Source organism: Mirounga angustirostris, unplaced genomic scaffold, assembly GCF_029215605.1.
Source record: "Mirounga angustirostris isolate CCGP_5_RB_7025 unplaced genomic scaffold, mMirAng1.0.hap1 SCAF_10, whole genome shotgun sequence".
NCBI lineage: Eukaryota > Metazoa > Chordata > Mammalia > Carnivora > Phocidae > Mirounga > Mirounga angustirostris.
The window spans coordinates 110,878,071-111,163,642 of NW_026991718.1; the positions used below are offsets into that span (position 1 = coordinate 110,878,071).

Sequence of the window (285,572 nt, forward strand, 5' to 3'; positions counted from 1 at the left end):
TGCCAGCAGGGAATGGGGACATTATCCTGAGGGCCGAGGGCAGCCGTTGGAGGCTCAGGTGGGTGGATGACGTGATTAGATCCAGGCTTCGGAAAGCCCTCTGGCCTCCTGCCGAGGAGAATGGAGGATCTGAGCGGGGCCGGGGACGGCTGGAGGCAGGGAGACGGTGGGGAGCACGGAAGGGGCCCTGGGGGAGCAGGAAGGCCTTCAGAGGGCCCAGCGCGGCTGGACGCCTGGGCCGCATTTATCCCCAGCAGATTCGGGCTCTCACACAGCCCTCCTCCCGCTCGCTCCTTCCACAGGCGTATCAGAGCCCGGGCCAGGCCCTGCTCGAGGCCCTGCTGGAGGCCCTGCTGGAGGCCCCGGGGTGGGGGGGGGGAGGCCCAGGGGAGGCCGCAGGAGCGCCTGAGCCCAGGACCAATCCCTGCCCTCCTGGGAGGGACCAGCTCTAAACACAATAAGTGAAACGCAGGGTGTGTGAGACTGTGGTAAGTGCTAAGGGGAAAGAGAGAAAATGGGGGGGAGACAGAGAGGGGCAGGTGGCAGGTCGAAATTGTGGATCAGGCCCCAGGGAAGGCCTCCCCAGGCGGACACTTATTCCTGCGTGAACGCTGCTGGGGCGAGAACGTTCCAGGAAGCCAACACAGTGCAGCAGGAGTGGGGCGGCCCTGGGCAGGAGGAGGGAGACAGCCCAAGGGCTGCAGAGCTTGCAGGGCCTGAAGGGTTTCACAAGGACTGGGGCTTCTCTGTGGGTGTACCACGGTGGCCGGGGAGCTCCCAGCTCCGGAGGCTCTGCGGGACTCTCCTTGGAGTAGGGTCCCTCTGGCTGCCACGTGGAGAATAGACTGCAGGCCGCAGGGCAGGAGGTGGCTGGCTGGGGCGGGGCGGGAGGGCGGGGAGCAAGGGGGAGATCCGGATGGAGGCTGGTCCAGGGGGAGGCGAGGGGCTGGCGAGGACTCCTGGAAACGGAGATGAAACGAGAAGTTGGAGCCAGCAGGACCTGCTGGTGCTGCCCATGTGGGATCTCACACACACACACACACACACACACACACACACACACACAGAGCCGGAGTCAGAGAGGAAGGAGTTCAGGATGTCAGCCAGGGTTTTGGCGTGGGCCGTGGGAAGACTGGAGTTGCCATTCACTAGGATGAAGAGGGTTGCGGGTGGAACAGGTCAGTGTGCAAATATCAGGAGATCAGATGGGAACAAAGTCAGCTAGAGAGGCGGGAGGAGCTGCGGGGCTCCAGGGAGGTGTCCAGGTTGGCAGTCTCAGCGTGGTGGTCGGGGTCGCCAGGGAGGAAGGTAGACGGAAGAAACAGGCCCGGGGCCCCCCATCCTGAGATGGCAGAAGCAGCAGAAAAGAGCTGAGGAGGGGCAGCCAAGGAAGTAGAGGCAAACAGAACATTCTGACAGCCAGCAAGGGAAGTGTTCAAGGAGGGTAGCTGCATCATAGGCCGCCAGGGTGGGGGTCCAGGGCAGTGGGGGCTGAGAGATGGCCCTGGTGTAGCCATGCCCAGGTCCTTGGTCTCCTGGGAGGGGAGGTGAAAGGCTGAGGGCAGCGGGCTCAAGGGAGGAGGGGGGCCACGAGGAAAGACACGCTTTCAAGGAGCTCCTGTGCAGGGTGGGAGAGAGTATGGGACAGCAGGGGAGGGGATGTGAGCTCCAAGAGAAAACCCAGCAGTCTGTGTGTTGCTCGGGTTGAGTGGGTAGAGGGGGAAACGCTGATGAGCTCTAAGAGGGGAGAGTTGCTGGAGCCATGTCTCAGGGAATACAGAGGGACCACGTCCCTGAATCATCCCGCCGACGCTGGGAGGCAAGCGATGCTACCGTTTCCATTTCACAGACGTGGAAACTGCAACCCAGAGAGGTTTGTTCTCCAGGCCCAGGTCACACAGCCAGGAGTGATGGCGAATCTCCACAACTCTGCCATACGCTTCATAGGTGGGGCTGTTATCCTGGTTGACAGATAAGGCCCAGAGAGGTTCAGTCATTAGTCACAGCTCACAGAGCAGGTTAGGGGCCAGGTTAGGAGGTGGATTTGACCAGATGTTGAGGGAGGGGCAGCTGGAGCTGTCAGGAGTGACTCTGGTACCCAGCGCAGTTGCCTGGGGGCTTCTCCCTGGGCTGGGAACTGGGAGAGGAGCAGGTTTTCAGAAGATGTTGAGCTCAGCCTGGGATGTGCATGAGTTTTCCCATATAGAAAATGGGGCATGGTACTGAGCTCACTGAGTCACTGAGACTCAAATGAGTAGATGTAGGTAAAGCCCTTAGAATAGGGCGCAGCGCCCAATAAATGCCATGTAGTGTGTCTGTTCTCGTTATTCTGAGCTGTCTGGCTGGAGGCACAGTGAGACTTCCATCCAGAACCGTGCACCAGCAGCTGGCTCAGGGGGGAGCCCAGCAGCATGAGAGGGCTGATGGGAAACTCAGGGCCACACAGACTCTTTGGGATCCTTCCTGGAGAAGCCTCAGTTCTGAGGTAGTCCCTGGGTTTGAAGGCCCAGCCTCTAAGGGATCCAGGGAGCCCTTAAGAAGCTCCAAGAGTGGAGGCTCTGGGGGAAAGACCTTTCGCTTCTGGAAGCCTGAGGTCTTCGTCTATGGGATGAGTGGCCTGACTCTCACTTTGTGGAGATGCGGTGACTGTAAGATGTGCTGACTGAGCCCTGGGACTGAAAATCAGGAGGGCTGGGCACCTACCTGCTCTGCCCTAATTTGCTGTGTGATCTTGGACAAGTAGCCTAACCTCTCTGGGCTTTATCTGTAAAACCTGGATGATGTATGTGTTCTTGCAGACTGATGACTCCATCATGCTTTTTTAAAATTAATTTATTTTTATTAACATATAATAAAGGGGGTACAGGTCTGTGATTCATCAGTCTTACACAATTCACAGCACTCACCATAGCACATACCCTCCCCAATGTCCATCACCCAGCTCCCTCATCCCTCCCATCCTCTTCCACTCCAGCAACCCTCAGTCTGTTTCCTGAGATTAGGAGTCTCTTATGGTTTGTCTCCCTCTCTGGTTTCATCTTGTTTCATTTTTCCCTCCCTTCCCCTATGATCCTGTCTTGTTTCTCAAATTCCTCATATCAGTGAGATCATATGGTAATTGTCTTTCTCTGATTGACTTATTTCGCTTAGCATAATACCCTCTAGTTCCATCCACGTCGTCCCAAAAGGCAAGATTTCATTTTTTTGATGGCTGCGTAATATTCCATTGTATATATACACCACATCTTCTTTATCCATTCATCTGTTGATGGACATCTGGGCTCTTTGACTCCATCATTCTTTAGAGCTTCCTGATTTCATTAGGTGGCAAGCCCCCAGCTACCCCTGGGGAGTTTTTCAGCTTTGAAGGCCTGCTTCTCATCAGAGCAGGACAGGGGCTGGAACGAGCAGAACGCAAGCCCACCTGGGTCTGAAGGATCCCACTTTGGGGCAGCCCTGCCCCAGGCACACTCTGAGGTGTCTGGGGTGTAGCATGTCGGTCAGCCTGTGTTTCGTTGATCCAGGACAGAGAAGCTGTGGGGCCTATTTTCCAAGTGTCCGCATTTTATGGATGAGTAAACTGAGCCTCAGAGGAAACATGACTCGCCTACCCTCCGAGCCCTCCTCTTGCCACAGCTCCAGGCCACCCGAGGCGCTGGCTCTCAGGGTGCAGACATCAGACCCTCAAGGGCGTACACAAGCCTCCGCCCTCGTCCCCCCATCCAGTCCCAGGCTGCAGCATCTCCCACATGTCAGGCCTTGTACTGGGCACTGGGGACACTAAGAGGACTCATATGGGGTCCTTGCCTCCTCTGGTGGAAAAGACACATTTAAACAGAAACACAGACGTTAAAGAGAAGGAGAGAGTCATTCTGATCTAAGGGTCTGGGGAGGCTTCCTGGAGGAGGAGGCACTGAGATGGATCTGGAATACCAACAGTAACTATTACCATCTTTGGAACAACAGCCTCGGGCTTCAGGACACGGTCTTACTGTACCTTTCCGGTCCCCAATACCTTAGTCCCATTTTAGAGATGAGAAGAGTGAGTGTCAGAGAGCTGACATAACAGGTCCAGGGGCACATGCTTGTGAGAGGGGCCTGAGCCCATCCACGAGACCCCCCTTTCCTGGGCTGAGGAGGCAGGAGAAGACTCCCTACCCCAACAGCCTCAACCCAGGAGCCCCAGGTCTTCCCCTGGCCGTGTCCCCAGCACCCAGTTTCACTTCCCAAAACACAGACCTATTTTGGATCCTGCTGACTTCCTTTCTCACTCATGGCCGTTCAGGCTCTGAGGACTGGGCAACCGTAGAATGGACCTGGTGCCTCTGGGCCTTTCCCAATTGCCCCTCTTACACCACCGCCCTGGAGCCCTCTCACTGCCGGGCGCCGTGGCTCCTTGGGGAGGGCTGGCCACAGGGGCTGGCAGGAGCCGCTCACCCCTGCCACAGCCTCTGCTTCTAGCCTGCTCCCAGCCCAAGCCACCACCGGGGTCCAGGTCCCAGCCCCACAGTGTCCTGGCCCCGTGACCTCAGGCAGATCCTCGTCCTCCCTGAGCCTCTGTCCCCTCCTCCCGTGAGAGGAGATTAAGGCGGCCTCCCACCTTGTTAGAACCACACAAATTTAACCACTGTGGCCCGGACACCGCTCTTGGCCCCGGTGATTCCAAGACTCTTGCCCTGGGGAAGCTGAAGCCCTGATGGGGTGAGGTGGTCGAGGGGGCGGAGAACGAGCCATAGGATGGGCCAAGTAAATAGTGTCTTAGAAAGTGAGGTGAATTACGGAGAAAACGAAGCTGAGAAAGGGATGTGTGAGTTGGGGGAGAAGGGATTGTCATTTTTAACTAGGGTGGTGGTCACGGGAGCCTGAGAAGGTGACACTGGATGACCTGGAGGGGGTGATGGAGCCGGCCCTGCAGAGCCCTGGGAAAGGGGCAGCACGGGCAAATGCCATGGGGCACGAACACCAACTCGGCCAGGAGGAGAGAGGGGAACGCACTGGGGACCACAAGGCGGGACAGGCACAGGGAAGCCGGGGCATGAAGGCCTCAAGGGCCAAGGTCAGGACTTCACTCGGAGGGAGGCGGGGAGCCACAAGAGGCCTCGGAGCTGGGGAGGGACGGTTTCCCTCCAGGTGTCTTTCAGAGGGTACACTGTGGGCCAGGGTGGGGACAGGGAGAGATGGGTGCTGCCATCACCCATGCCCCGGGGCGGGGGCTGCGGCACCTGGGCAGGGAGAAGTGGTCAGATTCTGGTTATATTTCGAAGGTGAGCCGAAGACGTTTGCTGACGCGTCGGGTGGCAGGGCGAGAGACAGGAGGGTGGAGGGTAAGGGTGACTCCAGGCTTTCTGGCTGAGCAACGGGAAGAATGGAGTTGGTGTTTCCTGAGAAGGGGAGGCAGTGGGAAGGACCGATTTGGGAGTGGAAATCGGGGGCTCAGGCTTGGAGTGGTGATGTGGAGTCGGCAGGTGGGCAAGCAGGTCCAGAGGTCGGGGGACAGCAGCGGTGTCCGGGTCGTCTCCCAGGCCTCCCTATGCCCCTCCTGCCCTCCTGCAGGCCCAGTGCTAGATAGACCTTTCCAGTCCAATCACTTCCCATTGCTGTGGCCTAGAGCCCAAACTCCTTGCCTGGTCTGGCCTGAGCCCCCCTCTCCAGCTTCATTTCCCTTCAGCCCATTGGCCTTAGTTCATATTTTGTGCCAGCCTCAGGGCCTTTGTACTTGCCCTGCTGGGTTCTGGTCTGTGCCTCACCCGCCTGGTGGCAGTGGCTCATCCTTTTTCTGGGCCTCAGTTTCTCCATCTGTAAAAGGGGTAGCTTGGAGTCCGTGAGCCCTAATGAGGGTCCTTAAGTTGCCACACTTTGGAGCTTTGGGAGCCACAGAGAAGCTACCCTTCTTTGCTTTGTTTCTGCCTGGTGAGATCCTGGGCAAGATGCTTCATGTTCTCCATTCCCCTCGGTCTCACCTGCCTTCCAGGGTCTGCCACAGGTGCTGGCTGCTGGAGGAGGGACACACGGTCCCTGGGATCCCGTCCCTGGAGGAGAGGAACGTTTCAGACAGACCTGTGCGGCCTGGGGCAAGACCTTCCGCACTCAGAGCCTCACCTGCAAAGTGGTGCTCCTGACTGCCGAGAGGTCCGGCGACAGCAGAGTGCCTGGCACACTCCCCATTCGACAGAGCTTACCCAGGAGGCACTAGGCAAATGGTGTGATTACCAAGTCGGGTACCCCCAGGATCCCGCCCCAGGGGAGATGGGGGCTCTAGTTGTGCATTCCCCTGGCACCCAATGCCCAAGTTCTCCTTGGCTTGCGAAGCCCACCCATCCCAGGGCCTCCCTCTAGGACTCCACCCAGGCTGGCCGCTCTAAGGATGAGTTGGAATCAATCAGGTGAACTCATGGCAAGAGGGGAAGGGTTTGGGCAAATGCCCTGGGGTGGGAGGGAGTAACACGTCCAGGGTCATACGGCTTGTGAGAGGGGCCTGAGCCCATTCCCAAGGCCCTGGCAAATTCAAGGAAGCAAAGGAAGATCTGTGTATCTGGAACTTCCAGTGATGGCTGGTGGGGAAGGTGGGAGAGCAGGGGTCAGACCTCCCTGGGTCAGTCACGGGTTTCCCAGTTTCAAGAGAGAAGTGATCTTGGAAACCATCCAAACTCCTCATGATACAGATGGGAAAACTGAGATTCAGTTGGGTAAGGGACATGGCCAAGGTCAAAGCAAGCTGGGGGAAGACCAGGGTTGGAATCCGGGCTTTCTAACATCTGCCTATGGCTCTTTCTGCATCTGATGAGTGGCCCAAGAAAGGGGGAAAAAATAGTTAACGTAGCACCTACTGTGTAACACACACACACCCCCATTCACACTCCACTGTGGGTCCCTGGGCCTTAAGCCAGGGCCATAGCCCTGGGAATCCCTTCCAAACAAGAAAGGAGAAGGAACCTAGGAGGTCATTTGATCCAGCCTCCTGCCACTGGCCTCAAGGCTTCATCTCACTGTCTTCATTTGAAATCCTCTGTAGTGAATAAAAATTATAATCCCCATCCTGTAGATGAGCAAACCAAGAGGAGAAAATGAGGCACTGACCTAAAGTCCCACAGTAATCATCAGCCAAAGCTGTCTTGACTCCTAGTTGAATATTCTTTCCAAGGTCATACACAGCCCAGGTTTGAGCTATCTGGCAGGAGGAAGTCCTTCCTGTTGTCTAACTGAAATCTCTCCTGCTTTACTACATCAGCCTCCCTTTGTCTGGATGCCTGAAGATGTGGAGAAGCACTGTGATCCACCTCATGGTCCTTGACTATTATTGTGGAGGGGACGGAGCTGGGGGCAGGAGACTCAGAGGCAGACTCCCCACCCCCCCACCCCCCGCCCCCATGAATCTGAACCCATGAAGCTCCTTTGCTTGGTAGGGTGGGGGAAGTAGCCAGGCCACTTGCCATTAGGGCCTTCCCTCTAAGGGAAGGTTCTGGGAAACCTCTGGAAAGAATCCCCTGGGGAAGAAGTCCTTCTGGATCACCCCAAGGACACACGCTCTCCCCAGGATGCAGCTGTCGGGGAACTGAGCTCGCGGCCAGCAACCGGCAGAACCCAAGGCCTCGGATCCACCCGCCGTGGCCAGAGGTGGCCTTACGTTTCCTCCACACTCATGCCTGTTCGACTTGCTTGTCAGAAACCACTCAACAAAATCCAATTTGTGGAGCCAATATGAAGTGGGGGGAAATGCCTCTAAACAAAAATGTCTTTTTCAAATCCAGGAGGACGAAGAGTTGGACATCTGGACGAGCAGGCCCAGTGCTAAGACCTGGATTCAAACCCTGCGGAGGTCAGCTCGGGCTGGACCTAGCATCTAGTTGGCCTCTTTCTCCAGAGAGACCCGCAGCTCCCCCAAGATGTCAGTGCTCAGCGTGCCCAGTACTTCCTGAGAAAGCTGAGGTCATAGAGACGCTGGTGGCAATGTATTGAGGGCCTAGTGTGTGCCGTCCACTGCACTAAGTGCTTCTAGGCAGACCACTTCCCTGGAACCCTCACAGCTACCCCATGAGGCAGGTGTTGCTATGGTCAACACCATACCAATGAGGAAATGGAAACTCAGAGAGGCTAAGTCACTTGGCCAAGGTCATACAGGTAGTGAGAGGGGGTAGAACACTCAAAGGCAGGCAGTCTGGCTCCAGAGACCCTCACTCTTGACATTTTGCTATAGAGGTGACTGGTCCTGAGCGGGGGCCTGAGGTGTTCGGGAGCAAATGTGCAGAGGGGAGAGCTGGACCCCAGGCCCTGTTCTGCTGTCAACTGCCTGGATGAGTCCTTGTCCCTCTCTTGTCCCTCATCATTCCTGAAATGGGACAATTGGGTAAGATGATTCGAAGCTGGGACAGAGGTTCACAGTGCCCACAAGCATATTAAAGGTTCTGAGAAGTCCTGAAGTAAAGAAAACCCAGCCAGTGGCTTAACTGGAAGAGCTGACCAGCGGAAAGTGTTACCTAATGATTCACAACCTCGAGCTGAACTCCTATCAGTAAGTCAGTAAGTTGACAACTGTTAACGGGCCCTTTGGGAGATAAATGGACAAGACACGATCCTGTCTTTGAGGAGCTCCTTCTCTGGAGAGAAGGTAGTCAAGTCAAAGATAATGACCACACCATATGGTCATTGCTCTGAAGGAGCCCAGCCAGGGAGCTTGAGGTGCCGGGGGAAGAGACCTCTCACCCTGCCTGAGGGGCAAGGGAAGTATGGCAGAGAAGTGAACAGTCAAATAGGGTTTTAAAGGATGAGTAGGAGTTCTCCAGAAGAGAATTAGAGAGGAAGGGCAGCCCCAGGGGTGGGAACAGAATATACGAGTCAGTCGTGTTAAGAGTTTGTTATTGCAGGGGATGGAAACTTCAGTGTGTCTGGCAGAGCTGGGGGGTGGGGGTGGCGGGGGGTGCTGGAACAAGACAGTGAAAGGCCTTGAATGCTAAGCCAAGGAGTTCATTCTGGGGCATAAGAGAGGTCATAATTGAGAGAAGAGACCCTTTGGGTTGGGGTGGAGGGGAAAATCTATAGGCCAGGAGTCCAGTGAGGAGGCTGCTACTGCTGTCTGGGCCAGACCAGAGGAGACCCAAACTGCATTGAACAGATGGTCCATCTGACAAGGATCTTTGGTTTGCAAGAAATCCAGCACAAAGAGACCAAGATGAAAATGAAAAGGGCCTTCAAGCATGACTGAATCCAGGGGCTCAAGTAGTGCTGTTGGAAATCTGGCCACAGTCACTTTGGTCTAGGGGATGGGATGTCTTCGATGGCCAGTGTTCAGGTCAGTCATGCTCCAGCTACATGCTCCGAATATGGGGAAGGGGCAGTTTCTCAAAGGAACTTCAGATGCCCGGGGAGAAGGATGTTGCTCGGCAGGTGAAGGTGACAGCTGACCACGGTGGATGGTGAGCACTGCAGCTTTGACTGGAGGACGGGTCCTGGCCTCGCCCTGGCCTCTGAGGCCGAGGCATGCACCTGAGGGCCGGGGAGGGGGTGGGTGTCAGGGTGGGCTTCACAAAGGAAGGAGCCTGGAAAGAGGGCTGGCACAGTGAGTAGGACTGCCGGGGACCGAGTGGGCACACCAGGCGGAAGGATCTGTGAGAACGAAGACAAGGAGGTGAGAGTGAGCAGGATGTGTTCTGGAGCCGGTGAGCACGCCGAGCCCCAAGGGCTGATGAAAGGGGGGTGGAGGGAGGTGAAGCTGGACCTGACGTCAGACGTGCTTGTATGCCAGGCCCCCTCTGACCTAACCGGCCAGCCTCTTCGAATACCCAGGTCAGGGGGAAACAGTGCCTTCATTGCTCAATAACCTCGCATGGCTCCGCATGGTCCTTCCATGAGGTCAAAAGCCTGGCCAGGCATTCAAGGCCCCAGCATGCCTGTTGCCCCCTTACAGGGCACCTATGCTCACCCAGGTGGCCATGCCCACCACACTCCAAACACACCATTCTCTTTCTACCTTCAAGCCTTTGCTCAGTATGTCTCCGTGCTCTGACTCACACTTCCTGTTTGCTATTCCCACCCATCCTCTGAAAGCCAGCTAGAGGCCTCAGCCTCTAGGAGGCCTTCAGTGGAATGAGCCTCTACTCACTTCTTACTTTTGAACTCCCAGAGCCCTTTAGTTAGTTAGTTAGTTATTAGTTAGTTGTTTGGTTTTTACACACACCTTAACCCAGCCTGCCTGGTGGGGGCAGAGTAGCAGTCTCATGTACCTGGGCCTGGGAGCTGGTCAGATCTGGGTTCAAATTCTCCCTGTGGCACTCACTATCTGTGTGACCTTGAGCACATCATTTGACCTCTCCTTGATGACAAATATAAAATATGAACAAGGCCTCATATGAGGCTTCGATGTGGTTATAGGTAAGAAGCTCCTGGCATATAGGCTCTCATGCAGTTCCCACCACTGTTTTTGTTGTTATTCAAATTAGAAATTATGTCCGTCTCACCCTCTATGAGCTCAGGCCAGGTAGGGACCACACCTGGATTTTTTCCCAGTCCCTCCGTGCCTGGCACATAGTAGAGGATTTGTAAGTGCTGACCTATCAGTTTTCCTGGGCCACGCGGATCCGTTCTCCCCACCCCGCCCCGCCGGCGTGAGGCTGGGTTAGGTCCCGCGGGCCCCACACCTGCTCCCCGAGGCTGACCTGGCGAGCTGCTAGGTGCCAGCATCCAGCATCAATAAATTACTGGCAAGTTCAAGTGACGGGACAGATCCAGTGTCAGCTTCCTCTGTGTATGCAGGAAGGCTCAGGCCCAGGGGGTCCCCTCCATGAGCCTCTCCCACCAAGGGCACCATCAGAATAATAAAATTGCACCTACTGTGTGCCAGGCCCCATCTGGGCACTTCGCACTACATTTGATTGACGCCTCACGGTGATTCTGCAAAGTAGGTACCGCCTCCATTTACACGTGGGGAAGCTGAGGCTTGATGAAGGGAAGTGACTAGCAATAGACAAAGTTAATAACAGAAAGACAAGCCTCCTTCCTTTCTAATTCGACAAATCTTCTTGGATCTCATTGCAATTTTAGTTATAATACACACACACACACTTGGGGTTTCCTCAGTAATTTATTCAACAGTGACATATGGAACACCTACTATGTGCCTGGCCATTCTGAGGACTTGGAGATACTGCCGTCGAGAGACAATCCCTGCCCTTTGAGAACATGCATCCCTGTGCATGAGATGAACAGAAACAAGGAAACAAATAAATCCCTAGACTGCAAGGTGGTGCTGGGTCTTTGGAGATGAACAGAGCAGGGCAAGAGGATAGAATCACTGAGGACGGGGTGGGGGGTGGTATTTTGAAAAGGGCAGTCAAGGAGGGCTCCTCTGGGGAAGTGACATTTGAATGAAATTCCTTGTCTCTTAATGCTTTCGTTTCTGGAGAAGGGAAATGCTGGACTCAAAAGCTTTTCAAGCTCTGTGAGGCAGGCAGAACCCTTTCCCAGTGGACTGAGGTTCCACGGGCACCATGGCATGGGCCGTTGTGGGCCTAGAGACATTATTCTGCTCCCTCTGCTCTTTGCCCTGAGCGCCTCTGTCCTAGGAGCCCTTGGGTAGGGCTTCTCAGCGATGCTCATCCGAGTCTCCCTGCCCCGTGTTCCCGTGGTACCTTTTTGTTTTCTAATTCTCAACCCATCTGTCATTGTCTTTGAAACGTCAGCTATTCCCTGAGCTTCATGAGGGCTGGGTCCAGGTCAGTCTCATTCATTGCTGTGTTCCCCGCACCAGGCATGGCGACCGACGCACACAGGGGACACTCACAACGGAACGTCCCAACACGTGGTCGACAGACACGGTCATCATAAGAACTACCGTTTATTGAGTGCTTAGTCTCACGGTAGCCCTGTGAGTTAGGGATACTTACTGTCCCCACTTCACCAGCGTTGCAAACCGAGGCTTGGAGCAAGGAACCCGCGTCAGGCACCCATCGGCAGAGCCTGCCCTGAGCACCACACGGAAGGCTGAGACTGGTCGGTAAGGGTGTGGCGAGGAGGGTGGTGGAAAATGCCGTCGACCTCCATCTGAGCTGTGCATTTTTAGAACCAGCCCATTTATTCTTTCATTCATTCCCTCACTTTTCAAAAAATTTATTCATTTATTCAATAATTGCTAAACCTCAGCTCCTGTGCTGGGCCCTGGTAGGTACAGGTAACCAGGCAAACGTGAGACTGCAGTGGGGAGAGTGAGGATGGGGAGAGCCCAGGAGTCTGTGAGCAACCATGGGAGCCCCTGAGCCAAACCAACGGATCAGGAAGCCGTTCTGGGACAGGTGGACCTGGGGCGGGGTGGGGGTGGGGAGTGCGCGCAGGCCAACTGCAGGGGGATGGGGAGGTGCTTTGGAGTGGGAGGGGACAATGACTGCCCAAGCTCTTGGCAGAAGGGGCACCAGCTCCCGGCAGTGGCAGCCACCTCTTCCCAAGGCTCCGGGGCCTTCCTGTTCCCCCCAGTCTTTGGTGGACAGGCCTCAGTGGGGCCTGGGTCACCACGGCCCACCCCAGGCTGGGGTAGGGCCACCTCACCTCTGAGGTGTAGGCATTCCCACTCCCCTGGGCCCAGCATCAGAGCTCAGTGAAAAACGGGTGATGTGGGCCAAATCAGGTAAAGGCTCTGCCTGTGGCCCTGAGCCTCTTCCCCTCTGCGGGACTCAGTTTACCCATCTGTAAAAGGCAGAGTTTGTATTGGATACTCTCAGCAGACCCTGCATTGGTAACCTCTTGTGACCCAGGACATTCCTGTCAGCATCCCAAGTGGACGCGAGCCCTGGGGGCCTGAGTTCCCTATGCTTCAATTCCAGCCTCCCTTGGACATCTGGACTGAGGGTAGAGAAAAAAATCCGAGGGCTCTACTGACCTTAATTAATGGGACAGTCTACTTTGTCCTTTCAGCAGGTGGCTGGGATGGGAAGAAAAGAGGAGCAGTTGCCCCCTAGGACAATGACTGCCCCCCTCCCCAAGCTGGACGTTAGAAACTCACCTCCCACCCAGCATGCTCTGGGGCAGGACCCCCTGCTAAAGGACGTCGCTGATACGAATAGACTAGAGGTCCAGGGATCTGTTTTGGCAGAAGTGGGTTTGGGCTGCAGTAGGCCTCTCTCATTCTGCTCAGCCACCTCCACTTTTTGCCCGGTACTTTTTGGGGCACAAGACTGAGATGTGCCTAGTATAGAGTAAGCTGACATACGGGAGGAGAAAGCAAGGCCTCTGACCTCCACGGCCCTTGACCCCAGACCCCAGGGCCTCCACCCCTCACTTCCTCTCTACTCCTCAGTCTCTCCCCTCTTTACTACTCACCAGTGGCTTTGCATCACACTTAGAATGCGATTCGAAGTTTTTCCTACAGTCTCCTGCCTTCTAACCCCTCCTCACTCACTTCACTCTGGCCACACTGGCCTTCTTTCAGCTTCTGGAAAATGCCAATCTCTTTCCCACCTCAGGGCCTTTGCACATGTTGTTCCCTCTGCCTGGCATGCTCTTCCCTCAGAACGTAGCATAGATGGCTCCTTGTCATTTAACTCACTGTTCAAATATGCCACCTCAGAGGGGTTTTCCCTGATCCCGCCAGGCTCGGTCATGCTCCCGGCGCCCAGAGAAGAGCAGTCCCTCATGTCCATTTGCTCTCACAGCTCTCTTTTTCCATCAAGGCCCTTTCCCCAAGGTGTAATTATTATTCTTTTTTAAGATTTTATTTTTCAATTTTTTAAAAGTAATCTCTACCCCAGTGTGGGGCTTGAACTCACAACCCCAAGTGGCATGATCTACAGACTGAGCCAGCCAGGTGCCCCTCCTCCCACAAGCTGTAATTATTGATGGCTGATATATTCCACGGCCATCTTCCCCACCCATTAGTGAGCTCCACAAAGGCAAGGACCTTCGGGATCCCAGAGCTATATCCCCAGCACCTGGTGCATAATGGCTGCTCAAGAAATGTTTGTTGAATGAATGAAACACAATAAGTATCAACAATGCCCATTTTCCTCCTTGAACACTTTGCAGCCTCTGTGGAGGAGAAAATGGCATTTATTGGGCACCGATTATATGCCAGGCACTTTCATGTATATTATTCCGTTGAACTTTACGTCCACGACACCCTCTCCACTAAATAGAAGATGAAGTTGGGGTTCAGTGAAGTGCGGATTGATGGGTTTACTCCGTTGGGGAGCAGCCAACTGGGCCCAGTGGGCGTGAAGAATGCCCATGGCAAATAGTGGTCAGGATTCCAGCCCAAATCTGTTTGACTCTACAGGAAGCCTATGTTCTTTTCACTGTGCTAATACCTTCTGCCACACTAGAACTCAGCCCAAGACTGGTAACCAGGTTTCTAGATTCTGAAAGGCAGGCAAAGACCCAGATTGCATGGATGGGTGGTCTGGCTTAGTGGTTACTGAAGTGGGTCTTGGAACTGAAGAGAGAGACCCAGGCTCAAATGGGGGCCCCACCACCTAGGCACCACGGCACCTTTGCTGAGAGTGGTCAGCAAAGCGATTCTGGGCGAGGGCGCTCTTCCTCTCGGGAAGGAAGTCAGCTGTGGGGTAAGTGTCAAGGGATATATTGGAAAAGTCAAGGCATAGGCTTCCAAATCATGCAGAAGCCCCGCACCTCTGGGGCTGGGTGGCCTTTAGGCAGTGCCTTTCCCCCCTCTAAGCCCCAGTGGTCATCTCTGAAAAATGGGCATGCCAGCCTGGAACCAAAAAGAGCTTTTGGGAAGATGAAGAGGAAAAATGACTATGGAGTTGTTGGTGTATATAAAGTAACATGGAAATGTAAATTATCTAAAAATAAATCTTCTATGTGAAATGCAGAGCGAGGTTGGGACTTGGAAGACCTCTTTGGTTCTTTCAGCATTTATTGGCACCTACTGTGTGCCTGGTACTGTGCTAGGGCCTGGGCTTGTAGGGATGAGTCAGGCCTGGGCCCTGAGCATCTGGAACTGCCTGTCTACTGGGATAAGTGAGGCAGGCACATACAGTGTGGGGATTCCTCCCAGTGGGATGGCAAGGAGAGACTTCCTGTGTGATGTGGTAGCAGGAGACAGACAGCCCTGGGCTCGTCTCCCTGCATGACCTTGAGCAGGTCAGGCGACCTCTTCAGGCCCCAGGGCTTCATCTGCAAAATGGGCCAATCCCCTCTGCCTCTGAGATGCCAGGACATGGCATACTGTAGGTTCCAGGGTGGGGGAGCTTGGGACCGGGTAACCACTGGTTCCTAGACAGAAAATGGCCCTGCACTGGTCAAAATCTGGGCCTCCGGTTTGAGTGGGAACTTGCCGGCAGGAGTGGCCTGGGAACACGGGAGTGGGCCTCAGGGAACACTAAGGAGAGAGGCCAAGTAATTCCTCACGACCGGTTAGGAAAGGAGGGCAGAAAGTCCCGGGAATTGGCCTGTGCCTTTATTTATGTTCCTGATTGCATTAAAGGGGAGGGGGCCAGCTCTACCCAAGGTCAGTCCTGCCCAGAGAGGAAGGGGATAGGGGGCCACCTCAGTTTACTCAGCAAGAGATTCCAGGTCTCGGTGCACCCCTGAAAGCAGGGTGTCTTGGGATGAATTTGTGGGTGTGTTGCGTGTGGCCTGAAGCCTTGGTGGGGTTGGCCTGAGTGAGGCCACGGGCCAATGTTGACAACTTCCCTGGGGCTTGGGGCTGTCCCAGAGCAGTGGGGCTGGCAGAAGCAAGGCCGGCCAAACTTCGGGGAATTCGGGGTGAGGGGAGAGGGAAGGAAGTTTGGGCCCCCGAAAGGCGGAGGTTTGGGGTTCCCCGGGGGAACACTGCTCTTCTGGCGCTGGGCTCGCACCGGAGAAATCAGGCCAGTCGCGGGAGGGAGGGAAGGGCGCCTGCCCTGTGCCGCCCGCGCCGGGCAAAATTCGGGCGGGGCCGCCCGGGGAGGCCGGAACGCGTGTGGCCGGGCGGGGTCTGCGCCCTACTCCCTGCGAGACCGCCGGGTCCGGGCGGAGCGCGGCCTGCGAGGCTCGGGGCCAGGCCCCGGCCGGAGGGAACTGGGTCCCTGGGCTGGGCACTGCGCGCCTGCGGCTCCTGCCCTCTCGGCGGCTGCGGGCGCGGCGGCCCCCGCGCCCCCAGGGGCCGGGCCGGGGCGGGGTCTGGGCCCCGCGGGCGGGCACGGGAGGGAGGGGGGGGACGGCGGCGAAGGCTGCGACGCTCTAACAGGTGGGATCCCGCGGCGTGGTGGAGGCGGGCGCGGGAGGAGGAGGAGGAGGAAGAGCAGCGGCAGCGGGAGCCAGAGCAGGAGCAGGATGAGCCGCGCGAGCTGACAGCCGCCGCCGCCGCCGCCGCCGCCGCCGCCGCCCGCGCCCAGGCTCGGTCTCGCTCCCCGCGCCCGGAGCCGCTCCCCGCCTCCCGCCTCCCCCGGCCGCCCGTGGGGCGGCCCGCCCCCTCTGCACCTCCGGGCCCGGAGCTGCCTCCATCGCTCCCGCATCCCGGCCGGGGGGAGGAGGAGGCGGAGCAGGAGGCGAGCCGGAGCCGCCGCCGCCAACGCCGCCGCTGCCGCCGCCCGAGCAGGACAGAGCGCGCCGCAGCCCCGCGCGTCCGGCCGCCGCCCGTGCCCATCAAGCAGCCGCGCCGGAGCCACACCGCGGGACAGCCCGGGCCGCGGCGCGCCCCGGCCCGGCCCAGCCCAGCCCAGTCCCGGCACCGGGCGGCCCGGCGGCCGGCCCGCCCCCGAGGGCGCCGGGCGCGGCGGGAGGATGCCGAAGCCGACGCTGCTGCTGCGCGGGGGCTGGGAGCGCGAGCGCAGCCCCGGGGACTCGGAGCTGGGCCGCCAGTTCCGGGACTGGTGCCTGCGCACCTACGGCGACTCGGCCAAAACCAAGACGGTGACACGCAGCAAATACCAGCGGATCGCCGAGGTCCTGCAGGGCGGCGGCGGGACCGGCGCAGGCAGCGGCCCGGCGGCCGGCGAGAAAGGCAAGTTCCAGTTCTGGGTGCGCTCCAAGGGCTTCCGCCTGGGCAGCGGCCGGGAACCCAAGATGGGCCAAGTGGTGTATGTGCCGGTCAAGACGGGCTCGGTGAGTGCGCGCGCGGCGGCCGCGGGCCGGTCCCGCCGCGGGGCTCGGGGCGGGCGGGGGCGGGGTGTGGGGGTGTGGATGTGTGTCCGAACGTGTGTCCCTGAGGTTGTCCATGGGTCTGGCCCGCCCGAGGCGCACGCGTCCCTGCTCACCCGCCCGCCCCGGCCCGCCCAGGCAGCGCTCCGGGTTCGGGGCGTCCCTGCCCCCCTCTGCGCCGCTGCCCGGGCCGTGGCCGTGCCGGGCGGGCTGTCCCGGGCAGCTCACCCCAGCATGTTCCGTCCTCCCGTCCCCTCCCCCAGCCAGCAGGCGGCTGCTCCGAAGCCCGAGCCTCCCCCCCCCCCCCCGCCCGCCCCGGGGCTGCCTGTCCCGGGCGCCTCGCGCTCCCGCCCCCGTGCCGGCTGGGCGGTGTGTGTGTGTGTGTGTATGTGTGTGTGTGGAGGGTGGTGCCGCGGGAGGGGGGGCAGGGGTAGCCACGGGACGGGGAGTCCACTCGGCTCCCCAGCGCCAGGGGAGGGGGCCCGCCCGGGCACTGTCTCCCCGACCCCACCCGGGGCTGGCCCGGGGAGGGGCGGCCCGAGCCGCAGCCTGGCGCAGGAGCAGCCTCGCGCGGGTGGGTGGGGCGCCCCCTCCGCCCCCCCGGGCCCCTAGCTCCCCCCTCCCCGGGACGGGGGCGGCCTGACCTATCCATCCCCTCCCCTCCCCCGTCCCCGGGGCCGGCCCGGTCCGGGCGGGGTGGCGTGGGGGAGGGGGCGGGGAACCGCAGCCGCCGGGAGGGAGGAGGCGGGCGGCCGGGCGGGGGCGTCCCCTCCGGCCCGGGGCGCCCTGGAGAGGGCGTGCGGCGCGGGCCCCGCGGCTCCCCCGCCGGGACCTCATTGTTCTGCAGCGGGTGGGGGCTGGGGGGGGCGGCTGCTCCCGGGGCGCTGCTGAGCTTTGAACTTTCCGTCGCGGAGACCCTCCATTAGTGCGTTCAGCCCCCGGCCGGGCCCGGCCCGGCCGGCCTCCCTCCCTGCCCCCCCTCGCTCCCTCCCCGGCCTCGCCCGGCCCGAGCGAGCGAGCGGGGCCGCCCCGCGCCGGCCTCCCTCCCTCCCTCGCTCCCCCGCTCCCCCCTCCGTGCTCCTCCCCCGTCCGGCCCGCCCGCCCCGCGCTCAGCCCCGTCCCCGGCCGGAGCGGGCTCTTCACACACAATTGATTCGGTCGTTACGAAAAGTGCACTTGTCCCCTCCCCCTCCCCCTCCGGCGGCCGCCCGGGCCGGGGCCCGCGGGGTGAGGGGGCCGCGAGGGAGGGAGGCGGGAGCCAGGGAGCGGATCCGGAGGCGCCTCCCCCCCGCGCCCAGGGGACGGGGCTGCAGGCCGCGGGGAGTGGGGAGCCGTGAGCGCGGAGGGCGGGCGGCCCATCTGCGAGGAGCGCTGATAACCGCGCCGCTGCCGCTGCGGCCGCCAGCAGCCCATCTGCGCCGCTGCCGCCTCCGGCCGGACCCGGAGCATGGGGCCGGGCCGAGGGGTGCGCCGGGACCGGATTCCCGGAGGGCGAGGCTGGAGCAGTGGCCCACCCCGCGCGAGTCAGGGACCCCCCCACCCCAGCCCCAATCAGTGCTCTCCCCCAAACCCGGGGAGTCTGGGTCATTGTCCCCTCCCCTGATCGAATCAGGGACCCCTCCCCCAGCCCAAATCAGTGCCCACTTTCCCTTATGGGGAGTAAGGGCCATTGCCTCTCCCCAGCTTAGGTCAGTCTTCCCCACCCTGACAGTTCCATACCCCCTTGGGTTCTCCCCCATCTTGGGCTAGTGTCCCCAGTCTAAGTGTAGTTTTTTTTTTTTTTTGAGGTCAGTGACCCACCAGGTGGTTGACTGGGTCTTGTGCCCCTTCCCCTGGGTCAGTGCCCTCAGCCACCCAGGCCAGTTAGCACCTCCTACCCCAGCTTGGTTATCGCTCCCCAGGGAGCTGAGAGTCTTGGTTCAACCTTCCACATAGCCGGAGGCAGGATCCCGCACTCCACCCACTACTGAAGTTGGGAGGCAGGTGACCCTCAGACTTGGCAGCTGGCTCACTGGTTCTCTGTGTGGGTCCATCTCTCCCTTAGGGAGTGGGCATCATGGGTCAGTCCCTCTACCCTCTTAGCAACACTGCTGTCAGGCAGAGCAAGCATGAGCATACACATGGTACACACACACACACACACATACATCCAGGCCACATGCAGAAACTGGGTGCTGGGCCTGGGCTCCAGGTCCTCCCAGCCCAGCCAGTCTCTTCAGAGCCTTCGTGAGGCCCATGCTGGCCTGCCTCACCTATCCCTGGCATCAGGGGCCTCACAAGCCTCCACCCTGGCTCCCAGACCAATAATAAGCCTTCCCCAAGGGACCACCTGCCTGGGAGGCAGAGAAAGGGGACCCAGGTCTCCCTGCCCAGGCTGCCAGGAGGACGACAAACACAACAGAGCAGACGTGCCCTCCTTGGACAGCCTGCCCCTCCAGCTCCCCGTGCCTTCCTGCCTGGCCTGCTGGTCCCCGGAGAGCCCGTTACTTACCTGCCACTCGCCCAGCCAACTGGAGCCGGCCGCAGGAGCTGCCCCGAGTCCTGCCACCCCCATCTCCAAGCACCTTCCTGGGGCTCAGTAATTATTTTTATATTTCCATTTTTCTTTCCACTGATCTAAGAGGAACAAATCCTGCTGGGAATTCTGGGCCAGCCATGGCCTCTTCTTGGGAGGGGCTGAATGGGACCGGCTTTGAAAGGTGCAAAGGACATCCCCTGCCTTCACTGGCCTACACACACACACACACACACACACACACACACACACACACAGAGTTGCCATGGCCTCTGGTGGCAGTTGGGAGACATCCTGTAGTTTTGTCCTGGGTGGGTTTTCGTGAAGGTCATCGGGCTGTAAACCTTTGTCCGAGGCACTTGGTTAGCACCCACAGGCCTGGTGTTGGGTACGGGGTGTTGGGGCCGGTGGGACTCTGCCTGCCCCTGGGCACCCAGCTGGTGGGGGAGGTGGGCCTAGCTAAGGATGTGATAAAGAAGCCCTCCTGAGCCACCAAGGGAGGGCGGGCAGGCAGCAAAACCGATTGCAGGGAAGAGGGGGTGTGGGCGTTGGGTCATCCAGCCGCTGAACCAGGGTCCCTGGCGCGGTGTGCGGTCCCAAGGGTGGCCATGGTGTGTCATCTCTCTTCCATGTTGTTCTCTGGCTGCCCCCTCCCCGGGCCCCTTGCCTCCTCCCACAGCCATATGCGGTGCTGTGGTCGGGCCCTTCCCTAGTCCCGGCCGGCCGCGGGTCGATGATCTGACACCACTTGTCCCGTCCCATCTGGCCCTGAGCTTTTCTGGGTGTGTGTGACAAAGGCTTAATCTGTCCGGACGGGCCCAGGGCAGAGAGGAGGGCGCGGGGAATTACACTCTGCTGGGGCCTCCTGCAGCTGGGGCCCGGGCGGGGGCGGGGCGGGGCGGGGGTCGAGCCAGAGCCTGGGCGTGGGGGAGAGGCAAGTTGGTCTTCAGTTTGCAGGTTGTCACAGGAAATAGAAGTGGAGGCGGAGGGCTGAGGGCTGAGGGGAGGAGGGCGGAGTCCTCCACCCGCGGCACGGGGTGCTCATGGGGATAAGATCTTTTTATGACAAGAGCCAGCCGGGGCCTCCTGACTGGGCAAAGCCTGGTTAGGATTTATTATTTCTTTCTTTTTTTTTTTTTTTTTTTAAGATTTTATTTATTTGACAGAGAGAGACAGCGAGAGAGGGAACACAAGCAGGGGGAGTGGGAGAGGGAGAAGCAGGCTTCCCGCTGAGCAGGGAGCCCGATATGGGGCTCGATCCCAGGACCCTGGGATCATGACCTGAGCTGAAGGCAGACGCCCAACGACTGAGCCACCCAGGTGCCCCGGATTTATCATTTCTTGTGTTTGGCCTGCTCCGGCCTCTGTGTGCTGCCAGGCAGGGGAAGCAAACCCCTTGGAGGCAAGACCCTCTGATTCCGCTCCAGCATTGGCCACAAAGTGAACCAACCTCTTTCCTTTTCCTCTGGTCCCTTCTAGTGGGGCTGTCCCCCTCCCCCAGGGCTTGCAAGGGCCACAGGTTATGGCTGGGGCGGGGCCCCGGGCTATCTGTCAACTCCCAGGACCTCCTCGGAGATAGAGGTTCTCAGCTCAACTCTACCATCTTCCGGATGGGAAGACCAAAGCCTCGAGAGAGGTGCTTCCCATTGGTAGGGAGCCAGGACTGGAATGCAGATTTCTGTGCTCCACTGTGGGTGTCGTGGGCCCATCACAGGCTGTGAATCCCCCCATTAGAGCCCCATTGCCCAAGGGGAAACGCCAGCTTGCCAAACCCCACTGTCAACATTAGGCTTTTGCGAGCCGGACCCCAGGTGTTCCGCTGGCCAAATTGACTAATGGTGGTCTTTTCCCAGTTTGCAGACAACGTTCATTTAGTGGAGAGCATTTTCTCAGCCTTCGGTCTTTCTCCCCAGAGCTTTTGTGTAAAACCTTTGGCACCTGCGGCCACTGGTCTGGGCGGGAAAGGGCCTCTGACTTAGCCCGGTGTAATGTATGCTGTGATCTTCGCTTGAATTCCTCAATGTTTCCTGCCTTTCTCCAAGTTATCACTACAGTGACCGCTTCTGAGTCACCTACTATGTGCCTGTCATTGTGCCGAGGGGCCGACACACATCGACTTGTCAGATTCTCGCCATCCCCCAGAGGTCAATGCTGCTATTTGTGCTGCCCTCCAGATGAGTAAACTGAGCCTTAGCAAGGTGCAGGACTAGGCCTCGCTGCTGACAGGGGCAGGCCCTGAGCTTGGCTGATGCTTGTACACGTCCCCATTCTGACCCCGTCTGAGGGGTCTTGCGGCCCGATCCCTTGGAAAGCATAGGTCCTTCGTGACAAGCTTTCAGTCCGTTACACCTTAATCTGAATTCGTTTACAAGAATCCCTCTGCTCAAGATGTCTGTAATCACAGGCTGGTGCTGGAGGCAGGATTGGCTCCGCGTGAGGTGTCTGGGGACTTACCTGGGGCTCACGAGGACGGGCACAGGGTGAGAAGAAGGGCAGAGGGCCCCGTTGTCCTGGGTCCTGGGTGAGAAGAAGGGAGGAGACCTCCATTGTCCTGGGTCCCGGGGGACTTTTGAGGAGAAGGTTGACAGTGACATCTGGCATGGGCCCCATTTGGGTTTCTCATGAGTGGCAGAAGTGGGCTATTTTGTCAATTAAGCCTCGGTGATTTGGGCGAATGTGGTCTCGGGCACTCCAGGGGCTGTGTTTCGGAGCCTGAGTGATGCTGGAGGATCAGACTCTGCCTTCCCGGGGCCTCCCCTCCAGGTCCTAGGTCACTTTCTATGGGGCATGGGGACAGCGCACCTCCTTCTTCCTTGGATAAAACCTGGCATGGCCCCAAAGACTGCCTTCTTGTCCTGGGTGTCTGAAAGTCAGGAGGCCCATCTGGGACCCTAAAAATGCTGCTGGAGGGGCACCTGGATGGCTCAGTCGTTAAGCGTCTGCCTTCGGCTCAGGTCATGATCCCAGGGTCCTGGGATCGAGCCCCGCATCGGGCTCCCTGCTCTGCGGGGGGCCGGTTTCTCCCTCTCCCGCTCCCCCTGCTTGTGTTCCCTCTCTCGCTGTGTCACTCTCTGTCAAATAAATAAATAAAATCTTTAAAAAAAAATGCTGCTGGGAAGACTGGGGGGTGGGCAGCTTGTGGCTAGGGCTGCCCGGGGACAAAGGTCCAGAGCCTGACCCAGCCTCAGGCAAGCTTGGGCTTCTTGAAGCCAGATCTTAGAGATTGTGGGATGGATTGAATACTGTGCACAGGCACGTGTGCTCATGGGCTAGATGGAGCATGTGTGTGCACGAGGACGCTCTGTGTGTGTCTGTGTGTGCGCAGCAGTGTGACTGTGGGTGTGAGTGTGCATGTGCTTGTCCCTGTGCAGGCTGGGGATGCTCGTGTGCCCGGGGCAGTGCACGCACACGCGTGTGTACAGGTAGAGGGGAGACTACATGCCTGGGAATGTGTGTGGCTGCAGGCGTCTGTGTTGGCCGATGTGCAAGCACCTGGGGCGTGAGCATTGGCAGACCACGAATGTGAGCGTGGGCAGGCACACATGGTCCAGATCCTCCTGAAGAAACCCCAGTAGTTTGGCAGGGCAGGGCTGACAGGGTGTCCTTCATCATCGCAGAGACAGCCCGAGCTGCCGCCCCGGCCCCTGCTGCCCCCGGAGCCTCAGCAGCTGCCGAAGCGAAGTGTCAGGAAGGCAGTGGACATGAGAAGTGGTGCCGTGTCCCTGTCCCAGTCCCCGTCCCCGTCCCCATAACAAGGGCCAAGGCACCTCCTTGTTTCCAGCCTTCCTCCCTCTCCTCCGCCACTCCCTGCCCTACACGGGCCCTTACTGAGCCCAAAGCCAAGCACCATGGAGCGGGGTGGTGTGCCCTTCTGGGAGAGAGGGCTCTGAACTTGAAGTGAGGGGGTCAAGGCTGATGGATCCCAACTCAACCACTTCCTTGCCATGTGACCTCGGGCAAGTATCCTGCCTGACCTCTCTGGGTCTTGATTTCCTCATCTGGAAAATGGGCTTGAAAGCCCCACCACCAGGAGGCTTGGCAAACTGGAAAAGCTCCGCTTCATATGCGGGGTTCTGCCTGCTAACTTGTATCTGTCTGCTCACTGGGCCCCTAAACAGGAGGGGGAGTAGAAGAGAGCTGAGTGAGGGCCCACCACGGTGGGCAGATTATTAGGACGAGGACTTCTGAGGCCACTTCCTGCCCCTGGCCCACCCTGACATACAGGGGAGGGGAGGGGTGTGGGGTTTCAAGCCACAGCGTCCTGGGTTCAAATACCAGCTCTGCCCTTTCACCAATTTGACCTTAGTTGACTCATCTGTAAAATGGAGCTGATCATTCTGTCTCCTCCATAGCACTGGTATGAAGATTAATGCATTTAGCAATGTAGAGTCTGAAGAACGTGCAAGTCCTAGGAAATGTTAGCTGCTGTGTGGTCTCACTGAACCTCAGTTTCCTGATCTGGAGAATGGGGATGGCGATGAAAGTCATGGTGGATATTAAATGGGCCCGTGGAGAGAAAGCACGCAGCCAAGTCCCCGTCACATCGTTGGTGGGCAGTAACTATTAGTTCCCTAAAGATTGTGTCGGAGTCATTTCTGTGTCTCCAGTGGCATTAGGGCCTGGTTAGTGTTGTACTGAATTGCACAGAACACCAGAAGGGTCTTGATGAGGGGCGTAGGTATGGCATGAGCCTCCAGAGCTGGGGACTTGAAAGCTCAGAGTCTCTCTGCCCTGCTTGGCTCCTGCCCTGCTCCGAGCCTCAGTTTCCCTGGTTATTACACGGGAATGCCATTTTGGTCCCTCCTGCTTCTGAATCCCTTCCTGGTGCTGGGTGCCAGGTCCTGGGTGTCAGGGAGGGGTGCTGGAGGGGTGAGGCTGGGAACTCTGCCAAGGCCTGTAGGCATCCAGCAGTTAGAAAGGTAGTAGGATGAGCATCCTGGAGGCCTTCTCCCTTCTACCCCCCGTCCCCACCCCACTCCAGTCCCTGGCCAGGAACTCAAGTTCTGGGCTCCGGGATCTTAGAACACAGTGAGGCCGCTGTAATGAGTGCCTTCCCTGGTCAGGGGCCTGAGCCCATCTTCTGTGTTTCCTAGCCCTTGCCATGTGCCAGACACTTTATTGCACTTAACTGCCCCTAGATTCTGTGAGGCAGATGAGAACTTGGCATCAGGGAGGCCAGGGAACCGGCCCGAGTCCCACAGTGAGGACGTGGTCGGGCTTGGGTTCTGTGGCTGTCTGACCCTCTAAGCCGCAGGACTTGGAGGCGGGGGTCCACAGGCGCCTTAGCTCTCTGCACCTCCCCACCCCCGGTGCATGGGGCCCCCTCATCTGAGGGCACTCCACAGAAGCTTCTCAGAGCTCAAGGCAGCCCTTTACCTGCCCAAGACCCAGCCTGGTGGGAGACAGATACCCCCCCATCCTTCCCTCTCACCTCAACTGCAGCCCCAGACCCCGACCCAGCCTGGGCGGGCTGCAGGGGTGGGGAGACAGAGCAGCTGGGAGGCTGGGCCTGTCCTCTCCCCACAAAGTCATCCACTCCCTCCGGCCTGCCTGGGAAGGGGGAAAACTAAGGCTGAGAATGGAGGGAACTTGCTCAGAGTCCCAGAGAGCACCAGAGCTGGGTGTGAACAGGCAGGTCACTCGCCCCTCATTTGCTCTCCCACTGTCCCCATCCCAGCAGCCCCATCCTGCCCCTGGGAGTCATGTTGACTCTTTTCTCTTACGGCTCCTCGGGCCCATCCAAATGTGTGCAAATACTGCTCGTTTGACCTTGAAAATACATCTCAAATTTCACCTTCTCACCACCTCCACCCCTCCAGCCACCCCACTGTGCTCACTCTGGCCCCCCTGTAATCCCTTCCAACTTACACACCAGAGAAAACTTTGCAGAAAACCAAACAGATTCGCACCTACCTCTGCTTAGAACCCTCCAAGACTCCGTCTCACTCAAAGCAAGAGCCAATCTTTCTTAAGGCTCCGCAGCCTGGCATGATCTGCCCCAGCTGCCTGATGCCTTCACCTCACTCCACTCTCCCCTTGCCCACTTGGTCTCAGCCACACTGATCTCTTTGCTATTCTAAAAACTACCAAACACAATTCTGCCCCAGGGCCCTTGCACGGGCTATTCCCCCAGGCTGGAATACTCTTCCTCCAGATCTCTACATGGCTGGTTCCTCTCCTCTTTTGGGTCTTTGCTCAAATGTCACCTTCTCAGAGAGGCCCTCCCGGATACTCAGTGAGGACCATTTTAAGTCCCTTGGACCCTTCTCACCGCCCCCCTTTCTATTTGATTTTTTTCTCTAGCTCTTATTAGCCCCTGACATTATGTACGGTTTTTAGTTTATAAGTTTGGTATCTGTCTCCCCATAAGATGGTGAGCCTTGCCACGGCAGACCAGTCTCTTTTGTTTCCTGCTGTGTCCCCAGGACATAGACTAGCTGCTGCCCCGAAGGGACTCCCCACTGTGGGGGGCAGCAGATGCCTCAGAGCTGGAGTCTGAGAACTGCCCATCCACTTCTGTACTCGGAGGGCCTCGGGAGCCCCAAAGTCCAGACCATTCCTCCTGCCCAGCAGTGTCCAAGGAGTCCTCAGAAAGACGACATTTGAGCTGGAGCTTGAGGGCCCAACCAAATTTTCAAACGAGAACAAAACATGGGGAAGCTCATTCCAGGGGGTGGGGATGTGAGCGAGAGCTTGGCGGCGGGGCAGGTTCTCACAGGCTAGCACAGGCTGCGTATGATGGTGACTGGGGCCACTTTCCCGAGGAAGCATGTCCTACAGAGCATTTCACATGGGGTGGGGATGGGTAAATCAGCTCGAGAACTGCTGTGGGGTCCTGAGAGGATGAGCTGGTGAAATCATTTGAGGCCAGATGGAAGAGAAGGATCTGGAAAGCCACTCAGAGGAACTAGTGTGCCCTTATCTCCTTGTGTCATCATGAGAGAAAGCAAGGAGTCAGATTTGGGTTCTAGAAGGAACCCTAGAACACTGGGCAAGAGGAAGGCGTATTCCATGAAGGCGAAACAGGAGGTAAAGGAATTGCAAGGTGCAGAGAAAGAAGGCCAGCCTGGGAGGAAGAAGAGGGGCTGCTTTCCTCATAGGACAACGGACTGGGACTGGGTGACAGGGGAGGTGGGGGGGAGAATGCTGTTCAAAGGTCAGGGGTGACTCAGTTTTCTTGGGTGAGAGAAGGGGAGGTTAAGGCACCAGGAACGTGGACAGATGTACAGACCTGGGGGGCAGGGCGGGGGCCTGTGGGCGGAGTCTAAGAGTTGTCCTTAAGGCCCGTAGCTTGTAGCAGTGGGGGGCTGTGGAGAGCTGGTGACTCCGGGCTCAGTGGGGCCAGCTTGGGAGTCACCGTATCCACGGGGCCCCCTTACCAGCCTGGAACCTTCTGCACCGCGGCTGGGACCCAACTGCAGGCTTCTGGGAGGCCTATGCTTGGGTGGATGACTCATCGTTTTCTCGGCATCCCAGCATCCCCGGGCTGAGGAAATGTTCAAGGAGACATGGGGCCCTTCCTTTGGCAGGCCAGGCCCTGACTGGATGCTGGCGGGTGGAGAAAAGCGCACTCGGGCCTCATCTCTGAGCCTCCTGAGGGCGTGTCTCCAAGAGCCCCTGGCTTCCACAATCCTGCGCGGCCCTCAGCCACCCTGTGAGGAGGCTGTTATGACCCCATTTGACAGGTTAGCAAACCAAGGCACAGCCTATGTGGGCACCTAGCTAAGTCAGCACTTCGTGCTGCAGTTTCTTCATCTGAAAAATGGGTCTGATGATTGTCCCTCCCCAACTGGTTTGTTGGGAAAACCAAGGGAGAGAATCCTGTGAAACGCTTAATAGTGGGATTGTCATTTTTGTAGGGATATGGAGAGGGGTCTGCCCAGGCAGTAGGGGCTCTCTACTGGGTAGAGCAAAATTAGGGAAGACGGGAGAGTAACATGGCCAACAATAGACCTGCGTTTGGACCCCAGTTCTGCCACCAGCTTCTGGTTCTGGGCAAATGGCTTGCCTACTGTCATCCCTCGACCCCTTGTGTATGAGTGGTGATACCCCACACCCTATGGGGTAGCTGGGACGATGCCCTAAAACCAAGCCTGCCAGGCAGGCCACAGAGTAGGGGCTGGGAGGACCCCTCTCCTCCGTGCAAAGATCCCCAAACCAGAGAGCCATCAACCTCTCAAGGGTGGCTAAGAAGCACTTTGTGGGGCAACAGGAAAGCCTGGGCCAAGGGAGAGAGTGGGGGGGGGGTTCAGCTCAGAGAGTTCCTGCTGGGAAGCCCCATGGGGGATGGGGCCTCTCTGGGAGATCCTGAGCTGGGGCAGGAGCGGGCTGGGGACAAAGGGTTTTATGTTGAATGTGAGGCCCCTGCAAGTCAGAGGATGAGTGCGGAATGTAGAGGCAGAGGCTGAATCCAGGCTCTGCCATTTACTGCTGTGCAGTCTTGGGCAAATCACTTCCCCTCTGGGAGCCTCAGTTTCCTCCTCTGTAAAATGGGCCCCGTGGTATTACCCATCTCACAGGGCTGCTGGCGGGAAGGTGAAGAGAGGTTCCACGGCAGTTGCTCAGCACAGGAAACAGGAGGTTTTGTCTCTTGCGCCCACAGCGTGGCGAGTAGCAGTTAGACCTGGGATCTGGGGTCTGGGACGGGGCAGGGGATGCCAGAGCGGAGAGGGACAGGAGGGGCAGTGGCCAGAGCTAGAAGGGAGTGAGTGCAGCAAGGGTGTGTGCAGGGAAACTGGAAGGGAAGACTTCCGGCAGGAGGGGTGGTCAGCTGGCTTGCCCCCAAGGATCGGCAGACCCCCAGCCCCAGATCTGGATGAGAGAAGGCCCTGACAGAAGCCAGGGGCAGAGGCAAGGCCCCGCGAACCGAAGCGGGTGGGAAGTAGAGGCCGGAAGTCCCACTGATCCACTCAGAAGTTGGCTTTCAGGGAAGGAGGTGGGCAGTGGGCTTCCCAGGGTCCAGGCTGCCCATTTTGGGGCTAAGAGTGGGCGTGCTCCCTGGGCCAGAGAGCCCTGCGTTTAAATCCTGCCTTATCATCCAGCTGTGCGACCTCAGACACATCGCCACCTCCTCTCTGGGCCTCGGCTTCCACATCTGTAAAATGGGGATAGTCATATCAACACCCTTTTAGGGTTGTGGGGGATAATTTGAAATACATAAAGTATGCAGCGAATGCCTGCTACTGAGCAAAAACAATGGCAATCATGACACGGCTAGTATTCATGGAGTGCTCACGAGGAGCCAGGCGCTGTTAAGCACTTCATGCACGTGACTCCATGTGACGGTCCAAACATGCTACCTTTGCACTCATCTGGCTGATGAGGATGTCGAGGCTCAGAGAGTTGGGTAACATGCCCGAGGCCACACAGCTGATAAGAGGCAGAGCCGGGACTTGAGCCTGTACAGTGAAGAAGTGTCGTGTCCTCAGCTCTCTCTATCCCCCATCCTCCTGACAGCAAGTGTCAGATCCCAGGGTCCCCTGTGGTATTACACATGCTTGGACCGTGCCTTTTCCCAGACCAGAGAGGCAGGCGTGAGTCTCTCTGGCAGAGTGTGAGGACCCTGGGATGCACTACTAAGGTGCAAACAGGATCTACTGCTAGGGTTGACCGTCGGGGTTCCCGAGGGATTCTTTGGTTCAGGGAGGGCCAGGCGGTGGCACGGGGCCTCACAGCCAGGTGGGCAGCCGGCGTGCTGCACTTGGCTGAGGCACGGGGAGCCTTGTGCCCACCAGCATGAGGCAGGGCACAACTCACCACCAAGGTCACAGCCAGCCTCCAGCAGCCCCGAGAGGAGGCGGGTGGCCAGTGCCTAATCCGGGAGGCACCGAGGGGTGTCAAGGCAAGAAGAGAGTACCCTGGGGACTGGGGAGGAACTAGGGAGGGCTCTTATGAGGAAATGAGCCAAGAAATGGGAGATGAGGGGCTGGGAGCTCCCCACCCCCCCAGAAGGGGGAAAGGGTGACGTGGACAAAGGAGCACAGAAGTGTTTTTCAAGGTAATGCACACACATGACTGAAAGCAGCAACAACAAAACAGCAACCGGCAAGGGGGTGAAAAGTGCCCAGCGCACCCCCTCCCCGTCCACCGAGGGGAGGTCCAGTCCCTTATGTGTCCGGCCTGGTCCACTTGGCTCTGAGCTGGGCTGCCTGGCTTTGAATCCCGAATCCCCTATGTGCTCACTGACTTGGGCAAGTTAACATCTCCCTGTCTGTTCCTACATCTAAGCCGGGGGTGATATCAGGGCCTGCTTCTCTGGACTGTCGCCTCACGCCCCGCAGAGGCGAGCCCGCGGCCGAGGGCTCCATGAGCAGTGACGGTCGCTGCAACGGCCGCCACTTTGCTGGGCTCACTGCTGCGTGCGCCTCCATGCACACCACGCGTGTGGTTTAAACGCCCAGCTTCCCTTGCGGGGCCTGAGGCTCAGTTTCCATGGCTTCTGCCACTTGAGGCAGGAGGCAGAGGTGAGAGGTCCGCCCAATGGCCCCGGATCCTCAGACAGGCCTCCGGTGTGGACGGGTTTCTGACATCAGCTGACCCTCAGGAGCTAGCCACTGCCTCGTCCAGTCTGGGGGCGTGGGGACTCGATCCCCCCGCTCCTGTGCTGGGGACATGAAGTGGCAGTGGGGACAGGCGGGATGCGGTGAGCTGTGGAGAGAGCCCTTGTCCCGGCTCCGAAGGTGGGGATTCGGAGCCCTCCTCTGCCACTTCTCAGCCCTACCATTACTGAAAAAGTTCCCAGCTCCTAGCCTTGGTTTCCTTATCAGGATGGTGGCCGAGGCTGTGGTGAGGAGCCAAGCCAACGCTTTAGATGTGACAGAGCGCTGGGGTTGTTCACGGGGGACCCCACGTGCAGGTCCCTGCCCTCACGGGATCTACAACTGAGGGGATGGTGCCATTCGTAAGATCCCAGTTTAGGAGGTATTACAGTAGAGCTGAGAATAACCCAGCCCTGGGTTCAAATCCTAGCTTTGCTGCTTAGCAGCTGAGTGACCTTGGGGGAATTAATTAATGTCCCTGGGCCTGAGTTTCCTCCTCTGCAAAATGGACATAGCAGTAGAAGCTGCTGTGTGGGGTTGTAGGATGCAGCTTCAGAGGCTGAGCCTGGGGCCTGGCTCACGGTAAAGCTCTGTGGTCAGCAGCAGCTGCAATTATTTTAAGGCACTCAGACTAACCTGAGAACCCCTGGCAAACAGTACAGGGCTGCAGGCAATCCTTTCATTCACGGACTCATTCAGCAAATGGATTGGCACCTGCTTTGCACCAGGCCCTGTTCATTCATTCCACCAAGATTTACTAAGCACCTACTACGTGCTGGGAGTGGCAAACAGGACAGACTTGATCTTCGCCCTCCCAGAGCTGGGAGCCTCAGGTAGCCACACTGGCCAGTGGCTGTGGGCAGCCTAGGGCCTGACGTGCCATCCAGCTGGTCGGCTCAGGCACCCAGGCCCCTGTCCCCATTGTGCCAGGCTTGCTGAGCTTAAGGGGGCTGCTTCTGCCCGGCATCCCCAAGCTAGCCCTGCTGCCCCCCGTGTCTGGCTCTTCTGGGTCCCTTTCCCGGGGAAGTAAACTCTGAGGGGTGTGGGGAGTGAAGGGCTTTTTCTACCCCCGACCCCCGTTCTCGTCACCTCCTCCCCAGCAAAAGCTCATTGTCCTTCCTCCTACCTCCTGCCTCTTCACACAGTAGCCAAACTACTGTATTAAAAAGGCAAACCTGACCATGTTCCCTCTGCTCAAAACCTTCTTGTGGGTCCCCATCAGCCTCTGTGCAAAAGGCACCAAGGCCCACAAGGCCCAGCTCTGGCCCCTTTCTCCACCTTCCAGACTCCTGCTCACTACCTTCAGCCACACTGTCCTCCAGGCTGTTCCCCCAGCCCTCACTGGGCCCTGCTATAATGTCACCTCCTCAGTGAGGCCCTCCCTGACTGTCTTTTCTTTCTTTCTTTCCTTCTTTTTTAAGATTTTATTTGTTTATTTGAGAGAGAGAGAAAACAGAGGGAGAGTGAGAGGGAGAAGCAGAATTCTCGCTGAGCAGGGAGCCCGATGTGGGGCTCAATCCCAGTACCCTGGGATTATGACCTGAGCTGAAGGCCGATACTTAACAGACTGAGTCACCCAGGTGCCCCTTTCTTCCTTCCTTCCTTCCTTTCTTTCTTTTTTTTAAAAATATTTATTTATTTATTTGAGAGAGAGAGAGAAGCAGACTCCCTGCTGAGCAGAGAGCCCGATGTGGGGCTCCATCCCAGGACCCTGAGATCATGACCTGAGCCGAAGGCAGACGCTTAACTGACTGAGCCACCCAGGTACCCCCTGACTCCCTTTTCAAAATGCTTTTTGTCCCCATGTTCTCGGCCCCTTCCCCTAACTTTGGAGCCTTTTTTGTTTATTTATTCATTTATTTGTTTATTTTTATTTTTTTAAGATTTTATTTATTTATTTGACAGAGAGAGAGAGCACAAGCAGGGGGAGCGGCAGAGGCAGAGGGAGAGGGAGACTCCCCACTGAGCAAGGAGCCCAATGTGGGACTTGATCCCAGGACGCTGGGATCTTGACCTGAGCCGAAGGCAGACGCTTAACCGACTGAGCCACCCAGGTGCCCCTGGAGGCTTTTTTTTTTTTTTAAGATTTTATTTATTAGAGAGCACGAGCCCCGGGGGCGGGTGGGGGCAGCGGGAGAGAGAGTCAAGCAGACTCCCTGCTCAGCATGGAGCCCAGTGCAGCTGGATCTCACGACCTGAGCTGAAACCAAAAGTCAGCTGCTCAACCAACTGAGCCCCCCAGGCGCCCCCGGAGCCTTTATGAACATCTGACCAATGCTGTATTTGTGTGTGGTCCTCTTGGGCTTCACAAGGACGGGGATATTGGCTATCTTGCTCACCGCTGTGTTTTTAGCACCTAGTGCCTAGTCAGCACTCAGTAAATATTTGTTAAACAAATGTCTCAAACCATTTAATTCTCCTTCTTGCGCCTCAGTTTCCTCCTCTGCAGAATGAAAGGACCAAAGCTGTTGTGGGGCTGACGTGAGAGCCGACTCAATGGTCGGGGTCCCATCCAGGACTGTCTGAGCCGCCGCCCAGTCCTAGGGCTGAGTGAGCCAGAGGAGGTTGGCAGGGTCAGCAGGTGGTCACAGAGACATTTGGGCTCACTCCTGGCCATGCTGAGAAGCCCAAGTAAGGCAGAGACACAGCTGTGGGAAGAGGGGAAGAGACGCTGGTTTGAAGGGAGGTCTGGGGCTGGGAGATGTAGCTTGGTGGTTGGTCCCTTAATGGGGCCCCAGAAAGCCAGATCTCAGGCAGCGGGAGCTATTGAGTATCTCAGAGCAGGGGACCATGGGGAGGGAAGCATCTAGGGAGCCGAATCTAGTCTGGTGTGTGCAGAGCAGAGACTGGAGGCTGAGGCCCCGGGGGTGGGGCGGGGGAGGGGAACAATAGCCCAAATGGGAGCAGAAGCTACAGAAATAAGGGGAAAGTCTGGAGAGGGGCTGAAGGAATGGATCTGTATCCTCCTCCTTGTATCAGCTGCTTTGTTCTCAGTACAAGCCAATTCATTATTCATTCACTCATTCACTCACGTATTCATTCAACAACTTGGAGAGAGCCTCCTGGGGTACAGCGGTGAGCCCCACAGATGTGGCTCCTGCCCTGCTAGAGCTCTGGATGCCTCGTGGGGGCCGGAGGCTACAGGACCCAGGGATGGTGGCGGCGCTGGTCATGCTGGGGGCGGTGGCAGTTATGGTGACGGTGGGGGAGCGGTAATGAGGATAAGAAGGGGACGGTGTGCTTGGAGGTGGTTGGTGCACATGTATTGAGTGCCCCCTAGGTGCTGGCCTACTCTAAGTGCTTCCTGTGCGTCTGCACACTGGGCTCCCAAAACAGCCCTGTGAGGCACAGATCTTACGCAACTCGCCTGAGGCCCACTGTGAGCAAAGGGCAGCACCCGGATGTAAGGCCAGGCAGGCTGGCTGACCAGCAGCTGCTCCCAGCTGTGGCTACCTGCCACTTCCAGCAGGCAGTTCCCTTCCTTAGCCGCAGGCGGCTCCCTGGACCCAGACCCAGCACCCAGCACGGGGCCCCGTCCAGGGGCAGGTGCCCGAGCCTGACTTGCCTGAGCAGGGCTTAAGGTCTGGCTTTGCTCCAGCAAGCTTGAGCAAACGGTGCCCTCGCCCCTCTGCCCAGCACCTCGTATGTGAAAGGGGAGAACTGTCCCCCAGAGAGGCCACCGGAAAGCCAAGGAACCAGCACCTTCACTGTAGAAGTTGATGTTTCCAGGGGGAGACCCCATTCCATAAATCAGGAGTCAAGAAGGAAACGAAGGTTCTATTCTGAGTTCTGCCCCTGGACAGACTGTACATACCCCCCTTGCTGCTTCCCCTACATAAACCCCAAGGGAGGGGCTTTTCTTCTCCCACCCACAGCTGACTCCCATGCCCCTGCATCCCCAGTCTGTGCAAATCTGAGCCAATCCCATGCCAAAAGAGAGGGGACAGAAGGTGAGGACTGGAAGCAGGAGGCCTGGGCACATACTATCTCTATGCTCCCTGTGTGGCCTGGGCCCAGTGCTGCCCCTCTCTGAGCCTCAGTGTTACTCAGTTGTCCAAATATCTATGGGGTGGCTGTTCTGCCAGGCGCTGTGCCATGGTCTGGAGACACAAATGGAAATCTCTGCTCTCAGAGAGCCTACATTCAAGTGGGGGCTGACACTACGTAATAAACGAGGAAAGCGCCCCAGCTTGTCAGATGCTGCCAAGTGCGGTAGAAAAAAATCAAGCAGAGCTAGGGGAATCAGAGGTGCTGGGGAGGGAGGTATTGGAATTTTAATCAGGGTGTCAGAGAGGGCCTCACTGAGTAGGGGCCATTTTGAGCAAAGCCCTGAAGGAGGTATGGGAACAAGTTATGCAGGTATCTGGGGGAAAAGCATTCCAGGTGGAAGGAACAGTAAGTGCAAAGGCCCTGAGGCAGGAGTATGTCAGGTGGGTTTGAGAAACAGCAAGGAGGCCAGTGTCACTGGCTTCCCCCACACCTTGTATTTGGGAATCAAAAGACTACAGTTTATTCCTCAGGACCTTAGGACCCAGAACAAAATTACTTCTGAGCTCTCCCAATCCCAGTGAGAGTTAGTGATGCCCGCAGGGGCCCTGATACCTATTTGTTCAACCTGGAGGGTGGATTTTAAGGCCCATGGGGGCTTGGAAAAGAGAACACCATTGTCTCGACTCCTCACTCCATGTGGCTGACTCTCAGATGGCCCTGGATTCGAATCCTGGGCCCACCACTTTCTGGCTACGGGACCTTAGGCAAACCTTCTGAACTTCGGTGTCCTCATCTACAGAATGGGGATATGAGGCTTGTGTGACAGGGTTGATGGGATGCGATTCAGGAAACATGCCAGAGAGCATGTATATAAGTGCCCAGCTCTGTGCCTGCCTGTAGGAGGAGCTCAGTAAATGTTTAAAACCAGCCCTTAACATCTGTATGACTTTGAACTATTTTCACCGTTGTTGGAATCTGTCACATCACTTGAGTCTTCTAAGAAGTGCATGAAGAAGAGGGGGCAGAAATAATAGCCTCAACTTACAAAGGGGTAAACTGAGGCCAGAGGGGTGAGTGACTTGCCCAGGGTCACCGTGAGGCGGGGCCACTAGAAGGCTAAGATGTGGGTCTCCTGGCTCAGGGAACCCTGGGGATCCAGGGGAGTGGAGATTGTCCAGAGCCTGCCGCCCACCCTCCCACCACCATGAGCGTGCTTGGACACATATGTACATATCACTGGCACCTCGAAACAATAGCAACTTTCAGATTTGTGGTCCTGAACAGGTTTTGTAAGGCCTGGCTTGGGTCAGGAGGTCTGTTGTAAGGATGTTGAAAGGCCCAGAGCGTGGAGAAGCTCAGGCCACAGGCAGGCGGAGTCTGGGGTCCTCAAGAAGAGGAAGAGGTCTGAGCTCATGTGACTGTCCACTCGGCCTGTTTGTCTATCCGGTGTCTGGCCTTGCCAGGCAGGGAGGGCTGGATCCCCAGACTCGTCTCCCAACAGGCCGGCCCAGGTGCCTTACCCGTCCTGATCAGCCTCTGAGCTTCAGGACAGCTCTGTGGGGGGGAGGGGGGGGATAGGGAGCATCACGAATGAGGAAGCTGAGCCGTGCAGAGTGCATGCCCTGCTGGCATGGAAGGGCCAGGATTTGGACTGGGTCTGCCTGACCTAGCTCCAGCCCAGGCCGGTCCTCCCGGGGAGCGGATCGCGGCTCAGCCAGGTACCGGCAGGCAGGCTCTGTGCAGGGGGCCCTTTCTCCCCTCAGCCCACCTTCCTGGCCACAAGCTGGCCGCCTGGTCCTTGACAGAAGACCCTGCCCACCAGGCTCTGCTCCTTAGGTGCTGCAGCCTCCCCCCTGTTCTGGCCCCACCCTGCCCCAGCCCCCTGTGCACCGCGTGACCCCGGGAAGGCGAGCTCTGGGAGCCCTTCAGTAGTCAGCACCTTTAAGGTCCCCGTGCCTTTCCTCAGTGCCCACGCAAGTCGGGTTTCTAGGCGCATTTTCTAGACAAAGAAACAGGCATGTCCCGAGCTTATGTCCTGAAGCACACAGGCCATGAGAGCAGAGCTGGGACTCCAAAGCCCGGACTTCTTCTGTAACGTAGCCTCCAGCCCTCCTGCAAAATGGGAGGTGGGGACTGAACAGTCTCAGCCGAGCGCACCGCAGAGCGCATCCTGGCTGCCCGGCCTCCTAGCACGGTCACCTTGGGCAGGCACTTCCCCTCCCGGGGCATCAGTCTTCTCACCTGGAAATGGGGCTGAGCGCAGTATCACCCTCAGGCTGTTGTGAGGTTCAGTGGGCAGCAGTACCAAGTGCCCAGAAAGTGACAGAGCCCTTACAGGGGGGGTCACCCGTTTTGAAATCGCTGAGCTCCCTGCAGGACTCAAAAGGAGGCCAGGGGCCATGGACATACTCTCTTTCGCTCTTCCCGGGGCGTGGCCCAGTGACCCAGACCTGCCGGGGACTGTGTGGATGTGTTCTGCGGACAGACACGTCCAGGGAGCCTGTCATGGTGGGTGGTGAGTGGTGGTCGGTGGGCAGCCCCGGGTCGTGAATGTGAGACCAGCTCAGGCTGTGCGGGGCAGCCACGGGCGCCTTTGTTCCCTTTGTCTCCTCTCGTGCAAATTAGCAATTACCTTTCCCACTCCTGCAAGCTCGGCCTTTCCTGGGAGAATTAGGCCCAGCAGCCACTGAGCAAGCAGAAGCCGCCTGGCTAATTAGCGGGTAGCCTCTGGGGACAGCCTCGGGACCTGGTGGCCAGAATTGGGGCTACAGCTGCCTGCAGCTGGTGCTGGCTCAGCTGGGAGACCCAGCAACATCCTGGGCTCTGGGACATCATGGGCCTCTCAGTCACGAGGTTCAGATCCTTCTTAGCTGTGTGACCTAGGGTAAGTTGCTCTGCCTCTCTGTGTGACGGTCTCATGTAGTTAACTGTAGGATTGTGGGGGTTTGGAGCCCGGCACCTAAATGGTGTCCATTATCAGCGGGTAGTGTTACTACTGCTCTTCTTGTCCCCGCTGCCACTGCCTGGGGTCTGTGCTGGTTTCGGTGGGAGAACGCACGGAATGTGGGCCCTGTGGCGACCCTTGGGGACCCTGTAGTGCCGCCTTAGTGTCATGGGCAGCAGGAGAAGCCCAGCAAGGCCTCAGGCCCTTAAGCCATTGAGAGGCTTAATCTCCCTGAGCCCGAGCTTCCTCTTGCTGGCCTCTGAGTGAAGGAATGAAATAACTGAGATACGGCGTGGTCGTGTGCCCAGTCTCGGGCCTGTAGGCACTAATAAAGGTGGGGCTCCTTCCCCTTGCTCTGCTTCCCCCTTCTCTTCCTTCCTCCCCTGCCTCCTTTCCCTCTCTTCTTCCCTCCCTCCCTTCTTCCCTCAGGAGCACACAGGAGGAAAGCAGGAAAAGCAGATCGAAGGGCTGCCTGCGGTGGTCTGGGGTAGTCAGGAAAAGGCTCCTGAGGAGGGAGAGTCTGAACTGGACTCAGCAGGACAGGCGGCTGCTGAGCAGCGCGGGGAAGGCAGCGTGGTGGGGTGGGGATGCGTGCGGGAGCAGAGCACAAACGAGTAGTCTGCTCAGGGGCCAGGACTATGAGGCGTGTGGCCCAGGACAAAGGCAGTAACCGGGGAGCTGTGGCAGGTTGAGGTGGGGCAGGAATTCGGGAGATGGCATCTGCCTGCAGAGACTCGGATGCCAGGCCAGGTACATCCCCCCCTCCCTGCCCCCCAGGCCTGGGACTCCAGAGAGGAGATCTCCCGGGACTATGGGGTGGCGGGGCGGGGGGTTGGTGAACAGAGTGTCTCAGAGCACAGGAGACCGTGCCCCTGGCTTGGTCTAGGGAATGCTGGGCTGAGGCTTTCTGGAAGAGTCAGTCCTGGAGCTAAGACTCAGCTCATCTCGGAGCTAAGCAGAGGGTGGGCATCCCGGGCAGAGGAGACAGCTTGCAGAGGCACAAAGCCCGGCTCAGTGCTGGGGCAAGCAGGGCCGCACCGCCGAGGCTTCTAAAGCTAGCAAATAAGCCTGGATTTTATCTGGGCACTGGAGAGCCAAGGAGGGTTTGGGGTCAGGCAGCTTGAGATCTGATTTTCAAAGTCTAGCTGCAGCCCCATTAGCTGGGGCAGTTCTGCCATCGGGAAACCTGACAGGGTCAGCCTGGCGTCTGACCCTCCTGGGTGTCCCACCTGGGCAAACCCCGTCCCCTCCTGGAGCCTCAGCACCTGCGTGTGTCCAGTGAGTAGGCTGTAGAGCTCCTGCCTCCCGGAGCGCTTGGGGGCAGGGGGACACTGAGATCGTCCTTGTGACACACCTGGGGCTGGGCACCCCAAGGCGACTCAGCAGAAGGCACGTGGGATCTTTCTTTGGGCACTCACTAGATGCTGGGTGTTTTGTACACATGTTTTATACATCTTACTCTCCTGGCTGCCCTTTTAGGCAGGTCCCCCCCATTCAGTGAGGAGGAAACCGAGGCACAGAGAAATGACCCGCCTAAGGGACAGGGCTGGGCCCAGACTGGTCTGGCCCCACAGTGCTTACTTTTAGCCCCTCCACACCCCATCCCCAAGCGGGGCCCTGGCTGGGTGTGGCTCGGTCCCCAGCCAGCCCCCTAGGGCCCCGTTAATCCCCTCTCAGGGCCCCCCAGCACAAGGGCCAATTAGCACCTGCTCTTTGGGGGTCACTCCACCTGTCCCCCTGCCCTGGGCCCCTCAGAGGCCTGGCTCTGCCCAGGTCTCCAGAAGCTGAGGTTTCCAGTACTGCGCCATAAGAAAAAAGGACTAAGGCTCATTTTTTTGTCAGAGAAGCTGGGAGAAATAAAGCCGGTGAGAGAAACCTCCCGGCGTCAGGATTTTTCCAAGCCGCGGCTGGGCCGCCCGCGGAGCGCCGTCTCCCCCGCCACGGGCTCCCCAGTCTCTCCCGCACCTGCCTCCCTCTCCCCTGCCTGGGGCCGCGGACCCCCACCCGCACCCCCCGTGGGTCCCCTGTGCCTGGGGCTGCGGGTGGTGTTGGCTGCAGCTTCTCACCTGTGTGCCGGGTCTGGCTCCAGCGAGAAAGGAGGAGGAATAAAAGGTCCTTGAGATGGTGACAAAGGTCTGAGTGTGGGCCGCCAGAGCAGCCTGTTTCCAGGCAACTGCTCTACCCCGGGCTCCCCGCGGCGGCGGGCACATCCGTCATGCTGCAGCTCAGCTCGGCGAGGGAGCTCGGGCCGCCCCAGCAGCCCGGGCACAGGGCCCATGGCCCCCGAGCTCCAGCCCCGCTGGGGACACGAGGCCCCTTCCGCAGGGGCTGCAGGAAAAAGCCCGGCATTGTCATGGCTACTGCTGGCCAAACACCTACTGGGTGCCTGTTGCGGGGCTGAACCACACAGAGCAGAGCTCGCACACGTTAGCCGCTCTGTCCCTCCGTCCATCTGCCCATCCCTCCATCCATCCGTCCGTCCGTCTATCCATCCATTCGGGATGGAACAGTGGGTTAGTGTGCGGGCTCTGGGTGGCTGGATTGAAACCCCACTCCACCACACACTCGCTGTTTGATCTTGGTCGCGTTCCTTTACCTCCCCAGGCCTCATTTTCTTCATCTGTAAAATGGGCATAATAATAGCTCTTACCTCATCGAGTTGTAATGAGGATTAAATGACTTAATAGAGGTAATACCCTCGCCACGGTGCCTGGCACCTATTCAATACTCAATAAATGTTCATTGTTGTTTCTATTTTTATTATTAATTATTTGTCAAGAGACCATAGGGGCAATGGGAAGCATGTGGTCTGTTGCAATCACATAGACCTGGGTGGGGTTCATGTTTGAACAACTCAATGACAACTCAATGACCTTAGGCAAGTGGCTTTGCCTCTCTGAACCTGTTTCCTCTTAGCTAAATCGGGGAGAGAATTCATAGCTTGATACCTGCTCTCTTGGGCGGAAGTCTGAAGCCCCATCTCTGGCTGGAAGGATCAGTGAGGCCCCAACGTGACAGTCCCCAGTACCCAGAGTGGTCATTATTCAGCAAGCCGCGGTTGGCACCAGCCCCCCAGCCACCTGATCTCTGGGCCACTCAGCTCCGCGGGACTGCCCTGTCCCTCGCCCGTTGCTCTGATTGTTCCAGCCTCTGCCCTTAGCGCTGCCCAGTACTGTCCCTCATCCTTCCTTCCACCTCCTATTTGAAAACAACCTCTGCCAGTGCCCCCAGCCCGGGGCCCTGGAGGGAGGAGGGGGAAGGGGCGGCGGCGGCAGACCGAGTGCCAGGGGATCGGGCACGCTGCCGGCCTTTGTCTGGGCTGCCCGGCGGCCGAGGCTCAGTCCCCCGGGGCAGGCCACGGTGCCGGCCTGCTGGCGGCTCGGGGAGGGCCGCGTGGGCGGCGGGGCCTGGACAGGCCTGGGCAGGCGGCAGTCCCCAGGGACAGCCTGGCCCACTTGGGCGGGAGGGAGACCCAAGCCTGGGCGGAGAGTGGGGTCGGGCCGCGGCTGTCTGTGGCAGCGGGTTTGGGGGTGACTGTGTCCTTCTGAGGCCCACTACAGACATGTGCCTGCACCCGCAGTGTGCCAGGGACTGCGGAGTACTCGGCCTTCTGAACGAGGCCGCGCAGTTCAGTCCTGGAGCCTGACAGCCTGGGTTCAAATCCCTGCTCTGCTGTTTGACAGCTTGTGCGGCCCTGGCAAGCCCCGCACCCTTCTAGGCCTCCATTAGCTGGTCTGCAAAATAAACATACTAGTCCTACCCTGAGCGCGCAGGGCAGACCTGAACAAAGGAAGCCCTCAGTCAGTGTTACCACTGCTGCTGTTGACCCTGCCCTTGGGGGGGAGGGGCCGGGCCTTTGCTGAACGCCTACTGTGGACTACATCTGCTGGTCAGACGCTCCCTTTCGGGAATCGTTTCCTGGGCTGGCTCAGTTGGTGGAGCGGGCGACTCTTGATCTCGGGGTTGTAGGTTCAAGCCCCGCATTGGGTGTGAGATTACCTAAAATCTTAAAAATTTTTTTTCAAAAGAAAAGAAATGTTTACCGAGCACCCACGGTAGGCCAGCGTCTGGGCTGGGCATTGGGGACACCCAGATGAAAGACCTGGGAGAAGGGGTGTTGGGGAGAGAAGGGAAAGAAAGGGAGGGGAAGTGACATATGAGGTCTTACTGTGTGCCAGGCTCTTTGCTGAGGACTGGGAATCCGGAGAGGAGCAAAGTAGTCCCTGCTCCCTTGGTGGAGAAGGACATAGAAATCTGGAAACCAGTGATTATAACCCAGGATAATTAGTGCTGTGACATGGGATGCTCTGGGGCTGCTGACCGAGGCTTGGAAGTCAGGGAAGGCTTCCTGGAGGAGGTGACCAGGAATCTTGGCATTGTTGTCCAACTTATCAAGTTCCTGCTATAATAGCTCTGTCATGGTGTGGCCTGGGCTCAGTATAAACAAGTCCAGGGATAGGGGACTTACTACCCAAGGAGGAATATACTTTTGCCATTTACAATCAGCTCACCTTCCTTGGACCCATTCACAGCTCTCCCACTGCTCCTCATCTGGTCCAGGCTGCATCGGCTTCTGCATCAGTCTTCTGCTCCTTTTCTTGCCCCTCCAGTCCATTCTCCACTCAGCAGCCAGAGCAATCTTCTGAAACATAAATCAGACAACATTGGTTCCTAGACTAAAACCCTTCAGTGGCTCCCCAGGGGCTCTTAGGACAAAGACCAGACTCTACCGCAGCCTGCAAGGCCCAGCCGGGCCTGGTGCAGCTGACCCTCCAGCTTCCCTGGGCTGCGGAAAGGGCCGCGTGCAGACCAGATCCTCCACCTGCCCATGTGGCCTCTTGAGGGTGCAGGGGCGAATTTAGTACAGACGAAGCCCCCCAAATGCCTCTGTCAGAAGACAAGTGGTGCTGGGCTATGGGCAGGTGACATGCCCAGTTTGGTGGTGTCATCTAGCACCGTGCCATGCCAGCTCTGTGCCTCAGTTTCCCCATCAGTAAACTTAGGGTGTTGCCTGGGTGATGTTCTTGAGAGTCCCATTCACAGTGCTGGACCATTGGGCTTTTAGGAGCTCACCCCCTCAGCCCGTGGCTCCCATGATAGACTGTTTTCATGTCCTCCCCGCACCCCGAGCTGATCCCAAGGGACTAGCAAATGGGGGTTAGATGATGATGTGGGTTTCAACAGCTGTCTTGATCCCGAGGAGACACTGAGGCCCATAAGGTGAAATGACCCCCTCTCAACTCACTCTGTATCAGTCAAGCCCCTCTGGCCCAGTTGTCAGTTATATCCACAGGAATGGCAGAAGGGGCATTCAAACTTGGAATGCTGGGGGTTTTAATCCTTCCACCCAGAACCCTAGGTTCTGTTATATTTGTAATTTTGTCTAAATACACAGTGCATTCACATGATGGGAAATTTGACAGTTTGAAAAGATACGTTGACAATTCCCTGCCTGCCCCTTTTCTTTCCCCTCTCCAAAGGCACTGCTGCGACCAGCTTGTCTGTGTTTCCAGAGATATCTGATGCATACAGAGGCATCAGATGTACAGAACCTGTTTCTAGAACTAGAGAGAACTGCTCCATGTCAAGAATGCCCCCTGTCCATCATTCAGGGCTTGCCAGAGATCACAGTGCTTCATGGTCGGGGGAGGGGGGCGGAGGGAGGGTAGAGCTTCCCACCATCCCTCGCACTAGCCCGAGCACTGGACCTGCCCAAATGGGAAGATTTGGGAAGCCGGCTGGGTTGCTCTTGAAGTCCCTGCAGAGGAGGCCAAGGACCCTGCTTTCGGAGTCTGTCTCTATAGAAGTAATAAGTAAACACCAAGGAGGTGTTGAGAATGTTCTAACTGGCTATGTTGACTACCTTCAGCACTGTCCACAAACCGAGTGACGAAGGGCATTGGTGCCATGACTCAGCAGATGGGACCACAGGGCCGCTCAGCAGCAAGGGGATCCATCAGCAGGGGCGGGATGTGGGGGGTGAGGGTGGACTCCGCTTTACGGAATGGGCTGAGTGGGTGGACCCCACCTTAAGTAGTAGATAGGCTCTGTGTTAATGGCTTCACCGTAACGTTGGCATGCATGCATGAATGTTAACCTTAACATGGTTTCACTTTCCCTTCATCATATCCCCGCCAGGTAGATGCCATTAACCCCATGTTACCGTTGAGGAAAAACTCCCAGAGCCATGGAGTCCCTTGCCCAAGATCACATGGCTAGATTTGAACTCAGGTCTGCCCGAGTCCTAAGATCCCCTGCTCCAGCCTGCAGCACAAGCTGGATCAATATCCCATGACCCAGCTCGTGCAGAGTCGTGCAGCCGCCCTGGCCGTGTGGTCCGCAGCCCGGGCTCTGGGTCTTCCAGCTCTCTGGCCCCACTCTTTCCAGCCTGTGTGGGCTTGAGCAGGCCACGTTCTCTCCGTGCCCCAGGAGATCTGCTGTGCCTGAGGTTGACTCTGGCCAGTCCCTTCTCCGTCTAGAGCAGACTTGCTGGGTTGGGCGAATGGAGGGGATAGGGTAATTTCCCCGGGGCAGAGGACACTTTTGTGGGCAGCTACCATGGCTGATGCCCCATGAGATGGAACTGGGCCCTGAACAGAGGTTCACAGAGGTACCAGTCCCTGCCTGGCTGTGTGACTTTGGGCCACTGTCTTTCCCTTTCTGAGCCTCCAGTTCATGTCTCCAGGTTCTCTGAGGGTGAGCTTTTTGGGGAGGGAAGTTTTTGGATGTACCCCAGGGAACTGGAAGGAGCAGGAAGCTGAACCAGACCTGGGGAGCAGGAAGAACAGGATTCAAGGAGACACAGGGACAGGAAGCTGAGGGTGAGGCACCTTTTGCTGACTCTGGAAATTAATTTTACATTTTTTTAGCAAGGATTTGATTTAAAGTCGCTGGGCTGGGGCGCCTGGGTGGCTCAGTTGTTAAGGGTCTGCCTTCGGCTCAGGTCGTGGTCCCAGGGTCCTGGGATCGAGCCCCGCATCGGGCTCCCTGCTCAGTGGGAAGCCTGCTTCTCCCTCTCCCACCGCCCCACTTGTGTTCCTTCCCTCTCTGGCTGTGTCTCTCTGTCAAATAAATAAATAAATCTTTAAAAAAATTTTTTTAATTAAAAAAAAAGTCGCTGGGCAAAACCAAGCCTGGCAGAGCAGAGGAGCCCCAGGGAAGGCCCCCACTCCATAAATTAATATTGCTTCAGAAGAGGAACGAAGTTTAAAAGTTCCAGAAGCCTTGGACTTGCTGTTTCATGATCAGGGAAACAGGCACAAAGAAAGGCAAGAAAACTCCCCAGGGCCGGGGAGCTTCGCTCGTCCTTTACTCCTTTAGCACCTGCTTATGGAGCTCCTACTGTGTTCAGGCACCGTGCTAGGCCCTGGCCGAGACCACGGCTGGCCCCGTCTGTGCCCTCGCAATGGTCACCATCTACCAGGACAGATACACACACATAAACAGTGTTGCCCTTGGGAGAGGCACCATGAAGGAAACGGTGCTCGCAAGGGCCGGACCTGGCCGTGGTGAGGGGGTGGGCGCGCAGGGAGGGCTTCTCTGAGGCAATCGATTCATTTGCTAGGGCTGCCATCTAAAGTCCCACAGCCTGGGGGCTCGAACATCAGAGATTTATTTCCTCACAGTTCTGGAGGCTGTAAATCCAAGATCAAGTTGTTGGAGGTTGGTTTCTCGTGAGGCTTGCCTCCTTGGCTTGCAGGTGGCTGTCTTCCTGTGTCTTCACCTGGGCCTCCCTCCTTGTGTCTCTGTGTCCTCATCTCCTCCTCTTAAAAGGATACCAGTCACACTGGGTTAGGGCCCACCCTAATAACCTCATTTAACTTAATTCCTTCTCTAAAAACCCTGTCTCCCTACAGTCACACTCTGAGGTTCAGGGTAGGATTCAACATAGGAATTTGCAATGGGGAGGAGTGGGGGGTGGCGGACACTGCTCAGCCCATAACAGGCAGTAATACTTGAGCCGAAGCCTCAAAGTCAAGGAGAAGTTAGCTTAGTAATAGGGGAAAAAAGAGTGTTTCAGGCAGAGGGTACAGCATGGGCCAAGGCCAGGTGGCAGGAGGGAGCATTTGGCGGGCATGGCTGGAGTTCGGGAAGGGCGTGGAGAGAGGTTCAGGATGAGGCCCAGGAGTTGGAGTCCCCGTGCAGCCGCTCCATCGCGCCCTGACTGCATCCTTTTCCAATCATTGGTTTCCTCACTGCTGAAATGGGAGTAACCAAATCAGCCTTGCGAGGCTGGGAGCCTGAAGTGAGGTCACATAGGCCTAAAATGTCTTGTCGCATGGCAGCTCCTAGTAGGTGCTCAATATGAGTCGTCCCTTTTCTCTTCCCTGCCTAGACCACTCTTGTTCTTTCCTTAGTCCCCTCCTTGTCCCCTACCCTGATTTATATGACCCAGCTTGAGATCCTGAGCTACAGACCCAAGAAAGGCCTTAGCGAACATTATCATGATTCGGAGAAGCTGTTTGGGCCTCCTGGGGACCCAGGAGAAAAGGACAATTTTCTGGGGAGGTGGCTGTTTGAGTGTGCCTGGCTTCTGAGCTCTGTAGGGCCAGGCATGGATTCTCAGTGAAATGTCTGAGCCTCCTGTGAGATTTGGAAAGAAAAACACCCTCCCTCAACATAACGTTGACCCCTTTGTTGCAAAACAAATGGATCTCCAGTGATAGTAGCCTCCTTCTCTTGGGGCCTGTTTGCTGGATCTCTCTGCCCACAGGTCACTGGTTTTCATTGGCTGCGTGGCTATGGCAAGTGCCTGCACATTTGAGCCTCAGTTTGTACATTTGTGCTTTCATACGACACATTTAAAAATTTTATATAAACCATCTATTTTAGAACAACTTTAGGTTTATGGAAAAGATGCAAAGATAGTCCAGAGAGGTCCTGTGTAGCCCTCACCCAGTTTCCCATCTTGTTCATGTTTGACATTATGATGGTACGTTTGTCACAGCTGAGAAACCAACATAGGTCCATCACTAGGAACCAGACTCATCCTTTTTTCAGATTTCACTAGTTTTTCCTTAACGTCTGTTTTCTGTTCCAGGATTCCAATCAAGATACCACATTACATTTAGTCAGCATGTGTCCTTAACCGCTGATCTATGACAGTTTCTTAGGACCCAGTTTTATTTCGACAAATATTTTTGAGCACCTACAATGTGCATTGTTCTTGGTGCTGGGGAAAGAAAGGATTCTTCCTTCCATGGAGCCTACATTTGGGGGTTGGGAGACAGGTCACAAACAAGCAAATGTAAATATTAAATATGTCGGGTAATATATAGAAAAATAAAGTAGGGAAAGGAGATCGGCTAGGAGCTGCTATTTGAGATAGCGAGGTCTGGGTAGGGCTCCTTTTGAGGGGACATTAGAGCAGAGACATGTTGGAGGTGAGGGAGCCTCCATGTGGGTATCGGATGGCAGAGTATCTAGGCAGAGAGCAGAGCAAGTGCAAAGGCCCTGAGGCAGGTGTGGTACCTACGGAGTGTGAGGAACAGTGAGGAGGTCAGTGGCTGGTGCCCAGGGTGTGGGGATGAGTGGCAAGGACAGATCTGTGTGGAGATGGAAGGGTGGAAGCTGGGAGTAGGCTGGTGCCATGATCCAAGTGCGCCAGGCAAGAGGGGGTGGCAGCCTGGGCCTGAATGGTGCCCATGGAGGGTGATAAGTGGGCAGATTCTAGGCTTGGTTGAAGGAGGAGCCACAGGATTTGCTGGTGGAAACAGGGCTGGTGATGAAACCTTCTGGCAGGGCTTGTGTGAGGAATAAGAGGGTGACGTTAGCGAGGCTTGGAAAACTGTCAATTTGGGTTTCCCTCTCCATGTCCTGTGTTCAGAGCTGCCTGGCCCAACCCATCCTCTGGCTGAGGGCCAGTAATAAACCACTGGGTGTTTGTTTGGTTGTTGTTTTAAAGTATAACATTTTGTAAAAGTAATAGAATCTCATTCCTTAAAAAAAAAAATTCATCAGGTACAAATGTATAGTGAAAAACAGTCTCCTTCCTAGCCCTGTTTGCCAGCCACCAAGCTCCCCTCCCCAGGGGCAACCATTATCATTTCTTGAGTATCCTTCCAGGGATATTTTGTACATAAATATAAACACATATGCACATATATTTGTGGGGTTTCTTTCTATTTTTACACAAAATATGTTGTGCAAATATGTAGGTTGCTTTTTTTCTTATAATGGCTTTATTGAGATATGATTCACATACCACACAACTCACCCATTTAAAATACAATTCAGGGTGCCTGGGTGGCCCAGTCGATTAACCATCTGCCCTGGGCTCAGGTCATGATCTCGGGGTCCTGGGATCGAGTCCCGCATCGGGCTCCCTGCTCAGCGGGGAGCCTGCTTCTCCCTCTCCCTCTGCCTGCCGCTCCCCCTGCTTGTGCTCTCCCTCTCTCTCAAATAAATAAATAAAATCTTTAAAAAATAAAATAAAATACAATTCAATGGATTTTGGTATATTCAGAGTTGTGCACCCATCACCACAATAAATTTTAGAATATTTTCATCACCCCAAAAGAAACTCCATACTCATTAGCAGTCGCTCTTCACTTCTCCCAGATTCCCCGCCCCCCGGTCCTGGGCAACCACTAATCTGCTTCTTTCTCTGTAGATTTGCCTGCTCTGGACATTTCCTGTACATGGAATCATACAATATGTGGTCTTTTGTGGCTGACTGCTTTCACTTAGTATAGTTTTTTCAAGATTTGTCCATGTTATAGCATGTATCTCCTTCCTTTTATTACCAAATAATATTCCATGTTATGGACATACCACATTTTATTTATCTATTCAACAGTTGATTTACTTTTGGGTTGTTTCCACATGTGGGCTGTTATGAATAATGCCACTCCAAATAGTCACGTACAAGTTTTTGGGTATATGCTTTCAATTCTCTACCACCTAGGAGTGGAACAGCTGGCTCATATGGTAATTCTATGTTTAACCTTTTGAGGAGCTGCCAGACTGTTCCCCAAAGTGATCACACCATTTTACAATCCTACCAGTAGGTTATGAGGCTTCCGATTTTCCCCACATCCTCACCAACACTGACTATCTTTTTGATGAGGGCCATCCTAAGCGTGTGTGAGGTGGTATCTCACTGTGGTTTGGATTTGCATGTCCCTGATGATTAATGATGTTGAGCATCTTTTCATGTGTTCATTATCCATTTGCATATCTTTGCAGGAATGTCTATTTAAATCTTTTGACCATTTTTAATTGTATTACTTGTTGTTTTGTTATTGAGTTATAAGGCTTTTTTATATATTGTAGATAAAAGTCCCGTATCAGGGGCGCCTGAGTGGCTCAGTTGGTTGAGCGACTGCCTTCGGCTCAGGTCATGATCCTGGAGTCCCGGGATCAAGTCCTGCATGGGCTTCCTGCTCGGCAGGGAGTCTGCTTCTCCCTCTGACCCTGCCCCCTCTCATGTGCTCTCTCTCTCTCTCTGTCTCAAATAAATAAATAAAATCTTAAAAAAAAAAGTGCCTTATCAGATGTATGATTTGCAAGTATTTTCTTCCAGTCTGTGATTCTCTTTTCATTTTTTTTTTTTTTTAAGTAAGCCCTATGCACAACGTGGGGCTCGAGCTCACAACCCCCAGATCAAGAGTCATGTGCTGCACTGACTGAGCCAGCCAGGCGTCCCTCTTTTCATTTTCTTCATGGTGTCCTTGGGAGTGCCAGAGTTTTTATTTTTATGAAATCCAACTTGCCTACTTTTTCTTGCACTTTTGGTGTCATACCTAAGAAACAATTGCTTAATCCAACGACACGAAGATTTATCCCTATGTTTTCTTCTCGGAGTTTTATAGTTTTAGCCCTTACATTCTTCAGGTTGTTTTTCCATTAAACAGTAAATCTATGTACTGTCAGTGCATAAGTAGGTCAGAACATAAAGAACTTTCTTATTCTTTTTTACAGCTGCATAGTATTTGCTTTTGTGCATATACCATAATTTATTTACCTGGTCCTCTGCTAATGGCCATTTAGGTTGTTTCCAGTATTTTCCTCTCACAAAAATACTTCAGTGAACATCCTTGACTATTGATGGCCATTCCATACACATGTGAGTTTATATCAAGGAGTAGAATTGCTGGGTCTGAAGGCGATATGTTTTTTGGTCTTTAATAGTCCCTCCACTCCTGGCAGCAAAGTCTAGAATATGAACCACTTATTTTTTTATTTTTAAAGATTTTATTTATTTATTTGAAAGAGAGAGAATGAGAGACAGAAAGCACGAGAAGGAAGAGGGTCAGAGGGAGAAGCAGACCCCCCGCAGGGAGCAGGGAGCCCGATGCGGGACTCGATCCCGGGACTCCAGGATCATGACCTGAGCCGAAGGCAGTCGCTTAACCAACTGAGCCGCCCAGGCGCCCTGGAGTATGAACCATTTAGTGAATAACCATGGCTACCATATACTGAGTGCTCACTATATGCTGGTACTGGCATCCCCTCACAGTGATTCTCATGGTCAGATTTAAATCCTCACTTTACAATGATCTGACGTCATATGGTCTGTCCACCTCCTGAGCCTGCTGACTTCCCACCATCCGATCCTCCCTGTGCCTTCAGAGCACCTCGAACCCCTTCCAAAGGGACTCCTGGAGGAACGCAGACTCTGCATGTGGTGCCTGGCGCATCTCTTTCTAAGACCACACTTACTCAAGCAGAAGTCTGAGGCTGGCCGGTCACTAGGGAGTCTGGAAGGAGCAATGATGGTATGCTTGGCACTGTCCCCAGAAGTGCGAAGTGGCCTTTGCTCTCAGGCTGCGTCCCTCCTCGTAAGCAAGGCAGCAAAGTCTCAGAGACAGACTTCAGGAGCTGTGGTCTGACTCAGGGGCTCAGGGGTCTAGCTTTGGGTCAGGCAAATGTGGGTTCAGTCCTGATTCTGCCCCATGTCACTTTTGGGCAACTCACGTCCCTTCTCAGTGCCTCCGTTTCCTCATTTGTAAAATGACATTGTGGATAGTACCTCCTGGCATGTCAAAATACACTAACTCTATTATCCTGGTTGGCAAAGTGCTAGAGGACATCAAAGGCAAGAAATATGGTGAGGGATCAGGGAAGTCTTCACAGGGGAGTGGGTAGAAGGGCACTGGAATGAAACTCGGAGGAGGGATGGCTCAGGAGCCAGGTGATGGCATTTCAGGCAGAGGAAACCGTGGATGTCCAGGCACAGAGGCAGGACTGCCCCTGGTCTAATGGGGAAGAGAAGCAGCTAGGACGGCTGGTGTGTCAGGTTTGTACTGGAGCCTGAGTGAGGAGGAGATGCAGCTGGAGATACTTCCAGGGGCCTTGTGTCCAGATGTGGGTGTTGGGTATTATTTGACCAGCAGTAGGGAGCCATGGAATTATGCCCTGCCCAGCATAGTCCCCCATCTGCAATTTGGGCTACCTCCTTGGAGCAGGATTTCCCAAACCTCCTTTCTTCTGGAAAGCAGTCTGGAACAGTGTTTAAGAATGAGAGTTCTGAGGTCAGGCTGCCTGGGTTGGTCTCTTGCCCAACCACTGATGATCTGCGTGACCTTGGTCATGTCGCTTAGCCTCTCTGGGCTTTAGTTTCTGCAACCATAAAAAGGAGTTGTTCGTATTTCCTAGGGTTACAGTGAAGAGTAAATGAGTGGGAGCCTGGCTGGCTCTGTCGGTAGAGCATGCAACTCCTGATCTTGGGGTTGTAAGCTCAAGCCCCACACTGGGTGTAGAGGTTACTTTAAAAAAATTTTAGGGGCGCCTGGGTGGCTCAGTTGGTTAAGCAGCTGCCTTTGGCTCAGGTCATGATCCTGGAGTCCCAGGATCGAGTCCCGCATCGGGCTCCCTGTTCGGCAGGGAGTCTGCTTCTCCCTCTGACCGTAACCCCTCTCGTGTGCTCTCTCTCATTCCCTCTCTCAAATAAATAAAATCTTAAAAAAAAAAAAAAAAATTTTAAAACCTTTAAAAAAAAAAAAGTAAACGAGTTATTATATGTAAAGCGCTTACCCAGTGACAGTACACAATAAGTGCTCAATAAATGTTAATTTTTACAAGAGGGAAGTCCAGGCATTAGATTACTCTGTTTCTCAGATGGGAAAATTAAGGCCCTCTGCAAGTGAGTCAGGGGTTCATTCATTCCTTTATTCATTCAGTAAATGTTTCCTGAGCACCTACTCTGTGCCAGGCTCTAGTAGATACTGGGGATCCAGTCAGTGGTAAACAAGACAGCCTCCACCCCAGAGAACGTCTGACCTGCCCCCAGGGTGCCCTTCCAAGGCCAGAAAGGAATCAGGATTTTATTTATTTATTTATTTATTTATTTATTTATTTATTTATTTATTTATTTGACAGAGAGAGAGACAGCGAGAGAGGGAACACAAGCAGGGGGAGTGGGAGAGGGAGAAGCTGGCTTCCCACCGAGCACGGAGCCTGATGCAGGGCTCGATCCCAGGACCCTGGGATCATGACCTGAGTTGAAGGCAGACGCTTAACGACTGAGCCACCCAGGCACCCCCACGAATCAGGATTTTAACATGAAGTGTCCAGCTCCAGAATCTGGACAAAAGGATAACAGGAGTCAAAATGACCCGCTTTATCTCACTTTTCCTACAGAGGAAGCAACAGAGACCCAGAGTAGGGAGGCAGAAGCTAGGCTGCAAGGCCCCTGGCGTGCCAGTGTATGTCCCTCCCTGGTGCCCCACAGGCCCTGGGACAGGAGGTCAGGAGCAGGGGTACTGGTAGAAAGCAGTTGGATTCTTGCTATAGCTTAAAGGTAGAATGAACAGTATTTGCTGGGGGATGGGAGAGGCATGGGGGCACGTGAGAGAAAGCAGGAATCCAGGCGGACTCCAGGGTTTGGCCTGAGTGAGTGGGGATGGAGGGGGTTTCTGATACAGGAGAGCTGGTGGCTGGCTGGGCAGTGGAGTGGGTGGTGGTGGTCCAAACACTTGTTGGATGGATGCATGGATGCATGGATGCTTTTCCCTGGCCCTCCAGAGGGGCCCTACTCACTTGCTCTCAGATTTGTCCAGCTAGCCATATGGAGGCAGAGGAGAGCCCCAGGCTGGAGGTGTGACCTCCCCTGGAGGCTACAAGATGGACGAGCTTCAAGGATTGGGTCCTGAGGCTGCCAACATCAGGAGGTTCCATCCAAAGTTCAGGGTTTCTCCTTCTGTGAAATTTCCTAATTTTTAAGTATAGCAATAAATTTGAAATTGTGATAAATCTCTGCTTGCCCCCCAAAATATGTCCATAGGCCTCATTTGGCCAGTGGCCTGGTTAGGACATCTGGTCTGTGGGTCTGGAGTCAGAGTGCCAGGGTCTGAGTCTGGCTCTCCATTCCCAGCTTGGGTGCCCTTGGGCAAGTGACTTAGCCTCTCAGAGCCTTGGCTTTCTCATCTGTAAAATGGGAACAATAATAGTACTCACCTCCTGGGCTCATAGTAAGGGCTCTATACCTGACAGTGAGAATGAAGCACTATTTGTGATGGATTTTATTGGCAACCAAGGCAGATGATGCCAAAAGGAAAAAGAGCACTGGGCTCTGGGGTGGTATCCCATCTCTCTCAACAAGCTCTGTGACCTAGGATTAGGTTTTAGACCTCTCTGAGGAAGAAGTGTGTTGTTTCTGGAGTTGGACAATGGCCAGCATGCCTGTTGAGGCCTCTGAGTCCTCACCCACCACTCTCCCTCCCTGCCTTCTTCCCTCCAGCCTCACCCACCCACCACCTCCCACCCTTCCACCCTGCAGCCAGAATGATCTTTCAAAAGCACAAATCTCAGCATGGTCTTTCCCTGCCTGGAGAAAAACCATGTTGGCTCCCTGCTGCCTTTAGGAAAAAGCCCAAGAACCTTAGCCTGGCGTGAGGAGGTGGGAGACGGCCCTCACCTCTCTTCTCCCATCTCCTTCCACCAGCCCTGCTTCTGTACCAGCGGCACATAGCCCGCACCCAGCTCTGCCCGCCCATGATCCATCCACCAGTCCCTGAGCGCTGCCCCTTGCTGGATCCAGCCACTTCCCTCCCGCAGTGACCAATGGCTTCTCCATGGTCTCCCCGCCTTCTCTCTTACCCTTTCCTCTCTGCAGCCCATTTTCCACAAGCAGCCAGAGGGATCCTGAGAAAAATGCAGTTTGGATGGTGCCACCTGCCTGCTTAAGATCCCTCTGTGGCTGCCTGTTTCACTGTGAGGGAAGCCGCAAACCCTGTCCCATCTCTCCAGCCACGTTATACGGTTTCCCCGCTCTCAGCTCCCCACTGTCTCAGACGCCCGGCGCCCTCTCCCGGGCCTTTGCACATGCTGTTTCCCCTCCCTAGAGGCTTTCCATGTGGCTCCTTCAGGAGGGCCTCCCTGACCCCCTGCCCACATCTCGCCCACCTCAGCTTTCCCCTCGGGTATGAATCACCTGTTCGGGAGGCAGGGCCGCAGGGTCCACCTGGGACTCTGTAGCCACAGGGCCCTGCACTAGTATCCACCCTTTCTGTTGGCAAAAATGCCACTCATCTTTCAAGGCCCAGGCCGAGGTCATCCTTCGGTGAAGCCTTCCTTCTTTAACACAGCCCCACGCCCCAGCCTGTTCCTGAGGCCCCTCGGGATCATTCCCTCCGGTCCGTCCCCTGCTGGCGGTGGAGACTGCTCCATCCCAGCTTCCTGTGAGCTTTCTTTTCTCTCTCTCCCACACTCAACATTATAATTATCACTGGATGGCGAGCTCCTCAAGGCCAAGGAGCCTCACGGTGAAGAGAACTAATGTTTATGGAGCAAGCGCGGGCCCTGGGCTAAGCGCTCTCCTGCATTCTCTCCTTAAATCCTCGTGACCCTGTGGGGTCGGCTCCCCTAAAAGCCCCACCTTAAAGAGAAGCCAGTGGAGTTTGAAAGGGGTTAAGTCACGTGCCCACCGTCACCCAGCAAGTCTGACCCCAGAGCTGGAGGTTTTAGTGAACAAGGGCAATAACGTACAGAGGGTCTCCCACAGGCCAGGCACGCAGCTGAAGCCTACCCAGGTGTTTCCACCTCACAGTAACTTCCATCACAACTCCATTTTATGGCTAGGGAAACAGAGGCACAGAGGGGTTAAGTAACCCAGTGAAGCTCGGGAGGAGGATTTGAACCTGTGCTGTCTGGCTCTAGGTAGTGCTCACAAACCTCATGCTGCGCTAGCCATTGGACCCCCTCCCTCTGATCCGCCTGGAGGCTTCTCTGTATCTTGGCACCCCCAGCACCTGGAAGAACAGACAGCCCCCAGGCGCCACTAGTTACTGCGTGTGTAATAGAGGAGGGAGTAGGTAAGTGGTGGACCTGGGACCCTGCCCCAGCCATCCCAGAGCTGTGTCTGGAAGTTCAAAGATGCGGCAGCCCCTCTCCCAGGCTCGGGGCTCCCCCCACCCAGTTGTCCAGACAGTCCCGGGGGAAGGACCAGATCCATAAACATGAGGCTCCACTTGGGCCCAGGAGGGGCTCTGGGCACTGTACAAGTCCTCAATATTATTGCTTTATTGTCATTTAAATGGAGCCTGCCTTAAACAGGCCACCCAGTTCTAGCCACCAGCGCTGGACAAAACCCCCATTGAAAAGCCAATTACAATCACTCCATCTAAATTGTCATGGATTTGTATAGAAAATTACATCTCCATTTAGTCCTGAAGCGACGTCCTGGGCATGGACAGAGGGGAGGCTGGCCCATTTACCCCGCCGGCTCAGCGCGGGTGCCGCGGGCAGAGAGAAAGCCCAAGCTGCTGGGTCTCGGCCGGCCTGGGGAACAAAGGCCAGTTTGTGGGGGCCTGGAGAGAAGCTGGGCCTCTCAGGGCGTCTCAGATTCCAGGCCTGGGCCGATGGACTCTGCCCCGCCAGCTGGTCTTCCCTGCTGGCGGCTGTGGCCAGACGAGCTCCTGACAGCCGGCTTCGGGTGGCCCGTCAGCCCTGCAACCATCCAAGGCGGCTGGAGCTTGGCTCCTGTCCCCACTGCCATGAAATGAAGAAGGCTTAGCCCGGGGAGCACTGGACTGGGATCCCAAGATCTTGGTTTCACTCATGCATGCATGCATTCATTCATTCATAAGTTATTAAGCGCCTGCTGGTGGTGTAGCATAGAAATGAGCTCCAGCTTCGGAGTATTCTGGGTTTGATTCCAGGCTCTGTCCTCAGTAGCTGTGAAGAGAAGGCTACTTCGATGACTCATTGAGTTCTGAAGTTGTGGGGCACCTACTATGTGCCAGAGGAGGGGACAAAATGGTCCTTGGTCATGGCCCTTAATGTCCGGTGGGGTTTACGGTTTCCCAAATGGTAAGTGTTCTGAGGGAAGCGAACAGGGGCTGACACGGGCTCTGGGGACTTGCTGTGTAAGTAGGCAGTTCAGAAGGAGCTGGTCATGCCAAGACAGATGGCAAGGACATTCCAGTCAGAGGCAACAGTGTGTGTGGGGCAGGGGCATGGGCTGGTCGTGGGGCAGGCTGGAGCAGGAAAGTGAGCGTATGGCAGGGGACAAGGTCAATGGGGGCACCCTAAGGAACTCTGGGGCTCTCCCCTGAGCCTCAGTTTCCTCATCTGCAAAAACAGGAACAATGACCTTAGCCGCCAGGGCTCGGGCCAGGATGCAGGAGATAATGTACATGGGATCTCAGCATGGTGCTGGGCACAGGATGCTCCTGGCTAACTAAGATAGCCTGACTTAGTTGGTGCTCTCTGAGTCTGAGGACATAGCCCACTCCTCCTGGTCACTTGGGGTGACGGCTCAGGGGCTTTGCATGCTTTAGCTCCCAAAAGCCCTGTGGGGTAGGGCTCTTCTCCCCCTTCCACAGATAAGGAAACTGAGGCAGAGCCACTGGTCAGCTAATTATTTGTTACTATTCCAATTATTCTTACTATGGGTTACCCAAGGCCTGGCACAGAGCAGATCCTCAAAGATTGTTTGTTGAATCAGTGAACACATCTGGAAGGGGGGTGCGGGGCAAGCGTGGGGAGCTCCGTGGGAGCTTCCTATCTGTGTGCATGTGTATGAGTGGCTCTGAGACTGGGTATAACCGTGGGATTCTGAATGTGGCTCTATCCGATGACTGAGCTCAAGTGACTGTGTCTCACAGTGTCGCGCACTTGTCTCCTGGAGTCCTTGCCCAAATGCCCCGTGGCTGTGTGACTCTGTCGGACTGTATATCACTGCCTACACATGTCTGTCGGGGCCCACGGGGACACTTGGCACCCTGTCAGGGATGGCTGGACTGGCAGGACTGGAGGCTACTGTGGCGGGGCAGGTCGGGCAGGTTCAGAGGTGAAGAGGGCAGAGTCCCCATCCTCCCCCACCCAGCCCCACCAGGCAGACAGGCAAATGGAAAAAATGTTCACACCCGGGGCAGGCAGGCGGGTGGCTGCCCCACCAAGGACTGCTCTGTGCACAGAAAACAAGTTCTTCTGGTATCAGCTCGAGTTTGGCAGGAAGTGGCTTTTGGGTGGCAGGAAGTTGGATTCAGCTCATATCAGCCCCGGCCGAGGGGCAGGAGAGCAGTTATCTGGGGTTAAACAGAGTTACCAAGAAGCAGGGCCCCAACGCCCTGTACCCGATAGAGCTGGGGGCACAGCCCACCCCTCCTGGTCATTTGGGATGATGGGTGGGGAGGCGGAGGCCTTGCAAAGAAGAGCTGCCACCTATCAGGTGCTACTGAGCCCCAGATCCCAGACGGAGCTCCTCATCCACCTCCCATGACCCCCATTTAGCAGATGTGCAGACTGAGATTCTGAGAGGCAATGACTTGCCTGAGGTCACGAAGACAAGTGGGGAGAAAGGGAGGAGAGAGACTGCAAGAAATGTATAACTACCTAGAGACAAGAGAAAGACCAGGACAGAGAGCAAAGAGGAGAGGGGAGATGAGAATAGGACAGGGCAAGTAGTTGAATGAATGCAGAGAACAATGAGACTAGGCCAGTGGGAAGATTTCTGGGGTGCCCACTGTGTGCCAGGCCCTCCCAGGAACATCACAACTGATCTTGGGATCCTGACCCTGAACCCATTTCCCAGATAAGGGCAATGAGACCCACAGAGCCTTGCTAGCTGAGCCACACCTGGAATCTAGGCCTGGTTCCAAAGCCCATGTTCCTTCAGGCTATGCCCCCTGCCTGACTTCCAGGGAAGGGAAGCAACTGTACTAAAAGGGATGCCCAATCTCACTACCTGTTTGCCTCTACCTTACCACTACCTGTTGAGGAATTCACCCAGTTGGCTCATGGAGAGTCAGGGTTCAAACCTGCGCAAAGTGGCTGTAGAATTCACTTACTTAACCATGTGACAGGGTGTGCCAAGCACTATGCCAGAGCAGGAAGAGAAAGCCAGGGCTCTGGCCTTAGGCTGGGACCCAGAAGGTCCAGCCGCTGATCTAAAGCCCCAAAGCTATACCTGGAGAAAAACCGAATCTCCCAACTCCCAGCCCTGGACACTCTCGTACCCCTCCACTCAGCCCCCACTGGAGCCCCTAGGGAATGGGCCACTGGTTCTTCTGTTCTCATCCCAAAAGCAGCACCCAAGCTGTTCCCTGGCTAGGATGCTGATCTGAAGCTCAGTCTGCATGTCGTTTGCACATTACTCAGTGCGTGTCAGAAGGTACGAACATCTCCCTTTCCCAGAGAGAGCTGCTGGGCCCCCCTGCCCTCCTCCAGACAGCAAAAATGCCAGCCGGCTAGACAGGGAGCTGCGCCCTGGCCTCTGACAGCACCCGCCTGCTGCCGCCTCCCCCATTCCCTCCTGGAGCCAAATTTAGGCAGCTCTGCTACTGAGAGATGGGGAGAGCGGAGGCAGGAAACGGTGAGGTTGGAGGCAGCCCTGCCTTGGCCTGCACAGGGTGGGGTGGACCCAGGGGTACCCCTGTCCCTAAAGCCCTTGGCCCAGCCTCTCCCTGCCCCTCCTCCCACAGGAATGCGGGCCAGGTTGGGGAACGCAGGGTTCTCAGCTGCAGCCCAGGGTGCTGGCTACTCTGGCCAGGAGGGAGGAGGGAGAGATGGAGGGAGGGAGGAGGTCATGGCCGGGGCAGTGGGGAAGGGATCAGATAGCCTCCTCCTGCCCCAGACACCGGCTGCCACTGCGGACAGGAGCCTGCTCTGCTTCTCAGCACCTCAGAATCAGATCTGGGGTGGGCACATCAGTGAGGTACAGATGGGCCTTTGGGGACTGAAGTCTCCCCAAAGGCTTGACCAGCCTATCTCCTCCTTGGGCTAGACTTTGGCTTTGGTGGTCTTGGTTTTCCTACCTGGGAAATGGAGAGGCTGGTCTAGAATGATTTCCAAGTGGCTACCCATGCCGAGAGCGAGTGTTTCTGGGAGACCGGACAGAAATTAGGGATGTGGCAGTGGCTTTAGGCCTAGGAACTTCTTAGATTTTTCAGGTATGGCTCCTCCCTGATGTGGGATGTGGGTGGGCTGAACAGTGAGAGACCTGGGCTGGATGCCAGCCACCAGGAACCTGGGGATGGAGTTAATAGTGCCCGGTAGCTGGGGGCATGGATCCTGGGGTCTGACTGCCTGGGTTTGAATCCCAGCTCTGCCACTTGTGACTGTGGGCAAGTCGCCTCAGCTTTCTGTGCCTCAGTTTCCTCACCTCTGAGATGGGGGTAATTAAACCTCCCAGAGCTGCTGGGAAAGTGAAATGAGGCAGTGAATGTTTGGCACACAGTAAGTGCACCATGATGCCAGCTACCAGTGTGACTGTTTTGTCTCCCTGAGCGGTTGGGAGTCCCCCCTCCCCCCCAGCTATAACGGATGTGGATGCAATGGGGAGGCGCTGTCGCTTGATGGTGAAATGGGCATCGGGATGGGGTTCAGTTCTGCGTGACCCTGGGCAAACGGCCACACCCCACTGCGCCTTGGGCGGGGAACAGCAGAGGCTCCTACCACACAGGGTCTGTGAGGATTACACAGGTCAGGCTTGGCACAGCGCCTGGCACATAGCGGGCGCTCCCTGAAGGGGAGCTGGCCAGATCGAATGGTACCGGCCCGCACAAAGGACAGGTGGGCAGCGTCCCTGGGCGGGGGGGGGGGGGGGGGGGGGGGGCGGAAAGGCGGAGGGAGGCGGGCGCAGGGCAGGTGCGCGGGGAATGGGGAGGCGGGGCTGGGAGAGGGGGAACGCGAGGGCGGGCAGGCGGGCGCGCGGGTGCGCAGCAGGTGCGTGTGGAGTGGGCGGGGCCCCGCGCGGGCGGGGTCTCCAGGTGAGCGGACGCGCGCCTGGAGGCTGCCAACTGGGGGAGGCGCGCCGCCCTCGCCCACGGCCGGAAAGCGTCCCTGTGTCTTTAACGCCCTCCTCCCTGCGTCCCCCCCGCCCCCTTTGTGCGCCCCCCCCCCAACAAGCAGGGCTGCAGCCGCGGAGCCGTCCCCCCTGCACTGACAGCTGGTATCTAATTACTGTGTGAGAATGGAAAGTCAGGCTGTCCCAGCTCCGGGGAGAGGGGATTAACGTCTCCTGCAGAATACACTTCCTCTGGTGGGTTGCCATGGTTACTCTCATTACCTGCCTGCCCGCGAGGAGCCCGCGCGAGCCGCTCCAGCAGGCCCTCCGAACTCGGGCCCGGCGCGCGCGCTCCTCCCCGCCCCTCCCCGCTCCTCCCCGCCCCTCCCCGCCGAGGCGCACGCGCATGCGCCGTCGGGGGGGGAGCGAGAGCGGCCTCACCCCCGCCCCGCGCCCCGCGCCCCGCCCCCCGCCCGAGCAGCTGTCAGCGGCGCGCGCGGCCCGGCCAGCCCCTGCGCGCGCTGTCAACAGTCATTAGCGCGCGGGCCCTCCCCTCCCCCTCCAGCTCCCCCTTACCCCCACCCTAGCGCAGGGTGGGGCCCGCACCTGGGGCCTCCGCTCGTTAGCGCGCCCGGCCGCCCGCCGCGGCCCCGGAGGGACCCGCCCGCAGGGCCTGCGTGGCTCAGCCGTCCCCTTCCGCCTAGAAGCCCCCCCCCCCCCAGCGACCCCATTCCCTGTCCTTGGCCACGGCTCCCGAGGGAGACGGATCCCCAGAGTTCTGGAGCGCGCCCCTTCAGAGTAGTAGCGACAGAGGTCATTTATGGGTGTCTCGCCCAGGGTGGGCCCTATTTGTGCACCACTGGGGTTCCCACAGCCGTCCTGTCACATTGTGTCACCTCAACACAGGAGAAGACTGAGGCTCAGGCAGGCCAGCCCTTTGGCCAGGGTCAGGCCTGGATTGTCTTCAGGCCTGTGACTTCACCCCTAGGGCACTTGCGCCTCATGGACACCCCCAGGCCACGACCCCCAGCCAGGCCCCCTGACGCTGTCCTGCCTGACAGTGCCCTTCGCTGCTCCCCCCTCCCTTCATCCCTTAAACTGGGGTCATTGCCCCCTCTTGCCAAAAGGGGGACACTTGGGCCCGCTGCACCCCTTTCTCTTCCCACCCTTCCCCCTATCCTTTCCAGATATTCCAGAGCTAACAAAAAAAAAAAAAGGAAAAAGAAAAAGAAATATTCAGAGCTGCTTGAAGGATATGGCATCCCTCAAAGGTAGCGCTGTCGTTCGGGGGCTGATCCCAGGCACCTTTCTGTGGCCCGGGGTGTGCCTTTCGGTCCCCAGCGTGATTTGAAAGAAGATGGAGGTTCAGCGAAGCAGAAAGGAGGTCTTGGAATATGTGAGGCCTGTTCCAGATGGCAGGTGCGCCGCGGTGGCGGCTCCGCGCTAACAGTTGGAGATTGTGCACAGGGGTGGAGAAGAGGCAGGTGCTGCACTGAGTCCTCAGCGCCTTGTTTATGTATTTATTTATTTATCGGGGGTGTGGTCTCCTTCCTCGCCCATCCCAGCCTCCAGAGCTCATGGCTACTATGGGTCCTAAAATTCTGGTGCAGATCTCTGTTTTGGAAGGTTGTTTTTTTGTTTGGTTGGTTTTGGTTTTGGTTTCCAGTGCACAGTAGGTAGTATTTATAACTGAGAGATATTCAAACACCGCCCATCCTTGTTCTATTTAGGCAATGCCCTCCCCTCAATACCTGATTGCCTGGCTTTACAAATGATGACCAGCTTTTCTTGGGGATTCTGAGGAGGAAATTTCTTGATATTTGGGTGCGGGTCTTCATTCTGGTTTCCTTCTTAGGAGGCTGACTCCTCTCCTCGGGTCTTCTTCCAGCCCTGCCAGGAGCTGGAAGGAGACTTTGTAAGAACCACCTCCCAAAACTGGTATGCCCCACTTGCAAAACCTCAGTCCTGCCTGAATTTATTAAAGTGTGGTTTGGGGGACAGGAGGAACAGCCATAGTTCCAGAAGCTGGAAGTAGCATGCAGCTGATATTTGCAGTAACTTTTGCCTGTAATGGCAGCCATTTAGCCGGCTGGCCCAGATAGGATGGAGGGGCATCCTCCCATGTGCCTGTGCAATCAGCCCCCTGAAGGCCCAGGCTCCCACATAAATGGTTAGCCGAAGGTATGTCTCCCCGGGGGTGGGTTCTGCTGCCTGACTTTCTCCTCTGATGGCAGTCTTGTTGATTTTTACCCCTTATCAAGAGCGGGATCTGAAATGCACCAAAAGGGCACATCCTAAGGACTTTCTGTGTGGTTTCTTCCTCTACCGTAGGAACCCAGTTGAGAAATATCCCTGCTATTTAGTCACATCCTCTCAATCAAGGCCTCATCGTTGCTGGAAGGCATATGCTGCTAATATTGTGGTGGGGGGGCACTAACTGGCACCCTGGTGGCCTGAAACGGTGAGCCCACCTTGCTAAGTGCATAACTTATTACCAGCAAGTGACTTCTAAGTTCCAATGGAAATGACAGAACTGAAATCCATTAGCAGTTGGACGGGGGTCTATTTAATTGGCTTAGGGGGAAGACAGGCAAGGTTCAGTCAGATTCAGTAGCTCACCTGAGGGAGCCCACCCGGGCAGGAGCCTGTCTAATGGCCTGGCCAGATCTGCTCATCTCCCTCGTCTAGGTCTGCAGCCCTGGGTGTCACAACCCTCCTTGGCTGAGCACTCAGTTTGAGGAAACTGAGGAAGCCAGAAGAGACCTGTCAAGGGATGACCTGCTTAAGTATTAATTAACTTTGCCAGGGAGGACTTAAAAAATCTGATGTCAGGTTGCTGAGCACTCCTGCCCTTTCTGTCCATAATCTGCATTAAGTCATTGGGCAGGTGTTTTGAATTTATACTAATGTTGCCCAGTAAGGTTCTTTTGTTCCCACCATTAGGAAAATTGGCCTTCAGTGAAGGAGAAGAAAATATTAATATATTAGGCCTAGAAGCACAGAGCAAGCATATATTTAATGAGCCAATGCCAGTTTCCTTTACTAGTTACCTCCCTATCTGAATCATGGAGACATTCTAATCAGCAGTTCTCAAAATCTGTGGTGCGTCCGAATCATCTGAGGGGGCCCTAGTAAAACCCCCAGAGAGTGAGATTTGGTGGGTCTGAGGTGGGGCCTGAGAATTCGCATTTCTATCCAGTTCCCAGGTGATGCCGACTCTAATGGTCTAAGGACCACGCTTTGGGACCACCGTTCTAAATATTGTGAAACATGAGCAGGATATAAATAGACATTTGGTGATTTCCTCAATAACTTGCAACCTGGCCTTTAGTTTAGAATCCAGATGCGCTGGTTTAAAGGAAGATGGTGATGTCCAAGAAAGGTAGTATGAAAATTTTAAAACTCCATGAAATTTTTAAAACTCTTGCCATGTCTGGTTTTGTTGGTGTGCGTCTGGCTGGCTGTTTTGGAGTTGGCTGGTTCGAAAGGATGTAGTGTGTTGCCATGGCAATATTCTTCCCCAAGCAGGAAGGCCCCAGAGGTTGGTCCTGCGCAACTGACCGTGTATTTCTCATGGCTTTTCCCTTGGGGTGCTTCAGGGTTCCGTTCCATCACTCCTGGTTGGCGTTCCCAGGAAGCTGGGGATAGTCAGGAGGCTCTAGGCCCCCTCTTCACTCAGCCTATAAATGGAGTGAGCTTTCTTTGTCAAACCAAGGCCCAGCTTGCTTAGGGCCATGGATCAGATTAAGCTAATTTGGGTACAAAGCAGAAGTGGTTGGCAGGGGCATCCCAAGGCTATGGGGAAGGTGCTTTCTGCTCCTTTATTTAGCAGCTCTTGCCTTGTAGCACTGTGTCTGGATTCTCAGCTAAGGAAGGCATGCCCCTCCTGCAGCACTTAGCATGAAGGTTGTTACCTCTGTGGATGCAGGGCATGGCAAGATGTCTGTCACACGTGACTGCCATGGGATCCCTTTGTTCTCTTCCCAGGGTTCTCCTTGAAGGACAGACAGATATCCTGGTGTTCTTCCCTAAGGGTGTAGCACACATGGTGTCCAGGTGGCCACAGCTCACCAGAGGACAGTTGAAGGTGTGGCTCTGCAGACCTTGTGTGGTTTGAATTGGGGTTGCTACAAGCCCGCTCCTTTCCTGTGTACATCTCTGCAGCTGAGATAGACCAATTATAGGATCCAGGTTTGAACATCAGGGGAGATCACAATAGATTTTTAAAGAGGGAGCAACTAAAAATGACCCCCGAAGAGTTTCTCTGGGATAATTTTATAGTCACACTGGACCGGGTGCAAAGCTTGTGGGTACTGGTGTCTGCCTTAGAATGGATATGGGAGGCTGGGACAGACGCCTGGCACTGGGCAGTATATTTTGTTGTTTAATCTGGGTTGGTTAGTTACACCTTGACTTTAGGAAAATTTTTGTCAGGCTTGTGTGACAGCCTTAGTGTGTTACTTAGGAATTAAACATCTCCTCTGATGGTGGGTATTAGCTTGGGGGACCTGTGCTGTAACCTGAATGGATCAGAAGGACAGGAGCTAAGAGCAGATTCCTAAACACAAAATGTCCAAATTCAGGGCCCAAAGGGAAGAGATGAACATTTATAAGCCAGATGCCTGACATACACTCTTAACCTAATCCTTGGAAGAGCCAACTAGGACTTTTTAAGCCCATTTTACAGGTGAGGGAGCTGAGTTTCAAGAGGTCAAGAAGTGGGACACCTGGCTAGCTCATTTGGTGGAGCGTGTGACTCTTGATCTCAGGGTTGTGAGTTCAAGCCCCAAGTTGGGTGTAGAGATTACTTAAAAAAAAAAAGTTCAAGAAGTGACCTGCCCAAGGTTACCAAGCTGGCTAGGGGACACTTCCCATTTCGCCTACCTAAAATATTGTCTTTCATCAAATTGTTTGCTTTCTCTATTCCCTCCCACCAATTTTATCTCCCTTTTCCAGAAGTGTCTGTGTTCTGGCTTGAAACAGTTTTATGAACAGAGAGATCTATTCACTTTTAAGCAGTTAGACCCATTATTAAGCCTCCAGATTCAGAGTATCAAAATGTTGTGGAACTACCCACCCCATTATACTTTTAAAATATATATATATTTTTAAAGATTTTATTTTATTTATTTATTTGAGAGAGAGAATGAGAGAGAGAGCATGAGAGGGGGGAGGGTCAGAGGGAGAAGCAGACTCCCCGCCGAGCAGGGAGCCAGCCCGATGTGGGACTCGATCCCAGGACTCCAGGATCATGACCTGAGCCGAAGGCAGTCGCTTAACCAACTGAGCCACCCAGCCGCCCTTAAAAATATATTTTTTAAAAAGCTTATTTATTTATTTATTTATTTATTTATTTATTTATTTATTTATTTGAGAGAGAGCAAGAGCGTGCATGCAAGCGGGGGGGGGGGGGCGAGGGAGAGGGACAAGCAGACTCTGCACCAAGCACGGAGTCCGATGCAGTGCTCAACCCCACGACTCAGAGACCATGACCTGAGCCGAAATCAAGAGTTGGATGCTCAACTGGCTGAGCCACCCAGGCGCCCCTAAGATACTTTTTAAATTAAAGCTTAACAGACATACAGAAAAGTACACAGATTGTAAAGTGTTCAGATTAATGGCTTTTTATAAACGGAACACACCTGTAAAACCACCACCCAGATCAAGAAATAGAAACCCAGTTACATTTTTATTCTTCCGATCCTTTTGTTAGTTTTTGCCAATGTGAAACTCTGGTTAGAAGTACATTCTAACTGGGCTGTCATAATATTTGTCCCATCCAACTCTGTCACAGCAGTATTTGAAGATCCCCTAAAATGGTGGGTAGTTACAAGTCAGCTAATGCACCAGTTTGTCAGTAATGAGCCCTGTTTATAGATGGCCCAGGACTTCAGAGGGGACTTCAGATACCCCCAGGAAAGAGGTAACGGTTAACTCCTGAGAGAGTTCAAGAACAGAAGAGTCATGGAATTTTACAGCTCATCTTGTAAGTGAAGCTCAGGGAGGCTAAAGAGTTTGCCCACAGTCTCACAGCAAGGAAGCAGGACCAGCAGGCAGCAACTCCTACACAGTGTGCACGCACACTCACGCACGTGCTCACAGCGCCCCCCCCCCCCATGCGTGCTGAGAAGTCCCCATTGAAATGGATCCTGACTAGGAAGGAAGCCATTGGCAAGAGGGTCTGTACAGGGCCCGTGAGGTCACCCCTGACGGATGCTGCCTACTAACTCTAGGATTTGGCACCCTCCACTCCAGATGCCCATCCACTCTCAGGGGGGCCACTGGCAAAAAGACAGCCCTGTTCACCCATCATGGCATGTTGGGAGAGTTGCTGGATGAAACCAAACCCTGTCTATGGCCAGAATGTTCTGTGAGCAGGTGTCCCGTTTAGCACTACCTCTCTTTTCCTTGGACTACAAAGACTGAGGTCCTAAACAGCTCTGCCACTTACTAGCCCCTATACCACAGGCAGGTCCTGACCCTAACAACCCCCCAGGCTTGTTGCGATGTTCAGAGCTGGGGGAAACTTTGCAAATGACAAAGCACTTGGTAATTATAATACTTATCCAGCAGTTCCTATGGGCCGGGCTTGCTACTAAGTGCTGCATGGGTATCTCCTTTATTCCTCTTCGTAGCTATAGGAAAGCTGCTTCTGTTAGCCCCATTTTCCAGGTAGAGGACCTGAGGATCAGAGAAGCAAAATAACTGCTCAGGGCCACACAGCCACTTCAACGATGGGCCCCATGCAGACCGAGGAAGAGTATGTCTGAACTACCCCGCCTGCCTGCCGCTTATAAGCAGTCAGTCGTTTGGTAGTTATTTTTTGAGCCTGTTGAGTATCAGGCATTGTTCTAGGTGCTAGGGAGGCAGACTTGAGCCAACACATGAAGCCCACGCCCTCCTAGAGCTGATGTTCTTGAGCCATGAGCAAGATCCTTTAGGAAAGATTTCTCTGGGAGATTTGTGTTTTGGACACTTTTAGAGAAAAGCCCGCCTCCTTTCCCCCCAGCCCTCCCCCAACACATTCACACACACACACAGACACACACACACCTGCTTGCTCTTCATCGATGAAGCCCCCCAGACTTCTCCAAGTCTCCCCTTAGGGAGATGATGGCTGAGAGCCGGGTGTCCCTGAGTCTGTGTGTCTCCTGTGCCCTATGAATAAAGACCTGCCCGAGCAGCCCGCTGCCTGAGGGGCGCTGGCTACATCTCCCAGCCTCATGCCCCGCAGTTTCCCTGCTCCCTCCCAGTCCCGCTAGTGGGAGTCGGGCAGGTGTCTGCCCAGCAGCAGGACCCCATCTCAATCCCGGCGCGCCTTTTCAGGACCAGCAGACAGCACTCATGCCAGCCTGATGAGAGGCTCGGGGGTCCATGGCCACCTTGCTCACGAGGCCCTGCCATCTCCACGTGGCCTTGTGTCTGTTCTTCTCTGTGTCTCCAGACACAAAGGGCCCGGGTGTGTTGCTGGCGCTCAGCTGCTGGAGTGGGGAGGGCAGGCAGTGGTGACAAGCTTTTCAGAAAGGCCAGGGTGGAGGCAGGAGTCACCCAGGTGATCCGAGCCACTCCCCTGGGACCCCAGCCCAGGACCACAGTGAAAGGTTACTGCTAATTGGTGAGCTCCTGATGGGGCTGCATCTATTTAGCACCGCCCCCCCTCCCCAGAGACTTCCAGGATGGTCTTGGCACAGCATGTGATTCGAGAGCTCCCCGCCTGAGTCTGGCACAATCTGTCTGAAATTGTGAACATGGAGCCTCTTGGTTTTTTAATTTGTATTTTCGTTGTTGTCGCTCCCTGCCCATTGTTTCGGGGGGATTTAGTAGCAGCAGCCCCCCTGACTCTGGGGCCCCCATCCCTGGGGCCCTCTCAGCAAGCTCCTCCCACCCCCGGCCCCCCAGACCTACCACTGGAGGTCAGGGAGCAGCGTCGTCCCTGCCCCTGCCCGCCCCCCTCCCTCCGACCCTTTGCCAGGCCTCGGGGCCTAGCTCTCGGCCGGCCGCCGTCATCCCCACCACTGACACAGCTTGTCCCCCCTGTCGCAGGGGGCAGATGGCCTGTCGGAGCCGGAGGGCATCTCTCTGAAGCGGGTCGCTGTGGTGGAAGATTTCTTTGACATCATCTACTCGATGCACGTGGAGAGCTCGGCGGAGCCAGGCAAAGCCCCCAAGCACGCTGGGCAGAAGAAAACCTACCGAGCGGTGAGATGTCTGTCTCTGGGCCTCTGCGGGCAGCCCCAGGCCTTGGCAGGAGGCCACGGGCTCCGCACATGTTGGGCGGGGGCAGGGCAGGGAGCTGAGGCGTGATGAAACGGCCTTTGGGGACCCAGGGGGGCACAGGGCAAGGGCACGGCAGCCAGAGATGGCTCAAGGGGGGAACAAGGGGGCGGGTTCTGGGGTCTGGGCACAAAGGAGAAGCAGGTTGAAGGGAGTGAGGGAGGGAAGGAGAGGGATGAGGGCAGGAGCAAAGCCCTTCTCTTCCCAGTTTCTGCTTCACTTGTCCCCTCCCCTCCAGCCCCTTGCAGCCTGCTCTGGGACTGTGGGGGTGGGGGTGGCCAGATAATAAGGATCGAAAGAGCGAATGCTTCCATGGCATTTACTGTGTGCCAGGCCTGCCCTAAATGCTTCCTGTATCTGAGTTCATTCGATCCTCTACCCGCCCCTGTGAAGTCAGGACTGGAAGTTCCCCGGGGGAAGTCTGAGGACATGGGCCCTACCTTCAGGGAGATCAAAATTCGACTTGGGGTGGGGAGGCTGAGAGCAAAACCAAGACATGAGAACCAGAAATGTCTCCAAGACTAGCTTTGAGGGAACAAGAACCCCCAGGGCATTCCGCAAAGGCACCTCTGGACGCTGGCGTTCAGTGCTAAGCCGGGGGTGGGGGGGCAGCTTCGTGGGGAAGATGGCATATAAGGTGGTATCCCAAGCTTGGGTGGGCAGAAGGGAGCAGAGACAACAATCTAGGGGTGGGAAGCATCACACATGGGGAGGTAGAGGAGACGGTGGCCAGAGCAGGAGGGGCCTACTTGTGTTCTGGTCCCATCCCCCTGTTGACTGCCATTGCCATGGCTCAGGCACAGCTCTGAACCCGGACCCACCACTAAACCAGTAAAGCCAAGCATGCTACATTCATTCGAGCCTCCGAGCAGTCTTGTGATGGAGGCACCATGGTCCCATTTTGCAGTTAAGGAAACCGAGACCCAAAGAGTTGATCTACCTGTCTAAGGTCACATAACACTTAAATGGCAGTCAGCTGGTGTCCTCATGCCCCCTCTGTGTTGACCCTCTCTCTGGCTTCTTAGAGAGCTGCCCCTCTGACCGGGCTTCCCCACCCAAGGCAGCTGTGAACTCCAACCCCACCCCCACCTCTACCCCCAACTTCTTCCTATAAATAGCCTTGGACTGCTGTGGAGGTGGCCTGTATAAGTCTATGATTTTCCCATGTGGCCTGATTTTTAAAAATTCCAACCATCTGGTTTGTCCTTGTCCCCAGAAGATGGCCTTTGCCCTAAATGAGTCTTACGGATGGACCCATGTGCCCAAGGACCTCCGAAGATGAGGGTTTGGGCTGAGGGAGGCAGGAGATGATTATACCACCTGTCCCACCCCTCCTGCTTCTCAGTACATGTGTGTTGGGAAAGGGAGTTCTGAGGGTATTCCCACCAGAGGGTCATAGATGAAGGGAGAGACACCCAAGCCAGAGCCTCTGTGGCCTGTTGGTAGTCATGAGACCCAGCACATCTTTTCAGCGTTCAGTCTGCCAGTGCTGGGCAGCTCAGCACCTCCTGGACACCAGCTCTCCAAGCCTTCACGTGGACGAAGGGTGTATATATGAAGCAGGGGCTCCTGTGTTCTCCATTTTACAGATGAGGAAACTGAGGTTCAGAGGGACACATAACCTGCCTTGAGGTCACCCCACTGGTTTTCAGAGCCAGGCTGCGGGCCCCAGAGCCCGTGCCCTGACCACCACCCATCCTCCCTCTCTACAAACCCCGCTGTGGTCAGCTAGTAAGCCCAATGACTTGCTGTGGTCAAGGTAAATGGGCTTGGGCCAGCCAGACCACATGACTTCCCCGGTCCCCTTGATGTCCAGCACTGAGGCTCACACCACAGGCACTCCCAGGGTATGTATGTATTTATTTATTTTAAGATTTATTTATTTGAGAGAGAAAACAAGTGGGGGGTGGGGGGGGCAGAGGGAGAGGATCTCAAACGACTCCCTGCTGAGCGAGGAGCCCTGAGCCTGAGCCCTGAGGCAGGGCTCAATCTCACAACCCCCAGATCATGACCCAAGCCAAGAGTCAGAGGCTTAACCGACTGAACCACCCCGGCGCCCCTCCCTGGGTATTTAGGAAGGCCGGGTCTGCAGCCTCCATGCTGTAGAGAAGGCAGGGCTGGGCTGTCCCGCCAGCCTCTGTGTCCCTGGGCCAAGCGGACGTCCAGCCCTTTGCTCCGCGCTTCCTGGCTTCTCGTCCATATGCCCGCCGCGTGCCCCACTTCCCGCTGCCCAGCCTGGAGCTGGCACATGACTGGCAGTGGGCCAGCTGGGCTGCGCACAGAGCTGGAATTTCAGCCGCAGGGCCAAGGCTGAGTGGAGTAGGCCAGGGCCCTCCTGCAGTGGCTGTGAAGGCCAAGGGGGCTGCTGCACCTCCCTCCTCCCCGGTGTGCCTCCTCTCCCTTCCCCCTCCTCTTCCCCATCTGTCACCCTTCTCTTGCCACCCTTTTCCTTTTTTGGGGGTGGGGGTGGTGCCTGGATGCTTTTGTCCCCCTTCTTTTCATCTGCTCCCATTTTCCTCAACCCAAGCCTCTCTCTTCAGTCCCTTCCGTGTCTGGGAAAGAGCCCCCAAGGAAACTCTGTGCTGATGGCTGCAGAGGGGCACAGCCTGGCACCGTGGGGTTTGCATCGGCCCCTGGCTGGGGGTTTTTGGACCTGTCTCTATGTGTTTTGCCAGACCTGAATCCTGGGACTGCCTTGCCATCTCTAGAGCACCTGGGACCTTCCAGATTCTTACAGGCCTGGGGTGCCTGTAGGAAGCAGAGGGCTGGAAGGGAGATGGGCAGACTTGTTCAAGGGCATTAAAGGAGGCACATTCTTCTGTGGGAAAAAGAAGCTTCTAGCACCCACCACTATCCAGCAATAGATCAGAGAGAGCAGGTAATGAGCTTTCTGAAACTGAAGGCATATGAGCCAGGGATAGATGGCCATTTACAATGGACAATGCAGGGGATTCCCATTTGGGGCAGTAAGTCCCTGCCTTACTTTGCCTCTGATGCAGTGTGACCAGAGGATCCACAGGGGGACTTGCCCATGTCCCGGGGTCTGGGGAGGGTTCCAAATGGTTGTACAAAGTTCCCTGATCCCACACAGAGGATGGTCCTTTTTCAAGGGGATTTTCTGGCGTCTGTACCCATCTGGGTTGGAGCAAGCTCTTTGCTTTCTTCCTCTCTCCCAGGGTGCCAGTAGGCTAGACCGAGCTACAGAGTTTGGATCCGGCTGCCCAGACCACTTTGGAGTTGGGGCCAGATGTGGTCAGCAGCTTCTCCAGGCCCACCATGTGCTAATCCACCTCAGGGCAGCAGGAGGGTCTTGTAAAGTGGTGCAAATCCCCCCAACTGGCCTCATCTGTCCTTGTCGGCCCCTGAGCTGGGGAGTGAAAATGGGGCCTTACAAGTCAACGACTCTGCACGTAGCTTCTGCTCTCCCTGCCCGTGAATTCTCCCTTCATTTTACCACTGGGAAAAACATGAAAGATCTCAGTATCCAGGCAGGAGGCCCCAAGTGCAAGGCAGCAGGCTCCTGAGGGAAGCTGGGTGGGGGCAGGGGTCCTGGGGCTTCCCTTCCTTAAACACAGCCGCTCTATCTTTATCTGTTTCACATTTGGGGCTTCAGCATAAGAGACTGTTTCCAGAACTGTGTCTGGAGCTCCAACACTATCTGAGAACCACCATCCTGTTGACTAGAGCATAAGTGAGGATTGTCCTCCTTCCTTCAGCTCATCCTGGGGTCCTGTGGCCTTGGGCATCTGTGTAGTGGAACAGAAATGGAGGTCCCATCTCTCCTGTGGACAAGCCAGGAGAGTGAAGGCTGAAGGCCGCGCGGTGCCCCTCCTCCGTGCGGGCCTCTACAGCAGCCTGGAGCTGGGCTGGACTCGGCACTTCACCGACTCCCCGTGGAGCTCCTTGTGAGGCTGCAGACATGCCAGCCACCCAGGGCAGGGCTTGCAAGGACTTCTCACCTAGCCTTCTTCCGTCCGCCCCACCTCCCCCTGTGTGGGACCCAGGGCCAGAAGGAGTGCTCCCAGTGCTCCCTGCCCCATGGCCCGCTAGCCAGCTTTGCGTACTGCTGGGATCCCTGCCAAGGCCAGGAGAGCCAGGGCCGCCTGGGCTGGGCCCTCTCTGGGAATTGTACCTCTACCCTCGGTGGGTCAGGTGGGGAGTAGGGCCTCTGCCCCTGCTGCAGGCCACCCTCACCAGAGCACCCAGGCCAGGAAGGCTCTCCTTGAGTGCTGGAGAAATGAGTTCTCTGCCCAACTGCAGGTGAGCTCCATAGAGTGAAATAGGGCTGTTCCTATGGTATCAACTTTCCTCCTTTCCCAGCAGACTGTGACACTCCTCCCCCAGGTCCTCAGCTCATCTCTTCAAGGTCTGACCTGGGATGCCACACCTTGCGGCGCCTCGGCCGACCTCAGCTGTTTGCCCAGCTCAGCCACAGCCCCACTCTTTGCCCAGCGGGCACCCTGCCCTCTTGGCCCTTTACTCCTGCCTCCATCAGCCCTTCAGTAGGGCCCAACGCTTCCAACCCTGAAGGCCTGAGAGGGACATGCCACCCCTAAGACTTCCGGGCAGGTTGGGCTGGGAATGAAGATGTCTCTGTGTGTGGCAGGAAAGCCCCCATCCCGGAGCCCTGAGACCCGAGGAGGACGGGCTGCATGCCCTCCCATCCACCAGCTCCAATCAGAGAGCAGGGCTTTGCCCTTGTCCCTGACCTCCAGAGGAAGGCAATCAGACAGGGAATTTGGAAGGGAGATAACTCATCAAGGAGCCTGCCTGCTCCGCAGAGCATCAAATCAGCTGAGAAATAACAATTGTGTCACCAAAATTAACTCTGTCTTTGCAGCCGGCCACCAAGCAGGGGTGGCCCCCAAGCTCCACACACCAGCTGAGCTGAGGGCACAGCCTGAGCTGGTCCTCTGAGGGCCTGGCCACAGCCCTGGGACCCTGCCCCGCCCCCCTCCCCCCCACCTATTCCGCCCTACCCTACTCCACCTCCTGACCACCACGGAGATGGCACAGGGCACTCGTGCATCCCAAAGGAGCAGACCTGGTGCTGTCCTGGAGAGCAGTCCCCTGCCTCTGTGGGCTGACCAGAGCCCTCAGCCAACTTTCCCCGGCTGGGCTGCCGCGAGGATGGTGGAATGCTGGGGTGATGCTGCCCCTTAGTGGAGAGGAGCGGGAGGGCCCCGGCTCTGGGAAATGTGTGGAAACCAGCAACAACTGGGCAGCTCCCAGCCTCAGCCAGGGAACCCGGGCCTAAGAGGCCGCCAAACCGGGGCCAGTGCGTTTCCCGAAACCCAGAGCAAGAGGAGACGGCTGGGCTTCTGGGCCCACACCCTCTCCTTCTCCACTCCCCTGCCCAGCCTGTTTCTTGTATTCCCTCCCACCTACTTCATCTCCCTTCCCACCTCCTGGGCTGGAGAGGCCCCCTGGAGGCAGTTACGGTGTGGTGTGACCTGGAGCATGGGCTTTAGTCGCCACTGCCTCTAACAAGCTGTGTGGCCTTAGGCAAGTAGGTCTGCCTCTCTGGGTCTAGTGACCTCACCTGGAACACGGGGGTCCTTAACGGTGTGTCCAGTTTGAAAAATCTGATCCTTTGTCATCAGACTTTCACAGCTCTCCCTAAAATGTTCTTGATCTGTGAGTTATTGCAGGAAGAGCTTGTAGAACCTTGGGTTCTGTTCATAGGCCCAGAGCTGGTAGATTCATAAGTGGATCTCAGTTTATCCATCTCTAAGAATGGAAATTATTTCACCCTCCCCTAGAGCAATGTTTATAAACTCATTTTTCAGGAGCAACAATAAAATGCTCTGAGAGTATTCCTTATTAAAACGTAGGTTAGGGCCCCTGGGTGGCTCAGTCATTAAGCGTCTGCCTTCGGCTCAGGTCATGATCCCAGGGTCCTGGGATCGAGCCCCACATCGGGCTCCCTGCTCCGCGGGAAGCCTGCTTCTCCCTCTCCCACTCCCCCTGCTTGTGTTCCCTCTCTCGCTGTGTCTCCCTCTGTCAAATAAATAAAATCTTTTAAAAATAAATAAATAAAACATAGGTTAGATAATGTTTAAATGTTTTTGCTTTCTCAATTTCTAACTCTTTTGTTCAAAATTTTTTAAAAAATGGTTTTCCATTAGAGTACTAACTCATTTCCATGGCTAAGAATTGAGGACACCCGCTCCTTGCTCCTCGAATCCCTTCCCTTTCTGCAAGGGCCAAGCACCTGCCACCAAAGCATAGACCTTGGTGACCTGGTGACCAGGCGGCCTCCCCCTCGGCCCATATAATGAGCAAACGTCCTCTGTCCCCAGATTGCGGAGACCTATGCCTTCCTTCCGCGAGAGGCCGTGACCCGGTTCCTGATGAGCTGCACAGAGTGTCAGAAGAGGATGCACTTTAACTCCAATGGCCTGGAGCCCAAAGGTAGGGGAGGAGGCGGGTGTGCTGGTGGCTTGGGGGAGGCTGTGCAGGGAAAGGCCCTCCCACCAGCAAGGCCTGCCCTTTGCTGGCACAGACAGAAAAGTGCATGGCCAGCGGTTGTCACAATTCCCAGAGGCCAGTGTGGGTCCATGCCCGGAGAGCCTCATTTTTGTTGTTTTTTTAACTGTAAAAAACAATGTCAGGTTTCCTTGAAAAACCAATGGTACATTCCTACCGCCCTTCAAGATCCTCTTCTCCCACTGACGTGCCTGATGGAAACGATCACCTCGCCCTCTTCCCTAAGCTCCTTGATTCTTGCCGCCCAGGCCTCGCCCTGAGCAGTGCCCTCGTGGGTCTGGTCGCGCGGCCCTGTCTGTGAGCTCTCTGGAGACAGGAGCACATCTCTTGCCACCTGCGCCCTTTTACCCTAGAGCCCCCCACCTACCAGTAGTAGGTCCTCCCTAAGTGTCCGTCCCCTCCCTGCAAACATGCAGGAAATCCGTGGGGATTTCTTAGAATTTAAATGCCCGGGGCACTTGTGACCAGCTGAAGTGGGTCTCTGGGACTGATGTCCATGCTCTCCAGCTCTGCCCTGCCCACTGAGATGCAGCAGGGACCCCCACTTCAGTCCCCTCACTACCTCCACCTGAACATCCCCAGAGGCCTCCAGTAAGTCTGGCGCCCACCTCTTCGAAGGCGGCTTTGGCACAGCGAGGTGGGCCGTGGGCCAGTGCATGTGGCCGGTATGATTATAGCTCTGCCCCGAGAGACGGTGCCCAGGTGGGCAGTTTGTCAGGGCTTCTAGGCTGCTGCTGGACATCAGGCCTGTAAAGGTTGCTGAAGTCAGTGGGTGTTTTGCCTGAGGATGGGAACAGACTCAGAATGAAGGGCAAGCCATGTGCTCGGGTTGTACTCCAGGGGCATCCGCCATTTCTGGGGAAGGAAAAATCAACAACGAAGCTCAAGTAGATGACAACAAAGAAATTAGAGCATAGGTGTCAAGTGGGTTTTTTTTTTCCCCTCATTTTGGTGGTCTCTGATGCCTGTGAGTGACTGACACCAGCTGACTTGCCAAATCCAGAAGCCTTCCTGTCCATGGGGTCACGAGGCCACGGCTGCTGCTTCGTGGGGTACATGGGGTGGCTTCTAAAGCCTGTGGGACAGGAACAAGTGTGGCTCATACCTCATAAATGCCAGGTTCCTGGTTTAAGAGCAGAGCCCCCAAGGCCACGCAGGGTGGGTTCAAATGCCAGCTCTGCCACTTAGCAGCCGTGTGTCCTGAACATGTGATTTCATCTCTCGGAGCCTCAGTTCCCTCATCTGTGGGTGGAGTTAATCATGGTACCCACCTCGGGGGCCTAGGAGAGGTTTGAGAGCTCATCCCCATGCCAGCACGGGGCTAGCACCCAGGAGGAGGGAGCTGGGGCTGATGCAGTGATGCCTCGGAGGAGGCCCCTGCCCCGCCTGGCCTGGCCCTGGCTGAGTGGCTGCAGCCCTGGGCCAAGACAGTATTTGGTACCTGCAAACAGGCCAGGAGGGCTTTCCCGGCTGCACCCCCGCCCTGTCAGAGTCGGGGTCCCAGGGGCACGTGCCCTGCTGGTGGCTGCCTGTCCCTTCCTGTTCGGGCCTAACCGTTTCCATAGCAACTGGCGGAGCCAGACACTGAAGCGCTGTCCTTAGAGGAATAGAGGCTAGGCCAAGAGCCGCCGGGTTCGTGGGCTGCTCTGGGGTGTCTGCAGGCTCCCTCTGTTCTGCTCCCGTGCTCTCTGCTGGTGTGGAGGACGGTTCTCACCTCCCCCGCTCCTCAGTGAAGGCGGCAAGGTCCCAAGGGCTGCAGCCCCACTCCTCCTCATCTGTGGGCTTTGGCACGGCCGGAAGGGCAATGCTGAGCTCAGCAGCAGCCTGTGCCTTCTCTGGGCTGCCACCACCATGCCCGCAAGCCCGGGGCGGGGGGGGGGGGGCGGGGGGGGCGCGGCGGGGAGGGAGGAGGAGGAGGCGAGGGAGGTGGAGAAGGAGAAGTGGGGGGAGAGAGAGAGAGTGAGAGAGAATGTGAGCACTCACGCCAGGAGGGAGCCGCCTAGAATATCAACCAGCTCTGTGGGCTCTGTGCTGGAGCCTGTCTTTCCAGGGGTTTGCTCCTGGCAGGACAGAGCGCAGACAGCGTAAGCCTGCATGGGACAGTCCTTGCAGATGGTAGGCGGAATGCTGCTCTCCTGCGGACAGTCCCACGCAAGGGGAGGAAGAGACACGGAGGGAGTGGGAGACAGTGTGGCCCATAGCAAAGTATCAGGGGGCTGTCCAGCCCGCCTGGGTGTCGTGCCTGGTCGCTGCTGAGTACCCCGTGGCAGGCTGGGAAACTCTCTACTCACAATAGCTTCCAAGATCCTATAAGGGATCTGTCCTAGCTTGCCACTGAGGAAATGAGGCACAGACAAGTGTCATGGTGAAATCAGTTGTCCAAGCTCCACCAGAAGGCAGGAGAACTTATTTTACCATCAGCAAAATGGGAGGAATGCCTGCCTCTTGCAGATGAATTAAGGGAGCCCACTCTGGAGGGCGCCCGATGCAGCAGGCAAGTGGGAAACATCAGCCTGTTTCCCCTACCCTCTGTCCACGGTGTCCAGACACAAGAATGCCAATGTTCAGGGGGCTCACGCAGGGAGACACCTGATCAGTCACCCCACCTAGGTGAGCACCCTGGGTATACAACCTGGATGCTGGGCAAAAGGGAAGGGCTTGGTTTCTGAAAGCTGCTAGTGGAGAGCCTCCGAGTCTAAAAGGCTCCCCTGTCTGCTTAATGGCCAGAGGCATTAGCTGACTGGACCACCCTGGCCAGCTGGCAGGGTGTCTCTTCTCCTGCCCCAGCTAAGAGTCTGCAGATCTGATCTCCTCCCGCCATGCTGGCCTCTCGGGATGTGGCCATACTGCTTGCTCTTTCCTAGGCACCCCTGCCATGCCAGCCCCCACCCCTTCCCTCTCCTGCACCAGGCCCCAGACTTGGCCCTGTGTTCCTGTCCCAGGAAGGTGGGGCAGGAGGGGGACAAGGAACAGGATGGAGACTTCTCGAGGGGCTGTTGGGAAAATGCCTGGCTTCCTGGCCTCGTGTTAAAAAGAAAGAAAGGAAGCAAAGCAGCCTCCCCTGCTCAGCAGTTTGTCCCTGGCGGAGCGTGGAGGCCTGGACAGTCCCGTGCCCTCCCCCAACGCCAGGAGCACAAACAAAGGAGGCTGCCGAGGATCAGGAAGTCCAAGGATGGGAAATTCCAGGGCCTCCCAGCTCCACGCTCCTTTTCCACCACCCCTGAGTGAGTCCAGGCGCAGAGGGGACAGAGAGTGAGAATCGGGTGTGCCCTCAGACCAGCCCCAGCTCCTGCGGAAAGGGGCCTCTGCAGGCACGCTCCGGTTTCCTTTGAGGCGACAAAATATTATTTGCATGGCCGCAAACTAGGAGTTAGCAGTAGGCAACCCAGTTATCTCCTGCAGGGGCCCTTCCTCGGAGACAGAATTGTCCACTCAGGTGGTGGTTCCCTTGCACCAGCCCCAGACTCCTCTGTCTGGTTCCAACCCCCTCTGTGCCTGGCCCCTCCAGATCCTGCCTTCCTGTCCCCCGCCCAGGTGACCCCATTCCAGCTGCTTCCTTTGCCCCTGCAGTCTTTCCTGTGCTGGCCTGGTTGCTGGCCTGGCCTGGCCCAGTTTTCGTACTCACTTGCTGTACTTACAGATGAGGGAGGGTGCCTCATCTGTAAAATGGGGGTACAAATACTAGTACCCACCTCCTGGAGCAGGAGGGTCTGCGTCGAACTCCTAAGGAGTGCTGAGTAGCTGTCAGCTAAGTGATTGAACACTGTTCAGATTCTCTCTCCACAAAGCCATCTTGAGCTACTCCAGAGCCCTCCAAGCTCTTCCTCCCCTGGGCTCTAATGGACTGGTCATCAGTCCCACCCTGCTGAGTGCAGGGCTTGTGCCTACAGGGTTCCCCCACCTTCCCCACCCCGAATGCACACACAGCAGTGCTCCTTAAATACTTGCTGGTCTGCTGATTCACATCCTTGGGAAAGAGGCTTTCCATCACCCTCTGAGCCAGCCCCAGGCCTCGGGTCTCTGTTTCCAAATCTGAACACCACTACAGGCTGGCTGGTCTCGTGACTCCTCTGGGCCCTCCTGATGCACACATCCTTCAACATCCAGCCCCGCCTGGGTGACTGGCCATTGGCACCGGAAGCCCCGGGTGTCCCTGGACTGAGTTCTTCCATTCTGTAGGTGAAAGCTCGGGAGAACTGACCCCATGTGCTCCACCTGGAGGAGCAAGACCCACTACCTCCTCCGAAAATTGCCTTGATTGATGCATGCCATTGGAGCTTGCTGTGGAGGTCAGCCCTTGGCTTGGGTAGGGTCGGGACTCTACAACCCTGATTATTTCCAAGGCCCCTAAAACCAAGGCTAGCTCTTGGGCAGGTTTCCGTTTTCTTTGTCAAAGAGTGTTGAGGCATTTCTTTGAGAGGTTCCTCTGCCTCTCTCACCAGCAGCCTGCTGGATCATGGTGGCCCTGTGACCCTTGCGAACACCTACCTCACCAGTGGTATCAGGTTATTTTTAGCGGCTCAGGCGTGGCTGCTCTGTGTGTTGACCACGGCGGGGGCTGGCCTGTCTCAGCAGAGCCCAGGGAAGCCACTGCTAACCCCTTCATGCGTCCACCTGAGCTTATGCCCAGCCTGGCATGCGTCTCACCTGTGAGCGCATGACTCCACAGAGCTCCCGCTGGCCCCTGCTCCTCACCTCTTTCCTACCAAGCCGATCCTCTTGATGTGAGCCACTTTTCACCTCCAGAACCGTGGGGCTCCTGACTGCCCCAAACCCTGCCTGCCTTTCTCCTCACTGCAGTCCCACCGCCAGCTCCCTGGCACCTTCCCTCACCTGAAATGCCCCCCGCCCGCCATGGTCCTGCCTCCCCGCCAGAACGCTCACTTCTGGAGGCACAGGCTCGAGCGTTTCACTGCCCTTGGATCTCTGATGAGATCGCTGGTCGCTGCTGAGTGCCCCGTGGCAGGCTGGGAACCTCTGGATGGATTTGTGTGTGTGTGCCCAGGGTGGCTGGGCTCCTCTTCTTGAGCCCTCCCAGCTCGCCTCTGGGCGCTGGAGGTGGTTTCTGAGCTGTGGCCATGCTGGGGAGGGAACAGGCCAAGGAAGACCCCTCCTCCCTCCTCCTGAGAGTGCCATCCTAGCCATTGCTTTTTTTTTTTTCCCCCTAAACCAGGCTGTACCTGGTTTTATTAAAGATACCTTCTCATAAGCAGTCGTGGCAGGCCAGGGGTGTCCATCAGTAAAAAGAGCGCAGTGGCCGACCTCCATGGATGGCCAAACACGGAGCGTCACCATGACACTCGATGAGGTCTTCCTTTGCAGCTCTGACCAGCCATCCTTAAGGCGAGGGCGGCCTTGCTCACAGCTTTTCACCAGACAGCCATGTCTCTGAGAAAATGAAATGGAAATGGCAGTATTCTCTGTCTGAAGACCCAGGATCTTAAAACAGGAACCATGGCTCTTTTGAGTGACACCATCTCAATGTGGTTGCTCAAATGTCTTCAATGTGGTTGCTCAAATATCTGCCTCACATAGTGCTTCCAACCCTGTCGATCTGCGGGGAGGCAGGTCCCAACATGCCCCTGGGTTTCAGGAGGTCACGTCTGGGCTGAGGGTGGGGATCCAAGGACACTGAAACCGATTTTAGTTCCCTCACAGCGCCAGGCGTCTGTTCGAAGGCGCCAATGTGCAGCCAGACCAGAACCCTCTGCCACAGAACCAAGAGGAAATCTCTATTTAAAAAAAAAAGTTCAGCCCATTTTTAAGCCAGTTTCTGAGATATTAGTGACATTTAGTTCTTCCTCAAAGAACAAAAATCTTCCTTAAAGAACACAAAAACTCTGAGTGTGACAACACAGCTTCAAAAAGCAAAACATAGTTCTGCATTTTCATAAAACCTGATAAAAAATGTTATTCAACCTGTACGGTCCCAGAAGTAAAGCACCTCAAAAGGACACCCCTAGTCCCCCAGACCCAGTCTACATGGACTCCATTTTCTGTAGGGCTGTTTTATCCATATCAACCGGGGGACTCCCTAGTCCCCTTTGGGTAGCTTCACCCCCTTGTTTGCAGGGGCTTTTTTCCTTTATTGTAAGGTATAACATAAAACTTGTCATTTTAATAATTTTTAAGTGTACATTCGGTGACATTATTTATATTCACACCGTTGGGCAACCATCACCGCTGTGTGTTTCCCAAAACGTTTTCACCACCCCAAACAGAAACCATGTGCCCATGAGGCAATAACTTCCCATTCCCAAAACCCAGTCCCTCATAACCTCTATTCGACTTTCTGGCTCAGCGAGTCTCCCTATGCTAGATATTCCATCCAAGCGCAAGCATACAGTATTTGCCTTTTTGCATCTGGCTTCTTTTACTCAGCATAGTGTTTTCAAGGTTGCAGGGACCTTCCTGGCCTGGCCTCTGGCTCCCCCACCGTGGCCCCGGCACCCACTTGCTCTTCAGCCCATCTCTCCAGCACGGCGGTGAAGGTGGAGGGCAGGCTTCAGCCAGCCCAGAAGTCGCTCCTGCTTCTCCTTCTCGCACTTCTCAAATCCCAGCCCTTGAAGAGAACTAGGCACTGGCGGGAGCTTTGGGCCAAAAGCCTGGAGTCTTGGAGGCAGGAAAAGGAGACCAGAGAACAGGGTAACCAAGACTCTTCCCCAGGCAGAGGGTGAAGCAGGGTCAAGTGACTAGCGGACCAAATGAGACCCTGCTTAGGGTGACAGGCCCCAGCAGGTGACTCCAGGGTTTTGGGATTGGTCATCTGAGGCGTCTGAAGACATCTGAAGAGGAAGCTGGAATGGGGAGAAGGGTAACAGGCTTCCTTTTAATCATGCTCCCCTCTTCCTTGATTTATTCCTGTGCCATTTAAGCCTGTCCCTTGGGGCACCCCCAGTGGCAGCTAAGATGCAGAACACAATGGGTGGGTAGCATCCACTGCAGCATCCCCTGCAGGAGGCAGCTTAGCCAGAGGTTTTCACTGCCCCGGAACAGTCCTACCCTTTGACCCATGAATTCCACTTTTTGGACTCATCCAAAAAGGACACAGTCAGGGGCGCCTGGGTGGGCTCAGTCAGTTAAACGTCCAACTCTTGGTTTTGGCTCAGGTCATAATCTTGGGGTCATGAGATGGAGTCCCGTATCAGGCTCTGCATTTAGTGCAGAATCTGTGTGAGATTCCGTCTCCCTCTCCCTCTGCCCCTCCCGCCGCTTGCACGCATGCCCGTGCTATAAATAACAAACAAACAAACAAACAAATAAATAAATAAAAGCTTTACAAAGGACACAATCAGAAATACATACCAATATTCATGCACAAAGATGTTCCCTCTAGTACTGTTTTTAATAACCCCCGATTGGAAACAACCTAAGTAGCCAATCGTAAGTGAATGACTTAAATAAATTATTGTAAAATAGTACACAGCTATAGAAATGCTATCTGCAAAGAAAAACAAGATTTTTGATGGTGGGGGAAATGACTATGATGATGTTAAGCAAAAAAAAAAATTTTAAGCGGACTACATAATTTTCTGTATGCATTTTAAACTGATAAGAACAGATACTACACTTGATCTTAGCCAAAAGGCCGAGAAGCGATCTGTATGCATTTTAATATCAAGTACATAAGGAAGAGAAATCACAGGAAAGAAAAAAAACAGAAGCATATGCCAAGCTGCTTAGTGCTGTTATTGTTTTTGTTTTTTTTTTTCTTTACATCTTTCCACACATTGCAAATGCTCTACAAAAAGAACATGTGTTACTTTGATCTTCAGGACAAGAAAGCAATAAATGGGAGGACCAGGTCTCCTCTCCATGTGATTAAGGAGGGACCAGAATTTGGGAGGCGGGTATTGGAGGCCTGGGCCAGACCTGTGAGCCATATGGTACCTGCCCATGCTTTTGGGGGGACGCCGTGGGGGTGGGACATGGGGTCAGGTGGTGGCGACATGTGTGCACCAGGAATCTGGCTCAGACCGGGGCTGGAAGCATAAATGTCTTCGAGGGCCTGGCAAGTATCATACTCACGTGAAAATGTGCATAGGAAATGGCGGGGACTATGACAAAACGGCGAGCTCCCATCCCATCTGCAAGAAGGGGCTGGGGCAAAGCTGCAGTTGTTGTTGGCCACATGGCAACGTGGGCCCTGGATGACCAGAACTTCTGTTTCTGAAAGCCACCAAATATTCCTGATTTTTTCACCTGCGAACTCTTCCTAAACACTGGCCCCCAACTGCAACCTCTTCTCAGCACCTTTGGTCCACATCCACAGGCCGGCTGTGGCAGCCGAGCCGCCGGCTCGCAGCTCCGGCCTGTGCCTTCCTCCTCCTCAGGCTCTGTGTTCTCTGTGTGGGTGACAGGGTGTGGTGCTTGCCAGGGGAACCTGGGCACAGACTCAGAGTGGCTTCCTTTTGTTCTTTCTGCCAGAAAACGAACCTCCCTCTCCCCTGGTCTCCGGGATTATCGATTACAACATGCCCCTTACCTCCACGTACCTGAAGCAGATGAAGTTGCGAGTGATGAACTCCCAGGAACAGGTAAGGCGTCCGTCTCCCCTCGCCCTGCCTGGAAGCGTCCTAACCGGCCTGGATATGGTTGGTTCTTTCCAAGAAGTGGGGCCACAGCATGTGTAAACACACTGGAAATCATCTGGTGATCTGGGCCTTGCCATCCAGGCCGAGGGGAAGGAAAGAATGTGTTCCTAGTTAGGGGGTCTGCTGGGCAGACCGCCCTGCCTGGTCTTCAGTGAAACCCAGGAAGCTCATGCTTCGTAGAACTTTCCACAAGGGCATGAGCAAGGGAGGGGTTGTGCATGAGCTGTAGACCTTGGCTCTTCGGTTGTTCTCTCTCTGCTTTGCCCTTTGTCTGCAATGTCGCTCACCTCCTTTCCCCAGGGAGGTGAGAGAGGGGCCCTGGCTGCTCGCCTGTGGCCTCTGTCACTCTGGGAGCCCAGGGGGGCCGGAAGGATGGGCCTCGGAGGGTGGCCCGTGTGAGATAAGGCCCTGGGGCCCCCTGGCTGTCCAAGACTCCCCAGCTGTAGATTGCCAAGTGCTTTCAGGCACCATGGAAACAGGCTATGAAAAGAAAACCACTCTCGCCTGCCTCCCCACACAGTCTACCTTCTAGCCCTTTGCAAAGCAAGTGGCATGACTGGCCTTCAGGGAAGGACTAGGTGAATGCCACCCCCTCCCTCCACCACTGCCTAAAACCAGGGTCATAATTTCTCATCTCCGGCTTCAAATTTTCTCATCTGTTGTGACATACGAACCTACTATACCTTTGAGGCCGACCTGGGGGAATGGGTCTCCCCCCTCCCCAACTAAAAGTCTGGCTTCCAGCGCTGGGGGGCATGCTGTCCCACATACTGCTGGTCTCCTTGACAACCCGAGCATGCATACACAGATTGGGTTCTGGTACCACAGCCAGCTCCAAGGTGATGTAACAGGACGTGTTCAGGTAGCATCTGGGGCTGTGGCACCCGGTTCGAGGATTTGAGCTGGCTGGCTCGAACGTGCCACGTTCTGCCCTCCCCTAAGGGAGGAGGGATGGTGTGTCCCCCCATCCCCATGCCCCAGCCCCTAAAGGTTGGAGGAAGTAAGCTTTGTTCTGGGTGATAGAGTTGCTGGTGTCTCTGTATCTCCTACATCTCTTCACCTGAGGTGGTCTATTCTGTGATGGTGACACCCCTAAGAAATGTCATATGATCAAAAATAATGTCAGTGGGGAAAATGGTGTGGGGGTTTCTAACTCACAACAGTAAAATTGTTTCTGTGCAGGAATGTCAGTAATAAAGGTGGGGTTTTGTTACTAGTTATACACTCTAAACACCACCGTGCAGGTTCAGCAGGAGATCTCTGACTCTCATTCAAGAGTAATTTCTTTTCCTGTAACCATCCACACTGTCATGAGCACCTGGCTTCTCACACATTCTTATCACCGTTCTCATCTGTCACCGTGAAGTGCAGAGCCACCTGAACAGCTGGTAGGACAGCCTCACGGCTCTTTCTTTCTTTTTATTTATTTATTTATTTATTTATTTATTTATTTATTTATTTATTTATTTGAGAGACAGAGAGCACGAGAGGGAAGAGGGCAGAGGGGGAAGCAGACTCCCCGCTGAGCAGGGAGCCCGACGTGGGACTCGATCCCGGGACTCCAGGATCATGACCTGAGCCGAAGGCAGTCGCTCAACCAACTGAGCCACCCAGGCGCCCACGGCTCTTTCTTTCCTACGAAGTGGTGCTAGATCCAGATCACCACCGGAACCAGTAATGGTCAGTGTAGCCCGTATTGTGATCCCTCATTACTGGATCCTGTTGTAGTTTGTCCTGTTATACAAATTCTTACTGTCTGTGGGGAATTAAATCTATTGGTTAGGTACATTGGCAAGGACTCAATCATTCAACCAGTATTTATGGAGCCTTACTCCATGAGCCAGGCTCTAGGGAGGAGCAAGTCTTAGGAACTACTGTTACTAGTTCTTATGATTTGGGGGAAACAGACACTAATGAAAAAAAATCACACACCAGTCCCCAGCTCAGAGCAGGTAGCAATAAACAGTGGGGGGAAAGATGAGTCAGTCATCACAGTGCACCTGTGATGAGGGCTGTGCGTGAGGACACATGGTGCTGTGAGTACGCTTAGATGGCCATGACGGGTGAATCAAAGCAGGGCTTTGCCTCAGAAAGGGATGCATGAGCTGAGAAGGAGGTCTGAAGGGAAGAGCTCCAGGCCAAGGAAACAGCTTGTGCAAAGGCCCTGTGGCTCAAGGGAGGACAGCACCCATGAGAATCTGAGAGGCTGATATGGCTGGTGCAGAGAGTGTGAGGTATTCTGTCGCTGAAAAAAAAAGGGAGAAGACACACGTGCTGGGCAAAGAAGCACTCGATGGGTATCTGTGAATGAACCGAAGTTCATGAAACAAGATGGTTGAATTACCCTGCTGAGGTTTGGGCTACTCACAAAGGAAAGGCAGATTGTGGGAAGGTGTTTTTCCCCAGGGTGCTCTGAGAGTCCAGCTGGGGCTGATGCTGAGAGCAGGTGTGTCTCAGAGTTAACTGTGTCTTCCTCGCCTTCATTCGTAGTTTCCCAGGTGGGGGTCTTCGGACAGTATCCAATGTTCTCCCTTGTGCTGCTGGAGATCAAAGGTGTAGACTTTCCTTGCACACACCGGGCAGGAGAAACATCACACCTAGCAAGTGTGGTCTTTCATCTGCCAGGCTCCAGCACTTGCCACATAGCCCTGAGCTGTCTAGGCCTCAGTCTCTCAGACAGTCCCTGTTCTTCATAGCTGGGCACATGGCGAAACAAGCAATCCCAGTGCTCACCAGATTATTTCTCTGCAGGGGCAAGGAAGGGCCAAGGACCCAGAGGTCTCTGATTCTTCAGCTTTGAGTTGGAACGAAAAATACATGTATTTGAATTGGTAGCTTCTCTCCTGCAGGGAGGTCAGAGTTGGGCTCCCCTTGGGATCAGTCAGTGGGCTGCTATACAAACGCAGCTGGGGGCCCAGCTCTGCCACTGTCAAGTCCCATGTGCTGACAAGGCTCTGAAAGTGGCTTCGTTCCCTGAAGCATCCCTCTGTCCCTGCAATGCTGACAGAGGACACCTATCGTGTTTGCAAATCACTCGTGCAGGCCGTATGGAAAATCAACCCAATTCTAAAGGAACAGGAGCTGGGATACATGATATTTTATTAATGCCAAACAAAGCTCTATATCTAAAAACTCTGGGTGAGAAAAATCCCGATAATTCGCTTTTTCCAGGCTGAGATATCCAGGAAACAAGTAGTAAGGCAAATAGAACATTTTCCCCTCACTTTGCTTGGAGCAGGCAATGAACAGGAGGTGGGGTTTATGTGTGAACTGGACAGAACCACGTTACTTGTTGTCCAGTTGCATCAGATTAATATGTGGGGAAATGGGCCCTTCTCCACAGAGGATATTAGGTAATATGAAAATCTAATAATATTCACACAAAGAAAAAGGATTCTTCTTGAGGGCTGATTCAATGCAGCAAATATTTATGGTGACCTCCATATGCAAGACATTGGGGGGGGTCAGACTCCAGCCTCCCAGGATCTCCTCCCTAAGACACAGAGCCCAGGAGCTAACATCTCAGTGGCCACACTGAGCTGAAAATAGGGGAGTGTAGTCCTATAAACTCTTTTTTTCCCCCCCTTACTTGGGAAAATTCTTATAAGGACATAAAACGGAAATCACATTTAGTTCTACCAAGGAACATACGAGGAATACATTTTCTTGGGGGCAGGGTAGGAAGACTTCATGAGACGTGGACTGCCTTGGAAAATGCTCTGTAGCGTTCTCGGATAAAATGAGGTCCCAGGGAGGGGGGGCCGCACTCACAGGGTAAGAGGCAGGCCTCTGTCCTCTACAGTAGCCCAGCTGGCAAATCCCCTTTTAGGGCTGTGGGCCCTAAAGATACACCAAAGAGGAGCACTGGGGGTCTCTTCTCCACGCAGCCACTGGATTTCTTTTCTGCGTAATTTGGTTTTCTTTTCTTTTAATTGCACAAGCAACACCTGGCCACAGTAGCCAAAAGCAAAAGCATGGTGATAAAAGTCGTCACCATCCCACCACTCAGGTCACTGTGAATATTTTGGGGTCCAGCCTTCCAGACTATTGAATAGAAAGAGGATTAGCCTCTACAAACAACCTGCTTTGCTTTTCCAGTGCTGATTTTCCATTTTATCAGGGCCTCTTTATCCTCTGGGCCTAGACGTTTCTACCTACCAAATAAGCTGGTTTTATAATTTTCCTGTCATTCACTCTCTCCTTCACCCCCGTATCTACCCATCCATCCACCCACCCATCCACATACCCACCCATCCATCCATCCATCCATCCATCCATCCATCCATCCATCCATTGCTCACCGTAGCCAGGCATGGCTGCAGGTGCTAAGGAGATAGTGGTGAACAGAAGAGAGTCTACGCCCTGCTAGCTCTCACAGTTCAGTGAGAGAGACAAGGAAAACCAAAATCAACACTCTGGGGTTTTAGAGGAGGAGCAGAGGAAGGACAAGGGAGTGAGCTGGGTAGGTGCTTCTTCTAAGGCACTGGATTATTATTAATTAGGTGCCTGTTCTGGGGCACCTGGGTGACTCAGTTGGTTAAGCGTCCAACTCTTGGTTTTGGCTCAGGTCATGATCTCAGAGTTGTGGGATTGAGCCCCTGCACTGGGTGTAGAGCCTGCTTAAGATTCTCTCTCTCCCTCTCCCTCTGACCTCCCCCTCCTTATCTCTCTAAAATAAATAAATAAAATTAGGCACCTGTTCTGGGTGGAGCACTTCACACCCTTTACCCCTTGCCTTCACAGTTCTGCAAGGTCCCATTATTATCCTCATTTGGCAGATCCCGTAGCTGTGGCTCAGAAAGGTTCAGCACTTGCTCAAGGTCACACAACCACTGACATGAATGAAGCTCAGATCTCTCCCATCCCTGAACCTGTGCACCTGCCAGGGCCCCAAACCCAGCTTCTCTCCACACTTACTGAAACAGATGTGCCGCCCGTGGGGTTGGTGGAGGGAAAATGTCCTTGGCAGAGTTGCTGACAGAACACGTCAGGGTTTTGTTTGGCCTGGGAACTGGGATCTGCCTTAAATGCATGATTACATGATGCTTAAGGAAATACCGCAAGAAGAATTTGGCCTGGGCGGGGTGGGGGGGGCGGGAGCGGGGGCTGGGGTTGGGAGGGAGGTCACCTCTACCTTGCAAATGCTCAGTGATCTGCAGGGGTACACATACAATTTGATATGCATATTATGGGTGATGGTATCCTGATCTTCCCTGAGATCCCCATGTTTGAACCGAGACCCTAATGTAGAAATCATATCCAGATCTGGAAGGAGAGAGACAAATTGTCTGTACTCCTTCCCCGGACACATACTTCCATTTTATAGATATGGAGGCTGAGACCCCTGGATCAGCTCTTTTTTGGTTCCCACACCCCCTCGATTCCTTTGCTCTGCCCAGAGTGGGAAGGCTGTCAGCACCTCCTTCAGCCTCCCCTTTCTCCAGTTCCTGAAGCCGCGCTAATGTCCTGCTAATGGATTTAATGGTTCTCCCAGCAGCATGTGAAGCGGAGCTGCTCCATTGTTTAAGCCCCAGTGACGGGGGCTTTTACTTGTCTCCATTAACCTCTGCCTCTCTCTCCCTTGCCTCTCTCCTGGCCGAGTTTTGCGTGGGTCCTAGAGGGTCGGAGAGGAGGGGGAGGATTCCCCTTCTTCTCTCCCCAGCACACATGTGGGCCTGCAAGGTCCACAGCCCCGGCCCCCCGGGCCCCTGGCGTCTCCAGAGCTCGGGCCCTCACGCTCCTTGCAGCCAGCCAGCATGGAGCAGCACTATCTTAGCCGGGATGCCAGCCCACGCCCCTAAGCAAAGACCCTCGAGGCAGGCTGAGGGTACCAATTCCACTGCCTACCAGCTGTATGACTTGGGGCAAATTGCTTCACTCTCGGTGCTTTATTACTTGGGAGTAATAGTAATACACCTAACTCACAGCGTTATTCCAAGAGTTAAATGATGCAAAGCAAGCTCAGGACTTAGCACGGCGCCTGGCACATGAGAAGCACAGGGGAAATCTCGGTGACCTCTACTGCCATTATGCACCTGGTGTCTAAACAGACACAGTGAATGACCTTGTCCAAGAGACCAGGGCCATAAAGATGAATAAGAGTATAATTGTTCTTAAGGAGCTTTTCTTAGTAGATGGGACAGCAGTCATGGAGCTGCGACCCAGACAGAAAACAGAGGCAAGAAGGGGCCAGGAACCCGCCAGGCGGTTCAGGGGACGTTTGCTTATTTTAAAACTCCCCTGGGCAAAGAGGGCCCAGGTGAGGGGAGTTGAGAGGTGACAGCTCTAGGAGGCGAAGCCAGTTTGGAGAAAGGAGGAGGAAGAAGAAAGACGGACGAGGAAGAGGCGCAGAGCATGGGCCTTCCTTGCAGTGAGGCTACATGAGAGCCCTTTCCTCAGCCAGCACTGAGGAGCTAGGCAAGGATTTAGGCAGGAGATGAACATAATCCAAGTGTGGAATTTTCTCAGGTTCCAATCTCCTTAAGTGTAGGAGGTAATAAGCCCACTCCAAAAAGCGCTCCACATTCACTTTTTTTTTTAATTGTGATAAAATATTTGTAACATAAAAGTTGCCACTTTAACCATTTTTTAAAGTTTATTTATATTGTTTAGTAATCTCTACACCCAACATGGGGCTCAAACTCATAAACCTGAGATCAAGAGTCGTGGGCTCTTCAGACTGAGCCAGTCGGGCACGCTGCCATTTTAAACTTTTTTTTTTTTAAAGATTTTATTTATTTATTTGAGAGAGAGAGAGAAAGGGAGAGCACAAGCAGGGGGAGGGGCAGAGGGAGAGGGAGAAGCAGCCTCCCCGTTGAGCAGGGTGCCCCACGTGGGACTCAATCCCAGGACCCCAGGGTCGTGACCTGAGCTGAAGGCAGATGCTTAACCAACTGAGTCACCCAGGTGCCCCCGTTCTAACCATTTTAAAGTAGACCATTCAGTGGCATTAAGTACATTCACAATGTTGAGCAACCATCACCACTATCTCCAAAATTTTTCCATCACCCCAAACAGAAGCTCTGCAACCATTAAGCAGTTACTCCCATTCTCTCTTCCTCCAGCCCCTGGTAGCCACTGTTTTACTTTCTGTCTCTATAAATGTGACTATCTACGTACCTATATAAGTGGAATCACATATTGTCCCTCTGTATCTGGCTCATTCACTTAGCGTAATGTGTCCAAAGTCCACTCATGTTGTAGCAGGTGTCAGAACTTCAGTCCTTTTTATGGCTCAGTAATATTCCATCACTCGCTAGACTACATTTTATTTATCCCTTCACCCACTGATGGACATTTGGGTTGTTTCCACTTTTTGACTAACTGCATTCACTTTTTAATCTTTTGGACCAGGTTGCAGAACAGGGAAGAATTAAAGCAGGGCTCTGTTCCTTCTCTCTCTAAGTCCTTGCCCCGATTTGTGGCTTTCTTTTCTCATGAACATTCTCAGCCTCCGAAGGATCCCAAGAAATGGGTAGACCCAAAGAAGAAGTGAGAGCCTGTCACTTAACCTAAACAGTGCCTGATTCACAGGGCTCTTACCTGTGGAGAACCCATGAGCACTGACTCTGATACACAGATTGAAGAGCTTGATAACAATAATGATCCCCAAGGCACCTGGCTGGCTCAGTCCAAATAGCGTGTGACTCTTTATTTTGGGGTTGTGAGTTTGAGCCCCCCGTTGGATGTAGAGATTACTTTTAAAAAATAAAATCTTTTTTTTTTAAAGATTTTATTTATTTATTTGACAGAGAGATAGAGAGAGAGAGCACAAGTAGGCAGAGTGGCAGGCAGAGGGAGAGGGAGAAGCAGGCTCTCCACCGAGCAGGGAGCCAGATGTGGGGCTCGATCCCAGGACCCCAGGATCATGACCTGAGCCAAAGGGAGCCGCTTAACTGACTGATCCACCCAGGCGGCCCTAAAATCTTTAAAACAAAACAAAACAAAAAAATAATGATCTCCTCCTTCCCCTTCCTCAGGCTGCACTGCAGCCCAGGCAAGATGTGAGCTCAGAGGAGAAATAGCAGAAAGGAAATGTTTCCATGTCCCCTGTTGTGGCTCAGTGTATGTAACCTTTGATGGGCTATTAAGGAAGCAGAGGTTCTGATGTATTTTTTAAAAATTAAACAGTAATCTCCATGGAATAGAAATAGAATTCAGAACTTTTTTTTTTTTTAAAGATTTTATTTATTCATTTGAGACACAGAGATACACAGAGAGAGAGAGCATGAGCAGAGGGAGAGGGAGAAGCAGGCTCCCCGCCAAGCCAGGAGCCTGATGTGGGGCTGGATCCCAGGACCCTGGGATCATGACCTGAGCCGAAGGCAGATGCTTAACCATCTGAGCCACCTAGGCGCCCCTAGAATTCAGAACTTTTAAACCCCTAGAAAAAAAATAAAAGAAACAAAGAAAACCTGATCAATGCAGCAAGAGTAATTAAATGAGGGAATAAAAGAAGAAACAACCAAAAAGAGAGATGATAAATAAGCTAACAGGAACAAGACCAAATACCAGTAAATCACAGTAAATGTAAATGGGTTAGATTCCACTGCAAAGAGTAAAAAAACCTCCAGTGAGGGTTTTTAATGGCAAAATCCATTTGGTATTTACAAAAGACATTTTTTTTTTTTTAATGACACAAAAACAAAGACAAAAAGAAGAGAAAGAGAAGGCAGTGCGGCTGCTATCAAACAAGTAAATGGGGCGCCTGGGTGGCTCAGTTGGTTAAGCGACTGCCTTCGGCTCAGGTCATGATCCTGGAGTCCCTGGATCGAGTCCCGCATCGGGCTCCCTGCTCGGCAGGGAGTCTGCTTCTCCCTCTGACCCTCCCCCCTCTCATGTGCTCTCTCTCATTCTCTCTCTCTCAAATAAATGAATAAATAAAATCTTTAAAAAAAAAAAAAACAAGTAAATGTTCAAGGCAAAAAAGCACTAAATAGGGCAAAGTGAGATATTTTATGTTGATCAAAGGCCGTTTCCCAGTAGGATTTCAGAGCCTCTTGACCTTGGAGGTCTGCGCTTGGGGGAGGTTGAGGAGGTGGCTGGTGCTGTGGAACATAAGTGGCACCTTTAGGCTTCACCATGAGAGGCAGCATCCTTCTTCCATGGCCCCTTCATCAGTCTCTTCACCTTTGTAATTTGTACTACTGTGTTGTTATAGCCACTTCTGTAGACCAGTATCTTCAAACTTTGAGCATCTCTGTTTTTTGCTCTTGGAAATGTGCATGGAGTAGTATATGGAGTGGAACTTGTGAGAATGTGGGTCTTCCGCCTTGGCTACCTGGAATTTAGTCCTCCTCCTCTCCCCACTGGGTTCATCCACCAAGGCACGCTGGGTTCCCAGTTCTCAGTTCCCAGCTTCCTTCTTTTCTCCCAACTCCTGGCCTTCCTGGTTTCCTTCTCTTGTTCCATCTCTTGCCTCCTGCCTCTCAGATACCCTCAACAGGCCTCTAGGATCAGCCCACCGTTACTTGTTATGTTGTTGAACTGAGGGGGGCACAGCTTGCCTCCATGAGAGCCCAAAAAGGACCTGAAATGGCCCTGGCTCCATTTTCAAGATCTGAGAGGCTATAGCCCAAACCTCTTTCTGTCTCAGTAAATCTCTGGCACCGTGGAAGGTTTGTGCTGCAGTGAGAAAAACAAAAAGCAACTAAAATACTGACCTTGACCAAGGCTGCTGTTTGGATTTTTCCAGGCAAAGAGTGATCATTGGAGGATTTCTGCTGTGAGATGATGTGCGGTGGGGCAGTTGCTCTCAGATTCTGCCCTGTGCCCCTCAGCCCCTCCCCCATAACTCCAAGGTGATTCGTGCTCAGAGACAGCATCTCAAGTGGCCCTTTATCTTTTTGTTGCTGTTGTTGTTGATTTGTATTCATTTTTATTTTTATCAATAGAATACATATTTTAAAAATCATATAGAAAAACAGCAGACACTGCCCTAGCCTCCCCACTTTAATTTTTTTTTTCAGAGACAGCCTCTTTTCTTTCTTTCTTTCTTTTTTTTTTTAAGATTTTATTTATTTATTTGACAGAGAGACACAGCGAGAGAGGGAATACAAGCAGGGGGAGTGGGAGAGGGAGAAGCAGGCTTCCCGCTGAGCAGGGAACCTGATGCTGGGCTCGATCCCAGGACCCTGGGATCATGACCTGAGCCGAAGGTAGACTCTTAACGACTGAGCCACCCAGGAGCCCCGACAGCCTCTTTTCTTATCTTTTAGCTCTCTCTTCTGGTTTTAACTTTTGTTTCTAAATAACATATGCTTATGCTGCTAGTTCTTGATTTTTAAATTTGGGCTATTTTGGTTGATGTTTAATTTCTTGCTGTAGGAGATAAGTATTTATACTATCACACCCTTAAATAAATACATCTATTATTTCCCCTTCCTCCATCCCTCAATATTATCCATACCTCTCTATTTGGATAAATCATTTCATTATCTATATTATTATGACTGTGCATATATTATTCATAGCTGAGACAATTAGCATACTGTGATTACATTTCCTTTCTTTTGATTCTCCAGAGTTAGCCATTGCCTCTTTTTCCCCCAAACTTAGCCCTTTATCTTTTGATCTTGCTTATGATGTGTGTTTTGTCATTTTTATTTTTATGTCTTCAATTTCTTTTTTTTTCTTTGATGGCTTCTGCATTTGAGTCTTTATAAAGCTAAATGATTCCACTCTACCTCTATGTTCTCTTTTAGTACTTTCATTTATTAAAAAAGATGTATTTATTTATTTGAGAGAGAGAGAGTGTGAGAGCCAGTGGGGGTGGGGGGCAGAAGGAGAGGGAGAAAGAGAATCTTAAGCAGGCTCCCCACTGAGCATGGAGCCTGATACAGGGCTCTATCTCATGACCCTGAGATCATGACCTGACCAAAATCAAGGGTCGTATGCTTAACCGACTGAGCCACCCAGGTACCCCCAATGTTTTCACTTTTTTAAATAGGCTACTTTTTAGAAAAGTTTTAGATTTACAGAAAAATTGAGAAGATAGTACAGAATTCCCACATGATCCACTCTCCCCACCCCACACACACAGTTTCCCATATTTTTTTTTTAAAGATTTTTATTTATTTATTTAACAGAGATAGAGAGCACAAGTAGGCAGAGCGGCAGACAGAGGGAGAGGGAGAAGCAGGCTCTCTGCCGAGCAGGGAGCCTAATGCGGGGCTCGATCCCAGGACACTGGGATCATGACCTGAGCCGAAGGCAGCCGCTTAACCAACTGAGCCACTCAGGCGCCCCCACAGTTTCCCATATTAACATCTTATGTGGTTGGGATACATTTGTTATAATTAATGAAACAATATCGACACATTACTGTTAACTAAAGTCCATAGTTTATTTCGATTTCCTTAGTTTTTACCTAATTTCCTTTTTTCTGTTCCACAATCTGATTGGGGATACCACATTACATTTAGTTGTCATGTCTCCTCAACTCCTCTCATCTGTGACAGTTGTTCTGCTTTCACTTGTTTTTGATGACCTTGACAGTTTTGAAACATACTGGTCAGGTATTTTGTAGAATTCTGGAATTTGTCTGATGTTTTTTTTTCTTATTTATTTATTTATTTATTTTGAGAGAGAGAGAGCATGAGCGAGGGGGAGGGGCAGAGAGAGAGGGAGAAGCAGACTCTTTTTAATGATTGATTTGAATTTCACTCATTTTTCTTTTTATTTTTAAGATTTATTTATTTTGGGGGCACCTGGGTGGCTCGGTCGGTTGAGCATCTGCCTTCAGCTCAGGTCATGATCTCGGGGCCCTGGGATCCAGCCCCTGCATCTCTCTCTCCCTCTACCTGTCCCCTGGCTTGTGCTCTCTTGTTCACTCTCTCTCAAATAAATAAATAAAATCTTAAAAAAAATTTTACTTATTTTTATTTGAGAAAGAGAGTGAGCGAGCAGGGTGGGGAGGAACAGGGAGAGAGAATCCTAAGCAGACTCTGCACTGAGAGCAGAGCCTGATGGCGAGGCTCGATCTCACAACCTGAGCCCAAACCAAGAATAGGCACTTAACCCACTGTACCACCCAGGTGCCCCTTGTCTGATATTTTTCTCAATATAAAACTGGAGTTATGGGTTATTCAGGGGAAGACCCCAGACATAGAGTTCCATCCTTGCCACATCGTATCAAAGGTACATACTGTCAATATGATTCATGACTGTTGGCGTTGGCCTTGGTCACACCTGGCTGAGATAATGTTTGTCAGGTTTCAAAACTGTAAAGCTACTCTTCCCCCCTGCCCCATACCGTACACTTTGGCAGGACGTTGTTCTGTGCAGCCCACACCTAAGGAGTGGGGGTTATAATTTCCCTACTTGAAGACAAGGTTTCTGCATATATTATTTGGAATTCTTTTGCATGGGAGATTTGCCTCTCCTTCCTCATTTATATATTTATTTAATCTTTCAATAATTTATTTATATGGCTATTTATTTTACATTTTGGGTTATAACCCGATACTACTTTATTTCTTTTGATGCTGAAACTGGTTCCAGCTTTGGCCACTGGGAGCTCTTATAGTTGGTTCCTGTGGTCTTTGGACATACCCCGATTGAGGGGCTTGGGGGGTTGTTTTTTGTAGGATTTCATTTTGTATTGTGTTGTTTTAGTGTTTCTTTACTTTCTGGCACTATAAGATGCTCCAGGCTCACCTTGTATATTTCCTGCCCTAATGCTAGAATCAGCCATATCTCAAAGGAGCTCTGATTCCTTTTATTGAAGAATCATATTAAAAACCACGATCTGGGTGGTAAGTGTGCTTATTGCGACTGGGGTGTCTTTCCTTTTAGACCCTTTAAGCTGAAAAAGCAAAAACTAAGCACGTTTTTATTTTTCAATTAATCTCTGATCCATTTGGAGCTTCTCCTGGTGTATTCTGAGATGTGGATCCTGCTTTACCCTCTGTGTCAGCATCATTTATTAAAGAATCTATTTTCTCCCCCATTGATTTGAGATGCCACCTTTATAATTTACTAAATTTCCATCTGAAACAGAATCTACTTCTCTTCAGTCCATTGGCCTCTTTGTCTATTCCTGTACCAGCCCCAAACTGTTTTAAGTGTTAAGACTAATATGTCTTAATATCTAGTAGGAATGGTTTTCCTCCTTGATGTCCTTTTCAAAGTTATCTTGGCTTAAAAAGAAAATTATTTGAAAAAAATTGTTTAATGCCTAAAAATTTTTACATCTCCTTCTTGGTGGGGTAAAGATAACATAGAGGCACTATTGATCTGACCACGCAAATATGAAGTCAAGACGCTTTTACTGCAGGCCTTTCTGTTCACCAAAAAACAAGGGTGGATTGTGAGCCAGGAGCATCACGATCCCAGGGTTAGAATCTGGGGGCTATAAACAACAACAGCCCAGCATTCCCAGCCTCCTAAAGATGGTGTTAAGCAAAAGAAGACATTTCTACATTTTAGAGGGACAGTTTTCTTGGAAACCTCTCTTTGAGAGGACAAAGTAGGGAATAAAAAACCCATTGTCAAACATCTTTTTAATTTAGCTTAGCTTAGCTTTATTTTATTTTATTTTATTTTAAGTAAGCTCTACACCCAATGTGGGGCTTGAACTCACAGCCCCAAGATTAAGAGTTCCGTGCTGTACTGACTGAGCCAGCCAGGCACCCCTAAACATCTTTGTTATAGGGCATTATTTTAGGGACCAATACACATTATTGAGAATGCTCAGGTACTTTCTGGAAACTTGCTGCAGTTTCCGGATACTCAAATAAAATTAGCATAATGACTGTTTTGCTAGGACAGCCTGGGTTCAGAGAGATCTGCGTCTCTTCTTTCTTCCTGCTTCCCTGAAGCTGTGTGGGGAAAAAAGCAGAAAACAACCAGCATCCTGTCTCAAAAGCCAGTTGCCTGATGGAGCCAGTAGATACCCCAAACCTAAAGAGCTCATTGTCCCCATCGGTTCTGAAAGGTTCAGTCCCCTTCCAGGCTGCTGACCTCTCCCCCCATACATGGGAGGATGCCGACCTGGCCTTTCAACCTCATTATCCAGGGGAAAAAATGCACACAGTGCCCATAATTTACTGGTGCAGGCAGAAGAGCTGCCTGGTACCACAAGCAGCCTCCTGTGCACAGGGCTAGACGCGGGGATGCTTTATCTGTGTCAAGGGAAAAGCCGGGGGCAAGGTCAGGAGCCGCTTACCTGGGCTTCCATAAACAGGAGGCGGCAGCTCTGTCTTCTCAGAGCTCGGGCTGTAAACCTCCCCTGGGAGGTACCCCGGGTAGCTGACTCCTGATCCGTCTTTAAGGACAAGAGAGACCCAGCAGGAGAGGAGGTGTCTCTCCTGGGCCGGGCCAGGAAGGAGCAACTCAAAGCATCCAGATGGTCACTGAACCAACAGCTGACCTTGTGACCCTCCCTACTCTGGACCCAGCCTGACTGAGACCCAGAAGGGCCCTGTCTTGTGACTAAGTCCTGTTGGGTTGTTGTTGTTGCCGTTTTGAACAACTAAACTCCTAACTCCAGTTTTCAGAGTATCTCTTTCATCTAGAGCAAGAGAGGGTATATGGGGCAGGTATTTTCTCCAGCCCTCCCTGTTTTTTGCCACATTTTTTTTAGGGCAAGACCCTTGGTGGCTTTGTCTAGCCTTCCACTGAAGGCCCTGAAATACAGGTCTCTGGGCCCCTCAAGGCTGAGCATTTGTGGGCCGTGGCTTTTCCATAGATTCTTGACCCACCCCGACTCTTGTCACCATTATGGCTCCTTCTCACATGGGGCGCAGCGGGGTCCCGGCACCCCAGCAAAGAGCTGCTGGAGGAGATCTGACCCAGTTGGGGGGTGCGGGGGGGCGGGTGAGCTGGCCTCTGTCACCAGACCTGGGGGACGCGGGAGGGCTTCAGACGCTTTAAATCTCCAGCTGATGTCTGGAGATCAATTAGAGATAATGGCTTTGGGTGGACGCAAGGAAGCATGGCCAAGATTTTCCTGGTTATGATCGTGTTTACCTCATTAGCAGCCTTAGCAGCCTTTTTTTTTTTTTGAGGGTGGGATGGCACCGTGTTGCACTCTGAATTTGTGCTGGCTGCTTTGTTCCACTCAGGGTGACCAGGCGTGGACGCCAGGCAGCCGGCAGCTCCCCCCAGCTCCACTCAGATGGAGGAGACAGAGGCCCACGGCTTCTGCTCACAGCCCACCAGACCCTTGTCCTCCCTGTGACCCTGTGTTTGTATAGTTGTAAAATTTTTTCTTCCTTCCTTCATTAAAAAATCATTGAAGTTCCTACTATGTTCTGGACACTGTTCTGAGCGTGGAAGATACAGCAGTGAAAGAGACAGATAAGGAGCCTACTCTCAGGGAACTCCCAGGCTGTAGCAATGATAAACAAGTCAGTAAGAAAAAATATGCAAAAGTGAGAAGTTTGGGGCAGAGAATTCAAATAGGGACAGTTGATAGACTGCACCTCTGGGTGAAAAGGCCTCACTGAAGAGGTGGCAGTCCAAGCCCAGAATGATAAGAGGGAGCCAGACCTGTGGCAATGAAGGAGAAAAGGCCTTGCAGGTGGAGGAGTCAGCAGGTGCAAAGGCCCTGGGGAGGCACAGCAAGGGGGCCAGGACAGAGGGAGTAAGGCAGAGACAGGCTTGTGATAAGCTTGAGCAGTCTGTAGAAGAACTCTCTCGGGGCCTGCCAGCTGGATTCAAAGTTTGTTGTGTGCAGTGTGAAACCTCATGCTGCATTTTCCTCCAGCAGAGGAGAGCAGGGGCTTAACTGGGATGACAGTGAGCAAAGACAAGCACCCAGGGGAGAGTACAGGGACTCTGGTTCTAGGTGTGGCCCTGCTCCTGAACAGCTATCTAGCTTTCACTTCTCTATGCTGCAGCTTCCCTGTTACTGAAACAGCAGGTTTTGGCCAGACTTCAGTGGTTTCCAAAGTTTGCTTTTTGACAGAGGAACCCCTTTCTTCAAGGAAATCCTTCTGGGGAGGAAGCCCAGCATCTCAAGGGTCAGCAGTAGGCAGGCATGTCGCTGGCAAAGCCGGCAAAGGGCCCCAGAGCTCTGCCCGCCTTCCCCTCCTGTGCCCAGACAGCAGCCCCTCCACCCTTCCTAGGACCCCAGTAACAGGGCCTGGATAGCCCTGAGCTTTGGGCTGGGGTGCTAAAGACAGGCAGAAGGGCTCAGCCCAGCAGGATCACAAGCAGCCTGGCCTCAGGCCAGCACTCCTTTCTTTCCTGTAGTTTCCTCCCCGGTAGAAATGAGTAACAGAGCCCATGCCTTGCTATCCCCATGGTTGTTTTAAGGCGTGGATCTTTGAAATGGCTCTAAGTGCCTCAAGAGAAAAATAGCACAGAAACAGAAGATACTTTTTAACTGGTGCACTGCTGTGGCTCAGGAAGCGTCCGGGCACGACTGTGCAGTAGCCTGGGCAGCTTTCCCCCCTGCGGAGTTCATGAGGAAGGGGAATAAGTGCTCTGCCTTCTCCCAGGCACCACGCACGGACATAGCCCCCTTCCTTCGTCTTTTTAAGGAGTTGACATTCCAGAGAAAAGGCCATGTAGGAGTGGGGTCCTTGCTGTCCAGTCCATCCACATCCTCATGCAGGAATCCCGTGAGTCAGTCAGGGATGCTTCTGACTGCAAGAACAAAAACTCGGCTGACTGTATAGCCAAACATGAAGTTTTTTCACTCCTGAAACAAGAGGGGTGGAGGAGCCATTGTTGGTGTTAATGTCTACAGTGTTGTTGATGCCTCTGTGATGTTGCTGACCTTTTCCTCATGTTTGCAAGTTGGCTGCAACCATCTTGTCCACATTCAAGGTGAGAGGAAGATGGGAAGGGGTGGTGTATGCTCAGTCCAGCAAAGCAAAAGCTTTCCCAGAAAATTGCCAATAGACTTTTGTTGACATTGCATTGGCCAGTGTCACATGGCTACTCCCCAGCTGCAAGGGAGGCTGAGAAAGAAAGAATTTTGTTTTCCCACCCTCTCTAGTTGAGGAAGGGAAGGGAGAAATGTTGAGTTTGGGTAGCAGGTAAATTAGTCCAAAGTATCCCCCATGGCCTGGGTGCCATCAACTGAGCTTGACAGTGCCTTTGGGTATTAAGATGCCAAAGGACTGGGCAGGAGAAAAGAGTAATAGGGAAGGAAACAGAGGAGAAGCAGGGAGGAAGGAGGAGAGAAGGAACGGTTGTTGAAGGCCTTCTGTGTGCCAGGTGCCCCACATGTCTGGGGAAACTGAGGCTCAGCCTCAGAGAGCTTAGGTGACTTGTCCAAAGTCATAGAGCTAGTGTGAGAGAGAGCCCTGTTCCTTCTGACATTAATCTGTTATTTCCCAAGGGAAGGGGAAGGAGGAGAGAAAGGAAAAAGAAGGTGATAGTGAGCTAGGGGCAGGCCAAGGCCCCCAGCGGCACCAGCACCCTCGGCTTCATGGGGGCAGGCCCACATCTCCTTAGCTCAGCACCACAGTCCTGGCACCTGGGCGGGACCCAGCACACAGTAGGCACTCAGTGTTCCGAACTACTTTATCTTTCATGCTGTCATCGACATGATGGTAACTAAGGTTCATGCAGGTGTTCCGCGCTGGGCGCCAGCCACGCCCCCTGCAGGCGGCTCTGCATTGAAGCCTCACAGCAGCCTTCAGAGAGAGTCCCTGTCGTCCCCCAGCTTGGAGATGAGAAAACCAAGACTCAGAGAGGTTAGGTTGCCTGCCTGAGGTCACATCGAGGAAGGGCCTGAATGCAAACAGAACACAGCCCAGTCACCTGCTCCCCTGCTCTACCCCACCCTGGTGCTGCCCCCCAGGCACATGGCTCTAGCCATCAGAAAGGCCTCCTTGCCTTGTCTGCCCCCCACACATCCCCAGCTGTGGACTCCATCACGGAGGGGTTTAGGGTGAAAACGGGAAGTGCTACCCACCCCTTTCTCTACCTCCCAGCATGTCTTCCCTGGAGCAGCACCAGGTGGCTGCCGTGTCTTACAGATTGCAGGGGGGCCCTCGCCCCTCCTCTAGTCGCCTGTTGAAGAGCCAGCAAGACTTTCATCCCTGAGGACTCCCCTGGCCCAGCTTCCCACAGCCCGGGTGTGCCACCACTACCCATTCTCTGCTGGTGGACGCTGGGCTAGTTTCCAGGCAGGGGCTACTGTGAATAGTGTTCCGTGACCATGCTAGTACGTGTGCTTTAGGGCCCATCCATACTCGTTTGGTCATGTGCATACCTGGGAGTGCAGGTGCTAGGTTGCGCGCTGGTCTTGGCTTTTTGGCTGAGCCTCTCCAAAGGCACTAGGAAAGAAGGAAGAGAGAAGAGGTGAGGTGCATGCTCTGTGGGAGTGGCAAAGTGTGGCCTATGTCACCCATGGTGTGCTTAATCCAGAGCTCCGTTGCAGAACTCAGCACTGTACTGGGCAAAGGGCAGGACGGAGTCCCGAGCGATGCAGTGATGAGTTCTTATGATGTGCACAATGCTGCCAGGGACTCTGCCGCCTAAGAGCCTGTCTCAGCCCTGAGAGTCCCTGCTCGAGTTGGGGAAATGAGGTAGAAAGCAGGAGACGGGAAGTACCACAAGCACAGGAGGTGACAGAGGAATAGCAGCGACCTGCCACAGGAGCCAGCCAGGTGGCCGCGAGATTGGCGCTCTGGCTTCGGAGGGGTCCAGATTTGGCAGAGGTGGAGGGTGTCTTTGTTAATGGCCTAAAACATCTTCCTACCGAGCGAACACCCATGCATTCTGCACTGCCCACCTTAAATGTCACCTCTTCAGTGCAGCACTCCAGGATCCACTCTGTCCCTCTCACATGCTAGGCACTTGTTTCCCAGCAGGTCCCACAACTGTCAAGTACAAACTGAATGTACATCCTGTGACCAGAAACCTTGTGGTCATTTATTTAGTCTCTCTCTCTCTCTCTCTCTCCTGCTGGCCTGCAGGCTCCGAGTAGGCAGACCTGTATCCTATTGTTCGTTGCTGGGTCACCCATATTTACCGTGGCATCTGGCATGAGATAGGGGGTCCATACATATTTGTGGAAAGACATGTGCCTGAGAGCATGCATGATCAAAGGAATGGAGGGGGTAACACATGGGTGATTGGGGCACAGAAGATAGTCTGTGTGACGAAGAGGTTGCAGTTGGGAACAGAAGGATATAAGGCCAGCAGGGCTGTGAAAGGCCTCGAACACCAGGCCAGAGAGCTGCAACTTGATTCTGCCAGCAGCTGGGAGCCATTGAAGGTTTTGGAGTAGGAGAGTGAAATGAACAGAGATTAACTGATGACACTTTGAAGCTGAAAAGGAGATTGTTGAAATTGTACTTTTTACCTACTGTGGTTGTTAGGAAAGTGTATTTCAACAAGTCAGGCTCTTTATATCTGTAGTTATATCTGTAATGGGAAATTTATCTAAATAGAGAAGGAATGAGGAAGCAGTATTGGACAGTTTCTCCTAGATTTCAGCAAAGGTGTCAAACTGACTATGAGGTTGCAGCCAGCTGTGTAAAAATCAGCAAACGCAAAGAATAAATAGTTAAGCCAAGGTACTACCCAACCCACAGATCAAGTATTTTGAATTCAGGCATGTGTGAAGCCCTTGGTGCTTCCATCCATGTTCCTCTTTCCTGCTGAAATGCCCTCCCTACTTGCCACCTGTCACACTCCTCCTGCTTTCTTTGGTTCAGAGTAGATGTCACCTCTTCCAGGGACGCCCTACCCCAAGCCTCTCCTTTCTCCATGATTGTCTGCACCTAGAGCACCTCTCTGCTATGGCCTGGGTTTAATTGGACAGTTCATGGAGGGTAGAGGTGAGTGTTAGCCCTACCAGGTATTAAAATATATTCTAGAGTTATAATATTGGGACAGGAATACATCAATAAAATAGAATAGACAATTCCAAAAATAATGGGAAATCAGCATGATATAATGTTGGTATTTTCTAATCTGTGGATAAAGATGAATTATTTAAAAGATGGCATGGAGGGGGGCACCTGGGGGGTTCAGTCAGGTGAGCGTTGGACTCTTGGTTTCCCCTTGGGTTGTGATCTCAGGGTTGTGATCTTGGGGTTGTGGGATTGAGGCCCTCTGGGGCTCCACGCTCAGTGGGGAGTCTGCTTGAGTCTCTCCCTCTGCCGCTGCCCCCACTCACTTGTGCTGTCTCTCTAAAATAAATAGATAAGGGGCGCATGGGTGGCTCAGTTGGTTAAGCGTCCGCCTTTGGCTCAGGTCATGATCTCAGGGTCCTGGGATGGAGCCCCGTATCGGTCTCCCTGCTCAGCGGGAGGCCTGCTTCTCCCTCTCCCACTCGCCTTGCTTGTGTTCCCTCTCTCGCTGTGTCTCTCTCTGTCAAATAAATAAAATTTTCACACACACACACAAAAAAGCAAACCTTTGTTTTGACCTGAAATGCTTCAGCCCTAACAGAAAAAAACTGAGGGTCTAAAAATGTAAAATTTCCATATGGCAAAAAAAAAAAAAAAAAATCCCATTATAAATAAAATAAAAAGACAGCAAAAGGACAACATACTTACAAATTATATGACAAAAGATTAAATTTCCTTCATGAAAAAAAAGTCTACCAACTCAAATAGAGAAATGGGCCAAGAATATGAACAAGTTGTTCTAACAAATGCAAGTGACCAATAGACACACGATACACATAAATATAATGCTCACACTCCCATATGAAGAGAAGCAAAGGAAAATAAGATATACCATTTTTCACCTCTTTGATTGACAAAGACAAAAGAGCTTGCTAATACTAAGCATTGACAAACATGTCCTAAGATGGGAACTGCCACATATTGCTGTGGCTGAGTAAACTGGTGCAGGATTTGTGGAGGGGGATGGCCATCATTGTGAAAACCCAGAATCCTGATAATGATGATAAAAGCTGCCATTTACCAAGTACTCCGTCTGGAGAGGAGATCAAGCTGCATTTTATGGCCTGACCTCAGAAGTCATACACTCTCATTTCTGCAATGTCTCATTGCTTCCACAGCCCTATTCATTGTGACAGGGGACTGGGGTGTGATACCAGGAGGTGAGGATCACAGGGAGCCATCTTAGAGGCTGACCACCACAGTGTCTAGTTTCAAAGGGGAACTTTTTAATGTTTTTTGAGAGAGAGAGAGAGGTCTTGCGCATGTAAGCAAAGGGGTGGGGTGGAGGGGCAGAGGGAGAGAGAGAGAATTTCAAGCAACTCCATGCTCAGCACAGAGCCTGACGTGGGGCTTGATCTCACCACCCTGAGATCATGACCTGAACTGAAATCAAGGGTTGGATGCTCAACCCGCTGAGCCACCCAGGTGCCCCTCACAGGGGAACTTTCAGTGTCAAATACTACATTAAGCACACTATCTTATTATCTACTTTGCCGATCAGGAAACTGAGGCTTCGAGAGATTTAAGTGTGGTGCCTAAGGTCACTTGTCTAGTCTCAGAGTCAGAATTTGAACTGGTCCCATTTGGCTGGACGCTATTCAACCTCCTCACTGGTGTCCCTGCTGCCACTCTCCCTTCCTTATAATCTCATCTCCTCTGGTCTAAAGGCATAATTCAGATTGCATCATTTCCTCACTCTTAGAATAAAATCCACATACCTTACAGTCGCGTACATGGCCATGCATGCTTGGTCCTGAATACCCTCTCACCCTCCCCCCCACCCCGGCCAATCTCGCCCTGGCCACACTAGTCACCTTTACGTTCCTCAAACATGCCAGTCCCTTCCCAGCTCAGGACCCTGGCACCAGCTCTTGCCTCTGCCTGGAAGACTGCACCCCCAGGTCTTCACCCAGTTGTCAACTTCAGCCACGCATTCAGGCTTACTCCTGAGAGGGCCCTTCCCTGACCACTCAGCCCAGAGCCCATCCCTGTCTCCACCCTCAACCCCTGTCTCCACTCCACCCCCCCCCCCCTTCCTGGGCCTCTCCACCCCATCTCCACCTTACTCCTTGTTTCTAGGATCCAACCAAGATTCGAACTTTGCATCTAGTTGTTATTTCTCTTTAGTCTCATGATTTAGAACAGCCGAATAAGTAACAATGAATCTTTTGAAGAGTCAGGATAGTTGTGTTGTGGAGAGTCTCTCTTTCTGGATTTCTTGTCTGGATGTCTCTTCATGATCAGATTCAGGTTAAGCATTTTGAGGGGGGAACACAACATGGGTAATTGCATCTCATCCGGAGGTGAGCACATTATGTCAGGTGGCCCCACTTTGGGGGCAACTGAATTTGATCACATGGTTGGAGGGTGTCTGCCAGTCTCTCCAATGTGCAGGTACCTGTTCCCTTCTGTCATTAAGTAATTTATAGGGATAAATGGGTTTTTTAATGCTTTGAGATGCTTGAACAGTATCCTCTCTGCTCAGGCTAAGATCCTGCTATTCCTAATAATAACAAACCCCTGGTTCCCTTGGCCAGATCCCCACTTGTGGAGTATGCTCATTTCATATAGAAATCTGCTTGGAGGGATTTGCTGCTTAAGAAGCTCTCTAGAGCAAATGCCCTGCCAATTGTCCATTTACAAAAAGCACCCACAGTTTGCAGGGCCTGACACAAAGGGGACACAAGGGCAGTACCGCCCTCTTGAGCAGATGGGAGCAGCTTTCTCTGCCCTAGTCTCCCACCAGACTGGGGCCGAAAGAAGGGACACATCATTGGGAGAATTAGTGGTCAAGAAACTGGGTCATGCCATTCCTTGTTGGGACCTGTGCTGTGGCCACTTTAAGGATAGAGGGAGTTGTCCAAAGGCACAAGGACACTGAAAGCAACCGGCACAAGGTTACTCAAGGAGTGGCAGCTCCTGCAAGACTAAGGATCTGGGAGATTTCTGCAGGCTTCAGCACACAGGAAAACTCACCTAATTTTCAGTGCTGCTAAACAGCCAGGTTTCTCTAGGATTCCCAACTGCTTTCTGTGGGCTGAGTGGGGCTGAGGCTGTTTTATCTCAGTGATGGTAAATGAGTTCACATTTCATGCCTAGAGAAAATCACTGCTCTGCTCTCCCGGGCGGTACTGGCTCTCTTTTATTAGTCAGAGAAGAGGTGGGTTATCTGGGTTCAATTCCACCTTTGAACTTCAGTTGGATTTGGCTTTATATTTCAAGCCCAAATGTCCACCACTGCTGTGAGATAGTGACTCAGGCCAGGAGAAGTCAAAGGTCTCTAGAAATGTGGTGGGAAGAGATGGGAAATCCGGGGCCTGAATTATTTCAGAGTGAGGAAGGGCATTTCCCATGCTGGAAACTCCCACATCTCCCTGGATGAACTGAAGAGTCACAGCCACTAATTAAAATTCTAAAAATCGTAACTGGGCACCAACATGTGTGGATGTGGACATGTGTGATGCAGCCCCCGAAACGTCCCCCACCACAGAGGATGAGAAGTAAAGATCTATTAGAGAAAACTGGGAAGGGTGCGTTGATTTGAAAACACATTCGATTTCATGGATAAAAGGTGCTAATGAATAACGTGCTTAGACCCTCTTTTAAAAAGAGAGTTAAGTTCTATATTGACAGAAAAACCTTTAGCGTGTGTGGAAGGACTGCTCTGCATGCCTTTAATTTGATGTGTTGCCATTTTTCATTTTTCTAATGGGTGAATACTGAGCTCTGAACCTGTAGTGTTGTACTTCCAACTCACACCTGTAGAGGGAGCCTTGTTTACCTCGGATTGTTCACAATGCACAGCTTTCAGTGAAAGAAAGAAAAAGGCTTTTGGAGAAAAAAAGTTGGAGGGTTAAAGGCAGTCTGTTTCAAAATTGCAAACAATCGAGATGGCTCTCTTGTTTTTTCTTCTTTGCTGGTTCCACTGTGAATGAGTTGTAGCGTAAAGTCAGGAGAAATTGCCCTTCTTTTTCGGGTGCGACTAGAGGGACCAGGAGGTGCGATCGTTGTTGGTATTTTTGTTTTGTTTTGTTTTGTTTTTTACCATTTCCTCACAGAATTCCACGAGGGCAGCTCCTCATCCTTGTTAAAGCATAGGCTTTTTCTGAAGGCAGATCCGTTGTAACAGAGGTTGTGAATCTGAGGAGGGGGACATCTGCCCTTGACCCATCTTCTCTGCTGGGGTCTAATTGTGCTGTTTGGGGACGAGCGAGTTATGTTTTAGCCTGAGTCTGAGGTTGCTTGCAGGTTCAGTGTCCCCCACCCCCCACCCCGCGGCGCCCCACGCGGTCTTCTCCCGCACCCCAGGCGGACGAGGTCTGTCTGTGTGCGGGAGGACGGCGTCTCCGATCCGCACGGGTCTTCCCTCTCCTGCGGTGCTGTGTCTTCGCGGACAGTACGCGCCCAGGTCTGGGATGGAACAGCATTCTTGATGTTATCCTATTACTTTACAACTGGAGCTAGCGCGCCGTAAGGAGCCGGTTCCCCGTGGTCTAGAGCAGCACAATGACCTGCGGGAGGAGTGGGGTGGAGGGGGGTGGGGAGGGAGCAGAGAGAGAGAGAGAGAGTCCGCGGCGAGCGCTCGGGATCGCTGAAATGTTTGGGTCGGACAGGTGAACGCATCCTCAAGTCACAGGCGCCCGCCGGGGAGGGAGAAGGGGAGCTTGGGAGGGTGTAAACTAAGTGGTGAGAAAGAGACAAAGGAAGAGTGAAAAGGCGAGATGGTACGGAATATCGGGAGGGGGAGGGGAGAGGAGGGGGCAGAGGGTGGGCAGCGCACCGAGGGGACCGAGCTTGAACTTGATCAAGAAAAGGGGGGCCCTGAGATGGGGGGGCGGCAGAGAGCCAGCCACGTGCCTGGCTTTCCCAGACCAGGGTCTCGCGGAGACCGCCCGGGGACCCAGCCGCCCCGCCCAGCGAGGACCCGCGTCCCCGGGGAACCAGGAGACGCGAGGAGGTCCAGGGCTGCCCGAAGGCCCCAGGGCGCCGAGAGTTCCTAATGGTGCCTGAGTCACTTTCTTTGGGCCAAGTCTCTCCTCTCCTGGCCTGAACGCGGAGAGCCGGCGGGCCGGGTGCCCCCCAACCCCCACCCTCAGACCCGAAGATTGCGGCCTCCAGGAGCGAGGGGCGGGCACAGACCCCACCGCCTTCTTTCCTGGGCTCAGCCCCGGGCAAGAATCTTCTTCGAAGCGCTTCCCCCTTAAGAGCGCTCTCCCCCACCCCTCAGAGCGCACGGCAGCGCGTCCAGTGCGCCCTCATCCCTCCCCCACTACCTGGCCCAGCACCCCCTCCTTCCACCTCCTCTCCCCCCTCCCCGCCCCCCGGCCTCTCCCTCCTTTCTCCTCTCTGGGTGCCTCCTTTTCCTCTCTCTCCCCCTCCCCCCCGTGCCCACTCCTCCCTCTCGTCAGCCCCTCCACCTCCTCCTCCTGCTGCTCCTCCTACTCCCCCGGCGTGCGCCCTCCCTGCGCTCCCCTCCCCCCGGCCCCCGCCCCGTGCCCGGTCCCGCCCCCCCTCCCCCGCCTCCCCGTGCCCGGTGCCCCCCCTCCCCCTCCCTCCCTCCCGGCCGCGGCGCCGCCGCCGCTGCCGCCGCCGCTCGCCTGAGCCCTCCCCCTGGCCACCCCCGCCCCCGGGCCGGGCAGTGACGCGCCGCGGCGGTGCCAGCCCCTCTCCCCGGGCGGCCGCGGCAGCAGCAGCAGCGGCAGCAGCTGGAGCCGTGGGGCTGTCACTGCCGCCCGCCCCGCTCACTCGCCGAGCCCGACCGCCCGTCTCCGCCTCGCCTCCCGCCCAGGTACGGAGTCCGGCCCGGATCCCCGCGATCGGGCCGTTTCCGGGCCCCCGGCCGCCGCCCCCCTCCTGCCGCCGGCCGTTGAGCTGCGGTTGGGGGGCGGGGGGGCTGGGGGGTTCTGGGGAGGGGGACGGGGGGAGCTTCCTGCGCTGGGGCTGAGGAGGGGGGCGCAGGGAAGCGGCTGCGCCCTGGGCGGAGTGGGCTGGGGCGGGGGGCGGGTGAGTGTGACCGAGTGTGGGGGGGGCGGGCAGAGGAGATGCACTCTGGGGGCTGTGGAGTGCCCGAGAGGTGTGCCTGGCCGCGAGTGCCGGGGGGCCGCTGGGAGCACCCCACTCCCGGGCCGTGCGCGCCGCCGGTCCTGGGGGGCGGTGATTGTGTGCGCCGCGCCGCGGTATTGTGCGGCGGCCACACCGTTTGCAGCGGGCTCGGCACCGCGTCCCGGGGAGGAAGGCGTTCGCAGGCGGCGGGGTGGGGGCCGGGCTCGGGTTGCCGCCACCGCGGCCGCGGCGAGAGGGGAAGTAGACTGTGTTTGGGGATCTGAGGACGGGAAGCGTTGAGTGGCTGGGAGGGGCTCCCAGCCTCGGCGCGGGGAGTTGAGACGAGGTTTGCAGAGTTGAGCCCACTTTGGCAGGCCCCTGTCCCTCCCCGGAGGGGACCGGTGGCCCTTCTCAGGTGTACGAACGGAGCGGAAGCCGGGGGCGTCGGCAGCCCCAGGCGAAGGGGCATTCCTTAATGAAGGGGACGCGTGGGGCGGGGGCAGCTGGCCGGGGTGAGGGCGCGCGTCCGGGTTAAGTTGGATTTACACCTCCGCCGGCCGCTATCCGCTCTCCACCTAGCCCTCCTGGGCCGGACACTTTCTCGTGGGGCCCGGGGGGAGGAGGGTGCAATCCACATTTTTTTATTCCAGCTGCTAGAATTCAGAAGTGACCGCCCACCTCCTCCCCCCACCCCCCCAACCTGGAGCAGCGTTTGCCAGAGTCCGGTCGCCCCTACTGGGCCGCGCTTCCTGGGGGAAGTTCTCATTAAGCCTGACTAATTAGCATTATTCCTGGAGAAAGGTTAAGGTTAGACCGTCCTTTTCCTTACCAGGAGGCCCACCCCCCTCCTCCCCATTCCCTTCTCCCTTCCCCCTCCCCAAGAGCACAAAAGCACAAAAAGAAAGTGTGAAGAGGCGCAGATCAATGGAGAAGCCACAAACCCATTAATTCAAATGGAACCTTTTTTCCCCCCTCTAAAACATTGATTTTTCTTTCTGTCTGCTCTGAGGGGAGATTAATAACCTCTTGATTTCACCTGAAATGGTGTTTGGACTCTGTGATTTCCTCCTCTTTCTGAGAAGGATTGTGGCTTGAAATAGATTCTCCCTTGAGATAAAGCCCTACTTATCCCAGAATCAGCTGGAAACCCCAGCCTGGGGCCCCCAGCCTACCAGGTGGGGGTTGTGGGGAGAGGTGTGTGGGGCTCTCACAGCTCCTCTGGGGAGAACCATCTGTGTGACAGGACTAGGGGTGCTGTCTTGCCCCCTGCTTCTGGGCTGTAGGTTGGTCTGGGGGAAAGACCCATGGGTGGCCCCAGCCCCAGTGGCAGTTTAGTCCTTACATAGTAAATTACCCCTTCATTGGAAAACCATTAGGACCTAAATGTGTCTTTAAATAATATCAAGCTCCTGTCTAATCCCAGTTCAAGCTGGGCTTGTTTTATAGAGTAGGTTTTAAGATAGCCCCTCCTCCCACACCCACGGTACCATGGCTGGGTGATGGGACCCCATTCAGCACCCGCCTGCAGAATAGCAGGAGCGGAGTACCCCCAGAGTTTTCCTTCCAGCTAGGGAGGTGGGTTTGGGGGAACTTCCCTGGGCCCCTGTGGAGCCTGGCCACCCCAAGTTGCTCAAGAACTTTTTTGTCTTGTCTGGGTCCTTTTCTTGGAAGGAAACTCCTGCAGGGGATTAGCTCAGAGTGGTTCCTCTCCAGCCCTCCTTTTGGCTGGAAGAACCCCGTCTGCTGCAGCTCATCTCTCCACCCACCCTCTTAAAGAGACCCCTGTTAATGCCAGGGCCTGGGGTGTCAGTGAGGCCCTCGTGGTGAGGAGTGCTGGGAAAACAGCCAGTTGCCTTTGCCTAGGAAACAAAAGCCCGTTTTACACTCGATACACTCGTAGGAAGGTGTTGAAAATGCTCACTCCCAGCATTCAGGCGTTCATGACAGCAAGGACAACAGAGCATCCCCATATATATGTGTGTTTCTGACAGACCCTATGTGTGTGAGAGAGCGCACCTAAAAGGTGGTGGGTGATTGGCTGTCTCAGCCCTCCCCACTTCACATTTCCCAGAAGGGCCTGTATGACTTACGACTAGTGAGCAGAGGAAGTATGTTAGCAGGAAGGAGTGGAATTGTGCAGGGAGTGTCCCTGGGAGGCTGGCCTCCTCCCCTGGTGGCCAGGTGGGCTTGGAGTGTAGCAAGAAGCGGCTGTCTTGGGACTCCACAGCTCCCAGGAGCTATGGCTCAGACCACCCTAAGATTTCATTTGTGCAATCCCTTCACTACAGGGATTTGAACCTTTGTTGCTTTAAATCCTGGGGGTTTTTCGTCTTCCATTAATAAGCCATCTGATGAACTGAAGTGGTTAAGTTGGGGTCAAATGTGGTTCAGTACCTTCTTGGCATGCTCAGAAGGCTGTGTGTGTAATGCTCGCTGACATGGAGACAAGGGGAAGAATTGCCTCCTACTGAAGAATTTCCAGGGCCTGGAAGGAGCCTGCAGGTGTTCCAGAAGGAGGTGCTCACTTTCTGCATCTTGGTGCCTGCCTACTTGGGGTAGAACTAGTGCCGGGGCAACTGTTCTAGCCTGGTCTTTCTAGCAAGAGCTTTGGCCTCTCATCCAACAGACTGCAGGGGTGAGACAGAGGGGTCTGTCTCCTGCCTGGCCCCAAAACACCTCCAGCACATCCCTGTCCTCCCCCCACCCCCTTCCCTGAAACACACACCCAGGGCTTCTGGTCAGGGCTTATGGCTTACAATTGCACTAAATTCTCAGCAATCCTCCTCCTTTATTTATTTATTTTTTTTCCCCCTCAAAGCAAGTGGTAGAGATAGAGTTACAGCTCAGAGGAAAGGCCTGGAAAATGTTGTGTGAGGCACGCCCCAGGATCCCTGTCCTGGAGGATGCAAATGGCTCAACTTCAGAGGCACCAGGAACCTAGTTCCCAAGAAATTGACCCCAGTTGTAAAATAATCAGGTTACTGATAGCACCTGTTCCTAGTTACCCGCCATGGATACAGGCTCGTTTCCACCATTTCCCCTCTGCTCTCCCACTTTCTCCTCCTCCTAGGCTGGGCAGCGGTTGGTGCTAGTTTGCCTGCGGAGGAGGAAGGGCCACAGAACCTGGGTGGAGAGAAACTGAACCTGCCCGTGAATTTTGGACTGCAGATAAGAGCAGGGAGGGTTTGGTCCGTCCCTCTCCTTCTACCCAGAGTCAGGACTCCCAGACTGGGGTGTGTCCCAGCAGCTGGCTGGGTGCTGCCCGCCTGCTCCCCACACGTTCTTGAGTTCCCTCTTCAGGAAGGCCCTTGTCGCTGTCACCTTGAGGCCCATAATGGCTCAGGCCCTTTGGTGCCGAATGATGGACTTTTACCAACAGGTGCAAGGCCGTAGGCTTCAAGGTGTCTGAGAGCAGAGGTAAGAGGAGCGACTGTCTGGTCACTCACGGGGAGCCTGGGGAGAGGGGGCCCAGAAGTACTGGATTGGATCTACTCTTGTATTTTCTAATGAAAATGTCACTGAAGTTTGTTTACAGAAAGAGAGAAATTAGTAGACCAAATTCCCTTGAGCGTCCAGGAGAGAAAAGCAAGAGGTGCCTGACTTGCGACCTCTGGCTGAGCAGGGAGAGCTCCCTAGGTCAGTGCAGGGGCCTGAGACCCTGCCACCGCTCCCAGACCCGCGCCCAGCTGCCTCCCTCACCCCCGCCCCGGACTCGAGCGCACCGCCCGCTCGAGCTGCTGATGGGCTCGGGACCGTGTGTGCTGGTAATTGCCTGTGTAATTAGCCGGCTCCCCGGGCCTTGGCCCCGTGTGAGTGGGTGAAGTTTCAGTCTGCCCTCTGCAGCTGGGGGCTGTGCTGTCGCAGGCAGGTCGCAGAGGGGGTCTGGGCACGCCTCGCTCCCAAGATAGCCCCGAAAGTAAGAGTTGTGGCAGCTGTGTAAGTCCAACCGGGACTTACTCGTTTTCTGCTTTTAAGTCAGGTTGACCACACTTGATTTCTCATAAAAAATGGCAGTAGCAGGAGTGTCCAAATGTGAAATAGAACCTCTGCCTTCCGAGCCGGGATTCATGGAGCAGGACCCCGGGGTCCGGGAGAAGACGCTCTGGGGCAAGCTCGAGAGTCCGCAGGTACCGTGGGCGGGGGTTCACAGCCCCTGTCTCTCGGCACTTACGGGCGGGTCCGAATTTCTCACTGGTGTCTCTTCCTAGATAACAAGGTCCTAGAGGAAAGGAGGCTTAGTCATCTATGTCCCCAGCACAACACGAGCCCACAGTAGATGCTCAGTAAATGTGTGTCGCCTCGTTGAAGAGAGCTCGTGTGGGAGTGTGTGTAAATACAGCTTCGTCTCCCGTGCGTTTCCTTTGGGTCTCATCCTGAGACACTTCGTCGTTAAGAAGTCTGGTTCTCTCGATGGAAGGGAGGAGGTGTGGTGGCATTGCCAAGGGGGCTCTGGGCGCAGGCTGCCTGCAGCTCCCTGGACTAGCTGTGGTGCCCTTGGGCGGCGGGGGCAGGTCTCCGAGGGGCAGGTACCAGGTCCCGGGATAGGCCTGACGTGGGTGCCTGCCTGTTTGGGGTTTTTGCTGTTGTTTTTTTATGGAGTGGTTGTGAGGAAGTCTCCTAAAACCCTTGCCCCAGAGGCCCTTGTGGGTGGGCACTGGGTGTTCTTCATTATCGGGTGACTGGGGAGTCAGTGTGAAATGTAGCTCACCTCTTCCTAACTGGACTTGTCCGGGTGGGGGACGGTTAAGCGATCGGAGTCGGAGAAACCCTAGGCTCTGCGGGGGGTGGCTGGCGGGGCAGCAGGGAGACCCTGCAGGGCTGCTCGCTGCCGCCCGCCCGCCACAGGATCCAGGGCTCATCTGGTCTCCGTCCAGGAGCTGTGTGCAGTGGGACCGAGTCCTTACTTGTCAAACTCCGGCCACATCCGCATTCAACACCAGCATCATGCCAGGCACGTCAGCCAGTTCTCCGCGTCTCGCAGGCCTCGTGGGGGTCCAGGGAACCGCCAGCCTCGTCCCCACCCTCGGAAGGCCTTGCGATTCTCCGGGGAAGGACGGGGCAAAGCCCCTCCGCGTGCTGACGCGCCGCAGCTGAGGGGGGCGTGCCTAAGTGCAGGGGCCGCCGGTGCCGGCGGACAGGCGGTGTAAGAACGACTGATGGACCCCGAGCCGGAGCCGGTGGGTGAGACGGGTGTGTGCTCCGAACTTGGGTTGTGGAGTGCCACAGTAGGGTGGGTACTCCAGGTGAGGGGGACAGCGGGAACGGAGACTAGCCGGCAGGGAGGAGGGTGTGTCTGGGCCTTCAGGATCCAACACCTCTGGCTCCGCCACTTGTAAGCTCATGACCTTGGGCAAGCGCCTTAACCCCTCGGAGCCTCAGTTTCTCATCCGTACAATGGGGCTGATAACTACATCTACCTGGTGGGCCTATGGGGAGGATGAAACGAGAGGGCCAAGGGGAGCACTTGGCACCTGGTGCACTTTGGCGGCTGTGAATGTTTTCAACTTGGCGGAGGGCAGAGTGCGGGCGCCCTGCGCGCGGCACCCAGCAGTTCTGCCTTTTTCCTGCTCCGCCGTGAGGACGCTGTGTGTTCAGTGGAACAGTCCGCAAGCCTTTCTCTGGGCTGCAGACAGCCCCGCCCGGGGTGACGGGCCGGGGACACCCCTGTATGGCTCCGCTGCCCCCAGACTAGCCCCCTGGCCACAGTGGCCTCCTGGCTGCTCCTCAGACAGCCCCGCCCCCCACCCCCACCCCCACATGTGCTGGTGCCCGGAAGGCTCCCTGCGTAGACCCCCACATGGCAACCTTCCTCACTTCCCATGGGCTTCCGCTCAGGTGTTTCCTCACCAGCGAGGCCCTCCCCGGCCACCTGACAGCTCAGCCCTGCAGGCCCCTCTCCCACCTCCTCTGGAGCTCTCCTCACCACGGTGGTGATGTGTTTATCTGCTCACTGTCTCCCTCCCCTGCTGGACGGTGAGTGCCAGGAGGACCAGGACTCTGTCTTACCCACCACACAATTTCCCAGCGCCTAGAAAGGTGCTTGGCTCATAGTAGGTGTTCAGTAAATACTTTTGCTGACTGAATGCGTGAAGCGCTTTGAGTAGGTGCTGCTTCCGGATGCTAATAGATTCAGTCTTTTAAATCCTGAGTGTTTCAACAACACCCCAGAGCCAGGAGAGGGCCTTCCTACCTCAGGTCAGGTCCTGAGCACAGTGTGCCCTGGGCAGCCAGGAAGGAGCAAGGCGCCCAGGCAAGGATGCCCCGGTTCCCGGCTCCCGGAGCCTGGATGGGCTCTATGCCTCCAGGGGTCCTCTCTCCTGCCAGTCTCCTCTCTCCCTCTTAGGTTCCATCCTGGGGGTACAGGGGAGGGTTTTGTCGTCCCTTTGTGCCCTTTGTGCAGAGAGAGCCTCTTGAACACGCGTGTCCCCCCGGGGGTGAGAACATAGTCTGGGTGAATGTTGAGTGAGCGTGTTTTCGCCCGAGGAAGACTGGGCGGATGTGCTTGTGCATACGGAGCAGGGCAGCCTGTGGGAGGGAGGCAGAGTGTGGGGGTGGGAGAGGGCACAGGAGGACACATGGTCTCTGTCCCCTGAGGCTCCGGGTATGCCTCGTGGGGACCCCTGAGCTGGGCAGAGCTGGCACGGCGGCCCAGCTCGCGAGCTCCAGATCCAGCCGCAGAGGGTGCACACTCGCTGCACAGAAGCTGTAAATTCCAGGAAACTCCCTGCCAGCCCAGCGGGGTGGGGGAGGGGTGGAGGATAATCCACACTGGTTCCCTAGCACTTGGAGAACAGATGTGTCTGCCTCAGGGACAGCCTCGGAAGAAAAGTTCCAACCAAAGTGTGTTTGCTCATTATAAAAGAGTTGTCTGTGAGGGGGCCCTGGAGGGGAGTCTTTTTTGGGGGGGGATGTGGGGGGGCTCTGCCAGAGGTCCTTACTGGGGGCCCCACAGATGCCATTGTATCTTGCTAGAGGGGAGAGGGGAGGGGGCGAAGCCAGCCCGGGGTGTGGGAGCTGCTGGGTCATCTTTCTTGCATTTTGCAGCCAGCTCCCAAACACAGTTGCTTGCAGCTCCTGAAAGAGGCCGGGCCAAGTAGGAGGTGGGGTCCCTTCCCACTGGAGGGCTGGATTGAAGGGGCCCCGCCCTGGGGGTTCCCAGATGACTGGCCAGGGGCTCACTGAAGCCAGCCAGGGGAGAGGAGGCAGGCGTGGTCCTCTCCAGCAGGCCCTCCGGCTGTTTGGAAGGCCCTGGCGGCCCCCTAGGTCCTTGAGCCAAACCCCCTTTTGCGGTCTGATTCGAACCCTCCTCGCCTGCCCCACCCCCTTCCTTCTCTGCACTTCTGGGGCTGGCCTTTTCAGCCCTGGAAGCTGCCCAAGAGCATATCTTTGAAGCCCAGCAAAGGTTAGGAAGGAGGAAGACAGAAATGTCCTCTGGATTGGGGGAGTGGGAGAAAGGAATTCCATGCATGCTCCACGGGAGCCGGAGTTGGGGCTGCAGGCCTAGTGGGGGCGACGGCTTGGCCTCGCAGCGGGCGGGCAGGTCCTGCTACCCCCTTCTGGCCGCCAGGCCCTGTGCACAGTGAGCCGTCTTCTCTGGGCTGTGGGCAGGGAGAGGGGAGCTGTGGCCCTTGTTTATGGCGCTTGTCTCAACCTTGGCTCACAAGGGTACGAGCCAGGCCCTGCTATCCGCCCTTACAGGATGCAAGACCTCATAATTGTCTTCAATTACAGACCTCGCCGGCCCTCAGCCCTGGCTTCCGACAGGAACCAGAGCCCGAACCACTTCCATGGGGGGCAAGGGGAGCAACCCAGCCCCTACTGCAAGGTTTGGGGGCTCCCGGTGGCCTATGGGCACTTCCAAATGCCCACAGGACCCGGGGTTCACCGAAACTGCTACCTTGGGGCTCTGGAGAGCCTGTCCCTGTTCAACATCCACCTTCTTTGTCCCCGATCAGGATGAAACTTCTGTGAGCAGTGAAGATTTTGATATGAACGACTCCACATGGATGTCAGCTGACCCACACCTGGCCTCCAGCCTGAGTCCCAGCCAGGACGAGAGGATGCGGAGCCCTCAGAACCTCCACAGCCAAGAGGACGGTGAGTGTCCCTTGATGGCCAGCGGGGGAGGGGCTGTGCCCGCTGCCAGGGGGCCGTGGAATCTGGGCGGGGGCCTCTGGGGGTGGCCCAGGTCCAGGCTTCCAGCTGCCCCTGGTCTCCTGGGTGTCTCCGCCAGTGCCGCAGGCCCTGGTGCCAGGGGGAGCAAGTCCTCCGGGAGGGAAATGGATAGAGCCCTCGGGGGCCGGCAGCCGACGGGGTGTTGTGTCTGTTTGCGCTGATGCTCGCGGGCTGATGGGATACAGACGTCGAAGTCACCGCAGTTCAGGTCTGGGAAGGTCATTAGCCGGTGTGCCTGACCTAGAACGGTCCAGCTGCCCGGCCACGAAAGCAAGAGTTGGGCTTCTGTAGCTCGACATGCAGCTCAACATGAGGCTGTAGGACAGGGTCCCTGCCCGTCACCTGTGAGCCAGCAGGCAGTGCGCTCGTCCACTGTGTGTCCCCAGCCTCTTAGGATGAGAAGCGGCCTGGCTGAGGAGCTGCCCGAGCACTGGCTCCCCGCTGCCCTCCAGGACCAGCCAGGCGGCCTCCTCCGGCCTCAGAACAGATGCTTTCTTCTCGGGATGGGAGAGTTGGGAGTCTGAAGTCAGATCCCAGGGGTCCACTCTGGAGCGCCTCTTTGGAGCTCCGGGCGGCTGTGTCAGCTACACGCAGTTGTGGGCATGGGGTGGCACCTGTGGTCACGGTCTCTGGTGGGGCTCTGTCTGTTTTCTGCGGAGGTGATTGGGGGTGAGGGACGAGCCCAGGGCTGAGCCTCAGCGATGTGGGGTGTAGAGCCGGCAATTAGGAGGGGTCAAAGTTCGGGGCCGGGAATGCGGGAGGGAAGTGCAGGGTTAAAAAGGGGTGTAATGTTAACTCTGCGAAACGGGTTAGCCTTAAAGAGTAAATAAGGGGTAGGAGCCTTGCAGTTTGGGTCAAAGTTCGTCTCCATGGCAGAACCTGCGCCTGCTTCCCGACTGCCCTCACGGGGCCTGAATCCGGCTTTGTCTGGGAGGAGACCCAGCCTGGAGGCAGCTGGGGAAGCTGGGCCAGGGGCTGGGGAGCCCAGAGGGTGGTTTTGCCAGGAGTGGGGTACAAGGCTGCTAGGAAAGAAAAGACTTTTGTGCCCTGACACCTCGTGAGGTCAGCACGATCCCCTCGTGCTGTGAGCCTCCCCACCAGAGCCTCCCAGACCAATACCACCTCCCAGTATTCCCACGGGGTGGGGGCAGCCACATGCTGCCGGGGGCTCCAGGGCTGGGAAGTGCCCAGCAGCTGACCTCCCTCCTCATCTGAGCTGATCAAAGGGCACACCCAAAGGCCACACCAAGGACCAAGCCAGCAGAGCTCAGCCAAGGGCATAGGGCTATACCTTCCCAAGAAGGATCCAGAACATTTTTTTAAAAAACCTGAGTAGTAGGACTGAATGGGGGCCATATTCCTTCAACTCATTCTTGAAAAATTCTTCTGTTATTGTTGCTCAAAACCACCCTTTGGGAGTCTGATCTCTGTTGGAGACACTTCCCAGGGAGATTTGGCGCTTTGGGTGGTGGTGGGCGGGGGTCTCCAGGATCAGGTAACAGAAAGGAGTGTTTCTGTTGGGGTCACGGCTTCCTCAGCATCAGTTGCCCAGCTGCCTGGGGCTTGGTTGATCATTGAAGATGAAGTGGAGAGAAGCAGAGAGACTGGTGGGGTCAGCGCATCCTGTGGCCGGTCCTAGGGGAGCCTACCTGGGTGTAATCATGCACAGCCCCCTGCCCCTCCTGTCACCCCAGGCCCTCCTGGTACCGGGGCCGAGGCAGACTGGCCTGCTGACAGTACGAGGGTGTTTATCAGGGCGGGCAGCCAGAGCTGGAGACAGGGAGGATGGTGTTGACTGTGATACCATCAATTTAATTATTTAATCAGAGGCTGCGTCTGGAGGCTATGGGCTGATGTGCTGGCCAGAGGCGGACCTAGACCCAGTACAGGGGGTCACAGGCCTTGAGAAGGCCCAGCTGTCTGCCCGGTCTGTGCTGCCCCTTCTGATTCTAAATCTGTTGGTGACCGCTGTGGGTTCCCGTAGGGTTTTGGCTGGGTCCAGACCTGGCCTCAAGTCCTCGTCCTGCCCTCCAGCCCCCACAGTGGCATGCAGCCAGCTCCCCTGTCTGAAGCTGCTCACAGTGTGGACACAGGCCGAGATCCTGCTCCCATCAGCGAGTCAATGGGAGACAGTCGGACTACAGGGTGTTCTCATGTTCCCCATTGTTAATGACGGGCTGGGGTGGGGACAGGCCGGGCAGGGGCTCGGGTTGACCCTGTACTCCGAACCCAACCAGCAGCCCTCCATGGTGGCTTGCTGTGTGGTCTCTGGCCATTAGTCCTCCATGGAACTGGCAAATTGGAAAGATGAGGTCTGAAGCCCCCATTGTGAGTTCTACAAGGCACAGACCATGTCAGTCTTGCTCTCTGCTCTGTCCCCAGTGACCCCAGCTGCATGCTTGGCATGTTATAGGGGCCTGTTGAATATTTGTTGCCTGAATGAATAAAGAAACAAACATTTATCAAGACCTACCCCTAGCGCACCATCCAGAGGGGATATAGGTGCACCCTTTGTTGGGGACAAGTTGGGCTCCTTGTTCCTGAGGACATCCCCAATCTGAGCACCTGGGTCTTTTCCCTTAGCCAGAAAGTGTGGGGACCCCCAAGGCTGTGCCAGGGAGTGTCTCCCGTGCTGGCCAGTCTTGCCGCCCAGAAGCATCTCAGGAAGCCAGGTAGTTTGCACATGATTCACACCTGTTGGTGGATGTGTTGGAACCCTCCTCTTTCTCCATCCTTCTTCTCCCCCTCCTCTTCTTCCTCCTCTCCCCCCCCCCAAACGTTTCACACTGTAACAAATGCAGATGAAGACTGGCAGGCAGGGGAGGTCCCAAGGCTGAGACCAGAAATGAATGCGCACACCCGCTGTCCTCCCCCCCCCCCCCCGCCCCCCGCCCCAGCCTGTCTTTGTGGTTCATGGAGCTGGAGCGGGTCTGCCCTGAGACGGGCACAGTGTGCTTCCTCCCCCAAGTCCACCACGGCCTGCAAGCATTCACGGCACAGACCTCTTGTCTGGGTGCTGTTTGGGGCTCCCTGAAATCACAGCAGACACTAGGTTGGGGGGCATCACGCGCACAGTGCTTCCTCCCTTGGGGCTGTAGCCACCACGGGTGAGCACGTCACTCTTGTCCTTGCCTCACAAGACGTGGGAGATGAAGAGAATTTGGGTGATCGGACCAAACTTGAGAGGTGGTGCCGAGCCTACCTTCCTCTTTCTGCCTTGGCCAGTGTCGGCCATGTGTGAAGTTCCCCAGAGCCGGGCAGGGGAGCCTGGGAGCCTGGGAGCCAGAGGAGTCCCCCCTCACACACTCGGAGCATTGGTTTCTTGGGGCCAGAGTGATCCAGGCTGTTCCTGCTGCTGTCTCTTGCCCATGTGTGGCCAAGTCTTTTCCAGACCCGCTGCTCAGCCCTATCTGAGGCTTTGGGCTTTGAGTCCAAACGGAGTTCTGTGCACTTCGTAGGTGCCTAGAAAAACACATGGCCCAGGGGCTGCCTTCTGGGGGTAGAGAGAAGATACCTGGGAGAAGCCAACTGTTGGGACTTCGTCCAGAGACACAGCCCCCTGCCCCTCCTGTCACCCTAGGCCCTCCTGGTACCGGGGCTGAGGCAGATAGTCTAGCGTTGATTTGGGACCAAATAGTATGTCCATCTGTCATTATGCCCAGTCATTGGGATGATCTGTGTGATGTCCACTTCTCCCCCAGATAGCACAGCACCCTGGAAGCTAGGACCCCAGCACCCGGCACAGAGCCTGGCACAGAGCAGGTGGGGGTGGGGGGTGTCTGTTAAATGAATGAGTGAATAGAAACACGCCCAAGAGCGCACACGCACAGGCCAGGTGAGCCGGCAGGCGTCCTGAACTTCACCTAGGGGGCTAGGCCAGGGTCTGGGGCTGCAGCTGGCGGAGCCAGGCGAGGGCCCACTCCTTGATTTCCCCTTGATGTGCTCCACTGGCCTCTTGTTCTGCCCCTTCCTGAACGGAAAATGTGAGGCCTGGCCTCCAGAAGGGATGCGAGGGGGTGGGGAGCGGACATTACTCACCTCCCTGGCAGACAGGAAGCCAGCACCAGTGGAGAGCGGAGGGTCCCGCTTCCCTCTTCCTGCACTGTCGTCTTCCTGCAGGGCAGTGGGGGTGGGGATGGCTGGGCCAGGGCCCTGTGGTGTCCTGGGGCCTTTCAGGGCCTCTGGTTTGTGCCTCTCAGATGAGACCGCGCCTCCAGGCCTCTGGGGCCCCCCTCCCACCTCCCCCCTTCCCTCCCTCCAGTGCGGGTGCTAGGGTTTGGAGGAGCCTCCCCTCTGGTGCCCATTACCAGGCGTTGAGGGGCCTTTGGTTCTTTCAGGGCTCTGAATCGGTTTTGTCATGCCAAGGCTGATAAGCCCTGTTCCTGCCTTTGGGGAGTCTGGTGGGAGAGGGAGAGGCGCAAGAACAGGGGATCCCTGTGGGCTCTAAGCTGCCTGAGGGCAGGCGTGCCTCTGGAGAAACATATCTTCTGTTTCCCCTGTTTCACAAGTATTATATTTATTGTAGAAAATTTAGGGGAAAAAATGGAGCAAAAAAAAAAAAATCAAAAGGACTAGTATTTGGGGCATATTTTTCTCAGTCTTTTCTGTGCACATAATAAAAGTCTTGTTTTCTTAAAAAACAAAAAAAGACGGGGATTGTGTCGTGTTGCAGCCCCTTTTTTCCCTCCTAATGTCATTTGCCTCTCCTGTGAGTGATGTGGCATTTTGTAAAGATTGTCCAGTCATCCCAGTGACTGGAATCCCCATTCCCGAGCCTGCCGAGTGCTTGGAGCTATGACCGAGCCTTTCCTACAAGGAAGGACATGTCCTCTCCTGAGAGGGACCACAAGCGACCATAAGGGTCTCTGACTCTGGAGCCACCGTTTGGGCCATTCGTGAGGACATTCAAGTCCCTCTTTTGAGCATCTCTGGGGCCAAGGCCCCGCACAGGGCCGAGTGTCCTCTTCTGGGCTTTATCCCTGGCCCCGAGCACGGAGTAGGTGGCATCTGGTGGCAGGGCTGGGGGACCAGCGCAGTGCCGTGAGGCAGGCTGTGTTGGTGCGATGCCGAGGGCAGGCAGAGTGGGCCTGAGGCGTGCCTGGGAAGCCCAGGTAGCCGGTTAGGCAGAGGCTGGGTGGCAAGAAGACGCTGAATGCCAGGGTTGGGGGTTTCCTGGGTCGTGTCTCCAGAAGCTCCCTTTGACTCCAGGCTCCAAACAGGAGAGCCGGGGCAGAGAGGGCCACAGCCAGGAGGATGGAGAGAGGTGGGGTCACCTCTGTGGGCCGGGTCTTGGCTGGACGTGGCTCCCTGCAGGCAGGCCCCGGGCACTCCGCTGTGGGTCTCCCGAGCTGGTTCTAGCCTGCCCTGTCCTGTCCCTGCGAGGTGGTCTTCAGCAAGTTGTTCGCTCCGATTCCTCGCTTCTGCTTAACGTAGCCTGGGTGATTGTGACCATTGACCCTGGGGTCCTTGGGAGTTCTCTGTGAGAAGCCCAAGGCTTCCTGCCTGCTGGCTCTTGTGTCCTTGGGTAGGGCCCGCCTCTGCCCAGAAATGCAGCCTGGGCAGCAGGGGCCGTCCCTGCTTTCCTCACCGGCCTGGACCTCTCCCTGGGTGCCTCCCCCGTGCCTGCAGGGCCGCGTGCTGGGGAAGTGGGCCGGCCATAGCCACGCTGCCCTGCCCCGGGCTCCGTCCTGCCTCGGCTCACTGTGGGGCCTAGGGCGGATCGCCCCCCGCACCGGACGGCCGGATGAGGCAGTGACAGAGCTCAGCACACGCCTGGGATGGGGAGGCTCGACAAATGGTCGTGGGGCCATTTCCTCGTCCGTGGCTGGCCTGGTGCCGGGGGTGGTGCTGGGGGACCGGGTGCCCGGGCCTTTCCTCACTGCTCCCAGTTCTCCAGACCCTTCATTAGCCCCACTTGGTCTGGTCCTGTCTCTTTCTTTGTTCAGGTCCCTCTGGGTCCCCTCTGTCTCATGACCCCTGGATGGTTCTGACCACAGCTTCCTTACATCACACCAGTGTCCCTTGCTCCTGTTCTTCCCCCACCCCCACCCCCCCGCCTGGCCCAAGTCTTGCTTCTTTGGAAAGAGAGCTGGAGGGGCGCCTGGGTGGCTCGGTCGTTAAAGCATCTGCCTTCGGCTCACGTCATGGTCCCAGGGTCCCGGGATGGAGCCCCACATCGGGCTCCCTGCTTAGCGGGAAGCCTGCTTCTCCCTCTCCCACTCCCCCTGCTTGTGTTCCCTCTTTCGCTATCTCTCTCTGTCAAATAAATAAATAAAATCTTAAAAAAAAAAAAAGAGCTGGAACAGGAGGGCAGGCTCTCGTGACACGTCCTGGCATCTTGTGAATTCCTGTCCCACACCCCACCCACATGCGCCAGGACCCCCGAGTCCTCCAGGACCCTGCTTCTGGATCCGGCAAACTCCGACTGAAGCTCCCACGCTGGCGGGCAGCTAAGCAGGCCGCCGTGAGTTCGTTCTGGCGTCCGAGGAGAAGGCTTCTGGGCAGCAGTTGCCTCCTGTGTCCCAGCCACTGTGCTGAGCGTGTTCTTGGCAGGGGGCGGGCTGCTGCTCGTGAGGAGGGGCGAGTAGTTGGGACCAGGCCATTCGGGCTCGGTCACTGGCATTACCCCTGAGCCCCGGATACTTCGTGTTCTCCGTGGACGGCGCCCACCCTCCCACGGGCCCTCGGCTGGGGATGGAGCTCCAGGGCCTGCCCCAGCTGCCTCCCTGTGGGCCCCACGCTCAAGGTTGGGGGTGTCCACCCTGCTCCCTGGTCACTTAACCGTGGCCTCCCGCGGATGGCTTCTAAGGGCCTTCTGCAGGAAGCTTTTAGACCTCGCGTTCGTTCTTCCACACCTGTTACCGTGGCCCTGCCCACCCCCTGACCCTAACTGTCTGCAGTGAGGTTGGAAACTGGGTCTGGGCCTAATTCTCTGGCTGCAGGTCATACTCCCTCCTTCCAGAGCAAGAGCTGTTGTTCCTATTCAAGGCTCCAAACATCTTCACAGAATGACCCTCCTGCCCTCCCCTCCCCCAAGGAACAGAGAACTGGGGCCCAAGTCCTTCCGGTTATTGGCTGTGGGCCACCCTGGCAGTCCCGGGTCACAGGAAAGTGTCCATCATCAGCTGGGCTGCAGGCCGCACAGACAATGCTAGGCTGTCTTGGCCTCTGGCCACTGAGGGGTAAGAGAGGCTGGGAGACAGCACCGAGAGATCCCTTTATCCCAGGAGCAGGCTGGGCCTGCACAGCCTGGGCCTTGTGCAGGCTGCCAGGGTCTGAGGCCCCCAGATGCCTGGGAAGGACATTAGAGTAGGACAGGCTCCAGAGCCTGAGGTGAGGTTCACCTGCTAAGAAAGGGAGAGCGAGACCCCACACACACATCCACCTGGAAGATTTACCTGGGTCTGCTGGGCGGTCGGGGAAGTCAGAGCCCTCCCGCTGCTCCCGCCCCTCAGTCTCAGACACGTTAGACCCCAACTTCCCATTGACCCTCTGCGGACGCAGCCCCTGGAGAGAAAGCTCAGGGTGGGTGGTGGGGGGCATGCAGGAGAGACATTGCCACCCTAGCCTGTCCAAGGACTACCTTCCTGGGAACCAGGAAGTGACCGGAGCCACGTTGGCGTCATGGCTCTGACCTAAGGACTGGGATGCACTGAAGCCAGGCCGGCTTCCAGGAGGGCTGGTGGAGGACCTGCTGGGGCCCTCAGACACGACTCGCACACACACGGGCTCTGGGGCCCGGGCCCTGCCCCGTGAATCATTCACACATGGTCGCCTGAAGTGTCTCTGTTTGCTCTCGGAACACATGATCTGTTTTGGGGCAGGGAGAGGGTGCAGTAGGCATCTTGGCTAGTACTTTGTACATTGAATTAGCATTGATTTCTAGCTGCCTGTGCTTGACTTAGAGGGTGGGGCCAGGGAGATGTCGGGCCTGGGAAGACACAGACCCAGCCTGTCCGTAGTGGGAGCGTTTCCCCCTGAGGCGTGTGGACCAGTGCGTGCTGGGGGAGAAGCAGTGGGAAGCGGGGCAGTGGCAGAGGTGGGGGCCGGCCCATAGCACAGATGGGCAAATGGAGGCCAAGAGGAGAAAGAGGGTAGGTGTTTTGGGGAATCAGTGGCCCATCTAGGCTTCGCCACTCACTCTCTGTGACACCAGTGACTTCCCTCAGGGAACCTTTGGTCGTCCCCCCCCCCCCCCCCCCCAAGCCAGCTGCAGGGCTGGTTGTACAAGTCAGGGACAGTGGGTGTGCCCGGAACCTGACACTTAGGATCCACCCCACGGTGGGTGGCACCAGCCACCGGCTCCCGAGACCTGAACTCATCTTTGGGTTGGACCCCTCACTAGGGGCAGAAGCCCCAGGGTTCCTGCTCTGAGAGAAATGATTTCAGTTTGAGGGGAAATCCGGAAACCCTGGGTCTGCGCTGATACTGCGGCCGGAGACGGCTCCCGACAAGGCTCCGCAGATGGAGGTGCGCCGTGTGCAGGATACACGCTGAGTTTCAGAGGCTTCGTAGGAAAGAGAATGTAAAACAGCTCCATTTTAGCACAGTATTGGTTGTCGAAATAAGGTTTTGGATCTATTGGGCTAAATAAAATAGATCGTTAAAACTCGTTCTCTCTGGTTCTCTTGACCTGTTAACTGTGGCCGCTAGGAAGCGGGAAGTTCGGCGCGTGGCTCGCGGTCCGTTGCCACCAGACAGCTCGCTGCTCTAGGCCCTGAGCGCCCAGGTGGCCGTGCTGCTTACGGGGCCACCGGGCAGGAAGGCGGGGCCGTGGAATGGAGGTGCCGGCGTCCCTGGCCTGGTGGCACCAGGAGCCCGGTGGGGAGCAGGGGAAGTGCAAGGGTGCAGTGGGATGCTTAGGAGGGACGGCTAGGTGGGCAGGGGGGCCTGACCGCCAGACTGTGGGGCGGGCACCCAGTGTGGCCCCATCGTGCGGGGATGGTGGGATCCCAGGGGTACTGCCCCCTCCCAACTCCTCTGCGTCCCTGGCCTGGTGGCACCAGGAGCCCGGTGGGGAGCAGGGGAAGTGCAAGGGTGCAGTGGGATGCTTAGGAGGGACGGCTAGGTGGGCAGGGGGGCCTGACCGCCAGACTGTGGGGCGGGCACCCAGTGTGGCCCCATCGTGCGGGGATGGTGGGATCCCAGGGGTACTGCCCCCTCCCAACTCCTCTGCGTCCCTGGCCTGGTGGCACCAGGAGCCCGGTGGGGAGCAGGGGAAGTGCAAGGGTGCAGTGGGATGCTTAGGAGGGACGGCTAGGTGGGCAGGGGGGTCTGACCGCCAGACTGTGGGGCGGGCACCCAGTGTGGCCCCATCGTGCGGGGATGGTGGGATCCCAGGGGTACTGCCCCCTCCCAACTCCTCTGTGTCCCCCGTTTGACCCCGTGGCCCTCCCCCTTTCTTCCGGGAGGAAGAGCAGGGTAGCCTGCCAGGAGCCTGGTGCTCCTGGGAACTATGTATCATGTAAACACGGCCCAAGCCACTGGCCTTTGTCAGAGCAGGCGGGGACCGGCCCTGGTGAGGTGCACACCCAAATTCAGAGTGGAGCCGGCGCCCCCAGGCTGCAGCCTAGAGCCCCGGGCGGCCGGGCGCTGGTGTCTCCGCTGCCCTGGCCCATGGTGGGGCTGCCGGCGGGGCTGCGGGCTCCAGCGCCCTCCCCTCTCCCCCACCCCCACCCCCGCCGCTCTTTTGTGTGTGAATTATTGATGCCCCCTCCCCTCCCCTTCCCTGCATGGCCGCTGCAGCAGCCCACGGAGGAGGGAGGAGGGAGGAGGGAGGAGGGGGTGCGGGTGCGGCCTCAGCTGCTGCACCTCTGGCCACAGAAGGCAGCCTGCCCCCGCGGATGCCCAGGCTGAGGTCCCAGGGACGGAGCAGCTTCCCACCGTGGCCCAGCCCACCGCGGGAGCTGGTGTGGGTCTGCCACTGGGAGGGGGTGCCCCTGGCCGGGGCGGGGGGGGCGCCAGAGCCCGGTGTGGCGATTGGCGGCTCGCACAGAGCCAGGCTTGTGCGGGCTGCGGGGCGCTGGCGCCCACATAAGGGCATTGTTTGCCGAGGTAAAAGGGGTTTTTGTCTCCTTCTGGAGACGGGACAGAGGGAGGAACAATTTCCCCCATTCATCGCTAATTCCCCCATTTGAATAGCAGCACTCTGCCCCACGGTAAATAGATGGGCACCCAGTCCTTCCCTGCCCTAGGCATTCCGGGCCCAGGTGGTGGGCTCTGCGTCCTGCCCAGAGCTGGGGAGGCCTGAGTGGGGGGACATGCTCAGAAGGGGTGCATTCCCCAGCCGCTTCCCCGCGGCCGCTCAGCGGACCCTTTTCTCTGCCGCTCACACAGTCACAGGTCGGGGGCAGTCTTGGCCTGCGGGCATGGTTCTAGGCCCCAGCAGCCTGGCCTCGGGTGGGGTGCCCGTCCCGGAGGGGCCTCCTAGCACGGTGGCAGTGATGAGGCCGGCGTGGGGACAGAGGGTCACTTCCAGCCGGGGGTGTGGGGCGGGTTCAGCCGGCACACGTGCCTGCCCAGAGAGTCCCGTGGCTGGAGGCCTGCGCCCCTCGGGTCGGGCCCCGCTGCCCATGGGGCCAGCTGGGTTCTTCCGCAGGGTCATAAAGTATCAGAGCCCAAGAGGGCGTCCGTGGCAACTCCCTGGACTGCAGATAAGAGGAGCCAAGGAGACGGGCTGTGCCCAAGGTCGGGAGACAGCGAGGCCCTGCACCTGCTTCCCCCCACCCCCTCGCCCGTCTCATTCGGGAATGGGGCGTGGGTTTGAGTATGCGTCTATAGCTCCTTTAAATCACACTTTTTTCGAGGGAGTGGGGAGGAGGGAAGAATTCAGAGTGGCCCGGAACCTCAGCCTGGGCTGCTGACCCTGCTCTCTGTTCCTTCTTTCCCTGAATGGGGCCAGGCACTGCAGGGGCCAGGGCTGCCACCAGCCCATCCTGGGGGTATTGGCCACCTCAGGACGGAGCCAGGGGACAGACCTGGGGCTTGTGGTGGGCCTGGCACCAGCTCCAGGCCCTCTCCTCCCAGAGGGAAGGTTGTGGATCACCCAGAGACCAAACCGGACACACGTGATGCAAACCTGCCTCCAACTAAGGAAATCATTGGCTCCCATAACCAAAAAGTCTAGGTTCTTCTTTGGTTTTAGGCACAGATGGACCCCGGGGGATTTGTCTGAGCCAGCTATTCAGCCCTGCCGGATGGGCTCAGCAGCCCTGGGGCGTGGGGAGGAGCACTTCTTTCCAAACAGTTCAGCCAGAGCCCCGGGACTGACTTTCGTGGGTCCAGCTTGGTCAGATGCCCACTGATCACTGGGAAAGGCTGGGCTGACCGGCCAGGCGTGGGCACGTGCTCACCCTGGAAGACGTGGGTGCCCTCACCAGAGGGAGGAGTATGGTTTTTGGAGAGGCAGGAATGATCTGCCCCCCCGCCCCCCATACAGCCCTGCTAACTATGGGTCTGCAGGGCGGGGGCAGCTTACAGCGGGGGGTGGGGTGGGGGCACAGGCCATAGACATAGTACGTGAGAAGGTGATTAAAACGCTCTGGAAAAAGTAGGTAAAGGGGTCAGCATGGCAGAGTGGGGGCAGGGAGGTCTTACCAAGGTGACCTTGAAGCAAGTCCCTGGAGGGGAGGGAATGCCCCAGAGAGGGAGAGAGCTGGGTGGGGTGACAGGAAGGCGGGCCGCCCCTGGAGGGAGTCTGGTGCCCCTTTAGGGGTTTGAACTCAGTCCCTGCAGCTGCCATTTTCCTGGGAGGCTGACAGATCCACTCCCCCCCCCGCCCCCCCCATCCCCCAGCAGCACCTTTGCCCCCACGGCGGGGGGTGGTTAGCCCCAGGGCCTTGTCAGCTTCCTCCTGTGAGGCTTCCTCCGTGGGCTACTTCCAAAAAGACTTCCCTCCTTTCCTCCCATCTTCTCTCCGTCCCTTCTATCCTCATAGTGTCTCACCCTCCTCAGGATGAGTTCTGGAGATGGGGCCCTGCAGTCAGGGCTGGGGGGTTGAGGAGCAGGGATCAAGAGCCAGAAAGCTCACAACTGTGTTTTTGGAGGCCAGTCTCTTCTAGAACCCTTCTGTTTGGTTTTTTACTTGCTAGAGTATGAGCCCCCAGGACAGTGACTACCCCTGTCTTTTCACTGTTGCGTCCCCGGTGTCTTGCATGGGTCGGACACCCAGTAAGTGCTCAAGCAAGGAAGGGACACGGGTGGGCAGGGCACCACGTCACATACGTGCCCACCTCAGAGCTCATGCCTTCCCGCGGTGCTGGGCACTGAGGGGCCCTCGGAGGCGCGCGCGCGAAGTAGATGCATGATGAAGTGAGAGTGTGGGGTGTAGAGAACTAGCTTTTTTTTTCCTAGCACCCACTCTGTATACCAGGTATTGTCTATACCTTACAAATCCTGTATTACTGACATCACCCCTTTGGAAAGGAAACTGAGGCTCAGGGAGGTAAAGTGGCATCTGATGGACAGCCCACGTCCGTCCCACTCCACAGGCCCTCTGCATTCTGCCTAAAACCCGCGGCCTCTCCGGTTGGCAAAAAGTGGACCCGAGTTGTTGGCGGCGCCGGGGCAGGTGGGGCAGGCCTGCGGTTGGCACGCCGGGCTGAGGTGGCCCGGGCAGAGTGACGGGGGGCGCACGCGCTGTGACTCTTCTGTCCCTCTGGTGAGGGCTGTGGTGTGGAGGCGGAGAACCTTGGCCTGTGGGGGACACACGGAGCTCGTGAACTGGGGCCGCTGGTCTGCTCCAGGTCTTAGATGGTTGGTTGGTTGGTTGGTTTGGGGGGATTTTCGTGGTAAATAGGTGCCATTTCCACCGTTTTTCAGTATACAGTTCGGCAGCATTAAGTACATTGACGGCATTGGGCGAGCAGCACCATGATTTCCAAAATACGGTTTTCATCAGCCCAAACAGAAACTCTACGTCCACTAAGCGGTAGCTCCCCGTGCCCACTGCTCCCCGCCCTGGGGAGCCCCCAGATGTTTCTCTCTCTGGGAAGGTGCCTCGTCTGGACACTGCGTGGAAGCAGACTGTCAGCGCCCGTCCCGTTGTGACTGGGCCTCTTTCACTCAGCGTGATGTTTCCTAGGTTCTTCCACGGTGTAGCACGTGTCAGGATTTCATTCCTTTTTATGGCTGCATAACATTCCATTGCATGGATAGACCCCATTTTGTTTTATCCATTTATTTGGCAAGGTTTTTCGAAATGTAAACAATGCAAGTCAGTCCTTAATAGTTTAAAATCTGGATAGTTACCGAATGGTGCAGATCCCCATTTCTTCTAAACATTTGGAATGCATGATCTGGACTCCTGGTAGCTCGCGGTCCCACCTGCCCAGCCACTTGCCTTACTAGCCCAGGGCAGCATCTGAGCAGTGGGAAGCGGGGGCTCGGACTGGAGCCAGGGCTCGTGGCTGTCCAGCTGACCAGCACAGGTGCACAGCCCCGGGGCAGGGGAGTCGGCCTGCCTCCCCGCTCCCCCTTCCCCTGCCCCCCACCAGAGTTTTAGGGCAAGGGGGGTCCATCCTCCCAGGGGTAAGCTGGTCGGGGAGGCAGGCGGTCGGGGGCCACGTCTGAGCCTGTACAGGGGTTGGGCACTGCGGGAGGCTGTGGGCCCAATGCCCATGCTGAGCGCCGGGACGTTGGCTCACTGTGTGCCAGGCCTGGTGCCCTCCTAGTAACCCCTCCTCTTGGAGGAGGACAGAGCCCTCCAAGGTCAAGCAGCTGGCCTGTTGGAGATGGTTCCAGGGTGCGAGGTGTCACCTGCAAGGCGGGCTAAGAATGGGCACCTGCCAGAGGAAATAGGAGCTCATGTGATCACCCAGTATGCGTGTCCATCCTTGCCTTCTAGCACCTCAGCTCCAGAAGAGGCTCCTGAATGTGCGGAGGCTTCTTCAGCAACAGGTCCTGCCCTGGTGGGAGGTGGGCGGCTGTCAGGACTCAGCCGGGGCCAGGCTAAGGAGGCATGAAGTTTCCCAGGAGGGATGGGCCCCGGCTTCGTCAGGGCTGTGAGTACCTCCTTCCTAGGGACAGTAGAGGAGGCCTGCCCTGAGGAGGCAGCAGTGAACCAGGCCTTGAAAGTGGACTGAAATGTTCTGAGCTGGAAGCAACATGGCAGGGAGACAGCAGAGCCCAAGCGAAGGCCTGAAGGCATGAGGCCCCACGGTGGCCAGCAGAGTGGGACCTGGGCTACAGAAGTCACGGGACTAAGAACACAGCCCACGGGAGTCTGGACTGTATTTTTCTATATTATTCAGCAGGCTGTGGAGAACAGGAAGGTTATGGAGTGATGAAAAATGTAGGGTGGAGACCGGGGTGGGACTGAGGGGAGGGAGGGCAGCCACTCTCCTATGGTTCAGTAATGTGCGTCTGTCCCTCCAGGAGGGCTGGCACCCGGGTTGTCATCGTGACTCCGTTTCCCAGCCTGGGACTGGGCCAGCCTGCAGTAGGTGCTCAGTAAATACTGCTGGGTAATTTGTTCATTCCACAAACGTCTAGATCGGTTGCCGGAGATACTGCGTTAGGAGAACCTGGCCCATCTGCGATGGGGTGGGGGGGCGGCAGATGGGTGGTGAGGGCCCAGAGGTTGCAGGGCCCCAGGCCCGGGGACAGGGGGGGACACGGACTCTTGAGGTGCCGCGGAGCAAGCAGGGAAGCTGTGGGGCGGCTCGAGCCTGGAGCTGACCTGCGGGAGGATGCAGGGAGCGGTGGCTGCCCAGAGGAAGAGGAGGAGGAGGAGGGGAGGGGCAGCCTGGCCCGGGGGACCTGCGGCAGTTGAGGGGGAGGGGTGGCACTTCGCCGCGGCCTTTCCCATCCCCCTCTGCCCAGGGCTCGGCGGCTTGATGGGCAGCCCGGCCCCGCCCCCGGGCAGCCGGGAGGCCAGCGATTGGTTGGGGCGCTAGAGCCGCTCGGTCGCCATGGGGACGCTCTGGCGGTGCGCGTGCCCAATGCCCAGCCCCGGGGACTAAATCTTCATAATCTGCTGGCTGGGAGAGTGGGGGTGGGGTCTTGCGCGACCCTGGCCTGGGGGAAGGGGCGGCCTGGGAGGCGATCGGGGCTCACTGTGGCTGCCCCTCCCCCAGCGGCTCTGGGTGCTGGGGCCGGGCCCCCCGGGCACCTGGGCGCCACCGGGAAGTACGCGGTACTCACCTGACAGTGACCCTGGGAGCTCGGAGTAGCTTTGGCCTCTGCCGTCTCAGCTGATCAAGCAGGAGGCTGGGCCTGGATTGAGGAGAGGGGCCTGGAATTTTATCTGAAAATGTCTAGCGCCTTCGTTCAAGTTTGTCTCCCCGGATTCCCCAGGCAGTGTTGTGCTTTCCGCAGCAGGGGGCGCCCTCAGCAGAGCTTTGTCGGGCTGTCACCTCTGGAAAGCGGCGAGGGCCCATGGAGGTGCAGGGAATGCAGAGCCCAGACCCTGGAGCCCTGGCTCCGGATGTCCAAGGCCACGTGGCCTGACCCCAAGGGCGGCTGTGGGGGGCACACTGTGGGTAGGCGGGGCCTGCTTGCAGGAAGGAGTGGGTAACTGAGGGGGTGGGGGGCACAGTGGGGCATCAGCCCTTTCTCCTTGGGCAGATGAAGGAAGCTGAGAGCCTGCTGTGGGGAGAGGGTGTGAAGGGGCAGGGCAGCGGTGAGTTAGAAGAAGGCGGGGTGCCGGTCAGGCCCCAAGCGACCTCTGGGGTATCCGAGGACCTCTGGCATGCAGCCCCGCACTCCCAGGCCCTTGAAGCCGGGCCTCCCTTGAGCCTGGACGTGGTGCCTCGGTGTGGAGTGCCGGAGACCACCGTGCCCTGCACGCCCCAGGGCCGCTCCACCCCGGTGGCCTGGTTCCGGCAGAGGGAGCATGCCCCTACATCGGCTAGGGGCAGAGCTGGCCTCTCGGAGCCCCTCAGGGGACAGCCGTGCTCACCTCCTGCCCAGAGATGCTGGTGAGGACAGGATGGGGCCAGTATTCCCTGGGGCTGCCGTGGCCACGATCCCCCAGGGGGCCTTAGGGGACCGTAGGTGCTGCGGGGAGCCTCACACGCAGGCCTCTTGTTGCAGATGACTCCTCCTCTGAGAGTGGCAGTGGCAATGGCTCCTCCACCCTGAACCCATCCACGTCGAGCAGCACTCAGGGCGACCCCGCCTTCCCCGAGATGAATGGCAACGGCGCCGTGGCCCCCATGGACTTCACCGCCACCTCCGAAGATCAGCCCATCAACCTGTGCGACAAGCTCCCGCCGGGCACGGCGCTCGGCACGCCCTCCTACCCCTCCGACGGCTGTGGCACCGATGGACTGCGGAGCCGTGTCAAGTACGGGGTGAAGACCACCCCTGAGGTGTGTGGGGCTGTGGGCCCCCCGGAGCCGTGAGCCCCCTTCCTCCTGTGCATGTCAGGGCGGTGCGAGGCTGACGTGAAATGGTTATGTGCCCGGAGCCGTGACGCCAAGTCAGCGTGGAGGCCGAGGCCGCCGTGCCGGGCGTTCTGCGGAGGCTCTGGAATGAGATCCCACGGCGTGTGACCTCAGGCTAGGCCTTCCCTTCTCTGAGCAGGTGTCACCAGCCGTGAAGAGGCCTTGGCCCCGGCCTCAGTGGAGGTGGGGGTGATGTGTGGCCCGTTCCGCTCCCCCCCAGAACAGTCTGCTGCCGGTTAGAGCAGCAAGGCCCTGCCTCTCGGGGCTCCTCTGCATGCCTGTCCCCGTTTCGCAAACGGTGCAGGGGAAGAACGAGGCCTCTGAAGCCCCAGGGATGTGGATGTTTGCAACTCGGTAGATCAGGCTGACGTGGGCTGCTCGTGGGGGAAGGGTGGCCGTCGCTGGTGCCCTCGCCACCGAGCACTGCCCCCTGCCTCCCGGGGCCCCCCCACACTTCCGCAAGCTGCCTCTGGGTCACTAAGTCTCCTGCCGCGGTGCGGTGAGCACTGGGCACGGGAACTCTCTCGGGAGAGTTTTCTCCTGCCAGGGCGGCAGCGCCGGAGGTGACTTCTCGGAGCCCTGTGCCCCTGGGCGCCAGCCATGTCCCCCTACACAGGTTCCTCCTCCTCCCTGGGCCGCCTTCTGCTGCAGAGGGCGTGGGGTGGGTGCCAGGGCTTGCCTCTGATGGCCCGTCTCACGGGAAAGTTCTTTCCAGACGAGTGGGTGTTCAGTTGTCACCGTGTGTCTGAGCTCGGGCCACGGAGCGGGTACCGGCCAGAGCACGGCCTTCGCCTCCGAAGTGCGAGGGGCAGGCCTAGCCGCTGCCTGCACTGAGCGGAGAGCCGCGGAGGGGGCGTTCGCCACTGTGACCTCAGGCCACGGAAGTGAGACGGGGCATCGGTGCCACCTGCAGCTTGTGTCCTGCGGTCTCCGTCTCCGTCTCCTCCGGCCCTGGCCGAGGACTTGGCTAAGGAGCGGCTTGGGCACGTGACTTGCCCAGGGCCCGGGAGGTCTTCTGCCTCTCCACGGCAAGTCCGGCATGACCCAGCAGGAAGCCGGGCGACCTCCGTGTCTCTGCCCCTTGTCAAGTCTGTGTGTGGATCAAGAGTGGGGCACCAGGCCAGGGGCCCTGGGAGGGCCAATCCCTGTGGGACGGTCACAGGAAGCCCGGCGGTGGCAGCTGCTGCAGGACTGGGCGCCGGTCCGTGTCCATCTTCATGCGTTTGTTCTTCAGCAGGGGCTGTGCTCCCCAGAAGGGGCTGATTCTGGGAGCAGCTCCTGCGGTGGGAACAGGCAGCGGAGGTCCCTTCTTTGCTGGTGGGCCGGGCCTGCTTCCCACTCCCCCTTTCTACACACACACTCTGCGTGGGGGCTCACAGGGTCTCCCCGGGGGTGGCAGCAGACAGGAGAACCCCAGCCCGGGAGCTTCGGGGATGCACTCTGCCTACGGGACCTGTCGCCTCAGCTGGTTCCCTCTCCCAGCCCATCTGTCCCCTCCTCCCTGACAGACCGCACGCTCGCCGCCTGCGTGACAGCTCGGCTGCTGCTCAGGGCTGCCGCCCCTTGGGGATCAGGGAGGAAAACCCCAAAGCCAGAACCAGTCTCGGCAGAACCAGAAGAGGCTGGCTGGTGGTGGGAACCCTTCCTGCGTCTGCCTGTCCCTCGCACGATGTGGCAGGTCCCGGTGTGGGCTCAGCGGCCGAGCACAGCGCCTCCGCCTCTGCTCAGCACCCGTGGGGCCCCGGGCCTCTGCTGGCGCCGCTGCGGCCGGGCAGCCCTGCCTCTGGCCGCCCAGGGCGGGGTGGCGACACTGGCGCCTCCAATTCCTAGATGAAGGGAACAGGGAGGGGAGGCGACGCGGGACCTCGACACTGTGGCTCATGCGGCAGCCGGGCGTGCTCACCGTCCCGGTCCCCAAGCTCACCGTGGCTGTCCGGCCGAAAGCGGGCCCGGTCTGACCCTCCGGCCCTTGCCCTCTCTCAGTCGCCCCCTTACAGCTCCGGGAGCTATGATTCCATCAAGACTGAGGTCAGTGGCTGCCCTGAGGACCTGACGGTGGGCCGGGCCCCCACAGCAGATGACGACGACGACGACCACGATGACCATGAGGACAACGACAAGATGAACGACTCCGAGGGCATGGACCCCGAGCGCCTCAAGGCCTTCAATGTGAGGCGAGGGACGGGCGGGGCAGGGGCGGGGGCCACAGCCACGGCCAGCCCTTCCCACAGCCTGTGTCTCCCGCAGATGTTCGTGCGGCTCTTTGTGGACGAGAACTTGGACCGCATGGTGCCCATCTCCAAGCAGCCCAAGGAGAAGATCCAGGCCATCATCGAGTCCTGCAGCCGGCAGTTTCCCGAGTTCCAGGAGCGGGCCCGCAAGCGCATCCGCACGTACCTCAAGTCCTGCCGGCGCATGAAGAAGAACGGCATGGAGATGGTGAGCCCCTCCTCCCCGTCCGCCCCGCTCCCTCTGCACTGCCACGGGCCTGCAGCCACACCCGCCGGGGCCCCTGGGCGGCCCCCTGGCCAGACACTTGCCCTCCACCCAGCGATCCCGGACTCACAGAGGGAGCTGAGGCCCAGAGAGGTTACAGAGCTCCGGAGAGCATGGGCCCGGAGCCCACACCCCAGCCCTGTGCCAGCCCCCTCCAGGGCAGGGGTCTGTCTGGGTCAGCCCCAACACGGGCTCCGTCCCCGTTGTGCCTGCAGACCAGACCCACGCCTCCCCACCTGACCTCGGCCATGGCCGAAAACATCCTGGCAGCTGCCTGCGAGAGCGAGACGAGAAAAGCAGCCAAAAGGATGCGCCTGGAGATCTACCAGTCCTCCCAGGTACCTGCTCCCCAGCAGCCCTGGGCAGCAGGGGTGAGAGGGCGGCCGGCGGTCATGCCGCAGACCCCCAGGCTGGGCAGAACCCCCGCCAGGCCAGCCGCTGTGCAGTGGGTGGTGAAGGCGGGGGGCGGGCAATCCTCGGAGCCAGACGGAACCTCGGTGGGGCACACAGGCCCGGCGCCCTCCGGGGTGTGGCCTCCGACAGTGTTTTTAGCTAGGCCGGGACAGATCAACTCTGGCCCACGGAGACATGAGCAGAGTCCCGCAGGTCACAGCACTGGGTCCCAGGGACAAGGGTCTGGATGGCCGCCCCTCTGGTTCCCTAGCGCTTTCCTCCCCCTCTGTAGGACGAGCCCATCGCCCTGGACAAACAGCACTCCCGGGACTCCGCAGCCATCACCCACTCCACCTACTCACTGCCAGCCTCCTCCTACTCCCAGGACCCCGTGTACGTCAACGGCGGCCTCAACTACAGTTACCGTGGTTACGGGGCCTTGGGCAGCAACCTGCAGCCCCCTGCCTCCCTCCAAACAGGAAATCACAGTAATGGTGAGTGCGGGGGACCCAGGCTCTCTGGCTCCCTGACCGGAACCCAGGTCCGTGCGCAGCGCAGCCTCAGGGAAGGGGGCAGGGCAGGCGGGGAAGGTGCGTCCCTCGTGGCTCAGGGACCTTCCCCACTTCACAGCCTCGGCCAGTCCTTTGATGGGGAGGTGAGGAAAACTTCAGGCAGTTAAAACAAAAAGCCTACTGGTCGTTTCTCGCCCCCGAGGCGGCTTGCTCCAGAGCTCGAGTGGATGCTCTGCCGGGCCTCTCCCTGCATCGGTTCCCTGAGGGCCACCGGGAGCCCAGAGTTGCAGCCAAGGCCCTGCTCTACCTGAGTCAAATCCTCTCCACACCCCTGCTTTGCCCCCGACCGACCAAGGCTCAGTGAGGTGGTCACTGGGAGTTGGTGGCAGAGCTAGCATCTAGCCCAGGTGCGGCCCAGTTCTGCTGTGGCCTGGGGGGCCCGCCGAGTGGCTCTGGGCAGGTCACCGCCTTCTCCAGGCCTCAGCCCTTGCTCTCACTATGGAGCCCATCCAGGTCACCTGGGGCCACAGTGAACCATCTGTCCCCCCCCTACTCCACCCCCTGAAGCTGGTGATTCCCTAGATGGGACACAGCCCCGGATTGGGGAAACGGTCCCTGAAAAGACGCAGACCTCCCTGTGGCATTGGGCGCTGCCCCGAGTGGGAACTGGAGTGGACGCCCCCCTTGAGTCCAGGGGCCTCCGCTGGTGGAGAGCAGCCTGGCGGCCTCGGGGCATGGGCAGGGGGTGGGTGGGGGTGACCTCGGGGCCTCTTGGGCCGGGCACTTGGATTCTGTTCTGTGTGCAGTGGGAGCCACTGATAGGTTTTAAGAAAGGAGGGCTGTGAACTGCGCTCTGCCTGCCCCCGTGGTGAGATCAGAATTAGAAGGACAGGAGGTAGAAGTTATGTGCGCGGAGGGTCATTCAAAAGCAAAGGGGTGAGGAGGAGAGCTGAGGGCGACCCCAAATTGCTTGAGTAGGTTGGAAGAAGGTGTCGCCCACAGGCCAGGAAACTCTGGTTCGAGGTCCTGGCTGAACGTGCCTGAACAGTTCCTCTCAAGCCCTTGTCCTTGGCTGCAGGAGACCCCTCACGGTTCCTGGGCAGCAAGGGAGGCGCGGGCCCCTGCCCACGGGCAGGAAGCCCAAAGCCCCCTCCGCTCACCTCGCTCCTACCACCAGCAAGTGTGTGCAGGTCCCTGGAAGACTGCTGCTTGGGCTTAACTTCTCATCCCTTCCTAATGCCTCTTAACCTAAAATAAGAGGCTGCCTGGCCTTAATCGCCGAGGCAGACGCCTGAGCGGCCATTCGCGGCGAGAGGAGGAACGGCTTTCCCCGAAGGGCTGCTTTTCTTCCAGGAAGGAGAGCCACCTGACAGCCCTGCTGAGTGGGGACCCTGTTAGCGTAGCCGAAGACAGGTCCCAGGGCAGGGAGGATAGGACCTCTGCACAGACATGGCAAGCCTGAGGCTCTGTCCTTCCCAGGCCGCAGGGCGATGGCCACCCCCCCCCCCCACGCGACCTGGTGCCGCGCAGCACGGCCCGTGTCACGGCTGCAGCCGCCGGGGAGGGCGCCGGGCCTGCTGCCCCCTGGGCCCTGCTCACGCCTGCCAGAGGGGCTCCGGCAGCGGCCCGCCCTCCCTCTGAGGGGGGCAGCTGGCTCTGCCCCTGTGCTTCCCGGGGCCTCTGTCCCCTTCTGTAAGCACCCTGCTTCCGTAGAGGTGGGCGGGGAGGTCACGGAGGCAGAGATCTGCTCCTTCGCCTCCTGGCCCTGGGCAGCCCATGTCCCGGGAGCACTGGCTTGGAGCCCAGCGGCTGGAGGAAGACCACGGGCGGCAGTCCCAGTCCCGCTGCCTGCCCCAGCAGCCGGCGGCCCCGTCAGCCGTCCTTCAGTCACCCCGGCGCCTCTGCAGGGCCGCTCCGCTGGTGGCTCAGAGCTCCTCCCTGTGCTCATCAGGTGGTCAGCGGGAGCTGCAGCTGAGCTTCCATAGAATCCACTTGGCCCCCCTTTCCTGGGGGTGCTGGGCCACTTGCGCCCACTCCTGCCCCCATTCCTGAACGTCAGCCCCAGAGCAGATGGGCTGCGGGAGGTAGGGACGCTCTCCCGTCCGAGAGAGACAGAAGGACAGCTCTGAGCATAGGGCTGAGGGATGGAGAGAGGGGAGCCCGCCACATGTTGTCTGGAGGCGATGGGGAGACACCCCCCCCCCCCCGTCCCCGTAGCCCTTTGGCCATCACGAGGGGAGCCCACCGCCTGCTTGGCTGTTGTTTCTAGCCAAGTCATAGCCCAGCTCCTTCCCCCTGCATTTCGTTTTTACAGACTGAGCTGCTCCCTGGACTCTCAATTCCAAGGATGTCCCTTAGCATAAGCCGTTTCCAAGTCTGCCTCCTTGACGCCATGTGCTTTGGTTAGAGAGGAAACTGCCTCGGTGATGGTGACGGATGGGCGCATCTCAGCCTCCTTCCCCCTTAGGGGCCGCACCAGCTCCCCTCAGCGGCAGTCATTTCCAGTTTCTCCCAGCGTGTTGTTTCCAGTCTCGAGGCCTCCAGTGACTCGAGCTTGTCCCTCTCTCTCTGTAGCGGCAGAGAGTGCCCCTGTAGGGCCCCTGTAGATGCAGTAATGAGTGGCGCTGGCTGCCAGAGCCCACGGGGTCGTGGGGAGACGGCTGACGAGCACGGACAGCCTCCCGCGCCTGCCCGCCCGGGTAAGCCAGCCCAGGGCGAGGAGGGACTGGGCGGCGGGCAGGCGCGGGGAGACGGCCGCCCCCAGGACACTCCAGCTCCCACCCCCCAGACGTGCGCTTCTTTGGCTGTGTTCTGGCTCAACACTTCAAAAGAATGTGTTTCAAATTCCAGGAGCCTCCGTGTCTCCTGGGAGCCCATTCAGAAAGCCCCAAAACCTGTCTGGAAGCCCCGCCCCCCCGCCCCCCCCCCCCCCCGTGGGCCTGGCAGCTCCCGGCCGTGCTGAGAGTTTCACAGGCCTGGCTCAGCCCCCAGCAGCCTCCTCAGGTTCTGAGGCTCAGGGATGTGGAACAGTGGCCTGCAGCGTGGCAGAGCAGGCCTTGAATTCAGGCGAGCCTGATGCCAAAGCCCGCGATGCCCCCGTGGAGCAGCTGGGGAAGGGCGAAGAGGAGACAGGGCCTGGTGGTTCCCCGCCACACACGCCCCTAGGATGTTTCAGAAGACTTCAGGCTCTTTTGCTGCCACCGTTCTGAGGGCAGAGGGGACTTCTCCCGATAGCACCGCTGGGTCCTGTCCTTCCCAGCCCCTCCCCTGCAGGGCACCGTCACCCTCCGGCTGGCCTGGCCCCGACCTCTCCCACAGCCAAGCAGGGCACCTGGCCTTTCTCCTCCACCTGGCAGAAGCCCCTGCCTGGTCTGAGCACTCACATGGGGTTTCTTTTCCTGGTCTCCTGTGGCTCCACTCTGGACTCCAGGGCTTTCCACACACTCCTTTCTGTCCGGGTGTAAGGTGCCTGCTTACCTGCAGCGTCCCGAGCAGCCGCCGCACCGGGACAAACGGCACGTGGCCACATGGACGGCACAGGCCGCCGCCGCCGGCCTTTCTCACAGGGTCAGGCCCACGCCGCCCGGAGGCCGCCTCCTTTCCCAGGGGAGCGCGGTCTACGCACCGGTCCTCAGCAAGCCGCTGAGGTGCGAGCAGGGCCAGGGAGCTAGAGGCCGAGCCCCTTGCCGCGGGCCCCCTGCCCGGAAGGCAGCCGCGCGCACACGTTCACCGCGTGACCAGGGGCAAACCTCCGACCTGCGGGCCTCCCCAGCTGCCACCTGTCAACGATAAGGCCCCCGTCCTTGCAGGACCGCCCTGAGGGTTAGCAGAGAACCCCACGTCTCATCCGGTCCCGGGTCCCGTTCTAGGCGCTAGGGTACAGCTGTCGCGAGGCCCGAGCCACAGCAGGCCCCCAAGACGACGCACAGGGTGACGGCACCTCCCAGATAGCCTGCGAGCTGTCGGCCGCCCTCCTCACCGCGCTGTCCCCTCCACAGGGCCCACCGACCTCAGCATGAAAGGCGGGGCCGCCACGGCCTCCAGCACGCCCACGCCCACGCCCACGCCCTCCAGCAACAGCACCAGCAGGACCATGCCCGCCGCCCAGCTCAGCCCCACGGAGATCAGTGCGGTGCGGCAGCTCATCGCCGGCTACCGAGAGTCCGCCGCCTTCCTGCTGCGCTCCGCGGACGAACTGGAAAACCTCATTTTACAGCAGAACTGACCCCGCAGCACCTGGAGTGCACTACCCTAGGGAAGGAGGCTGTCCCGGCCCGGCTTCCTGCCTCACCACCTGGTACATTTTGTTTTCTGAAAGAGGTGGGATCCAGAAGAGCTGTTTCTAGCCACACGCCAAGCACCTGCGACTTTGGGCACAAGGACACTTTTTTTTTTTTTTGGAATCTCACCACACGGGTGCTTTGACCTGCTTGGAAGAGGCCAACGGGGCAGCTTTGGAAGGGCTGGGGCTCCCCTGACAAGGCGCTGGGGACGCAGCTCCATTTAGAATCATCTTCGTGGACCCTGATGTTAGAATCCCACCCCCAGATAATTACCTTTCAAGTCTTAGGTGAGCAGAATTGCATATTTATTGAGAAAAACAAAGTGGACCCTTTCTTCCTCTCCCCTTAGTAATTTATTTTTCTGAAAATGGATTCTTTTGTGTTTGTACAGATTGCCAGTCTGTGTCTGTCTGATCAGAAGGATGTATCCCTGTGACCTAACATTCCATATCACTACACTGGCGCGGGCTGGGGGCCGGCAGGGCGGGGTGCGGTGGGGCGGGCGCCGGGCTGGCTGTCCTTCCCAGCGCCCAGCCCCGCCAAGCCGGAGGACCTCACCCACACCCAGTGCAAAGCAAAGACAAACAAAAACGGCTCCCCCACCCCCATTCCACAGAAGCCCCAGTCACACGGCCACCTGTATTCTACCTCACACTCCAGCGTGGGCTTTTTCCAGGATGCGCCCTGAGCCCCTCCTGAACGGCTATCTATCTCCCGACTCCCCCCCCCACACGGTGTCTGCCTGGGAGGCAAGTCCAGAGGGGTGGCCAGGGGCTGGAGTCCAGACAGGGCTGTGACCCTCTGGAGCAGCTTGCAGCCCCCTGGCCCCAGCCCTCCTGGCTGCTTACCAGGACAGACAGCTGGGGGACAGCCGCCGGCCAGGAGGGCCCCTGCCCTCACCTGCCCCCAGGGGGCCGGGTCTGAACACTTCTCCACACAGGCCCAGGGCCCTCGGACACGTGCCGGGAAGGGCCTGTTTCCTCAGGGTGGGCCCCCAGCTGTCAGGCAGCCACCAAACAGGAAAAGCAGCTGCGAGCCCCTGGTCGGACTGCAGCTCCTGTCCTCTGCCCCCGTGGCTGGAGTAAAGGGACCATCAACAGAAGTAGAACCCACTTGGGTTCTCCGAGGACCTCGTCCCTTCTGGAGGGGCCAGTCCTGGAAGAAACCTATAACCCTGGAGTGTGAAAAAGGGCAAAAGCAAAGTCCGGCCTGGTCCTTCCTCCCCAGTAGGCACTTCCTCTTGCTCAGTGCAATACCTCCCAGTGCTGCTAAAACCAGGGATTCTCCCCCACCTCCGAGGGCCCCCGGGGCCTCTCCGTGCGACACTCCGTAGCTATGACAGCAGCTCTCCGCTGCCCGCCCCCCACCCAGAGCCGGCAGAAGCCCTCTGTAGCCTTTCCTCCCTCAGAGCAGAGCGGCCCCAGGGGAGCCAGGGCCACGTGGACCCTTGGACGGCCACAGCCACTCGACCCCAGAGCAGGTACCCCTTCCCAAACCAGCTTTCTGCAGCTACCTGCCTCCCAGCACTATGGCAGACCACCGGGGGGAGGGCTGGGGGGGGCTCCAGAGCTCTGAGAGGTAGGGTGCCCCACCCCGTGCTTACTTCCAGCCCCCAGCAGTCGGGGGTAGTCCTTCCTCTCTCAAGTAGCCTCCAGCACCCCCGCACCTCCCCAGCCACACCACCTCTGCCTTCCATCTGGCCAGTCTCCAGGCCTGTGGTCCGGGCCAGGACCCCCGAGACGCCCCCTTCACACAGCACAAGCTCCCGCGCCCAAGGCCCGTCCCCCGCCCCAGCCATCCACGCGTCCAGCCCCCACCTGCTCAGTGCTACTCCCGGCCGTTTCAATTTGTGTAAATATTTATTTTTGTGTGTGAACAATGCTACAAAGTAATCAGTAGGTCTTTTGCAAAATGTTACCCCAGGCAATTTGTGAGAATCTTAATGTTAAAAACTGGCAGAGACAATCGCCGCCTTCGAATTCTTGATACCAACTGCTTAACTTGTCATCCCCCCTCCCGGGGGCAGGCCCCAGGCCAGGCGCGACCGCAGCGCTTTGCTCGCAGCAGAGAGGAGGGCTGGGAGCTGCCCGCACCCCCCCACTAGGGATCGGATGTGAAGAGCAGCCTCAGTGTCGGCGTGCGGCCCGCTTTTCTGAGCTGACCACCTCAGCCTGCCTGAGCGCGGGCGCACGGGTGTGCGAGCAAGGCCACGCGGCCCCTCCGGGACAGTGGATTCTGCCACCGTCACCCCGCCGCCCGGGGGACTCCTTCTCTGTGAAGCTACGCCTGACGCCCGGCTGAGGGCAGAATCAGGAGCAAGTCGCTGTGTGGAAACAGGACTCCATTAGCTAGTTCAGTCAGGGAACTTGTTCTGTTTTGCTTTTGTTTTCCGAGATGCAGCTTCAACCCCTCCCCACTCCTTCTGACTTGGATGGAGAGCACCAAAGAGCTGGTTCTGCTGGACCGAGCTCACTGCTGTCCCACCCTCACCCTCACCCTCACCCCAGGGACTGCCTTCTCCCAAAGGGAGCTTCCAACGCCCTGCCCCGCAGCCATTTAAAGTTCTCACGGAGGGCCTCAGGGCACCAATTCATCACTGGGGATCCTAAGCTAAAAGGTAACTCGAGTAGAATATACCGATTCCAGAGTCTTTGCAGGGGGCTAATTCCAGCAGAAGGGTAGAATCAGGAGAAAGGGGAATTTGGTCTTCGGGGATAGACATCTAGTAGACCAGAAATGGTGTGACCCATCTGAAATTCATTTTACTGTCACCTCCAGTACAGTTTATACCCCAGGACAGTGTTGAGGGGGAGGGGGACAGGAGGGGGCTAGCAGGGTTTTCAAGGATTTCAAACAGGTGGAACCCGGCCATCCCTATTCCTAAGGGCCACTTACGACTCCAGGGGTGGTTACAGGATTAACTACCAGTTCATTTTCAAAATGCTGCTTTGAACTCAGAGGGTTGATACTTTTAATTTGTAATTTTTTGTAAAACTTTTTACAAGATAGTAAAGTATTTCACCAGAATACCAGTTTCAATCTGTCCATGGTCTGATTTTTATATAATTTAGTGGTGCTTTAGAAACTTTGTTTTTGTTGTTTCTGAGCTAAACAGCTCAATCCTTTTTCGCCTGTATCTACCTAAGACCAATGTGAACCTTTGTATTTTTGCTCCTAATTTGGACTCAGTGAAAGTGTACTGTTTACATGTACAGATACCCCAGTCCCTGTGTGTTCTGCAAGACTCGCTCTTGAGGAGGAAGGTGCACCTCACTAAGCTCATCTGCTTAGCAAAGCCACAAAACAAAAACCTCTCTTTTTACCTATGTTTCCACCTAAAAACAAAAACAAAAATCCTACCCAACACAGAACTCAAGATTTGCTGAAAAATAACTTTTTCTAAGCTCAGAAAACTCCCCGTGCAGCAGATGGCCCGTATGCCTCTGTGGCATGGTCCATTAGGAGCAGGGGGCGACGCGGGGACGTCCCAGCAGCTGCTGGTGGGCACCTGCGTGGACTCCCGGAGCATGCGAGTGGGACTTCGCGGCAGAGCTGTGGGCGGTTGGAGGTCTCCCAGCAGCCTGGCAGTGGGGAGGTCAAGGTGACTCGTGGGACCGTCAGGGTCAAGCCACCCAGGATTTAGGGGCGACCCAAGAGGCTGTCAGTCCTTGCGCAAATTCCCTGAGATGAGCTTTTAGGACTTGCAGTGCGGATGGTACAGCATTCCTTCAGGGTTCCCCTGGAGGCAGCTCGCTCCGGAGGCATCACTTCTGAGGAGGGGCAGGGGACTCCAGACGGTAAGCATGTGGCACTTAAGACAAACCGTGGATGGCACCAACTTTTAAAGGTGACTCTTGATTAATCAATGGCTACATCTCTAAATTATATTTTTACAGATATGCACCTATGCAACTTAACGTGGCTCTTCTAAGCAGGTGAGCACTTCCTCCTCGATGCTCTATAAAAAGGATTTGTGTTCTATAGGAGTGAGTTTTTTCCAGTAAATGTGGCTTAATATTTTAATTCTTAGAATGTGTCTTCTCTATGTGATGCAACTAAATTCTGTTCTGTTTGTGGAATGACTAGCACAGGCCAAGTCCCTCTCCCTCACTTAACAAAAGACCAATGAGCTGTTAATCGAGCTGTTATCTCCATGGTATTACTTGCTAAATGCACTGATTTCTTAAGTATGTGGAATCCTTTTTCTTTTGAATCTGTATATCATATATAAGACTGAATCTACTTAATAAACACTGAATAACAAACCGGATGCTTCGTTCCCACCGTGTCCTCTCAACAGCCCCGCCAGCTAGCTCTCTTCCCTGCACGTCTGTGCAGGGCAGCACCACCCCGCCGCTCTGCTGGTAAGTACCCCGCCTCTCCCGGCCGCCGCGCCAGCCCACCGCGAAGGCCTCGGGACACCGTCCTCAAACGAATAAGCCTGTCATTTATTTCGACACCAGCCCGTTAGAGAAGAAAATGAACCTTCACTGGCACTCGTCGGGCGGCAGGTGTACTCCCGGGGGCGCACAGCGGTCCCCACCCCGCAGACGCACGTCCTCCCTGCCCGCCCCCGGCCCCACTGAAACCAGGCTCGCACACGCCGGCCCTCGGTGCTGGCTTGGGAGACTGAGGGCCTGAACCTTCAGCACTTGATGTTCCGTTTGACCCAAAACTCCTGAGCCCACCTTGAGGGAAAAGGGCTGTTTACTTGTGCACAGACTTTTTTCATCCTACATAGACCATTTAGGCTAAACCTTGAGGAAAACTTGCAGGAATATGGCTGGGGCCAAACCTGTCATGTGTTTAAAAGCAATTCTGCGAGTTACAAGCATAAATGTTAGTTTTACTGTTAAAAGTGTGTGTGTGTGTGTGTACAGATACACAGACACACATTGCATGGCAGTTTTTAAAATATTTGTTTTTTGTAATGGCAGAAGAATCTTTCTAAAGCCGCAATTCTGTACAATATCCAAACATACGAAAGAGATAAACAGAGAGGGGCGATAGCCTGAAGCCACCGCACCCAGGGAACCCAGCGTGGGGCCAAGGTTCCTAAGATTAGCAGGGACCGTGAAAGCCAAAGACAGCAGTTACATGCCTCTCTTCACGCAACGTAGGGACCAAGGGCCGCAATGCCTCAGTGATACCATGAAACGCCTGTCCTAACCCAAACTACCCCTGCTGAGAATCACCAAGGGACCACGAAACCCCCGACCTGGGCCAGAGCATCCGGAGCCCAGCCCCACTGTCCGCAGAGCACGCCGGGGGCGCCAGGAAAGCACTTACCTCTGGATGAAGCGCAGCAGCTCCACAGGATGGAAGGAGGAGGAGACCTCGCTCAAGGACAGAGAAGCGTTGCTTGATCCCCGTCTGGCTTCTTTACGTGGGGCCCCAGGACCACTGTTGTCAACAGTGGACAGAACAACATCAAAGAGGAATGCCCCCACAGAACGGTGAACTAAAATTTACTGACAAAACAGGCAAACTCAGGGAGGGGAAGGGGAGAACACGCACATTAGTGCAATTTAAAAATAATGATGAAGAAGGGTGCCGGGGTGGCTGTCGTTGGGCATCTGCCTTCGGTTCAGGTCATGATCCCAGGGTCCTGGGATGGAGCCCTGCATCGGGACCCCTGCTCCGCAGGAAGCCTGCTTCTCTCTCCCTCTCCCACTCCCCCTGCTGTGTTCCCTCTCTCGCTGTGTCTCTGTCAAATAAATAAAATCTTAAAAAAATAATAAAAATAATGGTGAAGAGGTATTATGCTAAGCGAAATAAATCAGAGAAAGACAATTATATGATCTCACTCCTGTGGAATTTAAGAAACAAAACAGAGGAGCATAGGGGAAGGGAGGGGAAAAATAAGATGAAATCAGAGAGAGACCCTAAGAGACTCTTAACTCTAGGAAACAAACTGAGTGTTGCTGGGGTGGGGACGGGATAACTAGGTGATGGGCATTAAGGAGGGCACGTGATGTAATGAGCACCAGCGTTATACGCAACTGATGAATCACTGAATTCTACCTCTGAAACTAATACACTATATGTTAATTAACTGAATTTAAATAAAATTATGATGCACTAGGGAAACCCAGTTTACCAGAACACTAAGAATCCTTTGCAAAATGGGCGCCTGGGTGGCTCAGTCGGTTAAGCGTCTGCCTTCGGCTCAGGTCATGATCCTGGAGTCCCGGGATCGAGTCCCGCATCGGGCTCCCTGCTCAGCGGGGGGTCTGCTTCTCCCTCTGACCCTCCTCCCTCTCATGCTCTCTGTCTCTCATTCTCTCTCAAATAAATAAAGTCTTTAAAAAAAAATCCTTTGCAAAGTCCTCGGCTCCCCTCCTTGATCTTTTGTATAAATCCAGATTTTATTAGATTTATTACCAGTCAGGGGGCTTCTTAAATGAGGGGTCCCAGCTGCCTAAGGAGCAGATGAGCCTTCTGAAATAGTCTGCACAACTTCATGTGGATGTGCACTCCTGGGGGAGAGGGTCCAGAGCTTCGGTCAGGTTCTCCAAGGAGTCTGTGCTCCCAGAAAGGTTAAGAGCCACTGCACAGACAGCGGTCTCTCTGTCACGCTTATGTTCCTGATAGGGCTTTTGTCTACATCTTTTGGTAGTTAGTCCAGGCTTTCAAACTGATGCATGGAGACAAGAGGAAGCGTGGGGCACTGTCAACAGTTGGTTTCAAGTCCTAGTCTCCAAGGTCACAAAGCCCACTTTCCCCATCAGTTTAGACGATGCCCCCACACAAGCACAACACAGCCGTGCCACCTCCTCTCGGGAGGCAAGCAGGCAGATGCTCTGGTCCCCTGAGGCCCCTGATCATCAGCGGGCTACTCTATTCAGCAACACACACATACCCACACACCCCTCTCAAGCAGGATCTGACTTAAGAGCAGGATGGACATAAAACAGTCATGATGCTCACCAGCCCAGTAAAATAATATCTTTTCCATATTCTGAAACATTATTAGGTTTTAGGTTTTCTCATCCTTTAGCTCATGAGTAAAACGGTCTCCCCTGCCAGAACTCCGTCTCTCAACTTAGGACCGCGTCCTCAACCACCATAGCGTGAGGCCAAGAGCCAGATGTCCCGGGAAAGGACGCACCACCCCTCCGCGCGGGAGGCCCACCTCCCCACAGCCCCCCTCGGGGCCTAGGGGCAGGCAGGTGGCAGGAGCCACACAGACGTCTGCTCCAAGTCCAGGCACTACTTACTGTCCTGACCGGGTGCAAGTGAACAGCTGGGAGTACGTCCTGCGCGCCAGGCGCGAGCAACTCTACCAAGTAGGAATTACTGTCCCTTCAGAGACGGGCACGCGGGCAGAAAGGCTGCCTCGCCCGGGGCCCCAGAGCCGGTGGGAAGCAGGGCCTGCGCGCAAACGTCGCCATACCCTTCGCGACGGAGGTCCCGGCCCTGCAGGCCCTGCATCCTGACGCCGGCTAGGCTCCCGCGGACCAGCAACGGGACTAGTTCACACAGCGTCGCCACTAGGCGGCCGCCCGGTCACCGCAGAGCCACCTAACCCAGCTTCGCCAGCCGCACCTCCGGGCCCAGGAGCAGCGAACCGCTCCCCAGAAGCTCGTGCACCACACACACAGCCTCCTTTCACCGGTTCCGGGGACACGAGCTAACGGGTACGTATTTTCATTCATCTGTACTTCCAGCGTGGTTTTTGCTTACTTTTGGCTTACTTCTATGCCGAGGTAATTTCGGCTAAGCCCAGACGGCTGCGCGCCAGTGCTCCAGGTAGCCTGCCGCCCTCAGGCCCACTCGGCGAGCGTCCGACCTTCTCTTGCCGGCATCCCCCTCCCGGCTGCCTGCTGGTCACCACCCCCACCGATGACCAGGCGTCAGGGATCTCTGGGGCAGTGTCTCCGTGGGGCAGCTGGGATGAGCACCCTCACGGCTCTCGTGAGACCTCTGCTCCCAGGGCACGCCGCCATGCCCAGAGTCTACAGACCACCGAAACTGGCAAGTCGGGCCCTCAGCACTGACCTCACAGAAGAAGAGCTTCAGGCCGAGAACATGGGCTCTGGAAGCAAGGCGAAGTGAGCAGGCTTCTGTACTCCTGGCCTTCCTTCCCAGCCCAGCGGGGCGGCCACACAAGACGACGGAGACCACAAGCGCAGGCTGTACAGGTTTATTTTTCCAAAACCACGAGACATACAAGAGCAGTGCTTTCCCTGGGCAGCCCCACGGACCAGACCAGTTTCCACCTGTAGCCTAGAGGCTGCCACAGGTCACGGCAGAAGGAAGAGGATCTGCTCCCTGTCTTTGGTAAACAGACTCTGAAAGTTGACAACTCGGACTTGGCCAATACCGCATTAACATCACCACGTGACTGCCATCTTCTCACCCATGCTTCCGATGACAAAAATGCCACAGTGGATGAAATGGGGGGTGGGGGGAGAGGTCTTTCAGGTGAAACGAGACTTGCTGAGGTCACACCAATTTTCTACTTCACACAGAAGCACTCACACAGGGAGACCAAAGTCAAAAAGGAGGGCTCTCGACTCTGCAACAAGTCGAGGTCTAAGAAATAAAGGCAGGAAGCAAGGCGAGGGAAAACAACTACGGAGACGTCTATGTGCTGGAGGTGTGGCGTGGGAGAGAGGCAGGCAACAGGTGTGGCTGTTTCTTCCCCAACCTGCTGTCAAAAGGACATCAGATGGTCCCAGGTATTGCTGAAGGTGGGAACCCTGGAGCCAGATCTGGAAAGCCTGCTTGGGGCTGCCCAGGGCACTCACCCTTGACTCCAGAGCACTTAACACTGGTGGCAGTGATTTGTCACGTATGGCAGCGAGCGGCCAGCGGAAGGTCGGAAGAGCAGAGACGTGAGGGGCGAGACACGTCCGCTCGGCGGAGCGCGGGCAGGCTGGCTGTGGCCCTGCAGGCCACGGCGGGTCCACTGGGCGACCAGGACAGGGCACTGGGCCACGCTGGCAGCTCTGACATGGGCGGAGAGAAGCACACCGCTTTAATGCGATGACGCAGGAGACGGATAATAAGGGAGAGACACTCATGTTCTCTGTACAATACATCCATTTACAGAATCGGCCAGTACTGTGTACAACATATAAATACATGATAAAACATTAGAGGTGCATAGAGCATACTTACAGAAGCCAAAAAGTTCACTTTATACATCCAAGGATAAAGAGTTAAAAATATAAAAATAAGAAACACACACTGCTTTGAAATGTAAAATGACTTTCACATACACAGGTGCGTGGAGATGCCCACTCCCATCGAGTCCAAAGTGACAGGGAGGCTGTCAAGCAGAGGAATTCACCTGCCAAACATCTGGACATCTGACTCACAAGGTCTACAGATGGCATTTTAAGAGGAAAGACAACCCTATGCCCGACCCCACTGTCCGAGCAAGTCTATTCAAGGTTCCAAAAGCTCCTGTGGGCCAGTGAAGTGTACCGAGACAGGGAAGTCCCAAATTTGCTTCGGCAACAGAACCAAAGGTCAAACTGGCTCCTGTCAACGGACAAATGACTGTGACCCTGAGGTCAGCAGGTGCTTGGGCCCCCTGGTGGGCACTGCTGGGAGTTACTTGAACCCTGTCCTGGCTTCCCCAGCCATCGGCTCCCCCAGAGGGAGTAGCGGAAGGGAAGATGGCAGGGAGGGGGGGCAGTGGAAGACTGACATGCCTACTCAGTTCGGGTAGGTTAGTTCCCTTGATGGAGAACACAACCTTCTTTCTTCAGTTTCAAGTCCCTCTGGGTGTCGAGGCAGGCTCCCCACGCCACACCAGGCTCTGTCTGAGTTGCCAGGCAGGAAACCCTTCCAGCAGGCCCAGAAGAGGTGGTAAGTGACAGAGGGTAAGCTTTAGCACTACAAATCTGAGGGAGGGGCAAGAGTGCTCTCGCCTGGAGAAACATAGTCTCTTAAATCAATGATATCCTGTATACAGATGTAGGATCAATCATTCTCAAAATACGCACACTAAGTATACAACTTTTCCCATGGCCATAATTTATTATCTCACCACAAGGCACAATACACAGAGCTTTGAGGGTCCAATACAGTCATCGTGACAGAACGCGCCACAGCCCTGACACATGATCATTGCTTTCAGGCTGCACGCGCACTGCAGCGAGATGCTTTCCACCGAGCTGCTGTCAGTGAACATCTGCAAGGAGAGGGACGCGCTGTGGCTCGCACCGAAGTTGGCTTTGTGGCTCAGCTGCACCACACTCCCAGCAAGGCCTTTGGGAAAGGTGGGGGAGCTGGAGGAATAATTAAAGCTGGTGGAACTTAGCTGGAGTTTGGAAAGCTTCCCATAAAATGCCTGTTTGATATTGAGTTGGGAGGGGATGGAGGAAGGCTCCAGAGGCTGACCAGGCCCCTTCCCAGGCTCTCGGGGTAACTTCCAGAAGGGCAGGTCAAGGACAAAGGGCATCCCTTGCAAGTGACCCACCAGCTCCCGAGGACCAGGCCCAGTGGCGTTTCTGTTCTCGGCATTTGCCTTGAGAGGACCCCCCCCAAAAGTCTTCTCGCTCTTGGTGCCAACAGAGGCAGGCGGTGGCTTTGGAGCCCAGTCTTCCCTGGCGGTCTGTACCCCACCGGACACAGAGTTTTTGCTTGGCCCCAACTTCCGACTGGGAAAACCAGGAGGGGCATCAGAGGGCAGTGGCGTTGGCTCCACGGGTCTGGGTCGCTGAAGGGCTGCAGCCTCATTCCTGGGGCCAAAGAGCTTCTTCCCTTGGCCTCCAGCACTGTTCTGATTACCCAGGGCCCGACCTGTCTGATCGGGAGCCAAGGAGATCGCGTTTGAAGATGAGAAACAAGGGGCTCTCGAGGTAGTGAGATTTCCGGGACTTCTGCCTGGGGCAGCATTTGAATTACTGCACTGGGACACGTCACGGGCTTCCTTCTGATCTTCCGAACTAGCAGGAGAGAACTGCTCTTTGGAATCCACTTCTACTTTCCCAGAGGCAGCCGTCAGCTCTGCCCCTGGATAGAGGGAGTCTAGACTTGGGACTGTCTTGGAAATCTTCTGAGGTGCTCCAGGAGCCTGGGTGGGCTCCAGCCTGGCAAGACCAGTGCTTGCTTCAAGGCTTTCAGGTAGAAGAGGCTCCTTTGAAGCTCTTAAAGAACGGGAGCTGCTCTTGCCAACTGCGCAACTGTTTTCTGCCAAATCCTGCAAAGATCCCACTCCCAGGGAGCCGCCAAGGCTCTGCTCTTTCGTAAGCGGGAGGCGTGGGGATTCAGATTTGCCGGTGACTTGGGCTGGAGGAAGAACCTTCTCTAGGGGCAAGTTACCCTGCAGCAACTGCATCACAAGTGGGTTAGTGGCCTCCGCTGAGGACCCAGGCCTGCCCAGAGACATGAACCTCGGCTGGTACTCGGTGCTGGCCAGCAGCAGGGAATCTGGAACCTTTTGGGGGACTGCACATACACGAGACACCCAGCTCTGAGTAGCAGCCATGCTGTCTGTCCTTGTAACCAGACTCTGGTCACCGTTCACTTTGCAGAGTGAAGCAGAGTGGTTCCAACTGTGTTTCTCATCCGTGTCCGCCACCAAGGCTCTCTTCACCACGGTGGCCTTATTGGGGTCAGCCTTGCTGTTGTCCTCAGACAGGTGGCCTTCATAGTCAGAAGCTGTGTCTGTGGACTCGCCATGAGGACTCAGGGCTTCAGAGTCTCCATTGATTTTCAACCTTCCACCTTCTACCGGTTTGCAGTCGCTACCAGTGCCGTCATCAGCGCTCCCTCGAGGTGGCACTGTCCAGAGCAAAGGGAAGTGGTCAGGGTGGCCTAGGCCCTCCCCAGCTGTCAACTCCCCAGGTAACACAGGAATGAGAGGGGCAGCTTTCTCCCACTCTTCCACGGCCTGGGGCTCAACAGATGGGACATGTTCCCTGGAGTCTGGTCCAGGCTGTCCCACTGCCTCATCCTTTGACAGGCCAGGCACCCAAGAAGCAGCACCATCAGAGACGAGGGCCTCAGTTGTCAAGTCTTCTTGTCTAGTAGCACTTTCCCTCGTGGGTGGGCATGAGTCACCAAGTCCTAATTCCTCATCACACAGTCTATCCTGCAGGCAACCAGCCAATGGTGATTCAGTGGGGGAACTAGGAGTCACATTCACAGGATCCTTCATGGTGGGGATACTGTCTCGGTCTAGAGCTTGGCCAGGTCCTCCTTCCAATACAACATCCCCCACTAGAGACTGCACAGGACAACCCTCTGGGGAAAGAGAGGGTCCTCGATCCTCATCATCGCTTTCCGAGGAAGTGGTACCAGACTCGTGTTCAGTTCTAACATCTAGGTGCAACGTACGCTGCTCAACTGATCTCTCTGGGGCTGGGGTTTGGGAGGACAGTGGGGGCAAAGCCTGGCACGGCTGGTCCCCGGTGGGAGCAACGGGGAGTTGGGAGGCATCTTCCAGCCCACTTGTGAGGACATCTGGAACCCTCTGCCGCGGGCAGCTCTCCTTTCTGAGAACAATCAGGTCCTCTCTCCTGGCTCTGGACATGGCAGTCCCAGCCTGGATATGCTCCCCATTCAGAGCACAAGGCGGCAGTAGTTGTGTTCGCTGTAGATCTGACGCACACTCTCCAGGGGTGCCCGGGGCTCCGCTGGGCTCAGGGTGGCCACAGGCCTCACCACCATCACCACTGCCGCCGCCTCTGCCACCTCCCTCATCGGTGGCCCCGTCGCCACCTCCACCCGGGCCACCCCCCCCTCCGATGGCAGTGGTGGCCGCCTCTCGATGACAGTGGTGGCCTCTCGCCCCTCGGACTTGCAGAGCACGGGCTTTAATGTCTGCGAGGGTCCTGGCACCAGTCCAGCCCCGGCAGGAGGATTCCGTGATGGGGACGATGCGGGGACATATCTGGTAAGTGGGCTGACCTTTAACCACCCAGGGTGGTTTGATACGTGAAAGTTGAATCTGCAAGAGAAGAATTGGAAAACAGTTTTAATTGACTGGGTGATCTGACCTAGGAACTGTACAGCTAAACCAAGATTTTAGTAGCTTAGGGGACACAGCCTCAAGAATCAAATAATTTTCTTTAAAAAATGAAATAATGGCAGTAAAATGGCTGTCCGTGACACCACATCATTCTTAGACGACTCTGCTCTAGGGCTGTCGTATGCCATGCTTCTAAATTTAATTTCTGGTGGGACTGTGTGAGTTACTGCACAAAGAATCTACCACCACCTAATAAAAGATTGAAAAACCCCAAAGGATTCTGACCTCCAGAGAGAACTTCAACAGAGTGAACAAAGCAGCGAGGAAGAAAAGAACCTTATCCCCCTGACCATCACGTCAGCCTCATGAACGGCTCTGTTGTACAGGGCTCTACACTCTCACGTAATTAACACAAACGCCCAGAGCCTTCTCTCTCTGCAAAGGGGCTCTGCACATCTCCTGACCCTCGAAGGGAACCTGGCCCCAGGACAACCAGGAATCAAACTGCCTCCTACCCGGATGGGCGGGACTTTGGGCTCCTCTTTGGTGGGCTGTGGCTTTTCGGCATGAACACTTTCAATTGTGTTACGAAAGGACTGACGATCTTCAAGCCGGGGCTTCTTTTCGGGAAAGGACGCGGAGGCCGCCTGCTCAAAGGATTTCCTCTTCTGATCCTTGGGTTCCTGATCCGCAGTCTCCTGAGGCAAGCTGGGAATCCTGTCTGGAGACACGGAGGCACGTGCCAGGTCGCCTGGATCGGTCTGCGTCCGGGAAGCCACAGGTTGGGTCAGGAATTCGGTACTCTCTGGTTCGGGTGCTACAGAGGCCGTGTCAGGCAGATGAGGGCTGCCCGCCTCTGCTGAGTCGCTCTCAGCCTCCCCATCCTTGTAGAGGGGGATGTCTGGTGCCACAGACTGTGTGTCTGTAGTGACCCCTGCTTGTTCTGGCTCCTGCTTTTTGTACAGATTCCTTCTGGCTCTGGTTCGGAGATCTGGCCGAGAGCGTTTCTTGAAATGCCCATCTCGCTGCCGGGTGGCTGGACCACGCTGTGGCCGTGCTGATTCTCCTGGGACATGCAAGTCATTCTTGATGTCAGCCTCCTCATGGTCCACCTTCTGATGCAATGACTCTTCTTTGGTCAAACCCAATCTGCAAACCAAACTCACACCATCAGTTTACAGGGCAAAGAGGGCATGCCTATTTTATTGTAGCTGTTAAATATCTCAGAACAAAATAAATCTGTGTGCTACATAGCACTAACCAGAGAAAAATGTATGTTAGCTTTTCTACGAATGGCGTTAAGCTTAACAAGCCGGGCAAACCACCGCAGCCAACCTGTTCTCGCCCCGCGTGCTGGCGTGCACGACTCGGACAGCATCTGTCTCTCTGCCCCCCAAAGCCCAGACCAGGACTCGCAGCACCGAGGGCCTTACTTCTGTCCATAGTAGTCTTCAAAGAACTTTTCTTTCCACTGTTCCACCTTCTTTTCCTTCTCCATTTCCTGTCGGATCCTGACTTGCATCTCATGAGTGAATTCACCTAAAGAGAAATAAAGCTTTTGGAGTGTGTGCATTCAGGATACTAAGGTCTGTCTTATGGAAAGCCAAACCGTGCAATTCCACCACATCAAGACTTCTCAAAATACACATGACTTTGGTGGATGTGGAGCTCTTTTTTCTTTTAACCCTATCTCCTTCACACTCATTCCTGTCTCCTCCAGAGCCACATCATGCTCATGGTCATGACAGAACACGTCCATGATGAGGGAAATTTACTTTTCCCTCAGATAATCAGTCTTCAGTAACAAGCAACACACTGATCAATCAAAAGAGCAAAACAGAAACAAATAAACAAGAGAACCATTCTTACTCCCTGGGCAGAAAAAGGTTAACAGACCAGGCCTCATGGCTTATTCTTGGAAAGGCCTGCTTACAAGGCTAGCCTTTGGCTGACATCTGGGAGCTTGGATTTCAGGAGGGTTCCCACCCCCGTAAATGACATGAATGGCTCACTGTGCCTAAATTGTTTATGCAAACAAGATGGTTTATGGCGAGCACCTGCTTTCCTTCGGGGAATCTGGAATCTGGTTATGTGCCAGGCAGAGGCTTCCCACACGATCAGTTCTGAGTAAAAAAAAAAACCTGGGTACCGAGTCTCTGACAAGCTTCCCCAGCAGATTACATTCCACACGTGCTGTCACAACTCACTGCTGGGAGAACTGTGCACACCCTGTGTGACTCCTCTGGGAGAGGACACTGTAAGCTTGCGCCTGGTTTCCCTGGACCTCACCCCAAGCGTCTTTTCCCTTTGCTGATTTTGCTCTGTATTCCTTCACTGTGATCAATCATAGCCATGTGTACAACTGCAGGAGGAGTCCTGTGAGGCCTCCTAGTGAATCATCAAACCTAGAGGGAGTCTTAGGGACCTCCCAGCACACTCCCCACGTTGCTTCCCCATAAAGTTACATTAAGAGAAGCTGACAATCACTCCACCCCAAGTGGCAACGTCTAAAAAGAGCACCCAGTAGAACTCAACGTGTAAGTCAATGCCACGGCACACTCTCCTCCACCCATCTAGACACCACCAGCATTCCTAGAAAGACCAGGAGTTTAGAGCTCCAATGATGATGAGGTGATGCAGGTGGAGACATACACTCAAACAGCAAAAGCCCAAACACTCTGTACCTTCTTTAAAGCTACAGAGCACATTAACACCCACCACATTAATCCGTATTGTGAGGAAAGCCTGCCTTATACTAAATACCCCTTGGGGGGAGTGGGGAAGGAAAGAGTTAAGAGGCGCAAAATGAATGTCTGGATTTTAAATACCAAGGACAAGTGACACCACACACGGCAGGTACCTCTCAAGCCGTCTGAGAACATCCACTCACCATCAGCCAGGCGTTCCCGCCAGCTCTGGGCCGCGTGAGTGAAAAACTCGTTATTCAGTGCACTGCTGCTGAGACGCAAGAGGCCGTCTGTCCCCACCTAGAAGGATCAGGGTGAAAAGCACAATAAAGAAACTCAGAAAGAGAACCGAAGCCCACCCAGAGAGAGGCAAGAGGTGGCTACCCATCTGCACCTGTCTGTCCACTTCAGGCAGGAGGAAGAGGAGCTGCTGCTGGAAGTGGGCTGGCAGGGCATGGAAGGTCCGAGAGTTTATCAGGGCCCGGAGGTTGGTGTTGACAAGAATGGACCCAGGCGTCTCAAAATCTATCTCTTCCCCTCTGTTGCGCTTCATCTGACCTGTGATTTTGAAGCAGCAAGAAGCAAGGTACAGATTTTCAGCTTTTCAAAGAAAAAGGGCAAACGCCAACTGAGGGAAAAACTTTAGTGGCAGCACCCTAACTACCCAGAACTCATCTGCACACACATCCAGCTCACCCTAAGCTGCACATCCCAATTATTCTGCCCAGGTTACTGCTGTTGCCACCAAACCCAAGAGAACACTTGGGCCTACGTCCTCTCAGAGAAGACTCTCTACCATGCTGTGACAAAGGCTGAAGAGGACACTCTTCCCAAAGAAAAGCAGGGAGGGGGGCAGGTTGTGAGCTTCCCTCCAAAGCAGGAGAACAAGCTCCACAAAGCCAGCTGGAGAAACGATGGACGCTGTCTAAAAGCGAATCTAGTTAGTATACGACAGAAAACTGCACAAGTCTTCCCTGAACGGGATGGAGAGCTATGATCTCCACGCAGAAAGGTACTAGGCTGTTTAAAGCCACTGAGATGTCAATCTCTCTCTCTCACAGAAACCTCCGCAAAAGTTACTTTTATTTGAAAAAATCACTAAGAATAGAGACCTGTGAGACCTTAAGGTTAAGCACTGCTGATGAGCTGGAAAAGCAGCAAGACAGCAAACCCAATTCCCATTTGGGCAATGGTTTATTCTAATTTTCAGAAGCCAAGGCTAGTCTTCTTAATGGTTTCATGTGGCCTAGCTACAAATAACCAGCATGTGGGCTTTGAGAAATAAATCCTGAACTAGCAAACAGCATACTGGCCTTGCAAATAGCCCTACTGAGGGGTGGGAGGAACATGCTACTGAATTTGCTTGCAACCTCAAATTCAACACAGGCTTCCTTCCACTCAGCGTTATGACTAGGCTAGAAAAAAGGGTGCCTGACTGAAACTTTGGATGTTAAGAACAAACGTGACAGGATGCTACTGAAGAAAGAAAATGGATGCTGGAATTCTTTTTTTTTTTTTTTTTTTAAGATTTTTTAAATTTATTTATTTGAGACAGAAAGAATGAGAGAGAGAGAACACATGAGAGGGGGGAGGGGCAGAGGGAGAAGCAGGCTCCCCGCCGAGCAGGGAGCCCGATGCGGGACCCGATCCCGGGACTCCAGGATCATGACCTGAGCTGAAGGCAGTCGCTTAACCAACTGAGCCACCCAGGCGCCCGGATGCTGGAATTCTTCACTGAGAATCTCAGAAGCAATTTTCACTCACCCAAACACTAAGCAGTAAGTACCAAAGGGCCATGCCCTTACAGGGACATATAAGGAACAATCTTATCTCTGCCCACAAGTTCCCTCACAGTCTAGCAGAGAAGATCTACATGTGAAATAACCAAAATACAAGGTAAGAAACAAACAAACAAACAAAAAGAGGGCCACCCGAGAAGTCAAAATAAACTGGTAAAGGAAGTGGGACAGAAGACTGTCCTCTTCTAAGGCCTGCACGGGCCCCCCTTACAGGCAGAGAAATGAGTGCCGAGCCACTCACCTGTGGCCGGCTTCCGGAAGCCTCTCAGGAGCGGGGCAGGGTCCCGGGCGACCTCGGCCTGGCCACGAGTAGCAGCGCTGCCCAGGGCCAGAGAGCCGCTGCTGCTGCTGGACGGGCTGCCGCTCTCGCCATCGGCGTGGCGGCCCGAGAACCCTGAAGGCACAGCATTCCACTGGTCAAAAGCATCACCCGCCGCGCCCAGGGCTCTCAGACAAGCTCACTTCTCCCAGCTCTCCCTGAGACACTGCCCGCCACAGCGGGTGCTGCCGTGGCCCAACCCTGCGCTGTCAGAGATCACCACCTCACGGTCTGGCTTGACATCACCCCGTAGGAACGCCAAACCGCCACCTTAGTTTGCACAGCACTGCACCTTTACTGAGCACCTGCACACTCCTTCACCGGACCCTCACGCTGCCCCGCGAGGCCAAGGGCGGGGTGCACGGCGGAGCCCAGCACCGGAACCTAGCTCAGGCCTCACCGCCACGGTGTGCTGCCCACCAGGAGGCCCTCCTGGCGCCACCTAGGTCAGACACTGCTGCCAGAGCGGGGCAGGCCCCAGGACCTGAGGAAGGAGCCTCACATCACAAGTTTGCACGTACCTGACGCCGATTCCACGTGGGCCCCGTTTACCTTCAGAGGAGTCAGGACAACTCGCGGCAGCATCACCCCAGTCTTTTTCTTTTGCTTGTTTGCCTAGATGCCCAAGGGATTGCAAAAGGAACCCGAATCACCTGCAAGGCCACGAGAGTGGTCCCTCTCCACCACGTCTCCACCCACTGTTTGCTACAACGGAGTTCATATTCGACCAGCTCAGGTGGGTAACGGTAAGAGCAGGACGGACTCATGTTACTAAGCCAGGTGCCGGCCCCTGTGCCAAACACCACTCCAAGCAGAATGGAATGTACCGCCACCCTGTTCTACAGATCAGGAACTTGCCCAAGTTCCCAAAGCTAGCGAGCAGCAGGGCCATCGTTCTAAGTGCTGACTCCCAAGCTCGCGCGCCCCCCACTCTGCACGGTGCTTTCCGAGTTCCGTGCTGGTCGGAAGTAGGAGTGAAACTATCCATCTGTGGTAATGAAGAAAAACCAACCACTCTGCTCTCGGATCCACTGCCCACTTGTAACTACTAACAGGCGGAGACCACACTGATTTGCTCCACTCTCCCGACATGCTCACAGCTAGCTGCAGAGACAGAGTCCTGTCTCGTACGTGGGCTTACCTACCCCCAGCCTGGCTCCCCCAACTCTCCTCCCTACCTGTGAGGAAGCCCTGTAGCTGTCCCTGGGATTGGAAAGAGGCCGACTTTGAGATTCTGCAGAACAGGATGCATTCGAAGACGTTTCATCAAGGGAAACTGGCAGAGAGGGAAATAAAGGTTAGTCTCCAGCAGCTGCCTATGGCTCTCGGCCCATCCTGTGACAGGTACTTACCGTCGTTTTCACCGCTCACAGTGCTGGCTTCGTTTGACCCACAGCTCTCCACGTCGGCTGTGTCCTCCGGCTCTTCTCCCTCCACTGCAACCGGACTGCGGGACCACTGCAGGGCGTCCTTCTGTGACAGCAAGGCACAACTCAGGTGAGCAAAACCCGACAGATCCTACAGGCACAGCAGTCACTCCTAAACGCGCACTGCTTTAGGAGGAGAGATTTAGAATACTGGTAAGTTCCTATCCCTTTCTAACTAACCTCTTTCTCCTCAAGTTCTTTTCATATGTACATCACAAAAGTTAGATATAATTTCGCATTCAGTCCACTCAGTAAATGTTTATGGGGCACCTCCTATAAGCTACACCATGCTAGTTCCGGGGGGGGGGGGCAGAAGAAGGGGGAATCGGGGCCCTACCCTCAAGGAGCTCAACTGAGTAAGAAAGAAAATCAAATTTATTACAATACAAAGCACAGCAAAAGAGGTACAGAGAGAGCCGTGGCAGTCTGGAAGAGGGGGCAGCTGGCTCAGTGAGCTGGAGGAACGAGGGCATGGAGCTAAGGCCTGCAAGGAGATGTGCTGCTTAAGCTGAGTTTTAAAAGAAGTTAGCTAGCGGGCGCCTGGGTGGCTCAGTTAGTTAAGCGACTGCCTTCGGCTCAGGTCATGATCCTGGAGTCCCTGGATCGAGTCCCGCATCGGGCTCCCTGCTCAGCGGGGGGTCTGCTTCTCCCTCTGACCCTCTTCCCTCTTGTGCTGCCTCTCATTCTCTCTCTCAAATAAATAAATAAAATCTTAAAAAAAAAAAAAAGAAGCTAGCAGGTGGATGGCTTGGCAGCAGCAGACAGGAGAGAGTTTTAGATAATGGGATGAGCATTCCAAATGCAAGGTAACTGCAGATTTCAGCAGGGGGACTAGGTGCATGAGGGTCAAGAGTGAACAGCCGGGCAGATGGTAAGACACTGTGCTGAGGGACTAAGATTCTGTCTGCGAGGCCCGGGAAAGTGCCGGCGACCTAAACAGGAAGATGGAGGAAAGCAGGCAAGAGCGCAGGAGAGCTGAAGAGAGCGCCACTCCAGACTTCATCTCCTAATGAAGGCTTGGGATGGGCTCTGTGGCAGTCTGAGTTCAACTCCACTCATTCCCAGGCAAAACCAAGGGGCCACCTCCCACCTCGCAATCAGAAAGGACTCTGAATGAATATTGGGCGGTGGGGAGAGGAGCAGCAGAGATAAGTCAGGGTAAGGATGTCTTCTTTAATAAAGTGTGTAAAGAAGAGTTGTTAAAGTCATGATTCTACCTCTTACAAACACACCAGGAATTTATAAAGGAAATCTACAAAATTCTAACTCATCAATTTCATGGGTCCCATGATCCACTATATTAAGTCTTCATCAATTTACTGTCATTAAGCCCAAATCATGCTGATTTAAATTAATAAAAAGAAAATGGCCTTTCAAATCTTTATCTCTTTTTCCTACCACTGTAAATGTTCCTCAGAATCAAAAGCTAAAGAGTATTTTTAGTATTAACCTTGGAATTATGCTTAGTGGCTGCCGTGTGCACAGAATGATGCAACAAACTCGTTCTTTGAGTCTCAGGAGCAAACTAAAATACAATACTCATTAATGAACAGACAAAAAACTCCAGTTCTGGCGAGGGTGGGGGCATCACGCCCACACTGTTGGTGAGAGTGAAAATGGTCTCAAAAGGTTCATGCAGAGTGGTGAGTACACTGTAAGTGAAAATCTAAAAACCTCTTAACCCAACACTTCCATTTCTAAGACTTACACAGGCCATGAAAAGCATTAATCCCTAAAAGGAGAAAGTTAATCAATGGAACTACATTAAAATTAAGATCCTCTGTTCTGCACGAGACACCATTAACGGAATAAAAAGGGCAAGCTACTGAAAGTTGGAGAAGGTATCTGCAACTCATATAACCGATAAAGATCTTGTATCTAAATTGCATAAATCAGTAAGAAAAAGGAAACCCAGGAAAAGAATAGGCAAAAGACTATGAATTAAGCACTGCACCAAACAGGATATCAAAATGGCCGATATTCACACATAAACCTGTTTAACTTCACTAACAATAAGGGAAACACATTATAATGCAAATTAAGCCACAAGGAGAGATCACCACATCCGTAGGAATGGCTAAAATTAAAGTTTAACAATACCAAGTAGTGCTGAGGATGAGAAACAGGTACACTGAAAATGGATCCAACCAACTGAGAATAGTTTGGCATTATCTGGCACATTATCCTACAACCCAGCAATGTCAGTCCTACGTTTGGATTCCCTAGAGAAATATATGCACACATGCACACACACCGTGAAGTACATCCAGTGTTCATGGCAGCGACATCTGTAAAACCTGCGCTACACACAACCGAAGTGCCCACCATCAGTAGAATCAAAATATGGTAGCATACAATAAAGAATGAACTACACAATATAGGTGAATCTGAAAAACAAAATGGTGAATGAAAGAAGCCAGACACAAAAGAATGCATACTATAATGACTCCATTTGTAAGAAGTTCAAAAACAGGCAAAACTAAACTACACTGTTGGAGATGCAAACACAGCTGGGACACAATAAAGATATGCAAGAAAAGAACTTCGAAACAGAATAGTAGCTACTTTTAAGGGGAAGGGAGCTGTGAGTGGAAAAGTGTACTCGGGGCTGCTGGCTGCCAGCCACGCTCCAAGACTTGATCTGAGTGGCAGGTACGAGGGTGTTTACTTTATGACATTTATTAGGCTGAACATTTATGTTGCATGTCTTTACATTTTTACAATAAAAGTTTTAAAACAAAAAATAATTCCAGAATTTCCAGCAAGGAACACTACTGTGGACAGTTACTTGAAGTAAAACTGTAGAATATTTCATGAGAAATGATGACGCACCAAGTGAATTAAGCAGTTAAATTTACACGTTATGATTACATCATCTATTTAAAAAGAAAAATCGTGTGAGCATGTGTGCACAGACAAAAGACAAGAGCGACACGCCTCACGTGTGTTAGCCATCGCACCTCTAGGTGGCAGAGTTCTGAGGACTTTCTTTTTGATTTGGAGTATTTTCTACAATTAACGTGTATTGTTTTTTATGATAAAAAATGACATTTAAAAAATTATAATGCTAAATCTTTGACAGCTAAGTCACTAAAAGCGAATTTCCTTCCTCTAGGTCCCAGAGTCTAGGGGAACCTAGTGTTGATTACAAATCTCATTAAACAGAAATACTGCCCACTTGTTTGCAATTCAAACTACTACCCCAAATTTCCAAAGCCATGTATTTTCAGTAAAAAGCAAACAAAACGTTTAAGAAAATGAAAGCAAGATTTGCAATTCTAATTCTGCCTTTTTAAAGATCCTTAATCTCTCCATGTAAACTTCAGACATCTGATATCATAAATTTCCAAACATTAACTGTAGACATCTGAAAAAACAATGAAATGGGCTACTGAGAATTATACGCATCAGATAATATGCTCTCAGACTCAAGACTTTAATTTTTTTGCAAGGATATTTTCTATCAAGAAACGTTTTTTTAGCTCTCTTCCTCGGCGCTGCCTGCAGAGGTGGCAGCCATCTGTTACTGGGCATCATGGCTGCCCTCAGACCTCTGGTGAAGCCCAAGATCGTTAAAAAGAGGACCAAGAAGTTCATCCGGCACCAGTCAGACTTATGTCAAAATTATGCACAACTGGCGGAAACCCAGAGGCACTGACAATAGGGTGCACAGGAGATTCAAGGGCCAGATCTTGATGGCCGACATTGGTTACGGCAGCAACAAGGAAACAAAGCACATGTTGCCCAGTGGCTTCCGGAAGTTCCTAGTCCACAACGTCAAGGAGCTTGAAGTGCTGCTGATGTGCAACAAATCTTACTATGCAGAGACTGCTCACAGTATCTCCTCCAAGAACCGCAAAGCTATTGTGGAAAGAGCACCCCAGCTGGCAATCAGAGTCCCCAATCCCAACGCCAGGCTGCGCAGTGAAGAAAATGAATAGACAGCTTGTTGTGCATGTCATATTTGTGTTATAAAACCATAAAACAACAACAAAAAGAAACTTTAAAAAAAAAAATTAACAGGTAATGAGTGATCCTTTGCTGAAACCTGATTTAAAATGTTATGAAAGACAATACTGGGGTATTTAAATGTGACTGCATAGTAGATATAGAAAGGTTGCAATAATGTTAAATTTCCTGAGTGTGATAATTACATTGCACTTATATATGGGAATGCCCTTGGATCAATGTATAACCCTGTGTCCTTTTTCTTACTTTTTAAAATGAAGTACAACTTACATAGAGTAATATGCACAGTCTTAAGTATATTATCTGATGAGTTTGACAAATGCTTATCAAGATACAGAACATGTCCAACATCCCTAAAAGGTCCTCTGTGCCCCTTCCTAGTCAACCCCGACTCTACAATGCCCTCCCACCCCACTGAGACGATTGTTCTTATTTCTATCACGAAAAATCACTTTTGCCTATTCATGGCCTTTATGGAAATGGAATCATACAGTCTATACTCTTTTGTGTCAGTCTAATGTTGATGAAATTCATCCCTGTTGCTGCAGGCATCAGTAGTTCATTATCCATTATTACAGAGTAGTATTCATATAGACAACCATGTGTTTACCTATTCTCCTGTTGAAGGACATCTGTATTATTTCCAGATTTGGGCTATTATGAATACAAAGCTACTATGAACATCCTTGCAGACACCTTTTTCTGGTTTTCATCTCTCGTGTGTAAATATTTAGGAACAGAATTGCTGGGTTTGGGATGAATGAATGCTTAATTAAAACAAACAAGAAAACAACTTCCAGACATTTCCAAAGATTTCCACTCCCAGCAGCACTGTATGGAGTTCCAGATGCTTCAAATCCTCATCAGATGGTGTTGTCAATCTTACTTTAGCCATGCTAGCAGATGCAGTGGTACCTCACGGGGGTTTTATTTTTCATTTTTCTGATGACTAAAGATATTGAGCACTTTTTTATATGCTTACTGGCCATTCTCTTATCTTCCTTTTTGAAGTGTCTGTTCAAGTCTTTTACACATCTTTAAATTGAGTCATTTGTCTTTTTATTATAGTTGCAGGAGTTCTTTGTTCTGGATCCTTTTAAATACTGATCATGGGCATGTGTTACTTTTACAAACAGGTACATTTTAAACACTTTCTTTGGAAATAATTTTGTATTTACAGAAAAGCTGGAAGAGTAAAAGCAGCACAAAGAATACTTGCCTATACTTTTTACCCAAATTCACCTCCTAACACAAGTAAGTGTTCTTAAAATACATGAAGTATATTAGTTTGGCAAGGCAACTGTAGCTAATGATGAAAATACTACTACTAATAAATAAATAAACCTGAATATTTTCCCCTAAGTCAGATATTTTTTTAAAGATTTTATTTTTAAGTTATCTCTACACCCAACATGGGCCTCAAATTTACAATCCCGAGATCAAAAGTCGCATGCTCTACTGACTGAGCCAGCTAGGCATCCCAAGTCAGATTTATTTTTTTAAAAGAGCATTTTTTAAAAGATTTTATTTGACAGAGAGAGCACAAGCAGGGGAGCAGCAGGCAGAAGGAGAGGCATGGGGCTCGATACCAGGACCCCGGGATCATGACCTGAGCCTAAGGCAGATGCTTAACTGAGTCACCCAGGTGCCCAAGTCAGATATTTAAAAATAAATAAATAAAAGGCACTGTGAATATAACAAGCCCCAAACACGAATAAAATAGAACACTAAAATTTCAACTGACGAAATTTCACCTGCCCAAGATTAGGTTCTGAACTGGAAAAACAGATAAACAAATCCCAGGTATGCCTTTTCTTTCTTTGTAGATCTAATAAACACTTCCTGAGCAAGAAATGGCTATGGCTTCTTAGGGAAGGCTGATCTAGGGGTGTTGAATATAAATTATTAAAAACTAACAGCATGCTGACCACTCAACAGTATGCTAGAATTCCTAACAATACTTATTCTTAAAAAAGAGATTAAAAGAGAAAAGAGTGTTCTCATTTCCAGACAGTGTAATTATCTACACTGAAGAGCCAAGAGATTCAGACCTAGTAAGAAATTCAGCGAGGCTGTGAGATTCAAGAGTACATTAAAAACTCAGCAATAACATCACCAATTAGAAAATGTAATTTATAAGGAGAATATAAGATACTTAAGAACAAGTTTCACAAAAGAAATACAATCTTATGAAGAAAATAAAACTTTACAGAGAAAGGTTTAAAACTTAAACAGAGAGCCACACCATCTTCTATATTAAGAAAAACTCAACATTGTAAAGATGCCATTCTCCCCAAAATGATTTGTAAATTCAGTAAAATTTCAATGAAACATAATTTTTTTTTAATACAACTTGACTCTGCTAAGGGCCACAAGAGCCAAGACACTCTTGAAAACAGAGTAAGAAAAGGGAGGACCTGCTTTTTTAGAAAGCTCTAGTAATTGAGCAGAGAGAACAGGACAAAAGAACAGAAATCAATCACTGCAGGATATGGGGTTTCTTTTGGGAGTGACGAAAACGTTCTGGGATCAGACAATGGTGATGCCTGCATGACTTTATGAATACACTAACAGCCACTGAACTGTACACTTTCTGTGAGTTCTATCCCAATAAAGCTGGGTTAAAAATGTCTTACTGAATTTAACTGACAGTTCTGAAAACATGAAGGAATTTAACCAGAATCTGTAAAAATCACATAAAAACTATTAATGTGCACAGAAAGTTTATAGCTTCAAAGGTAAACTTCAGCTTTGGACTATGGAAGCAAAATGGTCCGTTAGCGATGTTTTAATTTTGTTATATGAATCCTAGAGAGGAATTAAAACTAGCAAAGCAACCTCTGTGTATGCTTGAGAAAAGACTTCATCATTTTTAAAAATACTTAATGTAAAAAAAGGTTCTATTGAATTTGAACTCCACTTGCATTATCACAAGCAGTTTCAATATTATAGCTGTCAAAGAAAGAAAAGAGCTGTTATTTTAAAAATGAACACACTCCTGGAATACAGTTTAAAGAGAAAAAAAATTGAGTTCTTAAAGACAAAAAAGAAGCTTCCCTCCATCAGAAATAAATTCTCATCTATGATTTGCCACCCATCGCTGCAAAGCTTCTAGTTGATGGTGGCATGACCACAGGGGTCTATGACCCCTCCCCTGAAACCCTTGGATCTAGATGTGCCTTAGAACAGTATTTCTTGGGGCGCCTGGGTGCTGTCAGTTAAGCGTCTGCCTTCGGCTCAGGTCATGATCCCGGAATCCCGGGATCGAGTCCCACATCGGGCTCCCTGCTCAGCGGGGAGTCTGCTTCTCCCTCTGACCCTTCCCCCTCTCATGCTCTCTCTCAAATAAATAAATAAAAATCTTTAAAAAAAAAAAAAAATTCAGGATCTCTTGAATTTGGGGGTGGTAACAGTGCATATAGTTTTAATATATCATGTATTAAACACACATTAATATTTTTTGAAATAACACGTATGCATATACCAACTAAAATAAATAGCCTTGTCAATTTGGATCAGAGCTTTGCCACCAAATGAGTTTAGACAGGACAGGTTTTACTGCCAAATGAGTTAGGAAAAAAATTTTTCACTTCTCAAAATATTTTAGATTTTAGGGGTGCCTGGGTGGCTCAGTCTGGGCCTCTGACTCTTGGTTTCAGCTCAGGCCATGATCTCAGAGTTATGGGATGGAGCCCCAAGTTAGGCTCTGTGCTTAGAAGGGGGTCTGCTGCTTTCTCACTCCCTCTCCAGGTACCTCCCCCAGCACACGTGAGCGCTCTCTCAAATAAATAAATAAATCTTTAAAAAAATGTATTTTAGATTTCAGAATTGTTAATGAGATTATGGACTGTAGAGAAAGCATGTCTCTCAGTAAAATTTTCGAAAAGATCTGGAAGTTTTATAATGCTACTTTTCTCATCACAGGTATAAACTAAAATGTAAAAAAATATTAATGACCTAGGAAATGAACAGAGGGTTGCTGGGGGGGGGGGGCGGGTAACTGGGTGATGGACATTAAGGAGGGAACGTGATGTAATGAGCACTGGGTGTTCTATAAGACTGATGAATCATTGAACTATACCTCTGAAACTAACAATACACTATATGTTAATTACTTAAATTTAAATTTAAACCCCCCCCCCCAAAAAAAACAGCAAAAATACATAAAGGATAAAACACAATAAAAACCCACCTTAATAAATACATTACCAATCCCATCAATCCTCCTGGTTGCCCCTTTTGATTCTGTCCTCCTTCCTCCCCAGGTAACCAGTTTTCTGAGTTTTGTGTTTGAGTCTTATTTTTCGTAACGGTTCAACTATATATGTATATATCAAATTTTTCATGCTTTTGAATTAGCTTTCTATCAACAGCATACTGTAGGTACTCTTCTAAGACTTGCTGTTCATACAATTCTATGTTCCTGGCCACCCAACATACTGATACACAGCACTTAGTCTTTTCATTGCTATTATTCATTCTATAGATATACCACAATTTATTTACCAATTCTTTTGTCTGATGGATATTATGTTGCTTACACTATGTTGCTTATTATGTCTTGCTATTTACAAACAATGGGATTATGAACTTCCTTGTACATGGAAGAATTTCTCTAAGACATATACCTACTGAATTACTGAATGTGAGGGGAGGCATACCTTCAACTGTATAGGATAAACCAAATTGTGGTCAAAAATGATGATTGCAGAGGCACCTGGGTGGCTCAGGGAGTTAAGCACCTGACTCTTGGTTTCGGCTCGGTCATGATCTCAGGGTTATGGGATGGAGCCTTGCATTGGGCTCTGCGCTCAGCACGGAGTCTGCCTGTGATTCCTTCCCCCTCTCTCCCCACCCTCTCTGTTCTTCCCTCCGCCCCTGGCTCATGCTCTAATAAATAAATAAAACCTTTAAAAAAAAAATTAATGAAATGTTTTCTTCAAGCCTCAAAGAAAGCCTCCAAATCACCTCCATTTACCCATTAAAACGTTAAGGAAGTAGTCCACTGGAAAAACTCTCACGCATTTGCACATGGAGACTACAAAAGTAAAAGGAGATAACTGCAGTGGTATTTGTAATGGTAAAAAAACTAAATATCCATAATAGGGGACTGGATAAATAACATCAGGTATATTGGTATGATACACTATTAAACAGTAGCTGAAAGAAATAAAAATACACCTATATAAAACAAACAGACCACTCGTTTTTAATGGATCCACATGAATAGGAAGGATACACATTAATGAGTGTCTGCTATTGGGAAAGAACAAGGGTCATAGGCCTGGGTGGCAGGTGAAGGGATAGGGGTAGGGTAGGGTCTGGTGTGGAGGTGTGGAAGTCAAAGTCATTTCCCACTTTCTTTGCACAAAGGCCTGAGCTTCCATTTAAACATGGCGAAAGGGACACAATTCTTTGCATCCTCCTGAAGCCTCTTTAGAATGACTCTAAGAAAATAATAAAGATATAAATGGACAAAGGGAAAAGGGGGAGGAAAAGGCAGATGGGAGATGTCAACAGATGGAAGATGGATAGCAGGAAGACAGGCAGTAACTGACTCAGCAGGGAAAAGAAAGCTGAAGTCTGAGTCTACAGAGGAAAAAGCCAAAAAGCTGGCCAGTTAGTACTGTGAAACCCCCAAGAGGCCAGTGACTAAAGGTCCAGGAACCACTGGACACAGAGGCGAGGCATGGGAATGAAAACAGGAGAACTTGTTGGAAGTCCGAGCCAAAGTTGGACCCCTCAAGTCTCCTCTCTGTCCCCCAACAATCAGGCAATATCCATCTCTAGCCTCAGAAGAAAATAGGAGATTTAATTCTGGCTGGACTGAACCAGAGAGGGTCCAGAATAGAAGACACCAGCTCAAGGAATGGGGGAGGAAGTGAGATGCTTCACTCTAAGCAGGAGCAGTAAGTCAAAGATGACATATAAAACAGTGACGCCATCAGCTCCCTTCTCCAATTCGGCTCCCAAAGCTCTCCTCATGGTGGTAGCCCTGCAACCCCAGCCCTAGACTGCTCTCAGCTAGCTGGCAAGAAAGGAAAGGATTTATCTTCCCAGAAAAAGTGACCAGCCTAAGAGAAAACACCTTCTGGTGGAGAACTGGGGATTTAAAAAAAAACAGCCAAAAAAAAGCACCTGGGTCCCCACTCTCTATCATATCCAACAATAGTGCCCACAAGCACAGAATCTGCCAGTTCTCTCATCATGAACGACTATCAAGGGCCACCAGATATTTGAGCACAACTGACAGATCAAACAGCAACCAGAAACAAAAGGACGTGAAAGGAAACGGTGATAATGAAGATTTCACAGTAAATGTTCTCAAAGAGATAGTCCCAAAACAAAAAGTGCAGAAGGCTATTTAAAAAAAAAATAAAGGAACATCAGTGAATGTGAGCAATCTGCTAGAAACACAAAATGATACAAAACTCCCAGAAACAACAGCAAATAGGTTATATCCCAAAGAACTGACTCAGAAGAAAAAGAAAATAGGTTTGCCTCAAGAAAGTCTCACAACAAACGTAAATTCTAAGAGAAAACAGAAAAGACAGAAATACAAGATGTTTTCCCAAAACGAAAAGACCCAAGTTTCCAGATTTAATAAGGCAAAATGTCCTGCAAAATGAAAAAAGACGCATTCCACAGCACTGCACCATGAAATTTCAGAAAAAGAACTGAAAAAGAGATCCGAAAGTCTTCCATTCAGAAAGAACACATCACAAAGGAATGAGAATGGCATCATGCTTCTCAAGAACAGTTTTGGAGAATGTAATGTTTTTTGGTTTTTGTTTTTTTAAAATTTATTTGTTTGACAGAGAGTACGTGCCAGTGGGGGTGGGGAGGGGCAGAGGGAGGGAGAGAGAGTCTCAAGCAGACTCCTTGCTGAGCACAGAGCCCGACGTGGGGCTTGATCTCATGACCCTCTGAGATCACAACCTGAGCCAAAACCAAGAGTTGGACGTTTAACTGACTATACCACCCTGGCGCCCAAAACGTAATATTTTCTAAAATTCTTTTTTTTTTTTAAGTTTTATTTAAGTAATCTCTACACCCAACATGGTGCTCAAGCCCATGTCTCCAAGACTGTGTTGCATGCTCTTCTGATTGAGCCAGCCAGGTGCCCCTCTTCTAAAATTCTTAAGTCAAACCAATAATCCAGTACGGAACACAGGATAAAGATATGTAAGGTTTCAAATAATTTACCTCCTACGCACTTGTTCTCAGGAAGTAACTGGAGAACCTGTTCCACAAATAACAACAATAAACAACAAGCCAAACTAAACTAAAACAAAAATTATATACACACAAGATCTAGGAGAGAAACTATATCACAGAAGACAGGTGAAAAGAATTCCCAAGGTGGTGATGAAGGGAAAGCCCAGGAAAACAGATGTATGTCAAACAGGGTAACCAACTCACCCTAATTTGCCTAGGACTTTCCCAGTTTTAGCACTAAAAGTTCTGTGTCCCAGGAAATTTCCCAGGACAGTTGGCCCCACTACAAACATACCAGGAAAAGGAGAAAGGACAGCTCCCACACTGACCTTCAGAAGGAAGACTGAAACTGACGTGTCGGACCATATCAAGAATTTTATCACTATTAACAGCATTAGATTCATCTTTTCTGTTTGTAATCCATTTTGGTTTTTCCTCATCGTCTTTGTTATTTCACTTAATTTTTAAGTGTGTGAAACAAAGCATGGTTATAAAAGCCCAAACTATACAGAAGGTTATGCTCAAAGAACTGACACTGTCCTTATCCCTTTCCTTCCCACCTTACTCCCAACTGCACGCTCTGTTCCTACCCATCCCCTGTTGGGTGACCAATCTGATTAGTTTCTGGTTTCTTCTTGGGGTTCTTTCTGCATGAATAATGATATACACATCTATTTTATTTCCCTTTTATCCTCAGACAAATTGCATGCCATACACAGTATTTTGCACTTGCTTTTTTCACTTAACCATATATCCTGCAAATCACTCAATCATTTCATAGACAGTCTTCATTCTCTTCTCAGCTGCATAAAATTCCATGATGCAGATGTACCAAAGTTTATTCACACACCCATTCCCCCATGTACTGGCATTTAGGTGGCTTTTAACATTTCACAAATAAAAATACTACTGTCTTGAATAACCTCATGAATCTGTACTTTTGTATGGTTAAAGGTGCATCTTCAGGGTAAATTCCTGAAGTAGAAATGCTGAGTCAAAGGTTAAATGCAAACGTAATTCTGTTAACAATGCCAAATCCCCCTCAAAAAAGGTTGCATGGATTTGTATTCCTAACAGCAATGTATGAGAGTGCCTATTTTCCCAGAGCCTTGAGAACAGAAAGCACTGTGATAACAGCAGAAAATTTTAAAGTATTTCAAATGACTAACATAACCACACTGAAGGAGGGAAGGTGTGGAACTAGCCCGAAGTAACTTTTGAACCCGCTATTTTAACTATGTAAACTTGCGCTCAAGAACTAAACTATAAACAGTGAGCTCTCCTTTTAATAGATTTGTTTTCCACAGTGGAAGGGGGCTGGCAATTCTGAAACCATTAAATGTTTATTCTGAACTGAGCAAATGATCAGATACAAAGTAGATAATGCAAGCAAGGATTTTCACTGTTGGAGCAGCAAGTTATAAATATGGAAAGGGGTAGAGCGAGAATGAACCCTACAGTAAGAGTCTGGAATTGAAGGTATCACTATGAACCAACATATGTAAAGGCAGACAAATACAGAAACAGACATAGATGTATACATGTACACTATTCTGAACTAAGAGTATCCTGAGTTCCCTGGAAAAATGGCTGATTCCAAAGCTGGGGCTGGAAAATGTAAGCTAAACCCAGACATCTTGCTGGACCAGAAAGCAAAAAAGTACAAAAATGTTCGGAATGAGGGGGACCGGTCAGGACACGAAAGCCATGGTGAAGGGAGTCCCGCTGGCCACCTTTGCACAATTCGTGTGTTAAAGCTAATGACGGCAACAGATAACTCAATAGTAAAATAAGAATCCAAAAATCCATAATGAATAAACAAATGAGAAAAGAGGGCTCTTCCTTACTGCAGAATGCCAATTAATAAATGTCAAATGAATTTTAAAAATCGCCACTTGACAAGCATCAGAATAGAGATTGTTTCAGGCTGGACTCATTCATCAGGGGATGCTAAAACTAGTGGATGAAAGTTTGATGAGACTAATTACATAAACTCAAAAGTATCTCCTCACAAGATACTTCTTATTTACAGTGCAGAAAATGGCAGACACCACCTCAACCAAGTGACCGAAGTTATTATGAGAAATCAGACAGGGGTGCCTGGGTGGCTCAGTCCTTAAGCATCTGCCTTCGGCTCAGGTCATGATCCCAGGGTCCTGGGATCGAGCCCCGCGTCAGGCTCCCTGCTCAGCAGGGAGTCTGCTTCTCCCTCTCCCACTCCCCCTGCTTGTGTTCCCTCTCTCACTATGTCTCTCTCTGTCAAATAAATAAATAAAATCTTAAAAAAAAAAAAAGGCATATACCACTTAGTAAACTCATGAAAGCCCACTGTCAACGACAGGGTTTGTCAATGAGGCAGATCTGATTCTGAGTTGATGGGCAGCCACTCAATGAAACAGACACACCCGCACAGTTGGAAACAGAGGATGAAGATACAACTGATGTGTTCCAGCAGCAGACAGACAATATACCTTTCTTCCTGAGTATTAATACTTTAGAGCCCCATTTGGAGCCCATTATACCTTTATTCCTGAGTGTTAATACTTCAGTGTGTACTTGATATTTGCTACAGTGGAAGAATTAATATTGTTAAAATGTCCGTGTTCCTCAAAGCAGTGTACAGATTCAGTGCAATCCCTATCAAACTACCAATAGCATGGTAGTTTTCTACCAAAAATAACAGGTTGTTTTACTCTAAAACTCTGTTCCTCCAGACCAAGACATTCTCAATGAGAAAACCGCAATTTTGTTCCACCACATCCTGACTACTATAGTATCGTTTTCTCGATTCTTTCATTTTCCCCTTCCCCATTCCTTATTGTACATAAAGTAACCATGTACATGCACAAGCATATTGTGTGTGTGTGTGTGTGTGTGTGTTTTTAACTAAATGGCTAATGGTTTATTTTGATCAACATAAAGTACAGATGGGGTGGGGAACTGCTTCTGTGAGAATACCCCCTTCTCCATTAGTAGCATGCTCATTCGGCTCTTATCTTTGTATTCCAGTAAGTTATTTTGCTCTGTTAAAACAAACAAAAAAGAACATAAAAATCCTTGCACTCCTTGTTCGATTGTAGAATTTTAAGTGTTTTTCATTTATCACTGTAAAACCAAGGACATTTTGTACGTAGCTGTTACTTATACGGCAATCTGTCTTTAAGCAGGGATAAATTACTCTATAAGAAATGAATCTTAGATAGTTTTCCCTTCAAGTCAAGCATCTTGTTGTTTAAATAAACTTCTTGTTTAAAAAAAAAGAAAGTAGGGGCGCCTGGGTGGCTCAGTTGGTTAAGCGACTGCCTTCAGCTCAGGTCATGATCCCAGAGTCCTGGGATCAAGTCCCGCATCGGGCTCCCTGCTCTGCGGGGAGCCTGCTTCTCCCTCTCCCACTCCCCCTGCTTGTGTTCCCTCTCTCGCGGTGTCTCTGTCAAATAAATAAAATCTTTAAAAAAAAAAAAAGAAAAGAAAAAAGAAAGTAAATAGCCTGTACTCAAAAAATACTAATATCACAAAAGACAAAATTTGTGGGAACTTTTCCAGATTAAAGGAAATGAAGAGACTTGACCAAAAAAATGCACTATGTGATCCACGACTGAAGGTACCCTCAAAGAGAATTTTGTAATTAGCATTAGTAAAACAACAGGCAAAATTTGAATTAAGTATGCAGATTAGCCAGCAAGCAGTACTATATCAATGTTAATTCTCTCATTCTGATAATTGCATTGTGGTCATGAAAGAGAATGTCCTTGTTTTTAGTAAGTACTTAGAGAGAAAGGGACATTATGTCTGCAACTTAATCTGGTACAGGACAAAAACACGGGGCTCGATCCCAGGACCCTGAGATCATGACCTGAGCCAAAATCAAGAGCTGGACACTCAACCTGAGCCACCCAGGCGCCCCTGATGATGAGTGATGAGTGATGTTAAGCATCTTTTCATGTATCTGTGTGCCATCTGTATGTCTCCTTTGGAAAAGAAAATCTATTCAGGTTCTCTGCCCATTTTTTAATTGGATTTTTTTTTTTTTTTTTTGGTGTTGAGTTGTATAAGTTCTTCATATATTTTGGATATTAACTCCTTATTGGCTATCATTTGCAAATATCTTCTCCCATTCAATGGGATGCCTTTTTGTTTTATTTCCTTCACTGTGCAAAAGCTTTTTACTTTGATATAATACCAATAGTTTACTTTTGCTTTTGTTTCCCTTGCCATAGACATTTTTAGGATGTTTATGGTTTCAGGTTTCATATTTAGATCTTTAAACTATTTTGAGTTTATTTTTATGTATGGTGTCAAAAAGTGCTCCAGTTTCACTCTTTTGCCTGTAGCTGTCCAGTTTTCCCACCACCATTTGTTGAAGAGACTGTCTTTCTCCCATTGTATATTCTTGCCTCCTTTGTTGTAGATTTATTGACCATATAACCGTGGGTTTATTTCTGGTCTCTCTATTCTGTTCCACTGATCTATGTATCTGTTTTTGTGCCAGGACCACAGTGATTTGATTACTACAGCTCTGTAATATAGATCTTGAAATCTGGAATTGTGATACCTCCAGTTTTGCTTTTCTTTCTCAAGACTGCTCTGGCTATTCAGGATCTTTTGTGGTTCCATACAAATTTTAGTATTATTTGTTCTAGTTTTATGAAAAATGCTATTGGTAGTTTGATAGGGATTGCACTGAATCTGTACACTGCTTTGAGGAACACGGACATTTTAACAATATTAATTCTTCCACTGTAGCAAATATCAAGTACACACTGAAGTATTAACACTCAGGAATAAAGGTATAATGGGCTCCAAATGGGGCTCTAAAGTATTAATACTCAGGAAGAAAGGTATATTTCTAAATACAGAAAAAAGAAGTTCTTTGTTCTGTACTTAAAAACTTTTCTGAAAGCTTATCAATGTTACAAAATAAAAAGAAATTCTTTTTTAAGTGGGCAAAACAATAAACATTCAAATAGGAAGAGGATAAAAATGGCCAATAAACATGCAAAAATGTATTCATCATTTATCATCAAAAAATGTAAATGAGACATGAAGAAAAACATATGATCATTTCTATTAACACAGAAAAATTATTGAGAAAATTTTGACACATTCATGATAAAAACTTTCAACAAACTAGGAACAGACGGGAACTTGCTCAACTTGATAAACAGCAAAATATGTACAAAATATCCATAGCTAACACCATACTAATGGTGAAAAACTGAATGCCTTCCCTTGAAGACTGGGAAGAAGGCAAGGATATCCACTCTCACCACTCCTATTCAACATACAGCCTGAAATGTTAGCCAGTGTAATCAGTCAAGAGAACAAAAGAAAAGGTACACAGATCAGAAAGAATATATAAAACTGGCCCTTTTCACAGATGACATGATGGTCTATATAGAAAATCCCAAGGAATTTAGAAGAAAAACTCCTAGAATTAGTGATTAAATTTATCAAATTCAAGAGGATATAGGTCAACACACAAAAATCAATTGTCTATATGCAAGCAATCCACAATTAGAAACCAAAATTGAAAGCACAATACCATTTATAATAGCTTCCCAAAAAATTAAATACTGAGATATACATCTAATAAGACATGCAAAATCTATACACTACAACTACAAAATGCTCATGAAAATATCAAAGATGATCTAAATAAACAAAAAGACATACTAGATCCATAGACTGGAAGTCTCATCATAGTCAAGATGTCAACTCTCCCCAAACTGATCTGCTGGTTGAATGTATTTACTATGAAAATCTCAGCAAAAAACAATCTTGTAGATATAGTTAAGATGATTCTACATGGAAAGGCAAAATAATTAGAATTAAAACAATTCTGAAAAATAATAAAGTTGAAGGAATCACATCACCTGATTTTACATCCTATCATACAGCAATACAACACTGTAATCAAAATAGCATGGTAGCAACAAAGGACAGACATATAGGTAAATGGAAGAGTCCAAAAGTAAAACCTTTTACAAAATATGGCCAACTGATTTTTGACAGAGCTTTAAAAGCAATTTAATAGAGAAAGGATAGTCTTCACAAATAAATGGTAATTTAACAAGTGGTCATCCAATAGGCAAAAAAATGAACCTTGATGTAACTCTGCACCTAATTCAAAAATTAACTCAAAAGGAGTAACAGACCTAAATGTAAAATATAAAACTTTCAGGGGCACCCGACTGGCTCAGTAAGTGGAGTGTACAACTCTTGATTCCACTGAGGTTATGAGTTCAAGCTCCATGCTGGATGTGCAATTACTTAAAAATTAAATCTTTAGAAAAATAAAACTTCTAGAATATAAGAGAAAATTTTTATCTAGAGTTAGAAAGAGTTCTTATACATGACAAACACAAACACGAAAAATCTATGAAATAAAAAAAAATTTTTTTAAGATTTTTTTTTTTTTTAAAGATTTTATTTATTTATTTGACAGAGAGAGACATAACTAGAGAGGGAACACAAGCAGGGGGAGTGGGAGAGGAAGAAGCAGGCTTCCCACCGAGTAGGGAGCCTGATGCGTGGCTCAATCCCAGGACCCTGGGATCATGACGTGAGCCGAAGGCAGACGCTTAACGACTAAGCCACCCAGGCACCTCCAAAAGATTTTAAGTAATCTCTACACCCAACATGAGGCTTGAACTTATGACCTAGAGATCAAGAGTCACACACTTCACCAACTGAGCCAGCCAGGCACCACTAAATTAAAATTTTTAAATCAATAAATTAGACTTCACCAAGATTCACAACTTTTACTCTGTAAAAGACACTCTTAAGAAAATAAAAAGATAAGCCACAGGCTGGAAAAAATATCTGCAAATCACATATCCAACAAACAATTTGTATCTCAACAACTCTAGATATTCAATTATAACAAACCAATCCAATCAGAAAATGAACAAAAGACTTGAACATAGGGGTGCCCGAGTGGCTCTGTAGGTTAAGCATCTGCCTTCAGCTCAGGTCATGACCTCAGGGTCCTGGGATAGAGCCCTGTGCTCAGCTCCCTGATTAGTGGGGAGTCTGCTTCTCCCTCTCCCTCGGCTGCTCCCCCTGCTTGTGCTCTCTCTCTCAAATAAGTAAATAAAATCTTAAAAAACAGAAGATTTGAACATAAATTACACCAAAAGATATTGAAATAGAATGTAAGTACATGAAAAGATACTGGGCACCATTACCCATTAGGAAAACACAGATTAAATCTTTTGAGATTACTGGGCATCTATTAGAACCGATAAAAGAAAAAATATTGATAATACCAAGTGCTGTTGAGAAAGCACAAGTCATAACATCACTAGTGGGAATTAAAAATGGTACTCCCACTTTGGAAAAAAAGTGTGGCAGTTTCTCACAGAGCTAAACATGGTATTAATACCAGCAATTCCACTCATAGGTATTTATCCTAGAGATAAAAACATTTTCACACTGAAACCTGTATACGAATTTTCACAGTGGCTTTATGTGTAATAGCCCCAAACTAGTAACAACTCAAATGTTCCTCAATGGAAGAATGGATATACAACTTGTGGTATATTCATAAAATGGAATACCAGTTCAACAATAAAAGAAATGGTATTTTTTTAAGATTATTATTTATTTATTTATTATTTATTTAATTAATTTGACAGAGAGAGGGAACACAAGCAGGGGGAGAGGGAGAAGCAGGTCTCCCGCCGAGCAGGGAGCCTGATGCAAGGCTCAATCCTGGGACCCTGGGATCATGACCTGAGCCAAAGGCAGATGCTTAACGACTGAGCCACCCAGGCGCCCCAAGGAATGGTACTGATAAACACAACAACTTGGAGAGATCCCAAGTACTATGATGAGTGAAAAACACCAATCTCAAAAGGGAACATATTATATGATTCTATTCCATTCTGAAAAATATAAAATTATAATAAGGCTATCCTAGACTATCCAGAAGATTAATTTTATGTTGTCATGTAACAAATTACCACAAAGTTGGTGGTTTAAAACAACACACATTATTATTTCAAGTTTCCAGGGGTGAGGGCTCTGAGCATGACTTAGCTGGGTCTTCTGCTCAGGGGCTCATTAAGTTTCAAATCAAAGTGTCAACCAGGCTGCTTTCTTTCCTACAGCTCAGGGTCCTTTTCCAAGCTCATATGGCTACTGGCAGAAAACAATTTCTTATGGTTGTAGGACTAAGGTCAATTTCTTACTGGCTGTCAGCTAGGGCCTGAACTCAGCTCCTAAGGATCCCCATAGTTCTTGTGATACGGCCCTCTCACAACATGGCAGCTGCTTCTTCAAAGTAAGCAAGAATTGCTCAATTATTCCATCTCAGACCTCCAGGTCCTCTTTTAAAAGGGCTTGCCTGACTGGGTCAGGCCAATTCAAGATAATCCTTCTTTGAGTTGACTTAAAGTCATCTGACCAGAGATTTTAATTACACCTGTAAAATCTCTTTGCCTTTGCCATATTCTATTGAGAGAAGCAAACTGAAGTTCTCACCCCCATGCCAGATAAAGAGATAATAGAAAGACACAGGTTATCAGGGATCATTTTAGAATTCTGCCTAACATATTTAGCCTCCAGCCATCCTGCCAGCTGACCAGATACATGAGAGCCCAGCCCAGGTCACCTCAGATAATCTGACCCAGGCCAGACCAAGAAAACACCCATCCAACCAACTCTCACAAGGAATTGTGAATTAAGTATACAATTGTTTTAAGGCACCAAGTTTTGGGATGGTTTGTTATATAGCAAAAGCTAATGGACACAACACACATAAAATACTTAGCCATATGGAATAATCAGGAGGGGCTCAAAGATCAAGCAGAAATGAATCTACTGATGGGGCCAATAATGCCACAAGGAAATGTACACACACACTTGTATTTTTAATCTAAAAATAAAAGAAATTAAGCTTCACCTATTTAGTATATGGATTGACAGTGCTGCCCTTTCTCAATTCCTATGTCAGTCCCACTTCATAGTCAGTATTCTGAAATTCACTTACTTGTTCTCAATATGTTTCATATGCCTTGTTAGATAAACAATTTTCTTACCTAGTTTTAATCAGGCTTAAAAACATTACCATAGGGGCGCCTGGGTGGCTCAGTTAGTTAAGCGGCTGCCTTCAGCTCAGGTCATGATCCTGGAGTCCCAGGATCGAGTCCCGCATCGGGCTCCCTGCTCGGCGGGGGGTCTGCTTCTCCCTCTGACCCTCCCCCCTCTCATGTGCTCTCTCTCTCTCATTCTCTCTCTCAAATAAATAAATAAAATCTTAAAAAAAAAAAAAAACACTACCATAAAGAAACGGCAGATCTGAGATAACACTAAAAATGTGAGTGATGATGATGATGTGAGTACAAAGGACACCAAGAAAACAGCAGGGCTGACATTTTTACACTAAATATATAAACTCTTCATCAGGTATGTTACAAGGTAAAATCAATGATGAGCATATCAGACCTGAAGAGAAAATTAGCCCAAACTATTCAAAAGTAGCTAAGACTAACTGAAATATAATATATCCTCTATCATTAATACACTGTTAATGAATTTTAAAATATACCATAATTTTAAAATATTTTTAAATTTCTGTTTTAGAGTGTATTTCTCAGTAGGCATATTGTAAAAGACTATATGCTAACTTATATCCAGTTATAATGTATAAACAAGTATCTATACACTGAGAATATAAACTCAAAATATTTTTATTACCATTAGGGGGATAATTTGTTTTTAAAGATTTAATTTATTTATTTATTTGGGCGGGGGAGAGTGAATCCCAAGCAGACCGCACTGAGTGTGGAGCCCGGTGTGGGGCTCGATCCCACAACCCTGAGATCACCACCAGAGCCGAAACCAAGAGTCAGATGCCTAACCAAATGAGATACCCAGGTGCCCCACGGGAATAATTTATAAAATGTGAATCCCACTGCCACTGGCACTGAAAAGCACTGCAATGACATTATCAGAGTTGTGCTTTAGCATCACTCTGACAGCAGTTTGAACACTGTATCAGAGATGCAAAGAATGTGAAAACCAGACAAATATTAAGAGACTAATGCAGTAGTCAGGCCAGAAGTAATTACTGCCTAAGTAAGAATGTCAGAACTGTAAGGAAAAATACTGTGATAAGCATTAAGTAAGAATGAATGAAAAGAACACATAAAAAGCTACTTTTGTAAAAGAAAGAAAAGGAAATAAGAAAACATATATATTCGTATAGCTTTATAAACACAGGAAGGATAAACGCCACCTAACAGGCTTAAAAAACAAGACTTAAAAGGATACATTTCCAAGTAATTTTATCTGCATTCTAGGACAGAGCTCAAAAATAGTGACATAAGTACAAAAATATATAGAACCCAAAGTAAAATCCACAATGTCTCTCATTCAATCAAAAATCAGGAATGCAAAGAACCAGAAAAATTTGACCCATAATGACAAGAAAAATAAATAGAAACAAATCCAAAATTGACACAGATGATAGAACTAGAAGATGGTTTAAAAAGTTCTTTTATCTGTATTTCACATGCCGAACACTGAACACATTAAGCAGAGAGGTGTAAAATATAAAAAACACCCAAACAGAACTTCTCGAGATTAAAAAAAATACAATGTCTGGATTAACAGCAAATTGAACCCTGAAGAAGAAAAGATGAGTGAGCATGAAGATATACCAGTAGAAACCACCCAAAAAAGAGTATAAAGACTGAAAAAGTATGCAGTCAGCTGCAACTTCAGGTGGCCAAATATACATGTAATTATAGTCCCAAAGGGAGAGGGACGGTGTAGGACAAAAATATTTGAAAAAATAATGGCTAAATATTCACCAAATTTCATCTACGAAGCTTAACAAAACCCAGGCACGAGAAGCATGAAAGCAAGCTACACCAAAGTACATTATAATCAGAATGCTGAAATACAATGATAAAAAGAAAATCTTAAAAGTTGCCAGAAAGGAGGAGAAAAAACCCATTACTCACCGAGGAACACAAATTAAAGTAACAGATATCTCATCAGAAATAATGCAAGCTAGACACAGTGGAGCAACTCCTTTAAAGTACAGAAAGAAAAAAAGAGTCAACCTAGAATTCTGTATCAAGAAAATATCTTTTTTAAAAGAGGAAATAATTTTGGGGCGCCTGGGTGGCTCAGTTGGTTAAGCGACTGCCTTCGCCTCAGGTCATGATCCTGGAGTCCCTGGATCGAGTCCCGCATCGGGCTCCCTGCTCGGCGGGGAGTCTGCTTCTCCCTCTGCCCCTCCCCCCTCTCATGTGCTCTCTCTCATTCTCTCTCTCAAATAAATAAATAAAATAAAATCTTAAAAAAAAAAAAAGGAAATAATTTTTCAGATATACACTTTAAAATACTATCACCAGCTGGGGCACCGAGGTGGCACAGCTGGTTAAGCGAATGACTCTTGGTTTCAGCTCAGGTTGTGATCTCAGGGTCCTAAGATCATGCACCGAGTCGGGCTCTGAGCTCAGTGTAGAGTCTGCTTGCTCTCTCTCCCTCTGCCCCTCCTGCTCATGCATTCTCTAATCAATCAATCAATCAATAACTATCAGCAGCAGACAGCATGACAAGAAACATTAGAGGAAGTCCTTCGACCAGAATGAAAATGATACCAGATGGGAATCTGGATATAACCCACTGGCAATGAAGAACACCAGAAGTGGAAAATATACAGGTACAAATAATACTTTTTTCTTATTTCTTAAATATCTTGTAAAGACATGGACTGTTTAAATGAAAAATAATAATGTACTGCAGGTTTAAAACATATGGAAATGAAGCGTATGACAACAGCACAAAGACTGAGAAGGGAAAGTGGAAGGTTCTTATTACAGGTAAAGTGATATGATATTACCTGAAGATAGACTGTAATACATTAAATATCTATACAATAAATACTAAAGCAACCACTAAAACAACAAAAAAAGAGATACAACTAAGAGACAAAAAGGGAACTGAAAATATTTTTTTAAAAATCCTTAATCCAAAAGACAGAAAAGAAAAAAAGAACAAAGAACAAATGGGACAAAAAGAAAACAACTAAAATGATGGTAGATTTAAACTCTACAACATCAGTAATCACTTTAAAAAAAATTTTTTTTTATTAACATATAATGTATTATTTGTTTCAGGGGTACAGGTCTGTGATTCATCAGTCTTATACAACACACAGTGCTCACCACAACATATACCATCCCTAATGTCCACAGTAATCACTTTAAATGTAAACAGTCTACATACCCCAACAAAAAGGCAGAGATTATCAAACTGGATAAAAGCAAGATCCAACTATATGATGCCTGCAAACTAACAAACTCCACTTGAAATATAAAAGGATGGAAATACATATATCATGCAAACACTAACTGAATGGAAACAGGAGGGGCTGTATTATAAGAGAAAGTAGATTTCAGATCAAAGAATATTACCAGGGTTAAAGAAAGTCATTTCAAAATGGCAAAGGAGTCAGTTCATGAGGAGGAAGACAATCTTAAATGTTTACGTACCTTTCAAGTTAACTGCAAAATACATGAAGTAAAATCTGATAAAACTAAAATAAGAAATAAATCCACAATCAGAGATTCAATTCTCTCTGTAACTGATAGGGTAAGTAGACAGAAAATCAATAAAAATATAGAAGATTGGAACAATGCTATCAACCAAGAAACTAATCAACACCATGTGACAACAGCAGAATACACATTCTTTTCAAGTACACATGGAAAAGTTTTCAAGACAGACCTTATCTGAGCCATAAAACAAGCTTCAGAAAATTCTAAAAGATTCAAATCATACAAGGTATATTCTCTCACCACAACGGAGTTACATTAGAAATCAACAGCAGAAAAGTTATCTTTCCCAAATACAGGGAAACTAAATGTCATACTTTTATATAACCAATAAAGAAGAAATCAGGGGCACCTGGGTGGCTCAGTCGGTTAAGCATCTGACTTCAGCTCAGGTCATGATCTTGGGGTCCTAGGATGGAGTCCTGTGTCCAGCTCCACCCTCAGCAGGGAGTCTGCTTGTCCCCCTCCCTTTGACCCTCCCCCAACTAGTAAGCATGTGCATGCATGCTCTCTCTCTCTTCCTTTCAATAAATAAAATCTTTTAAAAGAAATCAAAAGAAAAATTTTAAAAAAGGTATTTTGAACCAAATGAAAAAAAAACCACAACATACTGAATTTTGTTGTACAAGTTAAATGCTTATCTTAGAAAAAAGGAAAGGTCTCAAATACTTCAGCTTCCATCATGAGAAACTAGAAAAGCAAAGGGAGCAAATTAAACCCAATTCAAGCATAAAGAAAATAATAAAAACAAAAACAGAGGTCAATAAAATAGACAACAAGAGACATCAATGAAACCAACAGCTGATTTTTTTTTTTTTTAAGATTTTATTTATTTGACAGAGCACAAGCAGAGGGAGAGAAAGGGAGAAGCAGGTTCCCTACTGAGCAAGGACCCCGATATGGGACTCGATCCCAGGACCCTGGGATCATGACCTGGGCCGAAGGCAGCCGCTTAACCAACTGAGCCACCCAGGCGTCCCCTACAGCTGATTTTTGAGATGATCACTAAAATGGATGGACCACTAGCCAGAGTAATCAGGTAAAGACAGAAGACACAAATCAAATCACTAACATAAGGAAAAGAGCAGAGACATTATTACAGACTCTATGAATATCCTTATAATTGTGACAATTGAGATGAAGCGGACACAAACTAAAACTCATCCCAAAATAAACAGATAACCTAAACAGCTCTGTATCTGTAGAAGAAACTGAATCTGTAATTAAAATTTTCCAGGCTCAGATGGCTCCACTGGTAAATTTTATCAAGCATTAAAGGAAGAAATAATAACAATTCTATAAAGACTCTTTCATGGGGCGCCTGGGTGGCTCAGTTGTTAAGCACCTGCCTTCGGTTCAGGTCATGATCCCAGGGTTCTGGGATCAAGCCCCACATCGGGCTCCCTGCTCTGCAGGGGAGCCTGCTTCTCCCTCTCCCACTCCCCCTGCTTGTGTTCCCTCTCTCGCTGTCTCTCTCTGTCAAATAAATAAAATCTTAAAAAAAAAAAAAGACCCAAAATCTAAAAGGAAGAAATATTTCCCAATTGCTATGGTCTGAATGTATCCCCCCAAAATTCATCCTTAGGCTCTATGGGATGGTGTTAGAAGGTGGGGCCTTTGGGAGGTGATTAGGTGAGGGTGGATTAATGCTCTTACCAAAAAAATCCCACAGTTTACAATTAAAGTGAGTTAACAAAAAGAAGTCTGCAACTCGGAAGAGGGCCCTCATCTGACCGTGCTGGCACCTTAACCTTGGAATTCCAGCTTCCAGACTGAGAAAAAAATTTCTGTTGTTGTACGCTACCCAATCTGTGGTATATTGTTATAGCAAACCAAATAGAGTAAGACACCAGTTCATTCGACAAGGACATTACTTTTACTTTCATGAAAATCAGACAAATATATTACATGAAAACTATAATACATACCATAAATATAGATGCAAAAAAAATTTTTTTTTTTTTTTAAAGATTTTATTTATTTGACAGAGAGAGACACAGCGAGAGAGGGAACACAAGCAGGGGGAGTGGGAGAGGGAGAAGCAGGCTTCCTGCGGAGCTGGGAGCCCGATGCGGGGCTCGATCCCAGGACCCTGGGATCATGACCTGAGCCGAAGGCAGACGCTCAACGACTGAGCCACCCAGGTGCCCCTAGATGCAAAAATTCTTAATAAATTTAACAAATCAAATCCAATAATAATTTATAAAAAGGATAATATAATCAAGTGAGTTTTATCCCAGAGGTTACTTTAACATTCACACTAAAAGTGAAAAAAAATATATATATATTCATCTCAGTAGATACAGAAAATGCATTTGAAAAATACATCCATAACTGTTAATAATTTTTGAATCTGGGTAAATAGGATAAGAGTGTTTTATACTATTTTGTTTTATCCTTGCAACTTTTCTGTGAATTGAGAATTATTTCCAAATAAAGAGCTTTGAAAAAATGACAATACATGAAAAGCTATTAGCCCAGTTCCTGGAACAAATTAAAAGCTCGATAAATGCTAACTATAATAATTACTTAATTCAACTCCTCATATTATAGATGATGAAACTGAGGCTCAGAGAATATCATTAATTTACCCAAGTCATAATGACTAAAACTCAAGTCTCTAGGATCAGCCTTTCCCCCACCCCGACCACACAATTTCCTAACAGCTCACTAACTTGTTTAAAACAGAACAAAAACGGGTAATACATTTCTGGTTCTTTTTCTAGTTATGTCCTAATATCCCTAAAGAAAAAATATCCCCACCACACAAACAGCCACAAACAGGACATTCTGTGGAATTTCATCAAAAGCTTAGGATGAGAAAGGAGGATATGAAGGTGGGATCTTGGTCTCAGCTAATTAGATATGGAAGACAGACTGATCAGAGAGGGATATTAATACCATGCACGATCATGTCTCTGAGCCAACCAGATTATTGAAAATAAACTGTCGAGAGACCCTACCCCAAAAAAAGAGGGATATTAGGAGAATGAGATTTTAATATGGAATATGTTACTCTGATACTGTCATGGAAAGAGAAAGGATAGGACTTCTACGGGAAGTATTAAAATGATTTAGCAGCTGACTGCATGCAGGGGGAGGGAAAAAAGCAGTCTGGAGTAAGTCATGTTTTGTGTTTGAGTTACTGAGAAGACAGGAACAGAAGAGACAGAAACATGAAATCTAAGAGGAAGGCCGACTTATGATGTCAGTAAGAAGACAGTAGATGAAGAAAGAGGTGAATTTTCGATACCAGTGGAATCTTTGAGTGGAAATGTCTTATTGGATGTGCAGATCTGGAGTTCTGAAATTAGAGACAGAGATTTAGGCATCTGCCTACTCAGGTAGGATAGCTAAAGATTAGAACATTACAGGAAAAGATGAGGAATCTTTTCTCTATCCCCAGATAGCTAAACTACTCCGAAAACAGGATGGCTACTGCAGCGATTCTTTACCCTAAGAACTGCTAATGAGAAAGAGCTGTGCCTCAGGCACTCCAATCCATCAGGCTGCAAAGGACCCATTTGTGATCTCAACTGACATATCATTGCAGCCTCACACAATGCTTTATGGGCAAGGTGAAACAATCTTAGGGACATCACAGCTACACTACCAGCAGCACAGAAGTTCTGACAAAACTCAGGCACTTTTTTTTTTTTTAAGATTTTATTTATTTATTTGAGAGAGACAGAGAGAGCACAAGCAGAGTGAGGGGCAGAGGGAGAAGCAGGCTCTCCACTGAGCAGAGAGCCCGATGCAGGCCTCGATCTGAGGACCCCAGGATCATGACCCGAGCTGAAGGCAGACACTTAACCGACTGAGCCACCCAGCGCCCCAAAACTCAGGTACTTTTAGGTTCTAGGGAGTTATACCGGTTTTACAGGATGTACCTACAAGTAAGCTAATGTATCATAGATCTTGCAGGGAATATGGCAGACAGGCCGGACACAGAAGCACTCATCTCCCAGTCCAAATGCATAGAAAAGGTGGGCAAATATAACCCACACAAATAGGCAAGCCCAAAAGCAAGAAAGGGAAATTCCCTGATGCTAGAAACAATTAAGCTACTCAAGTCCAAGAAACTCTCAGGGCTACCTAAACCAGATGCAGGTCTTAAGAGTTTGAGATAGGTGTTTTTTTTTAATGCCTGCAAGAAACTAAGAGACAAGAAATTGAAAATGATGTAGATGCATTAAAGTACCAAAAAGCCACAAAGAACTACACAGGAATAACATGAACTCCGATTTCCAGCCCATGAAAAAGAAGTTTTACCTCTGAGAACATGAAACTCCACTATCACAGATATGGCTTCCAAAATCACTCTATCCAAGTAGTTCATAAAGCCCAAGACAAGAAATCAGCCTAAGGACAGGTAGGTACGTCACTAAGGAAACCTCTCAGGTTCAGCAGAAACTCAAAACTTCCCTAGAGGGATACCTCCACAACCTGACTCACATAAAAAATAAATCCTAGGGGCACCTGGGTGGCTCAGTCGTTAAGTGCCTGCCTTCGGCTCAGGTCATGATTCTAGAGTCCTGGGATCGAGTCCCACACTGGGCTCCCTGCTCCGCGGGAAGCCTGCTTCTCCTTCTCCCACTCCCCCTGCTTGTGTTCCCTCTCTCGCTGTGTCTCTCTCTGTCAAATAAATAAATAAAATCTTTAAAAAAAAATAAATAAATCCTACAGATGATAAGTTTAATATAAGTCTAAATTTAAAAGTATATGAAGGATGGAACCACCGAAAGGGGGAGGGGGTTTTTAACAAACACAACAAATAGGCAAACTCAAACCTTAAAACACAGATACGGTGGAATAATAAAGAGGCTTTAAAATAATCATGTTTAAAATGTATAGGGGTCCCTGGCTGGCTCAGTCAGTAGAGCATGGAACTCTTGATCTCAGGGCTGTGAGTTTGATCCCCATGTTGGGCATGGAGCCTACTTAAAATAAAATAAATAAAATATATATTTTTTTTAAGATTTTATTTATTTATTTGAGAGAGACAGACAGAGAGAGCACATGAGAGAGGGGAGGGTCAGAGAGAGAAGCAGACTCCCTGCCGAGCAGGGAGCCCAATGTGGGACTTGATCCTAGGACTCCAGGATCATGACCTGAGGCGAAGGCAGTCGCTTAACCAAATGACCCACCCAGGCACCCCAAAATAAAATATTTTTAAAAATGCAGAAATAAAGTTAGAAATAAAAACCACAAGCAAAAATGAACTACTGAGACTCCATCAAGATAAAAAACTTCTGGGGGTGACTGGGTGGCACAGCTAGTTGAGCATCTGACTCTTGGTTTTAGCTCAGGTCCTGATCTTGGGACTGTGGGATCGTGCCCCACATCAGGCTCCACACTCTGTGTGGAATCTGCTTGGGAGCCTCTCTCCCTCTCCTTCTGCCCCTCCTTCCCATGTTCTCTCTCTCTAAAATAAATAAATAAATCTTAAAAAAAAAAAAAAAAGAGCTTCTGCACAGCAAAGGAAACAATCAACAAAACTAAAAGGCAACCTATGGAATGGGAGAAGACATCTGCAAATGACATATAAAGGGTTAGTACCCAAAATCTATAAAAAAAAAATTTATCAAACTCAACACCCAAAAAATAAACCAGTTTAAAAATGGGCAGAAGACACGAATAGACATTTCTCCAAAGAAGACATACAAATGGCCAAGAGACACATGAAAAGATGCTCAACATCACTCATCATCAGGGAAATACAAATCAAAACCACAATGAGATACCACCTCACACCAGTCAGAATGGCTAAAATTAACTCAGGAAACAAAAGATGTTGGCGAGTATGCAGAGAAAGGGGAACACTCTTATACCATCGGTGGGAATGCAAACTGGTGCAGCCACTCTGGAAAACAGTATGGAGGTTCCTCAAAAAGTAACTACCCTATGACCTAGCAATTGCACTACTAGGCATTTATCCAAAGGATACAAAAAATACAGATTCAAAGGGGCACATGCACCCCAACGTTTACAGCAGCACTATCAACAAAAACCGTATTATGAGAAAAGCCAAAATGTCCATCAACCAATGAATGGCTAAAGATGTGTGGGTGTGTGTGTGTGTGTGTGTGTGTGTGTGTGTAGGAATATTACTCAGCCATTAAAAACAATGAAACCATGCCATTTGCAATGACGTGGATGGAACTAGAGTGTATTATGCTAAGCAAAATAAGTCAGTCAGAGAAAGACAAATACCATATGATTTTACTCATATGTGGAAATTAAGAAACCAACCAGATGAACATAAGGGAGGGGAAGGAAAAATAAAACAAGATAAAAACAGGGAGGCGAACCATAAGAGACTCTTAACTATAAAGAACAAACTGAGGGTTGATGAATGGGCGAACTGTGTGATGGGCATTAAGGGAGGGCACCTGTGATGAGTACTGGGTGTTATATGTAAGTGATGAACTACTAAATTCTACTCCTGAAACCAATACTACACTATATGTTAACTAACTTGAATTTAAATAAAAACTTGGAAGGAAAACAAAAACAACAACACAAAACAGGCTGGCTCAGTCAATAGAGCATGAGACTCTTGATCTCAGGGCTGTGGGTTCAAGCACCCACACTGGAGGTAGAGTTTATTTAAATAAAAAAATAAAAAATAAAAACCCACAGCACAAGAACAGCAAAAAGAGAGAATGAGAAAAGAATTGACAAATTTCAAAAACAATCAAGTAGAAAATCTAGAAATAAAAATATGTGATTAAAGAGTGGAACATTGGGGCGCCTTGGTGGCTCAGTTGGTTAAGTGTCCGCCTTTGGCTCAGGTCATGATCCCACAGTCCTGGGATGGAGGCCCCACGTCGGGCTCCCTGCTCAGCAGGGAGTCTGTTTCTCCCTCTCCCTCTGTCCCTGCCCCCACTCATGCACGCACATGCTCTCCCTCTCTCACTCATTCTGTCTCAAATAAAATCTTTAAAAAAATTTTTTTAAAAAGCAGAACATCTGGTCAAAGCTAGATTATTAGTGAACTGTATTCTTGATCTGAAATAATCTCACAGAATTGAGCACAAAAAGATAAACAGATGGAAAATATGAAAGAGAAGTATGGAAGCTTTAACATGGTGAAATACCACTGTCTGAAGAGGAAGCAGGAAAATTAACATTCAAAGACATACTGGCAGAGGCCACCTGGGTGGCTCAGGCAGTTAAGTGTCTGATTTCAGTTCAGATCATGATCCAGGGTTGTGAGACTGAGCCCCACATCAGGCTCTGCACTGAGCACAGAGCCTGCTTAAGATTCTCTCTCTGGGGGCGCCTGGGTGGCTCAGTCGTTAAGCGTCTGCCTTCGGCTCAGGTCATGATCTCAGGGTCCTGGGATTGAGCCCCGCATCGGGCTCCCTGCTCAGTGGGAAGCCTGCTTCTCCCTCTGCCACTTCCCCTGCTTGTGTTCCCCCTCTCGCTGTGTCTCTCTCTGTCAAATAAATAAATAAAATCTTAAAAAAAAAAAAGATTCTTTCTCTGTCCCTCCCTCCCCGCGTCCCTGTGTGCTCTCAAAAAATTTTTTAAAAATAAAAATAAATAATAAAATAATAAAAAAAACAAAGACATATTAGCCAAAGTTGAAGACATTAGTCCTCAGACAGCCAGGGTCATATACTTAGATATATACTATAGTAAAACTGCAGAACAATAAAGACAAACAAAAAAATAGTTAAGAGCAACCAAAAAGAGAAAGAATGATTACCAAGTAGGAATAATTAGACCTCAGACTTCTCAAAGACAACAAGATGCCAGAAAACAAGGGAGCAACCTCTTCTTTTTTTTTTTTTTAAAGATTTTATTTATTTATTTGACAGAGAGCGAGCGAGAGAGGGAACACAAGCAGGGGGAGTGGGAGAGGGAGAAGCAGGCCTCCCGCCGAGCAAGGAGCCCGATGCGGGGCTCAATCCCAGGACCCTGGGATCATGACCCGAGCTGAAGGCAGACGCTTAAAAACTGAGCCACCCAGGCGCCCTGGGAGCAACCTCTTCCTATGAGGGAAAATAACAGTCAACTACAAATCATGACACAGCTAAAATGCCACCTAAGAGGAAGGGTAACACGGAGGCCTGAAGATATACATACAGAGGTAGTTTGTAATTTACAGATTCATACAGAAAGATTTTGATAAATGATGTATATTAATCCAAAAGAAAACAGAATGAAGGAGTGGGATGCAAGAACGCTAAACCAAGAAATTTGTAATATCTCAACATAAATATTAACTTTTAAACACTTTTATTAATGCCTAACTTTGAGAGATTTAAAAGATAGAACTTCAAAACTAGAGAATATGGAAGATGTGAAATATTCAGAATTAAAACACTTTAAAATGCAATTATTGTTCATGAGGAGAGACAGACTTTCAGTTTAAATTATTCATGTTGAAAAACGTAAAAGTAACTGGTGTGACAGAAATACAATAAATAACTTCCAAGCCAGCAGAGTCTTTGTAAGAAGTGGAAATTTATAAAACTCCATGCTACAACATGGATGAACCTTAAAGGCATTACGGTAGTGAAATAAGCCCATCACAAAGGACAAATACTGTATGATTCCACTTACATGAAGTACCTACAGTGGTCAAATTTGTAAACAGAAAGTAAAATGGTGGTTGCCTGGGACTTGGGGGAGGAGGGAATGAGTAGTGTTTAATGGGTAGAGTTTCAGTTGGGGACGGTTCTGGAGATAGACGGTGGTGACTGTGGCACATGAATGTGAGTGCCACAAAAATGTATACTTAAAAATGGTTAAAATGGACCCTGATAACAAAACGAGGTAAAAATACTACAAAAAAAAAAAAAAAAGAACTACAGCCCAGTATCTCTGATGAACATAGATGCAAAATCCTCAACAAAATATCAGTAAACTGAATCCACCCATTAAAAAAAACCATTCACCACAATCAAGTGGGATTTATTCCCGAGATGCAAGGGTGGTCCAATATTCACAAATCAGTCAATATGACATATCATACATTAATAAGAGAAAGGAGAAAAACCATATGACTATTTCAATAAATGCAGAAAAAGCATTTGACAAAGTATAATATCCATTCATGATTAAAACCGTCAACAAAACAGGTTTGGGGGAACAAACCTCAACATAATAAAGGCCATATATGAAAAACCCACAGCTAACATCATACTCGATGGTAAAAAACTGAGCTTCCCCCCTAAGGTCAGTAACAAGACAAGGATGTCCACTCTCACCACTTTTACTCAACATATACTGGAAGTCCTAGCCACAGCAATCAGACAAGGAAGAGGAATAAAAGGATCCAAACTGGTAAGGAAGAATAAAACTGTCACTATTTGCAGATGGCGTGACACTGTATAAAGAAAACTCTAGTGGCGCCTGGCTGGCTCAGGCAGAGAAGCATTCGACCTGATCTCGGGGTTGTAGGTTTGAGCCCCACACTGGGTGAAGAGATTACTAAAAAACTTGAAAAAAGTTCTAGAAAATTAAAAAAAAAAAAAAACCCTAGGGGGCGCCTGGGTGGCTCAGTTGGTTAAGCGACTGCCTTCGGCTCAGGTCATGATCCTGGAGTCCCGGGATCGAGTACCGCATCGGGCTCCCTGCTCCTCTCTCTCATGCTCTCTCTCATTCTGTCTCAAATAAATAAATAAAATCTTAAAAAAAAAAAAACAACACCCTAAAGACGCCACCAAAAAACTGTTAAAACTGATAAATGAATTCAGTAAGGTCGCAAGATACAAAATCAATGTACAGAAATCTGTTTCATTCCTAAACACTAAGCAGCAGAAAGAGAAATTAAGAAAACAAACAATAAAATATTTAGGAATAAACTTCACCAAGGAGGTGAAAGACCTGTATTCTGAAAACTATAAAACACCGATGAAAGAAACTCTACACAACACAAAAAAATATATATAACAGGAGCACCTGGGTGGCTCAGCTGGTTAAGTGACTGACTCCTGATCTCAGCTCGGGTCTCAATATCACAGTCGTGAGTTCAAGCCCTGCACTGGGCTCCAACCTGGGTATGGAGCCTACTACAAAAAAAAAAAAAAGGAAGGATATTCCATACTCGTATTGGAAGAACAAATATTGTTAAAATGGCCCTACAACCCAAAGCAATCTACAGATTTAATGCAATCCCTATCAAAATACCAACAGCATTTTTCACAGAACTAGAATAAATAATCCTAAAATTTGTATGGAACCACAAAAGACCCTGAATAGTCAAAGCAATCTTGAAAAAGAAAAACAAAGCTGGAGGCATCACATTTCCAGATTTCAAGTTATACTACAAAGCTGCAGTAATCAAAACAGTATGGCATTGGCACAAAAACAGACACACAGATCAATGGAATACAACAGAAAGCCCAGAAATATACCCATGACTATATGGTCAATTTATCTTTGACAAAGGAAGCAAGAATACACAGGTGGGAAAAGATAGTCTCTTCAACAAATGGTGGTGGGAAAATTGGACAGCTACGTGCAAAGAAAATGAAACTGGACCACTTTCTTACACCACACAAAAATAAACTCAAAATGGATTAAGGACATAAATGTGAGACCTAAAACCATAAAAATCCTAGAAGAGAGCAGAGGTAGTAATTTCTCTGACATCAGCCGTACTAACATTTCTCTAGGTATGTCTCCTGAGGCACAGGAAACAAAATCAAAAATAAACTACTGGAACTACATCAAAATAAAAAGCTCCTGCACAGCACAGGAAACTATCAACAAAACTAGAAGACAAGCTACTGAATGGGACAAGACATTTGCAAATGACATATATGATAAAGGATTAGTATTTCAAAATATATAAAGAACTTACACAACTCAACACCAAAACCCAAATAATCCAATTAAAAATGGGCAGAAGATATGGACATTTCTCCAAAGATAACATACAGATGGCCAACAGAGACATGAAATGATGCTCAACAACACTCATCATCAGGGAAATGCAAATCAAAACCACGAGATATCACCCCACACCTGTGAGAATGGCTAAAGTCAAAAACACCAAGAAACAAGTGTTGGCGAGAATGTGGAGAAAAAGGAATCCTCGTGCACTGTTGGTGGGAATGCAAACTGGTGCAGCCACACTGGAAAACAGTATGGAGGTTCCTCAAAAAGTTAAAAACAGAACTACCATATGATCCAGTAATCACACTATTGAGTATTTATCCAAAGAATACAAAAACACTAATTTGAAAGGATATATGCACAGCTATGTTTATTGCAGCATTATTTATAATAGCCAAATTATGGAGGCAGCCCAAGTGTCCAACAGATGAATAGATAAGCAAGGTGTAGTATATATATATACAATGGAATGTTATTCAGCCATAAAAAAGAATGAAATCTTGCCATTTGCAGCAACATGAATGGAACTAAAGAGTATAATGTTAAGTGAAAAGAGTCAGAGAAAGACAAATACCGTATGATTTCACTCATATATAGAATCTAAGACACAAAACAAAGGGGAAAAAAAAAAGAGAAAAAAACAAAAGAAAGACTCAATTACAGAGGACAAACTGACGGTTACCAGAGGGGAGGTAGGTGGGAGGATTGGTGAAATATGTAAAGGGGATTAAGAGTACATTTATCAGGGTGCCTGGGTGGCTCAGTCAGTTAGGTGTCTGCCTTCAGCTCAGGTCATGATCCCAGGGTTCTGGGAGCGAGCCCCGCATCGGGCTCCTTGCTCGGCAGAGAGCCTGCTCCCCCTGCTTGTGCTCTCTATCTCTCTCTGTGTGTCAAATAAATAAATAAAAAATCTAAAAAAAAAAAAGATTTTATTTATTTGAGAGAAAGAGAGTAATGAGCACAAGCCAGGGGAAGAGGCAAAGGGAGAAGCAGACTCCCTGCTGAGCAGGGAGCCCAATGCGGCGCTCGATCCCAGGACTCTAGGACCATGACCTGAGCCAAAGGCAGATGCTTAACTGACTGAGCCACCCAGGCACCCCAACGATAACTTTTTTTTTAATAAAAAAGAGCAACAATGGAAGAAAAAGCATGGTTAAGTAGCTTTTAAAAGAAGACAGAAGATAAAAATATATTAGCTGTCACAAAAATTCACTTATTAAAATATGGAAATTCTAGACTAAACACTAATTCTGCTATAAGCTTTTTAAGGATTTGAGAGAGAGTGTATGCATGCATACGTTGGGGGGCGCCGCAGAGGGAGAGGAAAAGAGAGTCTTAAGCAGATACCACACTCAGCAAAGAGCCCAATATGGGGCTCAATCTCACAACCCTGAGATCACAACCTGAGCTGAAAGCAAGAGTCGGACACTTAACTCACTGGGCCACCCAGACCCCCCTCAGCTATAAGCTGTTTAAAAGGAACAGCAGGGGCATCTGGGTGGCTCAGTGGGTTAAGTGTCTGCTTTTGGCTCAGGTCACGATCCCGGGGTCCTGGGATCGTGCCCGCATCAGGCTCTCTGCTCAGCAGGGAGTTGGCTTCCTCCTTTCCCTCTCCCCCGTCTCATGTTCTCACTCTCTCTCTCAAATAAATAAAATCTTAAAAAAAAAAAAAAAAGCAACAGCAACAGTTAACAAAATAGTCCAAAGTAAAAAACCTGAAGAGGATATGGCAAACGTATCCCACCCCAAAACAAAAGAACTTAGAGCAAAAAACATTACTGTGGATAAAGAGGGGAATTTTTTAGCAATACACAAAACAATCCAAAAAGCTGTAACAAGCAAAAATCTGAATGCACATTCTGGTAGCTAGTCTCCAAAAATGGCCCCAGTGAATGAAGTCACCTGGTATTTCTGTCCTTGGATAGTCCCCTCCTGCTGAATCTGAGCTGATCCCTTGATATGCTTTGCACAACAGAATGTGGTGGTGGAAGTGGCCCTATGCCAGTCCTGGCCTGAGTCTTAGGAATGCCTGGCAATTCCTGCTTTTATATTTTTGAGAGCCCTGAGCTACCATGGAAGAAAGTTGGCTACCCCAGCCAGGGAAACAGCATAGGAAGGACTGTGGAAAAGGGAAAAGTCCCAACCCCACAAGGAAAGAAAGTCCAGCCATCCCAGCATCCAAGCTAAGCTCTGCCTTCAGCCCCCACTGCCAAGCTGCCAAACGTAAGCAGTTTTGGACATTTCAGTCTAATACAGGTCCCACATGTCTGCAACACCAGCCTGACATCACATACAGCCGAAGAACCACTCTACTGAGCCCAATCAATCCACAGATTCATAAGACACGATCAAAATGGTTATTGTTCTACAACACTGAGCTTTGGTGTGGTTTACTATACCATAATACATAACTCAAAACAAGTAACACGGCCTCAAAATATATAAAGGAAGGACTATCTGATCTCAAGGAGAAACTGACAAATCCATAATTAAAGGGGGCTATTTCTCAAATTGATACATAAAGCCGATTGAAAATTAAAGACAGAAATTTAAAAACTTAATTTAAAAAACTGATAATACACATATAGAATACTGTGATACAGAAACAGACAAGTGCAAAATACAAATACCATTAAAGCATATCTTAAACACTTAAAAGCCCAACCATATATTAAGCCAGAAAAGAAGTTTCAACAGAATCCGAAACACACACACCACTTCTTTGACATTGATTTAATAAAATGGGTTAAATGGGAGGGTGACACAATATATATGTAAAAACTAAGAAAAAAAACACCACTTCAATTCATGAATTAAATGAGATTTCATAATAGAAATCCCAAAATACTTAGAACTGGAAAACTATAAAAGCATACATATCAAAACTTGTGGGGTCATGTCCACCAGTAGGGTACACAGAGTAAACATATTCCTCCTCAGTCTCTCTGGTTTAAAGCATCAGTTTGGGTTTTCTTTTTCCCCCAACCCATCAAAGATCAACATGTCGTCGTACTGGCACTTGACCAGTACACATGACTCACTGTGCAAGCCTGAAACTCCCCAAGCTGATCTATACCCTGTTCGAGAGTAGGGATGAGTCCACCAATCACACCTATATGTTGTAGCAATGTCAAATTGTGATAAAAAGTTTCTAAAAGTTTCTAAATACTTCCAATTTCTGTACTTAACCACAGACAGGAATGAAAGTTTACAAACTGACACTGATCTATGGATCACACTTTGATTAGCATTGACAATGGTAAGTCCACAAAATACAGTACTATACCACTGTAAAGAGGAACGAAGATTCTCTATACAGCTATGTGGTAATCTGGACATACTGCTAAGTGAACAAAGTAAAGTGGGTGAAAATGTGTATGCTGCTGATGGACAGGCCACCCAGGATGTGCCTGGCATGTGGACTACTCTGAATTAAAGTTACTTGAGAAACGACTGGTGCAAAAAGGACACTCTGACCCACCTCTGTCCCCCTGAAAGCAGGAAATAAATTCCCCATGTGAAGGGTACCCTTCTGGTTCTGGCACCTGGAGGGTAGAAGGCATCCTTATCTCCAGAGATAGGAAATTCAGGGCCCAGAAGGCTGTATAAACAAACCGTGTTACTTCTTCATTAATTTGCTACCCCAGGCCCAAACTTCTTTGTCTTGTTAATTCTTCACAAATACCCTGCTTCTTTGTCTAAGAAGTATAAAAAGCTGCCACCCTTTGGTCACTTTTTTAGGTCTCATATCTTTGGGTGCCCTCGTATATATGAAATTAAATTAAATTTGATTTCTTCCTGTTAATCTCTCTTTTATTACATAGTGTCTCAGCCAAGAACCTAGAAGGGTAGAGGAAAATTTATTTTTTCTCCCACAGTGCCATTCTAAGAAAGGAAAAAGACAAATACAAATGTGTTATTTGTTTAGATTTCTAAAAAGGAAAGAAACTTAAAAAAAAACTAAAAACAATAAAATGCTTACCCATAGGGGAAAGAAGGAACATGTGCAGAGGATAGGATAGGAGCTAGACTTCACTGAATAAACATTGTGCAGTATATCTAACTACACATAAATATTTTACATCATTATAAAGCAAAATTAAAAATTTTTTATAGATTTATTTATTTTAGGGGCGCCTGGGTGGCTGTCGTTAAGCATCTGCCTTTGGCTCAGGTCATGATCCCAGGGTCTTGGGATCGAGTCCCACATCGGACTCCCAGCTCTGCGGGAAGCCTGCTTCTCCCTCTCCCACTCTCCCTGCTTGTGTTTCCTCTCTCGCTGTGTCCCTGTCAAATAAATAAATAAATAAAATCTTAAAAAAAAAAATTTATTTTAGAGGCAGAAAGTGCATGCGCACAAGAGAGCTGGGGGAGAGAGTGGGGGGGGTGAATGGACACAGGGACAGGGACAGAGAGAATCTCAAGCAGACTCCTCGCTGAGTGAGGAGCCCAATGATGCTGGGCTCAATCCCACAGCCCTGAGATCATGATCTGAGCCAAAATGAAGAGTCAGATTGACTGAGCCACCCAGGTGCCCCAAAATTAAAATTTATAAAAGCAATCCCTCCCACCCAACAAAACAAAAAACAGACAAAAGTAATGAACCAAATTGCCTATCAAGTTGATGGCATGACCACAAATGAATTATTTCGATTTTATTTTATTTTATTTTTTTAAAGATTTTTTTATTTATTTGAGAGAGAGAATGAGAGACAGCACAAGAGGGAAGAGGGTCAGAGGGAGAAGCAGACCCCCTGCTGAGCAGGGAGCCCGATGCGGGACTCGATCCCGCGACTCCAGGATCATGACCTGAGCTGAAGGCAGTCGCTTAACCAACTGAGCCACCCAGGCGCCCGATTTTATTTTTTTTTAATTACTTCAATTTTAAATTGCAGTCTCATGAGATATACCCTAAGGCTAACAACAACAACAAAACCACTTTAGAGAATCATATTACTGCTGATGTCGGTGCTGCTGGTATTGTTGTTCTGAAACTGCTGGAAGAAGCAAATGAGAGAGTATGTGGTCTCGCCACGAACCAGAACCTCCACATGAGAGAAAGGAGGTATGCATATGAGACTGAAAAAGTTCAAGCAAAAAACCTATAGTCTTGAATTTCATTCGGGATTATCAGTAAGAACTCATGAAACATTCTGTCTTAAAACATACACACACACACACACACATTTGTACATGTGTAAGTAAGCAAGCAAACTTTTGCTCTAGGCCACACTAGACTAACAGTTGCCAAACTTAACACTCTCACTATAAACAACTAAAAAACTGGACAGAACACATCAAACAACTGTTTTCAACATTAGAAAACAGGCACCCAAGACTGATCCTTAAGATAAGAAAAACAAACTGAGTCCTACAATTGCTCTGGGTTTCTGCCTGCAGGTACAATGCAGACAACAGAGAAGAATGGGGGAATCCCACGCAGAGGAGAGCAGTTTTCCAGAGCTGAGACAGGGATCAAAGTTCAGTGAGGCTGAGGTGGCTGAAAGTTGCACAGCACAATTACAGACAGGAGGAAGCTAAGCAGGAAAAGACTTCCAGAAATCTGCATATGTATAGGTTGAATGAATGAGTAATTCCCAGAGCAGAAAGCCTAGGGACAGAAAGCCTAGGGACAGAGGGGAGGGCCATTGTTAAACATCTGAGGCATTTATAGTAGAGACCCCAGAAGCGAAATACCTTAGTAGTAGAGTTAAACTATCCTGAAATCTAAACCTGCCCTGACAAAGCTTAAAAACAAGCCTCCAGGAGAGTAACCTAACCACCCCCCAAAATAAAACCCAACACTCTTAAAAGGAAGATAATTTCTAGCACCCAAAATGTAAATTTCACATTTTCAGCACCCAAAACTACTTAGATATGCCAGGAAGCAGGAAAATGTGACTAATAAGCCGGAGAACAGTCAGTCAATAGCAACAGACCGAGAAACAACAGAAGAGATGGAATTAAGAGACAAAGACTTAAAACAGCTACTATAGCGCATGCAATATGATCAAGGATTAAAGAAGACAACATGAGGAGAAAATGGAAGAAAAAAAGAAACATGGAATTTCTAAAGATAAAGAAAACCGTATCTAATGAAAATTTCACTGGCTGAGATTAACAGCAAGTTAGATACTGCAGGAAAAAAGGCCAGTAGCAACAGAAAGTATCCAAAATGAAGCAGAGAAAAAATGTTGGAAAAATTAACAGAGCCACAGTGATCTGTGGGACAATAAAAAGTGGTCAAACATACATATATCCCAGAAGAAACAGGACAACAGGAAAAAGAAAAAAAAAAAACTGAAGAAATAATGGTTCAAAGATTTTTCAGATTTGGGACACCTGGGTGGTTCAGATGGTTACGCATCTGCCTTCCACTCAGGTCATGATCTCCAGATCCTGGAATGGAGTCCTGCATCTGGCTCCCAGCTCAGCGGGGAGTCTGCTTCTCCCTCTCCCTCTGCCTCCCCCTCTGCTTGTGCTCTCTCTCTCTCCCCCAAAGGAATAAATAAAATCTTTAAAAAAATTTTTTTCAGATTTGACTCACAGATCTGAGTTCACCATGGTACATGACAATCAAATTGTCAAAACCTAGGATACAGAGAAGAATCTTAAAGCCTTTAACAGAAAAGAGAGGAACAAACTTAAGAATTGCCACAAACTTGTCAGGACTATGCAAACCAGAAGACAAAGGATGGATATCTTTAAAATGCTGAAGGGGGCGGGGGGGGGGACACTTTTTAAACCCAGAAATCAGTATCTAGCTAAAATATCCTTCAAGGCAAAATAAAGACTCTGTCAAATAAAGAAAAGCTACAAGAACTGGTCATAGCATATCTGTACTACAAGTGTTAAAGGAGGTTGTTCCAGAAGAAGGAAAATGGTAACAAATGGAAACCTGGAAAATGAAGGAATAAAGAACTCCAGAAATGGTAAACATGGGTAAAAATAAGGTTTTCCTCCCATTTTAAAATTTAAGAGAACAGCTTAAAATAAAAGTAGTAATAATGTTTTGCAAAATGTAAAAGTAAAATGTATGCAAAAGCATAGCACAAAGGCTAGGAAAGAGTAAGCAGAAGAACAGCATCATAAGAATCTTGTATCCCATGTGAAATGCGGCAATTCTATTTAATCCTATTTAAGTCAAAGATGCACTTTGTAAAAGATAAAGCAACCTCTGAAAACAATTAAATATAGCTAATAAGCTAACAGTGGTGATAAAAGGGAATATTAAAAAATAACCCAAAAGAAGATAGGAAAAGAAAGAAAAAGGAAAGAATACACAGGACAGAAAGAAAACAAAGAGCTAGCTAGACAGGAGACTTAATCCAACCATATCAGTAATCACATTAAACATACATGGTCCAGGGCGCCTGGGTGGCTCAGTTGGTTAAGCAACTGCCTTCGGCTCAGGTCATGATCCTGGAGTCCCAGGATCAAGTCCCGCATCGGGCTCCCTGCTCGGCAGGGAGTCTGCTTCTCCCTCTGACCCTCCTCCCTCTTCTCATGCTCTCTGTCTCTCATTCTCTCTCTCTCAAATAAATAAATAAAATCTTAAAAAAAAAAAAAAATACATGGTCCAAACGTCCCAGTTAAAAGGCAGAAATTATTAGACTGGAAAAAAAAATAATCAAGACCCAACTAGAAATATAAAGAAATCTTAAATACAAAGACACAGGTTAATAGCAAAAGGATGGAAAAAATATAACATGCAAAAACTAATTTTGAAATAGTTGGATCACCTTTATCAATAGCAAAGTCGATTTCAGAAAGAAAGAAAAAAAGAATTGCCAAAGGAAAAAAGGAGAAATTTTACTAAAGAATTAAAAAACCCTTAAATGTAAGATGGTATAGCCACTTTGGAAAACGGTCTGGCCGTTTCTCAGAAAAGTTAAACAGAAATTACAGGGGGGCGCCTGGGTGGCTCAGTTGGTTAAACGACTGCCTTCGGCTCAGGTCATGATCCTGGAGTCCCGGGATCGAGTCCCGCATCGGACTCCCCGCTCAGCGGGGAGCCTGCTTCTCCCTCTGACCCTACCCCCTCTCTCATGCTCTCTGTCTCTCATTCTCTCTCTCTCTCAAATAAATAAATAAAATCTTTAAAAAAAAAAAAAAAAAAACAGAAATTACAGGGGCGCCTGGGTGGCTCAGTCAGTTAAGTGTCTGCCTTAGGCTCAGGTCATGATCCCAGGGTCCTGGATCAAGGCCCGCATCGGGCTCCCTGTTCAGTGGGGAGCCGGCTTCTCCCTCTCCCTCTGCCACTCCCCAGTATACTCACGCTCTCTCTCTGTCAAATAAATAAATCTTTAAAAAAAAAAGGGAGGGGGGGCGCCTGGGTGGCTCAGTTGGTTAAGCGACTCCCTTCAGCTCAGGTCATGATCCCGGGGTCCTAGGATCGAGCCGCGCATCGGGCTCCCTGCTCCTCGGGGAGCCTGCTTCTCCCTCTCCCTCTGCCTGCCTGCCGCTCCCCCTGCTTGTGCTGTCAAGTAAATAAATAAAATCTTTAAAACAAAACAAAACGAATTACAACACAACTCAGCAATTCTACTTCGAGGTATCTACGCAAGAAAAATGAAAATGTCCAAAGAAAGACTTGTACGCAAATATTCATAGCATTACTCTTAACAGTCACAAGGAGAAAACGATCCAAATGTCCATCAACTACGGAATGGATAAGCAAAATGTGGCAGATCCACACAATGGGACTTTATTCAGCAATAAAAAAGGAACAACCTGCTGATATACATTACAAGATGCCTAAAATCTCAAATACCTCATACAAAGTAAAGGAAGCCAGACTCAAAGGCTACATAATGTATGATTCCATTTATATGACATTCTGGAAAAGTCAGAACTGCAAGAATAGAAAACAAATCAATGGCTGCCAGGAGGTGGGGTGGAGAGGAGCTGACTATAAAAGGACACAGGGGAAGTTTCTGGGGGGTGATGGTACTGCTCCAAATGCTAATTACAATGGTAATTTTGTTTGTCAAAACTCAAAGGTCTATAACCTAAAGGGGTGAATTTTTCTGTATGTGAATGTAAAGCTGAATTTTTAGGGGAGGGAGAAGCATGTTAACACCAACTTTCACTGGAGCAACTGCATTCAAGCCACTACAGCATACCTTTCAATAGCCCAGTAAAATGTCAAAACAAATGTGAACTAAAAAAATCAAACTTTTAAAAAACCTCACAGAACCAGGGGCGCCTGGGTGGCTCAGTCATTAAGCATCTGCCTTCAGCTCAGGTCATGGTCCCAGGGCCCTGGGATGGAGCCCTGCATCAGGCTCCCTGCTCTGCGGGAAGCCTGCTTCTCCCTCGCCCACTCCCCCTGCTTGTGTTCCCTCTCTCGCTGTGTCTCTGTCAAATAAATAAGTAAAATCTTTAAAAAAAAAAAAACAAACAGAACTGTACATTAGTACATCAAAACAGGTAAATTCTACTGTATATAAATTATGCCACAATTTAAAAACAGGAAAAAAAGCAATTCCTATTTTACATCCACAATACTCAGGCTGTGAAGCAACAGAAATTCTCATACACTACGGAAGGAGTGTACATTCATATGATCACTTTGAAAAACAGCTGTTCTTCCTAGTAATGATGATCAGGTGCAAAACCTACTACTGGTCAGTCCCATTCCCAGCAACATACACACCGTAGAGAAGCTACTCCACATATGCACCAGGAGACATGTAGAGAAATGCTTAATGCAGCATTGTCTGTTACGGAGGTAACTAGAAACAACCAGAGATAACTAGAAACAACCAAATACGCACCAAGAGGAAAATGGACAAATAAATCATGGCATATTCACACCATAAGACAGCACATAGCAGAAAACATGATGTATGTCAATTAAATGCACCAGCACATTTCAAGCTCAGAAATGATAAGCAAAAGCAGCAACTCAGGGAAAAATAACATGATTCCATTCCCATAAAGATTATTTTTAAAAGGCATGTTCAGCAATACAGACTTATGGGCAAACCTAGAAACAAAAGCAAGGGAATGATTAGTATGGAAATCAGAATATTGGTTATCTTCAGCAGGGAAAGGATATGCTCAGAGGCTTCAAAGAATGTAAAAGGTGTTCTGTTCCTGAGCTGGCTGGTGAATATGGGAGTGCGCAGTTTATTTTTCAGCTATTCTTTACCACAAACTGTATATACTCTCTTTTGGGTAAATTATGTACTTCATGATAAAAAAATAAATAAAAACAATATATTCTGAAAATGCCCACTAGGTTTTATATGTGTGTTCTACTAATAGAACAAATCTCTGTCTTAGACTAAAGCAGAGTATCAAGAGCGGGAAACCAGCAAAGCTTGTTTTGATACCAAAACGGAGTAAGGTCTGAAATCAAAATATCACAGATCACTTATGAATACAGATGTAAAAATCCTAAATAAATGATTCATACTAAATCCATCAATGTATGTTTAAAAAGAAAACCATATCGAAGTGACATTTATCCTAGGAATACAAGGATGTTTGAGCACTGGGGAAAAAGTCTATTAACATAATTCACTATATTATCAAATTAAAAGAAATAAACTACGATACATTTGCTCACACAAATATTTACTGAAAGACAACAGTAACTAAAATTAAAAACCTCTCCCCCAGGGAGTTTATGTTCTAGCCAAAGGAGACAGACAATAGCAGTAAGTATACAGCAAATGATACACAGATTATCAGACAGTTATAAACACCAAGAAGAAAAAGATAAGGCATAGACGTGGGGACCCCTGAGGGGTACGGAGGGGTTAGGGTGCAATCTGAGCAAGACTTGAAGGCGGTGTGGGAGCAAGTCACGCAGGTACTTGGGGGGGAAGCATGGCAGACAGCTGAAACATCAAGGACAAAAGCCCTGAGAGTACAGTGGCAGCGTGTTCAAGGACCACCAAGCAGGCCACTGTGTTTATCCAGCAGAGTGAACCAGGGGAAGAGAGTAAGAAGAAGGGCAAGGAGAGTGAGGGTGGGGGTAAATCTCATCAGGGCCCTGCAAGCAACTCTAAGGATTTTGACCTTGACCCTAAGTGAAGGGGTGGGGGGTGAACACTGGATGGTTTTGAGCAGAGGAATGACATGATTTGACATTCGGAAAAAAAATCTTCCTGGGGAACCTGGGTGGCTCAGTCGGTTAAGCGTCCAAATCTTGATCTTGGCTCAGGTCTCAATCTCAAGGCTGTGAGTTCAAGCCCCATAATGGGCTCCACACTAGGAGTGGAGGCAACTTTAAAAAAAAAAAAAAAAATCTTCCTGGCTCCAGAGCTGAGGAGAGTGACAAGAGTAGAAAGCAAGGAGACCAGTTAGGAAGTTACTGTAATAATCTAGGAGAAAGACGACGGTGGTTTAAACCAGGAAGGTGGCCTGGGGTAGTGAGTAAAATGGACATATTCTGAAAATTAAGCAAACAGGGTTTATTGATGATTACATGTGCCATGAGAACAAAAGAAAGGAGCCGAAGACAACTCCAAGGTTTCTAACCTAAGCAACTCAGAACATGGAATTCCCCCTAACTGATTTAGGCAAGACAAGGGTGAAACAGGTTTGGAGTGGAAAAATCGAAATTGGTTTTGTTCATGTTAATTCTGAGTTGCCATCAGTATCCAAAGAGAGATATTGAATAGACAACTGGATAGACACAAGTTTGATGTCCAGCGAAAAATATCCAGGGTAAAGATATACTTTGGAAGTTGTCCTCGACAAAGAAACCGAGAAGCAAAGGAAACAAGTTACCAAAACAAAGGAAGATGAAATCTAAGTGTTGGGGAGAGAGGTACTGAAAAGAACCAAGGGGATTTATCCCCTAAATTCCAGAAAGGCTCAGAATTTAAACCAAGTACCAAGGCAGACAAGGATGAGGTATGGGATTGAGAACATGGGGATTATTAAAAGTCTGCATTAGGAGGACACAGACATCCTTACTCCAGCACCACACATTTAAGCAACAGCCACTCCCACTGCTGCAGGAGACTAGTGAAGCCACAAAACCAGGACGTACCGCATTTCCCACTAGTGTTTAAGAGCCTGACTCTTAAATAAAGAATAGTCCCTCAACCAAGATCATCAGACATTTGAGTAAGACACACAGGGTGAAAAATGATCCACACTAAAGTATATATTCATGGAAAAAATTCTAAAAGCTTTCAGAGGCAGGCAGTAGAAAAAGGGGTGGGGGGGTGGAGGACACCTAACAGAAGACCAGGAATCAAACTGGCACTAAATTTCAAAAGCAAGACTGGACCTTACATTTTTTTTCTTTTGAGGAAATAAAGCTTATATTTCGGAGATTTTCAAATCTTCATTTTATGGAAAAAAGATGCTGGTAAACATTCTATACTATATATTTCAACTTTAATACTAAAAATTACTATCCTAAACCAATTCAACTGTTTATCAAAGAGAACTGCTACCAGTCAAGGAGATTACAATCACCTTCTTGGGTTTTTCCACTGCCTTTATCCAACAAACATTTACTGAGTACCTCCTATGATAGACACTGAGGATATAGCCAAGGACAAAATAATACCAATTCTCTACCCCAATGTCTAGTCAGAAAAGACATATCAAACAATCACCTAAATAATTATATAGTCATAAACCTGTAAGTGATCAGAAGTAAACTTTGGGGCACAACAGGAAAATGCAATTTAGAGATAAAGTTTCTGAGGTACTGACATTTAAGTTGAGACCTATAACCAGGGAAAAGCAGAAGAGAGTTCCAAATGAGAGACACTAAAACTCGAAAGAGCTTAAGGAATTCAAAGAACAGAAAGAAGGGCAGTGTGGCTGGGCAAGGTTTGCATTTTTCTAGTAAATGCCACAGGAAACCATTGAGAGACACTAAACAGAAATGTGTCGTGGTCAAATGAGGTTTTTTTTTAAAAAAATCCCTCTGGCTGCTATGTGAATTACCAAGGAGCAAAGTGAATGCTGGGGGGGGCAAAAGTGAAAGTAAAGGCCCCAGGCAAGAGCTGTTTCGGTATCCAGCCTATGAGGGTAACTTAGACTAAGGTGGTTGCGATGGGAATGGAGACCAAAAAAGTACAAGTCAGAAGTCAAAGGAGAATTGTCCAGAGTTAACTGACCCAAGAAAAACTGGCATGCAGAGTCAGAGACTAAAACAGAAGGGATTAGCTAACACATAAAGGCACACATGTGAAAGCCCATCTAGTAACAAATGAATCAAAAAACCATCTCCCAGAACAGAAGACATCTTTTTTGCTCCCCATCCCTTCCCTGCATTGTGATGCACACAGAATTTAAAAATGACCCCCAAAACATTTGAGAACCAACTCATATAGTCAAAACTTCAAAACTCCTAAGCCTGTCCTCCATGTGTTGAATACAACTCTCTCAAATAACCAAAAAATGTGACTTGGTCCCATTTACTTACACTCTCTCAGGCTGCTTCCCATTATTACAGGAGTAGGAGACATATTTATGTTTCAAAAAGACCAATGTGACAAGTATGATGCCTGTCTGGAATACAGTTAGCACTCAAACATCAGTTTCCAGCTTTCCTTCCAGATTCAGCTAAGCTAGAAGAACCAACTTTCTTAGACTAAACAAGTTCCTCAAATAACTCTCCCAAAAAGTCTGATCTGAAGGACTGAGAAGAGGTCATACTCAGTTTCCATACTGGCTGACCCAAAGAAAAGTGTTTTTTCAAACACAGTCCCAAGGAAGCCTGGAACAATCTCTTCATTTTCCTAGAACCTTGGTGCCTTAAAATCACACTTTAAAAGTATAACCTTTTTGTTTTAAAAATACACATCACTTTAGCACCCCTGAAATTATCATCCTGCCCACCCCCCCTGAATGACCACAAAATCATTCCAGTGTCAGTGCTTTCAAAACCTCTGGTACCTGACCTTTACCACACTTCATTATTACAGCGCTTTGAACTTCAGGAAGTAGAAGGACAAAAGGCAGCTAATCTCTTAGACATAAAACCAGAGTCTGACCAGGGCTCTAAGAACAATCAAGTTCTCTCTTCTCCCTGGGCTGGCTGGAAATCCCGTCAAACAACAGAATACCCCCTTTTCCACAGGCAGATCCAGACATCCCTTGAGAATTATTCAAACAAATAAGGAACCTTTTACCAACTGAGGGGTCAAAGCCTCCATCAAAACCAAACTGCTGCTACTATTAACCAGAGCAAATGGTACTGCTCTACTAACTGGGCCTTCTGTGCAGACCTCCTACAGTTCAGAGTGGAACGGGGCTTACAATAAAACAGTCTGCCTCCAGTAAATACCAAATGCATCACAAAAGAACAAGAAAGAAAAATATCCCGTGCTGACTTTTCACACAAAATAGTCTAGATGCTAGAATGGGAGCACAGAAAAGATCTTTACTGAATTCTTACTCTAGAAGGTTTTCAACAGAGTTCCAGGGTCTGGGAAAGATCCTTGAGTGCTTGGAGCAGGGGGTGGGGACAGCAGAACTCCCAAGAGATGGAGAAGGTGGGCCCTCATGCTTGTTTCAACCAGAGCAGTTTCACAGCCATCTATTTGTATTTCAGAGCTCCATTTCACGACATAAAAGGATTTTACACCTCAAGTATTTAAATGACCAATCTATTTCAAATCCTGAGTTAGAGACAAAGACGTATAAATGGAGATATTTAGTAAGATATGAGGTGCTATGCTGGAACCCAGATCTTGACTCCTACCTAGTCCAATGCTTTTACTACCACCATAGATCACTTATTCTAGCATAGAAAAGGACACCTACGATCCGAAATGCCAATAAAATTAATGCAGAGTGCAGAAATTCAAGCAGTCATAACTAAAGAGTCACATCTAAGGACATGAAAAGCTACCTGGCTTAACAATTATAAGGATTTTCATTAAAGAGAATAAAACCGACATTTCAAGAAATATCAAAGAACTCACAAGATGCTTCAAAAAGATGAAATGACCAAAAGTCATAAAACCTGTAGAAAAACTCTTTATTCTAAATTAGCATAATGAAAAGAAATTAAACTCAAAAGATGGGGGACCTGGGTTCTAGTCCCAACTTGGCCATATGCATTTGTCACATAGATGTATAATCACAGATACATCATTTAATCTGTTAGAAACTCAGTTATCTAACTGCAAAATGAAAATGAACTGGATGATTTGAGAGCCCCTCCCACACTAAAATTCTAAGATTCTAAGCATTTAAAAGATCCTATATTTGATAAGGCTAACAGACTATCAAAGACATTGTCTTAAAATGTCACTACCATTTAGAGATTCTTTTTTCTAACAAGATGATCAAAGTTCAAAACTCTAAAAGAAATAATAACATCTTATCTAAAACATACCTAAAATGTTTAAGCTGTTTCTAATGGCTCAGTTTCTGCCTTTAGCAATTAAGAGGAACCAGATTATGGCCATAGTCACGGACAGATTTACTTCTAGTGTCAGCAGATTCTTCCACAGATTTACGTAGAACTGCTCTAAAGAGGGCAAGAAAAAAAAAGGGTTCTTAGAAGTCAACTTGCTGAGCAGAAGAAAAAATAACCCAAAATATGCATATTCTATAATAAAACTGATATAAAAGAAAGGTGAATTACAAGGAGAACTGACTAGCTAAGATTCTGATGATACCATCATCTATTTTTCATCCAGCCAACACTTACTAAGTACCTACTGTGTGCCAGACACAGGGCATACAGTGAAAACGAAGTTGCTTCACTCCTACACTAGTGCAAAGAGGCTAACAACCACCAAGTAATTTCTGATATGGATAGGGCTATGAAACAAACAAAAACCCTCCTGATGTTGTGGAATTAAGACGGGTAGAGGTATGTTCACTGAAAAGATACTTTTGGATTAAGAACCAGATGACAAGAAGTCACCATAGAGCTTTCTAAGTAGAGGGGCTGGCAAGTGCAAGGGCCCTGTGGGGGACACAAATCGGGGGTGTTTGAGAAACAAAGTGAAGACCAGGGTGGCTTTAGTATTAACGACCAAGGGGAAAGTGCTAGGAGAGCAGATCACAGAGGTAGGTAAGGGCCACGCATGATAGTGATGTGATGTGATTTGCATTTTTAAAAGACGACCCTGGGATGCCTGTGTGGCTCAGTCACTTGAGCGTCTGCCTTCAGCTCAGGTCATGATCCCGGGGTCCTGGGATCGAGCACTGCATTGGGCTCCTTGCTGGGCAGGGAGCCTGCTTTTCCCTCTGCCTGCCACTCCCCCTGCTTGTGTGCGCTCGCTCTCTGACAAATAAAATCTTAAAAAAAAAAAATTTTTTTAAAGAAGACCACCCTACTTGCTGTGCACGTATCAAAAATCAAAATGCTGGGGCGCCTAGGTGGCTCAGTCGGTTAAGCATCTGCCTTCGGCTCAGGTCAGGATCTTGAGGTCCTGGGATGGAGCCCAACATCAGGCTCCCTGCTCAAGGGGGAGTTTGCTTCTCCCTCTCCCTTTGTGCTCTCTCTACCTCTCTCTCAAATAAATAAAATCTTTAAAAAAAAAATCGGAATGTTCTCTGATACTGCCTTTCCAATGACAGACTCCATGATTTTATTGTATCTAAGTCTAGGCTTATTTCCTTTGTTCTTCTCAGTATTTAACAGTAACATAAATAGCTTTGAAATTGCTGTAAGTGTGGAGTTGTACGTGAATATTTTAATTGTAGTTATATAAATAACATTGTGAGACTGCAATAATTATCTCCCTCTCTTCCTCCATTTCTGCTTTTTCCTTTCTTTTATCTGCAAACTGGATTTTAATGGATGGATACTTCAGGCATAGTCATCTATTTCTTTTACCAAAAAAATGTTTTTCACACTTTTATAGAAATATTCTATATATTAAAAAAATCCAACGTGGCTTGTTAAATTGGGCTAAAAGACCCTGAAGGCTGAGCCCTGTATCATACATGAGATATAATAAAGTGCAAATAGCCATATGTAACGTAAGTGACATACCCGTATGAGAATCATTCTACAGCAACAATGAACAACATCAAATGACTGCAGTTATGCCTGACAGTGAGTGCTGCAAAGGCCAATACAGGCTAAACTCACCAGTAACACAACCACCAAGTCGAAAAAGCATAGTAGTTCTGCATCAAAGTTCTAAAAATGTAGAACACTACAAAGAAACTCAAAGTGGCTTTGTAAGAATGGGAAATCCCAAGTGTAAAAAACTATATGAATCCTACCTCTAACCAGACAATAATGGACACTGACAGCTGACTTCAGGAAAGGCTTAAGAAAAGCAATTCAAATCAAGAATTCAAAGCACAGATAGATTTCATCTATCCCATCCATCCTTGAGGACTAGCTCTGGGGACTAATGCAAGCATCCTCTATATATAAAGTGTCAAATGTACCATCAGATTACCCAAAACAACTTTTTATCAGATAAGGAACCCTGTGGCCTGCCCCAAAAGACTCCAGCTTATCAGTAAACCTTTAGTAATCATGGATAAAGCCACACAAATGTATCCAGAACCAAAAAAATTCCTGTTTTCAACTAAGTAGCAAAACATGGGTAAATAGAATTCTGACCTTGATGGCCCACTAGAAGAGATTTCCAAACACGGCACAGAAAAACTACAAGGCATTCTGCACATGCTTTTTCTTAACACGAGAGATAAGTTAGGCAAAGAAAATGCCACAGGATTTCAGAGGTGTCACTAGCACTTTCCAAAGAAAAAAAATGAGAAATGTAATTAAATAACTTGTGCCTTCCTGGCCCTTATTACAGGCAAGACCCAGACCAAACTAGCACTATACCATATATCCCATCACTTCCATCCTTCATTGCTGAATGGCTCTGTGCTACAACCTGGAGGAGTGGACATGATCTAGCAGTGCAAACAGAAAGAAGTCTGGAAATAACCAAGATTTCTACACTTTTATTAGTCCTTTAAAAATGTATTTTTATATTAAATGTATTTAATTCCACAAAACAACTGACCTGAACTGTTCAAAAATATCAATGCCATAAAAGACAAAACAAAGCAAGGGAACTGTTCTACATTAACAAATATTAAAGAGACATGACAACCAAATGAAATGCAGGATTATTTTTAAAAAATTTTTTATTTAAATTCAATTAATTAACATATAGCGTATTAGTTTCAGAGGTAGAGTTTAGTGATTCATCAGTTGCATATAACACCCACTGCTCATTACATCAAGCGCCCTCCTTAATGTCCATCATCCAGTTACCCATCCCCCAACCCACCTCCCCTCCAGGAACTCTCAGTTTGCTTCCTAGAGTTAAGAGTCTCTTATGGTTTGCCTCCCTCTCTGTTTTTATCTTTTTTTTGAAATGCATGAATCTTGATTGGATGCTGGACTGAAAAAATAAGCTATAAAGAATATTTGTGGAACCAGAGACAATTTGAATATGGACTATGTATTATATACTATTGTATCAATGTTAATTTTCTTGAATCTGATAATGAAATTATGGTTATAAAGGATAATGTACTTGTTCTTAAAACATACATTCTAAAGTATGTAGAGAGGGATAAAGCAAATTGCGGCAAAGTTATAGACAAATGAAACGCAGTTCCTACTCTCAATGTGTTCACAGGAAAAGATTTCTCCTCCCATGTAAAAGAGAAATATGTCATCAACATGCATATTTGTAATATAATACAAACAATTATAATTATACATAACTATGTACCATTATGTTATATACAACAATGCATAATATGTAACAGAAAAATGTCATTAACAAGCAATTGATGATAAAGAACCTAAAGGAATACCAAAAAGGCTACCATTTATTAAGGACTGACACTGTGTCAGGGATGCATACACCACCATAAAGAAAGGTTAAATCTGTCCCAGGTTATAAAGCTAGGTTTTGAACTCAGGGCTCTATTTCTCCCCAAGGCTCAGTTCCTGACATTACATTATACAGCCTCTTAACAAAAGTCCAAAATATTAGAAACAAAAACAATATAGAGGGGCGCCTGGGTGGCTCAGTTGGTTAAGCGACTGCCTTCAGCTCAGGTCATGATCCTGGAGTCCCAGGATTGAGTCCCGCATCAGGCTCCCTGCTCAGTGGGGAGTCTGCTTCTCCCTCTGACCCTCCTCCCTCTCATGCTCTCTGTCTCGCATTCTCTCTCTCTCAAATAAATATTTAAAAATATATATATATATAGAAAACAGCTTTAATTTTGAATTAAAGAAAACAAGTCTATCAAGAAAATAAAAGGGAAAAGTTTGTATACAGACTACTGATATTTATAACCACATTATGGATGAGAAGAAGGGTCGGCATCAAATTTTCAGTTTCCTCATCAAAAGGTCATCTTATGTCTAAATCAGGTCAGCAAACCACAGCCCCAACCCAAATCTGGCCCTCTCACTGTCTTTGTAAGGTTTTACTGGAAGACAACCTTGCCCACTCATTTATGATTTGTCTATGCCTGCCTTCCTGCTACAATGGCAGAGGTGAATACTTATGATAGAGATAGTATGGTCCACAAAACCTAAAGTATTTATTCTCTGGCCCTTTATAGAAAGTTTGCCAACCTCTGGTTTAAATAATAACCATTTATATCACAAATAGTAGAAAAATAATTAGCCTGTTTATTTCAGTTCTATTTAGGCTTTACTGTGAACTCTACTTCATTTAAGTTCTCTTCCTTTGTAATTAGCTCCACTTAGAAAAAGCTAATGAATTTTTTAATTTCCACAAGGATGTTTATATGTCAGTTATATTCCACAGAGTAGGTCTTGTTTTAGCTGCCCAGTAATTTATCTTCACAATACTATTACAAACAAAATCCTAATTAAAGCACCTCTGCAGTTACCCCCACACATCCTTACCCTTCTAGTGCATACAAGCTGCAAAGATATAAACAAAGAAAAGATGAATAGCTGATATGACTGAAGAATTCCCAATACCCCGTTCACCCTAGAACATCTCAAAGTGCCATTTAGGACCAACATCACCACCATCACCTGCCTGTTCATTAGAAAGGCAAATTCATGGATCTCATCCCAGACCTGTACCAGGTGACTCTTAGACTAAGAGTTTAAGAACAGAGTTGATATTACTTACCTTGAGTGTGAACAGGCTGATTCGGCCAGGCAGTTTATAAAACAGCCCCTCTCCTCCTCTTGAGTTGGAATGTAGCATGGCATTGAGACATGCGAGAGGGGATGTCCCGCTGTAAAAACATACAAGGATGGATGAGGGTTATAGAAATCTACATGCCGACTTACTCAAAGATCCAATACCCTCCAACTCATTCTTAAATCAAGAAATACAGCAGAAGAGAGCCCATGACAACAATTCCACTTTGGAAGTAGTATAGGGCAACAAATGAAATCCCCGTCAATCACACCCAGGTAGGACATGGTATGTGATTCCCTTGTTCCACACCTGGCACTTTCTTAGTGCCTTTTGACAACATCAACCAAGTTCTCAAAGAGATTTAGAAAAAGTACACAGTGACTGTTCAAATTCAGGGAGTTTTAAAAAAAACACATTACCCAATATTTTTATTAAATTTTAAAAGTTAAATTTTAATATTAAAAACAGAATGTGCTTCCTAGCCTCTGTATTTTGACCTGCATATATCATGCTCAGAAACATTATCAGCACAAAGACCACAGAATCAATGGTGCTGTCCCAACAAAGCAAGCACACCTTTTCATCCCCAGTTAAATATTTGCTAATAAGCACACAAAAGAAGAATATTTCATTTGCTTTTTCTCTGTTGGGAAGGGGAGAGAATGGGTTTTATTCTACATCTACCCAGGAGCAAGCACTTAAATTTAAACTTAAAAAGAAAAGTCAGTCAAATGGATCTGGTACCCAATAATGGAAAAAAGATGGATCATTAAGCTATTTCACACTCCCTGCTACAGTAGTTGGTTGCAAAACCGTAACTCAGTGAATTAGAGGCCATTTACTGAATCTTAAAATAGAACAGCTGTCAAAAACACAGACAAGTGTCCATTATTAATATTAACTGAGTTTGGCACTAGCATGTTAGTGCTAGGATTCACCTGTGCACCTTCTTGTCCCTCTCCCCAGTATGTTAAAAATATATAAATATCTTAAGTAAAGCCTCTTAAGATCTTTCAGAACCAGAAGCCTTAATCTATGCAGTGTTAAAAATAAATTCTGAGTCTAAAAAAGCCATTAAAAAAAAAAAAAAACAACCCTATTACTTATTCTGCTTTGGAACACACTGGATGCTAAAAAAATTTTCACCAAGAACCAATCTCTATAAGAAACCTTGTGCACAATGTGGAGTATCAAGTGGGTGTGCTAACTTCTCTGCTACAGGGGGGAACGGCATGCTGGCAGAGTCCTTCAGCAGAACAGTGTGACTCCTACACACTATACCTCTGTCTACAAATCACAGAGCTGCTCACTCATCATGAGCCACCATGACTGCTTCATTAATTCCTATAAGAGCAAGAAGCAGAAACAAGTTAAAGTTCTCAATTTCATCTGTCCCAAAGGGACTAATTTACCTTCTATAGGTATAGTGGTCCAACAGCAGTGCAGACAGCAGCATGATGGGAAATAGCCCATAAAAACAAAAATAAAGCACAATTATAACACTACACAGTGCATAAGTACCATTTAAATGAATGTGATCTACACAATCCTGATCTTCCCTCCCCACAAACTGTCAGCTTGAGACTGTTTGAACTGGTTAACTGGAAAATGAGGATCTTTTGACCCTAAAAGGTCAATTTCAAGCAGCTAAAGCTTAACCAGCAAAAACATATGCTGTTTGTTCTGAGTTCCAAGAAGGGAGACTATGTTGTGCTCTCTTCTTTCATTTAAATTAAAGAAAAAGGGGGTTGGGGTTAGAGTGCAGAGAGAAAAGAATTAAACAACCACTGATTTCCATGCCTGCAATTCCTTTTGTTCCTAACTTGTTGCTTCTCTAGCAAAACTACATCATAGGAGAATAAAATCAAGGTCACACTAAACTTTAGTATATTCCTATGATGAATGGCTAGAATCAGTAGGGAGGAAAAAAAGGCCAGTGGTGTTATGGTGATGAGACAACCCTTCTTTTGATCCTAAAACAAAGAATTTCAGGGATATAGAAAGGGAAGTTTTATACAAAATAGAGCCTATCAGAGTCTGCCCCTTCTCTACTACTAATATGTGCAAAAGAGAGTACAAAAGAAAATGCGTGGACTCCTTACACAAAGAGCACACTCCATGTCAAGATTTAAGGGAGAGCAAGAATAGGGAAAGCTGCTGCATCTCTAATGAAAACAAATGGATGTTCACCCATTCCCACCCGCCACTCAGAAGACACACAGCTTGGGAGATAGTTCTATACCACACCAGACTGGGGCGGGGGGGGGGGGGGGCGAGCAAAGAGACACATGGAGAGAGAGAAAGGGGGAGAAGGCATATATACACTTAATCATGTCACTAAGTATCTACAGAAAGACATATGTCCTATGAAACCCTCTTGAACAACGAGAATAATACGAACCTCATTTCCTTTAATCCTTCTGCCTCTATGACCTGCAGAATCTGTTTTGGTGTCATTGGAGCATCCGAGTAGTTTTCTAGTACCTGAAGAAATATAAATGTTCTGATTTTAGTGTGCAATTTCCATTTATATCCATCAGTCTACATCCTGAGCTACAGTTCTGCTGAGGTAGCACTGCTAACAATTTAGTTTTTCCACAGTTAACACTGCTTCAGAAACCAAATTACGGATCTATCTAAGATGTTGCTAAAAGTGACTGAAATTAGCGTAAATATTCTAATTCTTAATTCTAAAAACACCCATCTTCTTAGCATACATGCTATGGTACATGGGTGGGGCCTTAGCAACCTTGGTTACTGCTTAACTTCACATTGTTCACATGACTGAACCATAGAATACATAGAGCTACAAAATAATGACAAGACAGAAATGCATTCAGGTTTTCTTTTCCTGAGGAAGTCTGGTTAGTACCCGTATTTTTTTTTTTTTTAAGATTTTATTTATTCATTTGAGACACAGAGATACAGAGAGAGAGAGACAGAAAGCATGAGCAGGGAGAGAGGCAGAGGGAGAGGGAGAAACAGGCTCCTCGCTGAGCCAGGAGCCCGATGTGGGGCTCGATCCCAAGACCCTGGGATCATGACCTGAGCTGAAGGCAGACGCTTAATCATCTGAGCCACCCAGGTGCCCCAGTACCCATATTTTTAAGTGATGGTTTTTGCCACTGTGTTGTGAAATTTTGGTGGGAACTGCCACAGTACATTTTGCCATTTGGCAACGTGAAGCTCTGATTCTGTATGACTGGTGCAGGCAAAGCAACAAGAAACAGAACGTCCCATTTACGTTAGCATCATCTCTAACAAAGTCATGGCAGCAGTTTCCTAGTGAGCAACTGTGGCTCTCTCATGTGAAGGAGCGGAGCTGTTTTAGAAATGCCATCCTTCTCAGAGAGGAAAAAGGCTGTCAGTATCTTTGTATGGTCTCTACCAGCAGCTGCCGAGGCTACTCCATACACCTTGCAGTCGCTTAACAACTGTTAACAACTAAGTGCTGCTTTGTCACAAATAAAATGTAAAGCAAGAAGTCTGACAGGATTGCTGCTAAAGGGTCTCCCTGTGGAAGAACATGAGCCCTTAGCACTAAAGGAAGTCAAGCTTTGGAGAAGCAGATGCTGAAATAAAGTCCCTATTTACCATGGTCCCATTGTTAGCCTCTCTCTTTTCAATTTTTACATTCTCTTCAAGTAGCTCTATCACCTCTCATAGCTTCAACTACTACCTATACTCTGCTAACTCCCAAATACTCACCTCTAGCCTGGGTTTCTCCCCAGCTTCCGACTCAAATATTCACTTCTTTTTTTTTTTTTTTTAAGATTTTATTTATTTATTTGAGAGAGAGAGAATGAGAGAGAGCACATGAGAGGGGGGAGGGTCAGAGGGAGAAGCAGACTCCCTGCCGAGCAGGGAGCCCGATGCGGGACTCGATCCCGGGACTCCAGGATCATGACCTGAGCTGAAGGCAGTCGCTTAACCAACTGAGCCACCCAGGCACCCTCAAATATTCACTTCTGTACTGACATCCGCCCCCTTGATCATCTGTTCTAATTCATCTAACTGGCAACTCCAATTCATCACCCCTCTTCCTCCATCACCTAATGCAGAAACCTAGACAGCACCCCTCACTCTCACCTGTCCCCCAGTTCCTTCCCTCACCCAACACACAGCCCCTTCGCTAATATGCCTGCAACCAGCTCTGCTTTCCTCAAATCCATCCTTCCTCCGCTACCATCCTTCACTCCACAAATACATGAAATACTTACCTGTGCCAGGGACAATTCTAGAATTCAGCAGCAAAAAAGACCAAACCCTAGCTCTTGCAGAACTTACCTGCTATATGAGGTCAACCCAACAAAATAAATCTGCCCTCATCACTTTCCCCACTTTAAAATTCTTCAACAGCAACCTAATCACATACAGCAAAGGCCAAAGCTTCCGAGGAAGAGCTCACCAGCTCACTGGAAAAGCACAGGCTTTAGAACCAGACGGACCTGGATTTAAATGCTAGCCTTCTAAACTTGGGCAAGTTACCTACCCAACCTGAGCCTCGGTTGCCCCACTTGTGATGGAAAGATATTGATGTCTTGCCCTAAGAGTTGTTTTACAGATTGCAGATCATGGAAATAAGTGTCTACAGTGCCTGGCACAAATATGTGCTCGCAGGCCTGGCACACAAGGCCTCAGAATCTGGTCTCTGCCTGTCTCTCTACCTGACTGCCAAACTGATACTCCACAACTTCACATTCCAGTGACTATGTGTAGTTCTACCCAATCCCCACACTCTCCACCCTGTGCACAAGCGTGCACACACACACCACTAGCTCCTTGTCACCAGCTCCTAACATCCTCCATGATGGGCCTAACTTCTTCTTGCCCTTCAAGATTCAGTTTGGAAAGCACCTTCCTCTAGGAAGCCTTCTCTGATCCCTGCCAGACAGAGTTAAATGTCTCTTTTCAGTGTCCTCATAGGCCACAACACATGTAATTTACCTTCCAAAGTGGGACACTTGTGAGTGGAAGGAGGAACCAGTCATGATGACGCCTGGACAATAAGCCTGAACCAGGATGTCTGTTTATCATATGTACATCTATGATGGCACTTATCATGCACGTAGTAAAATTCTATTCATGGGTCTAGACCTTCTCCATTCCCAGAAGACCCTTAAGCTCCTCAAGGGCAAACCTTATCCATCTTTGTATTCTAAGAACCTGAGTGCCAAGTTAAGCAGTGTTGACTTGAACAAACCCACAACAAACCCTGTTACAAGCTACTAACGTTCACTGCCACAGATACCACTTTTTTGATACTAAATGAGAGCTGAGTTAGCGAATTTTTGTACTGTAATTTTTTTTTAAAAGAAGCATGACTCTGAAAAATTAGTTACCAATTATTTAAACAGCAGTCAGGAAGAGCCTGAGAATCTAAGAGAGAACCTTCGGGCCTGAGAATCTAACTTCTTTAAAAGGAAGTAACATCAAAAGATACAAAGTATTCACTTTTATTATAATTGTATATGCCTCCAGCTTTTAGTACAAGAACAATTCAGCAGTGTTCTATTCCTAGTCCCTGGTCTTTCTGGCACACTTAAAAAAAAGTATCTCTTCTCCTACTTCAAAGAGAAAAAAAATGTTTGATGTAAGAATGGTCAGTCATGAATCAAAGTGAAAGATAAAGCGTACAATGAAGAGTTTCTCAAAGCCAGGGAGAATCCATTTAAGGACATTCAATTTAAAGGGAAATCCCCTCATCTATTTCTCCCAAACAAATCGTTCCTAACAAGCAGTAGGATTTATACCATCCAACCCTCTAAAGTCTACCTCTTATATCTAGAAAAGACAATACTACAAAATGTTTGAAAAAAGAGTAGCTACTTCTCAACAACATAACATCTGCAAGTCAATCTCCTGAAGTATACTACACTAATGAAATTCTCCAGAAGCCTCTTCTTTCCTACCAAAATAGTTTTTAAGAATTCCCAGTATCACTCTAGCCACCAATCTAAGCAAGGTCAGGAGCAATATGAAACCACCCCCAGAGCAACTGCATCTGATTGCCATGTCAAGCACTTCAAATTCACCTGTCCAAAGAGCAGATTTAATCACCTGCCCTCCCATTACGGGCTTTCTCTAGTCAAGCTAGTTGTTCTCTGTCCAGCATAAGCTCTCACAAACTCCCCAGCCCTCGGTGTTGCAGCAGTTTTCTTTAAATGGGGAGAGGACTCTGAAGAGTTGCCCCTCACCCACCAAATGGTCCCATCCAAAGGGACTGAAAATTCTGATAAAAAATAAAAGATATGCACAATTACGCACCATGTTTCCACAAGTCATCTTTCACATGTTTAAGGGCACTACAAAGTTATTCCTGTTCATATTGTTTTTTAATGAAAAGCCATAAAACAAAAAGAAATACCTTATTCAGATAATCTGGCATGAAGTTAAGCCAATGATAAAACAAAACTAACAACCTGGATACTGGAGTTCAGATCAGAGCAAGTCCAAGAACCTAAAGAGGCTTAACGGAACAGTGGACCCTGAATTCCTAAAGTCTTTCAACTAGTAAAAGCCAACAGAGCTTTGAGACAAATAAACTTTAGAATTCTGTCAGAACATAAATAACACAGGATTTAAAGGTACTTTCACCTACCTCTAACAAAACTCTGGCAAGCAAATTTCCTTTTGGTGCCCAGAGTCATAAACACCTGCATAACAAGAACTTAGAGGAGAATTTCAATGAACACCCAAGACTCAACCTTGAGGAGAAAAAGAGCAAGCACATCCTTTGGCTCTCCCCTCCTCTCCCTCAGGCCTAAATTTGTTTCCAGGTGAGGCAACACTGGAGAAATCCTAAAATTCCCAAGAGATCTCAAAGCTAGCCAAAGCTTCCAATCTTGATTGAATCAAGAAAATATTTAGAACTTCAAAATCTACAAATTTCATATGCCAAACCAAAACAAATGAACAGAAGCATGAAACTTGAGCACACAAACACTTGCTATTTCTGTTCACTGGGCAACAAGTGCCTGGAGAAGACAATCAGGAACACCAGTGAAAATTCTCTCCTAAACCAAACTGCTTTAGTTCTTGTAAGTCAGTAACTGAGTTTTACATGTTCCAAGAAAGAAAAAGGTGTACCATAGAGCCGGAACAACCCCCAACACAATAGTCATCTCTCTGTCTACACAACACCTCTGAGGAAGGAACCTCACTTCCCAATAAAGATTAGAAAGTGAAGCTTCATTCATCATTAAAAGTGAATTACAGCAATTACATTTAAACTACAAGGTGTCAAGAGACATATGCTATCTGCACTATAACCCTGCTCTGTGACAGTTCTTGAGGAAGTGACATCTCTAGGAAAAGTTACAATTGTCATCTGCCAAGATATATTTTTAAGAACATGTCTCCCAGTGTCTTAGCTTTGTGGGTGCAAATCCAAAAGGAAGGTATTTCGATTACAAGTCCTCTGACGCTATGGGAACAAAATACACAACCCTCCTCACTAGGCAGTTTCAACAAATTACTCCCTCCTTTGCTAAGTCCTCAATGAGCAGTATCTTCAGAGGTACTTGGTCTTTGTCCAACACTTCAAGTATAACATGCACCAGGACACACACATACATTCTCTGCAAAGTAGAGTCAGTTCTCTGCAGAGTCCTATCTCCAGTCTAGCTTATGAAGCAAAACCCTCTAGTCAGCGTTTCTCAAAGTGTGGTCAGGGGCCACCTGCATTACAGTCAACATGGGAACCTGGTTAAAATGAAGACACTGAGGCTCTACTCAGACTGAATTTCAGACTCAGAAGATCTTAAGCAGGGCCCTAGGACGAGCATTCCTAAGAACCTCCCAGGTGTCCCCAACAAGACACTAAAGTTTGAAAACCACTGCTCAGGGTTCCACCTGGGAGTAAGCACGTGCTTCCCTCCACACACCTGGTTTAGATTGGGAAAGCTCAAAATGTCACTCGCGTCCTTAAAATTGGGGGTGTTTTCCGACCCCTGGAGTCAAACGCACCACCCCATTGCCCACCAGGAAGCGAGGGAGGAGCTTCCGACCCTTCCCGGAAACCTAACTCCCCCGAGTGCATAAACGAAGCTTCCCCAGACCCCCAGACGCTGCCAAATAGTGGGGGAGGGGAGGTTGGGGCCCCGCCGCCCAGAGGGGGAGGAGCCGGCCTCCCAGCTCGCCCCTCCGCAGGAATTTAGGGGGTGGGGGGAGCTGCACAAAAAGGCGCCACATCCAACCAGCGAAGGACCTCTCCCCCACCCAACGCCTGGGGGGTGGGGGGTGTCCCGTTCCTAAAAAAAATGGCGGCCCCGCCCCCTCCTGCAGTGGGCAGGGCTTCTCCCCTCCCCCTCCCCGTGGAGGGGGCTCGGCCAGCCCACCCCGCACGCCCCCACTGAGCCCCCTCGGCGGCCCGCCTCACCAGGCGCGCGGCCTCGGCCCACGTGCGCTCCTTCTTCCTCTTCTGTTTGTCCTTCATCCTCCTCCCCGTCGGCGGCGGCTCCACGCGGGACCTCCGGGCGGGGCGGGTGGCGGCGGCGCGGGGCTGGGGCAGCGGTGGCGGCGGCGGCGGCGGGGGGCGCGTGGCGGCGGCGGCGCGCGAGGACTCGGGTGCGGCCGGGGAGAGGGGGCGGGCGCCCGGGCACCGGCTGGCGCGAGACCCGGAGCGAGGGCGGCGGTGGGGGAGGGGTGGCGGCGGCTCCACGCGCCCGCGCTGCGTCAGTCGCCCACGGCGGCGGCGGCGGCGGCGGCGGCAGCGGCAGCAGCGGCGGTAGCCCCGCGATCGCTAAGGAATGCGGCGGCTCCGCATAACCACGGGGTCAGAGGTCACGGCTCCAGCCTCCGCTTTCCCGCTCTGCCGAGGGGCCGAGAAAGGACTGGCGGTGGGGCAGGAAGGCGAGACGCAGCTTTCCCCTCGGCGCCCGGGTGTGTGCGTATCTGCCGTGGGTGTGTGTGTGTGTGAGTGTGTGTGAAGAGTGAGGAGGGGGAGTGTGGGGTTTTTTTTTTTTTTTTGAACAAAAACAAACCGAAAGGGCGGCTGGGAATTGTAGTCCTGGCTGCCTTTCTGGCCTCCCCCGCTCCGGAAGAATATGGCTGCATGAAACGCTTGGACCACACTTCCCGGCGTACCTCACGGCTCTTTTCCGCCCTCCCCTACCTTCCTCCGCCTCGCGCAGAGCTCGGTAAAGAAGGGGGCCGGGCAGTCGTTCGGGGAAGAGACTGGGCGGAGTATCGCGAGGTGCGGGAACTGGCTGGGAGCCTGAGGCATTCTGGGAGGCGATGCTGGGAAGGGGCGGTGGCTGGGCTCCCCAGCCACGTTTAACCCTTTCGGCGCTTCTGGCATCCCAGCCGCTGGGCTGTTAAGGGTGGAGATGGAGAACTGGTGGTAGCTCGACTCCCAGTGTCTACCTAAACCACTTTGTGCCTCTCCCCGCCTAAACCCTTCTCACCGACACTTCACAAAGATGGCAAGGGACAGGACTTTCCCTTTTGGTCCTGCCCTAAATGACTCACTGCCGCATAATAATGAGATAGTGAGACACTCATACCAGTAAAACGGTTATTCCACGTTTGATGGACCTAAACAGTTCCCCATTTCCTCCTGTGCTTTCATGACACTAATACTGCTATATGTTTGCAGAAGCTGCACCCGCAGCCTTGAGCATTCTTACCATATGGAGAACTTCGTGATAATGAGGGGTAAAGAACTTGGACTTTGGGACCATGCTGACCAGAATGCTCTTGAGGCCTTTTTAAAGGTGGTACCCTGAAGAGAACACAGGCCCTGGAGTCAAGTGGACCTACGCTGGAATCCTGGCTAAGTCACCCCTTGGGTACATAAAACTAGGGGCTCAACTTCTCTGAGCCTCAATTTTTTAATCTACATTAGTCTAATATCTCACAGCACTATTGGGATTAAAGTTAACATAAAACACTTGGCAGATTGGAAGAGGGTGTGAAGGGGGACCCTGACATTAGGTCCATGTAATTTGGCTCCTGGTATAGAACAAGTGTTTAATAATTAATATAAGCTGAGAGACAATGGACAATGGACTTAGCTCTCTGTGCCTTGGTTGCAGAGTATGAAATGAAATGAGGTTCAGAATACCAAACACATAGGTTTTCTGTACGTATTTGTCCGGAAACATTCCTAAAATCAGTTTTAAGCTGGATTAGTGTGGAGCTCTTAAAAATTAGGGAGGCAGGGGCGCCTGGGTGGCTCAGTCGTTAAGAGTCTGCCTTTGGCTCAGGTCGTGATCCCGGGGTCCTGGGATCGAGCCCCACATCGGGCTCTCTGCTTCTCCCTCTCCCACTCCCCCTGCTTGTGTTCCCTCTCTCACTGTCTCTCTGTCAAATAAATAAATAAAATCTTTAAAAAAAAAAATTAGGGAGGCAGAGTCAAAGGCCACATTTGAAAGGTTTCCCTGGGTGAGGAAAGAACCTTCTCCCTGATGTTAGCACATGGAAGACCCATACTGTGCTGCCTAATCCTAACACCAGGAAATCCAGTGCTCCTGCTTCAATGCTCATCACACAGATGTTCACACCCAATAAACAAAATATTGCAAAGTGAACAGACTGTAGAAGTTTAAATAAAATAAAATCTTTCTCCCCTTACTTTACCCTAAGGAGGAGGAAAGGAAGAACAACCCCCTACCACCACCACCAGCACAAAATTTTTTTACCTCATTTTTTTTAACAAAAGTTGTTTTTTTAATCTATAGCTGACACAGTAACCTTTGACAAGTCATTTGACTTGTTTCCACTGTTTTCTTCTTGAGTAGCTTCACCCTCCTCTGACCTCCAAGGAGTAACTAGAAAAGATTCACTCTAAAATTTACATGTTTAGTACAGGCCTTGAGAACAGAATAATGTCCTCTCCAACACACCCCCCCAAACCATCTATGCCCTGGGAGTCCCTGGAACCTGTGAGTAGGTTACATTCCATTGGGAAATTGACTTTGAAGATAGAATTAAGGACTATAAAGCAGCAAGATTATCCTGGATTATTTAGGTGAGCCCTGTATAATCACATGCATCCTTAAAAGCAGAAGAAGAACACAGAAGAGATGCTCTGAAGAGATTCAGAAGAATCGGATTTGAAGTTTGAGAGGAACTCAACCCAGTGTTGCTGGCTTTGAAGGGGGCAAGGAGCCAGGGAATGTAGGCAGCCTCTAGAAGCTGAGAACAAGCCCTGCCAGCAAGTAATACGACCTCAGTTCTAGAACTTCATGGAACGGAATTCTCACAAACTGAATGAGCTTGCAAGCAGGGTATTCCCCGCCTTCCTGCCAAGTCTGCAGAAAGGAATACAATCCTGTCAACACCTTGATTTTAGCCTTGATTTTAGCCTTATCAGAGAGGCAACTGAACCATACTATATATGGACTTCTGGCCCACAGAAAGTGTAGGATATAAATGGATGTTGTTTTAAGCCACTAGATCTGTGGTAACTTCTTACAGTGGTGCAAAAAAAAAAAAGCTAATACACTGGAAATGCCTTTAATTCTTTCAGCCAGTAGTGACTGGCTCTCACAGTTGGGTCAAACCATGGGGGAATCCAGATGTGACTATTTCAAGGTCTCTGCCCTTACAGAATCAAACAGAAACTAATGACATCATAGTTAAGTGTGAAAGGAGTACATTCAGAGAACTGTACAAAATAGGTTGAAAAATTGATTTTAGTCATTAAACCTAAAGTAGCTCTGATTTTTTTTAAGTGAATGAGACTCAAGTTTATTCTGTTGTCAGAAGCACCAAAAAACAAACCTATACATTTTTTTTTGGTGTGTTTTGTTTTTATCACAGTGTTCTTATTACAAATTATCTTTGAAGTCAACACAGGTGCACAGGACAGTCTAAGATAAACAGGACTGTATTCAACCTTGCTCTGTTTGGGGATGAGTCACTGTTTTCAAACTGCACAGTTATGAGCAAAGCACACATTCAGGAATTTGAATAACACACCACTAGCAAACCCAGGACTTCCCAAAAGGACAAATACACCTTCTGACCCTCACTATGAGCTAACGGATTGCCAGGGGCTTTTGACCTCAGCAGTCCTAGGTTTGAATCTTCTTGGAGTCATTCTCTAGCTGACTGGCCTTGGTCAAGTTCTGAAACCTCTCTTTGACTCAATGCCATCATTTGGACAACATGATACATAAACTCGAAGTGTGGAATTGGGATTAAGTAGGATCTTTGTAAAGTGCCTAACACACAGTAGACTCACTAAATGCCAGCTCTCTTTGGCTCAGAGATGGTTTAGTCTGAAGTATAAAAAATGCTTCATTTTGGGGCGCCTGAGTGGCTCAGTCCTTAAGTGTCTGCCTTCGGCTCAGGTCATGATCCCAGGGTCTGGGATCGAGCCCTGCATCGGGCTCCCTGCTCTGCGGGAAGCCTGCTTCTCCCTCTCCCACTCCCCCTGCTTGTGTTCCCTCTCTCACTGTGTCTCTGTCAAATAAATAAAATCTTTTTTTAAAAAATGCCTCATTTTTATACTTCAGCAAACTAAGCTCTGGAATAGAGTTTGCCACTCTAACAAATGTTCTCTTCCAATAATTCTGTCTCCATTTTCAAATGAAGTTGAGGTTCAGATGTCAAATTCCCTCCCCCAGGTTCCAGATGATTAAATGAGATCACATTTACTAAACTTCCAGAATAGCAGATGATCACCAAATGTGTATTTTTCTTCTCCCTCCCCACATTTCATTTCTTTGTATGATTTTTGGTTTAATTGTGCTCGTGTTAGCATCTTGGGTTCATCATCAAACAGCACCCACCCCAACATCTGGCACAGTCTCGGCACAGGGCAGGCACTCATTCTGTTGAATAAATGACCTTACTCAATAATTACTTTATTGGGCAAAATCCCTGAGGATTTATTTCCCACTGAAGAGCCCAAAATAGTTATTTGGAACGTGCCCAAGCAGAACTGGGAAAGACTGAGGCAAGATTTCACCCAAACATATCTATGCAAATTATAAAGATGCTCAGGAATAAAGACTTCATGACCTCCCTGTTGTCTTTGGGCACAGAACTGGGGCACAGAATTGGCCCACATGATGGGGAGCCCCAACTCACCTTACCTGCCCTTCACCATCATTTAAGTCCACTCCTGTTTTTCAGTCTCCCTTGAGACTAAAAAAAGGTGTTTAAATTTCATTTACCCCACCAAAATGTTAATAATAGTTACTTCTGGGTTGTAAGACTGAAGTCAGTTTTTGTTTTTGTTTTTGTTTTTTTCCTACAAAGTATTACTTTTAATTGAAAAAAAAAACTTTTTTCATTTAACCACGAAACAGAGCATTTAGATTATGATGGCAGATGTAATGTTTTTCACTTCTTTATACTGTCTGTATTTTCCAAATCTTCTAGAATGAGTATGTGCCATTCATATATGAGTATGCTGAAAAAATTAAAGTTTTAATTCTCAACAGTGTGAGGACATCTTTAATAATAATTCTTCCTTTCATTTACTTAAAAAGATTTGTGGGACCCCCTAAAATGGCCTCAAAGGATGACCTGACCTAGTTTTTACCAAAATTGTGGAAACTATCAGCCCCCTGCCAGATTCTTTAAGGTTTTCAGATGGAGATTTCAAGACCTCACTAAGAAGCCCATCCCAATTTTTAATCTCTCTTAATGCCAGAGAGATGTACTCCTTCCTACTATAAATCTTTCTGGGCTCAATTTAAGCCATTTTGTCTTTCTTTGCAAAGAAGGAAAAGAAACTTTAAAGTGCATTTTAACAACAAAATTCTAAAAGTGCTAGTGCTAATGTGATGATTGATAGAGGTGCTATTTCTTCCTTTTCAATGTTTTATAATGAAAACAGCTTACATCCTGCCCCAAATGGCTTTTCTTCCTCCCCTTCTTGAAGGATCGCTAATGTCTGTGTGTGAAGTTAAAGGCTTAGATAAATGGCTTTCACAGGCTTAGCTGTATCACAACTGCCATGCCAGGTGAGTGAGTAAAATGGCAGGGCCAGTAAAGCAAAGGAACTCTCCCAAGATCCCACAGTTGTGCTGCAGTCAAGACTTAGACCCAAACTCCTCATTCCAAACTCCTAAGGCACTGGTAGCCAGCCTCCAAAACGGCCCACAGTGATTCCCAATCCTGATTATTCACATCCTTTTTAGTCCTCACTTTGAAGAGGGCTGAACTGTAGACCCAAAAGGATATTTTGGAAACAACTGTGGGTGGCTTCTGGGGCTAGGTAATAAAAGACATGGCAGCTTCCGCCTTGTTCTCTGGGGGAAGCCAGCCGCCATGTCAGGAGGACACTCAGGCAGCCTTATGGAGAGGTCCACATGGTGCTAGCCCCAGACAAGCTTTCAAATGACTTCAGCCTTTGCCAACATCTTGACTGCAACCTCATGAAAGATTCAGAGCCAGAATCACCCAAATACAGTACTTCTGGATTCCTGACCCACAGAAACTGTATGAGATAATAAATATTTACTGTTTGTTTGGTTTTTTAATATTTACTGTTTTAAGGCACCACATTTTGAGGTAATTTGTTACATAGTAGTAGGTAACTATCACAGACATAGTACCTCCCTTCTGAGTGGTTCTTACGTTTTGTGAAGTCTACTAAAAAGCATAGGACCCTCTTTCCAGATAAATTTTACCCAGACCCAACGGCACAGGGCCTGACACAGAGTGGGGGCTCGTAGGTTGCTGAATGGATTCATTCAAGCAGGATGAGGTGCTAAGGCTGGTCTGCAGGGGAGGAGGAGCAAGAGAGGGGTGCAGAGTCATCCTGGATGCCTCCCTGACTGTTTCTTCAACAAGGCTTTCCCTGCTGCCCTATACTCATTGAGTCTTTTACACTCCCATAGCACCCAATGCTTCCTTCAAACTATAATGAGGAAAAATAGAATTCACCCTTGACGTTGATGATGACGTCTTCAATGTCTGCTTCTGAATTAGACTGTCAGCCAGATGAGGTCAGGGACTGTAGGCCTATTTACTGCCCTGCTCTCTGTCCCAGAAGAGAGGCTCCTCTATCCAAGAAAACAGTAATACAGCATCGAGCACCTTCTTTCATTGTCATGGATAAGCTCCTACCGGGAGGTAAGCTCTGTGCTGAGCCCTGGGGACTAACGGCCCAATTAGACACAGTTCTGCTATGACATAGATTGGATTACAAGTGATGGCAAACCAATGTGGTAAGGGCCCTAGAGATAGGAGCCTGGGGCAGGGGGATCCTCTTGGAGCTGAAAGAAGAGGATGCCCAAAAGCTGACACTAAACAGAGGAGAAATTATTTCCTAACTCAACACTTCCAGCTACTTTGGGTGCAAAATAAACATTTAGAAATGAACAACTAGATACAGAGAACAGATTGGTGGCTGCCAAAGGTGGGGGTTGAGAGGTAGGCAAAATGGGTAAAGGTGACAAACTTCCAATTATAAAACAAGACATGGGGACGAAGTATACAGCATGGTGACTATAGTTAACAATACTGTCCTGTATGTTTCAAAGTTGCTAAGAGAGTGGATCATAAAAGTTCTCATCACAAGAAAAAAATTTGTAACTGTGTGGTGATGGATGTTCACTAGACTTGTTGTGGTGATTGTTTCTCAATATGTACAAATACCAAATCATTCTGTTGTACACCTGAAACTAATATAATGTTACGTGTCAATTATATCTCAATTTTGAAAAATGAATAACTTTCTTATGGACTAATAATAATCCCATTTGAACATAATGGTGGATAAAAGAGCCCATTCACAAGAACAGTAACAACAATAAAAAAACTTCCACCATTTGGAAATAAAGTTAACATAAAATGTGCACATCTTATATGGAGAAAGCTATAAACTTTATTGGTCTGAACCAATAAAGATCACAGCTGGCCTTACATTGGAAGACCCTATAACATGTGGATATTAATTGTCCCAAAATTAGCCTATCAAGTAAATGTCATCCCAGTCAAGATCCCAGTGACCCTAAAATTCAACTGGAAAAACAGATGCATCGTTTGTTTTCATAACAAAAGGGCCCAACATTTACTATTTACCACGGGCCAGACCCTATCTCATAGACTTGCTATGCCTCATTTCAGCTCATCTTCACAAAAATACCATAAGGAAGGTACCATTACTATCAACATTACACAGATGAGGAAGCAGAGGTTCAGAGGAAAAAAAAATAACTTGCCCAAGATCACACAGCTAGTGAGCAGCTGACTTGGGATTAAAGCTCGGACTGGCTGAATGAACCCAATCTCTATGAATTTAACCACTCTGCCCTACTGCCCAAAAAAAGTTTAAAGATTAGTGAGTTGGGACTTTTTCTACCAGATATTAAAATGCATTAGGTAGATATGCCAACTAAAACAGTGCCATTTTGACAAAAGAAAAAACAGACCAATTAAACTGAACAGAGTACAGAAATAGAACCCAAGTGTATAAGGAACTGTAGTGTATGATAAAGATAACATTTCAAATTAGTGGAGAGAAGATGGAAGGCAATAAACAGCACAGGACCACTGGGTAGCCATTTGGAGAAAAAATCCACCTTGATCAAAGTTTTGTATGTCATGAAAGAAACAAAGTATTGAAATAAAAAAACAAGTGAATATTTTCATAATCCTGGAACTGGAGGTATTTCTGAACATGCTATAAAAGTTAAAAAAGACACATTAAGTGAAATTGATAGATTTGACTACTTACAATTAAAAGTGCATATGTAGCAACAAAACACCATACACAAGGTTAAAGACAAACAACGGAGTGGGGGAAATATTTGTCACATATACAACAACAAAGAGTTAAGAATCCTAATAAACAGAATTCTTAAAGGTCAATAGGAACACCTCAATAGGAAAATGGTCAAATAACAATGGCCTAAGCAGGCAATTAACAAAAGAAGAAAGACAAATGGAAGTAAATACTTGAAAAGATTGTCAATCTCATTAGTAATCCTGGAACTATAGGACTGAGATACCATTTTTTTTTTTAAGATTTATTTATTTAGGGGCACCTGGGTGGCTTAGTCCTTAAGCGTCTGCCTTCCGCTCAGGTCATGATCCCGCAGTCCTGGGATCGAGCCCCGCATCAGGCTCCCTGCTCAGCAGGAAGCCTGCTTCTCCCTCTTCTACTCCCCCTGCTTGTGTTCCCTGTCTCACTGTGCCTCTCTCTGGCAAATAAATAAAATCTTTAAAAAAAAAAATTATTTATCTGAGAGAGAGAGAGAAAGAGAGTGGGAGGGGTAGAGGGAGAGGGAGAGAGAGTCTCAAGCAGACACCCTGCTGAGCGTAGCCTGCCGCAGGGTTCAATCTCACAACCCCGAGATCATGACCTGAGCAGAAATCAAGAGTCAGCAGCTTAACTGAGCCACCCAGGTGCCCCTAGATACCATTTTTCAATAGACCAGACTGACCAAGTTTAAAAAGCCTGGCAGAATCCAGTGTAAGCAAGGAAGGATATGGGAAGACAAGCACAGTTTCTGCAGTGTTGGTGGGAGTGCAAATTCACACAGTCATTTTGGGAGGCCGTTTAGCAGTATGTAAACAGATTATAATGGGAAAAGTCTTTGATCTAGTAATCTCACTTACAGAGATCTATCCCAGAGAGGAAATGAAACAAGTGAATTTATACACAAGCACAATGATCTATGTACAAGCTTGCTTAATACAGCATTGTATAAGATAGTAAAAATCTGGAAGTGACTTCAGTGACTATCAATAATGTTAAATAAATTCTGATATTCCATAAAATAGTTTACCCGGCAGCCCTTAAAAATGATATGTCTATATTTATGAACCGGACATATATCCAGAACATGTTATTGAGTAAAAACTGGACAGGTGTGTACTATGAACCCATGTATATTATGAAGATCAAACTAAAAGTTTATATAAGGAGTTATCTAAAAGATTGGCCATCAGCTAGCTATGGTTAATGGAATTTCCAGTGATTTGTCATCACTTCTTTAAATGTTTCTATATTGCTTGAATTTTTTGTCATCAGAATATATAATTCTTATAATCAGACTATTCAATAAAGCTCACTGCATTTTGGTTTAAAAATAGCACTTAACTGGGACACCTGGATGGCTCAGTCGGTTAAGCGTCTGCCTTCGGCTCAGGTCAGGATCCCAGGGTCCTGGGATTGAGTCCTGCATCGGGCTCCCTGCTCAGTGGGGAGCCTGCTTCTCCCTCTGCCTGCCACTCCCCCTGCTTGTGTGTTCTCTCTCTCTCTCCCCCCCCTTTCTGACGAATAAATAAATAAAATCTTTAAAAAATAAAAATAGGGACGCCTAGGTGGCTCAGTCGGTTGGGCGTCTGCCTTCGGCCCAGGTCATGGTCCCGGGGTCCTGGGATCGAGTCCCGTGTCGGGCTCCTTGCTCGGCAGGGAACCTGCTTCTCGCTCTCTCTCTCCCTCTGCTTGTGCTCTGTCAAATAAATAAATAAAATCTTTAAAAAATAAAAATAAATAAAAATAAAAATAGCACTTAACTGAACATCTATTATACGGCCTAGAAATGTTTCATGATCACATTTATTCCTTACCTCAACCCGACAAGGAAGGTATTATTCAATCATTTTACAGGAAAGAAGACAACTCAAGGCTCAGAAAGGTTAGGAAACCTGTGCTGGACATCAGGATGTGAACACAGTTCTGGTTGACACAGAACTCTCTCGATAATGCTGCATTGTTACTGATAACTAATACTGCTATTGCTATTTAATAATATATGCCTCTTATTATATGCCTAGTAAGTGCCAGGCATTTGATGGATTCCCAAAGCAACAGGGTTGGTGTTAACCCTCCCACCAAGGTGCAATAGCTTGCTACGGGTAAGAAGTGCTAACCCAGGTTTATCCAGCTCCAAAACCTCCCTGCTCCATTTTGCCACATTTCTCGCTGATCTAGTAGCATACGGTCTTCACCTTGAGACATTATTTGCCCTGAGGTCTTTGCTCCTCCATGTCCTTACATCTCCATCTTGTATGTAGCTCTTTAGTTTGATTGTGCTTAAATACAGATTATTCATTTGACCATAATGCAAATGTTCACTTTTACTGTGTAGTAGTTAAGCAAGAATGCTGTGAAGTCTTAGTTTATCTGCTAACTTTATCATCCAGCTTAGAAGCCTTCAGGGTCTCCCTTGGCCGAGGAAAACCAAGGCTGCCCACTCCTCCAGTCTGGCTCTCCTCTGCCTGGCCTCTGGGCTCCCTCCCTCTGCCCTCCTGACCACACCCTGACTGCTTAATAGCCCCAGCACCCACCCAAAGTGACAGTCACTAAATGATGGCTGAAAAGAAGAAAGAAGAAAGCTCTACACCGTAAGAGACACGGATTTCAAGCAGGCAATTCGAGAGGGGCCTTGGAGGCTGAATGATACGTGCTTGAGCAGAGAAGAGTTAATGAATGAAGGCAACATGCTCACAGTCTGTCACCTACAGTCCTACCTCTGTGCTGGCTTTACAAAGTGCTGTCACAGTGTGTCTGTAAGAGCTACCATGGAGTGCTTGCCACGGGCCAGGCCCCGGGTGGTTTACACAGACTCTTCTTTGTGTGTATTTTATTTATTTTGATGATTATTATCCTTATGATGACTACTTTCTCTCTCCACTAGTTCCATAAAGCTCTAGGAGGGCAAGGTTTTCTCCCTGTTGTGGTCACAACAGTGCCTGGCAAATACGTGGTTCAGGAGGTCACCAAATCCTCTCCAGAGCCCTGTGAAGTAAGAATGACTTTTACCAAGGAGCCTGGGTGGCTCAGTTGGCTGGGGGTCCGACTCTTGGTTTCTTGGTTTTCTGCTCAGATCATGATCTCAGGGTTGTGGCATGGAGCCCCGCCTCAGACTCTGTGCTCAGCGGGAAGTCTGCTTCTCCCTCTCCCTCTCCCTTTCCCTCTCCCCCTCTCCCCCTTTCCCTGCTTGTGCACATGCGCTCTCTCTCTAAAATAAATAAATAAATCTTTTTTAAAAAGGATGACTTTTACCTCCACTTTACAGATGAGCAACTTGAGGCTTAGATGCAACAAGCGACTTTTGCAAAGGTATAGATCCAGTAAGAGGACTACGCTAAAAATAGATCCGTGGACTGTCTCTCCATTACCTCTGCAATCATCTGGATTCAGAAATATCCATTCCTAGCCTTGAAGTTGGGAGTCACCTCCAGCCTGCAGAACTCCTTAATTGACTAACAATGATTACAACACTGCAACAATTACCAGTCGCTAAGCACTTGCTACATACCAGGCACTGTTCCCAGCGACTCACAGCAATTTGGAAACTAACCCCTTTCTGACAGTTGAGGAATCTGAGGCCCTAGGGAGGTTAAGAAACTTTGCCATAATCACAAAGCTAGTAAATGATGAGTTCAGAATTCACAATTCAGCAGTGTGGGTCCAGGGCCTACGCTGTTTACCACTGCCCGTGCTGCCTCAGTAAGGTGATGGACCAAGAGCCGGCAGCGGGGACAGCTGGCATCCCGGAAGCGCTCACCAAAGTCAAGGGCGGTCTGCTTGGCCCGTTAGGCATGTCCTCATGTGTCTCTTCATGTTTTCCTTTAAACCTCGCAATCACCCTGTGAAGTTATAGATGAGCAAACTGGGGTTCTGAGACCCAAAAAGAGCCAGACCTGGACAGAAAATAGATCAGTGGCTGCCTGACGCTCTGCAGTTGGGAGCAAATGCGGAGTGGCTGCATTTGGTGCATCAGGGCGATGAAAATGTTTTAAAATTAATGGTGGTGATGGTTGCACAGCTCTGTGAATACACTCAAAACCAGTGAATGATACACTTTCAGTGGGTGAACAGTGTGGTTGAGTTATATCTTAATCAAGCCTTTTATTTTGAAAGTGGGGAGGACACAGGGGAGGAAATGGCAGTGGTGGAATTTCCACTGGCTTCAGATCAAACACCCTGGAACCACTGGGTACTACTGCGGCCTTTTCTTGTTCTCTCGCTTCGTGCATCCAGTTACCAGAAATCAACACACACCCTGAGGCGCCTACTTCTCCTCTCCTCTCCTAGCACCTGGCCCGAGTCATGGCCCCTCACCCCAACTACTGCACCCCTTCAAGCAGTCCCCTCGCCTTGCCCCCTTGCTCACTCCCTCTGTTCTCCACAAAGCTGCCAGAGAGATCTGTTTAAAGCATTCCTGTCAGATTTCCCTCTTTTGCTTAAAAGCCTCCAATGGTCCAAAAAAATAAAATTCTTACAATTCAGAGCTGGCCCCTGGCCACCTTTCCAAACTCACTGCCCACCAGCCCCTCTCGCCTCCTTGCTGTCCCCACACTCCCACCTCTGGGCCTCTGCACCGTGGTTCTTTTCCCTGGAATACTTTTCCTCTGGGTCCCAGATACCTACATGCTTGCTCCCTAATTTCACTCAGGGCTCTGCTCAAATGTCACATATCGCCGCTGCACAGAAGCCTTCCCCGACTTCCCAATCTAACCCAGCTCCCACCTCCCCCAGTTTGGCACTCTCATTAGACCCGCCTTGTTTTCCTTCAGAGCACTTCTGACCACCCAACATAACACATACTTTTTTGTTGTTTTAAGTAAACTCTACCCCCAATATGGTGTTCAAACTCACCACCCCGAGACCAAGACATGCTCTCCCGACTGAGCCAGCCAGGTGCCCCAACACATATTTCTTTGTTAACCATCTGTCTCCACCACTAGAATGTGACATTCCTGGGCACAGGAGCTTCATCCTGGAACCCTAGGACTAGAACAATGGCTAGAACATAGTAGATAATAAAAAAATGAATAAATTAATCTAATGCCAAAGCTTTGGCTTCTCTCGCCGCCTCTCAGATAATCCAGCAAAGAGACTGATCACTGCCTTTAACACGCTCCTTACTCAAATCTATGACCCCCTCTGCATCCCATTAGAGGTACCACTGACAACCTGCACTCGGACTTATTTGTGAATGGCAGTCATTCCCTACCAGACTGGGAGCTCTAGAAGGGCAATGTCCTGAGTTGTAGCCCATGACACCTAGCTCAGACTTGAACAGCATACTTAAATCCTTTGTTCACTGGATAAAGAAATTTCCAAACCAACAGCAATTTAATTTCTCTCTTCTCAAACGCAGCAAAGGGACCACTTCCAGCCCACTGCACTGAAAAATGCCTCAGCCCCATTCCTAGGAAACTAAGACCTTGAAGTCAAGTTCAAGTGCTTCTTGGAATTCTTTGGGTAGCGAGCTGTGCCAGGGAAAGCTCCCTGCAGAATGGAATTTGCCAGCCGAGCCCAGAAAAACCTATGTGAACAGCAGGCAAACTTAAAACAGCACTTAGTAAAATTGTTTTCTGTTATCTCAAAAAAATAATAGCATATGAGTCTGGCTTAAGGAGAAAATGCTCAAGTGTAAATAGGGTCATGTTTCTCTCTCTGTCTCTGTCTCTCTCTCTCTCACACACACACACATACACACACACACAGAGGCCTTCAAGGACTCTCTGTCTTCAGGCTGTGCCATGAAGTCAAGACCCTTCCCAAGCCCAGTTACTCTCATTCCTGTCACTCTCCGGTTCCCTAATCCCCAAGAGCTCCTTCATGTTGTTCCCTTTGTCTGGCATGCTCCTCCCTCCTTCCCAGGTGGGTAAAACCCTACCCATTTCACAGAGCACAGCTCAAATGCTGTCTCCTCGGCAAAGCCGTGCCCCACCTCTCCTTCCTGGAGTGGCACATCACCCCTTCCTCTGCCAGAAAACACTGTTAGCTGTAGATGTCAGCACCCACCCAACCTACCAACTCATATAAGTGTCAAACTTGGAGAACACTATAGGACATGCCCTCGGGGAACTTACAGTCTGGTAGGGGAGAGGAAAGCAAACAAAACAAAACAAAACAAAACAACCATAATTGTAAGTTGGGAAAAGGGCTAAGAGGGAAACAAGATGATAGGATACCATACAGTCAGGTGGAGATGGGGAGAAACCAGACTGGATGGTTTCTTGGCAGAGGTGACATTAAACTGATACCTGATGGATGAGTAGGAGGTAGCCCACCAAAGAGTGGGGAGAAGTTTCCAGAAAGAGGACACAGGACATATGAAGGTGCCAAGGCATGAAAGCAGTTGGCACAACCAAGGAACCAAAAGGAGGGCTGTGTGGCTCCAGCCTCGAAGGGCTGGGAGAGCGGTGTGAGGAGAGGAGGCAGGCATTCTCGCAGGTCGTAATCGCTCTGAACTGTATCCTCGATGGGCATGAGAACATTCTACTTCTCCTCATCTCCAGTGCAGAGCAAGACACCTGGAGCGAAACAGGCATTCAACAAGTTCCTGAGGGCTACACTGCCCCTAGAGATGCGGGTGAGCAACCTCTCCCTCTGCCCATTCCCCCACTCCAAAAGCAAGTCCCCAGTTGGCTCACCTAACCGAAGCACCCGGCGATGGTTAACCACAATTCTGGTGATGGAAACAGAGGTCAAAACAGGAGCAGCTGCAGGAGCTACAGTTACGTCCTTGACAAATGCTACTGACAACCCAGTTGACAGATGTGACTACCACATGATCCTTGGAGACCAGATTCTCAGGGTAAACTTCAATCAGATGGCAACTCTAGTACAAGAGGGCTTGCCAAAATCACATGCTCAAGACTTAAGCCATTAGCGTGAAGTTCAAAATACAGTTTCCAAGGTCAGCTGTTATTATTCACAACACCCTGACAACCAAATATATGTTTTTTTCTTCCATTCAACACCCAAATCTTTGATTCTCTGGACACCAAGAATTCTGACCCTTCCTGGAGTCAGCACAGACTCCACAAGTTAAGGGCTCAGTCCCACAAGATTGCCCCGCTTCCGATGCCAGTTCAAAGTCTCAGGCTGCCACTTGTATTTCCAGCCAACTGTAAACAAGCTATAAGTTAGGGGTTCCTACGACCCACTCCTCAAGTTCGATCATTGCTAGAACAGCTCACAGAACTCAGGAGAGTGTTTTAGTTTACTATTACCAATTTATTATAAAGAATGCAACTCAGGAACAGTCAAATGGAAGAGATGCACAGTGCAAGGTATGGGGGGGAGGGGTGTGGAGCCTCCGTGCTGTCTTTGGATGTGCCACCCTCCCAGAGCTTCGATGTGTTCACCAACCTGGAAGCTCTTGGAATCCCCATCATTGAGGGGCTTTTACAGAGGCTAATTGGTGATTAACCCCATCCAGCTCCTCCCTCCTCCCAGGAGGTCAGCAGGTGGGGCTGAAAGTTCCAAACCTTTAGTCACAAGATTGGTTCCTCTGGCAACCAGCCCCCATTCGGAAGCTATCTAGGGACCCACCTAGAGTCACTTTATTAGCATAGGTTCAGGCAGGGTTGAAAGAGGCTTGTCAGGAATATCAAAAAATCCTATCACCTCTGTCACTCAAGAAATTCCAAGGGTTGTAGAAGCTCTTCAGGGACAAAGACCAAACATATATTTCTTACTGAATCACACAAGGCTTGTATAATTTCTTGATTTTTTTTTTTAAAGAACCCAGCAGATGAGAAGACAACTTGGTGGTCACAGGAATTGCCAAGTTGCCCAGCCGCCCTGCCCTAGACCTCCCTTATGAATTAGCCCCTGGCCTATCCAGAATTCTGTTACTTTCAAGAACACACTCATAATTCTTCAGATCACATTTTGAACTCTTGCTTTCTGGCTAATGGATTTTGAATTATTCTTAACTGATAATTATTTAGGCTAAGCCAAACTATGCTCTTTAACTCTTTTTGGAAGGAAAGGGGGGTGTGGGAACATTACACACATAGTTTGAGGGCATCTTATGAAGAAACACAATTAAGAATCCTTTGCCTAAGTCACATAGGATGCTATCCTTTCTAGGCTCTTTAAATTTGTTGGTTTTCTTTTTTTTTTTTAAGTCCTATGCTGTAGTTTTTTCCCTAATAGTTTTCCGCGCTTCCCTATAGTGAGGGTAAAAAGGACTGGAGATGCCTTCCTATGAAATTCTGCTTCAAGACCTTCACAGACTCTCCCCTCCCCCACACCCACCCTTTTACCCAGCTAACCTCTCATCCTTCTTATTTTTATTTTTTTAAAGATTTTATTTATTTATTTGAAAGAAAGAGTAAGCACAAGAGTGGGGTGAGGGGCAGAGGGAGAGGCAGACTCCCCACTGAGCAGGGACCCTGATGCAGGGCTCAATCTCAGGACCTCAGGATCACACCCTGAGCCAAAGCAGACGCTTACCCAACCAAGCCACCCAGGTGCCCCCCCCCCTTTTTAAGTGAGCTCTACATCCAAAGTGCGGCTTGAACTCACAACCCTGAGATTAAGAGTCGCACGCTCTACCGACTGAGCCAGCCAGCGCCCCAAACCTCTCATTCTTTAGATCTCACTGTAAATACCATTTCTTCAGAAAGCCCTTCCCTTACTTACCCACCCAATCTCAGTTAGGACCCTCTTAGTCTCCTATAATATCACTTCATGGGATTTGTCATAATTTGTAATTGTACATTTTTGTGCATTCTGTTAATATTTATCCTGCCTTCCTCCTCATTTAAGGACAAGCTCTGTGTGGGCAGGGATGCTCACATCTATATACCCGGTGCCGAAAATAGTGTGGCACATATATTTGTTAAATGGTACTTCACATATATTTGTTAAATGGTTAGCAGCTTTTCTGTAAAGGCCTAGGATTTTCTAAACATGGTATGCCCAGTCGTAGCTTCTAGTTTCTTGGGATACAAACTATTCATGGTGTCTTCTGAACACAGGGCCACGTGACAGCAATAACCACACTTTTAAATGGCCGCTATAGTCCACATCCTTGTGCGCTGTTGCTTTAAATGCATTGCTAATCTTCACAACTGCCCTGTAAGGTGGAGATTTCTAACCTATTTTATAGACAAGGACACCAAGGTTCAGAGAGGGAAGTTAAATTCCTCACAGTCACATAGCTAGAAAGTAAACACAATCAGAACTCAAACCCAGCTCAGAGTCCAGGGTCTGTGCCGCTTCTTCTCAACCCCCCCGGGGTACAGTCCAACAGGCCTGAGCACATGAGAGACCACGAGAGCAACATGTGGCCCGTTTCTGGTATTTCTTTTTTTTACCTGATGGTAAATAACATATTTTTGTGTTAAAAAAAAGGACACATTTTAAAGTATAATATGGAATGAACTTAAAAGAAATTTGAACCCAAAACACAGAAGTTCAAAGAAATGCCATGCCTGTTGCCCAGGCCTACCTCAGGAACCTCCATGGAAAAACATGAAAAGCACTTATTTGTCACTCTTTCTTCATTTTATGTCCCTTTACCTTGCTATTTTTTTTTTTTTAATGCCAGCCTTCCAACTCAGTCTTCATTTTCCACTCCCACCCTCCTTTCACTAGAAAAATTTAAATGTTGAAAGAAAGTGGCAGTGTGTCGGCCACGGGCATGTCATTTCCAAAAGCGTTAGTCATTTATGAGGACACCTTTTTGGAGGTACAATAAATCTGATTGATTTTTATTACACATCTTAGTTTAGAATCACTTTTACATTCCTAGACAAAGAGATGATACAAATAAATATCAATTGTAAAACTTAGAGCCCCAAGTATTGGCATATTCTTTGTCTAAAGGTAGCCAAAGAGAAGGTCAAGATCAAGAGTAACTCCAAAGAGCCATAAAGCCCACTGCCCCCTGCCTGCCCCAGGATCACTCCTTTCATAAATAACCTCAAAAGCATTTCATTCAAGAAAACAAGGGCAGGGAGAAAGGGGGCAGATTTCCAAACAGTACCGGACCAAACCATGTGCAGTAGACAACAGCCAGACCCACTGTCCTTATCCAGTTCCCTCTGAGCATTTTGATTATGGCTTCTAGAGTATATTAATAGCCCCATTTTCATCCACTGATGGTGTTGAGATGGCCCAAGGTGTTGTTTGCAATGAGCCTGGACTGTAAGTGGAAAATGTGAGGCAGAACTGATATCCCATGGTAGCGGGGAATCGACACTTCTCAAAAACTTGGCAACAATTCTACATTCAGTGAGGGAGGACTTACAAGAGTCAGACAGGAAAAGCAGAGAGTGGCCCAGGCCTGAACTGCAGAACTCTCTGACGCCCTTGGTCATGGAGGTGTGGGTGGTACAATTCAAGCAGCATGCAGGCATTCGATGGGGAACAATCCAACGTTAGGTCAGAGTCTTAAGAAAAGTGCTTCATGCCTATGATTTATGGCCTTGGGTTCTGAATCCAGGGATCTGGGAGACATGTGACTTTCAAACAGGAAGCCAGATACATTCTTACTGACCAGAGAAAAATGGGGCTTGATGAGGGTTGCACATACAGTCTCAAACTCCTTCTCCCAGATGATCTTCTTAGATCCTGTTCAGATTTGCTTCCAGACTTCACTAGCTGCTTCTGCATGAAGACCCTCAGATGGCTTGGAACATAGCGTGACTACAGACATGAAAACCAGGTGGGTCCTCTACACATTTGGCTCAACTCAGAGCCCAAAGCAGCAGCTTTCTGGTAGCAGTGAGACATGCTCCTGTCTGCTCTACTCAAATATTTATCGGATCCATTTTGAGAGAAGAAAAGCACCAGAGACTGCTTGCGGAGGGACATCTCCTCCTCACAGCTGTTCTACCTGGTCTCACAGACTGCCAAACAAACATAGCTGTGTATAAGGCAAGCTTGTTTTAATAATCCTGCCTGCCCACTTGGCTTTCTTCTTTTGCCCTCTTAGAAAAGTTCCACGGTCACTCAACCACCCTTGCTCAGAAAAGCCACCTTAAGACATCGGTATTAAGGTACAGTGTTATCTGCAGTGTTCAGTTCTCAGATATGCTAGATGAATATTTTCAGCCTATGGAATTCGGACTAGCTTTGAGGGAATGTGGTGCAAGAGAAAGGTGTAGCTGGCAGATAACCATCTTAGACTATCCACCTCATCATTTGGTTCCTATTCAAACAGGTAAATTCTTAATAAATAAGGAGCAGGGTTTGATCCCAAGAAAGATGAGGGGAGGCTCCATTATGCTCTGGGAATTGCTGAAAAGGGCCCTGGGTTTCAGAAAGAATGGTAACTAAAAAGGAGATAAGCTGCCAGATGCCAGATCTCCATTTGTAGAATGCAAAGACATTGCACTTGGTACCTCCTCTTTCCCACGGGTTCTGATCCAGAAATGTGCCCTGGGAACTCAGCAGCTGAGTTAAAATATAACTCAAGGCCCACCTGAGTCGCCACCTTCCGGAGGCACCGTGCCAGCAAGGTGCACCAGTGTGGCAGACCTGAGGACTCCTATTGTCCCCTCAGGCTTGGCTCGTGGACTCAGACACTCACATGGGAGCACTTCCAGCCTGGATTAGTCATCCAATGGGCCTTTAATACAGACAAAGGCAACAACTGCACATTAGCGTATTTCTACAACTGGGCGAGTCCTTTGTCTCTCTCTTATAGACACACATGGACAAACTCAAAGAACACAGGCACCACTGTGCTTACACACCCACACACACTTATGAGCTTCTCTTGGGGGGAAAATGAACAACATTCACCTAAGGACCAACATAAAATGAAGCTTTGAATTTCAATAATACAAAGAACTAAAACTTATAAACCAAACTAGTATATGTAAACGGGAATTCCTAACTCTCTCCTCTGAGCCTATTCAGTCGCACGGCCACCCTTGGCCACCAGCTTCAGCTCTGCCCGCAGGGAGCCACAGTTCTAGCTTCAGGTGAGTGTTCTGCGGAAGGCAGGCAGGACTCCTTCGCTCCCATCCATTATACCTTCCTCTCCCACCGCCCCAAGTCCCACGTCTCTGTCTCTGCACTGCCTAATCACCCTTATGCAGACAGGGAACAAAATGGGGAATTCAAAAGTGCCACTGTATGTCTCATTCCCCCAACTCTTGTTCCATCAGAGAAAGCAGAGCCAACCTCCCTTTTCCCATAAAACAGGCCCATGGCTGAGCATGCTCTGCGGGCCTCAGAGGGACACTCAGAGGACGTGTGCAAGGGAAAAGATGGTGACAAATGAAGAGTAAAGTGACACAGTGTATGGACATGGCATCAGCTTACAGATTTACGTCATTGACAAGGATGGTCAAGGTTTTAAGGTTTTAAAGAAGCTGTTTCCCTAAACTCTCCAAGGAGGCAAAGGGAATGTTGTTTCTATTGCTTCACAACATTCTTGGAAAACATTTTCCTTATTCAGCAGATCCCAAAGGCCTATCGAGCCTATCGGGGGCTTGGATCCAAATGAGAATTCTCATTCTACCTACAGGAACAAGCACCTATTCAAGTTCTAGGGCTTTTACTTTTCAACCTCACTGTCATTTTATCCTGAGGCTCCACAGACTTGGTCCTGCTCAGGTGACTCCTGATTCTGCCCTGTTGTTCAACAAGAAAGGAGCCCAGCACAAAGAACAGGCTAGAAAAGGAGAGGGGTGAGGGAGGGTGGGCGAGGGAAGGGAGAGGAGAAAGCAAGGGAGAAGGGAAGCAAGGTCACTGGTCATTCTCTTGCTTTCCACTTCGACTATCACACTTTACCTTACCCATGCATTTCTGAGATGCTAATTAAAGGACATTTCCCACAGTCGCTGCGTGCCAGATGAGCACCAGCACGTTTCAACCAGATTACGATGGTTAATCTGCAAAGAGGCCATAGCTTCTCCCCAAGGGCACGGTTCTGAGTTTGGGCTTGAAGTCCTCTCTGCAGGTTTTTGCTCGTCTCTTCTCTCAGAAGGCAAAAGCTATTTACACCCTGGGAGAGGAGGAACTGGCTTTACTTGGGAACCAGTCCTCGAGACTGTGGATAAAGCTGAGATGCAGGGGTTCCTGAGGAAGAGGAGGAGGATCCTGACTTCCTTCCGCTTTTAGGCCTGCAAAAATCAAGCACATGTTTACATGTCACATCCCGTCTCTGTCCCTAACACAGATCAGATTGCTTTCTCACCAAGTATCCTCAGCCTTTCCTCAATGGCCTGAACGCCAGTATACTTTCAACTGTAAAACCGCCAGACCGACACAGCCCGACCCTCTGTGCATGGCCAACATGACCTGCCAACCGAGGCGTGACACCTCAGGGAAGGGACCAGCTTCTTGGCAACTGTTCTTCCATTTAAATCAGATCTTCACTGTCTTTTCCAAATTGGTAAAAAATACTGTTTGCAGGGCGCCTGGGTGGCTCAGTTGGTTAAGCGACTGCTTTCGGCTCAGGTCATGATCCTGGAGTCCCTGGATCGAGTCCCACATCGGGCTCTCTGCTCGGCAGGGAGCCTGCTTCTGCCTCTGACCCTCCCCGCTCTCATGTGCTCTCTCTCTCTCATTCTTTCTGTCTCAAATAAATAAATAAAATCTTTAAAAAAAAAAAAAAATACTGTTTGCAGGTAGAATTTCTTCCATTTTTTTGTTTTCACCCATTTGTTGTCCTTAAGCTTTTTTTTTTTTTTAAAGATTTTATTTATTTATTTGACAGAGAGAGACACAGCAAGAGAGGGAACACAAGCAGGGGGAGTGGGAGAGGGAGAAGCAGGCTTCCCGCTGAATAGGGAGCCCGATGCAGGGCTCGATCCCAGGACCCTGGGATCATGACCTGAGCCGAAGGCAGACGCTCAACGACTGAGCCACCCAGGTGCCCCGTCCTTAAGCTTCTAATCCAAAATTTAATAAGACAGAATTTCTAATTTAGCACCAAATTAAGTACTTGGTTATTTAATGGGTTATTTAAATGAGGTAAATTCACCAGTGAGGCTCAGAGCTTGGATTGTGGATTTAGACACACCTAGGTTTGAACCCTGACTCCGGACTTTACTTCCTTGAACTTGGCTACTTTCTCAAATTCTCTAAGACTCAGTTTTCTTACCTTAGAGATTTTATAAATGGGATTAATGATAACATTTATTTTGTTTTTGCAGGAAATCAGAGAATTTTTTTAAAGCACTTAAAACTGCCTAGTACCATGGGGCGCCTGGGTGGCTCAGTTGGTTAAGTGACAGCCTTCGGCTCAGGTCATGATCCTGGAGTCCCGGAATTGAGTCCCGCATCGGGCTCCCTGCTTGGCGGGGAGTCTGCTTCTCCCTCTAACCCTCCCCCTTCTCATGTGCTCTCTCTCTCTCATTCTCTCTCGCTCAAATAAAATCTTGGGAAAAAAAAAAACAAACTGCCTAGTACCTGGCAGGGACCAAAGAACTGTCCCCTATTTCACGAGAACACACACTCCTTATGGTAGGAACTTGGGCACATTAGCCATTCTGGTGTTCATTAGACTTGACATAATGCCTGAACCATAAGTATTTGTGGAATAAATGAATAAACATAGGAGTAATATGGCAGTATTTTCTGGTGTGTTCTGTAAAGCGTTCCATGATAAACCTCTATCTTCATTTGTCCTTGTTCAAGCATGTTCTGTTTAACCACAGGTCATCAAAAGCCACTCACCTGGCCTTCGATTTCTTATTTGTCGTGCTTTCAAAGGATGATGCATCCACCTGTATCTCATCTTCGTCCTGCAGAGCTGCATCCAGTGCAGCCTGGACTTTGGGAGCGATGGCGGGGCCCTCGTAGTCTCTGGTGGTCCGGCTGGGCATGTCCAGCTCTAACAGCACGATGTTCTCTGCCTGCAGAAGCACAGTCATAACCAGCAAGGCTGGCCTCTGATCAGACACAGAGAGTACAAGCAAACCTGCCCCCCTCCAAAAAACAGAACTGCACATTTCTTGCTACTCAGAGCCTCCCAGGAGCCTGTAGTGACGTAATTTTATAACGTTTTTCCTGGTGAGGATACAGATGTTTTTATCTTCTTCTCTGGGCTTTTCTCTATTTCCTTAAAAAAAATTTTTTTAAACAATGAACATATATTATACCCTACAGGGGAATAAGCAGGGAAAAATAATAAGTAGAACTCATTTACTGCAGACAATGTGAAAATACAAAAAGGTATAAAGACGAAGATAGTAATCACTGATAATCTCACCACCCACAGCAGCTCTGATGAACCTTTTGGTTGCTGAGGGAAGGAGGCAGGTAGGGAGTACATATGTGGAAGGTATGTGGCAGTGTGTGTCTTGTAACCACATTTTATAAATCATACCAGGCCCTGCCTCATAACTGGCCTTGTGGCTGGATTCCTTCACCTGATAGCCTGTGGTGGGCCTTTCCCTGGCTCCTACATACGGAGATGAGTGTGTAGAGGGAAGAACACCCATGGTACATATCTCCTCCTCAGCTCCTCCCACCCCGTAGAGTTCAAGCCCCAGAGGGGGCAGGAGGGCCACTGCAGGGAGAAGGTGGGGAGATGGAGGGGCTCCATCAATCAATGTTATATATTGAGATGCTGCTTAAAATTTCTCTTCATGGACTGGGTCCATTGCTAAAAACATCTGAAGCCACTGCTTTAAATTCTACCTTTGGATCAGGTTAGTCCCCTGGAAACCCACGTGTTTTGATTTGTAGGCTTTGAAATCATGTTTTTGCTTTGAGACATGAAATAATGGGCAAGAGATACACCCTCTGAAACTGCTAGGAAAATGCTTCTGAGGACTCTGATATATCATTCACCTTCCACTATAGAAAACCCCACCTAGGGCGCCTGGGTGGCTCAGTCATTAAGCGTCTGCCTTCGGCTCAGGTCGTGATCCCGGGGTCCTGGGATCGAGCCCCACATTGGGCTCCCTGCTCCGCAGGGAAGCCTGCTTCTCCCTCTCCTACTTGTGTTCCCTCTCTCACTATGTCTCTCTCTGTCAAATAAATAAATAAAATCTTTAAAAAAAAAAAAAAGAAAAGAAAGAAAACCCCACCTAATGCAGCTTCTTTGCTTTTGTTTCCTTTATTTTAAATAACTCAGCACCAGGAAGAACAGTACCTGAGGAACTAATTAATCCCAATCTGTTTTGCTCTGGTGGCCAAGGGAGACTCAAAAACAGTTTAAATTTTTCAAGTGAGAATCTATCCTTAAAAAAAATAACACAGGTTCCCCGCTGACATAAAATACAGATAAGCAAAAAGAAGGCAATTTAAATTGAGTGCACTTCCATTAACCAGAGATAACCAGTTCACGTTGTTATATTTTACAGTAGATTTCTTAATTCATACGTAAACTTCCAGTACCAACTGTTTCATAACTTAACAATACATTGTATCTCCTGGTCCATCCACTTACCAGCTACCTACTAAGCCACAGGACCTGCAGAGAGGAGGTGGGAGCGTCAGAGAAAGCAATAAAGTGCTGAGTACATGCCCGGCATACAGGAAGTGCTTATGGGCAGAAGTTTGCACAGTATTATTGTTGTAAAATGTTTGGGTCATTAAATTGTCCTCAATTATGTCACTTTAAATAACTATCTTGGGCGCCTGGGTGGCTCAGGTGGTTAAGCGACTGCCTTCGGCTCAGGTCATGAGCCCGGGGTCCTGGGATCGAGTCCCACATCGGGCTCCCTGCTTAGCAGGGAGCCTGCTTCTCCCTCTGACCCTCCCCCATCTTGTGCTCTCTCTCTCTCACTTGCTCTCTCTCAAATAAATAAATAAAATCTTTAAAAAATAAAGAAATAACTACCTGACTGACCCACATCCCGTTAAATGGAAGTACCGACCACTCTTTAACTCATCTCCATCTCCTGTCATTACACACCTGCCTTCCCTCCAGCCTTCACACAGAGCCATTTTCAGGCTTCGTGTTGATGTTTCTTGGCCATTACTGACAGTATGTTTGTGCTCTCCTCCTTCCCTAGGCCTAATTTTCTAAATCTCATTCTATTTTACCTTCTTATTCATAATTATTTGTTCTTTCTATTGTTATTTACTTAGTATATTTATTATTTGTTATAATTGTTAATATAAATGTCCTCAGGAATCTCTGGAAAGAGGCAGTATACAAACTCTGTGACTTTGTGGAATGGTGCCTGAGGGTTTACATAAACCTAAACTCCTTGAAAAGAGGAGAGAAACACAAGGATGATCTTCTCACCCTATATCGGGCCTCTGGACGAATCATCATGGACATTCTTGCGTGTTGGCTCAACGGTCTCTTATATCCCACAGCTGAGACTGGCCGCTTCATCATCTGCTGATTCCTGGAAATGGACTGCAGTGGTTAAAGCCCTGGCTGGAGTGTGTTCCGCAGTCCCAGGATCATCCTGTGGAACCAGCTCTCAGAAGACACTGAGCCTATTTAACTAGAACCTGAACCTAGTAACTCCCTGGACTGAGGGCTGCCATGCAAATGGGTTAGGGACTGCTTATATTTTCTGTTTGAGTCGCGTTCTGATTCAAATGTGAACATCATACAGCTCTTATGCTGGAAGGGATCGGAGTCATCATCCCATTCTTAGACGGCCGGCGTGAAGCACAACTGTCAATATTCCCCATCCCCACATCCTTGGCAGACCCCAGACGTAGACTGGAAATCCTCCTCAGCGCTGCGTCAGACTGCCGTACAATATGACCTCTATCTAGGTACTGCCCCTCCTTTGGCCCAGCATGCTTCACTCGACAGCTGAGGAAGCGCAAATGCAGGAACTTGGGAAAGGTCATGAATTCGCTGTGATAGTCCCCCAATTCCTACCATACCCCTTGGGCCAAGTCCAGCTTACCCACATTTTTCCCCTCCTCCCCACCTTAAAATCAATAGTGACTTACTCCAGTCTGGTTATAGGATGTAATTTCCAATGATCTTCCTCTTCATCAAAGAAGGATCTATTCATAATTTTACTTTTTTCTTCCAGAGGGATAAAGTTTTCTATAATAAGATGCCTGTAAGGGCACACACATGAGTGAACACAGGCGGACAAAGAAGACAGTTGGAGTACCGGCTAGCCTACACGTGGGGTTGTTAGATAAGAGTCAAGCCACTCAGCAAACACTTAGTGGGCAGGCACTGCGGGCCGACCACCAGGCAGAGAGTTGGGGTACAGACAGGAATGACACTTGGTCCCTGCCTGAGACAGAGAGGTAATGGTGTGACCCTCTTAGATCTGTCAGGTGCCAACAGTGGGCTGCCCCAGGCCTCTAGGGAGGTCACTTCTGCCCAAGGAGGAGCAGCTTGAGGAGAACGGACTGAAGAAAAGCAGCCATGCCTGGGCTGTACCAGAGTGAACATGTGCTAACTGAAGTGTCTCTTAGAGGATCGCTGGTACTGCCAACCCAGCGCACTGACTTCCAAAATGCTGAAAACAGATTAGAAGTTAAACGGTCTTCTTCCCATGGATTGATGCCCAAGCTAGAAAACTTCCTACTCTAATCACCAGGACAAAGAGCAAGCCTGAGTGGATTTCAGTCCCTTAGAGCACTGAGAATAAAGACCATTCCCGAGAAGAGTCTCAGTCTGAGAAGTGCTGGGGAACATGGCGAACGATGAAACTGGAACCCACTGGATTGTGTCTCTCCATGGTGACGACTGTCCCCTGCCACATCTCTGCATTCACGCTTTCGAAACCTCAGGACAGAACAATGCCAACAGGGTGTTAACGTGGGAAAGACACACAACAAACACCATGGACGTGTAGGGTACTGACCGTGAGAAAGAGGCTGACTCACTGTTTATTCAAAAGATATAAATAAGAGATATAACAATGAAAATGGCTTCCCTAGGGAAAAAATATTTCAGAGAGATGAAATTTTCTACTTATTTTATTTGAAACATTTAAGAAATTATTTTTATGATATATATTTGTTTTTATCTGATTTTAAAAGTCCTATTTACAGTAGGAATGTGAAAAATAGAACTACATATAATTTCACTATCCAGAGATAGCTATTATTAATATTTTGACACATTTTGTTTTGATTTTTTTTCTAGGTGTACATAGCTAGAAAGAGGACACATTTAATTATAAAGGCTCCTTCCAAATTTAAAACTTGGTCATTAAAAGAATCCCTCTGAAGAGTTCTTTAAAGAAAAATTCCAGCTAGGGGTGCCTGGCTGGCTCAATCTGTAGAGCATGAGACTCTTGATCTTGGGGTTGTGAGTGCAAGCCCCACACTGGGTGTAGAAATTACTTAAAAGAAAAAGAAAAGCAAAATCTCAGCGGATGTTGTAGAAGGACTGATAGAGAAAAACAGTATTTTGCAACCCCTAATGAAATAATAATTTCATACAAATTATTGTTGGTTGAAACCATTAACTCAGTGGTTCTTAAGCCAGGCTACACGTTAATATTATTTACAGAGTTCTGAAAAATATCTTGCCCAGACCTCATGAGAGACCATGTGTTCACAGAACCAACAGGAGCAACAACCAGAATTTGTTAGAAATGTAAATTCTCAGGCTCCATCCTAGATGAACTGAATCAGACTCTCTGGTATGAGACCCAGCAATCTGTACTTAACATGCCCTTCAGATGATTTGGTGCCTGCTAAAGCTGAAGGACCAGTAAGTCAAAATCTTTGGGGTGGGGCCTTTTTAAAACTCCTTATATGATTTCAGTGTGCAGCCAAGGTTGAGAACTAGTGCTTCAGAACTAGCTTTCAGTTAAAGCTTTCAGTTAAAATCCAGACTGTGAGATATTTCTACAGGCTGTCCTGGCTTTTCAGTAAGTCAACTGCAAAAAAAGTTTTTAAAAGGAGAAGGGATTGCTCCAGATTAAAATAAGCTGAAGAGAAATAATAACCAAATGCAATATGTGGTCTTTATATAGATATTAATATGAACAAACCCATAAAATCTGAATATGGGTAAGGCCTGAGATAATACTAAGAAACAACATTAGTTTTGTTAGGTGCAAAGATATCATTGTGTATACAAAAATCAATTGTAATTCCATACACTAGCAATAAACATTCTGAAAATAAAATTAAGAAAAACAATTCCATATACAATAGTAAAAAAAAAAACAACTTAGGTATACATTTAACAAAAGAAGTGCAAAAACTTGTCTATTGAAAACCACAAAACATTCTTGACAGAAATTAAAGATCTAAATAAATAAAAAGACATCCCATGTTCGTGGATCAAAACATTTAACTGTTAAGATGACAGTACTCTCCAAATGGATCTATAGATTCAACACAGTCCCTATCAAAATCCCAGCTGGCTTTTTCACAGAAATTGACAAGCTGATCTTAAAATGTATACAGAAATGTAAGAAACTCCAAATAGCCAAAAACAATCTTGAAAAAGAACAACAAAGTTGGAGGACTCATACTTCCTCATTTCAAGACTTACTACACAGCTATAGTAGTTAAGACAGTGTGGTATTGGCATAAAGACAAGCAAATAGATCAATGGAACAATATTGAGAGTTCAGAAATAAACCCTTCCATTTATGATCAACAAGGGTGCAAAGACAATGAGAGAAGACCCTTTCAACAAATGGTGCTGGGACAACTGGATATCCACATGCAAAAGAATGCACTTGGAACCCTACTACAGACTATATACAAAAATTTACTCAAAATGAATCATAGACCTAAATGTAAGACCTCAAACTTTAAGACTTTAAGATGACCTAAGAGAATTGAAAACATAAGTCCATAATAAAACTTGTACACAAATGTTCACAGCAGTATTATTCAGATTAGCTAAAAAATAGAAACAACCGAAAGGTCTATCAACTGATGAATGGATACATAAAATGTGGTATAGTCATATGATACAATATTATTCAACCATAAAAAAAAAATGAAATATTGGTATGTGCTACATGTATTACCCTTGAAAACACTATACTAAGTGAAAGAAGCCAGCCACCAATGGCCAAATTATTCCATTATAAATTGATACGCAATATCCAGAATAGGAAAATTTAGATCCAATACCAAAAGTTTAAGCAACAAAAGAAAATATAAATTGGACTATATCAGAATTAAAATCTTTTGTGCTGCAAACAAAATACCATAAAGAAAGTGAAAAGAGGGCGCCTGGGTGGCTCAGTTGGTTAAGCGACTGCCTTCGGCTCAGGTCATGATCCTGGAGTCCCAGGATCGAGTCCTGCATCGGGCTCCCTGCTCGGCGGGGAGCCTGCTTCTCCCTCTGCCCCTCCCCCCTCTCATGTGCCCTCTCTCATTCTCTCTCTCTGAAATAAATAAAGAAAATCTTTAAAAAAAAAAAAAAAGAAAGTGAAAAGAAAACCCACAGAATGAGAGAAGATATCTGCAAATCATATATATGATAAGAGACTTGTCTCCAGAATATAGAAAGAACTCTTACAACTCAATAATAAAAACACCCAATAAACTACCCAATTTTAAAACGGGCAGAGGATTTGAACAGACATTTCTCCAAAGAAGATATGCAAATGGTCAAAGAGCACGTAAAAAGACATTCCATCATTAGTCATTAGAGGAATGCAAATCAAAACCACAATGAGATACCACTTCACACCCATTAGGATGGCTATAATAAAAAGGACAGACAGTTACAAGTGTCAACGGGATGTGGAAAAATTGGTGGTGGAAATGTAAAATGATACAGCCATTCTGGAAAACAGTTTGGCAATTCCTCCAAAAGTCAAACACAGAGTTACCATGAGACCTAAGCAATTCCACTCCTAGGTACATACCCCGGAGAAATGAAAACACATTCATCTAAAAACTTGTACATGAATGTTCATAGCAGCATTATCCATAATAGCCAAGGACTGGAAACAACCCAAATGTCCATCAACTGATAAATGAATAAAATGTGTGGTATATCCATAAAATGCAGTATCATTCAGCCATAAAAAAGAATGAAGTCCTGACATGTTACAACATGGATGATCCTTGGAAGCATCATGTTAAGTGAAAGAAACCAGTCACAGAGGGCCACATATTATAAGATTCCATTTATATGAAATGTTCAGAACAGACTAATTTACAGAGACAGAAAGTAGGTTAGTAGGTACTTAGGGCTAAAGGGTGGCGGGTAATAAGGAATGACTGCTAACTAGTACAGGGTTTCCTTGCGGCGGGGGCAGGGAGACACAAAAAATGTTCTAAAATCAGATTGTAGTAGCAGCGCCTGGGTGGCTCAGTCAGTTAAACCTCTGCCTTCAGTTCAGGTCATGATTCCTGGGTCCTGAGATCAAGTCCTGCATTGAGCTCCTTGCTCAGCAAGGAGCCTGCTTTTCCTTGCCTCTGCCTGCCACTCCCCCTGCTTGTACTCTTGTGCTCTCTCTGTCAAATAAATAAAATCTTTAAAAAAATTAAAAATAAAAAATAATTTAAAAAAAATCAGATTGTGGTGATGGTTTTATAACCCTGTAAATACGTTATTTTTAAAACTGACTTGTATACTTTATTTATTTATTTATTCATTTAGGGGGCGGGGAGAGGCAGAGGGAGAAAGAATCTTAAGCAGGCTCCATGCCCAATGGGGAGCCTGACACGGGGCTTGAGCTCACAACCCTGAGATTATGAACTGAGCCGAAAGCAAGAGTTGGATGCTTAACCAACTGAGCCACCCAGGTGCTCACAGACTTGTATACTAATTTAAATAGGTGAATTATGGGGCACCTGGGTGGCTCAGTCGTTAAGCATTTGCCTTCGGCTCAGGTCGTGATCCCAGGGTCCTGGGATCGAGCCCTGCATTGGGCTCCCTGCTCTGCGGGAAGCCTGCTTCTCCCTCTCCCACTCCCCCTGCCTGTGTTCCCTCTCTCGCTGACTCTGTCTGAAATGGATGAATAAAATCTTTAAAAAAATAAAAAAACAGGGGCGCCTGGGTGGCTCAGATGGTTAAGCGTCTGCCTTCGGCTCAGGTCATGATCCCAGCGTCCTGGGATCGAGCCCCGCATCGGGCTTCCTGCTCAGCGGGGAGCCTGCTTCTCCCTCTCCCTCTGCCTCTCTCCCTGCTCATGCTCTCTCTCTCTCTGTATCTCTGTGTCTCAAATGAATTAAAATAAATAAATAAATAAATAAATAAATAAATAAAAATAAATAAATAGGTGAATTGTATGGTATGTAAATTATACCTCAGTAAAGCATGTTTTAAAACAGCATTATGATCATGTATGTAAGTATGCAGGAATGAGATAACATGACGTTAACATTACATGAGATTTTAGAATATTTCTATGAAAGATAAATGACAAAAGGTTGTTTATCAGTGAATCTGGGTGGTGGGCATTTGGATGTTCATTATACCATTCAGAAAATTCTAGTTAATAATAGATTCCCTCTTATCAATAGAGGCTGGAGCCTTTAAAAACTTCAAGCAGGTAGGGTGGAAGGAAATTTGGAGATCATCTGGTGAAGTCATTCACCTAACAGATGGGACCCAGAGACAGAAAGTGACTTTCTCAAGAATAAACAAAAAACAGACAAGGTGGGGAGTAGGCAGGGGCCCTGTCTTTAGAGACCTGTTTCTTACTCAACAAACAACCACCTGGCAAGCGGCTGGGGGTGCCATGAAAGGTCCAGAACTTACTTGAGTTTCAGCTCCCTTGTGAGCTCGTTCTGAGTCTGTTCCAGCTCCTGACGCTCCTTGATGTGCTCTTCTTGGAGGTCATGGATCTCTGCCTTCACCGCCTGAAGCTTGGAGAAGAGCTGGAACCGAGGGGAAAGGCAGGTGAGGAGGGGAGCCCTCCAAACAACAGAGTTCTTCCCTTCCCCCGAGTCTCAAGACACCTCTGCCTGGCCTCGTTCCTTTATACCTTCTTGAGTTTTTTGGTCTTGATGTCCACCTCTTGCTGCAATGAGCTGTACGTCTCTTTAAGTTCCAAGGTCTCCTCATCTCTGTTTTCCATCTGTTGCTGGATCTCTCTTTCTCGACGTTTCTGAGCAACATCACATAATTCATCAGCTTGCCTAGAGACAATGTCTATACAAGAATACAGAGCTGGGTGCTCCAGGCCAAAGTCTCCCACTAGGAAGGGGCTGAACACCTTGTTTTCATTCCCTCTGAAGAATCTAACACAAGAGATATTTGCTCTGTAGCTTTGGTGCACCTTATCCCACCGTGTTCTCCTCAAAAGGGAATGAAAAGTTACCTGTTCTGCAATTTCCTGCCGTTTCTGCTCCAGGATTTTCTGTTGTTCATTCGTATGATCTACTATATTTTTTCCTCCAACAAGCAGCTTACTCTCCATGGCCTGAGTGAGAAAAAAGTAGAATCCATCTCGTGAATGATCTCCCTCAGAACATATCTCCTCATAGGGAAGTCTGTAAAACATAATGAGCTCAGGACTCAGCCAAAGGAGTGAACTCTGGGGGAAAATAGACTGTGCACAGCAGTGTCCTTACCATCACCAGGGTGGGGCTGAGGTGGCCCCACTGGGGCTTTACCTTAGAAACACTGAAGATAGAGCTGCCCCAGCCATATAGGAATTTCAGCTCTCTTAAAAAAATTTTTTTTGTTTTGTTTTGTTTGTATGTACAAAGTATTGACCCTACTTAAAACATATTGAGTACCTCCATGTGCTAGGTACTAGGAATGCAACTGAATATGAACCACAAAGCTGAAGACTCCACTGTGGCCCACAGACAAATAAGCAGGCTCTTACGCTACGGAGTCAGCCACCATTGTAAGGAAAAGACAGAGAAATAATGGGAGAGGCATACAGGAGGGGAGGATTCAGGCTTTTGGAGGGAATCAAGGAAAGCTTCCTGTCTCCAGAGTGCTGAAATAAAAATAGGAATTAGCTAAGAAAAAAAAAAAGAAATGCAGCAGTGCCTGGGTGGCTCAGCAGGTTAAGCGTTCGATTTATGATGTCGGTGCAGGTCATGATCTCAGGGTCGTGAGACTGAGCCCCGCATCAGGCTCAGCGCTGAGTGTGCAGTCTACTTGAGATTCTCTCTCTCCTTCTCCCTCCGCCCCTCCCCCTGCTCACACTCCTGCTCTCTCTCAAATAAATAAATAAATAAAATCTTAAAAGAAAAAAATATCGTGTGTGAGAGGGTAGGATAGGAAGTGGTGATACATGAAGGTGGCAAAGGAATCAGGGGTCAGTTCAAAAAACATCAAAGCCCTGTTAAGGGAAACTAAAGTTGATCTGAGAACTGCAGGAATCGCACTGACTGTTCTTTGAGCATAAGGGTACACAGTCAGATTTGTGTTTTAGAAACATTCTTCACCCACCACAGGAAGGATGACTGGACAAGGGCAGGCCAGGCAGAAGGAGACCAGCCAGGAGGTTGTTTTGAGGATTCAGGCCTGGGCTAGGGCAGTAATGGCGGGGCAGAGCAAAGTGGATGGGTCCAAGAGATCCGATCCGATGGCGCAGGATTCAGAGGCCTTGGGACTGACTGGACGGTAAGGGAGAAGGAGGCATGGCTAGCAGGGCTCTGGCTTGACTGCAAAAAGGAAGGCAGGAAAAAAAAAAAAAAGAAAGAAAAGAAAAGGAAGGCAGGAACAGGTTCTGGGTGGCCATGGCCATCCCTGGAAATGTCCAGTAGGCAGAAACTATCAGACTTGAATGTTAGGAGACAGCTCTGGGCTGGCTATAATAGATGGGACACCTTGAGCATTTAGATGGTGGCTAAAGCCATGGGAATGATTTGCACCTGAAAAGCACAGAATCCAAAAACTCCACGACCTTGCTTTTAAGAAACTTATGAACATTAATAGTAGCCCTCTGCTGCCATCTTTCAGTGAGCCCTTAGGCCCATTTCCTCTTCTCTCAAAATGAAGTGGTTGGACTGGATTACTAACCACCCTTCCCGCCCCCGCCCCCCCACTCCTTCCAGCTGTAAAATACTTTTGTCCTATGATTTTACAGCATCCAGAGATTTTGAGAGACAGAAGTAATATCATTCTCCCATAAACAAAACTTCTAAGAGATTCAGTGACCTTGAGGTAATACTGAGTCTTGCCACACCTGGCCTCTGAGAGTTGCCCAAATAATCCAGGTTGTTTAGAGAGTCTAGGTGTTCCTGGGCTTGAATAATAGATGTGATCCTAAAAACCAGCATGCACATCAAACAGGGGCACACTCTGTTACACTTTAAGTGCAGGAATATGGAGGGGTGAAGTGGCGTCTGACGTTCAGGAATCCCAGAGTAAGCCCCTCCCTGAAACAAAGTGACGTCCTAACTGTGTTGTATAGGACACCATTTTTACATCAGGTCTTGAACACTCTGGAACAGACCCCTGCCTCTGAAGTAAAACAGAACCCAGCTCTGTGAAAGGGCTACCATGAAGCCAGAGATAAAGCACAGCTTCATACAGTGGGGAAAGCGGAGGCGAGAAAGCGAAATTAATAAACAAGGATACATTTGAGCATCGAAATCAGTTTTCATAAATTCACTAAGAAAGAACCCAACACCTCAGAGCCGTTCTGGCTGGTGGGCAGGGGTCCGATTGCCAGGGCTAGCCCTGTCCTCTCCTCCGCCAGTAAAGGCCTATGGCAGCCCAGAGTCCAGGTACCTGATGGAATAGTACACTGGCACCAGAAAGAAAATACATAGGAGTCTCCATGCTCTAGAATGCTAGTCAGCTACTGACTCACAGGGGTTGGAGGTTGAGGGAGGGGGCTGACTACAAGAGAGCATTTGTGGGCAATGGAACTATTCTGTATCTCATATGGTCGGGGCACTGCATATTAAAACCACGAGGGGCACCTGGGTGGCTCAGTCGGTTAGGCATCCGACTCTTGATCTCAGCTCAGGTCTTGATCTCAGGGTCATGAGTTCAAGCCCCGAGTTGGGCTCCACGCTAAACATGGAGCCTACTTAAAAACAAACAAACAAACAAAAAAATCCCACAATGAGATACCATTTTACATACATCAGATATATGATAATTAAATCGGATAGTCATAAGTGCTGGTAAGGACGAGGAGCAACCAGAGTTCATATGTGCGGGTAGAAGCTTCACTTCATATGGCCACCTCCAAAAACAACTTGTTATTATCTAGTAAAATTGGGGCTGCACATACCCGAGGACCTAATGGCGCCAGGTAAGAAATTCTTGCTCATCCGTGTTCTCCTGGAGCCAAGTACAAAAATGTACATAGCAAAAAATGGAAACAACCCACTATCAGGAGAATGGAATACCACTCACTTCTCAGAGCAGTAATGAAGAATGAACCACAGCTACAAGCATCAACCTAGACAAATCCCATTACATAAGACTGGGCAAGTAAAAGCAAATTGCAGCAGTGGGATTCCATTTATATAAAGGTAGAAAATTATGTGGAACTATCTTTTTTTAGAGGTATATACTTATATGAGAAAACTGTAAAGAAAAGTCAGGAAACAATAAATGCCAAATTCAAAACAAGGGCTAGCTCTGGGGGAGGGAGACACAAAGCTTGTAAAGATATGGATTATGTTCTATTTCTCACACTGGCTGTGGGGCCCTTGGGTGTCCGTTTTATTGCTGCTTTTCATACCTGCACATATGTAATAATTATTCTTCCTACGAGTTCAATATAAACTTGAAGAAATGGTTTTTATTTCAATTCAACAAATGTTTACTGGACACTGGATCCATGGGGCTGTTGGGAATGTAAAACTGAAAGGGACATCATCCATCATATCATTTTTTGGATAAAATGGAAAGCACTGAGAGAACAAAGGCCCAAGGAAGGTTGTGGTACCTTGATTTTGGCGCCCAGCATCTCAGCAGCGTCCTTCTCCCGCCGCAGGTCCTCCATCTTCTTCTCTTTCTCCTTCAGCAACCTCATCTTCTCCTCTGCAACCAAGCTGTGGTCCTCTACAATGGCCCGCTTCTCAATCTCCAGTTTTTCTTGCTGTTCCCGCCAGTAATCATCCTTATCATCCCCTTCCTCCTCACCCTCTTCTCCCTCCTCCTCCTCCTCCTCCCCGCCCCCACCACTGCCACCACCTTCCCTCCGCTTCTCTCGCCTCTTCCTCCTGCCAATGGACCGTTTTTCCAGCTGGGCCTTGAGCCGAGCAATCTCTTCCTGGAATTCTCGAAGGAGGGCATCTTTAGGGTCCTCGTTGACCCTTGGCTTGTTCTTAATGTTTTTGGCACGGTTGGCATATCTCAGAGTGGTCAGAGTCTCTTCTACATTGTATGAGGCAGGTCCCACGTTGGCTACCATCACAGTTTTAGCATTGCCACCAAGAGAATCTTGGAGGAGCCTGGTCAGCTTTGAGTCCCGATATGGAATGTGAGTGCTTTTGCCGTCCACCAGGGCAGAGATGACATTACCTAAGGCTGAAAGGGACAGGTTGATCTTGGTAGCCTCCTTCAGTCTTTCTCCTTGTGCACCGGTCTTGGCTTGCCGTTCGCTGCCAGCAAGATCCACAAGGTTCAATTTCCCTACACGGATATGGTTTTCTCCATCAAGGCCCACCTCACTGCACTCAATGGTGATTACAAAAATTGCATGAGAGCGTGAGCTGTGCTCGTTCATGTTGGTAGCGCCGACAGAGCGGTTCTGGTTCCCCACGTTCATCACATGCTCTATTTCCTTCACGCTCTTGGTGACAAAAGAAGACAGGTCTTTCACGTACACGCCAGTGTCAGGCCTCTCTTTGAGCTCTAGCCTTTTGGTCTGATCCTTTGAGAGCAGATCTCGGATCTCCTCCTGGTAGATCTCCAAGTAAGAAGCCCTGACCAGGTACTGTTGATTCTGGGATCGAGAGATATGGGTGAAGATGTGGTCAAATGAGTTAGGGATGACCCCTCTTTTCTCAGGATCACCACGGACTCCTTCCATCGTGTAGGTTTTCCCAGTCCCGGTTTGTCCATAGGCAAAAATTGTCCCATTGAAACCCTGCAAGACAGAGTCCACGAGCGGTCGGAATGTCTCATCATAGAGTTCAAACTGCTTGGCATTCCAGTCATAGACTGCATCAAAGGTGAAGGTCTTGGGCATTTCATGGGCCACTCCTTTGGGGTTCTTCACTGACACCTGCCCCAGCTTCACGTCCACATCCACCACCTTATCATATGAAGCAGCCTTTTCCTTGCCATTCATGGGCCGACAGCGAACCACCACCCTGACTGACTCCGAGCTTTTTAACTTTGACATGATGAACTCTGACTGGGTCAACCTTGAGGGCTGTGAATCCAAAATGTCTCAGGATGCTAAGGTCCTAGAAAAAAAGCAAAAGTAAATAAGGACAGTACAGTTGTCACTGAAGGCTGCTCAATAGCACCTGACACACCCATGTCACCTTCGTCTGGCTAACCTTCTGATGGCTACATTAAATAACTGTAATGCACGCTATATACCTCTTCATAGGATCTTAACGAGCTTCAGTGGGAACAGTACAACCTTTAGTCTCCCAGTAGTGTGAACGAGCCTGTCTTCCCTTTGACTGATACTTTATCTTATACTCCAGGTTGCAGCAGCTAGAAACCTTTTAAAAGCCTGGATAATCTTCTGTCCTGTTGAACTACTAAAACCTCTGCAGAGAGCAATTTGGAACTATCTATCAATACCTTTCGACGTAGCAATTGTATTTCTAAGAACTTATCCCACAGATACAAGGATATTCGTTGTGGCATCATTTGTGGTAGCAACAGACTGAGGAGGATGATGGAATAAATTAAATATATATGTAATGACACATATATAGCAGTTACTGAAAAGAACATGCTAATCTAAATGTAACTCCATACTGAGATGCAGTGCTAAGTGAAAAAAGTAGATGAGAAACCGTGTGTATAGTACAGTTAACACGGTGTGTAAGCAGGTGGATATATGCACTCATGTTTATGTTTGATATGCAAAACAATATTCTTAGAAGTATGCATATCAAAGTGGTAACAGTGGCAGCCTCAGCAGGGGAACTGTGGGCCTAGAGGACTCTCAGGTCAAGAGAGAGAGAAAAAACTTCACTTCATGCTCATCTGTACTGTTTGAATTTCCTATCTTGTGCCAATAATACTCTTCCATTCTAAAATCATAAACTATGGCTTATGCAAAATGTATGCAAATAAATGAGGATGTGGTGTAATACATTACATAGAAAGCACTTATTCAACCAACAGATTGAATACAATTTGAATGCAAATAAAAAAATCGGTGTTAAAATTTTTTTTTAAATAGGAGCACCTGGGTGGTGCAGTACGTTAAGTGACTGACTCTTGGGTTCAGCTCAGGTTGTGATCTCAGGGTCATGAGATCAAGCCTCACGTGGGGCTCCATGCTCAGCACGGAGTCTGCTTGAGACTCTCTCTCTTCTCCCTCTGCCCCTCCCCGCCTCTAAAATAAACAAATAAATCTTAAAAAAAAATTTTTTTTTAAGTAAAAACAAAAAAGAGAACTTCATTTGGTGCCAGAAAACTCAGGGAGCAGAAGAAAGGATGATTAAATGGGTCCTTTGGGAAGGGGTAGCAAGCAAGCAGATCAGAGTGAAGAAGTACATACGAGGACCCCAAATTCCTAAAAACCTCAATGTGGGGTGGTTTTGGCTTTTCTTTTAAGTAGGTGATTCTCCTGCTTCTTGATTCAGTGACCTCTTCAGTGATAGGTCCCTGTCCCTCACATGTTCTCCAGCCACTCAGGTCCCTGCCCACAAAACAAGTATTACTAGATTTTTAATCTTCCTGAGCTAGTTTATGCATAGCAAGCAAATATGTAATAATACATACTTACCCCCTCTTTTTTAACGCAAGCATAGAATGTTATACACAGTAATAACACAGTGTCCTGCACCTTGCTTTTCCTCACTAAACCACATATCTTGGCATTTGTTCCCTCAATAAATATACAGCTGCCTTATTCTTTATGACAGCAGGAAAATATCCCACTGCATGGAAGCGTCATAATTTATTTAACCACAATCCCAGCACTTAAGCTGTTTCTGATATTTTACTGTGAAAAAACTAGGCCCACATCCTTTCACGTGTGGGAAAGTGTATCTGTAAGATAAATTTCTAAAAACATACTGCTGGCTCACAGGATATATGCATATGTAATTTTAACAGACACTTAGGACAGTGCTAACAATTTCTTTTTAGTTGTGAGGGTGACCTATTCCCTGCCAACAAAGGAGCGGGAGAACGTGAGGCAGTGATGGGCCAGTCTATGGCTTATGGACTGGACGTTAATAAATATAGAGTCAATATGTTCTCCCATTAAGCTTTTATAAAAAATTCTGCTGCTGCTAAGTACATGGAAACATGAAAAGTTATTTTTTATACTTTCTAGTCGTTACATGTAATAAAATAATGTCTAGAATGAAGAGCTAGAAGGCCTCTAACCCATTTTCTATAAAATTGGTAAAACAGGGATAATTCTCCTTCTTTATGGATGATTGTGAGACTAAGGGGTACTTACAAAGGTGGAAGTACGTTATGAACTAACATAAAGCTGGATTAAAATAAACTGATGCAGATTCATCCAAAACCCTCATCAAAGGGTCATTCCAGAGATTACTGGTGAGCCCTAACTTTTATACTCTTGTTCAGTTTGTAGTCGTTACCCTAAAAAAAAAAATCAGATTAAACTAATCAGTGTTCAATTAGTAGTGAAGCTCAAGGGGTACCTGGGTGGCTCAGTCGGTGAAGCTTCTGCCTTCAACTCAGGTCATGATCCCAGGGTCCTGGGATTGAGCCTCGCATCAGGCTCCCTGCTCAGCCTGCTTCTGCCTCTCCCTCTACTGCTCCGCCTACTTGTGCTCGTTCACTCTCTCTCTCTAATAAATAAATAAAATCTTAAAAACAAAAAAAAGTGAAGCTCAACCCATTTAAGGAAAACCATGTAAAAGACAGTCCCTCCCTCATTCCCCACCTTCTATATGCTACTACAGTTTTGCCTAATGAGAAGAAAGAACTAGATGTTAGAATGGCCAGTCTGCTTACTGCGTCTCCCTTTCTCTTCCAAGGCAATGGCCCCCAAGCTACCACTGCAGCCGTTACCGGTGCGGGTCTCTACCTCCATGTCGGCAGAGACCTGCAAAAGCTGTCCAGGTGCTAAGCTCAAACCCCCGCCCCGAGCCTCCTGTGGGGAGGCCTCTGCTGCAGCTCGTGGGATGGTTTACACAAGGTCCTAGACTCGGAGTAAGAAACGTAAGGGGTGGGGGTGGGGAGGCGCCTGGCTGGCTCAGCCAGTGAAGCCTGCAACTCTCTTGATCTCGGGGTCATGAGTTCGAGCCCCACACTGGATGATTACTTAAATAAAACTTAAAAAAAAACCCACAACAACAACAACGTGGGGGGTTAAGTGGAGAATGCGTCAGTGGAGAGACCAATTTTTCTGCATTGCATATCCCTGAAGAGGCAGAGCCGTCCAGCTTTTACCTATCAAAACAATGTGGCCCCAAGCTTGTTTAAAAAAAAAAAAAAAGCCTGCATCAAGGGTGACCTTGATGTTCAGCTGCTTGTGTTAGAGCACCGTCTATTTTTTGAGCGCTCCAAAACAATAAAAACAAAGGAATGATAATGGCCTACAATGTTTGAAATGTTTTAAAAAGAAGGAATCCCCAAAGCCTGCATCCCCTTAATTAAATCTCAACTCAGAACACAGAACACCATTTCTTTTCAGAACCCACTGAGCTCGACTGAACTAGTCATGTATTATTGACGTAGTACTTCAGGAAGATGGGCTAATTTAATTTCCTGCCACCACGGCTTAAAAACTTGCTCTGGATCCTCCTCAAAGGAGAGGGTTTTCTTGGAAGGATGCCCTGACACTCTTTCTTTACTTTATTACCTTCCTTACTCTCCTTCTAGCCGGTCTAATTACAGTGATAAATCTTTAAAGGAACTCACAGCATTGCCAGGAAAGAAGCAACCACAGGTCAGCAGCTCGTCACCTTCATCCTGAATACCTTTTCTGTTAGAACTTGTCATTCTAACATTAACAACCACAGTTTGAATGGCCACTACACATGAAAAACTGAGTTTCTCCCCCAACTTCACTTCTTTTGTCCACTGAGGAAGTCAGTTACACATTTCTCACGGCAATGACTCTCTTCCAGATCGTTCTCCAGCTCTTCTATTTGGATTAATGCACCCTCACCTTTGCTAGCTGTCATGGAGTCTTACCTCAAATTCTAGAACTAGGTGTGGATTGGATTCTCACTACGGGCTTCCTATAGAGATTCTAGGACAGAGGTCACACACTGGTCACATTCTACCTGAAGCATTTTATTTGGACCATGTTATTTGTTAAAAAAAAAAAAAAAGCCTCAGCAATTCCACTTCTATGTATGTGTATGTCCTAGTGAAAAACCTTTGCACATGTACACGAGGAGACATGGACAGGGATGCTTCCTGCAGCATGTTAAAATAGAAAAATGGGAAACAACCTACACATCTATTCTCAGGGGAACTGAAAAAAAAATATATATATATAATATAGACACCATACTATTCAGTAGGTAAAAGGAATGCATTAGAGCAGGGGTCAGCAAACTATAGCCCATGGGCCAAATCTAGCCCACAACCTGTTTTTGTAAATAAAATTTTATTGGAACACAGCCGTACCCCCTTGTTTACATATTATGTATGGCTGCATTAGCTATAGAATAGCAGGGTTGAGTAGCTGTAACAGAGACAGGCTGGCTCACAAAACCTAAAATATTTACTGCCTGATCTTTTACAGAAAAAGTCTGCCAACCCCGAATCAGACTTATATATATTTACATGGATAAATAAACAAGTTGAGTGAAAGAGCAAGTGCAGAGCGATAATTATGATTAAAAATTTATAAAACAATATGGTGCTCATGGAGTTGCATTTATTTATATGTAAGTAGTAAAAAATGGGATAGAAAGATACACAACAACTTATAATAGCAGCTGCCCAAATTGGGCAGGGTGAGAGGTAGAGAATGGGATTAAAACTGGGAAGGATATTTCAATTTTATCTGTAATACTTTATCATTTCTCTTAAAAAAAAAAAAAAGGCAGGGAGGGGCACTGGGCTGGCTCAGTTGGTGGAGTGAGCAACTCTTGATCTCAGGGGTTGTGAGTTAGAGCCCCACATTGGGAGTTAAGTATACTTAAACAAAACAAAACAAAACAAAAATGGGAAATGAGGCTTGAGGAAAATAAGAGAAAATGTTAGCTGTAAATCCTGATTGTTTCTCATATTATTCTCTGAATGTTTAAAATCTTCTCAAAAAAAACCCCCCAAAACCACCAATTTCACATTTAAAAAAAAAAACAGGTCTTCTGCTTCTCTTGAAGAATGAGAGTATCTGACAGCCCCTGGCCTGTGCCCTAACTGGCAGCAATGGGAGCTGAGAAAGCTGCCCCTTTGGAGGACCTGACCTCTCCAATCCTCCCCAACCCCGCTCCCTACTGTCTCACTCCCAGCATCCTTTGCCCATTTGTACTTCCTGCCTGGCTCCTATAGGCATCTCTGTCTATAATCAAATTCACGTACACATGATCTGATTAGAAAGGCCTGCCATGCTAGCCCATCTTTTTAAATGACACTTAGCAACGTTCTGTAATAACATGGAAAATGTTTATCATAAATGAAAAAGCAGTTTACAAAACTGAATGCATGCAATCACAATTATATAAGACACATCAAAACATCAACAGTGGTCCACTTTGGGTGATGGGACTAGAGGTGATTTCCCCTGCTTCCTCAACATTCCTATATTTTCCAAATATACTTTAATGAGTATGTGGTATCTTCAAATGGGAAAAAAATAAAGGTCTGGCAATTTACCAGAAACAGGCCTGTAAGGAGGAGCAATCTGCAGGCACACAGAGTGCACACTAATGCATCTTTAATCAATGCATTCCAACGCAATGTCTTCTGAGATCAGACCAGGCAACCACCTGCCAACTGCCTGGCCTGGAGTTCAAGGACTCAGAGTATCTGGAAGACAGCTGAAGCCACAGATCACATGGGCTATCCGAAAAAACATGCAACTCTCAGGCAAGAAGATAAAGCAACTCCCTATTAAGCAGCCCAAAACAACTGTCCGTGCAAGTTTCTCTCAGGGGAAGCGGCTGCTTCTACTATGTATCCACCTCAACACCATCAACACCACTCTCTCACAACCACTGCTAAGTGTTTTGAAGTACCAGGGCTCCTTGTTTGCAATCCCTGAACCACCCCAAGAGAGCAAGTCCAATTCTGGGCCTCTGGTTCTCATAATGGCCAGTGATCACAATGGGAGTTACACAATTTTCAAAACAGGATTATTCAGCTCCTGTTGAAAAATAACATCACTGCCCTGCAGAACTTGTATTTATTTATTTTTTTAAGATTTTATTTATTTATTTGACAGAGAGAGACACAGTGAGAGAGGGAACACAAGCAGGAGAAAGGGAGAAGCAGGCTTCCCGTGGGGCAGGGAGCTCGATGTGGGGCTCGATCCCAGGACCCCAGGACCATGACCTGAGCCGAAGGCAGACGCTTAACAACTGAGCCACCCAGGCGCCCCGCTGCAGAACTTTTAAAAGGACACTGGATTTGTGTTGAGGGAACAGTTCTATATCTGCTTATATATGCATAAAATATATTTGAAGGGATATTCATGAGTCAGAAAACAACACTGGTTGCCTGTAGGGAAAGAGCTGTATGATGAGAGCCAAGAGTAGGAGGGAGACTTTGCATGTCTGCCCTTTAGATCTCTTGAGTTTTAAATCGTGGAAGTATATTGTGTGGTCAGAAAAATAAAATTAAGGGAAAAGGAGATGGAGAATTTTTGTGAAATTGATTAGTAAACTAATATCCAGGTGTTAAAACTCATTCTTTTCCTGCTTTTCATCTATCTAGTTTCACTGGCCACCATGAATATAAGGTAATAAAAATGTTTTGGGATGCCTGGCTGGCTCAGTTGGTGGAGCGTGCAACTCTTGGTCTCAGGGTGGTGAGTCTGAGCCCCACGCTGGGTGTAGAGATTACTTATAAAAATAAATAAATAACTATTTTTCTAAAAAAAAGGAAAAAATGTTTTAATTGATGAACAAAGGGCCCTAGGAGTAAAAGTACTTATCTCAACTTTCTGGTGAAGTGTCATAAAAGAGCTTCCATGAGGTCTGCGGTAATGGCATCTTTAACATTCTAATGTCATTGTAGCTTGTCATGTAGCTTCAGCCCGAAAGGCATTTAGTGCAAAGATGTCAAAATACCAGACTAATAAAATATAGTTTGTTGTTATTACAGGCAATGTTTATAGCCAGATAGTTGTACGAACTATCTAAAAACTTTTAAACTGTTCCTTACAGTACATATGAGAGCCACAGCTTCTCAAACTGGCATCGAGTAATCAAGAGTTGAGTAATCAATATCCTGAATCAATCAATCATTTCCTTGAAATGTAATACTCAAAATGTTATAATCCCTTGAAACAGCAACTCCATTTCTTGGAATTATTTTAAGGATATTATTTAAGGGCATCAGTAACTGAATATATGTGCAAGATGTACATGTTTATAATTATTACAGTACCACCTCTGACCACCTAAATGCTCATCAGTAAAGGACTGGTTGTAACACATGTCTATAATAGGAAATTATGCAGTCATTAAAATGGCAATGCCCCTCCAGGTATTTACTTATAGGAAGATGTTCATGACATTTTGCTGATGCAGGCTACAAACAGAAGAGTTATTATGATGTGATTTATGTTTACATGTGTATGTGCACATGTGCAGAGAAAGATGTGAGGGAAACAGTGTAAAGTCATGGTTAAAAGCATGAGCTTTAGTGCTCGACAAGGTTTGAATTTCTGCACAGCCACTTAGCTACAAAACCTTGAGAAAGTTACGTAAGTCATAGTTTCTTCCATAAAATGCAGCTAATAACACCTACCTTAAAGAACTGTTCTATGGCTTACATAAAGTAATAAATGTTCAATGCTTAGCTTAGTGCAAGATGTGTAATGAACACTCAGGGAATGCAAGCAACATTGATCTCGGGAGTGAGCTTGCAAGTGATTTTTTTTTTGCTTTCTTTGGCCTTTTCAATAGGTGCATATATTTTGTTTCTTATAATCAAGTGGGAGGATGGCAATAAAGCTATTTCTTCTTTGGGGGAAAAAAGTCTAGCACCTTGATTTCAGGTTAAGTGTCTTAGGAAGACAGGCTACTTATCTGGGAAGAAACCTACAAAGGTCACATACAAGAAACGTGAACAAATAAATTCCTGCCCTGAATTCAAATCGGCGCCAGGCATGCCCTATCATTTGATAACCCAAACAGGCAAACAAAGAAAGCATTTATCTAGGGGGAAAAAGAGGGAAAGAAATCCTTTTTTTTTTTTTTGTATCCAATTGTGAAGCATTCATAAAACACATTCATAAAAATATATTCAAATCTAGAGGATACTTCTCATTAGAATCAGTGTGGATCTGGGGTTTTGTTGTATTCGATAGTCACAACTCATAGCTTATCAAGAGTTTAATGTAGGGGCACCTGGGTGGTTCAGTTGGTTAAGCATCTGCCTTTGGCTCAGGTCATGATCCCAGGGTCCTGGGATCGAGCCCCGCATCGGGCTCCTTGCTCAGCAGGGAGCCTGCTTCTCCCTCTCCCACTCCCCTTGCTTGTGTTCCCTCTCTCGCTGTCTCTCTCTCTCTGTCAAATAAATAAATAAAATCTTAAAAAAAAGAGATTTAAAAAAAAAGTTTAATGTATATTCCTCTTCTAATCCTCAAAATCACCTTAGGAGGCATAGGTATTAGCCTTATTTTAAAAATAAGAATGGGAGGTTCAGAGAAATTAATTTGCTCAAGGTCTCTCAGCAATTAAGTGGAACAGTCAGGATTCAAAACTAGGCTTATCTTATTTAAAGATCTACATATGAACTTATTCTGAACACACACATATGTATATGTACATGTATATATCAATATATGCATAGATTAAAACAATTCAAGTTATATAGGTTAAGTATACAGTAAACAAGTAATCTTCCTCCTACCCCTTGGGGAGATATGCAGTGCATATGCAAGCATTAATGTATCTGTATTGCTCTCCCACCTTTCTTTCTTTTTTTTTTAAACTCAAGCGTAAGTACACTATGTACATTCTCCATCTTACTTTATAGATCTTTGAGGCAATTTCTGCACCATCTCCCCTTTTAAACAGCTGCCCAGATGTCATGGTGTGGTTGCTTTATAACGTATTTGATGGGGCACCTGACTGGCTGAGTCAGTAGAGCATGCAAGTCTTGACCTCAGGGTCATGAGTTCTAACTCCACAGTGGGTATAGAGTTCACTTAAAAAAATAAAATAAGATAAACTTATAAGTATTTGATTATTCAACTACTGAGGGATCTTCTCATGGTTTCTGGTCTTTTGCTACTGCAAACAATGTTGCAGTGAATATCCTGAGCATACACCTGTAACTACAGGTAGGAGTAAGGAGCAGGATCCATTCCTAGAGGTGTAAAAGCTATACATGTTCCTTTTTTGACAGAGGGGGCCGTCTTACACCACCTCCCCCGCCCCCGCTGTCTCACTAATCCCCCCACCACTAGTGCACCCTGTTGCCCACTCCAGCCCAACATACAGAACTTACGCTCTCAACCACCATGAGGCTACAAAGCGGGAAGAGCCTTCCTGCCAGGAACTTCTCATTGCATGTACTAATCCAGGAAAGAAACAAAGTTGTTTCCCTGCTAAAAATGTATACTCTGTTGATTTAAAACACTTAAATCAACCAAATACAACATTTGGCTCTTGATTGGGGCCCTTTTTGGATCTCAATTCATACGAATCAACTTATAAAATGTATGAGACAATCAAGGACATTTGAACACTGGATATTAGATGATGTTGAAGAATTATTACTTTTTTTTAGGTGTGAAAATGGTGTTCTTTAAATAAAGTTCTTACTTTTAGGCATACACACAAAAGTGTTTTCAGATAAAGTTATGTGCTGTCTGGGATCACAATAAACCAGAGTGGGGCGGGGTGGATGGGAGGTTATTAGTAGAACAAAAGTGCCATGTGCTGATAACTGTTGGAGGTGGGTAATGGGTTTATGCTTCATTGTACTATTCTATTTTTATGTACGGTTGGAATTTTCCAAAATGAAAAAAAAATGCCTTCTGACCAATGGCTTTTCTTTTTTTTTTTCTTTTTTTTCTACTTTGAAGAAATTCTTAATTGTGGGGGTGCCTAGGTGGCTCAGTCAGTTAAGTATCTGCCTTCAGCTCAGGTCATGATCCCAGGGTCCTGGGATCAAGCCCTGGGTCAAGGTCCCCGCTCAGTGGGAGGCCTGCTTCTTCCTCTCCCTCTGCCTGCCGCTCCCCCTGCTTATGTGCTCTCTCTCTGTCAAATAAATAAATAAAATCTTAAAAAAAAAAAAAAAAGAAAGAAAAGAAAATTTTAATTGTGGTAAAAAAAAACACATAAAATGTACCCTCTTAACCATTTTTTTTTTTTTAAGATTTTATTTATTTATTTGTCAGAGAGACAGAACACAAGCAGGGGGAGAGGCAGGCAGAGGGAGAAGCAGGCTCCCCGCCGAGCAGGGAGCCCGATGTGGGACTCGATCCCAGGACCCTGGGATCATGACCTGAGCCGAAGGCAGCCGCTTAACCGACTGAGCCATCCAGGTGTCCCCCTCTTAATCATTTTTAAGTGTACGCAGTTCAGTAGGTGTCAATTACATCCACATTGTTGTGTAACAAATCTCTAGAACTTTTTCATCTTGCCAAACTGAAACTCTATACCTATCAAACAAAAACTCCCCATTTTCCCCTTTCCCCAGCCCCTGGAAACCACCACTCCACCTCCGTGTTGTAGCATGTGACAAGATCGCCTTGTTTTTTAAGGCTAAATAATATCCTATTGTGCGGTATACGCCACATTTTTTTAATCCACTGATCCGTCCATGGACATTTGGACTACTTCCACCTCCTGGCTATTCTGAATAATGCTGCAGTGAACATGGGTGTGCTCAATGACTTTTTTTTTTTTTTTTAAGATTTGTTTATTTATTTGAGAGAGTGTGGTGCACAAGCAGAGGGAGGGGGAGAGGGAGAGAGCAAATGTCAAACAGACCAGGACCCCCGAGATCGCGATCTGAGCTGAAATTAAGAGTCGGACGCTTGGGCGCCTGGGTGGCTCAGTTGGTTAAGCGACTGCCTTCGGCTCAGGTCATGATCCTGGAGTCCCGGAATCGAGTCCCGCATCGGGCTCCCTGCTCAGCGGGGGGTCTGCTTCTCCCTCTGCCCTCTTCCCTCTCATGCTCTCTGTCTCTCATTCTCTCTCAAATAAATAAATAAAATCTTTAAAAAAAAAAAAAAAGAGTTGGACGCTTAACCGATGGAGCCACCCAGGCGCCCCTCAATGACTTTTCATTTTAATCAGACTGCCTTTCAGCTGGGTAGAGAGCCACAGCAAAAATCTACACTTAAAAGAGGTTAGTGGCCTGGAATAAGGAGAGAGAGATTCAGGCACACCTGAGATTGAAACCCAGTCCTACCATCCTAGCTCTGGGGCTCCGCACAGGTTCCTTCACCGCTTGCAGCCTATCCGCTGTCTGTAAAATGGGAAGACCACCAATACCCTGCCTGCTGCTTGGGGCTGTGTGAGGATCAGAGACAAGCATTACAGTGCCTGGCCCGCAGGAGGTGCTTCTGCCCTGACCCAATTTAGAGGACAAAAGTCCTGAGACGGCGAGAGGGAAGTAACATGGCACACCAAGTTAATAAGTGGCAAAATACACAGAAACCAGGTCTACCTGACTCCAAAGTTCATGGTCTTTTTTCCACACCAGCCCGAGATATCAGTCATCGGGTCGTCTCTTCACATTTTTTACCATTTCCAGGCATCACCTGTACTATTATTTACTCAAGGTTTTTCCTTAAGTCTACTTTCTTTTAACCCCAATTTTTTTCCCCCAAGATTTTATTTATTCATTTGAGACACAGAGATACACAGAGAGAGAGAGCATGAGCAGGGGGGAGGCAAAGGGAGAGGGAGAAGGGGCTCCCGACTGAGCAGAGAGCCCGATGTGGGGCTTGATCCCAGGACCCTGGGATCATGAACTGAGCCAAAGGCAGACGCTTAACCATCTGAGCCACCCAGGCGCCGCTAACCCAAATTTATTTTTTAAAAGAAACTTTACTGACATGAATAGAAAATCAGTATCACTTGCTGTAAATAGAAGGTAACTATGAAAATAAATACAAGGACACACAACAATGTTACTCAATTCTAGCTAGATTCTGCAGCTTCCCTAAGGGCTGAGGTCTGATCTCTCTTGGTTAGAAAGCCAGATTAGCAAGTGTTAAGAAACAGACAGGAACCAAACAAATATTCTTCTAGATATACTTAGAAGAAGAAACAAATGAGCTTAAAAGGGAATAATTCTCCGCGCACCTGGGTGGGTGCAGTCGGTTAAACATCCATCCGACCCGGTTTTGCCTCAGGTCATGATCTCAGGGTCCTGAGATTGAGCCCTCCTTGGGCTCCGTGCTCCATGCCTGCTCCATGCTGAGCGTGGAATCGGCTTAGAGTTTCTCTCTCCCTCTCCCTCTGCCCCTCCCTCCCCTCAAATAAATAAATAAATCTTTAAAAAAAGGGGGGGGAATAACGCTCACCATGCCATCCAATGTAATTTAGGATGTTGTATGAGTGCCACCGAAAATCTTCTCCTGTTCCACCTACTTTAACTCTGCAGAATCTAACCCCATCTAGATCCCCCAAATCAGACTCCCATTTTATCAAAATTTCTGGTGATTCGTGTGTACATTAATGTTGGAGAGGCTCTTGCCTACATGTGCTACCTCTATAGTAAACAGTTCCCAAAGTCGATGAAGCAGAATTTCCTATAAATTACAGGATTTACTGCAGTAATATGATGAGGGAAATACTTTTTAAAAAACCCTCTCCAAAAGTCCACCAGTACTGTCATGGTTCACTGTCCAGTTCCACAATGGTATGCGTGCTCTCAAAGCTCACACAGTGCACAAACCTGACAATGTATGTAAGAGCATTTCTGGTTAATGTCACCAACCAACAGCCTGTTCAGGGAATGGAGGGTTGAAACAGGCCCATGTTCTGGGTCTTAAACATTAGGAATTCTGTATCAAAAAGAAAAGTGGATTAAGGAGAAGCAGCAAAGAAGGCTGAGAAAAATTATTCAAAAATCCTTATGGTATGTGTCAATAAAGCTGGAGTCTTAAAAAATTATTTTAGAAGCTCCTAATAAAATTTTAAGAAGGAAATGTACACTTCTCCTTTAGAACTTTTTCAAGTTCTAACTTTCCCCAAAGCATTGATTTAGAATTGTTCTCTTATGAGGCTGAGAGAGAAGCAGAGATGTTCATTAGAGCACTATACGTGATTATAAAAAGCTGGAAACAAATGCCCAATGCTAGGGAGAGTTTACTATAAACATGAAACAGGATGACGAAATGTTAAATGAACATTTCCAAATGGAAAATGAAAAGTCTGCTTTGAGTACATTTATCTAAAAATATACCTGCAAGTAGCCAAGTGTGCTGAAATTGAGATAGGATACCATTTTCACAGGTAATCCCTCCCCACCAAATTGTAATAATGTCTGCTTTTGCAACTTTATTTAGACACTGCCTTGTTAAAAACATTATTGAAGGAGGCTGCCTTTATAATTAAAATTTTTTAACAATTAAATCATCTTGTTTAAAGAAATTGTCAGAAATGCAGACAAAGGTTTATGCAAAGACAATCAAGATGTTCTCTGTAGCATTATTTATAATATTTAATATTGAAACTAGCCTAAATGACAACAATAGGGGAAATAGGTAACAACTGTACATCGAGGAGAAAAAATATATTTAGGATATATTTGCCTTTGGATAGTAAAATGTTACAGTGATTAGTTCTGGGTGGTAGGATTTAAAGTGAATCTTTTAAAGCATTTTTTAAAGATTTTATTTTTAAGTGATCTCCATACCCAACATGGGGCTCAAACTCACAACCCCAAGATCAAGAGTCACACGCTCCACTGACTGAGCCAGCCAGGCGCCCCAAAGTGAATCTTATTTAATTTTTTTTTTTTAAGATTTTATTTATTTATTTGACAGAGAGAGAGACAGTGAGAGAGGGAACACAAGAAGGGGGAGTGAGAGAGGAAGAAGCAGGCTTCCCACGGAGCAGAGAGCCGATGCGGGGCTCGATCTCAGGACCCTGGGATCATGACCTGAGCTGAAGGCTTAACGACTGAGCCACCCAGGCACCCCTCTTATTTAATCTTTTCAGGACTTTCCTCATTTTTCCTCAACAGAAATTCATTATTTTTATAATGAGGAAAAAAATTCTATTAAAAAATGCTGGGAAATACATAAATAATTAATTTAAAATGCTGGCAATTGAAGAAATAAGGAAGGAAAAACACGATATATTTCTTAGGCTAGAATCTGACTCGTTACTGCAGATCTTGCAAAACCAGTAACTATTTCCACCAAGAACTATCTTCTTGCGGTTATCTTAAGTAACCCAAACTGATATTTCATCTCACATGAATGGAATCTTTTGTGATTTACTAGCTAGATTTTTTTGCTTAGGTTATTGAAATGTGTTATAAAGTAATGATTACTGCAATCCACTATACTGCTGGAAACCATGCTATGAGCTTTTAGTTTCTATTTACTTCATTCCCACACAAAAGCCCCAAAGCAAGCAGTTCCTGGAACCACAGCTGAAGGTGATATGAAGGACCCCAGAGTAGGTAAGAGCATGTCATGTCTCAACTCCCAATAATCTCCTACAATTTCTAGTTCCCTTGGACCCGCTTCCATTTATACACTGTGTTCAAATATGACAAAATGCAAGTGCTGCAAATATCCTGCCAAAAACTTTAAAAATAAAACCACACCCACCACAATTATCACTGGGTGCTCTCTAATGCAAACCCTGATTTAAATAAATCAGCACACTAAAGATAGATCTGCCTGTGTGTGAAGAGCTCAACGCCTGCAGTGTGACAGTGAGGAGACACAATGTGTCACCATGACTAATTGAGCCTTAAACATGAACATGCCAAGGGCGCCTGGGTGGCTCAGTTGGTTAAGCGACTGCCTTCGGCTCAGGTCATGATCTGGAGTCCCGGGATCGAGTCCCGCATCGGGCTCCCTGCTCGGCAGGGAGTCTGCTTCTCCCTCTGACCTTCCCCCCTCTCATGTGCTCTCTCTCTCTCTCTTTCAAATAAATGAATAAATAAAATATTAAAAAAAAAAAAAAGAACATGCCAAGCTGCAGTGCAGATGTGTGACGCTGATAAGATGAGCTGATTGCAATCAATGATCTCTGGCTGCCAAGAAATACGCTTGAAAAGCCCCACCCTAGAAGGTCTGGGTGAAAGCCCAGCATGAAGTCACCAAGGAAGAAGAAAATACCACTCGACTCCACGCTCAGTCTTCCAGGCAGGGCTGGAAGAGCCTTAGAAGGCTGTCCCAGGTCCTTATTTTGTGTATACAGAAACTGAGGGCCAGAGAGGTTGAGTTACTTGCCCCAGATCACACAGCAAGTGGCAGAATTGCTACTAAAATTCTTGCCCCAACCGCCCAGATCCTACCTCTTTTCACACCAGAATTTCCTGTGATGGCACACCCCGACCAAGAAATCTTTCTAAGACTCTGGGGAGATCAGGAGATGTTGAAAGGAAAATAATGAGCTCACGGGGCAGAGAGGGAAAACTGAGGCACCACAAAATCCTTCGCAGGCAGTCAGTGGGTGGTATGGGACTTGGGCTGCCCTCTTCTCAGCCGTACAGATGTTATCACCACCATCAAGAAACAGTGTAGGGCCGAATGACTCAGTACAAGCTCACAGTTCCCACCCAAGTCAGCTGTTTTGGCCTTGAGTGTTGGACTGCTAAGAAGTGTGAGAGGTGGCTTATCTTATAAATTGGGTATCTGTGTACTGACTATCGGTCAAGTGATTGACATCCAGGTTCAGTTAAAATAGCTCAAGGGTTTTTACCCTGATTTCCTCAAACATTCTTTGAAGTCACTTTTTCATCAGCATTTGACATTGGTTACCCAGGAACAGAAGAGAAGGGCTCTCAACAACACAGCAGGGATATATTGCCCGCCTGAAAGATGAATGAGCTCAGTGGTAGAAGGCGCAATGGCCTCAGACTCAGCAGGTCTGGGGAAGTTATTTTACTTTGGTGTGCCTCTACTTTCCCCTTCTGGAAAGTGGGATTCATAACAGTACCCATGTTCGGGGTTGCCTTGAGGACTAAATGAGACAACCTGTCTCAAGTATTTAATGACAGTGCTTGGCTCAAAAAACGGTAGCTATTCCTACTACTTTTATTATCATTATCATGGGCAAGGCCTAGTTTTGCCACTTACTACCAAATGAGTGCACCTGAAGCTTTAGCTTGCACAGGACACACTGGGGGGTCTTGGTAAAATGCAGCCTGGTGTATTACATCTAGGCCCAGATTTCAAACAAGCTTCCAGGGGACATGGGTATTCTGTCACACAAAACACACTCTGAGCAGCAAGGATCTACCTAACCCAGCACCTAGCAGGTTCCTAACACTATGGACAAAAACAAATGACCTCTTAGCATCTCAATGCCTCATCTGTAAACTGAGGACAGTACATATTCCACGTGATCTCCACTGACAGGCATTAGTAAAAAAGAATTCATAGGAAAGAGCATTCTGAACTGCTCTATAAGTGGAGGTGGTGGGATTATCATCTTACTATTCCTAGGATGGAACTTACAACATTGTAAAGCCTAAATTTTACAAGAGCAATTATTAGCATATATGAAAAAAAGGCTTGAATTCTCTTGCTCAGAAGAGATACTCCATTTAAGGATCCTCTAGGAATTCTGGCAGAACACAACAGCTTTTCAAGGGATCCCCAAATCAAAAGCCCTGAAACTTTAGAAATGTCATTTGATGGCCAAGGAAAGAACCACTTTGGTAGGGAAATTGTGGCCACGTGAGGCACCGACAGTGAGCTTCACTAGTAATGATTCCATTCTCTCTCCCAGAGCTGGCCAGCCTCCTTCCAGCCTTCATCGGCCAAGATCTCGAGTCAGGACATCAACGCCAACAGCCTGAGACAGATGGGCACTGCCCTGGCAAAGCCCACGCCTGCCACTCCACAAACTGGCCAAAAGCCAGAGTGTAAGAAAAGCAGGGCTTGTGGATGTCCAAGGTGGGGACTTCAATGAGACGCATCTGGCTGTCCTCTGCAGCATAAGCTGGGATCTCTTCCCCAAGGACTACAAGGTATGATGTTTGTACCTCTGCCCCTCCAGCAAGTTCAGAGTAAGCCATTGCTAATTCTTCCTCACAGGGCACCTTACCAAAAAATTCTTTTATCATTTTAGCGGCAGATGGCACCACCAACATCTACCTAACTGCTCAGGCCAAAAACCCAGGAGTCATCCTTGATTCCTTCGGCTCTTCTCCCAACCACCATCCTGCTGGTTCTGCCTCCAAAACACATCCCCAATTCACCCTCTTGTACTCATCTCCACTGCTACCCCTCTAGCAGGCCACCATCACCTCTCTACTGGCCTCCTAACTACCCTTCTGGCTGCCATGCTTATCCCCCTTAAAATTCATTGGTCACACAGAGGCCAAAGTGATTTAAAAAATAAAAAACAGGTTAAGTGTCTGCCTTCCGCTCAGATCAGATCCCAGGGTCCTGGGACCAAGTTGCTTTAGGCTCCCTGCTCAGCGGGGAGTCTGCTTCTCCCTTTCCCGCTGCCCCTCCCCTCGGCTCATGCTCTCTCTCGCTCTCACACTCTCTCAAATAAATAAAAATCTTAAAAACAAAAAACAAAAAATAAACTATTGTCACTCCCCTTCTTAAAGCCTTCAATGGCTTCCCACGCTTTTAAAATCAAATCACAGTTACTCTAGCCTACAAGCCCTGTATGATCTGAGACCTCACCCCTCCCCATCAGTCCACCTCTCCATTCTCCCTCTCCTTTCACCTCCAACTCACCTGCTCCAGCCACTCTGAGCCTTCTTTCAGTTCCCAGAACTTACCAAGTTTGTTCCCTCAGAGCCTTCACCCTTGCGGTTCCTTCAGCCACATTTCCAAATGGCTGGCCCCTTCCGGCAGCAAATCTCAGCAAAATGTCATCACCTTAGGGGTGCCTGGTGGTTCAGTGAGTTAAGCGTCTGACTCTTGATTTTGGCTCAGGTCATGATCTCAGGATCCTGGGATCAAGCCCCATGTCAGGCTCCGCGCTCAGTGGGGAGTCGGCTTGGAAATTCTCTCTCCCTCTGACCCTCCCCCTCTTCTGCGCGCTCTCTCTAAATTAAATAAATAAAAATCTTAAAAAAAAAAAGTCACCCCCTTAGAGAGGACTTCTCTGACCATCCAATCAAAGTAGCAGCACCCCAATCCCCATAAGAAGTTACTCTGACATCATTGTTTTAGTGTTTTCACAGTCCTTATTTCTATCCAAATTACCTGTTCATTTATTGGTTTATTTCTCTGTTGCTGCCACTGGAATGTAAACTGCATGAAAGCAAGGACCTCATCTACCTCTGAACCATCATATCTCCAGCCTGGAACAGGGCCTGACACATATGAGATGCTCAGCAAATGTGGCATGAATAAAACTGAGGCAGCATAGAGCAAGAGCACTGAACTTGGAGCTGGAAGACCCAATGACCAGGTGAAATGGGTGACTTACTAGCAGCACAGCTTCTCTTACCTCACGTCCCTTGACTGCAAAATGGGGATCTTAAATCTGCACCTTATCTTCCTCGTAGGGCTACTAATAATACCAAATGAGTGAAGGCACACTTAAACACTTTTGTAAATCACTAGGCACCGTACAGAGAGCATGTATTATTAACCAGCGCAAGAGAAGACTCTTTCTCAGGGACCCGCACATCAGTTGTCAAACTGAAACTTCTAACTCAAGCACCCAACAGAAGCCTAGGGACACAAAAGAAGAGATGTGAACCAGCAGCTTTATCCTGCAATAGGGGTAAACACAAGATAGGAATTCATTTAAAGAGTCAAATCATGGGGCGCCTGGGTGGCTCAGTCATTAAGCGTCTGCCTTCAGCTCAGGTCATGATCCCAAAGTCCTGGGATCGAGCCCCGCATCGGGCTCCCTGCTCCGCGGGAAGCCTGCTTCTCCCTCTCACACTCCCCTTGCTTGTGTTCCCTCTCTCGCTGTCTCTCTCTCTGTCAAATAAATAAATAAAATCTTAAAAAAAAAAGCCAAATCATCTCCAAAGCCAGTAATACGCAAATTAAGTTTGGAGGCTCTTGAAATATATGGCGTGGGGACTGATTTCCAAATCTTCTGTTGTGCTTGGCACAGAGGAATTTAGTGCACAAGCTTTGAACCCAGACAGCCCGACTCCATAGCTTGCAATCAGAATTGCACAACAGCACTGAAAGGGCCTTCAGATGTCATTTAGCCCTCTTCTTTCGTTTTAAAGAGGAGGTGACTGAGGGACAGAGAAGCCCCCTTTTAAATATGCCAGGTCTTTTTTGAAGTCCACACTTCAGATGGTATCTATTTAAATGAAGCTTTATATAAGATCTTATTTCCTTGCCACTGGAGAAAAAAGGCTCTAGCCATAGCAGTTAGAAGAAACAAGAATACCCGGTGGCTTTGTAACAGCTATTGTTGAGAAAGCAGAGACATCAGGGTACAGGGGAGAAAATACAGGATTTACCTGGCAATGTGTCCAGCTCCACCATTTTATAGAGATAAGATTCTTAGGCAAGTCATTTGCTTTTCTGAGCCTCGGTCTCCTCGTCTGTGAAATGGGGATAACATCACCACCTACCTGGCAAAGTCTACATGAAGATTAAGTGAGATAATGTACCGAAAAGTGCTTCTTAATCACATACTTGAAAATAGTGATTAAGCTTTAAGCACTTTCCAAAAGACATAAGACATACCCTTTGGCTCTGGAAGGGTCAACAAAGCCCACGTATTTGAAAATGAGACCATAACCTCAGTCATCTACATGAACTTGACCTCAGGGTTTCCACCACCAGGGCTACTTGTGCCGGTCCACATCACTTCCCCTGCTCCCAGCAGCATAGAGAAGGAAAACTGGGGGCGGTGGGATGTCAACAGCGAAAGGATACACATATGAGCTGGTGCTCTGCACACTTAAATCCCACCAGTCCTAAAGTCATCTCCTGGAAGCCTCGCCCAAACCACCCTATATGCCTCATAATAGCTTGTTGGACACTTACTATGTGCCAAGCTACCTGACATACCCTGTTTCATTGGCTTTCCGCAGTGGTTCATTAACTCATTTTACAGATAAAGAAAAGGCGGCTCAGAGATTAACTTGCCCAAGACAAGGCCACACAATTACTAAATGGAGATGCAGAGTCTCCAACTCAGACACTCTCGACTTGAAACTGGACTCTCGGTCCCCATGTCAGGGTGCCCTAAGAATTCTCCCTCTCCCCATTTAGGACACTTTCAACGTACACACCTCATCATCTTAACTACTCCGAGCAGCAAGTGTTAGGAGATCCTTGAACAGTCAACTGAAGCCTGACAGGGGAAGGGACTTGCCCAAGGTCACGCGGTGAGCCTGGGGCAGCGGCGGGGTTCGGACCCCAGGCTCTCGCTTCCCTGCCTCTGTCCAGAGCTGGGTGCCTGACCACCGCCGCAGACCCCTCCGGATGGACCCCGACCCTTCGCGGCCAGGTCTGACGGGCGGGCCGCACCTCCGCCCGAAGGACGAGGGGCGAGGCCGCCCGGACCGCTGGAGGATGCCCGGGAGGCAGGGCAGAGGATGCTCCCGCTCGCGAAGCAGCAGAGCCAGGCGGCGGCGCCCGCGCGGGCCTCCGGGCACATCGCGGGCGGCGGACAGGATGGGCCTGCCCCGCGGGAGCCCCGGCCCCTCCCCGACTCACCTGCGGCGCGAGCCGACAGCTGGCGGCGGCGGCGGCGGCGGCGGCGGCGGCGGGGGCGGGGGCGGCGGCAAGCCCCGGGCTCAGCCATTCCCCGCTGCCCCGGATGGGGAGAGACGGCGGCCGCTCACTTCCTTAGCAACCCGGCTCAGCGACCCACTTCCTTAGCAACCGGCGTCAATTTCAATAACTTTATTGGAACACGATCGGTGAACAGGGAAGCCCGCGGAGCGGAGCCTTGCCCGGCACGGTACTGGCGCTTAGTAGGTCCCCAACGCGCCTCAGTCCTTTCACCTACCCAAGCGGTGTGAGGCGAGCGCGTCGTGGCCTGCCCCCATCTGCCAGGCTCTCGTGCCTCAGTTTCCCCCTCTGTAAAATGGAACTCACTGCCTTCGTCGCGCCACGTGATTTCAGCCGCCGTTTGACCTTTCCTAATAAAGCGCTTTCACATTACCTGACTTAGGTCCCGAACTGCTACTGAGACTGCTCCCGTTTAGGGCCAAAAAATTTAGGAATTATTCCTGTCTCTTCCTTCTCTTTCACCCCCCCCCCCCCCAGTCACTATATCTCTTAATCTACCTCTCAAATATTTCTCCCGTCTTTCCACATTTCTCCATCTTCAGTGCCACCATACCAGGCCAGGCCGGTCTCCCCTCACCTCTAGATTGCCTGAAATACCTGCTTCTACTCATGTACAGCCCTGCCCTGCCAAGCCATTTTTCCCTGAGGCTGCCAGAATGATCACTTCAAAAGGTAAAACAAAGCATGTCATGTTCCTAGCTTAACATCCTTTGATGGAATCTCACTGCTCTTAGAATCAAATCCAAAACCCTTATGGCTTCCTACAAAATTGCTATTAAGTCTGTTCCAGCCACATTGGTCTGAGGCCAGGTTCTACTCACCCCCATAAGAATCCATATGCTGGGGGCCCCAGGGTGACTCGACCTTAAGCTTCTCACTCTTGATCTCAGCTTGTCTTGATCTCAGGTTCTTGAGTTCAAGCCCCATGTTCAGCTCCATGCTGGGTGTGGAGCCTTCTTAAAAAAAAATAAAATAAAATCCATATGCCATTCCCCACCAAACAGAAAGCTCCATAAGAGCAGAGTCTCGGTTTACCACTATAGCTGCCATGCCTAAAACCTTGCGTAGTCTATAGTAGTTGCTCAATAAATATGTGTTGAGTATTACATGAATGGATACCTGAGATGCTCTTCCTTACCCCACACCCTACTTTTGCCTACTCTCGCAGATATTGCTACTTGCTCCCCAGAACTTATTTCCTTCCTCCTGAACACACAACTAGACTATGTTTCTCTGCCTTCCTTGCACTTAAGACCAATTTCTGGCCAATTGAGTATGATGTGTACATTCTCAGGCCTGGCCCATAAAAACTTCCCATACACTGGTTCACACTTTCTCTGCTTTCAAGTGAAGGACTCCATTGTACACCTGAAACTAACATAACATTGTATGTTAACTAACTGGAATTAAAATAAAAACTTAAAAAAAGCGAAGGACTCCAAGGCCTTAGGAGATCAATAAGACACCCCTTAAAGGACAGCTGGCCAGGAAGCCAGCCAACTTCCATCATTTAAGATGGACAAGAAAAGAAACTTTTGTTGGATTCAGTGATTGAGATGTGGAGGCTTTTTGTCACAGTAGTTAGCTGATCCCAGCTAAGAAACCTAACTCTGAATCATCCTTGGGGCCCCAGTTTACTTCCCTTCTCCTATTAATCTACCCTACTATCCTTCCCATTATTCAATATAGTTAAGTCAGTAAATCATGTTTATCCTATAATGACTACAAATACTGTTTTCTAGGGCACCTGGGTGGCTCAGATGGTTAAGCGGCTGCCTTCGGCTGAGGTCATGATCTCCCAGTCCTGGGATCAAGCCCTGCATCAGGCTCCCTGCTCAGCCGGGAGTCAGCTTCTCCCTCTCCCACTGCCTCTCCCCTGCACTCGTGCTCACTCTCTCTCTAAGAAATAAAATCTTAAAAAAGAAAAAGAAAAATACATTTTCTATTGAATCAAATAATGTGTTTATGTTTACATTTCATTTCTTCCATATCTTTTGGTATTTTCTAAGATTAATAATTGCCTTGATTTTTTTTTCTTTTTCACTAGTTTTCTTTGTAGCTGTTGTTAATTTTTTTTATATAGGGTCAATAAATCAGGCAAATGCTTAGCAGTGAATTTTCCAGATGCTTAGGCACAACAAATAGTCCATGAGTTTTGTTTTGTTTTTTTCTCTTGAAGACCTCAGCTCCAATCTGGACTGGTGCTCTCCAAACCTAACACACAACTGTCACATTTGCTCTTTCCTACGTCTTTCTCCTGGATTGGATTCCCTGTTCCCTGGACCCAGTGTCTTCCAGTTTTACTGGAATTCCAGGATTTATTCCTTCATTTCTGTGTAGCACATTTTTTAGTAGATTCCTGAGAAAGGGCGCATGGAAGCAAATATTTGTAGTCCTTGTATGTCCAAATATGTCTTCATACTGTTCTCACACTTTATTAATAGTTTAGCAGGGTATAGAAATCTAGGTTGAAAATTATTTTCTCTTGGAATTTTCAAGGCATTGCCCTGCTTTCTTTTGGCATCTACATTTAAGACCACTAACACTGTTCTGAATCCTGTTCCTTTGTATATGACTAATTCTGTTTTTAATATTTGGAAGCTTTTAGGCTGTTCTCTTTATCTACAATGTTATGATATTTGATGATGATTCCCCTCAGTGAGTGTTTTTCCTCATTGTTGTGTTAGCTGAGTCCTTTCAATCTGGAGACTTGTATCTCTTTGTTCTGGGAAACTTTCTTATATTATTTCTTTGATAATTTTCTCCTCTCTATTTTCTCCCCACTGTTCTCTCTTTCTGGAACTTCTCTTCGTCAGAAGTTGTACCTCATGGAATGAGCTCTGAGTATTCTCATTGTTGTCCTCTTATTTTCCCTCTTTTTGGCTTTTTTTCTTTTTTCTTTTTCCTACTCTCTGGGAGATTTCCTCAACTTTAGCATCCATCCTCTCTATGGACTCTGGACTCACCTTTCAATCATCAATATTCCCTTCTGCAGACTCTAGGTCATAACTTTCTCCCTCTGTTAAGTCAGTTACTACTTGCCCTCTGTCTGTCTGCCAAAAGCTTGCTGAAATTTTGGGACTACTAATGTCTCCCTCCTGTACCATTATCATCATGGGATGATACATTTTTTTTTATTCCTTATTGTCATATAAGTGGAGTTCATATAAATGTCATCAATCCACCATATTTAACTGGGTGTCTTTATTGCTTCATAAAAAAAAAAAAAACAAAAACAGGTGGATGAAAGGGGATGAATAGATATTTCCAAGAAAAATAATAGAAAACATGGCTTTTAAACATACGAAAACATGCTTCTGCTCACTCATAAAGGAAATGAAAATTTGAAGAACAATAAGATTTTTTTTTCCCTTTAATTGGAAAGAAAAAGAACCTCTGATAAAGCACTGTTGATGTGTTGATGAGAGTCTGATGCTGACTGTGTCCTCAACAAGCTGTATAGTGCTGTGTGAAGGAACAGGATGAGTAGTAGTAATAGCAATACTAAAGTGTAGAGTGACCAACTCATCCTGGTTTGCACAGGACTTCCCTTGTTTCAGCACCCAAAGTCTCATGTCCCAAGAAATCCCTCAAACTGGGCAAACTTACTCTAGTGTGGTGAGATAATTTTTTTCTTATATATATAACTATTATGTTCCATTTCCTTTTCAGTATGACCCCTTTTCCATCCAACCTGGACTGGGAGGCATTTATTGCTCAAGGAAGAGTTGTTTCAGAAGAAAAATAGGGAAAGGACTTTCTGAGTCCCCAAATTCTTGGAGAGGGACTCAGAATGAAAGAAGTCTTGGTAAGTCAGAGCAGAGCTTCCAACCCCCTGTTTCCAGAGATTTGCTAAGTTTGAGGGAAGCAGGGGCACCTGGGTGGCTCAGGAAATCATCTTAGGGTCCTGGATGGAGCCCCACACCTTCTCCCTCTGTCTGCTGCTCCCCCTGCATTTACTCTCTGTCAAATAAATAAATAAAATCTTTTAAAAAAATAAGTTTGAGGGAAGTAATGGTAGGCATGCAACAAGGGGAATGAGGCCAATGGGGTGGGGACAAAGGGTCCTGATATAGAAAGATCATGTGGGCCAGAAAAGAGACCCCTCCTTGCCAGATGGAGCAAACTCCAGCCTAGAAATGATCTGATCTAATTCCAGTGAGCACTATTCATCATAAGCAATAGAAACCAATTCTGACTGAAGGCACAGAAATAGGATTCACTAAAAGGGTAATGGGAAGTTAAAAAAATCATCAGGAATTTTCTAGAAGTGGCCAGGAATGAGGGAAGCCAGGTCATGTGGGAGCATGTACTACTTGGCCAGACTGGTGAGGACACTGGATGCCCAGCTTTCACCACAGACATCTGGCCATGGGCACTGCCCACCCTCCCCATAAGGATTCTCCACAGTCCCAGCTTCTCTGTAACCCAAGCTCTGATTGGTTGAGCTTTGATCACATATCTATCTCTTACCTGTAGTAGAAGCTATAAAAGCAAACATGTGAACTTTTGGGCTTCTATGGTGGCAGGAAGACTCTGCCTTC

General features: G+C 49.6%; 3 protein-coding genes and 2 pseudogenes across 20 annotated transcripts; 2 read left to right on the top strand and 3 right to left on the bottom strand.

Annotated features, from left to right (window-relative positions):
- Positions 1 to 16,689: 16,689 nt before the first annotated feature.
- On the top strand, positions 16,690 to 144,952 carry NOL4L (nucleolar protein 4 like). 4 transcript variants are annotated; one of them, XM_064572946.1, is made up of 11 exons: positions 16,690 to 17,025; positions 67,263 to 67,418; positions 73,796 to 73,907; positions 82,410 to 82,519; positions 116,394 to 116,535; positions 132,646 to 132,923; positions 134,982 to 135,167; positions 135,246 to 135,437; positions 135,710 to 135,832; positions 136,180 to 136,381; positions 140,398 to 144,952. In XM_064572946.1, exons 1-11 carry the CDS (start codon positions 16,705 to 16,707, stop codon positions 140,622 to 140,624), a joined length of 2,049 nt encoding a protein of 682 aa, XP_064429016.1. In that variant the 5' UTR covers positions 16,690 to 16,704; the 3' UTR covers positions 140,625 to 144,952. The 4 variants fall into 4 exon arrangements, with proteins under 4 accessions (XP_064429016.1, XP_064429018.1, XP_064429017.1 ...); XM_064572948.1 differs by lacking the exon at positions 140,398 to 144,952 and adding an exon at positions 138,714 to 140,386; XM_064572947.1 differs by lacking the exon at positions 135,710 to 135,832.
- LOC123852241 (U2 spliceosomal RNA) lies at positions 81,469 to 81,582 on the bottom strand (annotated as a pseudogene).
- A 4,760-nt stretch (positions 144,953 to 149,712) lies between the features above and the next one.
- Positions 149,713 to 223,458, bottom strand: ASXL1 (ASXL transcriptional regulator 1). 14 transcript variants are annotated; one of them, XM_045885541.3, is made up of 13 exons: positions 222,899 to 223,430; positions 216,920 to 217,002; positions 214,504 to 214,612; positions 159,771 to 159,891; positions 159,597 to 159,694; positions 158,940 to 159,033; positions 158,341 to 158,493; positions 156,695 to 156,858; positions 156,504 to 156,600; positions 155,671 to 155,736; positions 155,047 to 155,152; positions 154,129 to 154,762; positions 149,713 to 153,592 (listed from the first exon to the last, which is right to left on the bottom strand). In XM_045885541.3, the coding sequence occupies exons 1-13, from the start codon at positions 222,953 to 222,955 to the stop codon at positions 150,677 to 150,679; spliced, it is 4,698 nt and encodes a 1,565-aa protein (XP_045741497.1). In that variant the 5' UTR covers positions 222,956 to 223,430; the 3' UTR covers positions 149,713 to 150,676. The 14 variants fall into 14 exon arrangements, 11 of the variants coding, with proteins under 11 accessions (XP_045741497.1, XP_064429006.1, XP_064429007.1 ...); XM_064572936.1 differs by lacking the exon at positions 222,899 to 223,430 and adding an exon at positions 222,405 to 222,783; XM_064572937.1 differs by lacking the exon at positions 158,341 to 158,493.
- On the top strand, positions 163,336 to 163,786 carry LOC123851640 (large ribosomal subunit protein eL32-like; annotated as a pseudogene).
- Positions 223,459 to 240,879: 17,421 nt separating the features above from the next.
- KIF3B (kinesin family member 3B) lies at positions 240,880 to 281,104 on the bottom strand. Of its 2 annotated transcripts, none has more exons than XM_045885544.3 (9): positions 280,951 to 281,104; positions 258,835 to 260,302; positions 255,286 to 255,387; positions 254,950 to 255,072; positions 254,724 to 254,842; positions 249,020 to 249,133; positions 248,349 to 248,454; positions 245,825 to 246,003; positions 240,880 to 244,266 (listed from the first exon to the last, which is right to left on the bottom strand). In XM_045885544.3, the coding sequence occupies exons 2-9, from the start codon at positions 260,236 to 260,238 to the stop codon at positions 244,170 to 244,172; spliced, it is 2,244 nt and encodes a 747-aa protein (XP_045741500.1). In that variant the 5' UTR covers positions 260,239 to 260,302; positions 280,951 to 281,104; the 3' UTR covers positions 240,880 to 244,169. The 2 variants fall into 2 exon arrangements, with proteins under 2 accessions (XP_045741500.1, XP_064429015.1); XM_064572945.1 differs by lacking the exon at positions 280,951 to 281,104 and adding an exon at positions 262,703 to 262,829.
- Positions 281,105 to 285,572: the final 4,468 nt, after the last annotated feature.

What these genes read in the sequence shown, in the direction of transcription:
- NOL4L (XM_064572946.1), top strand. Translation starts at nt 16,705, where the DNA reads ATGCCGAAGCCGACGCTGCTGCTGCGCGGGGGCTGGGAGCGCGAGCGC. An exon ending in TGCCGGTCAAGACGGGCTCG is followed by an intron (nt 17,026 to 67,262) that starts GTGAGTGCGCGC and finishes CCCCTGTCGCAG; the next exon opens with GGGGCAGATGGCCTGTCGGA. An exon ending in AGAAGAACGGCATGGAGATG is followed by an intron (nt 135,438 to 135,709) that starts GTGAGCCCCTCC and finishes TTGTGCCTGCAG; the next exon opens with ACCAGACCCACGCCTCCCCA.
- ASXL1 (XM_045885541.3), bottom strand. Translation starts at nt 222,955, where the DNA reads ATGAAGGACAAACAGAAGAGGAAGAAGGAGCGCACGTGGGCCGAGGCC. An exon ending in GGGCCGAGGCCGCGCGCCTG is followed by an intron (nt 217,003 to 222,898) that starts GTGAGGCGGGCC and finishes ATATTTCTTCAG; the next exon opens with GTACTAGAAAACTACTCGGA. An exon ending in GCGGGAACGCCTGGCTGATG is followed by an intron (nt 155,737 to 156,503) that starts GTGAGTGGATGT and finishes TTTTTTACTCAG; the next exon opens with AACTGATCGTGTGGGAAGCC.
- KIF3B (XM_045885544.3), bottom strand. Translation starts at nt 260,238, where the DNA reads ATGTCAAAGTTAAAAAGCTCGGAGTCAGTCAGGGTGGTGGTTCGCTGT. An exon ending in AGACCAAAAAACTCAAGAAG is followed by an intron (nt 254,843 to 254,949) that starts GTATAAAGGAAC and finishes CCTCGGTTCCAG; the next exon opens with CTCTTCTCCAAGCTTCAGGC. An exon ending in ACAAGGGAGCTGAAACTCAA is followed by an intron (nt 249,134 to 254,723) that starts GTAAGTTCTGGA and finishes GTGCCCTTACAG; the next exon opens with GCATCTTATTATAGAAAACT.